Source organism: Elephas maximus, chromosome 11 (assembly GCF_024166365.1).
Source record: "Elephas maximus indicus isolate mEleMax1 chromosome 11, mEleMax1 primary haplotype, whole genome shotgun sequence".
NCBI lineage: Eukaryota > Metazoa > Chordata > Mammalia > Proboscidea > Elephantidae > Elephas > Elephas maximus.
In genome coordinates, this window is record NC_064829.1 from 29,127,586 (window position 1) to 29,388,222 (window position 260,637).

General features: G+C 44.1%; 1 protein-coding gene across 1 annotated transcript; it reads left to right on the plus strand.

Annotated features, from left to right (window-relative positions):
- The first annotated feature begins 90,517 nt into the window (after positions 1-90,517).
- Positions 90,518-242,574, plus strand: CABLES1 (Cdk5 and Abl enzyme substrate 1). Its single transcript, XM_049901310.1, has 10 exons — positions 90,518-91,323; positions 146,414-146,485; positions 158,517-158,609; positions 181,011-181,088; positions 211,897-211,993; positions 213,192-213,348; positions 214,381-214,484; positions 230,782-230,888; positions 232,176-232,383; positions 234,368-242,574. Exons 1-10 carry the CDS (start codon positions 90,518-90,520, stop codon positions 234,506-234,508), a joined length of 1,863 nt encoding a protein of 620 aa, XP_049757267.1. The 3' UTR covers positions 234,509-242,574.
- The last annotated feature ends 18,063 nt before the right edge of the window (positions 242,575-260,637 follow it).

Consider the following 260,637-nt stretch of genomic DNA (forward strand, 5'->3'; position numbering starts at 1 on the left):
GAAACTTCAGTGACCACGTTCAACAAAGAATACAGTCTTTGAGAAAATAGTATGTAAAACACACTAAATAAATGAACTACTACAACCTTCAGCAATAAAAAAAAAAAAAACACAGTATGGTGATCTTTCAAAAAACTAGAAATAGAACTACCATAAAAAAAAAAAAAAACTATATCTGTTCATGTTGCTACTTTTATGAATAGTTCTACCATATGACCTAGCAATTCCACTCCTAGGTATATACCCTAGGGACCTAAAAGTAGCAACATGAACAGATACATGTACACCTATGTTCAGTGCAGCACTATTCACAATGGTGAAAACAACCCAAGTGAACATCAACAGATGAACGGATAGATAAAATATGGTACCTATATACAATGGAATACTACTCAGCCTTAAAGAAAAATGAAGTCCTGAAACACGCTACAATATGGATAAAACTTGAAGGCACTATGAGTGAAATAAGTAAATTACAAAAGGACAAATAATATTGTATGGTCTCACTTATATGAAATGACAAGAATAGGTAAATATATAGAGACCAATGGTTTCTAGTGGTTACCAAGGGGAAGAAGGAGACGACAGAGGGGAGAGTCATTCCCTGCAAAGTAGTGAATTTTTATCTACGGTGATGAGAAAATTGACATTGACTAAGGATAATGGTTACACAACTTAACTAATGTAACTTATATAACTAAGCTGTACACCAGAAAAAAGGACAAAATGGCAAATATAGTGTTATACATAATTTTAAAACAACAGCAGCCAAAAAAAGAAGAAGAAAAGAAAGTTTGCACTTGTTGATACTACTTAGGTACAACTAAACACCTCATAGGATTAGATTTCTTGTTTCAAAGGTTTAGGGTCATGGATTTCTGGGTCTACCCAGTCGATTGGCCTAACATTGTTTTTAGAGCCTCTGTTCTACCTTCTAGTTCAGTGAGTACTGCCCATGGTCTCAAAAGCTTACAAGCGGCCACTCAAGATACGATCGTTGGTCTCTATTTGCCTGGAGTAGTAGAAGGAGACCCAGGAACTGGAGAAGGAAATGGATTGTAGGTCTCATTGCCTTCATGACCTACCTCCTTTGCATGAGATCAGAAGAAATGGTTGGTGCCTAGCTACCATTACTGAATATTTCGATGAAGGACCTACTAGATGGATCCTGATCAAAAGGAGAATAAATGTGGAACAGAATGTCAAATTCTTATGGAAATCAGACTTACTGGATCCACTGAGATTGGAAGAACTCCCAAATCTATTGTCCTGACATAATCTTTGAACCTTGTACCAAAACTATCCCATGAAGTCATCTTTAAACTAAAGAACAGCTTAGCTTAATTCATAAAGAATGTCAGCCTTGAACATTGTGCTCTTTTAAAGAATTATCTTAGTGAGATCAAACTGACAACAGTAACTCAAAAACTCAGATGAGAACTTTAAGGGGCACAGAGGGTGACTTAACTGTGGTGAAACAATATGGGTAGGGATAATGAGAATGCTGACACAATGTGAATAATTTGTACATGTACAAATGTTGAATGGGTGTATGTTTCCTTGTGTATATCGTCACCAAAAATAAAATTACAAAAGAAAAGAAAACAACAAACCCAGAAGAAAGGGGAGAATCTGGTTTCCAGAGCTACCACATTATAATATTCAAAGAATCAGTTTCCAACAACAGCAACAACAAAATCACAAGGCATACAAAGAAACAGGAAAGGATGATCCATTTAAAAAACAACAACAACAACAATTAAGAGAAACCATCCCCCCAGATGTACTAGACAAAGACTTTAAAACAACGGTCTTATGTATGCTCAAAAAGCTAAAGGGGAGAGGGGTAGGCCAACATGGCGGAATAGCCAGACAATTCCAGTGATCCCACTTACAACAAAGACCACAAAAAACAAGTGAAACAATTATATTTATGACAAGCTAGGAGCCCTGAACATCAAAGGCAAAGTTAGAAAACAAACTGAGTGGCAGGGGGTGGCAGAATCGGTTCAGAAGCAGAGAGGAGTTGCCGGACCTGAATCTCCAGGATCCCTGAGGCATTATTCCTGGGAGCAGCTCTGGTGGGCTAGTGGTAGTGATCAGCCGCAGTTTCCTCAGGGAGAAGCAGCCAGCTGCACAGCCTACTCACACCTCTGGAACCAGAGAAGAACGGCGCTCTTGGCAAAAGCTAAGTATGTGTGTATATTTTACCACAGCCCACACCCTGAAGCTGGCTTCAGAGGCTGTTGATTTCCCTGGGCCTGAGATATGCCCTGTTGAGTACCTGGAGCCATTCTTCCAGCCTTGGAGAAGGAAAAATTCATAATTGGGGGAAAAGATAATTTGCCAGCTCCACTGGCCTGGGAGCTCCACACAGAAGTGGCTCCAGTCCAGGCATAAATGGTCCATGGACTTTGAATAACTTTTGCCCCCGCATGGACCTGTGTGGGCCTATTTCATGAGAATAGGCCCTTGTTGGCAGGCTGCAACAGTTTCAGCCGTGCAACGGAGAGGTGGGTATTTGGTGATTGATACCACTTTGCCTATTAAACAGGGTCCTCACCTACAGGCATCAGGGACCTAAGGACTGGTGGCTCCACTCAGGTCACCAAACCACCCATGACGGGTCCAAGGATAACTGGTACCTCCCAGTCCTTACCATCAAAAGCCTTGGGTACCCATGGTCCGTCTGCAGAACCCACCCACCTGTATGCTCTAGGGAAGAGGGACGCGCTTTCCTCAAAGTCACTTGGACGATTCTAAGACCCTTTCCTTAATCAGAGCATGACCGCCTGCTGCAATCAGATACTGGTACCTACACCAATCACCCCTGCCCCTCTAAGACTTTAGGATAGAGCCTGGACCACACACTTGATGACCAGCTACCTGGACACCTGAGCTGAATCCATACAAGAAATCTGAATGGAATCCTAGACTGATATACCTGATAACAGCTCTAACCATCTGGTGACAGGAAGTCAGAGCTTCAAAGGCAAAATAATCAAGCTAGCTCACCCAAGCAACCCATTTGGGCATATCAAAATGAAACAAAGAAAGAAGCTAGGATATAGTAAACTAACATAAAATAAATTGATACAATAACTTATAGATGGCTCGGAGACAACAGTCAATATCAATTCACATAAAGAAACAGACCACGATCACTTCAACAAGTTCTCAAAACAAAGACTCAAGCGATCTTCTAGATGAAAGTGCCTTCCTGGAATTACCAGGTGCACAAAAGATTAATACACAGAACTCTTCAAGACATCAGGAACGAGATTAGGCAATACGCAGAACAAGCCAAGGAACACACAGATAAAACAGATGAAGAAATTAAAAAGCTTATTCCAGAACATAACAAAAAGTTTAATAAGCTTATTCCAGAACATAATGAAAAATTTAATAAGCTGCACAAATCCATAGAGAGAAAGCAATCAGAAATTCAAATTAGCAATAAAATTACAGAATTAGACAACTCAGTAGAAAGTCAGAGGAGCAGAACTGAGGTAGTGGAAGGAAGAATTGGTGAGCGTGAAGATAAAGCACTTGGCACCAATATATTTGAAAAAAATCAGATAAAAGAGTTTTTAAAAATGAAGAAACTTTAAGAATCACGTGGTACTCTATCAAAAGAAATAACCTGCGAGTGATTAGAGTACCAGGACAGGGAGGCATAACAGAAAATACAGACAGAATTGTTGAACATTTGTTGGCAGAAAACTTCCCTACATAGTGAAAGATGAGAAGGTATCTATCCCAGATGTTCACTGAACTCCACACAAAGTAGATTCTAAAAAAAAGTCACCAAGATATATTATAATCAAACTTGCTAAAACGAAAGATAAAGAGAGAATTTTAAGAGCAGCTAGGGATAAACAAAAAGTCACCTACAAAGCAGAGTAAATAAAAATAAATTCAGACTACTTGGCAGAAACCATGTAGGCAAGAAGGCAATGGAAAGACTTATATAAAGCATTGAGGAAAAAAAAAAATTGCCAGCCAAGAATCATATATCCAGCAAAACAGTCTCTCGAATATGAAGGTGAAATTAGGACATTTCCAGGTAAACAGAAGCTTGGAGAATTCATAAAAACCAAACCAATAATATCAGGTATTAACCCAAGGCTAGAACACTGGAAAGAGCAATCAGAGGTCAACCCAGATAGGGAAATCACAAAAACAAATCAAGAAAAAAAAAAGACACTGAAAACAGGCAAACAGTGACATTATTACATAAAAGAAGACAACATTAAAACAAGAAAGAGGGACTAAGAAATGTAGTCATAGATCTTTCATATGGAGAGGAAGACAAGGTGATATAAAGAAATAAAAGATAGGTTTAAACTTAGAAAAGTGGGGGTAAATATTAAGGTAACCACAAAAGAGACTAACTATCCTACTCATCAAAATGAAACACAAGAAAAAAAGAGACTCACCAGAAACAAAATCAACAAAAACGAATAAAAGGAACAGACAATATATAAAGATGAACTACTCAGCACAAAAAATTAAGTCAGGAAAAGAAGCTGTCAACAACACATAAAAAAAGACATTAATAACAGCACTAAACTCATAAACCCAGGAACCCAGTGCCGTCGAGTGAATTCCGACTCAACTCATACATATCCATAATTACGCTGATTGTAAATGGACTAAATGCACCAATAAAGAGACAGAAAGTGGCAGAATGGATTAAAAAACAAGATCGGTCTATATGCTGCCTACAAGAGACAAACCTTAGACTTAGAGACACAAACAGACTAAAACTGAAAAGACACAAATAAGTGTATCAAGCAAACAACTGTCAAAAAACAGCAGGTGTGGCAGTATAAATTTCCAACAAAATAGACTTTAAAGTTAAATCCACCACAAAGGACAAGGAAGGGCACTATATAATGATTAAAGGAACAATATACCAGGAGGATATAACCATATTAAATATTTACGCACCCAATGACAGGGCTGCAAGATACATAAAACAAACTCTAACAGCATTGAAAAATGGAATAGGCAGCTCCACAATTATAGCAGGAGACTTCAACATGACACTTTCGGTGAAAGATAGGACATCCAGAAAGAAGCTCAATAAAGACACGGAAGATCTAAATGCCACAATCAACCAACTTGACCTTATAAATGTATACAGAACACTCCACCCAACAGCAGCAAAGTATACTTTCTTTTCTAGCGCCCGTGGAATATTCTCTAGAACAGACCACATATTAGGTCATAAAGCAAGCCTTAGCAGAATCCAAAACATCAAAATATTACAAAGCATCTTCTCTGAGCTTAAGGCCATAAAAGTAGAAATCAGTAACAAGGAAAAGAAATCAAACACTTAGAAACTGAACAATGCCCTGCTCAGAAAAGCCTAGGTTATAGAAGACATTAAGGATGGAATAAAGAAATTCAGAGACGCCAATGAGAATGAAAACACTTCCTATCAGAGCCTTTGGGACACAGCGAAAGCAGTGCTCAGAGGTCAATTTATATCAGTAAATGCACACACACAAAAAGAAGAAAGGGTCAAAATCAAAGAACTATCCCTACAACTTGAACAAACAGAAAGAGAGCAACGAAAGAAACCCTCAGGAACCAGAAGAAAACAAATAATTAAAATTAGACAGAACTAAATGAAACAGAAAAACAACTGAAAGAATTAACAAGACCAAAGCTGGCTTTTTGAAAAAATCAACAAAAATGATAAGCCACTGGCCAAACTGACAAAAGAAAAACAGGACAAGAAGCAAATAACCCGAATAAGAAATGAGATGAACGACATTACAACAGACCCAACTGAAATTAAAAGAATCATATCAGATTACTATGAAAAACTGTACTCTAACAAATTTGAAAACCTAGAAGAAATGGATGAATTCCTAGAAGCACACCACCTACCTAAACTAACACAGAGGTAAAACAACTAAATAGACCCATAACAAAAGAAGAGATTGAAAGGGTAATCAAAAAACTCCCAACAACAACAAAAAAAGCCCTGGCCCAGACGGCTTCACTGCAGAGTTCTACCAAACGTTCAGAGAAGAGTTAACATCACTACTACTAAAGGTATTTCAGAGCATAGAAAAGGACGGAATACTCCCAAACTCATTCTATGAAGCCAGCATATCCCTGATATCAAAACCAGGTAAAGACATTATAAAAAAAGAATATTACAAACCTATATCCCTCATGAACTTTAGATGCAGAAATACTCAACAAAATTCTAGCCAATAGACTTCAGCAACATATCAAAAAAATAATTCACCATGACCAAGTGGGATTCATACCAGGTAGGCAGGGATGGTTCAACGTTAGAAAAACAATTAATGTAATCCATCATATAAATAAAATAAAAGACAAGAATCACATGATTTTATCAATTGATGCAGAAAAGGCATTTGACAAAGTTCAACACCCATTCATGATAAAAACTTCCAGCAAAATAGGAATAGAAGGAAAATTCCTCAACATAATAAAGGGCATTTATACCAAGCCAACAGCCAACATCATACTAAATGGAGAAAGCCTAAAAGCATTCCCCTTGAGATCAGGAAACAAACAAGAATGCCTTTATCACCACTCTTATTCCACATTGTGCTGGAGGTCCTAGCCAGAGCAATGAGGCTAGATAAAGAAATAAAGGGCATTCAGATTGGTAAGGAAGAAGTAAAAGTGTCTCTATTTGCAGATGACATGATATTATATACAGAAAACGCTAAAGAATCCTCAAGAACACTACTGCAACTAATAGTAGAGTTCAGCAAAGTATCCGGATACAAGATAAACATACAAAAATCAGTTGGATTCCCCTACACCAACAAAAAGAACATCAGAGAGGAAATCACCAAATCAATACTATTTACGGTAGCCCCAAAGAAGATAAAATACTTAAGAATAAATCTTACCAGAGATGTAAAAGACCTATAGACCTATACAAAGGAAACTACAAGGCACTACTGCAAGAAACCAAAAGAGGCCTACATAAGTGGAAAAACATACCTTGCTCATGGATAGGAAGATTTAACATTGTAAAAACATCTATTCTACCAAAACCCATCTACAGATACAATGCAATTCCGATCCAAATTCCAATGACATTTTTTAATGAGATGGAGAAACAAATCACCAACTTCATACGGAAAGGCAAGAGACCCCGGATAAATAATGCATTACTGAAAAAGAAGAACAAAGTGAGAGGCCTCATGCTACCTGATTTTAAAACCTGTTATACCACCGCAGTAGTCAAAACAGCCAGGTACTGGTACAATGACAGATACATAGACCAATATAACAGAATTGAGAATCCAGACATAAATCCATTCACATATGAGCAGTTGATATTTGACAAAGGTCCCAAACAGTAAAATGCTGGCATAACTGGATATCCATCTGCAAAAAAATGAAACAAGACCCATACCTCACACCATGCATAAAAACTAACACAAAATGGATCAAAGACCTAAATATAAAATCTAAAACGATAAAGATCACAGAAGAAAAAATAGTGACAATGTTAGGAGCCATAATACATGGCATAAACAGTATACAAAACATTACTAACAACGCAGAAGAGAAACTAGATAACTGGGAGCTCCTACAAATCAAACAAGTATGCTCATCCAAAGATTTCACCAAAAGAGTAAAAAGATTACTTACAGACTGGGAAAAAGTTTTTAGCTATGACATTTCTGATCAGCGCCTGATCTCTAAAATCTACATGATACTGCAAAAACTCAACTACAAAAAGACTAAATAAACTAAATAAAAAATGAGCAAAAGATATGAACAGGCACTTCACTGAAGAAGACGTTCATGCAGAAAACAATACATGAGGAAATGCTCATGAGCATTAGCCATTAGAGAAATGCAGATCAAAACCACAATGAGATTCCATCTCCAACAAGGCTGGCATTAATCCAAAAAACACAAAATAATAAATGTTGGAGAGGCTGTGGAGAGACTGGAACATTTATACACTGCTGGTGGGAATGTAAAATGGTACAACCACTTTGGAAATAGATCTGGCGCTTCCTTAAAAAGCTAGAAATAGAACTACCATACAATACAGCAATCCCACTCCTTGGAGTATATCCTAGAGAAATAAGAGCCTTTACATGAACAGATATATGCACACCCATGTTCATTGCAGCACTGTTTACAATAGCAAAAAGATGGAAGCAACCAAGGTGCCCATCAACGGATGAATGGATAAATAAATTATGGTATATTCACACAATAGAATACTACACATCGATAAAGAACAATGATGAATCCGTGAAACACTGCATAACACGGAGAAATCTGGAAGACATTATGCTGAGTGAAAATAGTCAGCTGCGAAAAAACAAATATTGTATAAGACCACCATTATAAGAACCGGAGAAATAGTTTAAACAGAGAAGAAAATATTCTTTGATAGTTACGAGAGGGGGTAGGGAGGGACGGAGGGAGAGAGGTTTTCACTAATTAGATAGCAGATACATTTTATTCTAGGTGAAGGGAAAGACAATACACAATAAAGAAGAGGTCAACACAACTGGACTAAACCAAAAGCAAAGAAGTTTCCTGAATAAACTGAATGCTTCAAAGGCCAGTGCAGCAGGGGAGGGGGTTTGATGACCATGGTTTCAGGAGACATCTAAGTCAACTGGCTTAAGAAAATCTGTTACAAAAACATTCTGCATCCCACTTTGGAGAGTGGCATCTGGGGTCTTAAATACTAGCAAGTGGTCATCTAAGATTCATCAAGTGGTCTCGACCCACCTGGAGCAAGGAAGAATGAAGAACACCAAAGAGACAAGGTAATTATGAGCCTAAGAAACAGAAAGGACCACATAAACCAGAGACTACATCAGCCTGAGACCAGAAGAACTAGATGGTGCCCGGCCACAACCGACAACTGCCCTAACAGGGAACACAACAGAGAACCCCTGAGGGAGCAGGAGAGCAGTGGGATGCAGACTGCAAATTCTCATAAAAAGACCAGACTTAAGGGTTAGACTGGGACTAGAAGGACCCCGGAGGCCATGGTCCCCAGACCTTCTGTTAGCCCAAGACAAGAACCATTCCCAAAGCCAACTCTTCAGACAGGGATTGGACTGGACAATGGGATAGAAAATGTACTAGTGAAGAGTGGTCTTCTTGGATCAAGTAGGCACATGAGACTATGTTGGCATCTCCTGTCTGGAGGGGAGATGAGAGGGCAGAGGGGGTCAGAAGCTGGCCAAATGGACGTGAAAACAGAGAGTGGAGGGAAGCAGTGTGCTGTCTCATTAGGGGGAGAGCAATTAGGAGTATATAGCAAGGCATGTATAAATTTTTATATGAGAGTCCGACGATTTGTAAACTTTCACTTCAAGCACAATAAAAATTTTAAAAAATGCTAAAGGGAACCATAGATAAAAAAACTAAAGGAATAAGAAAAAGTATGTATGAACAAAATGAGAATATTAATAAAGCGAAATTATAAAAAAGGAACATATTCAATGGTGAAAGACTGAAATTTTTCCCGCTGATATTTTTTTTTTTTTTTATGATAAAGAACAAGATAAGGTTGCCTGCTGTCACCATTGCTATTCAACACAGTACTAAAAGTTCTAGCCAGAACAATTAGGCAAGAAAAAGATAAAGAGGCATTCCAGATTGGAAAGGAAGAAGTAAGACTATCCCTGTTTGCCGATCCTATATATAGGAAGGAAACCCTGGTGGCATAGTGATTAAGAGCTACGGCTGTTATTCAGAACTTCAGTGATTTGAATCTACCAGGCGCTCCTTGGAAACTCTATGGGGCAGTTCTACTCTGTCCTATAGGGTCGCTATGAGTTCAGAATCATCACTATGAGTCAGAATCAACTCAATGGGAACAGGTTTGGGTTTTTTGGGTATATATAGGAAATCCACAAAAAAAGCTACTACAGCTAATAAATGAATTCAGCAAAGTGACAGGGTACAAGATCAACTTAAATATAAGAGTTAAAACCACAAAACTCATAAAAGAAATACAGAATTAAATCTTTAGGGCCTTTTATTTGACAATGGATTCTCAGATACGACACCAAGAGCACAAATTGGATTTCATCAAACTTAAAAACTTTTGTGTATCAAAGGACATTATCAAGAAAGTGTGAAGAGAATCTACACACAGAATGGGGGAAAATATTTGGGAACCATATCTATGATAAGGGTTTAATACTCAGAATATATAAAGAACTACAACTCAACGCCAAAAAGACTAACAGCTCAATTTAAAAATAGACAAAGAACTTAATACACAAATGGCCAATAAGCACATGAAAATGTTAGCATTTTTAGTCATTAAGGAAATGCAAGTTAAAACTACAATTAGATATCACTTCTCACCCACCAGGATTGTTGGTGAGGATGTGGAGAAATTGGAACACTTCTTCATTGCAGGTGGGAATGTAAGATGATGCAGCCTCTGTGGAAAACCGTTTGGCAGTTTCTCAAAAAGATAAACATAAGATTATCATAACCAAACCAAACCTGCTGCCATCGAGTCAATTCCAACTCATAGCGATCCCCGAGGATTTCCAAGGCTGTCAATCTCTATGGAAGCAGACTGCCACATCTTTCTTCCGAAGAGCCACTGGTGGTTTCAAACCAGCAACCTTTCGTTTAGCAGTCAAATGCTTTAACCACTGTGCCACCCAAACCAGCAACTCCCCTCCTAGGTATATATGCCAAAAAAATGGAAAGCAGGGACTCAAACAGATACTTGCACACCAATGTTCACTGTAGCATTATTCACAATAGCCAAAAAGTTAGAAACAACCCATGTGCCCATCAACAGATGAATGGATAAACAAAATGTGATATATACGTATAATGGAATATTATTCAGCTATAAAAAGGAATGAAGTTCTGAGACATGCTACAACATGGATGAACCTTGAAAACATGCTAAGTGACATAAGCCAGATGCAAAAGGACAAATATTATATGATCCCACTTATATGAAATAGCATAAAACCCTGGTGGCGTAGTGGTTAAGTGTTACGGCTGCTAACCAAAAGGTCAGCAGTTCGAATCCACCAGGCGCTCCTTGGAAAGTCTATGGGGCAGTTCTACTCCGTCCTCTAGGGTCGCTATGAGTCAGAATCAACTTGATGGCAATGGATTTGGTTTTTTATATGAAATATCTAGATTAAGCAAATTCATAGAGGCAGAAAGTAGGTTAGAGGTAACCAGGGCTGTGGGGAGGGGAATGGGAGTTATTGCTCAACGGGTACAGAGTTTCTGCTTGGGGTGATGAAAACGTTTTGGGAACTAATAGCAGTGATGGTTGGACAATATCGGGAATGTGATTAATGCCGCTTGAATTGTACACTTTAAAATGGTGAATTTTATGTTATGTATATTTTACCACAATTTAAAAAACAGTGCACTAAATGAATCTGCCACAATGAGCAAATATCCTAAAGTTCTATGGTGCCTGTGCCCTTTACTCCAAGAGTTTCACATCCACAGTGCCAAAACCCATGCTTACTCTTCATAGGTCAGTTTAGCCTTGGGCAAATTGGTAATCCCCCATAAAGTGAATGGTCAGTGTCCCCAAGGAGGCTTTGGCCCAGAAATACTCTTTTCCATTCTGCTCCCTGGAAACAGAATTCAGGACACAACACTCGTTATTTCACAATTAAGTTTGGCTAAACATAAATATCCGTTGTCATAAGCATGTTGATAACAAAATGTAAATATTACTGTTGTTGTTAGTTGCCACTGAATCAGCTCTGACTCATGGTGACCCCATGTGCAACAGAAGGAAACACTGTGGGGTCTTGTGCCATCTTCATGATCACTGGCACATTTGAGGCCATTGCTGTGGCCATTGTGTATTCTGAGTGCCTTCCAACCTAGGGAACTCACCTTTCAGCACTGTATCAGAAAATACTCCGTTGTGATTGATAGGGTTTTCACTGGCTGATTTTCAGAAGTAGATCACAAGGGCTTTCCCCCGTGTTCGCCTTAGTCTGGAAATTCCACTGAAACCTGTCCACCATGAGTAATCCTGCTGGTATTTGAAATACCTACTTAGCTTCCAGCATCATAGCAACAAGTTTTTACAAGGAGATGAGGGAACACTCCAGAATGCTAGGCATCTGAGTTAGGAAGCAGTATGCCACGGAAGACAATCCTAATTCACGAAACGGCCGTTCTAATGTCAGGCCGCCCTAATTGTTAGTGATTCTTTTAAACCCAATGTGCCTTCTGGTAACATAGAACATGGGTATTCTTTGAACCAAAGCCATTAAGGGCTACTTGTCCAGTGAAATGGCACTGTGGCATCTGTATCACCTGGGAAAGCCAGCCTGGGATACAAAAGTCAAATCACAGAAATTGTCTTAGTCATCTAGTGCTGCTATAAGTGGATGACTTTAACAAAGAGAAATTTATTCTCTCATAGTCCAGTAGGCTAGAAGTTTGAATTCAGGGCACTCGCTCCAGAGGAAAGCTTTCTCTCTCTGTGAAGGTCCTTGCTATCAGTCTTCCCTTGGTCTAGGAGCAACTCAGCACAGGAACCTCAGGTCCAAAGGACGTGCTGTGCTCCCTGCACTGCTCTCTTGGTGGCATGAGGTCCCCAACTCTCTGCTTGCTTCTCTTTCCTTTTTATCTCTTGAGAGATAAAAGGTGGTGCAGGCCACACCCCAGGGAAACCCCCTTTATACTGGCTCAGGAATGTGACCTCAGTAAGAGTCTTACAATCCCACCCTAATCCTCTTTAACTTAAAATTACAATCACAAAATGGAGGACAACCACACAATACTGGAAATCATGGCCCAGCCAAATTGATACACACATTTTTGGAGGGACATAATTCAATTCATGACAGACATTATTTCTTTTCTACCATCTTCTCTTTTGAAAACAGCCACTTTCTCTCATGCTTCTTTACTGTTAAATTAATTAAAAATAACAGTAAGCCTTAGGCCAAGAGTCCAATTTCACATGAGAATTTCTCATCTTTTGATAAGCATGCAGTCTTCTCACAGTTTGTTTCTATATTTGAATTAGACATGGCTTTGAGGTCACTGAACCCCAAACTGATTAAATCCCTTGAATTATCTTTGAGAAAGAGTCACTCTGGGTGTTTATTAAACAAAATTATCTAGTCTCTTCAGATTCCCTTACAACAAACTAATTCCCTTGTTGTTTCTTTGGAATTCTTTGATGTCCCAAGAGCTTCTGGAACATCTTACATGAGACTTTTCTAGGTTATTCTTCCTTAGAAACAGGAAGTTGACAAAAAACTCCAAACATTTATTTTATTTCCCAAAAGCGGAATAGGAAATGGCTAGTGAGCTCTAAAAATAGTAAAAGCCTTCAACACTGAATTTGGTCTTTAGAACGAAGATTTAAATTGAGTCTGAAATTTGTCAGAAACTCACCTGGTTAGTTTTGGAGGCACCTTCTACACTCGTTAATATTCTTGGTTTTGCTAATACTACCCTTGGAAAATTGCCCTTATTCTGTTCCTTGTCAGGATAAATGATTATAATAATAAATATCTCTGACAATAAAATACTGAACCATTCCAATCTCTCTTTTAGAAAAGGAATTGGCAAATTACGTGGACCAAAACCACCTCGTGGCCTGTTTTTTGTAAATAAAGTTTTGTTAGAACACAGCCATGTCCATTTGTTCACACATTGTCTATGGCTGTTTTTGCTACAATGGCAGAGACTATATGGCCCATAAACTGAAAATATTTACTATCTGGCCCTTTAAGAAAATATTTGCCAAATTCTGTTTTAGAAGATTATTAGCCCTTCCTTTGTCATTTCAGTCCACAGCTCCCCAGAATAAAACCAAATAATATCATGAGGCCTTGGGTGACTCAGTTTATTTTTAGTCTTAAATGTCCTTGTCTATAAAAAGACAGGGTAGGACTAGTAATTTTCCAAGTTCTCTTTCAGCTGTAATCTATAAATCTGTGATGTTTCCAAACAGGTAATTCATTTTCTGCTTATACTTTCTTGTATAGTCTGTAACTTACTCAGCTTTCTCCCGGCTCAAAGTAATGATTTCCTCCATAGTTCTCCTTGACTTACTCATCTTACCAGCCGAGAACAGTAGCCAGTTCCTAGTTTAGGCTGTTCTTTCTCCATACCAAGTCGGAGTGATTTGGTAGGATTGTCCTAGGAAGGTATGAACAAACTAATCAAAACCAAACCCACTGCTGTTGAGTTGGTGCCGACCCATAGCGACCCTACAGGACAGAGTAGAACTGCCCCACAGAGTTCCCAAGGAGCGCCTGGCAGATTCGAACTGCCGACCTTTTGGTTAGCAGCCGTAGCACTTAACCACTATGCCGCCAGGGCTTCCATGATGCCAGCAGGGTTTCCGTGAACAAACTATCAAGTGAAAATTCCTGGGTCCTTTAGGAAAAAGGAATTCTGTGAAACCAAATGCATCATCGATGGCTTTTTAACCACAGAGACGTGCCCAGCTGAAGACCAATTTTTCTTCCTGCAGCTCCTCAACCTGGGGAGGAGGGGGCCGGGGGAAAACGAAGGGGGGAGAGAGAAACAGGCAGGGAGACAGGGAACACGAGATTATATAAGAGTACCTCATAAAAGAAATTGCCAAAGTTAGATCCCTTTTATTAATAACCCATTCCTCACATTATAAAATTGTGAAAATGAACAACGTAGTAAGAAACCTTGATCTGAACATCTTTGCCAAGTGTTCAAAACGAAAAAACAGAAGCTAAGCGACTTGCCCATATTCGCCAGGTAGATAGTTGCGGAACAAGGGTGAGGCCCAGGTGTGCTAACTCCAAGCCAATGAAAAGAGGTACCAGGGTAGCGTCTGTTCCGGAGAGCCGAAGCAAGGGTCTTGACTGACTAGCTGGAGGGAGTAGTAACTAGTTAAGGGGAAATGCACAGGCCAGCCAGGGGGACCTTCTGCTGGTTTACCCATTCTGACTCAGAATACTGCCCAGGGGCAGATTATACAATAGGCAAGGTAAGCACCGTGTTTACCTTATCAGATCACCCGTAGTGAACAATTCACATGGGTTTCACATTGATTCTGTAGGAAGGTGCTTTGGCGTCAGGCAAGAGATAGATGCCGGCCATACCTAGAAGCAGAATCTTCGATGTGGTGAAAAAATTCTTCACTACAAATGGTCTGTAGCACCTGGGCAGTATTCTGGACTGTTTTAGTCTGGAAGCCATGCTGAAACCTGCCCACCATGGGTGACCTTGTTGGTATCTGAAATACCAGTAGCACAGCTTCTAGCCTCCTAGCTACATGCAAGCCACCACAGTGGAACAAACTGACAGGTAGGTGGGGGTATGGCCTATTGAAAAAAGCCAAACCCGTTGCTGTCGAGTCGATTTCGATTCCTAGTGACCTTATAGGACAGAGTAAAACTGCCCCATAGGGTTTCCAACCTAGGGATTCAAACATCTGACCTTTTGGTTAGCAGCTATAGCTCTTAACCATTGCGGTATGGCCTATGTGTAACTGCAAACAATACCTGGGCATGTCTGAACCTTGTGTCTCTAAGATGGATTGAATAAGCCGCCTCATGAATTGAGCAGGACTTACAGTTTATTCAGCAAGTGGCTGAAACCTAATTAGTCAACAAACTACAAACCCTCTGGTGAGAAGTTAGGAGGTTAGTGTTCAATTCCCCCACAACAAGGAGCTCATAGGGGTTCTCAGTCAAGCAAGGAGCACCCACCTCTCCCAGGCTTGACCTAGCTTAGTCACTTTCAGTCCCTTCCCTGTATCCCTCCCACCCCCAGGTCCCTTGGGTGCTGCTCACAGCTGGGCTGACTGCTCCCTGCTGTGAGGGCTCTTGTTATTATTTGTGAAAAATTCTCAACCTCTTGTTCTGAAAGCACTCAAAGTTTATGCTGAAAATCCAAGGTCACCTGCCCCCTTATTCCTTACACCTGAATGTAGCAGTCTCTGAGCCCACCCTGCCTCTTCCCTGAACCTTTGCCCAGGTTATTTCCTCTGCTGGCCAGATTCTACAGATCTCTCAAAACTCAAGTCGGGTACCTACCTCCTCCCCCAGGAAGCCTTCCTTGACCCCATCCTTTTCCTACCATACTTTTACCAGAGCCTTTATCACGCTCCACCTCACTTTTCCACTCACTGGCCTTTCTTCATAGGTGGCCTGTGAGTCTCTGGCAGACAGGGGCTGGGCTCTTTCACCTCTGCCTCCCTCACATTTATCTATCTTTGTGCCGGCTAGGAGCAGGCACGGGGTGAATGTTTGCTGACTCCGTGAGAGAGGTGCCTTCTTCCAGAGCTCTCTGCAGAGTGCCGGCCAGTTCCTCAGAGATCCCTTCCCTTGTGTTGGGGCATCACCTCCCTCTCAGAGCTCGCGCCTGAGGCCCTGCCTGCTGGGTCCTGGAGGGGACTGCCCTGGTGGGCATTTTTGGGAACACAGTAAAGTGCATGCCCCCCTTCTACTGCTGGGGTGTGAGCTATTACTGTTCCCAGCTTTCGCAGCTGGAATGGGGGCTGGGGGGTGATGGACCATGACATGCTCTATTCCAAAAGGCCTGGACTACTGGCCCCCAACAGTGCCATAAAGACTTAGTTTAATTAATACCAATCTGAAATGCATTCTTTGTTTTTGCAATGTTGTTTGAATTTCTACCCCCACAAATATTTTCACTGTCGTCTCGTTTCAATTAGCTTCTGGTGTTTTCCTTGGACGGGTTTTTGTGATGGGATTGGGGTGGAGTATTTACAGTCTGACATGTCATCTGTGAAGCTCTGCACCCAAAACCACCATAGCCACAGTTCAGAGATCACATGGGTGTACAGTCAAAACAAGCCCAAGGGGTGCTCTGCGACCTCAACAGTGCTGTGTCTGAGCTGTAGGGTGACCCTGAAGTATAGGATGCCCAGAGGCAGCCATCACGTGGAAGAACACCACAAACGACCCCTCCACAAATCTTCCAGGACTCTGCCCTTGAACTGACACAAGATCACCACAATCCAGAACCTAACTTCTGGGAAGAATGCTTTCTTGGGTCAAGAGGGCAGTTCAGCCCAGAGGAGGTAAAAGAGTCAGTAAGTGTCATTGAGAAATTGGTGCCTACATTTATAGTGGATAGCATAGGAGATACGTAGTCCCTGGGTGTTGTGAACTGTTAACATACTCAGCTGCTATCAGAAAGGTTGGAGATTCGAGTTCAACCAGAGGTACCTTAAAAGAAAGGCCTGGTGAGGTACTTCCAAAAAACCACCCATGGAAAACCTTACGGACCACAGCTCTACTCTGACACACAGGAGGTCGCCATGAGTCAGTCAGCTCAGTGGCTACTGGTTTTGGTAGGAGGTATGTGGGACGTTGTACGAAGACTACTTGCAGAAAGGATGTCCAAGCCCTTCTGTAGGAGTCAGTGAACTCTGAGTTTTGATTTCTCCATCTGTAAAATGGGAAAATAATACTCATCTTGCTGATCACCCAGAGGTCAAATGAGAAAATTACGTAAATGAGGTCAATTTGAAAACTGTAAAGTGCTCTAGAAATACGGTTGATTACTGCTATTCTGTCATGTACACACAAAGCAAGTGGAATTTCACAGGCAAATAATGTCTCACAGTGATGTCCACTAAAATGTACCAGGAAGAATGGGGCAACTCATTGTGAGATTTCAAGTTATTTCAGGTTTGATTTCACGTGCACTTTTAAACCTGGGGAAGGGGAAAAGAGACAGCTTTGTAAATACAATGAAATAACAAAAACACAGCAAGGTAGTATTAGAAAGGGACTTTGCATTGGCATTGAGTATTCCAGACAACAACAAGGCCGACCAAAAGGATAAATACTGTATGATCCACTTAGAACAGGCAAATGCATAGAAACAAAAATTTATTAGTGGTTACCAGGGCTGCGAGGATAGGGAGTGATTTCTTAACAGGTACTGAGTTTTTCATTGCGGTCATGGAAAACATTCGGAAATAGTGCTGATGGTTGCACAACACGGTGAATGTAATTAACATCACTTAAATAATTTTAATTTTTTAAATAAATATATTCTTTGTTATATATGCATATCCTACCACAATAAGATTTTAAAGACAAACAAAATGAAGCTGATAAAAAAGGTGAAATTTGCAGCCTGGAGGAGCTGACTCTCCCAGACACGCTGCACACAAGGTGGGTAATGGGTGGCTCCAAGCTTAAGGAGAACTTGATGCTAAGGGTTAGCGTTAGAGTCAATATATTCAGTTTTCTTTTACAACTAAAAATAAAATCAAGTTTCCTTTGAAATAATGTTAATCTCTGTAACATCTACTCATGTGCCCAATGAAAATGAGAAAAATTATATTCCAACTGAAAAGTTTTTATTAAGTTCCTTTTTGTCTCAAGATGGTAGCCTGAAGAAAAAGTGGAATTAAGAGTGACATTTCACAGTAGTCCATCAAATTTCATTAGAATCAATCTGTTGCTTAAAAAATTTCACAAAATTGACAGGAACCATTCCCAAAGCCAATTCTTCAGACAGGGATTGGACTGGACAATGGGTTGGAGAGGGATGCTGGTGAGGAGTGAGTTTCTTGCATCAGGTGGACACTTGAGACTATGTTGGCATCTCCTCCCTGGAGGAGAGATGAGAGGGTGGAGGGGGTTAGAAGCTGGCAAAATGGACACAAAAAGAGAGTGGAGAGAGGGGGCAGGCTGTCTCATTAGGAGGAGAGCAATTGGGAGTGTGTAGCAAGGTGTATATAAGTTTTTGTGTGAGAGACTGACTTAATTTGTAAACTTTCACTTAAAGCACAATAAAAAATTTTTTTTTAAATATTCACAAAATCATAGAATGTCAAGGTTGTAAGAGATCTTAGTTGTTATCAGTCTAGCCATTCATCAAAGCTTCAATTTTTTTCCTAGAGTGTGCTGTTGTTAGGTGCCATCAGGTCGGTTCCAACCCACAGCAACCCTATGTACAACAGAATGAAACACTGCCTGGTCCTGAGCCATCCTCACCATCATAGCTACGTTTGAGTCCATTGTTGCAGCCACTGTGTCCATCCATCTCATTGAGGGTCTTCCTCATTTTCTGCTCTCTGCTTTACCAAGCATGATATCTATCTCCAGGGACTGGTCCCTCTGATAACATGTCCAGAGCATGTGAGATGAAGACTCACCATTCTCACTTCTAAGGAATATTCTGTCTATACTTCTTCCAAGACAGATTAAGACAGGGAGCAAAGGCCCTGAGATGGGAGGGTGCCTGTTTGAGGAACAGCAAAGAGACTGGTGTGGTTAGAGGAAAAGCAAGTAAAAAGAAATAACTATCAGGGAGGTAATAGAGGGTTGGGTGTGGAAGCTAGGGACTTATTAAGACAAGGAACAGAGGGGCCCCCAAATCTGCAAACAAAGTAACAAGAAATGGGCCAGGGCACAGAAACAAAGCCATTCCCCAGAACAATGGGGCAGGGTATCTAAAAACAGCCTGCAAACTTCTTTAAAGTTGCCTTAAAAAAAAAAAAAATTTTTTTTTTTTTTCAGAAGCAGCTAGAGAAAACCAGCCCCAGGGACATGCACAGAACATCCACCCACCTGTGACCGCTGTGTGACCTTCCACCAGGGGCAGTGAGGGGCTGCGGCCCCAGCCAGGGAATCAAACCCCGGGAGCGAGAGACTGCTATGAATCCCAGAGGCCTCCAGGACAGGAGGCATCTTGGAAAACTGCCACAGGAGAACCTTAGTAAACATATCCCGGCCTGTGTCTGTGAATAAACATATATCTTTTCCCGCCCCAAAACTTTTAAAAACCCAGGCCTGTCTTTTGTTCTGTCAGACGGGGGTATGCGTTGCTCTAGGCTGTCCTTGTCTCCCTTTGCAAGCCTCTTCAATAAAGCTTTGCTTGTGTGAAAAACTCTACGCGCCTTACCTGCTCATTCTTGACCAGTGAGAGGCAAGAACCTTATTCCGGTAACAAGATCTGTTTGTTCTTCTGGCAGTCCACGGTATATTCGATATTCTTTGCCCACACCATAATTCAAAGCCTCCAATTCTTCTTCAGTCTTCCTTATTCATTGCCCAGCTTTCACATGCATATGAGGCAATTGAAAACACCATGGTTTGGGTCAGGTGCGTCTTAATCCTTAAAGTGACATCTTTGTTTTTCAACAGTTTAAAGAGAGCTTTTGCAGCAGATTTGTCCAATGCAATGTGTCTTTTGATTTCCCTTGACTGCTGCTTCCGTGGGCATTGATTGTGGATCCAAGTAGAATGAAATCCTTGACAACTTCAATCTTTTCTCCCTTTATCATGATGTTGCTTATTGGTCCAGTTGTGAGGATGTTTGTTTTCTTTATGTTGAGGTGCAATCCATACTGAAGACTGTGGCCTTGGATCTTAATTAGTAAGTGCTTCAAGTCCACTTCACTTTCAGCAAGCAACATTGTGTCATCTGTATAACATAGGTTGGTAATGAGTCTTCCTCGAATCCTGATGCCCCGTTCTTCATATAATCCATCCAGCTTCTCGGATTATTTGCTCAGCATACAGACTGAATAAGTATGGTGAAAGCATACAACCCTGACGCACACCGTTCCTGACTTTAAACCATGCAATATCCCCTTGTTCTGTTTGAACAACTGCCTTTTGGTTCATGCACAGGTTCGTCATGAGCACAATTAAGTATTCTGGAATTCCCATTTTTCACAATGTTATCCATAGTTTATTATGATCCACACAGTCAAATGTCTTTGCATAGTTAATAAAACATAGGTAAAAAATATCTTTCTGGTAGTCTCTGCTTTCAGCCAAGATCTGTCTGACATGGTCAGTGATATGCCTCATTCCATGTCCTCTTCTGAATCCGGCTTGAATTTCTGGCAGTTCCCTGTTGATGTACTGCTACAATCGCTTTTAAATGATCTTCAGCAGAATTTTATTTGCGTGTGATATCAATGATACTGCTCACTAATTTCCGCGTTCTGTTGAATCACCTTTCTTTAGAATGGGCACAAATGTGGATCTCTTCCAGTTGGTTGGCCAGGTAGCTGTCTTCCAAATTACTTGGCATAGGCAAGTGAGCACCTCCAGTGCTACACCCATTTCTTGAAAAATCTCAATTGATATTCCATCAGTTCCTGGAGCCTTGTTTTTGGCCAGTGCTTTCAGCGCAGCACTCCTACAGTGTTATTGTTGTTGTTAGGTGCCGTCGAATCGATTCCGGCTCACAGTGACCCTACAATACAGAGTAGAACTACCCCATAGGGCTTATAAGGAGCAGCTGGTGAATTTGAACTGCCAACCTTTTGGTTAGCAGCCAAGCTCTTAACCACTTATGCCTCCAGGGCTCCTTACTACAGTGTAAGAAGAGGCTAAAAAGAGAGGTGTTAGAATTTGACCACCTGAGATCATACTCTGGCTTGATCATTTCTTAGCTGTGGGACTCTGTGAAATTTTTAAAATATCTCCTAATCCCAGTTAAATGGGAATAATAATAACAGTACCTACCTTGGGCTTCTTATAAAGCTACATGGAATAATGTGCTTCAGTGTAGTGTCTGCACCTAGCAAGTGCCCAGTTAATGTTAACTATTACTATTAATAAGGACCCTGGGTGGGGCAGTGGTTAAGTGCTTGGCTGTTAACCTAAAGGTCGGTGGTTCAAACCCACCAGCCACTTCTCAGGCGAATGATGTGGCAGTCTAATTCCATAAAGATTATAGCCTTGGAAACTGTATGGGCCAGTAAGTACTACTCTGTCCTATAGAGTGGTTATGAGTTGGAATTGTCTTGATGGCAATGGGTTTATTTTATTATTACTATTAATCTCAGTAAAGTCAGATACCAATTACAAAATACCCTGCAATCGAGGTAAAGCTAGACCTCTAGTGAGTCAACTCTGGCACTCTATGTCTGCCAATTAGGTATCTGTTGATCTGCAATGCCAATTAACCGATTATTTATTAGTTAGAGTGAGGGGAGGGAAAGGTATTAGATCGGAATGACAATAAAATTCATTTGAATAAATCCAATTCAGTAAATCCTTTTACTAAAGAGGAGCGAACCACTGTTCACCTAATACAAAAAAATGTTATTAGTCTCCGACTTACCACAGGGTTCCACTCCCATGACTACTCCACTGTAAGACAGTTCTTACTTAAGGTGAGTACTTCATTATTTTTACACAAATAATGGGCATCTTCTACATTTGTTTGCCAACCACACTCTCCCCCTGCGAGGTATTTTCATAAACACCTTATGCCAACTTTTTTTTATTTGTTGCTGTAAAAAAACTAGCATAGTGTGCTTACAAAAATATCTCATGAGGGAAGGCACAGTTGTCAAACAGGACACACCCATTATTTGTGTGAAAATACGGTATTGCCATTTATTATCAGGATCTTCACAAATCCAACCCTTATCTGTCTTTGGGGGTTGGAAATATTACATCTGAGAATGATAACATCAGCAAGTTACGCTCTGCAACATCGTATGTAGCCCGTAGGACTAACGACAAGATGGACACACACACACAAAAGTATACTCGTTAACTCTGCTATTTTTAAGTCAGGGACTACCTGTGTTTGTGCCAGTGTGCTTACAGTCCCAAATGAGCCTGGCACCCTTTTTCGAAGTGTGTGAAGGGTGTGTCAACAAGAGAGGCAGGGTGGCGGGGATAGAGCCCCTTCCTAAAATGCACTGTGTGTAACCCAAGAGGGTTCCAGGGGCACTGGAGGCCACAAGAAGGAAATATGGCCCAGCTTTCTGGAGCACCTGTTTTAAGACATTTGCATGAATTTTTTTTTTTTTTTAAATATGATACTCCAAAGAACTTTCTGGCTTGCCATGTTCATTTCCAGCTGTGCCTCCAGTTCCGCAGGACCTGTGTACTCTGCCAAGGAAGGGTCTGGTGGAAAAGTCAGTGACCCGCTGGGGTGAGGGAAAGAGCACTGGGCCAGGAGTCAGTGATGGCAATGGCGTCAAGTTCTATCTCCCACTCACTTGCATCCCTACCCTGCTGATTGCCTCTAGAGACAACCCCTTAGTTCCTGGGTTACCTCAACAGCTCCCTCATGCTTCCTTCCATCTTTCCCATACCCTTCTCCTCGATGCTTCTGCAGGGCAGCCTTTCTAAAACAGAGGGCTCAGCCCTTTCTCCTCGACAGAAAACATTCAGCACTGTTCCCGGGCAGCATACGGAGTAACATCCAAATACTTTGAAGCCTCTGACCTCCCGGCTCCTCTGAACACCCCACTTCCCTCCACACAGCAGCAGCCTCTCCAGCCTCCATCCTTTTCCATATGCAGCTCTCTGCCTTGTATGCTCTCCCCAGGTGCTCTGCTGGAAAACCTCTCTCTAATTTTATTGTGGTAAAATATATCACAAAAAATTGCCATTTTATCCATTTTAAAGTGTACAATTCAGCAACGTTAATTATATTCGCCATGTTCTAGAACCATTGCCACTATCATTTCCTAAGGTTTCTCATCACCCTCAGATAGAAACCCAGGGCCCCTTAAACAATAACACCCCACTTGGCTCATCTCTGAGATCTAATTCAAAGTGCCCTCCAGTGGGACACCTTCCCCGTCTCCCCCTGGCTGCTGTTAGCAAGAGCAGAGCAAGGTTTACAATGCTAAATGGTGTCACCTGGCTCGGAAGGCACTGAGACAATTCTGTTCTCATTGGCTTGTCCAGTTTGCAGAGCAAACTGCTTCATGAAGTTGAGCTGCTCTTTTGAAACAAAATCTCAGCAGATTTTCTTATTTCCACACAGAACTAAAACAGGAAGCGAGAATCAAAAGTATGCTCAACTGTGACAAAAGTCACATTACGAAACCAAATTATCCTCATCTCTTAGGAGACTCTCAAGTCTCCTCAGGGACAGAATGACACTTCAGAGCTTCCATCTGAGACCTCATTAAAATTCATGTCTAGGGGTTCTCCTTGCTGGCGTTTGATTTCACTCCAACGCAGGGTAAAAGGTCTTAGAGTTCTGAACGCCAAAGAAAGCCTCTGTAGAACCTAAGTTAAATTGTGAAAAGAAAGTGGCTGCAGAGAGCCAGGCTGGGGGCCAGCTGGAGCTTAGAAGAGACAGAAGTGTTTCCTTCATTTGAAAAAAAACAAAAACAAAAAACTTGCAGAGGAAGTCCTGGGTCCCCAAGCAAGTTCTAATGTCACTAAGAGACAGAGAGAGCAAGCTAAGCTCTGCCAACCATTTCAGTCTCTTCCAGAGAGAGAGAAGAGAGGTGCCTATGTCCTCTCAACACCAGGACGGGGTGAGGTAATAATGAATTCTGCTGTCTTATAAATAACAAACCGTACTTTACTCAGTTTTACCCCAATTTATTGGTCAAAACCAAAATTGGCTGTCACTGAATTGTTGTCGTTAGGTGCCATTCTGACTCATAGTGACCCTATTATGTACCACAAAACGGAAACACTGCCCACTCCTGCACCATCCTCACAATCGTTGCTATGTTTGACCTCATTGTTGCAGCCACTGTGTCAATCCTTCTCATTGAGGGTCTTCCTCTATTTCACTGACCCTCTCTACTTCACCAAGCGTGATGTCCGTCTCCAGGGACTGGTCCCTCCTGATAACATACCCAAAGTACATGAGAAAAAGTCTCACCATCCTCCCTTCTAAGGAGCATACTGGCTATACTTCTTCTAAGACAGATTTGTTCGTTCTTCTGGCAGCCCATGTTATATTCAATATTCCTCACCAACACCATAATTCAAAGGCATCAATTCTTCTTCAGTGTTCTTTAGTCATTGTCCAGCTTTTGCATGCATAAGAGGCAAATGGAAATACCATGGCTTGGATCAGGCACACCTTAGTCCTCAAAGTGACGTCTTTCCTTTTCAACACTTTAAAGAGGTCTTTTGCAGCAGATTTTGTCACTTTATTACTAAGACAGTAAACAAAGGCTCTGAGATCAAAGGGTGCCTGTTTGAGAAATAGCAAAGAGACTGGTGTGGCTAGAGGAAAAGCAAGTAAAAGAAAGATAGGCTATACTATCAGGGAGGTAATAGGGGGTTGGGTATGGAACCTAGGGACTTAGTGAGTCAGGGAACAGAGGGGCCCCCAAATCTGCAAACGAAGTAACAAGAAACGGGCCAGGGCGCAGAAACAGAGCCATTCCCCAGAACGATGGGGCAGGGTATCTAAAAATAGCCTGCAAACTTCTTTAAAGTTGCCTTTCAGAAGCAGCTAGAGAAAACCAGCCCCAGGGACATGCACAGAACATCCACCCACCTGTGACCGCTGTGTGACCTTCCACCAGGGGCAGTGAGGGGCTGTGGCCCCAGCCAGGGAATCAAACCTGGGGAGCGAGAGACTGCAGGCATGACACCCCATAATAAGTCCTGCTATGAATCCCAGAGGCCTCCAGGACAGGAGGCATCTTGGAAAACTGCCACAGGAGAACCTTAGTAAACATATCCCCGCCTGTGCCTGTGAATAAACATATATCTTTTCCTGCCCAAGAACTTTTAAAAACCCAGGCCCGTCTTTTGTTCTGTAAGACGGGGGTATGCGTTGCTCTAGGCTGTCCTTGTCTCCCCTTGCAAGCCTCTTCAATAAAGCTTTGCTTGTGTGGAAAGCTCTACGTGTCTTACCTGCTCATTCTTGACCATTGAGAGGTAAGAACCTTATTCCAGTAACATTACCAATTCCTATAGGGTCACTATGAGTTGGAATCGACTCAATGGCAATGGGTTTGGTGTTTTGTGGGGGAGGGGGGCATCGTTGTTGTTGCTGCCTTTAACGTTGTTTATGTTGTTATTAGGAGCCCGTAGGTGGCACAATCACAGTGACCCTATAGGACAGTTTCCAACAAGTAGCTGGTGGATTCGAACTGCCATCCTTTTGGTTAGCAGCCATAGCTCTTAACCACTGCACCACCAGGCCTCCATACCAAAAAAAAAAAAAAACAAACAAAAAACCCAAATCTATTGCCATCTAGTCGATTCCAACTCATAGCAACCCTCCATATCTGCCACCAAATCCCTAGGCCTCCTTGAACTTAGAAGATGCTCAATAAATATTCATTAAACTGAATTCAGCAGATTTGAGAAAATCCTGAACTCCCTGAGATAACACATTAGCTTGTGCAAATGTTTACACTTTTCTCAAATGAAACAGAAACTTCATTGTGTGAAGACAACTTTAAAGAGCAGGGCATTCTCATTTATGGAATGAACAATAGGTGGAGAACAGAGTATTTTGCAGCTAACTTATTTGGCCAGCTGACATGGGAGTGGACATCTTGGGGATTATTAAGAAAAACAGGAAAATAACTTTATCATCTCTGCTACCTGCCTCTGCAGCCGGCTCTCCCTTCTCCCCCACCTGCCCCCCTTTTCCCCCATCTCCACAAGGCTATCAGATAATATTTGTAAAAACTCTTTGAGTTCTTGGGAGGGAAAAGCAGCAATGTTGCCAAATAATTTCTTTCTGTTCTTTAAGAAGGTAAACAGGGCAATATCATCACACCCCACCCCACCCCCCCAAAAAAAATCCTACTTGCCTTTCTTTATAACATCCTGTTTCTCAAACATCAGGGCAAACAAGAAACTTCATTTTTATGACCTCAAGGTCCATAGTTTAAGGCTATTTTTGGAGTGGGCCTGTCAGTGGATATTTTAAATAATACTTTTAAACTTACAACAATGGCTTCTTTTCTATAAATAGTACCCTATTGAAGGTCCTTTTGTTTCCATTGGTTTCTCTCACTACTGCCAAATGATTTTATTGCTACTTACCAAGTGGCAAACCTGGGGAAACAAAAATGATGTGGGTTTATAATTTAGTTTTTGCTCCCTTTTGGTTATCTTGCAAAGAGAGAAAAATAACTTTATAATTCTTGCAACTTTAAAAATACACAGGAAACCATTAACCCTTTAAGGTTTTCATTCCCGGTAGTAATTTAATGTACCTTTTTGTGCACTGTGTCTCTCATATGTCAATTCCGGTTGTCTTTTTAGTACTGTGGTAACCTTTGGAAAGTTTTCTTTTAATGATTTTTAGAATATAAACAATATGAGCATAATGGGTGGCGGGGGGGGGGGAGAGCAATAAAGTCATCTAACAACACAGGCAATAGCAGATTTTGAAATACACCTCTGCATCAGAATCACAAATAGCATTTTTAACTACGGAAATTTTAAATTTTAACCTGAGTTTTGGCCTAACATAAAAAAAAAAACATAAGGAGAGGTCAAAAACATAGATTGAAACTCTTGTGTCTCTTATCAGAGAGCACAGATAATCTAAGAGGTGACCCTCAACTCCAGGGAGATTTAATTGAAAAGATGCAGGAACTAGACCCACCGAACTTCCCAATATACAAAATCCAAACCAGAAACAAAATGGTGCATAAGGACGCTACAACATATTACCAGCTTCAGCATTCCTATGGAGCCCTGCTGGCAGAGCGGTTAAGAGCTCAGCTGCTAACCAAAAGGTTGGCAGTTCGAATCTACCAGGCGCTCCTTGGAAACCCAATAGGGCAGTTCTATGCTGTTCTATAGAGTTCCTTGCTGGGGGAGGGCATGGCCGGCAAACAAACACAAAAGGCTTGTTATCTGCATAAAAATATGATAGATGGGAGGATGCAAGGAAGGAGAGATAGAAAGCATTTTTTGACTGATTGCTAGATCTATCATATTACTTTTTTTTTTTTTTTTTGAGCAGCTCCCCGTGGCTGTTTTTCGTTGGTTTCTTTTACTCTTTTTTTATTGTAGTGAAAACAAATACACCAAAACATCCACTAACACAACAGCTTCCACGTTCGCAACTCAGTCACCTCAACGACATTGTATCATACTAGTTTTTTATTGAGATATAATTCATATTTTATTATGTTCACCCCTTTCAAGTGTACCGTTCAGTGGGTTTGAGCATATTCACAAAGTTGTGAAACCATCACCACTTGTTTCAGAACACCATCATCACCCCAAAAAGAAACCCTGTACCATTAGCAGTCACCAGACAGGAAGCATTTGAAGGTCCATTTCCTGTCTAACTAGGCGAAGACAATTTTAATCTCTCAGCAGTGGAATAAGAATGCCTTGCAAGAAGAAGCTGTATTTTGCTGAGGAGATGGTTTAATAAGTCCAAACTGCAGAGGAAAAGCAAGGCTACTCTGCAATAATAAAGAGGGAGACTCTGGGGCCATCTGGGAAGATGCTGTGATGAAGGCTGCAAGCTGGGGAAGTAGGCTAAAGGGCAGGCATAAAGGACCCCGTTTAAGTAGAGATCTTGTTTTGTTCACTCATGTATCCCAAATGTGCCTGGTATATAGTATGTCCTCATTAAATACACGTTGAATGATTTAATTCTGTATTTGTTAGATGCAGGTATTTATATCTAAATCTATGAGATCAGGTTTTTCAATCTCCTTGTTTGAATTTTACATATTGTCATTGATATTTTGTCTCCCTGGAGCCCTGGTGGCACAGTGGTTAAGAGCTCCGCTGCTAATCAAAAAATCAGTAGTTCCAATCCACCAGCCACAACTTGAAAACCCTATGAGCTAGTTCTTCTCTGTCCTGTAGGGTCACTATGAGTTGGAATCGACTCTACAGCAATGGGATTTTTTTTTTTTTTTTTTTGGTAGTCGTACCAATTTACACTCTCACCAGTAGTAGGTGCAAGTTCGTTTTCATTGCAACATGTCGCCCCAGCATTTATAACTGTCAGAGGTTTTTTTTTCCGCAGACTGATGAGCGTGAATGTCATCTAGCTGTGGTTTAATTTGCATTTCTCTGGTTACTGGTGGAGTTGATCATCTTTGCACATATTTATTTGTCATTCTGAGTTTCTCTTTTCTACATTGCCCATTTATGTCATTAGCCATGTTTCTACTGGGTAGTGTACGTTTTTTAATTGATTTTTAGAAATTCTGTATATATTTCTATACTAATCGTTTGTTGGTCATAGGCACTGTAAAGAGATTCTCCTAGTCTATAACTAATTGTTTTGCTTTATTTATAGTGTATTTTGATGGAGAAAAGTTAAGGTAAGGAAATTTAGAATAAACAAATATTACTGGGTATTTCTAATGGAAAATCACGCATTATTTATTATAACATGCCCTTTCAGATTACTGGATGTTAGTCATTCATTGTGTTTGAGCTATTTTACAACTTTTAAGTTGTAGATACTGAGAGCAATGCAAAATAATTCTTGTGTCTAGACATGAAAATAAATTCTGCTGGCAGTTCTATTGACTTCCTCAGCCCTTCCTGCACCCCCAACCGCCTAAGGATAAAGCCAGTTTCACATCATTTGTAAATTTATTTCAATATTTCTTTCTTTTTTTTTTTTTTTCCTGTCATACAAACAAACCTATATTAGATAAGATTTTATCAGCAAATAGGCATAAAAACAGTCATATAAGCTTTAGGCTCAATGAAGTCTCAGCTCTGTGTCCTTCTATGTAATGCAACCATTTTCTTCCTTGACACATTCTCTTTTTTTTTCCACCTAATTTTATGTATCTTATTGATGTTGTGTAGAATATACAATGCAAAAAATATATCAATTCAAACATCTGGGATCTTAAAAGCTTGACAGCAGCCATCTAAGATATTCCACTGGTCTTATCTTTTCTGGAGCAAGGGAGAATAAAGAAAACCAAAGAGACAAGGGAAAGTTTAGTCCAAAGGACTAATGGACCACAAGTACCACAGCCTCCAGCAGACTAAGTCCAGCACTACCAGATGGCGCCTGGCTACCACCACCAACTGCTCTGATAGGGATCACATTAGAGGGTCCCAGACAGAGCTGGAAAAAAATGTAGAACAAAATTCAAACTCACAAAAAAAACAGACCAGACTTACTGGTCTGACAGAGACTGGAGAAACCCCCAGAGTATGGCCCCTGGACACCATTATAACTCAGTAATGAAGTCTCTCCTGAGGTTCACTCCTCAGCCAAAGATTAGACAGTCCCGTAAAACAAAATGAAACTAAATGGACGCACCAGCCCAGGGGTAAGGATGAGGAGGCAGGAGGGGACAGGAAATCTGGTAATGGGGAAACCAAAGTCGAGAAGGGGAGAGTGTTGACATATCATGGGGTTGGCAGCCAAGTCACAAAGCAGTGTGTGTATTAATTGTTTAATGTGAAACTAGCTTGCTTTGTAAACCTTCCTCTAAAGTATAATTTAAAAAATTAAAATTAATTAATTAAACTAAATACCCTTTGCCGACTAGTTGATTCCGACTCATAGCAACCCTATAGGACAGAGTAGAACTGCCCCATAGAGTTTCCAAGGAGCACCTGGTGGATTTGAACTGCCGACCTTTTGGTTAGCAGCTGTAGCACTTAACCACTACACAACCAGGGTTTCCAATTAAACTAAATATATGTATGTATATACCAATTCAACAGTTTCTACATGTACTGTTTAGTGACACTGATTACATTCTTCAAGCGCTGCAACCACTCTCGCCCTCCTTTTCAGAGTTGTTCCTCCCACATTAACATAAACACTACTGTCCCCTAAGGTTCCTATCTAATCTTTCTAGTTCCTTTGTCAATTTGATGCCATATAGATAGTTCTTAAAAGAGCATAATGTTCAAGGCAGACATTTTTTACTAGTTAAGCTAAATTATTGTTCATTTTTAAGATGACTTCAGGGGATATTTTTAGTTTAAGTTTTAAAGATTATCTCAGGGCAATAGTTTCAGGAGTTTATCTACCCTCCATGGCTCCAGAAAGTCTAGAGTCCATGAGAATTTGAAATTCTGTTCCACGTTTTCACCATTTTGATCAAGATTCTGATATGTATCTTTGATCAAAACGTTCAGTAATGGTAGGTGGGTGCCATCCAGTTCTTCTGGCTTCATGACAAAGGAAGCAGTTGTTCTTGGAGGCAGTTAGCCACACATTCCATATCTTCCTACTATTCCTGACTCTCTCTCTTCCTCTGTTGCTCCAGGTAAATAGAGACCAATTGTTGTGCCTTGGATGGCCAGTTGCAAGCTTTTAAGACCTGAAAACTACCAAAAGAACTAGGCAGTAGAACAGAAGCACTAAACATGTTATTGGACCAACTAACTGAAATGTTCCATGAAACCATGACCCTAAGCCTCCAAACCAAGGAACCAAATCCCGTGAGATGTTCAATTGTACAAACGCAGCCTCAGCAGCTACTCTTTTTTTGTTGTTGTTGTAAATACAACTTTCGCCAATTCAACTTTTTACAGGTGTATAACTTGTTGACAGCAATTGCAATAATCGGTTGTGCAATCCTACCCTTCATCAATGTGATGTTTCCATCACCATTGAAGGCCCTTTTCCCCCCTCTTTCCCACCCGGGGAACCACTAATAAACTTTGATTTCTATACATTTGCCTTTTCTGGTCTTTTTATATAAGTGAGGTCATACAATATTTGTCTTTTTTGATTGGCTTATTTCTCTCTGCATAATGTCTTCAAGCTCCATCCATACTGTAGCATGTAACAAGACTTCATTTCTCCCACTGGTTGAGTAGTATTCCATTGTATATATGTATCATATTTTGTTTATCCATTCATCTCTTCATGGGCATTTAGGTTATTTCTACCTTTTGGCTATTGTGAATAGTGCTGCAACAAACGTTGGTGTACAAGTCTCTTTTGAGTCTCTGCTTTCAAGTCTTTTGGGTATATTCCTAGGAGTAGAATTGCTGGATCATTTCTATTTTTAGTTTGTTGAGAAACCACAGCACTGTTTTCCACAACAGCTGCACCATTTTGCATTCTCATCAGTAATGGATAAGAGTTTCAATTTCCCCACGTCCTCACCAACTTTTGTTATTTTCTCTTTTTTCTTAACCATTCTTGTGGGAATGAAATCGTCTTTCATTGTGGTTTTGATTTGCATCTCTCTGATGGCTAATAACACTGAGCATCTTTTCATGTATTCGGTGGCCATTTGAATATCCTCTCTGGTGAAATATATATTCAAGTCCTTCGCCCATTTTATGACTCGCATATTTGTCTTTTTGTTGTTAAGTTGTCAAGTTTTATATATATTTTTGGTTACTAGATTCTTGTCAGATATATGGTTTCTGAAGATACTCTCCAACTCGGTAGCTTGTCTTTTCATTTTTTTGGTAAAGTCTTTTGATGAACAAAATTTATTAATTTTAATGAGGTCCCATTTATTTTATCTTTTGCCATTTGTGCTTTTGTTATTATATTAGATGATCCATTACTAAAAGCTAGGCCTAACACTGTTGCCTCTGCTTTTATCTTCTAAGATATTTATGGTTTTAGTTTGTACATTTAGTTCCTTAATGCCTTTTCAATTTGTTTTTGGATATGGTGTGAGGCATGGATCCTCCACATTTATTCTTTCTGGTTTTGTTTAACCCATCCTTTTTTCTTTTTTTCTTTAGTTTTTCTTTCTTTTTTTTAATTTTTATTGTGCTTTAAGTGAAAGTTTATGAATCAAGTCAGTCTCTCATACAAAAATTTATATACACCTTGCTTTTTTTTTTCTATAGGGTTGCTATGAGTCAGAATCAACGCGACGGCACTGAGTTATACACTCCTAGTTGCTCTCCCCCTAATGAGACAGCACACTCCTTCTCTCCACCCTCTATTTCTGTGTTCATTCTGCCAGCTTCTGTCCCCTCGACCTTCTCATCTCCCCTTTAGACAGGAGCTGCCCACACAGTCTCATGCGTATACCTGATCTGAGAAGCTCACTCCTCACCAGTATCATTTTCTATCCCCTAGTCCACTCCAATCCCTGTCTGAAGAGTTGCCTTTGGGAATGGTTCCTGTGGTGGTCTAAGAGAAGGTCTGGGGGCCATGACCACCGGGATCCTTCTACTCTCAGTCAGACCATTAAGTCTGGTCTTTTTATGAGAATTTGGGGTCTGCATCCCACTGCTGTCTTGCTCCCTCAGGGCTTCTTTGTTGTGTTCCCTGTCATGGCAGTCATCGGTTGTAGCCAGGCACCATCTAGTTCTTCCAGTCTCAAGCTGATGTAGTCTCTGGTTTATGTGGCCCTTTCTGCCTCTTGGGCTCCTAATTACCTTGTGTCTTTCTTTGGTGTTCTTCATTCTCCTTTGGCCACATTTATTCTTAAAGTTAGAATTTTAATGTGTGGTCCCTCCACTCAAGTCTTAGTTTTTAGACAAAATGGACTTATTTCTGTTTTCAAATCTACCTACTCATGGAAGCAAATTCTTCAGCTCAATACCTTGCGGAGTGTCAAACACATCGCACACATTCAGTAAATATTTGTTAAATGAATAATGGCTCGATGAAGGCATCTGCTTCAGTATTCTGAATTGTGCATTTTTCTATGATCTGTAAATTCCATATTCAGCTATGTAAGCCTAAGGATATGATAAACACATTCTCTACCATCCAATTTTTTATAGTTAAAATAAATATTGAGAGCAGGCCTAGCAGGAGGCGGGGGAGGAAGGGAAGATCACAAATTGATATCTAGGGGGAGGTAAAGAGAGGGCTTTGTTGCTAGGCAAGCAACTTCATTCCAAGGATTGTTGACCCCAGTTCTATAAAGGTCTCCTTTTCTGCCCTTCCTTCCTCATTCGCCTCCTTTTCTCATCTGATGGAATCAAGAAAAAGTACCCCCAGGATACTGAGAGTTGAGGGTGGGGAGTGTGGTGTTTTCTGACCAAATCTCATGCCTGCGGCAAAGCTAGGATTCAGTTCATAAAATGTGCATTACTGGTTGAGATTTATTTCTCCCCTCTGGAGAGGCCAGGCTTGCATTAAGTTCATGTCGGAATATAATGCTTGTTCTGCGATCATAGACTTATACTTTTGAGATCTGGAAGGAAGATATAGTGAGCATGTTTCTGAAAATAAATTGCCCTCTTATGAGAAAATCTTAACAGAATTTTGAATCACATTGAGTGGGAGAGTGTTCAGGGTGGAAATGATGTGTTGTCTTTGGTATTTGAAATGTTTGTGGGGTATCCACATTAAAATCTAAGCAGTATGAGCCTGGGGAGCAGCTGAACTTCTGAAGTGGGGACTTAGAATTAAGAGTCATCAGCATGTCTTAGTTATCTAGTGCTGCTATAGCAGGAATACCACAAGTTGGTGGCTTTTTCAAACAGAATTTTATTTTTTCACAGTTTAGGAGGCTGAACATCCAGATTCAGGGTGCCAGTTCTAGGGGGAAGGCTTTCTCTCTGTGTTGGCTCTGGTGGAAGGTCCTGTTTCTTCTGCTACTGTGCCTGGGTGATCTTCATGTGTCTTAGCATCTCTCCTTCCCTATCTGTTTCTCTCCCTTGCTTGTTTAATCTCCTTTATGTAAGAGATTGACTCAAAATACACCCTCCACTAACCCTGCCTTGTCAACATAACAAAGACAACCCATTCCCAAATAGGATTATAACCACAGGTATAGAGGTTTTTTGTTTTTTTTTTTATAGAGGTTAGGATTTACAACACATATTTTGGGGAGACACAATTCAATCCATAGCAGCATGAGTGATGGTTGAGGCAACGGAAGTCAATGAACTCACCACAGAGGGTTTGTAATGTAAGAAAGGAGAAAGGCCCAGGGCACTCAAATTTTGTTGTATGTTAGCATCACTCAAACTTTGTTGTATGTTAGGGTCACTCAAACTGTGTTGTACATTAGAATCACATTAGAATTAACACTCTTAAAGCATTTTTTTTTTTTTAAACCCTAGGCCAATTAGAGTTGGAATCTGGAGCTGGACCTAGGCATTATTATTTTTAAAGACTACCCAGATGATTCCAAAGTGTAGCCACATTTAAGAACTACCGCTCTAGACTAAAAAAACCAAACCAAACACATTACCGTCAAGTCAATTCTGACTCATAGTGACCCTATAGGACAGGGTAGAACTGCCCCATAAGGGTTTCCAAGGCTGTAGTCTTTATGGAAGCAGACTGCCACATCTTTCTCCCACAGAGCAGCTAGTGGGTTCAAATCCTTTTGGTTGGTAGCTGAGCACTTAACCACTGTGCCACCAGGGCTCCTTGTGCTCTAGACAGTGGCTCTCAAAATTAGGTCTGTATTGGAATCACTTGAAGGACTTGTTAGACACAAATTTCTGGGCCCACTAATTTGCATGTCTGACATGTTCCCAGGGGATGCTGATGCTGCTGGTTTGGGGCCTACACTTTAAGAACCTCTAGTCTAGGACAGTGCTTCTCAAACTTTAAAATGCATACAAATTGCCTGGGAGGTCTTGCTAAAATGCAGATTCTGAAACGGTAGGTCTTGGTCAGACGTGAGATTCTGCTCCTCTAATGAGGTCTCAGGTGATGCTTACTCTTCCCTTTGCTCACATTCACTTACACATTAGAATCTGAGAAATATGGGACTGGGAGAAGCTGAACTGTCTGCAGTAGAAACTCAGCATGTACGTGGTGGTTGAAGTCAGAGCAGTGGATGAGGTCACCACAGAGGGCTTGTGGCAAGAGAAGAGAAGAGGGCTGAGGACTAGCTGGGGGGAGTACCACCTCTTAAAGGGAAGGGATAGTGCCAAGGATGCCTACAGGGAGCAACCAGGGAGTGAGGAGTTGATTGGGGGGAAAGCGGGGAAAGAAACCACTATATATTGAGAAGGAAGTGGGAAAGGGTCAAATGCCAAAGAGGGGTCAGGAAGGTCAGCAGAGAGTGTGCACTGGATTGAATGCAAGTTGGCCACGGGTGATCTTGACCCTGGTGAGTCAATGAGTTCTTCTGTGCTGTGTCCTGTGACCCTGGAGTGATAAGGCCCAGGTCTGACTAGCTTGGTCGAGTCAGTTAACTTCTGTGGGTCTCTGTTTGCTCTTTTATAAATTAGGGTTGATAACAGCAACTTCTTTAAAGGGCTACTCTGAAAATTACTGAAGGAGCTACTCAGTGGGTGGCACAAACCATTGAGTTAGCCTGCTCATCTAAAGGTTGATGGTTCCAACCAACCTAGCAGCACTGCAGAAGAAAGGCCTGGTGATCTGCTTTCCTAAAGCTTACAGCCAAGAAAAACTCACTGCCATCTAGTCAATTCCAAATCATAGTGACCCTGGTGGCGTAGTGGTTAAGTGCTACAGCTGCTAACCAAAAGGTCGGCAGTTCGAATCTGCCAGGTGCTCCTTGGAAACTCTATGGGGCAGTTCTACCTTGTCCTATAGGGTCACTATGAGTTGGAATTGACTTGAAGGCAGTGGTTTACAGCCAAGAAAACCCTATGGAGCAGTTCTACTTTGTAATACCTGGGATCATCACAAGTGAGAGTTGACTCGATGACAATGGATTTGGTTTGGTTTGATCTTGATGATGTTTCTGCCTCTTGGCTTTTTTCTTCCATCTTCTTCCTCCCCCAGATCTCACCCTAGGAGCTCAGCTGTCTGTCTCCTACCTCACAGATAATCTGGGCCCTTTTCTGTAAATTCCCTTGTTTCTAAGTTTCCTGCAAAGACCTTATTTTGATGCAGAACGTACATCATAGGAGAGCATCAGGCTGTGTCTCCCATCCGGTAACCCCCAGACTTCTCTGCAGAACACAATCCCACCACACCCCAAACCTCAACAATTCCTTTGACTGTGACTTGTATTCTCTGGAAGCTGAGGAAACAAATTAGATAAGTGTCTTTTGCGTCCTTTGGGTGATTCTGAAGTGGAGATGTTCAAGCAACCCTCCCCATTTCTCCACAGAAAATATTCTTGGTTGCTAGAGAACCACCAATAAGTGTCAGCCACACCTAGCAGGAAAATGCTCCCAACTAAAAGCACTGCAATTATATTCAAAAGAATTTTTGGCTGCTATTCAATTATCATCTTTCAAAAATTCAATTTGTAAAAAAAATGAAGAAACCTTAAGAATCAAGTGGGACTCTATCAAGAGAAATAACCTACAAGTGATGGAGTACCAGAACAGGGAGGGATAACAGAAAATATAGAGAAAATTGTTGAGGATTTGTTGGCAGAAAACTTCCCCGATATTGTGAAAGATGAGAAGATACCTATCCAAGACGCTCATCGAACTCCACATAAGGTAGATCTTAAAAGAAAGTCACCAAGACATATTATAATCAAGCTTGCCAAAACCAAAGATAAGGAGACAATTATAAGAGCAGCGAGGGATAAAAGAAAAGTCACCTACAAAGGAAAGCCAATAAGAATAAGCTCGAACTACTCGGCAGAAACCATGCAGGCAAGAAGGCAATGGGATCACATACTTAAAAAATTGAAGGAAAAAAACTACCTGCCAAGAATCATATATCCACCAAAACTGTCTCTTAAATATGAAGGTGAAATTAAGACATTTCCAGATAAACACAAGTTGAGGGAATTCGTAAAAACCAAACCAAAACTACAAGAAATACTAAAGGGAGTTCATTGGTTAGAAAATCAATAATATCAGGTATCAACCCAAGACTGGGCAGAGCAACCAGAAGTCAACCCAGACAGGAAAATCCAATAAAAAAAAAAAAAAGCCCAACACAGGGAAACAGCAATGTTATTACATAAAAGAAGACAACATTAAAATAATAAGAGGGACTAAGAAATGTAATCATACACCTTCCATAGGGAGAGGAAGATATGGTGATACAAAGAAATAAAAGTTAGTTATAAATTTAGAAAAATAAGGGTAAATAATAAGGTAACCACAAAGGAGACAAACTACCCTACTCATCAAAATAAAATACAAGAGAAAAATACAGACTCAGCAGAAACAAAATCAACAACAACAAATATGAGGAAAGGACAATATATAAAGAAAATCTACTCAGCACATAAAATCAAGTGGGAAAAAGAAACTGTCATCAACACACAAAAAAAGACATCAAAATGATAGCACTAAATTCATAAAAAAAAAAAAAAAAATACCTATCCATAATTACCTTGAATGTAAATAGACTAAGTACACCAATAAAGAGACAGAGAGTGGCACAAAGGATTAAAAAACAAGATCCATCTATATGCTGCCTACAAGAGACACGCCTTAGACTTAGAGACACAAACAAACTAAAACTCAAAGGATGGAAAAAAATACATCAAGCAAACAACAATCAAAAAAGAGCAAGAGTGGCAATATTAATTTCTGACAAAATACAGACTTTAAAGTTAAATCCATCAGAAAGGATAAGGAAGGGCGCTATCTAATCATTAAAGGGAAAATACACCAAGAAGATATAACCATATTAAATATTTATGCACCCAATGACAGGGCTGCAAGATACATAAAACAAACTCTATCAGCATTGAAAAGTGAGACAGCTCCACAATAATAGTAGGAGACTTCAACACACCACTTTCGGTGAAGGACAAGACATCCAGAAAGAAGCTCAGCAAAGACACGGAAGATCTAAATGCCAACCAACATGACCTCGTAGACATATACAGAACACTCCACCCAACAGCAACCAATCATACTTTCTTTTCTAGTGCACATGGAATATTCTCTAGAATAGACCACATATTAGGTCAAAAGCAGAATCCAAAACATTGAAATATTACAAAGCATCTTCTCTGACCATAAGGCCATAAAAGTGGAAATCAATAACAGGAAAAGCAGGGAAAAGAAATCAAACACTTGGAAACTGAACAATACCCTGCTCAAAAAAGACTGGATTATAGAAGACATTAAGGATGGAATAAAGAAATTCATAGAATTCAATGAGAATGAAAACACTTCCTTTCAGAACCTTTGGGACACAGCAAAAGTGGTGCTCAGAGGCCAATTTATATCAATAAATGCACACATTCAAAAAGCAGAAAGGGCCAAAATCAAAGAACTATCCCTACAACTTGAACAAATAGAAAGAGAGCAACAAAAGAAACCCACAGGCACCAGAAGAAAACAAATAATTAAAATTAGAGCTGAACTAAAGGAAATAGAAAACAGAAAAACAATTGAAAGAATTAACAAGACCAAAAGCTGGCTTTTTGAAAAAATCAACAAAATTGATAAACCATTGGCCAAACTGACAAACAAAAACAGGAGAGGAAGCAAATAACCCGAATAAGAAATGAGAGGGGTGATATTACAATAGACCCAACTGAAATTAAAAGAATCATATCAGATTACTATGAAAAACTATACTCAAACAAATTTGAAAACCTAGAAGAAATGGATGAATTCCTAGAAACACACTACCTACCTAAAATAACACAAACAGAGGTAGAACAACTAAATAGACACGTAACAAAAGAAGAGATTGAAAAGGTAATCAAAAAACTCCCAACAAAAAAAAGCCCTGCTCTGGACGGCTTCACTGCAGAGGTCTACCAAACCTTAAGAGTTAACACCACTACTACTAAAGGTATTTCAGAGCATAGCAAAGGATGGAATACTACCAAATTCATTGTATGAAGCCACCATATCCCTGATACCAAAACCAGGTAAAGACACCACAAGAAAAGAAAATTATAGACTTACATCCCTCATGAATGTAGATGCAAAAATCCTCAACAAAATTCTAGCCAATAGAATTCAACAACATATCAAAAAAATAATTCACCATGACCAAGTGGGATTCATACCAGGTAGGCAGGGATGGTTCAACATTAGAAAAACAATTAATATAATCCACCACATAAATAAAACAAAAGACAAGAATCACATGATTTTATCAATTCATGCAAAAAGGCATTTGACAAAATTCAACACTCATTCATAATAAAAAAAAACTCTCAGCAAAATAGGAATAGAAGGAAAATTCCTCAACATAATAAAGGGCATTTATACAAAGCCAACAGCCAACATCACCCTAAATGGAGAGAGCCTGAAAACATTCCCATTGAGATCGGGAACCAGACAAGGATGCCCTTTATCACTGCTCTTATTCAACATTGTGCTGGAAGTCCTAGCCAAAGAAATTAGGCTAGATAAAGAAAGGGCATCTAGATTGGCAAGGAAGAAGTAAAAGTATCTCTATTTGCAGATGACATGATCTTATACACAGAAAACCCTAAGGAATGCTCCAGAAAACTACTGAAACTAATAGAAGAGTTCAACAGAGTATCGGGAGACAAGATAAACATAAAAAAATCAGTTGGATTCCTCTACACCAACAAAAAGAACATTGCAGAGGAAATCACCAAATCAATGCCATTTACGGTAGCCCCCAAGAAGATAAAATACTTAGGAATAAATCTTACCAGAGATGGGAAAGACTTATACAAAGAAAACTACAGTACACTTCTGCAAGAAACAAAAGAGACATAAGTGGAAGAACATACCTTGCTCATGGATAGGAAGACTTAACATTATAAAAATGTCTATTCTACCAAAAGCGATCTATACATTTAATGGAGTTCCAATCCAAATCCCAACGACATTCTTTAATGAGATGGAGAAACAAATCCCCAATGTCATATGGAAGGGAAAGAAGCCCCGGATAAATAAGGCATTACTGAAAAAGAAGAAAAGTAGGAGGCCTTACTTTGCCTGATTTTAGAACCTATTATACCGCCACAGTAGTCAAAACAGCCTAGTACTGGTACAACAACAGACTCATGGACCAATGGAACAGAATTGAGAATCCAGACATAAATCCATCCACATATGAGCAGCTGATATTTGACAAAGACCCCAAAAGAGTTAAATGGGGAAAAGACAGTCTTTTTAACAAACAGTGCTGGCATACCTGGATACCCATCTGCAAAAAAATGAAACAAGACTCATACTTCACTCCATGCACAAAAACGAGCTCAAAATGGATAAAAGACCTAAATATAAAATCTAGAATGATGAAGATCATGGAAGAAAAAATAGGGACAACATTAGGAGCCCTAATACATGGCATAAACAGTATACAAAACGTTATAAAGAACGTAGAAGAAAAACTAGATAACTGGGAGCTCCTAAAAATCAAACACCTATACTTATCCAAAGACTTCACCAAAAGAGTAAAAAGACTACCTACAGACTGGGAAAAAGTTTTTAGCTAGGACATTTCTGATCAGCACCTGATCTCTAAAATCTACATAATACTGCAAAAACTCAACTGCAAAAAGACAAATAACCCCATTAAAAAATGGGCAAAAGATATGAATAGACACATCACTAAAGAAGACATTCAGGTAGCTAACAGATATATGAGGAAATGTTCACAATCACTAGCAATTAGAGAAATGCATATCAAAACTACAATGAGATTTCATCTCACTCCAGCAAGGCTGGCATTAATCCAAAAAACACAAAATAATAAATGTTGGAGAGGTTGTGGAAAGATTGGAACACTTCTACACTGCTGGTACAACCACTTTGGAAATTGATTTGGTGCTTCCTTAAAAAGCTAGAAATAGAACTACCATACGATCCAGGAATCTCACTCCCTGGAATATATCCTAGAGGAGTAAGAGCCTTTACACAAACAGATATATGCATACCCTTGTTTATTGCAGCACCATTTACAGTAGCAGAAAGATAGAAACAACCAAGGTGCCCATCAACGGATGAATGGATAAATTAATTATGGTATATTCACACAATGGAATACTACGCATCAATAAAGAACAGTGAGGAATCTGTGAAACATTTCATAACATGGAGGAACCTGGAAGGCATTATGCTGAGTGAAATTAGTCAGTTGCAAAAGGACAAATATTGTATGAAATCACTATTATAAGAACTTGAGAAATAGTTTAAACTGAAAAGAAAACATTCTTTTGTGGTTATGTGAAGGGGGAGGGAGGAAGGGTGGGAGGGTGCCTTCACTAATTAGACAGTAGATAAGAACTACTTTACGTTAAGGGAAAGACAGCACACAGTACAGGGGAGGTCAGCACAATTGCACTAAAACAAAAGCAAAGAAGTTTCCTGAATAAACTGAATGCTTCGAAGGCCAGCACAGCAGGGGCAGGGGTATGGGGACCATGGTTTCAGGGGGCATCTGAGTCAATTGGCATAATAAAATCTATTAACAAAACATTCTGCATCCCACTTTGAACAGTGGTGTCTGGGGTCTTAAATGCTAGCAAGCAGCCATCTAAGATGCATCAATTGGTCTCAACCCACCTGGATCAAAGGAGAATGAAGAACACCAAGGACACAAGGTGATTACGAACCCAAGAGACAGAAAGGGCCACATGAACCAGGGACTACATTATCCTGAGACCAGAAGAACTAGATGGTGCCCAGCTACAACGGATGACTGCCCTGACAGGGAACACAACAGAGAACCCCTGAGGGAGCAGGAGAGCAGTGGGATGCAGATCGCAAATTCTCCTAAGACCAGACTTTATGGTCTGACTGAGACTAGAAGGACCCCGGTGGTCATGGCCCCCAGTCCTTCTGTTGGCCCAGGACAGGAACCATTCCCGAAGCCAACTCTTCAGACATGGATTGGACTGGACAATGGGTTGGAGAGGGATGCTGGTGAGGAGTGAGCTTCTTGGATCAGGTGGACACCTGAGACCATGTTGGCATCTCCTGCCTGGAGGGGAGATGAGAGGGTGGAGGGGGTTAGAAGCTGGCGAAAAGGACACGAAAAGAGAGAGTGGAGGGAGAGAGCGGGTGTCTCATTCGGGGGAGAGTAATTGGGAGTGTGTAGCAAGGTGTATATGGGTTTTTGTGTGAGAGACGGACTTGATTTGTAAACTTTCACTTAAAGCACAATAAAAATTATTTTTAAAAAATTCATTTAGACAAATATTTATTGAGCTTGTATGTGCAAAGAACTTACAAAGTACAGATCCAATCATGTCATTCCTCAGCTTAAAAGCCTTTCTATGTCCTTCTCCCCTCCCCCCAAAAAAAATACAGAAAATGAAGTCAAACCTCCTTAATCTAACCCACAAAACCACCAGTTGACGTCAAGTCTGTTCCGAGCCAGGGGCAGATTTATCCAATAGGCGAGGAAAGCATGGTGCTTACTTTGCTTACCAGATCATCTGTAGTGAACAATTTCACATGGGTAAAACCCATCAAAGATGTGGTGAAACCCATGTGAAATTGTTCACTACAGTTTAGTAAGTAAGCACAAGTAAGCCCATGCTTACCTTGCTTACTGGGTCATCTGCCCCTGTCAGGGATTGTAAATTTGAAAAGAGGCTTTGATTCTGTAGGAAAATCCTATGGGGTTGGGAGAGAGACAGATGCCCACCATACCTAGAAGCAGAGTCTTTGATGTGGTGAAAAAATATGAAATTGTTCACTACAGATCATCTGGTAAGCAAGGTAAGCACCATGCTTACCTTGCCTATTGAATAATCCACCCCTGCTTCTGATTTATGGTGGCCTCATGTGTCAGAGTACAACTGTGCACCATGGGGTTTGCAGTGGCTAATTTTTTGGAAGTAGATTAGCAGGACTTTCTTCTGAGGTGCCTCTGGGTGGACTCGAACCTCTAAGCTTTCAGTTAGCTTAACTTTTTGCACTGCCTGGGAGGCAGCGCCCTGGCCCATAAAGCCAGCCTCATTTCACAACACCCCCTACTCCAGCCGTACCTGGCTACACTCACTATTCCCACTTCACACTATTGGGTTGTCCTGAAATCCCATCCTGCTGTTGCCTGGACAATGGTTTGCCACACTTCAAAGCCCGGCTTAAAAGATGCCATTAATTCCAGGCAGAATAAATTGCTCATTCCTGTTCATTGATGATTCAAGGTTTGCAGGCATTCAACCCACAAAGGTTTTATGTCTCCTATGGCACAGTGGGAAACACTGGCGAAATAATGGTTAGTAGAAAAAAGGTCAACAGTTCAAATCCACCAGGCTCTCCTTGGAAACCCTATGGGGCACTTCTACTCTGTCCTTTAGGGTCGCTATAAGTCGGAATCGACTCGATGGCAGTGGGTTTGATTTTTTGGTTATGGTGCAGTGGTTAAAGCAATCAACTACAAACCAAAATGTTGGTGGTTCGAAACTACAGTGGCTCCAGAGGAGAAAGATGTCACAGTCTGCTTCTGTAGAGTTTACAGCCTTGGAAACCCTGGGGGCCGCTATGAGTCGGAATCAACTTGATGGTAGCGGGCTTATGTACTGAGCACTTTTTTTTTTCTTTCTTTGAAGGGCACAGTCGTTCTATGTCTGCCTCTATAACATGGATTTCCTGCTGGTGACAAAACTGTAGCAGCTGGTAATTCTTTTATTCTGCAAATTATAGTCCTGACTTGATAAATACAGAGTTAAGAATTTTTAAAGTTAAAAAGCAGCTAGTAATTTTCCCAGAGTAGTTTTTAAAAAATTATATACGCTCTGTTACCCAAACACGCTTAACACAGCAACAAGAGCTGTCCTCCTCTGTCCAGGCTTGGTGTAAGTTATAATAAACCTGGACGCTCCCACAAGGCCTCGACTCAGGAAAACAAGTGAAGTAGAGAAAACACATTTTCTCTAGTGTTTTAATATCAGAGGGAATTAATATTCTCGTTTGTTTTAGTATAGCTGTGTAAGCTGTGATTAATCTCTAGTCTTCGGAAAATGGTGCAGGTTCTGTTCCAGATATAGCTGAGCAGCCAGTTCCACTCTTAACATAACAAACATCCTAATATCTTACAACATGTTTTCTCCTGTTCACAATGGGTGCCTGAGAGCTTGACATAACTAACACCATAATGATGCTCTAAGTAATCTCTAGGCATTTTTTTATTGCACTAGCTACACCGGTCTCTTCCAAAGGGGTGTGGAGCTCTCTCAGTTCATGTGGCCTTGGTCTCTCTTCTTCTCTTTTTTGTTCTCTTGAGAGATGGCCTTCAGCCTGCAAAACAGCAGAAAGGCTGCCTGAGATTTTTAATCTGCAACTTTCTTTCTTGCTCCCTATCTCAGCCAGAGTGGACTTGGTAGAACAGTTCCACTAGCCGAGAGATTCTCATATGAGTTTTTCCAGCCTGTTACAAACATACAGATTAGAGTCCAGATGTTTGACATACATATCTTTAGTTCAATAAAGAGTTTCTTGTAGTTGTTTTGTGATGTGTAAGACCATCCGTGGGCTACGTGCTTAAAAACATTAGATAACCCTAACCTTCCCCCTATAAAGTCCTCCAGCTACCTCTTTAGAATTAGACACAATTTGGGAGAAATTTAGCCCCCTGCTTGTTGTCTCTTGAATACCGGTATTCAATAAAGCCCCCTTGCTGCTTACCTCCTCCTGTCTCAGTATTGGCTTTCCAGCAGGCAGCTCAGATCCGTGATTTGCAGTAACACAAGCATCGTTTGAAGCTCAATGTATGAAAAAGCTTGTTCGTAAGGAAATGAGTGCCTCTCCACATGACACGTAAATGACTATCAGCCACCAAACCTGATTAGTAAGACAGTCAGCTTGTTTTTATTTTGACACATATTTAAAATTCTCTCGAAATCTCTGTGCTTTTAACGGGCCCCAGTTCACGTAGTCTCTGAATTTTACCACCGTAATTGCAAAAAAAAAAAAAAATTTTTTTTTTTTTTAATTGCAGCAAACGTTTCTGATGGTGCAATCGATCTTTGAAATATCTTCACTTGCCTCTCTCATGTATGTTTCCCTGAGCTGGAGTACATACCTCAGCACGATCCTAAGTTATAACCAGTTGCATAGTCAGTGTCCCCTCAGAAAAGCAGAAACCAACTTGAGTATTTCAGAGGGAATTTAATATAGGGGATTCATTACATAAGTCATGAAAGAGTGGAGAAGCCAAATAGGGAATAGTAAAGCAACCCATCAAAGGCATCAATTCTTCTTTGTCCTTCCTTATTCATTGTCCAGCTTTCACAGACATATGAGGGTGATTGAAAATACCATGGCTTGGGTCAGGCACACTTTAGTCCTCAAGGTGACATCTTTGCTTTTTAACACTTTAAAGAGGTCTTTTGCAGCAGATTTGCCCAATGCAATACGTCATTTGACTTTTTGACTGCTGTTTCCATGAGTATTGATTGTGGATCCAAGTCAGAAGAATGAACAAATCTGCCTTGGAAGAAGTACAATCAGAATGCTCCTTAAAAGTGAGGATGCCAAGACTTCATCTCATGTACTTTGGGCATATTGTCAGGAGGGACCAGTCGCTGGAGAAGGACATCATGCTCAGTAAGGTAGAGGGTCAGAAAAAAAGAGGAAGACCCTCAACAAGATGGATTCACACAGTGGCTGCAAGAACAGGCTCAAACATAGCAACGATTATGAGGATGGTGCAGGACGGGGCAGTGTTTTGTTCTGTTGTACATAGGGTTACTATGAGTTGGAACTAACTCAATAGCAAGTAACAACAACACAGACAACCCAGAGATTAGCAACAGTGGGAAGCTACTAAGGCTGGAAGGACAAAGGGAAGAGAGGGAGTTAACGGAGCCTAGAACATCACCTGGAAGAAGCTGGGACCAAAGAGGGGAAAAAGCTGTTACCAGAGATACAACCTGTCTTAGAACATCTAGTGCTTCTATAACAGAAATACCACAAGTGGATGGCTTTAACAAGGAGAAAATTTGTTAAATCTTCCCCGGTAGAAAATCTCAGCACAGGGATCCTGGGTCCAAAAAAAAAAAAAAACTTTTTTTTTTTTTGGACGTGCTATTCTCGTGGCTCTTGTTTTTTGCCAGTATGAACTTCTCTCTGCTTGCTTCTCTCTTTTATATATCAAAAGAGATTGACTTAAGACAAAACCTAATCTTTCAGATTGAGTTCTGCCTCATTAACATCATGTTGTTGTTGTTGGGTGCCATCAGAGTACCACTATAGCGATTCTACAGGACAGAGTAGAACTGCCCCATAGGGTTTCCAAGGAGAGGCTAGTGGATTTGAACTGCCGACCTTTTGGTTAGCAGCCAAGCTCTTAACCACTATGCCACCAGGGCTCCCATTAACATCATAGAGGTAGGATTTACAACACATAGGAAAATCACATCACTTGACAAAATGGTCGACAATCACACAATACTGAGAATCTTGGCCTAACCAAGTTGACAGATATTTTGCGGGAGGATACGATTCAATCCATAACAAAATCCAAGGTAGAGAGAAAGGGAGAAAAATACCATGGCTTCTCACCCTGGCCTGGACCAATCTTCTAGCAGCTTCTATCGGCCAAACGTACATGGAGCCAGAGGGCAAAGGAAACTGAGAAGTGAAATTCCCTGAGATAACGGATGAGAGCAGGGTGACAGAGGACAGGACACTAACTGGAACATGTTATGGAGGCAAGCATAGAACAATTGTGCCCTTTAAAGAAAGGAAGAAAGATGTGCTCAGTATACAGTCTCTGCCTTCGAGCCCTGGAGGTGAACCTTTGTCACACCAAGCCTATACTTCTAAACCCACCAATTATTGACCTTAGCTAAACGACTCGACAGCACTGGGTTGGGTTTTTTTTTGGTAATTGGTTATTGGGAAAGATGTCCCTCTCTTCACCAGGAGAGCTGATCAATGTTTGGGAAATACCATTCTAATTTAGTTCTAAAAACGATTTTCTACAGGAAAAATTAATACACCTGTATTATGACTGTGCCCTACATTTACATTTCAAGGTTTTTTTTTTTTTTTTAAGGGTCCCTGGGTGGCACAAGAGGAGCCCTGGTGGCACAGTGGTTAAGCACTCAGCTGCTAACAGAAAGGTTAGTGGTTCAAACCCACCAGCTACTCCTCAGGAGAAAGATGTGACAATCTGCTTCCGTAAAGATTCACAGCTTTGGAAACCCTATGGAGGCAGTTCTACTCTGTCCTGTAGTGTCACTATGAGTTGGAATATACTCGAAGGCAACAGGTTTTATTTGTTCTGTTTTGTTTTGGGTGGAACAAATGGTTTGCCCTCAACTACTAACCTAAATGTTGGTGGTTCGAACCTACCCAGCAGCCCCAAGGAAAAAAGGACTGATGATCTACTTCCGTAAAGATTACAGCCAAGAACCCTATGGAGCAGTACTCCTAACACCTGGGGTCACCATGAGTCAGAATCGACTCAACAGGACTGAGTTTGGTTTTGGGTTTTTTTTTTTTTTTTGGTGGTATTATGAACATGCCCCACATTTAAATTTCAAGTGGTTTTTAGACTTTTACCTCCAATTGATAAATGTCTTTATTTTCAACATTTAATATGCAAATACAAAAAAAAAAAAAGAAAAGGCATTTTAGCCCTGTCTTTGCAAAAAAAAAAAAATTTTTTTTTTTTTGCCACATTTATTCCCTGGGGTTTTTCTTGGGTTGTTTTTATTTTTAGCAGATATTTCAAGTAACAGCTGGTGAACTTTAGGCAAATTTAAGTAATCTCCTTTAAATTAGAGGCGCCTCTGTACTGCAGGGTTCCTTTCTCAGCAGTCTGGAAGTCATTTGCCCAAAATATTTACCATGTACTCCTGAGAAATGCTGCACATTCTGGGAATAGCCAAACTATTCAGTGCTATAGGGATCTGCTAAAAAGCACTGAGTATAAGGGAAAGCGACAGAGAAAAATCATATTCCTATTCACAGACAGGACTTTTAAAACCACACATTTGTTTTCAGAAAACATAACCTTCAGAAACTCTTATCTATGTTGAAATGATAATATACAACCTCTTTACTACCTTGCATCCATCTTTTTATTATAAAAATAATAAAGGCTCATTACAGAATATTTGGAAAATACACTAAGGCGTAACAATTACATTTTTCTTTAAAACTTTTAACTCCAACATCCAAAGACTACATTTCAACGCATATCTTTTGTGTGTGTGTGCGCGTGCGTGTGTGTGTGTAAAACAACCTTATGGTCATACCACACATACTGTTTTATACTCTGATTTTTATCATTTACCGTTTTATTTTGACGATTAAAACCTGTTGCCGTCGAGTTGATTCCAATTCATAGAAACCCTATAGGGAAGAGTAGAATGGCCTCCATAGGGTTTCCAAGGCTGTAATCTTTATGCAAGCTGACTGCGGTATCTTTCTCCCACGGAGCGCCAGTGAGTTCTAACCAACGACCTTCCTTCGGTTAGCAGCTGAGTGCTTAACCACTGTGCCACAAGGGCTTCTTATTTTGAGGAATGCCCCATATTTAAATTTTCCCCATCCAAAAAAAGAAGAAAATTCATTGGCTCCTAATATCCCGTTGTATGACTGTACTATAATTTATTAATTTATTTTCCTCTTGTTAGACATTTAGGAACCACATTGCTATATTTGCCTTGACAAGCCAATACAAAAAATTTTGACTGGTTTTTAGTCTTTAAAAAGGAAGTAACATCATCATGAAAGAAGCTGGTTATTTCCTCTTCTCAGCCTCTGGTTTTCTTTTTTACTTGTCTTTGGCTTCAAATTAACTTCACTTGAAGTCTTCTTCTGTTGCATTAAAGAACAGGAGTGATCAAAGTGGCCACTTACTAGAGGAACACTGACCAAAGGAGTAGCAATGGATGATTGATTATTAAAACAACCATTTTGAAGAAGATAAGCCTATTGTTCTTTATAAACTTCATGTCATATAATAATTTTTAAGGGTGTGTGTGTGTGTACATATATATATTTAGCTATTTTCCCCCATGTTTAGAAACACCTGCAATGAATTATGTATGCCAGCAGAGGCTGTGGTGAGCTGCTTATTTTGATTTATTTGGGGTACCCATTAGATTTTCTTCCTTCTTTTGTGTTTTTCTAGTAGGCATCAATGATTTGGAGAGGGTTGGCCTACAGTAGGCTTTACAGAACCAAAAGTTGCTTTATCAAACACGTTTATACTCTTGCTATATTTCTACTTACCATATGTTATGTTGGAGTCCTGGTGGCGAAGTGGTTAAGAGGTCGGCTGCTAGCCAAAAGGTCAGCAGTTCAAATCCATCAGCCACTCCCTGGAAGCCCTATGGGGCAGTTCTACTCTGCACTATAGGGTCATTATGGGTTGGAATTGACTCAACGACAACAGGATATGATATGTTTATATTATACTATATTATAATTTATTATACTGTAGTATAACATTGAAAGTATTTACACCATATTCTTTATACTATGTACTATATACCAGCAGTCCTCTAACTTTTTGGCCTCAAGACCCCTTTAAAACCAAAACAAAAATAAAACACACCCATGGCCCTGGAGTCAATTCCAACTATAACGACCTTATAGGACAGAGTAGAACTGCCTCTACAGGGTTTCCAAGGCTGTAAATCTCTACAGAATCAGACTGCCACATCTTTCTCTCATGGAGCTGCAGGGGGTTCAAACTGCCGACCTTTTGGCTAGCTGCTGAGCACTTAACCACTGTGCTACCAGACCTATCTCAGGACTCCTTAACAACTATTAAAAATTGTTGAGGACCCCAAAGAACTTTTGTTTATGTGAATCTTATCTATTAATTCTAATACTGTAAACTGTATTAGAAATTAAAATTGAGAAGATTTAAAAAATTTTATTGATTCATTTAAAAACAGCAATGCATCTATTACATGTTAACATAAGTAATATATTTTTATGAAAAATAACTAATTTTCTAGAACAAATTTAAAAAAGTGAAAAGAATGGCATTATGTTTACATTTTTGCAAGTTGCTAGTGTCTGCCTTAGTAAAATACAGCTAAATTCTCCCATCTGCTTCTGCAGTTTCTTATGATATCCTGTTTTGATTCAAATATATGAAGAAAATCTGGCCTCACACAGGTATGTAATGGGAAAAGGGAGGAAGGCATATTTAGTAGGCTCTCCAAATAACTGTGAATGTTTTCCTTTGATACCACATCAAAATTCACCAAATTCTTAAAGTTTCATTATAAAGTGGAATCTGAAACCATACTGTTACATTAAAATCCATTGGTTTTCTAGATATTTGAATGGATCTTGTATCCACGCCCATGTATGGTTTTATAACACCATGCTTTGGTCTTCCGGAATATCATGGTTGATTTGAATTACATAGATCTTCCAGACACTGGCACATTTCTTATATCAAAACAAATTACATTCATTTAATATCACTACAAGTCTCATCAGAAAAGTCCACTGGGAAGCTGTCAAGCTCATGGTGACAAATACAAGTTTTCTGAAATCCCTCTTTTTACTTGAAAGCTCTAAATGTATCATTGGGAATGAATAGTGAGTTATTTTCTGCAAAGTGACAAGCTTTCTTCATTCATTTTTGAGAAAATGTTGGCCACATATCCAAGTCTGAGTAACCATTCTTTCAAGAAAAAATAATATTTCATAGAAGAACTGTTTCATTCAACTCACGACTCAATTGCACGAGCGCTTTTCCTCAAGACAACCCCTGTACTTCAGGACGCGCCTGTAAGGGATTGAATTGCGTCCCCCCAAAATATGTGTCAACTGGCTTAGGCCATGTGTGGTTGTCCTCCATTTTGTGGTTATAATTTTATGTTGAGAGAATTAGGGTGAGATTGTAACACCACCCTTACTCAGGTCACCTCTTTGATCCATCCAAGGTAAAGGGAGTTTCCCTGGGGTGTGGCCTGTACCAGCTTTTATCTTTCAAGAGATAAAAGGAAAGGGAAACAGGCAGAGAGTTGGGGACCTCATACCACCAAGAAAGCAGCACCAGGAGCAGAGCTCATCCTTTGGACATGGGTTCCCTGCACCTGAGAAGCTCCTCGGCCAGGGGAAGATTGAGGGCAAAGACCTTCCTCCAGAGCTGACAGACAGAGAAACCCTTCCCCTGGAGCTGACGCCCTGAATTTGGACTTGTAACCTACTACACTATGAAAAAATTAATTTCTCTTCCTTAAAGCCATCCACTTGTGGTATTTCTGTTATAGCAGCACTAGATAACCTAAGATAGCACCAGAAATGTTTTATTCGTATTTTGCATTTCGTCCCACAGAGTATTAAAAAGACATACTCCAGGGTTGAGGTTTATTAAAATTAATAATTCTTACTGCTTCATCAAGAACATTCTTAATAAAAAATAATAAAAAGAACATTCTTAAAATATGAGACCAAAAGGATAAAATCTGCCCAAAAGCAAAAAAGAGAAGGCAGGAACAGATAGGAAAACTAGACAAAAGGTAATGGGGAATTCAGGGGGGAAATGCAGGCACATTGAGGGGACTGTGACCAAAGTCTTGGAACATTCTGTGCACAAATTATTGAATAGGAAACTATTTTGCTCTGTAAACGTTCACCTAAAGCACAACACTTTTTTGAAAAAGAACACTCTTATGTAAGACCAATATTTTTTAAACAAAATTAAAAAATTTTTTAATCGCGAGTACGTCATAGTGAAGAATTCAATGACTACTAGTACAGTTTGAGGCGCAGTGGTGGTTCAGTGGTAGAATCCTGGTGGTGCAGTGGTTACAAGCTACGGTTGCTAACCAAAAGGTTGGCAGTTCGAATCCACCAGGCTCTCCTTGGAAACCCTGTGGGGCAGTTCTACTCTGTCTGATAGGGTCTCTGTGAGTAGGAATCAACTCCATGGCAATGGATTTGGGCTTTTTTTTTTTTTAATCCAGGAGCCCGGGGTTTGATTCCTGGCCAGTGCACCTCATGGGCAGCCAGTGGAGGCTTGTGTGTCCCTATGATGCTGAATAGGTTTCAGCAGAGCTTTCAGACTAAGACAGATTAGGAAGAAAGGCCTAGGGGTCTACTTCCGAAATTCAGCAAATGAAACCCCTATGGATCATGAGATCACCTTTCATCGAAATAGCAGAGTGGTACACAAAATAAAGGATATTACCTATGAGAATGGAGCTCTACTAAAAAACCCACCTGGATGAGACCAACAGGTCAGCATTTACTTTACAGCGACGATGAGAAGACAAGGGGGCAGGGAAATGAGAGAACTGGAAATGGAAGAACCAGAACACAATTAAAGAGAATGCTGACACATTGTGAAAAATGTAATAAATGTCACTGAACAATTTGTGTGGAAATTGTCAAATAGGAACCTAACTTGCTGTGTAATTTTTCACCAAAAGCACAATATTAAAAAAAAAAAAACCTGTGGATCACAACAGTCCAAGTGCCAACTGACCATGGGGATGGCACAGGGCCAGGCAACATTTCGTTCCATTGTGCATGGGGTCGGCATGAATTGGGGGCCAAATCAACTCAATAACCGCGTCTTAGTCATCTAGTGCTGCTATAACACAAATACAAGTGGATGGCTTTAACAAAGAAAAGTTTATTTTCTTATAGTAAAGTAGGCTAAAAGTCCAAATTCAGGGCATCAGCTCCAGCGGAAAGGTTTCTCTCTCTGTCGGCCTTCTCATCAACGTTCCCCTGGACTAGGAGCTTCTTTATGCAGGGACCCTGGGTCCAAAGGACACGCTCTGCTCCCAGCACTGCTTTCTTGGTGGTATGAGTTCCCCCTGTTGATTTTTTCTTTTATATCTCAAGAGATTGCCCCAAGACACAATCCAATCTTGTAGGTTGAGTCCTGCATCACTAACACAACTGCTGCCAGTTCTCCCTCATTAACATCGCAAAAGCAGGATTTACAACATATAGGAAAATCATACAATACTGGGAATCATGGCCCAACCAAACTGATACACACATTTTTGGGGGGACATAATTCAATCCATGACAAGCAACTAACAACACCCTAATCTAGGTTTTTTTTAATCTAGGTTTAACATTACAAACACAGAGGAGGACAAGGCAGCCAAAATTAAGTCTCCTTTTAGGAATAGAACTTGGATAGAAAAGGATTCTGACAAGACTTGGCAAAACTACAAATCACTTACTAATTGAACATAACAATCTAAGGATTTCTTTCTGGTGTTTGATATGAGTGTTTAACAACCCCTTCCTTCAGCCGGGGCTGTTTGGGACTTGGGTGTATAGAATTGTTCAGGCTGTTCCTAACAGAGATCAAACCCCTTTAATTAAACACCCACCTAGAGGTTAGGAGTTGGAGGGGAGTTAAGTTACAGGAAAATTTTTTCCAAAGAATGACTGTGATTCAGTGAAAGGACTGGCCAATAAACTGCATTCTAAGTCAAGGTCATGGCTCCCAGCATAAACTGAAGAGCCCAGGGGCCTCACAGTCAATGGCTGGGCACTTATGAGTGCTCCAGGTCAAGCTTAGTGTCTACACGGCAGCCATCAATTTGTTTTCAAAGAGCTGCTCCAAAGTCAGCAGGGTTAATCAATTCTAACCACTAGGCAATCAAATAGCAAGCAAAGGTATCCCAAGAGGGGGAAGAAGGAAGAAAGCAGAACACACCATTTGACGACCTAATCATTCAAGTACAATTCATGACAGAACCATCATTTCAATCTTCTGTTGCGTATTAGCACTCATCCATTAACTGACAACATATTCTCCCTCCCCCCCACCCCCATTTTCAAACTATTCTTATAGACACAACTACAGAACAATCTGTTTGGCTTCATTCAGTGCTGGGAAAGGAATTGTGGCTTGAGTACATCGGCAGAAGGACATACTTTGTTCAAAAGTGGCAGAACAGGCAAAGAATAAAACATGAGGGTTTGTTAAATCATGGACTCAGAGTTCCCCGCCTGGTGGAGAGCTTCTCAGGGAACAAAAGGAGAGGCAGAAACGGAAGTGAAGACAGAAGAATGACTTAAAGAGATGACAAGCTTTCAAAACAGAGAGAGTCCATGGATAGAGGCACAAACAATCCCAGTTAGGGAGAAAGGGTATGTATTTTGGGGTGTGTGTGGGGGAAGGCAGCACCTAAAAGAGTTTTTGACTGGACTTGGTGTGGTATTATTTCCCTAGGGGCCATGTGGAAATGCATAGGGATACTTTTGCTGGTTGTAACCACTGGTGGCAATGCTGGTTCTCATGGGGTGGAGGGCCAGGGATACTAAAAGTCATCACACAGAACTGCCCTTCTCAATGTCAATAGTACTCCCACTGAACAGCATTGATCTGAGGAAGCCAAAGTGCCAAACTGGCCACTGGGGGAGCTCCTCTATTAATCAGATCTTAAAAGCATATGGCCCAAAGAATGTCATCAATGTCACTGAACTGTACACGTAGGAACAATTGAATTGGCGTATGTTTTGCTGTATATATTCTTAACAACAACAACAAAACAATTTTTTAAAAGGATACCAAGATCCCAGGAAATATGGATGAGGCACTGACCATGTACGGCAGCCACGGTAGATCAGTGTTGTTGTAATTATTCTACTTTTGTAAAAACAAACCAATAAATCCTGTGTAATGATAGGGGAAAAAAAGAACGTAACGTCACTGAACAGTATGTGTAGAAACTGTAGAATGGGAACCTAGTATTCTGTATATATTTTCACCAAAAATATGATATTTAAAAAAAAAAAAAAAAAGCACATGGCTCACGAAGGATAAATAGTAAAGGATGAATCATAGAGACCTGCAAGGAATTGTAAGAAGTACAACAGGAAGGCTAAAGACCCAAGGATTAGAGGCTTGTCAAGATTCAAAAGTCAACACAAATACTTTTTGAGATACAGCAAGAATATTGCAAGTTGCAGAAAGAGGGGAGAATTTCCTATCATTTAGAAAAGGTAGGGAAACATGGTTAAAAGAGAATCGGAGAGCAAAATGGAAAGAGGATTAACAATTAGAAATCCCCACAAGGGACTTATGCCCTTACAGGGCTGGGCTAGGACCACTTACCCCTCTGACGAAAAGACTCAACCTTTGCCTCAGGCTCTGGAAGCAGTCTGTCCCCATTCAGAAGAACTGAATAAAAGAGCAAGCCTGACCTCTGGATATATCATTCCCACTGGGGTAAGTGGCCTCCCTCACTCTTGATCAGATCTTAACCTCAAGGAGCTGGTAGTCTGGTTTGAGGGAAGCAAGACAAGCTAAAATAACAACTCCAAAGATGTCAAAAGACACCATAAGATTAAGCCCTAGATAAGTTGTACAGATGTCAAATAGTATAAATAAATAAGCAAAAAAGAATAACTGTGGCTTAGAGCAGGTGGGAAGCCCTTTGTGAAAGATATAGAATTAGGGAGAGGAAATAAAATGAACATAGACCTCATTCCTTGACTCCTGTCTCGGCTTAGTACTTCAACTGTCACCAGCTTTCCCAGCTGGCTCTGTGCTTGGACTTCCACCTCTTGTCTTGCTCAGCCCTTTGGCATCTCCGGGTTTATCTGCTCTCTTGGCCAGATGCCACCAGTGCCTTGGCTTGATACAAGGAAATGTCACTGGTCACCAACTGTAGGCAAGCAGCCCAGACGTACTCATAAGAAAGGGAATGAGCATCCCCATTTTGTATAGAGTGGGGACCAGCCTCACCAGCTTCGATGCTTTCACAAAATCAAGCCCAAGGGAAAAAATTGTCAAAAAAATCTCTCTTTCAGCAAATATATAGAGATCAAAGCTTATTAGTGGTTACCAAAGGTGGGAGGGTCGGGAAGAAGGGGAGTCATTGCTTAGGGGACACTGAGTTTCTGTTAACGGTGCAAATGGAAAATGGCAGTGGTAATGGCTGCACAACGTGGTGGACCTAATCATCACTGAATTATCCATGTGAAAATGGTTGAATTGGGAAATGTTTTGTTATATATAGCTTTACTGCAATAAAAAAAAAAAAATAAGTGAATAAAATGTCTTTTTCTCTCTATGCTTTGATCGCTTCCTTTTTGTTTTCCTTTTCTAAAAATTGGTCCCAAGTATAATAGGGAAATTCCCCGGTATCTATCATGAATGATAGACTGGAATGCTTTTGAATAACATTTACTAAAATCTTGGTAACCAAATCGGTAGCAATATGGTGTCTGGAATCAATTTAAAAAGTGTTGATCCATTAGCTCCACAGAGAGTCGATAAATCTATGAGCCATAATATAAACTGTGATACAAATAAACCTGCTGTGTAAGCCATGTGCATGTTGGGGCCGTAATCTTTATGACAGACTGGAATAAATCATTATGTTTATTCTCAATGCGGTTTTTTTAAAACTACATGTTATGCATCTTTTATACTTTAATTAAGTTACTGCCACTCAAAGTCTGGTGAGCTAAGAAAAAAATTTTTTCCTTCTAAAAATTAAAAACTTATTTCCTAGCATGACACCCAAGTAGACACAAATTAGGACAATGGTTGGCTATATCATAAAAATGCCTTAAAATGCAGCCCACATGGGGGCAGATGAAGTAAGGGGGGCAGCAGAAGACGAGTTTTTTTCTTTGTTGGTAGGCTCTGCCAATGCCATGTTTGGGTTCTGGGTTTGTGCTTATCTGACATCATGTTGACACAGGCATGAATGTTCTGAATTTTTGAAGGACTTGTGTGTGAGTCTGAGGCTGTTGTTGCTATGCTTGCTGGCATGCATTTCTCTTAATGAAGAGTTTTTGATAAGCTGTAAAAATTTCACAACATGTAGCCACTTGATAACAGCAACATGTTTTCCTTGGGAAAAACAACCGGAGACTCAAAACCGTTGACACTGCAGTATGCACTATTGTGCAGGGAGAGTTCCTATGAGGACAGGATTTTCTAGAGAGTTTTTAGGAAGACCACAGTTTTGACTCACTGTATTATAATACTGATCACTGAGCATTTAGGAAGGTTGTACTTAGCTCCTTACCCTCAGGTTTCAATCTTCTTGTGTTTCCCAATTCAATAGGCTCTAGCTTGCTAATAACCAATATACACTGATGAAGGTCTTTCTTCTGAACTCTAAACTAAAAACGATGTTTTACTTTTCCCCAGTCATGAGATAATTAATCCAGCACATCAAACTTTCTTTAAGTAGCCACTCTAAGGTCTGTTGATTGATTATTAGGCTAAAAGCAGATCAAAGTTGAGTATTAAAACTGAGTTATGAAATTTAGGTCTATTCAAGCCCAAAGCACACGGAGTTTCTTTCTAAGATCTTTAATTCTGTTGTTCTTTTTTTTAAAATCCTTCAGCTATGTTTAGAAAGTTAACTCAACTTTGCATGATATAGACATTGAAATTCTAATAAACATGAATTATAACATTAAATTTATATAGCATAAAAATATACAAATAACTTTGAATACATATGTACATATAACTGACTTGTAACATCAGTCCTTGCTGGATGCATCTACTAGGTCAGCTGCAAAGAGCAGATCAGCAAGCCATGGACATACACACACCCCTCCCCGGGCAGGATGGGAAAACACTCCTCAAGTATGTGCTGTCTATGGCCAAGTTGTGTGTGCGCAGCAATGACACAGGCAGCAGGTCCCTCTGCCTCCCAGCCTGCCGAGTCTTCCCCACTGTGTCCAGAGTCAGTCCCAATACTCCAAGTACATCCTCTGACTTAGTTTCCTAGTGCTGCTGTAATGTAAAATAGCAAAACTGGGTGGCTTGGAAGAACAGAAATTTATTCTCCCACAGTTCAGGAGGCTAAAGGTCAGAACTCAGGGTGAGGCTCCAGGTCGTTTTTTGTCTCAGCTTCTAGTAACTACCTGCAATCCTTGGCGCTCCTGGGCTTAGACGTGCAGCTGTCTCCACTGTGGCATGGTGTCTGTCTTCCCCCGTGTGTGTGCCTCTGTGCTATTCTGCTTTTTTTATAAGACACCACTCAGAAGTGATTAGGTTTAGGACCCACCTTACCCCAGTAGGACCTCGTTAACATAAAAAAGAAACCCCGTATTTCCAAATTTAACCCATAACACCCCCAAAACTGCACATCAGTTAACTTTCATTCGATTTAAAAAAAAACTTCAAATAAAGTTTTATCAAATAGGCAGTGTAAAACTATTTTCCTTCATCAGCTTGTCCAAAAGTGAAATAAGAACAGAAACACTCAGAAACCTATTAAATATCCTCCTGCCTTAGTTCCATTCTTATCTCTCCCCCACTAATTTTTTCATCCCTCCAGACTTCTCAGCACTCAAAAAAGAATACTTGCAGCAGAGTCTGTTACTTTCATTGATCCAGAATAGAGAGGGGAAACCCCCACAATGTCCTTCTTTGCACGTTGATACTCCTAACCCCACCAAAGAAGCTTGCTGGCAGGCGATACCTTGGCCAAACCAAACCAAACCCACTGCCTTCGAGTTGATTCTGACTCATAGTGACCCTACAGGACAGAGTAGAACTGCCCCATAGAGTTTCCAAGGAGCGCCTGGCGGATTCAAGCTGCTGACCTCTTGGTTAGCAGCCGTAGCACTTAACCACTACGCCACCAGGGTTTCCGATACCTTGGCAGCTATGAGAAATCGTTTTGTTTCAGGTAGCATTGCTTTCTAGAAGCCTCCTCCAGCCTTACCTTCCATTTGGCTCTTGTGAGTTAGTTGTCTATTGATTGACCATTCCCTAAAAGCAGACCAAAGATGAAGACTAATAATGAATTAAGAGGCTCAGGCTTATCGAAGCCACAAGAACAAGGAGTTTCACTCATTTACCCCACCCTTGGAGCCCTGGTGGCACAGTGGTTAAGATCTTGGGTGCTAGTCAAAAGGTCAGCAGTTCGAATCCACCAGCTGCTCCTTGGAAAGCCTAAGGGCAGCTCTATGCTGTCCTATAGGATCCCTTTGAGTCAGAATCAACTCAATGGCAAACGGTTTGGTTTTATCAACAAATTAAGACTACTCTTCTCACTATAGTTGGTCTTTGCGTTTGCCACCAGCGTCCAGGTGGGCAGGCTAGGACACCACAGTGGATCTGCAGCCAGGCAAAAGTAGAGCTGTGACACTGCCACTAAGAACCGAACCCATTTCCATCCAGTTGATCCCGACTCATAGCGACCCTATAGGATAGAGGAGGACTGCCCCATAGGGTTTCCAAGGCTCTAGGCTTTACAGAAGCCGACTACCACATTTTTTCACCTGTAGAGGGGCTGGTGAGTTCAAACCAGCAAACTTTCAGTTAGCAGCTGAGTGATTTAACCACCGTGCCACCAGGGCTCCTTTCTGATGCTGCAGGACCCAGGAAAATCGGGGACACCTAACTACCAGAATAGTAGTTTCTGCAGAAACCTTGGAGTCCTCTTCCTTTGAGCTCTTCTCTTCCCACCCACCAAAATGCCTCATAGATTCTTACCTAAAAGTGGTTGTTCTTCTAAATTTCATATAACAATAGCTTCTAGAGAGGATGGTCATATATTTACATGTACATTTTGGGATACCCTTTTCTCACAGCCTTTGGGATACTTTCAACTGCAGAGCAATTGACACTTATAGATTTAGAACATAGGCTAAGTTTTAAGCTTATGTTACTGGTCTCTGCCTGGAGTGTCAACAAGAGCTGGCAGGAGGATCTGGAAGCTAAAGGCCCTGGAACAAATAAGGGCTTTGCCCTTAGCCAGGCTGGGAAACAGTCCAAGAGCAGATGCCATGGTTCTTTCTCTGAAAGCCTCCAAAAAGCACCATGAGATCTAAAGGAACTATGCAGCTAGGGCCCAAGCCCCTCACAACTCCAGGGGGCGCTATTCATAGGAAACCAGTGGGAAGTGCTCCCTGGGGGCTGTGCTGTGTGCAGCTGCAGGCCTCTGAGAACAAGAATGCTTTTCTTCCCCGTATGCCCTTGATTCTCCTGAGAGACACACCACAGGGAGTCTCTTGAGTCAAGGGATGTTTCCTGTCCTGGGCATGGATACAGATCCATCCAAGAATGTGACAGTAAGTGGCAGTCTGTAAATATTGCTTAATGCTGTGTCTTGTCTACCCAGAGGCCCTCCCAGAGGGTTTCCCCTTGTATTTTGGGAACAGCTCAGACTTTGGAGTCAGGAAGGTAGAAAACTGGTTCCGCTACTTACAGGTTGTACGGCCTTGGGTAAGTTACTTATCCTAGTTCTTGGTTTTCTCATTTGTCAGAATGAGTTAACTGTTTTTAACACTCAGAGTTATGACACCTAATGGGGAGAATTCCTCCTTTCCTGGTAGACTCTGGGCCTTTCTGTGTGAGGTTAGGGTTTTGTGTAAGGGAGAAATGAGAGGGGCCAAGGTTGGCTTGGTTTAATTTATAGTGGAAAGAACCGATGTTACTAGAGGAAGAAGGGAAAATCCATTGGAAAAAGGTGAGAAAAAGGAGAGAGAAAGAGGGTAGGCTGGGCTAGGGGAAAAATTGGGAGCTTGTAGAGGAAAGGAGGAGAGATTTGTGGGTCAGCTGTAGAACATGTGACCAATATCTAGAGAGGGGGAGTTGAGGACATTTGTGTGACCCTTAATGGAATTTTCCTTTGGCATTTTTAGGTGTTATATTGCTTTGCAACTACCTTTTTGCTTGTTAGACCTTTTAATGTTACACTGTGTTGTATTTTGACCATGAGGAAACATTTTTTGGTTACTCTTAAATGAGATTATTTGCTACGTGAACCACCCAGCCTTGCATTGAAATCCTATTTTCATTTTCTCCTTGGTATTTAGGGGGTAAAAAAAAAAAAAAACTAGTGCCATCGTAGGAGTCATAAAATCTGCCTCTGTCGCTTACTAATTGTGTGACTGTGGTCAAGCCATGTGCAAATGACTCCAATTATACATGTTATTGAGTTTGTTTTCTATGATGTTTCCAGGTTTCAGGTGTCTACGATATTCCTGGAGAATGAAAAACCAAAACCCACTGCCATCAAGTTGATTCTGACTCATAGAGACCCTATAGGACATGGCAAAACTGCCCCATAGAGTTTTCAAGGCTGTAAAATCTTTACAGAAGTAGATTGTCACATCTGTCTCCCACAGAGTGGCTGGTAGGTGTAAATCGCCAACCTTTTGGTGAGCAGTTGAGTGCTTTAAGCACTGTGCCAAGTGGGCTCCTTTCCTGGAGAATATTGAGATAGAATTACAGCTTTCTTTGACTTCATCTTCATGGGTCCTGGTCCCCATGACGTGTGATGTGGACTTGACTGCTCGCTGGGAAAGTGGGAGATGAGCTCACATAAACTTTCTAGAAGCATCTTTACAGAACTCATTTATGTCATTCAAAACTCCCTGAATCCAAAAAATATCTCACAAAAAGCCAGCTAAACAACTCATGCATTTAAAAACATGTTCTGATGTTTTGACACTTGCAAATAATACAGTGGAAAAAATACCTTGGGACCAAAGGAAAATGTCTTTGTACCTCTGGGCAGGTAGTATTCTGCATTGTGGACAGTCAGGGTTTAACGTTTGATGCAAGCATCTGAACGCAAATATTTTTAAAACTTCTCTCCTCCTTCTGCCCTCTGATATTCAGTTGTTTTAGCGGTCCCCAAAGAGCAGCAGGGTAGCTTATATGGGAATTATATGAACCATTGCTTTATTTTATGTTTTAGTTTTAAAGACTATTCCCATCGGGCTTCTTTAGCTTGATTTTTGTGAATCCTCATAAAACTGAGAACTAAATGAAGGTGAACAGAAGTAAACTTTGTTTCCCTCTTACAATCCAATTTCTCACCCCCATATTATTTTCACTTTCCTGCAGAATGCTGTAATTCACTTATCCTCCACTCCCATGTCCAGTGCAAAACCCAATTGTATCATCCCTTCATTTCTGTTGGGAGAAAATAAACCAAATCAGTCAGAGCACTTGCCCGTGAAACAGGCAACCTCCTGATGGGGTTAGAGTGGCATTTAGATGAACCAAGTTCTCCCATCCTAGGTCTTTCCATAGAATGTAGACAAAAGGACAGGAAATGACACACATTCTCCAACTCCAGGGAACAAAGAGCACCTATTCCCACCAACACATTGCCATAGAGTCCATTCGGACTCATAGCGACCCTATAGGACAGAGTAGAACTGTCCCATGGAGTTTCCAAGGAGTGCCTGGTGGATTTGAACTGCGGACCTTTTGTTTAGCAGCCGTAGCTCTTAACCACTGCACCATCAGGGTTTCCCTATTCCCATAGTCACACAGATTTACTGCAGGACAAGCTGCAAGTACATTGCCCCAAACGCCTCCCCACCCACTCTATTCCCAGCAGAGAATGGGCTGTTGCAAATGTGTGTCCATGGGTCCTAGTAGATGTTTTCAAAGGGAACAGCCAGAACTGGCATTCCCATCTATATTTAAGGAGCAATTTCCATGCCACTTAAAAGAAATTATGGTATTTTTTTCCTGAATAGAAGAGTAATGTAAGTCAGTTTAAAAACAGGAAAAAATAAGAATTCTAAAATTCTGGTGTAAATCTTTCTAGATTTTTCTATACATATATATGTTTACAGAGTATGTATATGTTAGATGATAAAAAGTGAATGATACTACATTTGCATAATACAGATTTTTTAAATTAACTATATTGCCTGAATATTTTCTCATTTCATTAAATATTATTTCCTACCAGCATTTGAAATGGCTAATGTTCATATTTATTTAGCTAAGCCCCAATTAGTGGACCATTTAATCCCAATTTTCTGCTATTAAAAATAATACTTCAAGGAATGTCTTTGTGTACAGATCTTGGCAAACCTCAGCCATAAATTCTTTGGCATAAATCTGGAAAAGCTGAAATGCCGGTAACAAAGTATGACCATTTTAAAGGTTTTTGATGTGCAACTTTAAACATCAATTTTCAGTCTCCCCTGTCTTGCCAACATTGCATATTATCTTAACAAAAAGTATTTTGCCAACTTGATAAAAGAAAAATCTTATTTCAGTGTGCTTTTAATACGAATGTCTATGGTTGCTTATGAAATTGAAGGTGTTTTTTCATATGTTTATTAGCCGTTTATATTTTTCTTTTGACTGTGTATATCCCTTCCTTAATTTTTTGGAGTATCTTTTTCTTACTGATATAAGACCTCTTCAAGTAGTCAGGATACTAACCTATTGTTAATATGCTGGCAAAATGATCTCTAGCTTGCCATTTGTCTTAGTTTTATTTACAATGTTTTTGATACACGGAAGGGTTTCATTTTTATGCAGTTGAAACCACTGCGTCCTTCTTTATGTTTCTGACTTGTGTGCATGCTTCTTCCAAGTCCCACAGACTTTTGCCAATAAGTCATAACCATGTATTGCCTTGTATTAGCTCTTTCACTGTTGTTCAAGATTTAAATAGTAATCGAGGGCGAGGACAAGCTTTTACACTGCTCTTGTTAGTTGCTGTTGAGTTGTCTCCAACTCAAGGCAACCCCATGTATAACAGAACAAAATGTTGCCAATTCCTGTGGGTTTTCTTACCCATGAAACTAAATATCACAGTCATTGGTAATCACACAGTGGTCTGTTGTGATCTACAGGGTTTTCACTGGCTGATTTTCAGAAGTAGATCACCAGGCCTTTCTTTCTAGTTTTAGTCTGGAAGCTCTGCTGAAACCCGTCCACCATGTGTGACCCTGCTGGTATTTGAAATATTGGTGGCATAAGCTTCCAGCATAATCGCAAGTCACCACAGTCTGACAAACTGACAATGTCCTGTATTCAGTAGACTGCAATCTATTCCATTAATTTATTTTTTAATTGAGCACCTATTATTAAGTAGCACCTAGGCACTGGGTTTTTTTAATATTATACCAGGGTTATTAAGTAGAGATGAGATAGACCGTGGTACACAGCTGCTTCTTCATGAATTCCATCAGCACGTATTGGTAATTTCCTCGTGAACAGTGCAGAGGCCAGGGCGGGAAGGGAATAGTGGCGAATCAGACAAAGACCCTGCCCCTTGAAACATTTATAGTTCAATAAACTCTTGAGGGATTAAAGAGAGATAAAATTTGAAAGAGACAGATGAATAACTGTAATACAAGAAAGAGAGGAGGGGTTAAGTGCCTTATGAAGGATAAAAACCCTCTACACCCTGTAGCGCAATAAAAAGATGCTACCTGCTAAATATGCTTGTAATCAACTCACAGTGCCCAGAGGAGAGCTCAGTGAAGGGCTATGGAAAAGGGGCTAGCATTTCTTTATGCTGCATCAACTGTCTTTTGCATTTAGGTTTTGCTCATAGCACTTTTCGGTGTACATACGTTTTCCTTTCTTACGTTGTTAAATCTTCTTGGATGGTGTGGCAGGCTGAATTTTCCAAAGATAGTTGCACCAGTATATATGCTGTCCTTAGAATGTGATATTAACAAGCCTCATTGAGAGGTACGGTCTACATTCCTTCCCCTTGAACCTGGATGGATCTGTGTAACTGTCTCGACCAACAGAATGTGGCAGAAGTGATGCTGCGTGACATCCGAGATGAGATCCTAAAAGGCAATATGGCTCCTGGCTGGCTCTCCTCTCTCTCAAGAAGCTTCTCAGAACCCAGCCTCCATGTTGTGAGGATGTCCAGGCCACAAGGAGGCGCTAGGCGTGGGTATCTAGCCTCTCCAGCTGGGCTTCCGGGCATTTAAGTGAACAAGCCTTCAGGTGATTCCAGACCCCAGACGTCAAGTCTTCCAGCTGAAGCCCCAGACATCATGGAGCAGGGATAAGTCATCCCTGCTGTGCCCACCAGGAATTTCTGACCTAGAGACAGCGCTGGCTTCATGGACATGGTGTGCAGCCTTGCAGTAGCAGCATCATTTCCACTGCATTCTATTGGTTACAAAAGAGCCACAAGCCTGCCCAGATTCAAGGCAGGGTGGGGTAATGGCGGACACTGACTCCCTCCTCTCGATGGAAGGAGTGCGAAGGTCACTTATAGAAGAGCATGTAGGATGTAAGATATCGTAGCTGACTCTGGAAAATGATACCTGCTCCAGGTGGTATTTAGAGCTTTGTAATTGGATGAGAGCACTCAGGAACAGAGTGTAGACAGAGAAGGCTTGTTCTGGACTAAGCACTGGGCCGCTTCATATTTAGAGATTAGGAGGAGGAAGCCTGGAGTAAAGGCCATTTCTTGCAGTAGCTGCCACTTCCTGCTGAAGTTCCTTAGAGTGTGGGGTCATGGCAGGTTCTGGCATCAGCTGCAAGCCAAGGCCAGAGCCAGCCCTTCCACAGTGGGTGCTGCCTGGGGGCTCAACTGAGCACTACTCCACCAAGACAATCAAACAGTCTTCAGCGCCTCTCAGTCCCTGGTGCGCAATCTTCAATAACACAAGGATGTGGGTAGGGGATTGCCACAGACCAGTGTCAAAACCAGAAATTGATAGCAAATATCTTGCTTTGATTTTGGGATTTACTTACCCACGAAACTAAATATTTACTGTAAAGAAGTTCCTGACTAGGATTGATCCTAGCAGCAGCTTTTCTTTCACCCAAAGTTGCTAGTCTTTTACTTCCTGTTTGAAACTGGCTTGCTTAATTTGAATTTCAAAGGATATGGCTGAGAGGAGGGGCAGAGACTCTCTTGTAACCTGATATCAGTTGATCTCAGTGAAAGGGGGCAAGTAGGGTTCAACCAATCATGTTAAGATTAGCCAACGGGTTGATCTATATTTCTCCCTCTTCTCTTTATGGAAACCCTGGTGGTGCAGTGGCTAAGAGCTACAGCTGCTACTCAAAAGGTCAGCAGTTCAAATCTAACAGGTGCTCCTTAGAAACCTTATGGGGCAATTCTACTCTGTCCTATACAGTCGCTATGAGCCGGAATTGACTCAAGGGCAACCGGTTTGGTTTTCTGGTCTTCTCTGTATGGGATCTCTGGTGGTGCAGTGGTTAAACTCTTGGCTGCTAACCAAAAGGTCAGCAGTTTGAACCCACCAGGTGCTCTGCAAGAGAAAGATGTGGCATTCCGCTTCTGTAAAGATTCACAACCTTCAGAGGATCCCTGATGGCACAGGAGAACAGTGGGATAAATGCAGACCTCAAATTCTCATAAAAAGACCAGACTTAACGGTCTCGCTGAGACTAGAGGGACGCTGGTGGTCATGGTCCCCGGATCCTCTGTTGGCCCAAGACTGGAACCATTCCCGAAGCCAACTCTTCAGACAAGGATTGGACTGGACTATAAGACAGAAAATGATACTCGTGAGGAGTGAGCTTCTTGGCTCCAGTAGACACATGAGACTATGTGGGCAGCTCCCGTCTGGAGGTGAGATGAGAAGGCACAGGGGGACAGGAGCTGGCTGAATGGACACAGGGAATACAGAGTGGAGAGGAGCGTGCTGTCTCATTAAGGGGAGAGCAACCAGGAGTTTTTGTATGAGAGACTGATTTGATTTGTAAACTTTCACTTAAAGCACAATTAAAAAAAAAAAAGATTCACAACCTTGTAAAGCCTATGGAGTAGTTCTACTCTGTCCCATAGGGTTGCTATGAGTCAGAATCAACTTGAGGCAACAGGTTTGGTTCGACTTTTTGGTCTGCTCTTTATAAGCCTCATTGTACCTAATGTCATCCAGCCATTTGTTTTTTCTAGAATCAGAACGGCTTCCCTATATACGTACAGAATAACTGCTCAGAATAAACCTTATGTCTTAGGCTGAGTTCTCTAGAGAGGCAAAACCAGTAAAGCATATAAATATATATGGAGAGAGATTTATGTCAAGGAAACAGCTCACGCAATTGTAGAGGCTGGAACATCCCAAGTCCATGGGTCAGGATAGAGGCTCCTCCTGATTCATGCAGCCACAGGGGCTGGGGAACCCAAGGTCAGCAGGTCAGAGAGCAGGGCTCTTATTCACAGGCTGTGAAGATCGATGAATCCCAAGATCGGCAGAGAAGACCACAAGGGTTCTCCTGATTCACTTAGCTGTAGGGGCTGGCGAACCCAAATTTGGCAGATCAGTGAGGGCTCTTGCTCACAGGCTGTGAAGATTGACGAATCCCAAGATCAGCAGGTAAGCTGCTAGCTCAAGTCCCAAGAACTGGAGGTCAGATGAACAAGAGGCAGCTGCAGGATCCAGAAAGGGCAAAAGCCAGAATGTCCACTTGTCTTTAGATGCAGGCCACGTGCCCAAGGAAACTCCCTTTCAACTGATTGGCTACTCACAGTAGATCCCATCATGGGGCTGATCACATGTAAACACTGAGAATCACAGCCCAGCCAAGTTGACACACAGTCTTAACCATCACATGTTCTATTCAATTTTTTTTTTGAGTTTTGATTATTTCTAAAACTAGTCAAAATCCATCTTTTTAGAAACCATAGTTGCCCCTTCTTCAAAAGCTAAAGAATCCTTCAATTTGCTCAACTCTAAAGGTACCTTAACATGCCAAATAGTAGCATCTGGATTTAGATTTAACTTGACTCCTGAGCTTTCTCTAAGAATAGTTGGTGAACTATTATATTTTGGAGACGTTCCTAAACTAATAGAGTTCAAAGGTAACTTTTTTCTTTTTTCACCTCTAGGGACCAAAAAGCCTGATGACAATGGAAAAAAAAAAAAATTAAGTTCCCCTTCACAAAGACCCTGCTATAAGAGTTGAACAGCCCATATTTCAGAATGGGAAATTGTGTTATCATATAGATGACTTGTTAAAATGGTTTTGACCTCTACAGACAGTTATAAAAATCAAGACATGCGCTGCTGTTCCTTTAATACCGTTTTTGCTCATGCAGTCAATGCCCTATTACATTCAGTAATGCTTAACTCCTGAGTTAAAAAACAACTACGTAGCAATTTGGACCACTCTGGAGTCCCCTTACTGTTTTGCGGTTTTATGCAATTCATACTTTGTATACAAGAGTGCGGCACCTGGAGCAGGCAGCAAGAAACGTGGAATTAGAAACACTTCCCAATGAAATTACGGTGACAACCGAAGGCTTGAGATTTCTGTGTGAGCCTGGAGCTGCAGATATTCATTATAGGTACTTGGAAGGCACAGCTGCCCCTGCGGAAAACCACATCTAATCATTGTGCTGCTGGGGGCAGGCGTGGAGGACAGCCCAGGGCCACCCAGAGCCAGGAACTGTGTCCATGGCAACACACAGCTCCATTTTTAAACTTTTCTTTGCATAAAAAGAAATTGCTTAGGCTTTTTTCTTTTTTTCTTCCTACCAATTTTGGAATTTGTGACAACAGTGAATACGCTGTAGGTCTAACACTTCCTGGTGGTTAATAAGTAACTGGGTTAAGTGCCCTTGGCTTTACCTCCGGCTTTGGCAGTGCCAGCCAGTCATTAATTACTGCACCAGGAAGCACTTTCCAATCAAATTATTGTTTAGTAAAAACAAAAGAAAATGGAACTATTATTGCTGTCATCAACAATTATCAATTCTCCCTATGAGTCTAAGTAGGAATATTGGAGGTTTTTAGGGAAAAGTGTTCCTCTGTGAGTTGGTTGTCATCCCTGGGTGGTGCAAACAGTTAGCATACTCAACCGCTAACCAAAAGGTAGGAGGTTTGAGTCTACCCACAGGCACCTTGGAAGAGAGTCCTGGTGATCAACTTCTGAAAAATCGGCCATGGAAAATTCTATTGAGCACAGTTCTACTCTGACAAACATGGGGTCGCCGTGAGTTGGAGTCCAATTTAGGGCAACTGGTAGTGGGTGGTGGATAGGTTAAGAAGGGCTTGATACTATGAAGTTACATCTAATATTGCAGGGATGGTTGAATGTGGATGGGAGGAGGCTGACACGCAGCAGGAAGACCCATGAAGGCTACACACACTTGCTCTAGAATTTTCACAGCATTTACAGATTGGTCCTGGAGCCCTCAATCATTCTTCTTTGCCAGTGGCCTCATAACCCTGCCATTAAACCAAGTGTCCCAAATGCTTCTTGGGCAATAAAAAAAAAAAAAAACCGTGCCGTAAAAGGCGGAAAAGAACCACTAAGCAGAGTGAACATGCATGCCCCAAAGTCATGTTTCCTGAGTACTGACAATGTGCCAAGCAGGTACTGTGCGGCGTGCCGTGTGGTTTATACACACCACCTTGAGCAAACCCCCTAATCCCACCACGAGGAGAGTACAGTTATTATTTCTGTTTCACAGAGAAACTGAGGTCACTTTGGACTAAATTGACCACACCGTGGTTAAATAGCAGAGCCAGAACTTGATTCCTAGTCTTTCCATCAGAGCCTCTTAACCACTAAGAGGCTTGGAGGCATGATTATTATAGGAAGGCATCATCAGGTCGCGGCTGTCTCAGTTCACTGCCTGTCCATACCATGGACACCCCAAAATTGTGCAGTTCGGCAGAGCACCACGTGCCCGTCAGCTGGTTCAGAGGGCACCCCCTAACTGTAGCGGAGAGAGGTGCCTGTGGCCAGAGACCTCATGCAGACTGGCCAACAGCGGTGCCTCAGTCCCACGCTGGAACGCTTGACGTGGAATTCTACCTGTTCAATTCCAAACTGTTTCCCAGAGCCCTAGGTGCTGGAGAAAAACAGGTCCTTCCTGGCTGGGTTCCCTAAATTCAGACTCTCCTCTGGGTTCAGGTGAACATGATCTAGTTATCCTCTTTCCTGCCTGTCTGCCTCTGGGTCTTTACAATTTAATTTTGTCATGTAAGCACCATCCCATGCAATCCCTACAAGGTAAGTGACTATATCTAATTGATGAAGGGCCATCCCTGCCTGGTCCAAGCGGAACAAATAGCTTTTGACCTAAGCATGACTGACCCTCCAATCTCCTCTCTCACCACTCTCATGCCCACAGATAAGCCCTTTTCTTTGCCTGAAATGCCCACTCTATCCCTTTTGTCCTGTATGTGAGAGATTCCTTCTTAACATCCCAGATTAAATGTCACCTACTTGTAAAACTTTCCCAAAGTTTCATTCCCTCAGGTGGGATCCCATAGCTCTTGGTAAACTCATTTTTTTGAATACCTGCTAAATGCCAAGCTGTTTCAGGTCTAAATTGTGGATCAAAGGGCAAAGGGAGTATGTGATTATAGCCAGTACAAGGGGCTTCATAGGCCAGCTAAGAATTCAAACATGAATAAGACAGGGTCCTTGTCCTCAAGGAATCCCCAGTCTAGATAAAACAAAAAAGCCCAAACCATTGCCATCAAGTCAATTCCTACTCATAGTGGCCCTACAGGACACAGAACTGCCCCATAGGGTTTCCAAAGAGCAGCAGGTGGATTTGAACTGCCGATCTTCCAGTTAACAGCCAAGCTCTTAACCAGTCTGCCACCAGGGCTCCAATCTAGATACTTAAAAAAAAACTCAAACCCATTGCCATCCAGTGGATTCCAACCCTATAGGACAGAGTAGAACTGGCCCACAGGGTTTCCAAGGAGGGGCTGGTGGATTGAACGGCCAACCTTTTGGTTAGTAGCCGAGCTCTTAGCCACTGTGGCACTGAGGCCCCAGGCCAGCCTGGGAAGAGACAGACAAATTGTCACTATGCAGTGCACCATGCGCTATAGTGGAGCGGGAGACAGCCCAGCAGGAGTCAGGAAAGAGCCACTAACCTGTAGTCTTGAGAGACTTCATTGAGAAGAGGTTGTTTCAACTAAGTTTTGAAGGGTTGAAAAGGAGAATCAGGCAGACAAAGGAGTGTCCATGACACAAAACGAGATAATTCTGCTTGAGTACAATGTAAGGTGTCTCTGGTGGTGCAGATGGTTAACAGGTAAGGGGCTCAGCCTAAAGAGCTACTTCCAAAATCTCTGCCATTGAAATCCCAACAGAGCACAGTTCTACTCTGACACACACGGGGTCACCATGAGTCAGATTTTTCTGGACATGTAAGAGGCCAGTCCAGGAAGGCAGGCAGAGCTACGTCCTGAAGCATATCAGTGTCGTGATGAAGAACGTGGATCATACATAATGTTCGACTTCATGGGTAATGTCTACCAGGGCCTTGCTTGCGGGGGTAAGACACGCACCAGCCTCCTGACCTTGCCAACGGGCAGAGGGATTCCCTCCAAGTCTTCTCCCAGGAACAGTTCCGTTCCCACGGAGGACAAGAACTCACATTTGTGGAGCGGCTACTTAACGTGCCAAGTGCTTTGCAAAGTTCTGTTCTTTTCAGAAAGGAGATGCCCGCTGGTGTGCCCAGGAGACCCAATCAGGATAATGTGGGTGTCTTTCTTGAATGTTAATTTCAGTCAATGATTTCAGAAGGAAAATTAAATTGTAGTAATTTAAACATTTTTCCATTAAATCAGTAACAGGTATATTCTAGAGCAGAATGCTCAATTTACACACATATTTCTTAATTTAGTTTATTATTTGAAGAGGTAATACACCTTCAACACACCTCATGATATAAAATTCAGAAGGTAAAAAAGAATGAAAAATTACAACTCTATTCTCCAACCACCCAGCTTCACTCCCAGAAGGCAATCACTAGTCCTAGCTTCTTGGGAGGCATTCTATACACAGTACAAGAAGATACCTACGGATGTGGTTTTAGAAAAAAAAAATATGTATATATAAACACACACACACCAATGATGATATATTCTGCTGCATGCTTTTTTTCAGTTTACAATACAGGTTGAGGCTCCTTCCATAACACGTCCATAAAGAGCTGCTTCATTCTTTTTAACGGCTGCACAAGGTTTCATTGCATGGATGTGTCAGAATTTGTTAACCAGCTCGAAGATGAATAGTTATGTTATTTCCAATATTTTCCTGTTATAAACAACACTACAGAGGTTCCTGGACAATCCTGAATGTTCTTCATTTGTACCTGTGCTAGTATGTCTGTAGGACAAATTTTTAGAAGCGGATCACAGGTTACGCTGAATTGTCCAATTGTCCTCTGAAGAGATCTCTCGAATTTACACTGTATCAGAGTGTCTGTGTTAGCCAATACACAATAGGCAAGAGTGTGTTCTCAAACTTTCTGTCCTTTGCCAATCTGATAGATGAAAACTTGTATCTCATTAGAGTTTTTATTTGCTTTTTTTATATTATGAAGGAGGTTGAGTTTGTTTTTTTATGTTTAAGAGCTATTTGTACTTCTTACTCTAGGAACTGTTTCTTCATATCATTTGCCCATTGGATCGTTGACCTTTTTCTTATGGACATTTAGGATTTAAGTATTAGGAGCCCTGGTGGCGTAGTGGTTAAGCACTTGGCTGCTAACCAAAAGGTCGGCAGTTCAAATCTATCAGCTGTTCCTTGGAAACCCTATGGGGCAGTTCTACTCTGTCCTATAGGACCTGTATGAGTTGGAATTGACTCAACAACAATGGGTTTTAAGTATTAAGGAAAGGTACCTTTTGTGATATGAATTGCAAACATTTATTTCCCTCTAGTACGTCTGTCTTCGTTTTCCTCCGTACAGTAATTTGTAACTTATATTTATGACTGAATTTACTTTTTCTTTTATAGCTTCTAGGTTTTGTGTCATACTTAGAAAAGCTTCTCCCCTAACTGAGATGATTTTTAAAAATCTCTCTCATTAGTTTCATTCCACCGAAAAACGTACTAAGCCCCCACTCTGTGCCAAGCACTGTTTTAGATGCTGGGGTTACAGCTCTGAACACAACAGGCAGTGGAGTACATATTCTGAGCTCTTTTGCTAAGGTCTTTTTCGTAGCACATTTTCTAGTACCTTTATGGTTGCATTTCATCCACCGGGGATTTAATTTGCTGTAAACAATGAGGAATCTATTTTTTTCCCCAGCTGGCAATCCAGTTGTCTGTCCCAAGATCACTGACTACATAATCTGTCTTGTATTTATTGGTTGTTGTTGTTAGCTGCTGGTGAGTCGATTTTCGACTCATGGCGACCCCATGTGACAGAGTAGAACTGCCCCATAGGGTTTCCAAGGAGCTGCTGGTGGATTCGAACTGCCGACCTTTTAGTTAGCAGCTGAAAGCTTAACCACTACACCACCAAGGCTCCCTTTACCGATTAGAGATGTCAATTTTATCACTATGTTAAATACCCATAGTCCATAAATTTTTAAGCTAAAAAGAAGACCTCAAAGAAATTGGCTGTTTGAAGCCTCACCCAGAGATCCTTAAGGGCTGCTAGTATTCTCTCTCTACTTCTAGGAGTACTTAGTGGGAAGTATCACCAGCAGGCATGTTATCCTCATTAATCTTCATGACAAGAACCTCTGAGGTAGATAGCATATCTCCACTTTTTAAGTGAGGAAATTAGGCCTAGAGAAGTTAAGAAAGTGCTCCAGGTCTTGGCGGTAGCCCTCTGTTGCTTTATTGCTATGAGTCGGAACCGACTTGATGGCACCTAAGGACAACAACATGGTTCTTCTGGGAACTGCCCATCCCCACACACCCTCTGCCCATCCCTCTCACACCCTCTACCTGGTTACGGCAGTGAATGCAGGTTAGAGTGAGATCCAGCCAAGCTGACTGGTCCAGGGCAGGCTCCTTCTGCAAGCTTTGCCACACACAGTTTTCCTTTGTAAATTTGGAATGGAAAGATAGAAAGGTAGGAATCTGTCAGGGGCCATGTTTCTTCCCATGGACCAAAGAAGCAGAGGAACCTAACCCACAGGTGTGATAGAAAAGCCTGAATCAGGCAGATGGAGAAAGTTGGGAGACCAGAAAAGTAGAGTCCCAAAGTGGTCATATCCGGGATCTCGGGTGTGCTGGGAGCTCAGCTGCATTCCTTAGTATCCTTAGAACACATTCTCCTTTTTAGTGTAAGCTGGTTTGACTTTGGTTTCTGTCACCTGTTGTTATCAAAGGGGCCCTAGACAGTGGCCAAGTTGGGTGTGATCCTGGAATGCTTGGTTTCCAACGCCCTCTCTCAGGTGTATCACAAAGCAGGGTGAGAAGGCTGTTAGGGCTCTGAATTGTGTATCAAAGGGCAAATGGAGTCTGTGATTGTGGCCAGGGCGGGGGGCTCCTGAGGCCAAAGCCTCAGCCGCCCACCAGTTCAGACCATCTGAAACCAAATTGGAGGGTTGTGCTGGTACTAACTCAAAGCCTACTTATCTTTCAATCTAGTAACAACCAGTTCAGTTGTGATTTTGAAAAACCTTAGTCTCCTCACAAGGCCACCGTGTGAAGGTGTAGAATAGGAACTCTTGCCAAAATTCAGCCAGTGTCTCACCCTCTCATCTGTCCTCCCCTCCCAGGGTGCTTTTGGTTCTTCTAGGAATCACAGCTACCCCCAGGCTGGAAATCTGGAAGCCGTTTTCTCCTTGTAATGTCTCTCTCTTGACCCTTCTTTTCAATTCTCACTGCCAAGCCCAAGTTTTATTACCTCAAGCCTGAATTGTTTTAATAGATTTCTAACATTACTGCCCCTGTGTCCTTGCACAGCCTGAAATGCCCTGTCTTGCATGTAAACTAGAGTCGAAGTTCACACAGCACCCTGCTCTGACCCCTTCTACACCAGGAACAGTATCTAACACAAACCTCCACACTCAGACATCATATAGATGGTCACCATCCCAACCCCGGCTCCTCCAGAGATAAGCTGTGTGACCTGAGGGATGTCACCATGCCTAACTTTGTTAAGCCTCAGTTTCTTCATCTGTCATATAGGATAGATAGCAGGGTTGTGGTGAGGCATCAGTGAAACTATGGACGTACAAGTGACTATTTCAGGGTTTGTATGTACGTGGTAGCACACACTTGTGTCCTTTGTGCCCTTTCCCCAATTTTCTGAGCAGGCAGTTAGCTCTCTGAAGCCTGGGCCTTGCCTTACTCTGAAGGCCTAGCAGAGAGCGTGGCATAGAGTGGGAGTTCAATGAATGTTGCATGAAAAAATACAGGAATGGAAGAGCGAATCTGAAAAGCTCTCTCTGCTCCTGGAGACTCTCTTTTCAATCCCTTATCCACATTTGCCAAACTAATGTGCCCTCAGTTTGGCCCTCAACACACGTGCCATTTCTCGTTTAAAAATCATCTTCGCCTCTCTAAGCCTAGAAATTGAAATTCCTTATCTTGGACCCAAAGCCCTTGTGATCTGGCCCCATATACAGTTTCTGAACTTCATCCCCCAGTATTCACTGCTACAGCCATTTCCATCTAGCTGCTCTGGCAGGTCCGTTCATTGCCAGGCACCTCTAAAAAGTCCCCTTCCTTTCTCATCCCTGTCTTTGCACATTCGTTCATACCTGGTTCCCTCACTGAAAGGCATTGCCTTCTCCTCTGTGCCTAACTGCATCCTATTCATCTGTGGAAAGACAGCTAATTGTCTCCTAATATCCCTAAAGAAATTGAAAAAATGCCACCATTATTAACATTTTGGCATATTACCTTCCAAGATTTATTTCCATGCATTAAAAAACTTTTTTTTAATTGTCGAGAGGCAGTTTCTATAATGACCATAAAACCAGTTGTTGAGGAGTCAGCTCTGACTCATGGCGACCCCACGTGTGTCAGAGTAGAACTGTGCTTCATGGCTAACTTTTCAGAAGTAGATTGCCAGACGTTTCTTCTGAGGTGCCTCTGGATACACACATACCTCCAACTGAGCGTGTTAACTATTTGCACCACCCAGGGACTCCACGTTGTTGTTGTTGTCAGGTGCCTCTAGTCAGTTCCGACTCACAGTGACCCTATGTACAAAAGAATGAAACACAGCACAGTCCTGCATCATCCTCACAATCATTGTTGTATTTTAGACCATTGTTGCAGCCGCTGTGTCAATCCATCTTATTGAGGGTCTTCCTCTTTTTCACTGACCCTCTACTTTACGATGCATGTCCTTCTCCGGGGACTGGTCCCTTCTGATAACATGCCGAAAGTACGTGAGACCAAGTCTCACCACCCTTGCTTCTAAGGAGCACTCTGGCTGTATTTCTTCCAGGACAGATCTGTTTATTCTTCTAGCAGTCCATGGTACATTCAATATTCTTCACCAACACCTTATTTCATAGGCATTAATTCTTCGGTCTCCCTTATTCATTGTCCACCTTTCGCACGCATGTGATGTGATTGAAAATACCATGGCTTGGGTCAGGTACACCTTGGGTCAGTCCTCAAAGTGACACCATTACTTTTTAACACTCCATAATAACCATAAAACCAAAAAAAGAAAAAAAAAACCTGCTGTGGGCGAGTTCCATTCAGTTTTTACAATGTTGAGATCTATGATCTGCCTAACTGCTATTATGCTTTATTTGGTTAGCATTGTTTTAAAAATATTTTTCACATAATTAAGAAAGCTTGGTAAAAACGATGTTTTAAAATCAAAGCACAATATCCCATTGTTTGAGTAAACTATAATTTACTTATTTTCTCTATTGCTCCATACTTAGAACTTCTTTTTTCAAGTTTTCTTTATTTTAAACAGTGCTGCAGTGAATAATTTTGTGTATAAACCTTTGACCTTGTTTCTCAATATCTCCTTATACTTTTTACAGTCATTAAATTTCTTGAGTGCTTACCACAAACCAAGGATTTATTTTTTATTGTACTGCACTGAATTTTCTTACTAATGAATGCTGTAAGCCTAGTAGTATTATTTCTGTTTCACAGATGACAAAATTAAAGCACAAATAAATAAATGTGCTCTATGTACTCAAAGCCAGTTGTTAGGTGCTGTTAATTCGGACTCATATCAACCCTATAAAAAAAAAATAGGACAGAGTAAAACTGCCCCGCAGGGTTTCCAAGGAGCGGCTGGTGGATTTGAACTGCCGACCTTTTGGTTAGCAGCCAAGCTCTTAACCACTATGCAACCAGGCTCCTAAAGCCATGATAAACCCAAAACCTGTTGTGTGGAGTTGATTCCGACTCGTAGTGGGGCCAAAATTTAACCCAATTCAGTCTGACTCCAAAGCCCATGCTCTCAATCATGAACTTTTTAAGGCTCTTGATACAAATTGCCAAGTTACTTTCCAGAAAATTTGTGCCAATTCACACCCCACTGGCAGTATAGGAGTGTCCCTCTCACTTCTCCTTCTTCCAAGTGATTGCTAGGCATTTTTTTTTTAATTGTGGTAAAATATATATAACAAAAAGTGCCCTTTTAACCATTTTAAGTGTACAATTCAGTAGTATTAATTACATTCACCAGGTCATGCAACCATCACCACCATTTCCAGAAGTTTTTCATCACCTCAAAAGAAACTCAGCACCCCTTAACAACTCCCCATTCCCTCCTCCTCCCCAGCCCAGGGTAACCATTAATAAACTTTTGCCTCTATGCATTTGCCTATTCTAGATAGTTTGTAGAATTGGGATCATACAATATTTGTGCTTTTGTGTCTGACTTAATTCACTCAGCACAATGTTTTCAAGGTTCATCCATGTCATGGCATATATCAGAACTTCCTCTCTCTTTATGGCCAAATAAAGTCCATCGCATGTATGTAGCACATTTTGATTACCCATTCATTTACTGATGGACACTTGGGTTGTTTCCACCTTTTGGCTACTGTGAACAGTGCTGCAAAGACCATTGGTGTAGAAGACTCTGTTTGAGTCCGTGCTTTCAAGGACTGCTAGGCATTTGTATTTGACTTTCTGTTTGTGGTCTCTTCCTGTCCATTGTCTAAAAGCAAAGTATGCCATCAACCACCAATAAGTCTAGCTGAACCTCTAGTGGCAGACAAAGTGGTGATGTTTCCCCAGAATCCGTCCACATGCATCCCACCCTGATGGATGTGAGAATGTTCTGAACAAATGCCAACTCTATAAAATGATCTTGTTATTATTTATTTAAATAAAAAACAAAACAGGAGTAGCTGCTGAGGCTGCTTCCATCCAAAAAAAAAAAACCCCAAACCCAGTGCCGTTGAGTCGATTCTGACTCATAGTGACCCTATAGGACAGAGTAGAACTGCCCTGTAGAGTTTCCAAGGAGCACCTGGCAGATTTGAACTGCCGACCCTTTGGTTAGCAGCCATAGCACTTAACCACTACGCCACCAGGGTTTCCTGAGGCTGCTTATATACAATCAAATACTTCATGGGGATTTCGTTCCTTGGTTTGGAGGTTTAGGGTTATGGTTTCATGGGATATCCCAGTTAATTGGCCTAATAACATGCTTAGTGCTTCTGTTCTACCTCCTAGTTTGCTGTATAGTGCCTGGGGTCTTAAGAGCTTGCACGTGGCCATCCAAAACACAACAATTGGTCTCTATTCACCTGGAGCAATAGAGAAAGAAGGAGAGCCAGGAATAAGAGGAGGATATAGGATGTGTGGCTAACTGTATCCATGAACAACTGCTTCCTCTGCCATGAGATCAAGAGAACTGTATGGTGCCTGGCTACCATTACTAAACATTTTAATCAAAGATTCTGTAAAAGAATCCTAATCAAAAGGGGAAAAATACAGAATTTCAAATTCTCATGGATTATGGTGTTGGCAAAGAATATTGAATATACCATGGGCTACCAGAAGAAGGAACAAACACCTTGAAAGAAGTACAGCCAAAATGTTCCTTAGAAGCAGGGATGGCGAGACTTTGTCTCACATACTTTGGACATGTTATCAGGGGGGACCAATCACTGGAGAAGGACATAATGCTTCGTAAAGTAGAAAAAAAAAGAGGAAGACCCTCAATGAGATGGACTGATGCCGTGAATGCAACAATGGGCTCAAACATAGCAATGACTGTGAGGATGGCACAGGAATATGCAGTGTTTTGTTCTGTTGTGCATAGGGTCACTATGAGCCGGAACCAACGCAACAGCACCTAACAACAACATGGACTCTTGGAGCCATGAAGGTTGGATGAACCCCTGAAACTAGTGCCCTGAGATAATCTTTAAACCTTAAACCAAAAATATTCCCTGATGTCTTCTTAAAACCAAACAAGAGTCTAGCTTAACTAGTAAAAATGTCTGCCTTGAGTATTATGCTCTTTTAAGAAATATCTATATGGGATCATATTGATAATAGCAACTGGAAAGATTAGATGGGAACTTTAAGGGGCAGCGTGTTTATGTCAGTAGGGGAAGAACAACTCGGGATAGAGGCTGAGAATGGTCGCACAACTTGAAGAATGTAATCAATGTCACTAAATGGCACGTGTAGAAACTGTTTTCAAATAGTGATCTTGTTTTATTGGAGACACAGAGCCCTCTAGGCTGGGACCTACTTCTGCTCTGCCTGTTTGCGCACTGCAGTCTACAGGAGCCTTCTTTGGAGGCCTGTGTACGCAGGTCACATGTAAGTTATATGTTCACAAGCTGTAATGACATGAGAAGAGCTTTCTCCATTGTTTACTTCATGTTCCAGCAGCACAAACTAGTTTTTCACAGAGGCCAGGATGTTTTCAAAACCAAGTTCATTTCAAAGAAAATAAAACCAGCAGTGTGATATAAGTATAAAGGTAGCACAACAAAGAACATATACTGATTTTCATTAAAATGCCAATATATAAAAACTCTGCAGTTGGATTATGGGTGGAGTTGTGGGCATACACAATCCCTTTTGGGAGACTGTGGATGTCTCGTGGAAGCATCTGAAGTGTATTTTCCGAACAGTTTTTTTTTTCTTATAGAAGCTTCTACCTCTTACTTTTTTTTTCTTTCTTTTTTTTTTTAATTGTGCTTTAGGTGAAGGTTTACAGAACAAATTAGTTTCTCATTAAATAATTAATATACATATTATTTTGCAACATTGGTTGCTGTCATAGATTGAATTGTATTCCCCAAAAATATATGTATCATTTTGGCTAGGCCATGATTCCCAGTGTTGTGTGACTGTCTACCATTTTGTCATCTGATGTGAATTTTCCTGTGTTGTAAATCCTACCTCTATGATGTTAATAAGATGGGACAGACAGCAGTTACGTTAATGAGGCATGACTCAGTCTGTAAGGTTGGATTGTATCTTAAGCCAATCTCTTTCCAGATATAAGAGAGAGAAGCGAGAAGAGAGAGTGGGGGTGGGGGGGGAGGTACAGGGGGACACCTCCTACCACCAAGAAAGCAGCACTGGGAGCAGAACACATCCTTTGGACCCAGGGTTCCTGCGAGGAGAAGCTCCTAGTCCAGGGGAAGATTGATGGCAAGGATCTTACTCCAGAGCCGACTGAGAAAGCCTTCTCCTGGAGCTGATGCCCTGAATTTGGACTTCTAGCCTACTAGACTGTAAGAAAATAAAAAACTTATGTTCGTTAAAGCCATCCGCTTGTGATATTTCTGTTATTACAGCACTAGATGACTAAAACAGTTGCCAACCCCTTTGATGTGTCAACATTCTCCCTTTCTAGTTCTTGGGTTCCCCATTTCATTTTGCCCAGCTTTTCTGTCCCCTCCTGCCTTCTCATCCTTGCCCTGGGCTGGTGTGCCTATTTAGTCTCCTATACATGATTGAGCTGCATGTATTATTGTTTTATAGGCCTGTCTAATCTTTGGCTGAAGGGTGAACTTTAGGAGTTGACTTCAGTACTCGGTTAAAAGGGTGTCCAGGGGCCATACTGTCAGGGTTTCTCTAGTCTCTGTCAGACCAGTAAGCCTGGTGTTTTTTTTTTGAGTTGAAATTTTGTTCTACATTTTTCTCCAGCTCTGTCCAGGACCCTCTACTTTAATCCTTGTCAGAGCAGTCAGGATGGTAGCTGGACACCACCTAGTTGTGCTGGACTCAGTCTGGTGGAGACTGTGGTAGTTGTGATCCATTAGTCCTTTGGACTAATCTTTCCCTTGTGTCTTTGGTTTTCTTCATTCTCCCTTGCTCCAGGTGGTGTGGGACCAGTAGACCTATCTTAGATGACCACTCACAAGCTTTTAAGACCCCAGACACTACTCACCAAAGTAGGTTGTAGAACATTTTCTTTATGAACTATGTTATGCCAATTGAGCTAGATGTCCCGAGGCCATGGTCCCCAGCCCTCAGCCCAGTAAATCAGTCCCTAAGGAAGTGTAGATGTGTCTATAAAGCTTCTTTGACTTTGCCTTGGTCAAGTTGTGCTAGCTTTACCAGTATTGTGTACTGTCTTACCCTGTTTTTCCCTCCCCACCCCCTCCTCCCTCGTAACCATCAGAAATTGTTTCTTTTTGGGTGTAAGCCTTTTCATAAGTTTTCATAATAGTGGTCTCAAACAATATTTGTCCTTTTGTGATTAACTTATTTCACTCAACATAATGCTCTCGAGATTCACCCATGTTGTAAGATGTTTCACAAATTCATCATTGTTCTTTATCATTGCATAGTATTCCATCGTGTATGTACCACAGTTTGTTTATCTATTCATCTGTTGGTGGGCACTTAGGTTGTTTCCATCTTTTTGCTATTGTGATGAATGCTGCAATGAACAAGGGTGTCCATATGTCTATTCGTGTGATGGCTCTTATTTCTCTAGGATATATTCCTAGGAGTGGGATAGCTGGATTCTATGGTGTTTCTATTTCTAGCTTTTTAAGGAAGTGCCATATCGTTACCCAAAATGGTTGTAACATTTTGTATTCCCACCAGCTGTGCATAAAAGTACCAATCTCCCCACAGCTTCTTCAACATTTATTTTGTTTTTTTGATTAGTGCCAGTAATGTCAGGGTGAAGAGGTATCTCACTGTGGTTTTGATTTCCATTTTTCTAGTGGCTAGTGATCGTGAGCATTTCCTCATGTGTCTGTTAGCTGCCTGAATGTCTTCTTTGACGAAGTGTCTGTTCATATCCTTTGCCCATTTCTTAACTGGATAGTCTTTTTGTTGCAGAAGTATTGAATTTTCCTATAGATTTTAGAGATTAGACCTTGGTCGGGTATATCATAGCCAAAGTTTTTTTTCCCAGTCAGTAGGTTCTCTTTTTGCTCTTTTGGTGACGTTTTTTATAACCCTAAGTGTTTACTTTTTAGAAGATCCCCGTTATTTAACTTATCTTCTGGTGTTTGTGTATTGATAGTTATGGTTTGGATTCTATTTATGCTGTATATTAGGACCCCTAGCATTGACCATATTTTTTCTTCCATGATCTTTATAGTTTTTGGTTTTATATTTAGGTCTTTGATCCATGTTGAATTAGTTTTTGTGTATGGTGTGAGGTATGGATCCTGTTTCATTTTTTACAGATGGACATCCAGTTTTGCCAGCACCATTTGTTAAAAAGACTGTCTTTTCCCCATTTGATGGACTTTGAGCCTTTGCTGAAGATCAGTTGACCTGTAGGTGGATGGATTTACATCTGGGTTTTGAATTCTGTTCCAGTACCAGGCTGTTCTGACTACCATAGCTTTATAGTAGGTCCTGAGGTTCCTAACTGTTTTGAAGCCAGGTTTCTTCCATGGGCAGCTAAGGCTTTTGATGGTAAAACAGGACAGTTATTGCTCACTTGTTCACACCATGCTTCTCTGGGTTCCATGTTTTATAGCAGGACCCTGAATAATGATAGTAGCCACCACTCAAAAGCACCCACTATGCGCTCAATACCTGGGAGGGTTTTGCACACGCCTTGTTGCTAATCTCCAAAAGAGCCACAGGGAGATAGGATCTGCTCCAGCCTCGAGATGTGGAAGCTGCAGCCCAGATTTCCTGCAGCATTTCAGAGCACTACAAACCAAAGCCTGGGCCCTTGTAACCCCCACCACCCTATTGCCCCCTCAGTGAGTGCCTGTTGAGTGTGATACTTCTACCACTGTGTTTCCTCCTTCATAATTAGCTGTGCAGCATCCAAAGGGCAATTTTGATGAATCAGAGGAAATCTGAAGAGCAAATACATTGCACCATCATCTCTGGTTACCTACTCTAAAGGGACCGTGGAGGTGAGGAAGGACTGCCTGGAACATTGACATTTCTCCCCAAATTGACCAGGTACCTAAAGCCATTCTGGGTTGAACTATTCTCCTTGATAAATGGTAACACATGCTTGTAGGACCATGCATACAGTCCAATGGGTACACTCCATCACCTATTTTTCTCAGGTTATCATGAAAGTAATAAAAGCCTGAAGGACCAAATATTCCTAAGCAGATACTGTGGCAAAATATAGTTCTCCCTCTTTCTTCAATATTGCATGTGGGGTCCCGAGATGATGATAATCCTGTTTGGACCCAGGGGTGGGCAGAGGCTTCTCTGACAGTGTCAGGGGCTTGTGGTGCCAATCACCGAGGAAAGGGCAGGTTCTCAGGTAGGAATGGGAAACTCGGGCAGTGGGACAGAGACAGGAAGTAGAGCAAATGTCATCTCCCCTTGGCATTCTTCTCCTCTGCAGAGAGAAGAGGATATTCTAGACGGGTGATCTTATGACGAAGGTTGAAATAGCCTCCGCTCTAAAAGGTATGCTGGAAGTAGGTTGAACCCTGCGAATATAGCTTTTTTTTTCCTTAACACTTAATGAATTATGGTGAAACACATTAAGTAGTTTGAATGCTTCCAGAATAACCAGAACCTATTCTCCTTGGTGGAGCCAATGGGTAGTGTAAATGGTTAATGTGCATGGCTCCTAAGCAAAAGGCTGAAGGTTCAAATCCACCCAGAGCTGCCTTGGAAGAAAGACCTGGCAATCTAATTCTGAAAGATCACAGTCACAGCCACAGCCACCACAGGTCTACTGATACGCATGAAGTTACCATTATTTGGAGTGCATTCTGCAGCAACCAGACTGGATTTTCCTTGGTACCCACAGAACCTAAAATGGAACCTGGCATGGGGTTGGCATTTAGTAATTATTGGGATGAGGCCCTCACAGACGCTTTTAACTCAGTACTGAAGTCACTCCTTAGGTTCACCCTTCAGCCAAAGATTAGACAGGCCCATGAACTATACAATAATACGTGTATCTCAACCATGTATATGAGACTAAATGGGCACACCAGCCCAGGGGCAAGGATGAGAAGGCAGAAGGGGACAGGGAAGCTGGATGAGTGGAAATGGGGAACCCAAGGTCAAGAACAGGAGAGTGTTGATATGTCATGGGAATGGCAACAAATGTCACAAAACAATATGTGTACTAACTGTTTAACGAGAAACCAATGTGTTCTGTAAACCTTCATCTAAAGCAAGCACAATAAAAAAAAATTGGGATGAGGGCTACAAGTCACACTTTGTGGATGCTATACATGGCTATACAGTAGTCTCCCTTTATCTGTGGGGGATACGTTCCAAGACCTCCCGTGGATGCCCGAAACTGCAAATAATACTAAACTCTAAACATACTGTGATTTGTCCTATACGTACATACCTACCATAAACTTTAATTTATAAATTAGGCACAATAAGAGATTAGGAACAATAACTAATAATAAAATACAATTATAACAATATACTGTAAGAAAAGTTATGTTGATGATGGTGTGGGACAGTGTCAGATTTCATCATGCTACCTACTCATTTAGCATTTTCGAACCACGGTTGACCTCGGGTAACTGAAACCATGGAAAGTGAAACCGCAGATAAGTGGGGGCTACTTGTATGTTATTCACTGAGTTCATTTCTTTATGTAATATCCCTGAGCTTTTAGTCAAGTCTTATTTAAATGTTGTATCTGATCTCAGATGTCCTGGGGAAATTAAGGAAGGAAATTAAAGTATCTATGCTTGGGCCCTGGATGGTGCAAGCAGTTCACAATTGGCTGTTAACCTAAGGGATAGCAGTTCAAACCTACACAGTGGCACTACAGAAGGAAGGCCTGGAAATCTGCTTCTGTAAAGATCACAGCCAAGAAAACTCTACGGAACAGTTCTACCCTGTAACACATGGGGTCAGTCGATGGCAATGGGTATGATTGGGCCCAACTGTAAAAGGAGGCAACAATGACCTCCCCTTATCCTTTCCTGCCTGCCAATAGAAATGATCAAAAGTCCTCATGTGGAAGGTGAATTTCAGCTAGAAGAGTGGGAGCTTTGAGGACCACCTCTTGGATATTCCCTTGCCGTTCCTAGTCTTGGAGGATGTAAGCTTCATTTGATTAAGGAAAGCAGCAAATTTCTCACAGGTGCTATGTCTAAATCTTAGATCTACTAGTCTGGTATGTGCTCCAGCAGTGAATAGCAGTCTGTACTCTTACACAACACACAACAAAATAATCTGATCTGAACTGGAGGTGGCAGCTGGAGTTTCTCATGGTCTGTGGTACAGTGAATTACTTAATATGGCCCTTCTACCCACAGGTTTTGTAACTCCCACCAAATGACTGGGTGGGACTATGCAAATGAGATGCTTCTATCCCACGGAGGGGATAACTTACTAATAATGTAAATAAGGTGCATGGTACCCTTGTGGGAGTGGCACCATGCAAATAAGGTGTATGGAACCCTAACAAGGGGATTGGTCAGTTTTGCCACCCCACTAGGCTTAAAATGAGCCATCCTAGAGGCAGGAACGGAGGATCTCAACACCACGAAGAAAGAAGAGCCAGGAGTGGAGTGCATCCTTTGGACCCAGAATCCCTGTGCTGAGAAGCTCCTGGAACAGGAGGCTGAGCAAGAGAGCTGTAACACTGAAGATGGAGAGACACAGCGGTATAGAAACGGTAACAGCAGAGGTAGGAGACCACCAGAGACTGGCAGGAGACAGCACAGTGGGCTTCCTAGCCCACAGATTGAGAAAACTGAGCGCATTTAGGTAAGAGGCCTGCTGGTGGAGTAAGGTGCCTCAGGACACTCGGTGGAGCTAGGTGTGCTGACCCACAGGCTTATTGGCCTTGGGGCATTTACTGGCAGAGCTAAGAGAGCTTTGTAACACTTGCCAGAGCAGGTCAGAGGCTGAGGGCCAGAGAGGGGTGTGCCTACGGGCACAGCCAAGAAGAGGCTGTCTTGATTGAAGAGCTGTATCCTGAGCATTCCTGAACCTGAATTGTAACCTATTATTTCCCTAATAAACCTCATAACTTTGAGTATGGCCTCTGAGTCCTGTGCAGCCATTGCAAGGAATTATTGAGCCCCGCAGAGAAGGCAAGAGTGCCACGGAGGGAGGTCTGGTGTCAGAATCGGTAAAAGGGTTGGAGAAAGGAGGTATGTCTGACCTCTGCCTCATAGGAATCAGCCTTGGGCTGTTGTTGATCTTGATTCTCCTTGCCCCTTATGAAGTTAAACTAGTAAGCCAGATGCCTCTGCCCCACCATTTTTATGTGGTTCTGTCTCGCAGGGCCAGTGAAAACTACAACCTAGAACCTAAAACATCCTGTCCTTTGTTATATGCCTCTTCAATAATTTGCATTTTTCTAATAATAGCTACTTACCAAACACCAGATACCCTGCTAGTTACATAATTTGTTATTGCTAACGCTCACAACTCTGCAAGGTAAAATACCTACCTTTATGGATGAGGCAACCAAGGCACGTTAAGTTTGTAACCCAAAGGTCACAAGCTTGGAAGGGCCTGAGCTGGTATTTGAACCCCATTATGTCTGACACTTGTTATTTCCACTATATCAGACCCCTTGTGTTATGAGTGATATTCACTGTCATCTATGAGCTAATTTTCAGACTTCTTGTTCGGTTAAAATTTTTTTTTTTTAAAGGGTGCGTGATTACTTGTAGGTTCTTCTTCTTCCTTTAGTTTTTAAGTGACAATCCAGTATGTTTCAATCAAAACAGTCCATGCATTTTGGGTTCATGCATGCAAAAAATGTCCTCAGAATGGGTGCTTGGGTGAGGTGATATGAAAATGAAGGAAAAGCTTGGTAAAGGAGGAATTACATTTTAAATTCTACTTCTCTGCCTGCAATTTGCAAGAAATTTTTATGCAAAAAACTCCCTGTTCTGGAAATGTCCTCCTCCCTCCCCGCTTCAACTCTCAGGTCTGCTCAAGTCCTGGCTCTGGCCAGAAGCCTCCCCCCACAGGCCTCACTGCAAATAAAAGACTCCTTTTTCAAAGCTGACAACATTTACAGTCTGACTGCTCATTTCAGCCCTTAACCTTGCTCTGCCTTGCATTTTTATTTAAACTATTTAAATGTATCGTGAGTTTTGTTTTCCACTTCTTTTTGAGTATCAAGGGCACACAGGCTTTTTACCCCTTTTGTAGCAAGGGGTGCTATGTACATAAAAGAGGCTAAGTTATACTTGAGCAATGAATGACTAGATGGAAAGTAAGTGAATTTGGACTACTCCATGAAATAGGTTAAAAAAAAAAAACCCAGTGCCGTCGAGTTGATTCCGACTCATAGCGACCCTATAGGACAGAGCAGAATTGCCCCATAGAGTTTCCAAGGAGCGCCTGGTGGATTTGAACATGTAGAATGGTATAAATGACAACTGACTTTTTTAAAGCACTTTAAGGTTTATAAAATGCTTCTTGTGCAGTCCCTTTTGTACCTCATAATAACCCATAGAGGAAATTGGCTTGGAGAAATTATGTGACTTACTTTTGAAGGCCAGATCCTCTTATTCCAAAGTTTCTATTATTTCCCTTATTATTTAATATTAATAACGAACACAAGATTAAATCTGGAGACCACCACCCGCCCATAAAACATCCTCACCAGCAGGGGGCGTGAGAGCATACATGGGTCTTGGAGTCAGTTGTAGGTTTGCAAACTGGCGCAGCCACATAAGAGCTTTCTTAACTTGGGCAAATTATTTTATTTTCCTGAGGCTTATCTGTAAAATATTGATGCGAATGTCTGCCCTGCAGGATGGTCATAAGGATTAGAAATATTTATGTGGCTGGCTTACAGTAATTAAATCCTATCTTTTATGATTCCCATAAAGGTGCAGTTCGGAGGATAAATAGATCTTGATTCTTGTATCATGCTTTGATACATATTTGAAATTAGTTTGTATACCTGAGCCTTAGAATAGGCAAAGGGTTATATCAAATGGGCAAAGAAGTGGATATTGATGAAAAAAAGTTGTGCTGGCAAGAATGTGAAGAAGCAGATTTCAGACTTGGCTGGTTGGGAATGTAAATTGGGACAATTTTTTTGATGGAATGTCTTAAAAACACGATATACTATTTGCCCTAGCATCTAACTATCTAACCCAAGAAAATAATATTGAATGGTAGCTAAGATTTAGAAAAACAAAGGATGTCATCACCACTGTGTTTTATAACAGTAAAGTGAAAACAACCTAAATGTTCAATAACAAAGCGTAAGTGTAATAAATTATAGTATCTTCACCAAACTGATTACTATGCAGTCATCAAAATGATGCTAGAGAAGAATATTCTAAAGGGAAAGACGATCACAAAAAAATAAACAAAAATCACAAGATACGAACAGCACGATTACACTTTTGTTTAACAAGACACAAAGGACAGAAACCGAAACGTCAACAGTTATTTCAATAGAAGATGAGATTTTCAGTGATGCTTACTTTCTTCTCTTTATCTTATTCTCTAAATGTTCTGTATTTAATATTTATCGCTTTCATAATAGGAAAATAAAATCCAAATGTCTTTTTCTTGTAAATAAGCAGAGTCTTGTAGTCTTCCACTTAACACTGCCTTCCAGCACAACCTTTCAGGGCCAGTGGTCATGTAAATTAACTCAATTGTAATAAAGTAGCTCGGGCGTTTCAAGGTAGTTAGTTAAACGAAGTAATTAAAATCCTGATCAAATTTCACAGAGCTAGTAAAGCTTTGACTAAACTGCTGTAAGGCTGCTGTAAATAGATACCAGGCTCCACTTTTTCAAAAGGCCTACAAGTGGCATAAAATAAAATACGAACATCAATTGTTCATTTGAGCAGCCGTGGGCCATGTTTGTCCTGCCCAAATGTAACCCGAAACCATTCCTACCTCAACCAGCGAGTTGGCCGCACATCTTAGCACTGGGTTTATTTGCTCTCCATTTCTCGGTTTACTTTCCCGAACTTGAAACGGAGTGGAATTTCCAAGTTGACTTACCTATTAGCTCCAGGGCTAAATTTAAACCTTTAATTAAATTAATCCGTTGATCTTAACCACATTGCTTTTTCCTCAGAAAAGTGTGGCGGGGTTTCTCATGTGTCACAGAGCTTAATTCAACGTGCCAACTGTTGCTTATTGCATTTGGTAAGTCACACAAACGCACGCATGTAAAACGCAGCACATGTTTTCTTATGCCCCTTGTGAACGCCTTCCCCAGGCAGGACAGGCACTAGTTAGGGTGGGGCTGCGGGGGCGGGCGGGTAGTGCACTCCTAGACCCCTCCCTGATCCAGAGTCGAAGTTTTGGAAGGGTCTTAGCGTCCTTGGGCAGGAACTCAACTTCATGAAAGGCATGGTTGGTGCCAAAGAGATGTTTATGAAATCAATGACATACAGTATTGGCCATGATGGCCCAAGTTTACGGCGGGGGAGAAAAAAGATCATAACCCCCAAAACGCAAAGTGGCAAGGGGGAAGGGTGTGAGGTCGTCTTAGCCCACTTTGGTCTTCATAGAAAACGAAGCACAATTCAGCGCCAAAGTAAAAATTTATGTTGCCCTTTGATAGAGAAAAATGAAAAGGGACAGTACCGTCGATGTGTAAACTCGTCCGGCCACACCGCTCACGCACCTGGGCACCGATGCACCGCGAGCTTGCCTTTATTTCACGGGCTGCATCCTCGGCCTGCGAATGAATGAGACCCAACGTCGAACGTTAGCGCTAACTTTGAGGTGGGGCTGTCCACGAAGAGGCTGTGAACCAACTCGTGAAACTATTAATAAGGACCTATGTTTCTCGCGGTCCAGTTAATCGCTCTACGGTCGAATTTCTGAATCGCCCCAAAAAACTGGCCTGCAGACCCACAACGCTCCCAGGAACACACCCCACTCCGTGACTCACGGGGTTCTCCTCACACCCCCAATTATCGGCCGGAGTGCGCAGGGGAAACACGCTCGCCTCCCGCACCTGGCCCCCGCGCGCCCCGGACGCCACCAACTCTCCTGGAGGTAGACGCCCGACTGATTCCCCGCCCCGCTTTCCCTTCCTCCTCCGCGGGTCCCTTCGCCTCCAGCTGCCTGCTTCCGCGGCCGCCGCCTGCGGCTTTGTTTTCCTCCCAGGTTTCGTGCCCCACACGTGATACCGTGTTATTGCAAAGAGCGCTTCGGAGCGCGAGCGCGGGGCGCGCGCACCTATAAATACAGACACCCGGGCCCGGGAGCCAGAGTCCGCGGGGGCGGGTAGGGCCCAGGACCGACCCAGCGACCCGAGGGCGGACGGACGACCAGCCAGCCCAGCAGACGCGCGCGGCCCAGCGGCAGCGCCCCCAGCCCGAGCCCGCGAGGGGCGAGCATGGCCGGCCCGCGGGGGGGCCAGGCCGCCGCGCACTCCGCCCGCGCTCCGCGCCCTGCCCAGCCCGGGTCGTCGCCGCTCGCGCCCGCCGCTTAGCACTCCGGCGCCGCTCGCTTCTGGGGCACCGCCGAAATATCGCCGCAGATGGACACAATGGCGGCTGCTGCAGCCACCGCGGCCGCCACCGCCGGCACGGCCGCCTGCAGCGGCAGCAACAGCAGCGGCGCCGGCACCGACGCCGCCGGCAGCAGCGGATTGCAGCAGCCGCCGCCACAGCCCCAGCCCGCGGCCGCGGCGCCGGCCCAGCCGCCGCCACCCGAGCCCCCCAGGAAGCCACGCATGGACCCGCGGCGGCGCCAGGCTGCTCTCTCCTTCCTCACCAACATCTCGCTGGACGGACGGCCGCCGCTGCAGGAAGAGGAGTGGGGCGGCGGCGAGGAGAGCGGCGCGGTCAAGGCGGGCGGCGGCAGTGCCTGCGGCGCGAGGACCCGCCTCAGCCTGCTCCCGTCCGCCGAACGCGCCGGCTGCACCGCGCTTGCGGCAGCGGCGTTTGCGGCTGGACCCGGCCTCTGCGCCCCGCAGTCCTCGCCACTGCCGCTTCTGCCCCCGGGAGGCCACGCGATCGTGCCCGGCCCTACGGCGGTCCGGGGGTTCGCCGGCCCCTTCGGCGCGGGCCGGGCGTCAGGGGAGCAGCTGCAGCTGCCCGACGGGTCCGGGGGCGCGGTTCAGGAGGAGTTGGAGGAGGACGATGCTTTTACAAGCGTGCAGGTGCCGGCGGCCGCCTTCTTGAGCTGCGGGACCCCCGGGACTGGGAGCGGCAGTCGGGGCCGCCTCAATTCGTTTACTCAGGGAATTCTGCCCATCGCCTTCTCCAGGCCCACCTCTCAGAACTACTGCGCCCTGGAGCAGCCGGGCCAGGGGGGCAGCACCAGCGCCTTCGAGCAGCTGCAGAGGTCCCGGTGAGTATCTAGGACCGGACGCGCGCCGAGCCTCCTGCCGGGTCCTTTTGCTGCGGGACATAGGTCCCTCCCAGTTATCCGCGCCCTCGCGGTTGCCTGGGCTTCTGGCCGGGATTCCAAACCACGACGGCACGCGAAAGAGGGGAAGTCCGTAGAGAATGTGTGATTACATGTGTGTGCAGACCCCGCACACGTAGGGAGCACGAGCCCGGCGCTCGCACAACAGGAGCGCCACGCTCCTGCAGTGTGAGTCGGGACCTGGAAGTGCGGGAGCCCATGAAAAAGCGGCACTCAAACCTCCCATTGCCAGGAGGAGATCACGAACCTCCTGGAACCCGGGGCAGACCCGGAGATGCGCCATGTCCAACGGCGTGCGACACTTCGCAGGCTTAAGTGCGGGCAGATTTGGCTTGTGGAGCCTCCGCCTCGGGTCCGGCCTGCAGCTGTGCGCGCGCGTGAGCCTAAACTTGTAGCTGATGCGCTCCGAACCCCTCCTGAGAAGTTCCTGCCCGCGCTAAAAGCATCCTGGGGCCCAGGACCATTTGGCGTTTTCTTTTTGCTGTTCTAAGAAGTGGCCCTTCTTGCATTCCCATGAACCCGGCCCTGGGAGTGGGGGACAGGGAGGAAGTAGGGCTTGAGGATTCTTTTCTCCATTCCAAGATGCATCTTCTAGAGTTAGGTAAAAGATTGTACTTGCTAGTTTAGGTTGCCTGCAGGTATTAGGTTTTTAGCAAAGTCAGGAAATGTTGGGTATTTGCTTAAAAATTGTTGGGAAAATAGCTAGAGCTTGTCACCGTATGTTCAAGGCTCTTGGGGTTAGGTCTGTGTAGGGCAGTGGGACTGGAGATGGGGCAGACCCTAGTGGGGAGAAGAAGCAGGCAGGCACTTTACCTGGGAGTGCCTTCCCTTGATAAGGCCTCCTAGGAAGTTAGTTATAGCATGGACTCCACCCTGGCTCAGTTATTTTAACCCCTTGGAGCATCAGTTTCCCTTTCTATCATGGGACAGTGCCAAAACTTTGCAGGCATCAGGTGGGAGGAAACAACGTTTTCTGTTACAGTTTCTCTCAGCTCAGGCTTACTCTGGCCTAAGTGGCCTACAGGAAAACGTAAGTTCCTCCACCGAGGTATAAAGGGGGAACAAGCCAGGCTGGCCTAGAAGTTTGCTCTTGGTCTAATTTCTTCCCAAATGGATGAAATCATGCTGTGTAGCATTGCAGCCTGAGTGCACGTGGGCCACAGGCGGGTGTGGAGCGGGGAGGCAGCCTATGACCACATGAGTGAATTATCCATGCTGGACATAGGTGACAGTTGGCTCTGGCATTTGTTGCCAAAGCACGTGTTTCCCCAGTAGTCTCCCCTTTAGCGGGCGTGTGGACAGGAGGGGAATCCCTTCCATCCTGGGCAGGTGGCGCACACACAGCAGTTTCTGGGCAGCTTGATGTTATACTCAACATCACAGGCTGGCCGATAATGACTCTAGTTTGAGCCTAAGCCCAGTTAGTCAAGAGGGTCACGACAGGAATTGTAATAAACATACATGTTATTCTAAACCAGTGTGGAAGGCTGGCCCGCGTCTGGTGATGGACAGATATGCTCCCGTTGCTAAAAGCAGCTGGAAATCAGATTGCCTCACACCACTCCAAGAAACTCAATTCAGGGGATGGTGGGGATTTTGTGTGTTGGTATTTCTGATCCAGAGAATATCCAGGATGTAATCTCTAGTCCTATAAATGTGAACCTCTTAGATTTTTGTTGACTCCCCCTCAACACACACACAGTTAGCCAATACGAGATGCCTCCTTACCTGACAGTCACATTAATCTCACTGCTTCTGAATAATCTGTATCTGGCAACTTGATAGGTTTTATTGTTATTATTAGTACAGCTGTCACTGGAAACAGCACCAACTTCAATGTAGATAGAGGGGGTAAAACGGGTTTAAGAAAGCCTTGAGGAATGAGCTTGGCTGTGAGAGGCTGGCTTCAGATTTGTGGAGGCGATGAACTTAAAATATCCTAGGATCCTTTGTTTTCTATACTGTTGTTGCCCCCAAGAAGTTTGTCAGAAGTGTGCTACTCTTCTGATCACTGAAGAGCATCCTTGCTTGCCTAGATCAAGTGTGATTTGGAATATAAACTTATTTGAACTAGGCCCAGACAAGTTTAAAGAGTGTGATTAGACTTCTTGGTGTGCTTGCCTTCAAGAAAGCCTGGCAGCCTTGTGTAGCTTCATAGGCTCCTTAATGGGTGGGCTCCTGGGAAGTTGTTTTTAAATCAAAATATACTTCCCTGGGGTTAAACCATCGGAAACCCTGGTGGTGTAGTAGTTAAGAGCTACGGCTGTTAACCAAAAGGTCGGCAGTTTGAATCCACCAGGCGCTCCTTGGAAACTCTATGGGGGAGTTCTACTCTGTCCTATAGGGTCGCACTGAGTCATAATTGACTCGATGGCAGTGGGTTTTTGGGTGGGGTTAAACAAAAAAAACAAACCTATTGCCGTTGAGTCTATTGAGGTTCATAGTGATCCTGTAGGACAGAGTAGAACTGCCTCATAGAGCTTCCAATTCTGTAATTTTTACAGGAGCAGACTGCCACATCTTTCTCCCCCTGGAGCAGCTGGCGGTGGGTTCAAACCCCTGACCTGCAGTTGAGAGCTTAACTATTATGCCACCAGGGCCCTTTTTCCTGGGATTAGTTTTCTGGTATTTAAAGAATTCGATAGAACCTTGCCACTCAAAAGCATGGTGTCTGGACCATCAGCTTCACCGCTGTTAGCTCCTTAGAAATACAGAATCTTGGGTACCTCCGCTTTAAACAGCTTGAGCCCCCGTCTGCTGTTTAACGAGCCCCCTTCCATCCCTGTGATTTGTATACAGATTAAAGTTTGAGAAGCACTGTTTCAGTGACCCTGAATCTACCTTTTTTTATGAACTTGTGATCTCATATTTTAGGTTTGTTATGGGTATGTGGGGCCCCTGGGTGGCACAAACAGTTTGTGCGTGACTACTGACTGAAAGGTTGGTGGTTCATACCCACCCAGAGGCACCTCGGAAGAAAAGCCTGGCGATCTGCTTCCATAAAGGTTATAGCCAAGAAAACTTGATAGAGCAGTTCTATCCTGTAACACACCAGGCCATCATGAGTTGGAGCCAGCACTACAGCAGTGGGTTTGGTTTGGTTTTATGGGTATGGAAAGATCACAGTTTCCAGGTCTGCACCCTTGAAGCCCTTTCTTTTCTGTTTCTCTCATCAGGGCACTCGTAAAACAAGCCATAATTATTGCTTGAACTTCAGACTTTGAAATCCCACAGGGAGGAATATTTCCGCACCCAGGCTTTGGCACAGGGTAGAATGGTTAGTCGATTTAGTGATTACACCATGTCTGTGCACTGGGGTGGATACTTGACATCTATTTCATTTAATCCTTACTCTCTGTGTCTGAGTACAGCTGTGCTCCATGGGGTTTTCAGTGGTTGATTTTTCGGAAGTAGGTCTCCAGGCATTTTTTTTCCCGAGGTGCTTCTGGGTGGCCTAAACTGCCTCCCTTTTGGTTAGCAGCTGAGTGCGTTAACTGTTGCACCACCCAGGGACTACTGCTGCTTACCAGTCTCATTCTGTTAGAATATCTGGGGAACCCAGGCCTGTGGACCTAGTGGTCCTCCTAGCCTCATGGACAGGCCCCAGCACTGGGAAGCAAATTCGCTGGGATTTGATCTTAGACTGAGGTGATATATGGAGACGGGAAACCAAAAAGATGCCTTCTACCTTGATGCCCTGTGGTGATTCTCTGTGTGGGCAGCAAGCCTGCTTCAGGGAGGTGTTAATAAGTGAAGGGGGTTGTAAATTTATGAGGTGTGTTTTAGGCTTCCTTTTGCTTTAAAAATTTCATCTCGGGCAGCAGCCGGCAGCACCCCTGGGTAACTCCACTTCCTAGAGCTGGTGAGTGGCAGACAGCCACCAAGAAGCCAGGTGGAAGCTCAGGTGAACGAAAAGATGTGTGTTCTCAGGCCTGACAGGAGGAGTCACGGGGAGGGGGCTGGCATGCTCGTAGCCCCCAGGTTATTATTTGAAAATAGCTTGTTTGTTTTGCCTCTTAGAGTACCTGACTTGGTGTGGCGTCTCGAGTAGTTAGACCTTAAAAGGAAGGAAACTTGTGGTGCAGAATGCTGAATCAGGAGTCTGAAGTCTTGGGTTCAAATCTTGGTGCCATCACAGACAGCTGTATGCCCCTGGGCAAACAACTCAGTGTTTTGAGTCTGTGTCCTCTGAGAGCCTTGGCCTGAGGCTTGGCCCCTTTCAGGCGCTAACGTGGCTGTGATGTGAATTCTAATAACAGGAACAACTGGATTGCCCATCCTGAGGGCTGAGAGAGTATACTAGGCAAGTGATAAATGCTGTATATCAGGGCTTCTCAAATTTAAATGTTCTTGGAATCACCTGGGATCTTGTTAAAACAGAGATTCATATTTGGTAAGTATAGGGGGTAAGAGTCTACATTTCTCACAAGTTCCCAGGGAAGCAAATAGACCATACTTTGGGTAGTGAGGCATTATGGGGTACTATTATTGTTCCTATTTTAAGGTCGAGGAAGCTAGGGCTGAGTGTTAAGTAACCTGCTCGAGGTCACTTGGCCAGTAAGCCATGGAAGTGGCAGAGCTTAAACACCGCCCCCCGCCCGCCACCGCCTTGCCCGCAGGGTAAAAGCTGGCTTGTGCCATGACTGCCGTATCATTCTTTCCTTACAATGAAAGACGTGGGTGGACTAGGAGGTGGACAGCCATAGTAGGGGAGGGGAGATTAGCGTTCTTTCTTAACGTTGTCACTGCCTTGCTTTGTGATGTCAGTGAGCTCATCGCTCTCTTGTGTTCATGCTGTAACCTCCTGACCCTTCCGGATTTGAGAAGTCCTGAAGGACTTTGATCTCCTCAGCAGTAAGCAAATACAAGTCTTTGTGGAGCATTTTTAACAGTAACATAAATTGCAGAAGGGAAAGCTGAAGCCCCAGGCCCTCACAAGCCCTGGTAAGGCCTAGGCCCTACCCTTCCCAGGGATGGAGGCCAGTGGCCCTTGCCCAAGATTCTCCCACCACCCTCCCCGCAGTCACAAAGCCTGTCATGTTGAGAGCCAGCTCAGAAGGGGAAATAAGTCGGAAGTCTGCTCATTGCTGGTAGATTCCCAGTGGGGGCAGCGAGTTCAAGTGTGACCTTTTACTCTCCAGGAAGGATGGGGAAGCCAGCACATGGCTCTGCATTGTGTCCCCAGCAGCTGTCAGAGGGAGCTGTGCATGGTGGATCTTTTCCCTGGTAGGAGGGAGAGTTACCAGATGGGGTGGGGGCCGTGGGTGGGAGGCCTTTGGAGCAGAGTGGGAAGGAATGGTAGGGGAGCCCAGGTGATGTGATGTGATGTGGGATAGGGAATGCCAGCCTCGTACTTGGAAATCTTGGCGTCCAGCCGTGCCCTCACCACGGCGGGTAGCCTGGATGGGTCCCTTCACCCCCGGGCCTGTTTCCTTATGGAATTGAAGGGTTGGGACAGGTGAGTGCTGCCGCCTCTTCAGGTGTAGCATTCTAGTGTCTTCTGAGGGGGCCTGGGGCACGTTTAGATGGGGAAGTTGGGTAATCGCACCCTTCAGAGGTAGACATGGAAGTGGGCTAAGCTTGTTCTGTCTGGCTGCAGTTGGCAGAATGTGGATGAAGCAATGAAGGGTTCCCTTGGTGTAAGGGAGAACTTGAAAATTACCTCAGTGGTGCTCTTTTTGGCAGCAAAGGTGTCACAACTGCACTGACAGCTCTAGGAGGCCATTCAAGCTGGGAGCAGTCCTCCACCACCACTGCCACTGCTGGCATGACCTGCAGTAATCCGTTTCAAAAGAACCTTAGCGTTTACAAAGTACTTGTGATTTCAGCCGTCTACCAACACAGATTGGCAGTTCAAATCCATCAGCCGCTCCACAGGAGAAAGATGTGGCAGTCTGCTTCTGTAAAGATTTACAGCCTTGGAAACTCTGTGGGGCACTTCTACTCTGTCCTGTAGGGTTGTTATGAGTCAGAATTCTACCGAACCGCAGTGGGTTTGGTTTATGGAATAACACAGAGGGGCAGGAATTCTAGTCACGGAGCTGGCTTGGAGTGACCTTAGGTGCTTTGTTATTTGTCAGGTACGTAGTAAGTTCTAGTATTGGGACTTAATGCCTCATATCATTTATTCGTTCAACAAACATTGAACATGTGTTGGGAGACATAAGTAACAGGTAACGAATTACAGCATGGTGCAGGCTGTGTTGGAGGTGAGCTCGTTTTCTGAGCTCCCACCAGGGCAGGGACACTTCATACCACCCATCACAGGGCCTGGCGTAATGCCATGGACATAGTAGTTTTTATTTAACAAACACTTACGCCCACTGTGTGCCAGGAATTATTCTAAGCACTTTATGCGGCATTGAGTGAGTTCATATTTATAATAATCCTGAGACAAGGATGAGGCATTCCTGGTTCAGTGGTAGGATTCTCACTTTCCACGTGTGAGACCAGGTTCGATTCCTGGTCAGTATGCCTCACGCATAGCCACCGCCTGTCTGTCAGTGGAGGAGGCTTGTGCATTGCTATGATGCCAGACTAGTTTCAGTGAAACATCTGGACTAAAACAGACTAGGAAGAAAGGCCTGGTGATCTGCTTCTGAAAATCAGCCACTGAAAACCCTATGAATCACAGCTGCCTGATCCACAGTGGATCATGAGGATGGCACAGGACCAGGCAGTGTTTTGTTCTTTTATTCATGGGGTTGCCATGAGTCGGGCCGACTAGATGGCAGCTAGCAACAACAGCATGAGACAGGTACTCCTACCATTATCCCTGAAGGGTTATGTAACTTGCCCAGAGTACTTGGCTGGGAAGTGGGAGCTGAGATTGAACCCTGGCAGTCTGGCTCTTATATACCTTGCCTTGCTGGGCTGTGTTTTAGGAGCTGGGCTCGTAAGTGCTTATTAAATTGGCTTCAGCTGAATGGGCAGAATTTGGTCTAAATGACCTCTAAGGCCACTGCTAATTGCGATATTCTTTATTTTGGTTTCTGCCCTTCCGTTGTTGGGGGAGGACCTGTGTGAGTGAGGAACCTGAGCACAGTCCAGGCCATCCGGGATTCATATGGCTCTGTAATTAAGTCCTCCCGGTCCCTCTTTGCATCCACTTCTAAATTCCTGTAAACTTAATGCCTCTTTTATTTATCTGGTACTTTCTGTGCCTGGTGACGTTTAGAGCATTATGGAATAGGAGCATGAGCCTGGCATCCCAAAGAGTTGGGTTTGTAGCCCTGGTTCTGCCACTTACTTTTTAACTAGGTTCTCATCCATTAAATGGGAGTAATAATGATACCTATTCTTGGGCATTCTTCCTTTGTAGACAGTGTCCCAGGACCATCTGTGTAACTTCTCAGCTTCACCCTTTCCCCCAGCCCAGGGGTCAGCAAACTATGGCCTGCGGGCCAAATATGGCCCACTGGTTGTTTTTATCAATAAAACTTTATTGGAACACAGCCACTCCCACTCATTTGTGTGTTGTCTTTGGTTGTGTTCTGACAGGCAGAGTTGAGTCATTGCAGCAGAGACCACACAATCTGCAAAGCCTGAATGATTTATTTACTCTCTGGATCTTTACAGAAAAAGTGTGCTGACCCCTGCCCTAGCCCAGTGCTTTATACCCAGGAGGTATACCTAAGTCTCCTTGAGCCCTTCCCACCAGTCCTTACTGTTCATGCCTTGGTATCTGCCCTGGATGATGCAGTGGTCTTCCGAGAAGCCACTGGCTTCTGTTTGGTTCCCTGCTAATCCCTTCCCCCCAAGAGGGACCTTTGAGAGCCCCACATCTGACCCTGTCAGTCTTAAAATTCCTGTCATCTCATGCCAGGTGGCCCTTGGCCTGACGCCCAGCCATCACTGCAGCCTTACTTCCTGTTCCCCTTCTTCACCACCTCCTTCCTCACCATCGTCACCATCGCAGCCAAACAGCCTTGGACTTGAATACTGCTGTCCCTGTTGTGGGTAAAGTGAGGCAGGTTGTGTAGGTGCACCCCTCACCACACCCCACCCATGCCTACTTCTCTGCAGGGGTGGGGGTGGGGAGGTGACATCTGTGGAGTTCTGAGTACCTGGACTTTATGAGCATTACTTTGTTTAATTTGCACAGCAATCCTGTGAAATGGGGATTACATTCATGTTAGAGCTGAGGAGACTGAGACTCCAAGAGGTTAAGAAACTTGCCATGTTGCTGGAAGCAGGAGGTAGAAGTGGGGCCTTGACTTCTGGGTTCTGAGCTGGGTTTGTGCTAGACCCAGCAGTGTGCTATAGCTGGCTCCTAAGGCCTTAAACAGGCAGGCGCCTGTGAGCTGCTCGGTTACCTGAAATGGCAATGGTGGTCATATTTACATCAGGGAAATCAGCCAGAGCTACAAGTTGGGGCCTTTTCTTTCTTACTTTTTTCCAGAGAGCTGGCTTATGAGCACACCACTGTCTCCACCACACCTCTTTCTGTTCCATTTTCCCCTTGGGGCTGTGCAGAAAAGTCACTATCACAGGGAGAGTTTTGAAAACCAGACGTTTTATAAGAATCTGTTACTTGGCATAAAACTCGTTGCCATCCAGTCAGTTCTGACTCATAACCACCCTATAGGACAGAGTAGAACTGCCCCATAGGGTTTCCAAGGAGCAGCTGGTGGATTCAAACTGCTGACCTTGTGGTTAGCAGCCATAACACTTAACTACTACGCCGCTAGGGCTCCTGTTGCTTAGCATAGTGGTATGAATTTCCCTGAAGATCATCACCGTCCATTTTCTACCTCAAAAAATATCTGACCCCCTCAAGCTTCAACCTGCGTGTAATCTAAAAACCAGACTTTTCAAGGACACTGTGGGGCTCAAACAGACGGTTTAGCTTTATGTGTAGGAATCATAAAACCATTAGCTAGCACTCTCTTTTACAAGCTGTGCAAGGTTGTATTTTTATTTTTATTTGGTTTTTAAAAGCCTCCAAGAACATATAATCAATCACGGTTTCCTGGTTTTTTTCCCTGTCTTTGTTTGTGTTAGCAGTTTGGATAATTGCACACCAGTTTATATTTAACAAGGTTATCATTAATGTGGTTTGGGGTTTATTGCTGCACATTTAGTCACAAAGACAAAAACTTATAAGGTAGAACATGCAAATGTTAGCAGTTTAAGGCTTGGAATATTGTAATGATGTATGCATGAAATGGTTCAATCTTGTCCCTGGTTTAAAAGCCAGAGTATAGTTAAATCTAAATTAAGTTCCACGGTAAATAGATGACAAATTACTTAACAAGACACCAATAAAATATTTGAGAATGCCAAAGATGTCTTCATGCCTGGCACACTGATTTTTATTTTAAAGCACTTTACTCACTGATCCAGTTATTTATAAAACAAAATGTCTGCTTTGACAGTTTTAAGAAAAGAAGGAGGGAGAAAGAATACAAGGGAGTAGAGGTCAATGTCTGTTCAGTTTTTTGCTTAAGAAGAAAAATTGGCAAGTTAGGGGACACATGGCTGGTTTGATGTTGGTAGGTGGTTCTCAATGAGTTGTCATGCTGTATTGAATTGAATAAAGTTAGTTTTGTGATGGATAAATTATCATGTTATACTGTTCATATCAATTGTACTATTATCATAGTATACTAGTTGCCGTAGTATCTACCTTGATTCGTGGTGACCCCAGGTGTGTCAGAGTAGAACTATGCCCTATAAAGTTTTCAATGGCTGAATTTTCAAATGTAGATTGCCAGGCCTTTCTTCCGAGGCACCTCTGGGTCGACTCGAACCTCCAACCTTTCAGTTAGCATCTGAGCATGTAAACTGTACCACCCGGGGACTCCATTAACATTATAGGCTCTACCTATTTGTTTAGCACTTGACAGTTTACAAAGTTCTTCACATAATTTTATCAAAGCATTTCAGAAAGGTGGTGTGGTGGCTGTTTTATAGATCACAAAGTCCAAACCATGAAGTGACTCATCCAGAGTCATGTACTATGTATGTGGTGGCAGAGCTGGGATTTTGAAACCCACATTTTCTAATTCTATACTGAAGGTTTTAAGACAAACAAACACACACAAATTCTACCGTTATTATTCAAGAAAAACAAAGAGCTCTATTCTGCTGTTAAAAACATTGAATATATTTTTTTCTCTGAGGTCGAAAGGAAAATGCGTTCTCTTTTCATGGCAGGTGCTCCGAAAAGTGCTGCAAACTTTTATTCTCCTTCCCACCCCAAATCTTCCACTTGGTGTATTCCTAACCTCAAAAGAACAGAAATCTTGGGGCTTGTCCATTTCAGACCTATGGGCTGGAGTCAGTCAAGGTCAGTATTTAAAAATACAGAGAAATATTGTGCTATAGTTTTGGCGAGCCAATGACTTCTCATCCAGCAGGGATGCTGATATTCACATAATAACCTCTGGTGCAGGCCAGCAGAGCCCTGGTTTGGGGCCCTAGTCATGGAAAATTTTCTCAGTAACGATGACTCCCTCCAAATAATAATTTGGTGTCAGTACTTGCTGCATGGAATGGGCCCTTCCGCCTTTCCCACACTCCAGATTCCAGAATGGAAAGACTGGCTTTGAGTCAGACAGCTCTGCCACTTGGTGCTACCTTTTGGGCCACTTGCTTAACCCATCTGAGTCCCAGTTTCCTCAACTGTAGAATGGGGGTATAAGTCCCTTGCCTTTTGGGGGTGTTGCAAAATAAAAATGCAGCATTAAGCACCTAGCAGATTGTTGGGCCCTGACTTACTCATCTAGTGCTGCTATAACAGAAATACCACGAGTGGATGGCTTTAACAAAGAGAAATTTATTCTCTCACAGTCTGGTAGGCTATAAGTCCACACTCAGGGCATCAGCTCCAGGGGGAGGATTTCTCTCTCTGTCAGCTCTGGAGGAAGGTTCTTGCCGTCAGTCTTTCCCTGCTCGAGGAGCTTCTCAGCACAGGGATCCCGGGTCCAAAGGACACACTGTTCTCCTCGCTCTTGTTTCTTGGTGGTATGAGGTCCCCGTGTCTCTCTGCTCACTTCTGTCTTATATATCTCAAAAGAGATTGGCTTAATACGCAACCTGATCTTATAGATAGAGGCCTGCCTCGTTAACATAACTGCCTCTAATCTTGCCTCATTAACACCATAGAGGTAGGGTGGTCACGTCAGATGACAAAATGGGGGACAATCACACAATACTGGGAATCATGGCCTAGCCAAATTGATATGCATATTTTGGGGGGACACAATTCAGTCCATGACAGGCCCTTAGGGGTGCAGCCTGATGAATCCAAGATTGGCAGGTAAGACGACGGGCTGTGGAGGCTGACGAATCCTGAGATCAGATGATGATGAGCTGGATGCAGGATTCAGAGCAAGCTTTGCCAGAGCATCCATATGTAAATTGGATGCAAGCCACACCCCTGAAGAAACTCCCTTTACAACTGATGGAATGATTACGTCAGATCACGTCATGGACGATTACTACATGATTACATAACTGCCAAATTACATCATTACATAACTGCCAAATCACTGAGAATCATGGCCCAGCCAAGCTGACACAAAACCTTAACTATCACAACAGGTTACATACAGTTCAGGATCAGGAATGACTCAGGATACAGTTCTTAGTTCAGGACATCTCCTTGGCAGTGCTCACAGTTAGGCCTCTCTCCCAGCTCCTTGGCCTTCAGCCTCGCCTCTGCCCTGGTTGGGCGAGTGTTACAAAGCTCTTTAGCTCTGCCAATAAGTGCCCAGAGGTACCCCACTCCGCCAGTAACCCTTGGCCTGAAAGTGCTTAGCGCTCTCGCTCTGTGGGTCAGCGAACCTAGCTCTGCCAAGTGCCTGGATTAACCCCATTCTGACAGCAAGCCTCCTGCCTGAAGGCACTCAACTCTCTCGCTCAGTGGGTCAGCACACCCACTGTAGCTGCCTCGCTCTCTGGACCAGGAAGCCCACCACACCATCTTGTGCCAGTCTCCTGGTTCTTCTGCTGCCATTTCTCTGCCACCGTTTCTCGCCATCTCTGGTATTACAGCACTCTGTCTCCAAAGGACGCGCTCAGTTCCCATTTCTTCTTGGTGGCAGTGAGGCCCTGTTTCTGCCTCTGGGATGGCTCATTTTAAGCCTAGTGGGGTGGCAAACTGACCAGTCCCCTCATTAGGGTTCCATATACCTTAATTGCATGGTCCCATTCCCGCAAGATTTCCATGCACCTTATTTGCATTATTAGCAGGCTGTCCAGTCCTCTTGGTGGGCTATAAGCACCTTATCTGCCTAGTCCCATCCAATCATTTTGTGGGCATCACAAGATCATGAACTGCAAGGGGGTTCATAGGCTCCTGGAAATTCCTTCCTAAGGGAGGGAGATTAGCAAGGAAGCTGGTGCAAGAGTCCCAGGGAAAACTGAGGGCTGAATTAAGTGCCTAAGACTATTACTAGCCTGTGACACGTTACCTTTTCACTTGAAGCAGGAGGAGCTCGGCAGCCTTATGGAAGCAGGACACGCTCTCCTGCAGCATCACTGCCTGTAGCCCCTGAAGTCTTTTGTTTGGGTCATGACCTCTGCAGCTCTTGGCTTTTGTCCTGCAGGTGATGGCTCGGAGTTATAGCTAGGATCTAGTTCTCTGCCCAGATGTGCCCAGTCCTCCTCTTCGTGGCCGCTGGGAATGAACAGAAACCCAATGCAGAGTCTAAACAGGCGTGGGGAGGGCGGCGTGTAGGTGGATGAGGCACCATGGAATTTGGGGGGAAAAAAATCTAAATTCTGTGTTCAGTAATTCTGTTTTTGTTCAGTTCACCTGGCAGCTTGTTAGGAGTACAAATTGTCAGGCCCCACCCCAGACCTACTGAGTCAAAAACCCTGGAGGTGGGGCCCAGCCCTTCAGGTAAGTCTGATGCAGGCTCAAATTGGGGAACAAGCTACGTAGACAGAGCCTCCTGTGTTTTGAGCTTTATTGTATCTTCTGAACGCTCTAAACAGTGGTTAGCGTTCAAGGAAATATTTTTATTTGGCTTCAAAATATTTACTCTAGCGCAGGTCAGTGGGTGCTGTCCCTTGACTCTGCCAAAAGCCCAGGTAATTCAGGTTTGAGACACCATACATAACCATTTTTGGTTTGAATTAGCCAGCTTCACTCTTCTTTCCCCCATGGCCACGCTGACTATACGGTGAACTTGTTCTGGAGTCACTGGGTGGTACAAACAGCTAACATGCTAGGCTGCTAACCAAAAGGTTGGCTGTTTGAGCCCACTCAGAGATGCCTCAGAAGAAAGGCCTGGTGATCTACTTCTAAAAAATCAGCCATTGAAAACCCTGTGGAGCACAGTTCTGCCCTGAGACACATGGGGTGTAGCCACGAGTCAGAATCGACTCCATGGCAACCAAGAGCCTCCTTGTTCTAGACTCAGCTTCCATGAGTTTCTTTCACACAGCTTTCCCAGATTCCTGCCTCCTCTGTCAGGCATATCTGTTCCCTCATCTGTGCCTCAAACATTGTACATCTCCTCCTGTTTGAAAGTCTCAGCACACTGTATTGCAGCCTTTTCAGGTTTTCACACTGACTTGTCAAAAGCTTTCTGTTTGTGCCAGCTCTGCAGGTTTGGGGAGAAACTGAGATGAGATCCCTGCCTGTTGTCTACCTGAGTGTTTAGTGCTAGAGACAGGCCAGACAAACAAAAAAGGCAACAACAACAAAAACAGCCTACAAATAAAATAAAATGCTGAAATGTACTGTTGGAGGGAATCATTGGGGTCTATGGACGTCTGTAAGGGTGGTCGGGTAGGGGCTTTCTGAAGAGGAGGAGGAAAGAATTAACCACGTAACGGTGGGACATGTGATTCAGGCATTGGAAACTGGGTGTTCGAGGGCTCTGAGATGGGAGAGAGCTTCCCATTTTTATGGAAGGAAAAGATGGCCACGGTAGCGGGTACCTAGGGATATGGGGAGGCGAGGAAGCAAAGCTGGAGAATTGGTAGGGACCATATAATGCAAGGAGCCCTGGTGGCACAGTGCTTAAGAGCTCGGCTGTTAACCAAAAGGTTGGCACTTCAAATCTACCAGCTGCTCCTTGGAAACTCTATGGGGCAGGTCTGTTCTGTCCTGTAGGGTCGCTATGAGTCAGAATCAACTTGACGGCAACAGGTTCAGTGTTTTTTGGTTATGTAATGCAAAGCCTTGTGGAATCCGCTGACAAGCTGGTGCCTTGTTGTAACTGCAGCTGGAAGCCATTGAAGTGTGTGAAGCTGGAAGCAGTGTGCTCTGACTGCTGTGTGGTGAGTGGATGGAAGGAGGCGGGGTGGGTGTAGGGGACGTTTGGGAGGCTGTTGTCACCACTTGAGAGTAGTCTGGACTTAGAGTGGAAATGGAGAGGTGTTGGCGTATTGAAGCTGCATCTTGGAAATAGAATTGATAGAACTTGTAGGTAACTTGGGTGGTCCTGCCATCGTGAACTTGTGTCTAGTTGGAGGGAGGCTCAACAAACGGAAGACTCGGCCCATGAGTGCCACAAGGGGGAGGGCCACACTCCTGTGAGAAGCGCTGTGGTGGATTTGACCAGTGTGTTTGGAATGGCGGGTAGGGGAGGCTTCATCCTGGAGTGACTACTGAGCTAAGGTCTGAAGGATGAATGGGCATTGAGTGGTTAAAGAGGGCTGGGAAGACAGGTGCAGGCAGGAGGAACAGCATGTGCAAAGTCCCCCTAGTGGGAAGGAGCACGGGACCCTGGGGGAAGCAGAAGCAGGTCAGTGTGGCCAGAGCACAGAGAACAGGGAAGAGAGCCGGCTACAGTAAGGGCCACATAGAAGATCTTGGAGGGGTTTTTAGACAGGCGGAATCATAGTGAGACTTGGGTTTAAAAGTGATTGCCCTGGCTGCAGTATGTAAGATGGATGAGACCAGGGGAAGCAACAGTGGTGAGGAGGCCAGAGAGAGTACTGCAGTGGTCCAGGCATGAGCTGGTGGCATCGAGGATGAGAGTGGGGCCCTGGTGGCGCAGTGGTTAAGAGCTCAGCTGCTCACCAAACGGTTGGCAGTTCAAATCTGCCAGTACTAGAGTGGTAGTGATAGGTGTGTGGAGAAGTGGGCGGATGCGAGCAAGATTTAGGAATCAAGGAATGGATTTGGGATGGATTGAATATTGGGGTGGGGAGGCATCAAGGGAGGCCCGCGGGTTTCTGGTCTGTGGGCTGATTACAGTCACGAGCTGCCATCTAGTTGATTCTAACTCATGGTGACCCCATGTTTGTCAGAGTAGAACTGCATGCTCCGTGGGGTTTTCAGTGGCTCATTTTTCAGAAGTAGATTTCCAGGCCTTTTTTCCAAGGCACTGCTGGATGGACTTGAGCCTCTAGCCTTCCAGTTAGCAGCTCAAAGGGTTAACTACTTGCACTATCCAGGGACTCGTGATTAGATGGTAGTGCCTGTTTAAAAAATGCTACCAAGAAGAAAAATGGTAGACCTAAGCATGGCCCTGTTTCTTTTTGTTGTCTTTTCTTCTTCTTTTTTTAAATCTTGTGCTTTTACTCCTGGTGGCTCAAGGTGATACGTCCGTCAGGTAATAACTTTTTGATTGGACATGTGTATATGAACATTTTTCTTTTCCTCCCAAAGTGGAGGTGAATATTTATCCTTAAAGATCATCCTAAGTTTTATGTTCATGTCTAACTTATCTGGCCTAAAAACTCTAATATTTCCTTTTAAGGTAAATGCTGAACATATCAATTTCAAAAAACCCCAAACTGGATTTCCTTCATTTATTTTTAAAGAGTTACAATTTCTTTTATTATTGTAAAAATATGTATAACAAAGTTTGCCATTTTAACCATACCATACAATATCTTTTTATTAACAAAAATAAGCTTTTGAACTAGATTATTAGGTTTTTCAAACAATTCCTAGTTCATTTTGCACGTATTTGCAACTTACAACCAGGCGCAGAAGTATGAGTTGTCCTGAATGTGGAGCAGAAAGATATATTCTTGAAGAGGAACACAGATGCCTTAGGGAAACCGCTTAATTGCTGCACTAACTAAATGCCAAGTACCTTGTGTCCGAGTTATTTTGTGCTTGTTCTGTGATTCAGAGAAAGGCCGGGGTGCATTCTCAGTACTGCAGCAGCAACCGCGTCTCTCTTGTTTCATTGGTGGTTTTTAGTGGTCATGACTGGCATGTTGAATGCTAACTTTATGTGAAGGTGAAGAGTATGAGCCATGGAGCCATATGGAAATCGGCTCACACCCCAAATCTGCCGTTCACTGTGTGTGACCTTGGGCAACTTCCTTAATCCTCTGGAGCCTTGGTGATCATCTGTAAAGAGGGGAAATAATATTAAATAGTCAGATACCTCAGGGGGTGGCTGTGAGGACTATGTACTATTCTTTCTGTACAGCACTTTGCACAATGCCTGGCACATAGTAAGTTCTCATTAAATATCTAATATTGTTGTATCTCTGGTACTATGCTGGAGCTTTACATATGTCATGGGGCTAATACCACCATCCACCACCTGTGTGTCAGTTTGTCATACTGTGGTGGCTTGTGTGTTGCTTTGATGCTAGAAGCTATGCCACTGATACTTCAAATACCAGCAGGGTTCCCTATGGTGGACACGTTTCAGCAGAGCTTCCAGACTAAGACAGGCTAGGAAGAAAGGTCTGGCAATCCATTTCAGAAAATTAGTGAAAACCCTATGGTCACAACAGAATATTGTTTAATATAGTGCTGGTTGATGAGTCTCCTAGGTTGGAAGGCGCTCAAAATACACAGTGGCCTCAACAACGGACTCAAGCATATTAACGATCATGAAGATGGCACAGAACCAGGCAACATTTTGTTCTCTTGTACATGGGGGTCTCCATAAGTCAGAGCCAACTCGAAGGCAACTAACAAGAATGTAAATGAGAACTTTGAGCTTTAGGGAGTTTAATTTTCTTGCCAAGTCACACAGAGCCTGTGGGAACAGAGTTCTGTCTAACGCTGAAGATCTTGCTCTCACTATTTGCTTTATTGCCGTTTGCCACGTGTAACGTTTTATCTAAATAAGTTTGTGACCCTCCTGAGCAAAATAGGTTCTTTTCATTAAGATCTGGTGGCATTTCTTGACACTTTCCTCCTCCCATTATGTTCATGTCACTTACCTATCCTGTTTGACAACGGGTGTGTCAGTGAGAGACTGCTGGGTGTGTATGGAGTGACTAAGCCAGGTTTTGTATTTGACTCCGTCTGCTGTAAACGCTGGTGAATAATTGGGGCTAGGCAGAATGAAACAAATGTGAACGTTATATTTCAATCCAGTTATCCGATTGAGATACACCCTCCCTGCAAGCTGGAAAGGAGCTTGACTCCGGGGCTTATTAAGAGGTGTGGTATTTCTTTTGTGTGACTTAAGTTCTTTTGGAGCAGGAAAATGAAGTTGAGACTGAAATATAAGGAAATGAATAAGATATGTGCAGGCTGGTGAAATCTGGAATAAAAAAATATATATATATTTACATGGGAGTTCAGCTTTGATTTTATATTGTCACAAATTGGTACCAGATGCCGGTATTTCAGACAGATACCCAAGCTGATCAGAGAGTGTGAGTTGGAAAACAAACCACTTTGCCATTTGGAATGCTGATTGATATTTTTAGAAGTTCCCTTTTGTTTTCTGAGGGAAAATTATGCCTCTTACAGACCTAGAAAACAGAACTTTTCTAAGTAGCAATTCACAGAAGATGCCCAAGGGAGGAAGTCTCCAGTTTCTTTTTACAACCCTGGCAGAAGTAATGGAGGTGACATTTTATTAGCATTGGCATCTCCTACTCTCCCTGGGAGTTAGTTCAGCCTTGTGGAGCCATGTCAAGAGCTCATGGCTTCATTTCTATTTTCCATCAACCTCTAGTCAGAGCAGAAATACTGGACTCCTATGTGGACAGCCGTGCTTCATGTGGTCCCCAGGGGGCAGGGTCCCAGAGTCTTGGGGCTGCTGTCTACAGTCTCCCCCTGTGGTTTTTTCCTTTTTTTAAGTTCTGAGTCTTCAGTTTGCACTCTACTGTTTCCTGGTCTGGTCTCTGGCTGACATTTGAATGAAGCGTTGCGTGAGTTTTGAATTGGATGGCACCTCTGGCAATTCCTTGAAGGCTTTCTGAATGGTGCTGCTGTGTAAGAATGTACACTGATCTTGTGGAGTCGCCTTGTGACCGGGAGAGCTCAACCTCGGCTCGGGCTCGGCTCCTTGGAAAGAGCAGACTTGGTGAGAAACGCTCTCTGAGGCTCAGATGCTAGGAGTATCAGTGTGGACATGCACCAGTGGGGTGGCTGGAGGATCCAGGGAGTGTTGTGTGGTGAGGATGCCCAGAACAGAGAAGGGGTACCCTGGAGGGTCACCAACCACCCACACCAGCCTTTTATCGCCTACAGGGTCTCAGAGGAGAAGGAATCCCGAAGAGGTCCCAAGAGGTGAGGCAGCCATGTGTTCTGAGCTCCCTCCCTGTACATTGAAACGAATGGATGGGTGCTCTCCTGCACTCTGGGGTTCACACTGGCCAAAGGCTTTTCAGCTGTGAACAGGAGACCCAGAGGGCCAGAGGGCACCGAGACTCTGTGTTCCAAGTGCAGTCAGCCCTCATTATCCGTGAATTCCGTATTTGCAAATTCAGCTACTCAACTGGAATTCATTTGTAACCTCAGATCAGTGCTCATGGCATTTACACATCATTCAGATACGGTGCAGAGCCCCCCCCAAATTTTAGTTCCCTGAGACTCACGTTGCCTCGTGCCCTGATGTTTAACAAGGGCTGCACTCTGCCTTCTTGTCCCAGCTCTCATGCTTTAGACAAGTGTCCTTTCTGTGGTCTATTTAATACCACGTTTTCCACATTTTGTGGTTTTCATTGGTAACTTCGCAGTTTGAAATGGCCCCTGTAGTGTTTAAGTGCTGTCTAGTGTTTGTCAGCACAGGAAGGCTGTGGCGAGCCTTATGGAGGAAATAAGTGTGTTAGATAAGCTTCATTCAGGCATGTATCATAGTGCTGCTGACCATGAGTTCAGTGCTGATGAATCAATAATGTATATTAAATCAGGTGTCTTTAAACAGAAACATATTAACTGTTGACGAAAACATTGTGCCCAGAGGCTCTCAGGAGCCTAACCCTGTATCTGCCCTCAAGCATGGTTCAGTATTCGCTATTCTGTGTTCACAGTGACTTTGTAGAATGTAAAACCTTCAAATAATAAGAATTGATGTAATTATACATTTTCTCATTAGAGCCAGGATGCTTTTTTTTAAATCACTTTATTTTTCTTGTATAAAAACCACTTTGTGGTGGCCACAGCTGAAGGCTGGGTCCTCTGCGTGAACACGCTCATGTGGGTCTTTAGGAGATGGTCAGTGAGTTCCTGAGCGGAGACTTGGTGGACACAGTCTCTTTCCAGAGGTCAGGGGTGAGAGAGCTGTAGATCTCGGAAATGGCATCAGAGGTGGCTTTGGTGAAGTTACCCAGGTGGCAGTGCAGCCCATGGCCAAGATGTGCCAGTCGTCAGTGCCAGCCTCGGCAGCAGCTTCCTGGGCACGGGGGCCAAGACGATTCCAGTGCCTCTGGGGGCCGGGATGAGGCACACCGACCAGTACAGAGCCAGGATTCTTGATGTCCAGAGTCTGAGCTTTTTCCTTCTGTGCTAGCTTTACTCTAAGGTAGTGATATTTAAGTATTTATTAAGTGCCTACTGTGTGCCTGGGAAGGAGGCCTGGCGGTACAGTGGTTAAGTGCTCCGCTGCCAACCAAAAGGTTGGCAGTTTGAGCCTACTAGCTGCTCCAGGGGAGTTGGCTCAATGGCAACAGGTTTGTTTGTTTTTCTGTATGTGCCTGGGTAGTTTCTCTAGATTGTCATGGTGTCATGGGAAGGCCCTTTCTGTTACAAAGACCTGCCTCATTACTTCGTATTTACGCCTCAAAACACCCCTGAGGTGGGGAGAGCTGGCTTTATGTCTTCACTTGATTGATGAGGAGATTTGATGTGTTGCAGTCACGGTAGAAACAGATCTGATGCTCCATCCCATTTCCTTGCTCTACACTAGGCTGGACAGGCGTAGATACAAGATAGCATGGGTGCCATTTAAAAGGTGACCTGCTTTCTAATAATTTCTTAGACTTAATTAGATGAAAGCTGGAACAGCACTGTGTTAAGAGTGTATGTTCTAGACTCAGACTTCTATTTCTGAATTCTGCCTCTGCTACTCTCTGCTGTGTGACTTTGGGTAATTTATAAAGTAAAACCTTTCTGATCCTTGCTTTCCTCATCTATAAAATACAGGTAGTAGTAACACCTAGCTAGCATGGGGTTAATGTGAAGATTAAATGAACCAGTGTACAGCACTTAGATCTGTGCCTGGCACATAATAGGTCCTCTGTGCCTGTGAACTATGATTATCACTTAGCGTGGTAGGTCCTCAGGAAAGACCTGTTGAGTCAACCAGCAGTGACTCTAGAAGTTAGGGAAATGGTAAAGTGTAATTGTAATTTTCTGGTCCAAAGCTGAGAGAAGATTTAGCAATTTTCCAGTCATTTTGATCCACTTGGGTTACATAGTTCAGACCTAGAGAAGCTGCTTTGGAGCTTTATTTATCCAGTGTGACTGTCATCAGTCTCCAGATGAGCAGACTGTTGTCAAGTCTGTGTCATTTTTAATGAATGGGCCACTGATCAGATGAGCTGAGATTTTAGTGGTACTGCTCGGTACCAGGCAGACTGCTGGGTTTGATGGTCCCTGCCTGGAAGGTGTAAAAATTTAAGTAATAGAACATGGGATGTCACAAGGCAGGGCATAGTTAGTCATGTGAATAGTAAATTTCCATTAAAAAAAAAAAATACCACCCCCAAAACCCATCTTTACAGTTACTAAAATGCATTCTAGCTGTTTTCCTTCCCTTTCTTCTGTTAGAAGGGTCAGGCAGAAAGCAGTGCCCCATAGGGGTGGGAGAGGATGTAGGTGGACTCCAAACCAAAGCCATCCCCAGACCCATCAAACATGATCTTTCTAAACAGACCTCAGGTAACCTGCCCATCTACCAGCAGCAGATAATTATAAAGGATGTAGAGCTACTTTTCACAACTGTGTAAGTGTGTGATAGTAGTTTGAGAAACTGATGTTGCTTCCTTCTCCCTGGGAGCCTTACTACTGGGCAAAGTTACTTTCTTCATTCCTCCCTCCTTCTATTGACCCTAGTCTCACAACCGAGTGGTGCAATATTAAATTAATCTTTGGAGGAGGGGCAGGGGAGGGGTGTTTCAGCTATGAGTAAGCAAACAGGGCAGTAGAACAACCTAGGAAATTTCTGTTTGCTTTTGTAGAGACAGTCTCTTTTGCTTACAAAAAAAAAAAAAATCCAGACCCTAAACTCATATTTGCTCAATTACCTAATATTAAACTATGGCTTAATCTGCTTGTGTTAATAATATAAGCCCACTAAAGTTCTGTTGTTAGAAAACTCATATTTCTTTGAGAGAACAGGGCACCTTCCCTGTGAGCGAGTAATTTGTGACACGTTTTAAAAAGACCTTCTACCCTCGATAGTTTTTTGTACGGTATAAACCTTTGACTAGTGAACAAGTGATACATGTTTCTTCTGGGCCTGTGTTTGTTCCACCTGAGACGACAGTGCGAGATATGCTACTAAATAGATTCGCCGGATGATCTAGAGTGTGTGATCTTACAAGAGACATCTGTTTAAGTTTAAAAATAAATAATTAAGGTACACACACACAGACAAAAGGTTGTTGCTTCTAGCGAGATAAAATGAGTCTGTTCTGCTGTTACCAAGCCTTTTTATACTTTTCTCAAAAATTTTTGTTTTTTCTTTTTCATTTACTCTGAAGGTAAAAATCTAGGTAGAGAAAGTAATAACTTTTTTTTCTTTAAACTTTTTGGTAAGTTACACAGTTAGAATATCCTTACATGGTGCTAAGAATCTTTCTGGAGAATCATAGGGTAACTCTTGTTTATGACTACTTTGAAATACCTAATTATGATTACCCCCCACCACCCATCTGTCAGTTTGTCCTACTGTGATGGCTTTCGCGTTGCTATGATGTTGGAATCTAGACCACCGGTATGTCTAATACCAGCATGATCACCCATGGTGGACAGGTTTCCGTGGAGTTTCCAGACTAATAAAAGAGTAGGAAGAAAGGCCTGGTGACCTGCTTCCTTAAATCAGCCAGTGAAAACCTCATGGATCACGAGAGAACATTGTTTGACGCACTTGCTTGGGCCACGTCATAGGGAAAGACCAGTTGCTGGAGAAGGTTATCGTGTTTGGTGAAGTAGAGGGCCAACAGGGGTGAGGGAGACCCTTGGTGACATGGATTGCAACGATGGACTCCAACATGCCTGCAGCTGTGAGGATGGTGCAGACTGGGTAATGTTCTGTTGCAGATAAAGTTGCCATGGGTTGCAGTCCGCTCGGTGGCAGTTAGCAGCAAAATTACCCCAGGCAAGAACTTTCAAAAAGACTTACTGATTTAAAATAGCTGTTTTTATAGATGATGGTTTGGTAAAGTCTGGGATTTAGAAAGGGGAAAAAACACAGGCAAAGTCATCTTCCAGTTTTCTTTTTGCAAGACCCTCCGCCCCAGGCACAGTGCTGAGCACGTAGTGTGAGAGCTGCAGACAGCTGTAGTGGGATGCTGCAGCAGAGACACAGGTCAGCTGGTAGCTCTGAAAGAGGCAAGGTGCCAGAAGGCTCTCCTTTTAAAGGTTCAGCATAGAAATTACTGTTCTCACAGCAGCCCCTCATAGGAAGTTAAGGTGCTCTCCAGGTCTGTGTTGTATATAATTTCTCTGCTGAGTATCTTAGTAGAGGCATTCCCCCGTTTTATAGCAGAGAAAACAGGGAGTAGAAGCTGCCTCCAAATGACTTAACCAGGATGGGGAAACTGGAAAGAGAAACCAGATCCCTCCCTCACTGCCTTGTACTTGATCCACTTGATAAAACTAATCTCAAGATCACTAGCAGTAGAAATTATTTCCTCTAATCTCCTGGGAGTGTGCTTTTTATGCTTGCTTAATGATAATTTCAATACTGCACCTTTTTTTTTTTTTATCTATTTAAAATATGAAAACTTTTCATGTTTCTTTGGGAGACTTCTAGATCTTTACTCTTGTATGGCTGGAAACTTCGGCAGACATACAACAAATGAGCCAGGGACACCCTGGAGGGCCTGGCCTCCCCAGGCTGTCTGCAGCCTTCTTGGAGACTCATCAGACTCCATATGAGCCAGCTGTAGCCCGCTTTTTTCAAAAACTGTTTGGAAATTCAGGGCCTGTTTTATTTATCAGATGACTCCTTTTTGCAGTTTTATTAGCTCATTCAAAATATAGTTTAAAGGGCCAACAAGATGCTATCCTTAATGGAAGTCGTGGTGGTTGGATGCTGTCAGTTATAATTCTTTCAGTGTTAATTTGGTGCTAGTTATTTTGAGTTCCTTGGGTGGCGATTATTTTGGTTTGTTCCGTCATTCCACAGATACTCATCGTTGTTGTTAAGTGTCGTCGGGTCAGTTCTGACTTATAGTGACCCTCTGTACAGCAGAATGAAACACTACCTGGTCCCGTACCATCCTCATAATTGTTATGCTTGAGCCCATTGTTGTATCCACTGTGTCAATCCCTCTCATTGAGTGTTTTCCTCTTTTTTACTGACCCTCTACAAGGTCTGATGTCCTTCTCCAGGGACTGGTCGCTGCTGATAACATGTCCAAAGTACATCATACGAAGTCTGGCTATCCTCATTTCTAAGGAGCATTCTGGCTGTACTTCTTCCAAGACAGATTTGGAAGGCGGTGGCAGGGAGAGACAGAGGGGCTATTCCAAGTGGCATGCCCTTAGGGAGCTGCTGTGCCCTTAGAGGGAAAGGTGTGTTTGGGGGCCTGGCCCAAAGCCAGCATGGAAGGAGTATGTGGGGCTGTGCCTATCGGTCCCACTCCACGGTGGAAGGCGGCAAGCAGATCCCAGCACACCGTGGGACTGACAGTGAGCAGGGTGACGGCTGAGGCCGTGCGGGCAGGAGTGACTGATGGCAGTTCCTGGGGCTGCCTCTGTCTGTTCACATCCGAGGTCCCTCAGGCACTGCAAACAGTGCATGGTGCAAAGCTGGGCTCCAGAGTAGGGCTGCCACTGAGCCTGGAACAAGAGTCCCTCAGCAACTCTACCTGATTCCGTCAGCAAGGCACTCCAGCCCCATTCACTCCCTCTGTGTGTCTTCTTATGGAGGAAGCCCTGCATTTAAAGATCCATGTATGGGACCATTCATACTGACCGGTCCCGCAAAATTCTTCCGTCAGTATCCATGGGGCGTTATCTCCACTAGGCCCCGATCACCCAAAGACCTGATTTAATTGTCATTGTTGTTAGCTCCTGTAGAGTCAGCCCCCAACTCGTGGCAAACTCACGCGCAACAGGACGACCCTGCCCAGCCCCGCGCCATCCCCCCGATCAGTTGTGGCTCAGACCTTCATGATCCATAGGGTTCTCATTGGCTGATTTTCAGAAATAGGTCACCAGGCCTTTCTTCCTAGTCTGCCTTAGTCTGGGAGCTCTGCCGAAACCTGCGCAGCATCATAGCAGCCCACAAGCCTCCCCTGACAGACGAGTAGTGACTGTGCCTGAGGCATTTTGGGCACCACAGTAGGTGAGAATTCTGCTGTAGCTTTAGCCATTTTATAAAGAATTCTGCCGGACGTGCAAAGTTTTTTCTAATGTTGATGGAGTCAGTGACAGAGTGAAGACTCTCTCCTAGCTCAATTCAGGTTTCCAAAGCTAATTAAAAAAAAATATATCCAGTCGTTCCTCCCCAGTTGGATCAAACTTTCTTCTTTCTGTGGTAAAATAACTTTCATTTGTTTAAAACTAAAAGAGCTTTTTTTCAAACACCTCAGAAACAGAAAGAGGTTCACTTCTTTTGAAACATGCTTCTGGAGAACTCATCAGAATTTGAAGGCTCGTGGGAGCCTGCACCCTGTTGCTGGGAGGAGTACGTGAGGGGTTTGAAGTGGTGTGTGATCTTCAGAGCTCCCCTGAGATGCCTTTGAAGACCTGTTGGTATCCCCTAATTAGAGCCAGCCACCGTGGGGTCGTGCCTGGCCGGCTGCCGTGAGCTGCTCATGCCTGGACTTGGCCTTGGCCGTGGGCTGCAGGTCTGGTGTGGGCACTACAGTTGAAAGCCCTCAGCAGAGGGGCACTGTGGTTTTGTAGGACTCCTGTACCTGAACCTTTCCTCCACTCGCTCCCCGCTCACATCTCCCTCTGAGATGGTTCCATCTCCTCTTCACTTGGAAGCTGGTAGGTCTGGAAGAGGCCAGATGCTAGAATGTTCTCCTTTTAAAGGTGTGACCTCAAACTGTTCAGCATTGCAGTTGCCGTCCTAGCTTCGACCACCTGGCTGGGTGACCTCGGGTCGGTTGCATACCACGGCTGAATCTCAGCTTCCCCATTTATAAACGGGAATTAGAAAAACCAGGTAACCAGTTACCGTTCAGTTGACTCTGACTCATGGTGACTTCATGTAGAACTGCTCCAGAGAGTTTTCAGTGGCTGCTTTTGCAGAAGTAGAGTGCCAGGCCTTTCTTCCAAGGAGCCTCTGGGTGGACTGGAACTTTCAGCCTTTCGCTTAGCAGCTGAGCTCATTAACTCAGAGATAGGAATCAAGAATAGTACCTACCTTGTAGGGGGTAGTATGAAGACAAAATGCAAAGATGTGCATAAAACCCATAGCAGAGTGCTTGGTACATGAGGTTCAGAAGATGAAATGTGAACATGTGAGTGGGGCCTGCTGCGTTTTCACCTAGACTGGTGTGCTTCCCAAGAACCTGCATCCTGCCTGAAGGAACACGTCTGGCCGTGCACAGAACGGGCGTCCCCTCTCCTCCCGCCTTGGCCCTGGCCCCTGGAGGTGGGCCACTTGGCCCCTGGAGGTGGGCCAGCAGAAGAGCTTCACACAGGGTTTCTAGGTCCCAAGACCACCCCCTAGGCTTCTCAGGCAGCATATAGGTGGGCCTCAGGCACGTTTGTGCCCCTCATTCTTTTTTAAAAATAATTTTATTTATTTTGTTGTTGTTGAGAATATACACAGCAATTGTTTATACACCAGTTCAGCGGTTTCTGCGTGTACCATTTAGTGACATTAATTACGTTCTTCGAGTTGCGGAACCATTCTCACCCTCCTTTTCTAAGCTGTTCCTCCCCAGTTACATGGCCCCTTAGAGTTCCTGTCTAATCTTTCCAATTGCCATTGTCAATTTGATCCCATATAGATAGTTCTTAAAAGAGTACAGTGCTCAAACCCACTGTCATTGAGATGATTCTGACTCATAGTGATCCCATAGGACAGAGTACAAGTGCTTCCGAAGGGTTTCCAAGCCTGTAAATCTTTTTTTTTTTTTAATTTATTTACTGTGCTTTAGGTGAAGGTTTACGAATAAGTCAGTCTCTCATACAAAAAGCCATACACACACGACCCTGCACTCCCAGCTGCTCTCCCCTTAATGACCCAGCACATTCTTCCTCTGCACTGTGTATTCCCTGTGTTCATTCAACCAGCTCCTGTCCCCCTCTTCCTTCTCCTCTTGCCATCAGACAGGGGTCACCCACACCGTCTCATGTGTCTACTTGAGCCACGAAGTTCACTCCTCACCAGCGTCATTGTCTATCTTATAGTCCAGGCCAATCCCTGTCTGTAGAATTGGTTTCAGGAGTGGTTCCAATCTTGGGCTATCAAGGGGTCCAGGGACCATGACCTTCAGGATCCTTCCAGTCTCAGTCAGACCATTAAGCCTGGTCTTTGTACAAGAATTTAAGACCTGTATCCCACTGTTCTCCTGAACCATCAAGTATTCTCTGTTGTGTTCCCTGTCAGGGCAGTGATCAGTGGTAGCCGGGTACCATCTAGTTCTTTGGGTCTCAGGCTGATGGAGTCTCTGGTTTATGTGGCCCTTTCTGTCTCTTGGGCTTTTGTTTACCTTGTGTCTTTGGTGTTCTTCATTCACCTTTGCTTCAGGTGGATTGAGACCAATTTATGCATCTTAGATTGCCACTTGCTAGCATTTAAGACCCCAGATGCAGGGCTGTAAATCTTTACAGGAGCAGACTGGCACATCTTTCTCCCACAGAGCAGTAGTGGATTCAAACCACCAACATTTTGGTTAGCAGCCGAGTGCTTTAAACACTGCATCACCAGAGCTTAGTATAGTGTTCAAGGCAGACATTTTTTACTAGTTAAGCTAAATTATTCTTTGGTTTTAAGAAGACTTAAGGTTTTTTTTTTTTTTAATAATTTTTATGATGCTTTAAGTGAAAGTTTACAAATCAAGTCAGTCTCTCACATATAAACTTGTATACACCTTACTACATACTCCCATTTACTCTCCCCTTAATGAGTCAGCCCGCTCCCTCCTTCCAGTCTCTCCTTTCATGACCGTTTTGCCAGTTTCTAACCCTCTCTACCCTCCTATCTCCCCTCCAGACAGGAGATGCCAATGCAGTCTCAAGTGTCCACCTGATACAAGTAGCTCACTCTTCATCAGTATCTCTCTCCAACCCATGGTCCAGTCCATTCCATGTCTGATGAGTTGTCTTCGGGAATGGTTCCTGTCCTGGGCCAACAGAAGGTTAGGGGACCGTGACCACCAGGATTCTTCTAGTCTCAGTCAGACCATTAAGTCTGGTCTTTTTATGAGAATTTGGGGTCTGCATCCCACTGTTCTCCTGCTCCCTCGGGGGTTCTCTGTTGTGCTCCCTGTCAGGGCAGTCATCGGTTGTGGCCGGGCACCATCTAGTTCTTCTGATCTCAGGATGATGTAAGTCTCTAGTTCATGTGGCCCTTTCTGTCTCTTGGGCTCGTAATTATCTTGTGCCCTTGGTGTTCTTCATTTAAGGGGATATTTTTGGTTTAAGGTTTAAAGATTATCTCAGGTCAGTAGTTTTAGGGGTTCATCCAACCGTCATGGCACCAGGAAGTCTGGAGTCCATAAGAATTTGAAATTCTGTATTTTTCTCCTTTTGATCAGGATTATTCTGTGGAATCTTTGATCAAAATGTTCAGGAATGTCAGCCGAGCACCATCCAGTCTGGTTTCATGGCAAAGAAGGCAGTTGTTCATGGAGGCAGTTAGCCACGCATTCCATATCCTCCTCCTATTCCTGACTCTCCTTCCTCTGTTGCTCCAGGTGAATAGAGACCAATTGTTGTGCCCTGAATGGCCGCTTGCAAGCTTTTAAGACCTCAGGCACTATATATCAAACTAGGAGGTAGGAACAGAGGCACTAAACATGTTTTTAAGACAGTTAACTGAAGTGTCCCGTGAAATCATGACTCTAAACCACGGAACCAAGAAACTAAATCCCATGAGGTGTTTGGTTGTACATAAGCAGGCTTAGCAGCTACTCTTTTTTTTTTTTTTGGCATTGTTGTAAATATATCTGTCACACAACTTTTGCAAGTTCAACATTTTACAGGTATACAACTTATTGACAGCAATTACAATAATCAGCTGTGCATCCCTACCCTTAATCGATGCGATTTTTCCTTCACCGTTTCACTTAGCATGTCTTCCAGCTCCATCCATACTGTAGCATGTATCAAGTCTTCATTTCTTCTACTGACTGAGTGTGACTCCATTGTATGTATGTTGTACCACATTTTGTTTATCCGTTCATCTGTGGACGGGCATTTAGTTTCCACCTTTTAGCTGTTGTGAATAGTGCTGCAATGGACATTGGTGTACAAGTCTCTGAGTCTCTGCTTTCAAGTCTTTTGGGTATATACCTAGGAGTGGAATTCCTGGGTCGTATGGAAACCCTGGTAGCGTAGTGGTTAAGTGCTATGGCTGTTAACCAAGAGGTCGGCCGTTCAGATCTGCTAGGCGCTCCTTGGAAACTCTATCGGGCAGTTCTGCCCTGTCCTATAGGGTCGCTATGAGTCAGAATGGACTCGATGGCAGTGGGTTTTGGGTTTTTTTGTGGGTGTGGTAGTTCTATTTTTAGTTTTTTGAGGAATTGCCACAGTTTTCCACAATGGCCGTGCTATTTTGCATTACCATCAGCAATGGGCCAGGGTTCCAGTTTCCTCACATCCTCACGAAAATTTGTTGTTATTATTATTTTTTAATCTTAGCCATCCTAGTGGGAGTGAAGTGGTATCTCCTTGTGGTTTTGATCTGTGTCGCTCTGATGGCTAGTGATGCTGAGCATCTTTTCATGGGTTTGGTGAAATGTCTATTCAAGTCCTTTGTCCATTTTATGATTGGATTATTTGTCTTTTTTTTTGTTGTCAAAGTTTTACATCATTTTGCTATTAGGTTCTTGTCCGACATATGGTATCTGAAGATATCGTCCCGGTCTGTAACTTGTCTTTCGCTTTTTTGGTAAGATCTTTTGGCGAACCCGTAACCTGTTGCTGTTGAGTTGATTCTGACTCATAGTGACCTATAGGACAGAGTAGAACTGCCCCATAGGATTTCCAGGGAGTAGCTGGTGGATTCAAACTGCTGACCTTTTGGTGAGCGGCCTGAGCCCTTAACCACTGTGCCACCAGGACCCCTTTGATGAACAAAAGCTGTTTATTTTTATGAGGCCCCATTTATTTATTTTATCTTTTGCTGTTTGTGTATCTGTAATTATATTAGATAATCCATTGTTAAAGCTAGGCCTAATAGCGTTGCCCCCGGTTTTTTTTTTCCTAAGAATTTTATGATTTTAGTTTGCATATTTAGGTCCTTAATCCATTTTGAATTTGTTTTTGTGTATGGTGTGAGGCATCGATCCTATTTCATTTTTCTGCTTGTGGAAATCCTGTTTTCCCTGCACCATTTATTGAAGAGACTCTTCTTTCCCCATCAAATGGACTTAGCACCCTTGCCAAAAATCAGTTGACCGTAGATATGGGTTTATTTCTGGACTCTCAATTCCGCTGGACTATGTGCCTGTTATACTAGTACCAGTCTGTTTTGATTATTGTAGCTGTACAGTATGTCTTAAAATCAGGAAGTGTGAGTCCTCCCCTCATGCTTTTTATTAATCTTAAAGCCAGAGCCAGACAGCTGGGTTTTTATGAACCCAGGAAAATGGGCTCATAGGCATTAAGTCTCAGAGCCAATTTATTTAATTTATTTTTTGAGGGCCCAAATCAATACTTTTTATTAAGTATACAAACTGCAGCTTTAGATATTTTTATCACCCCCCCCCCAAAAAAAATTCCTTGTGTCCCAGCCCCAGGCCACCACTAATCTGCTTTTTTTTTTTTTTTTTAATTTATTGTGCTTTAAGTGGAAGTTCACAAATCAGGTCAGTCTCTTGTACAAAAATTTACATACACCTTGCTATATAGTCCTGATTGCTCTCCCTCTAATGAGATAGCACAGTTCTTCCCTCCACTCTGTCCCCTCGTGTCCATTTGGGTAGCTTCTGGCCCCCTCTGCCCTCTCATCTCCCCTCCAGACAGGAGATGCCAACATAGTCTCATGTGTCTACTGGATCCAAGAAGGTCGTTCTTCACCAGTATCATTTTTTATCCCATATTCCAGTCCAATCCCTGTCTGAAGAGTTGGCTTTTGGATGGTTCCTGTCCTGGGCTAACAGAAGGTCTGGGAACCATGGCCTCCGGGGTCCCTCTAGTCCCAGTCTGACTGACCATTAAGTCTGGTCTTTTTATAAGAATTTGGGGTCTTCATCCCACTGCTCTCTTGCCCCCTCAGGGGTTCTCTGTTATGTTCCCTGTCAGGGCAGTCATCAGTTGTGACTGGGCACCATCTAGTTCTTCTGGTCTCAGGCTGATGTAGTCTCTGGTTTATGTGGTCCTTTATGTCTCTTAGGCTCATAATTACCTTGTGTCTTTGGTGTTCTTCATTCTTCCTCTCTCCAGCTGGATTAAGACCACTTGATGCATCTTAGATGGCCACTTGCTAGCATTTAAGACCCCGGATGCCACTCTCCAAAGTGAGATGCAGAATGTTTTCTTCATAGATTTTATTATGCCAATTGACTTATATGTCCCCTGAAACCATGGTCCTCAAACCCCCACCCCTGCTATGCTGGCCTTTGAAGCATTCAGTTTATTCAGGAAACTGCTTTGCTTTTGGTTCAGTCCAGCTATTCTGACCTCTCCTGTATTGTGTGTTGTCTTTCCCTTCACCTAAAATAAAACTTACCTACTACCAGAACCAATTTAAAAGGCACAATTTTGCGTCAGAGTGAGCCTCACATATCTTGACGCTTGACAGCTTCCGTTTCTGATGATGTGTATGAAAGCCCGGGAACAGAACTCTCCCAGACCCAGCAGGATCCACTGTTTAACTTGTTGGAGGATAGGTTAGGACCACCTTTCCTCACACCTGTGATTGCAGAGAAGGGACAGTTGCTCTTCCCTTTAGAGGATGGTATGTATTGTGCTAAATTACTGGGATGCTGGTGGGTTTTGTTAATACGGGACCTGTACAGCAGGGCCCTGGTCTCCTCACCTGGGTGTCTGATCTCCAGGGTCCGTCCCAGCACTATCACCCAGGAAGCTTTCTCTGACTCGTCCCTGCCCCAAGTTGGGCTGGGCTGGGGCCCTCCCTTCTCTTCGCTCCCAGAACGCTTCCAGCACATCTGTCAACACACTCTCTATTTTTATAATTTCCTCTTAATGTGCCTCCCCTACCAGATTGTTCTTGAAGGCAGAGGCTGTGTTCTCGTCATCCTTGATCCCCTAGCAACTTGTTAGTTGCCATCGAGTTGATTCCAACTCATGGCAACCCCAAGTATGTAGAGTAGAGCTGCTCCATAAGGTTTTCAAGGCTGTGACCTTTCAGAAATAGGTCACCAGACCTGTCTGTCTTTCCAGATGCCTCTGTCTGGGTTTGAGCTGTCAACCATTGGTTAATAGTCAAGCGCTTAAGTGTTTGTACCACCCAGGGGCTCAGTAAACCTTCCCCGAAAAAAACCAAACCCATTGCTGTCAAGTCAATTCCGTATAGGACAGGGTAGAACTGACCCATAGGGTTCCCAAGGAGCGGCTGGCTGATGGATTCGAACTACTGACCTTTTGGTTAGCAGCCTCAGCTCTTAACCACTGTGAGTGCTTAATTAGGGATGGATCATAGTTTATAATGCCGGTGAGTTTTGTCTCAGACAGCAGCGGGTAAGGAGGGGTCATGTGTGTCGAATCTTTCCATCGTCCATACTGTTCTCACCAGCCCTGCGTATCTTTATTCATGCCTCAGTTTTGTGGTCAAGCTTTAAAAAGTCTTTCTGTTTTGCCATCCCTCCTTTTCCCTTTGCTAATCAAAGTGGTTGTTATGGATTGAATTGTGTACCTCTCAAATGTGTGTTGGAATTCTAACCCCTATACCTGTAAACCAAAACCAAATCCATTGCTGTCAAGTTGATTCCAACTCATAGTGACCTATAGGACAGAGTAGAACTGCCCCGTAGGGTTTCCAAGGAGCACCTTGGTGGATTCAAACTGCAGACCTACCCCTGTGGAGGTACTCTGATGTAATGTAATGTAATGTAATGTAATCACTTTCCATAATGCAATCTAACGTAATATCAGTCAGTTGAAGTCATATCAGTGAAGGGTGGATTATAAACCTGTTCACTTCTGAGTAATAAGAAAGCAGATTAGACACAGAGACACAAACAGACACAGGGGGAGGACAGACGCTATCTGACCACAATAGAGGTAAGTGCATCAACAAGCCTAGGAACCCCGAGAATTACCAGCTACTAGAAGCTGAAATAGGCAAAGAAAGGCATCCCCTAGAGCTGCACCCTGAATTCAGACTTCTAGCCTCCTGAACTGTGAGATAATAGATTTCTGGGTTTTTTTAAGCCCACCCTCTTGTGGTGTTTCTGTTACAGCAGCGCTAGGTAACTAAGACAGTGGTACTATTTCTGCCTGTGATCTTTGGGAATCTACCCATTCCTCAGAGAGGCTCCTCATCTTTAACTTGGTGTTGCTTTGACTGTCATTGCTTAGCTTTCCCCAAGAGTCCCACCATGCACTGTAGCCCTGGCAGCCTGGCCTTGGGCTCCATGGGTGCCCACTGAGCCCCTGTCTACTACACACACCCTCACTGGTACTTGGGTTCCCTGTGACCCCATCAGCTTGCATCCTAGCGGAATCAGAGCACAGCTCAGAGCTGGTCCTGCCTTCCTAGCACTGGCCTCTGAGGATTTGATCCTAGTCTCAAAGTTTTAGAGCTGTTTGCCCTATCTCTGTATTAGGTCACAGCCAACTAGGACAGGGACCACTCACATTTTTTATACTTTTTTATGTCCTCAACACCTAAAACCAAAACCAAAAACCAAACCTGTTGCTGTCAAGTCAATTCTGACTCACAGAGACCCTATAGTACAGAGTAGAACTGCCGCACAGAGTTTCCAAAGAGCACCGGGTGGATTTGAACTGCCAGCCTTTTGGTTAGCAGCCATAGCTCTTAACCACTACACCACCAGGGTTTCTGCCCAACACCTTGGGCCGTGAATATTTGTGTGTATGCGGTGATGGTAGTTAATAACAATGACAATGACAACTTGCTTAAAATCACACAGTAGGTAGGATTGGATCTAGAATCCTGCCCTTCCCAACCCTTTTGCTACCCCTGTTAGCACCATCCCTTTGCATTGTCATTTGTTGTTCTTAGCTGCTGTGGAGTTGGCCCCGGTTCATGGAGATCGCATGCACAATGAGATTGAACTGTTGTATCCATAAGGTTTTCATTGGCTGATTTTTTGGAAGTAGATCACCAGGCCTTTCTTCCAAGGTGCATCTGGGTAGACTCAAACCGCTAACTTTTGGTTAGCAGCTGCGTTACTTAACTGTTTGCACCGCCTACCAAAAAAAAAAAAAAACCCCAAACCTGTTGCTGTTGAGTCGATTCTGACTCATAGTGACACCACCTAGGTTGCCATCGAGTCAATTCCAACTCCTAGCGACCTTATAATAGTGGTTTCTGATTTTTTCTGGGGATCATAGACTCTCTTTGAGAAAAGAGGGGGAAATGCATGTAGGTACTCACACATTAACACTTTGCATACAATTTGAGAAGGTTCAGAGAACCCCTAGGAGGTCCAGGGACCCCAGTTTAAGACTCCTTGCCCCAAAGAATGATACCATTGAACATTCTTAGGAAAATAACAATGGCAATTAATTGCATTTATTCTAGCCAGTTGCTTTCTAAAAACTTTGGTTGAGAACAGTGTTCCCCTCACCCTCCCAAGTTGTTAAGAATATATTCTTTTCCACAATAACCATGTGGCATCACACCAAAGCCCTGGCATAAAGGGTCCATTCAGATCTCTGAGACAGGCTTTTGCCAAAGAGCCCAATAAGTGTCGACTCCACATAACACCTAGCTAATATCCATGTGGTTTTAGGCACAGCTCTCATGCTACAAATCCACGCTGAAAACCTTTCCTGAATAGCCTGTAATTAGAACTGGGGTTGCTGATTATGTATACGGTGAGGCAGATGTACTAATAATATATTTTCCAAAGACTCCGAATGAGCTGTTAAAAAATTAGACAGTTTCTGCAGACGCTGACAGAAGCATGTGATGGTGTGTTGTCTTCTCTCGGGGGTGATCGAAGGTGCTGTGGGTTCTGCCGTCTGAGAACAGTGTCAGCCTTTAAAAGAGTCATTTGCAAGGATTTCTCAAACCAGAGGCCAGGAAATGGTACCAGGCAAAGGATGGTTGGTGTGTACCATAATTAGGCTCCTTCTTCCCCATGGGGCTGCAGAGAGGAAGGGTGTGGAACTGTGGGCTTGTCAACAGGTGTTTGGGATGCAGTGCTTGAGGCAAAGTGGCCCATTGTTTTACAAACAGTTACCATTGAAAAATGAGGCAGTGCTGGTTCAGTGGTAGAATTCTCGCCTTCTAAGCGGGACACATGGGGTTGATTCCCACCCAGGGCACCTCATTTACAGCCATCACCCATCTGTCAGTAGAGGCTTGCATGTTGCCGTGATGCTGAAGAGGTTTCAGTAGAGCTCCCAGATGAAGACAGATGAGAAGGAAAGGCCTGGTGATCTACTTCTGAAAATCAGACAGTGAAAACCATGTCGATCACAGTGGTCCTGTCTACAGCTGATCATGGGGACAGCACAGGACTGGACAGCATTTCGTTCTGTTGTGCACGGGGTCTGTGTGAGTCGGGGCCAACTCAGTGGCAGATGACGACAAAGACGATATTGATAAAGGGGTGCTGGAGAGCTGAGGGAGATGTGGGAGACTCTGAAACCCCAGGTGGAAGCGATGAGCTGAACGTTTTCTCTTGGGGGTTCGCCCACTTCCACCATGTTTGATTCTAACCTGGTGACTGACGCCCAGGGCTGGTCACAGCCACAGAAAGGACCGGCTTTACCTACATTAGAAAGGAAAGAGAATGCTCTGAAATTAGATAGTCTGGTTCTTAACCCTTGTTCTCCCACCATCTAGCTCTGGCCTCTTAGTTCCCATAACCCTAGTAGAAGTGTTATTGAGGTCTCAGGTCCTTACTCGGTGCGACTAAAGAGACATGGAATGGGTAAGAGCAAAAGAAGAAGCTTTATTTGGTTGACCACGCAAAGGACCACACCTGGACTTGTGTTGCCAAGATGGCTTCCTGAATAGTGGCTGAAACAGTATTTATCAGGGGAAGGATCCTGGTGAGAAGGAGCAAGGTTGTTGATTGGTCTGGCCCAAAAAATGTGTTCCTGGGGTGGTTCTGTCGTCTGCGCTTGCTCAGTCCAAAAGGCGGGGGATGCGTCTTTTAAACCAGATGTTAGGCTTGGATCCTTCGCTTCTGAAACTCTCACCCCAGTCTTGGGCCGCCAAAGTATGGTTCCATCCAGTGGGAGAAAAGTTCCAGGGTCACCCAGAGGACAGGTTGATGGTTCTGTGCATGTCAGGTGACCCAGATTTTGTCTTAACTGGTTCTGTGGTACGCAGACCCCAGCCTCTTGTTTTTCTTTTCTTGGACAGGAAGTTGGCCAGTTACCTAAAAAACATCTGGAGAAACCAGTTAGAAGGGGAGGTGGCTCATGCTACTCTACTTACAAGTTGGGGGTTGGTAACGGTGCCCGGAAGCTGTCGGCCGCTAAAGAAATTGAACCAGATCAGTGGTTTTCAAATTATGGTATCTGGGGTGCATAGTGTCTCAGCAAGGGCTTTAGGGGTTCCACAACGGTTGATTCATTTTCACGATGTGTTTTTTTCCAATATGTAGATTTTTTTATATCATACATATATACTTAACAGCTTTGTTGAGATATAATTTACATACCATACAGTTCATCTATTTAAAGTGTACAATTCAGTGGTTTTTCTTATGTTCACAAAATTGTGGAACTATCACTACAATCTAATTTTAGAACATTTTCGTTACCCCAAAAAGAAATCCGTGGACGTTAGCAGTCATTCCCCCTTCCTCCCACCCTTGACCTGTGGCCCTGAACCACTAAACATACTGCTAATCTATTTTCTGTCTCTATGGATTTGCTTATTCTGGTCATTTCGTATAAAAAGTGTCATATACAATGAAAGGTCTTATGATTGGCTTCTTCCACTTACCATATGTTTTCAAGGTTCATGTCGTAGCATGTACCAGTACTTCATTCCTTTTTATGGCTGAATAGTATTCCACTGTGTGGATATAGCACATTTCATTCATCCATTTATCAATTAATAGACATTTGGGTGGCTTCCACTTTTTGACTGTTGTAAATAATGTTGCTATGAACATTCGCGTACAAGTTTTTGCGTGGACATACGTTTTCATTTCTCTTGGATGATGTACATAGAGGTGGAATTGCTGGGCAAATGGTAACACTGTGTTCAACATTTGAGGTATAATTTATATATTATAGTTATGTATGTTTAATAAAAAAAAAGAAATTCATACAATAAATTATATATACATATAACTCACAGGTTCCTGGGTGGCACAAATGGTTTGTGCTTGACCATTAACCTTGGGGTTGGCCTTTCAAACTCACCCAGCAGTACCATGGAAAATAGGCCTGGTGATCTGCTTCGGTTAAGATTGCAGCCAAGAAAACCCTATGGAGCAGCTCTGCTTTGTAACACATGGGGTCACCATGAATCCGAATCAACTCAATGACAACCATAGCGACAACAAAATGATTTATACAAAAACAATGAAGTACTAACACATACTACAACATGAACCTTGAAAAACACTTTCTAAATGAAAGAAGCCAGCCCCAAAAGACCACGTTGTATGTATATGCATATATATGTATATAAATATATGTCATGTGCCTTCAAAACTGCTGTAAAATACAAACAGAAGAGTGGTCCCTAGCAAACCCTGACACAGCTGGGACTGTCTCTACATTAACTATGCAGTCATTAGCTCGTGCTGTCAGAGCGAGTTGATAATGCGTAGACTGTGAACTAAGCTTCACCTGCTATATCTGTTTAATTGGATTGTGTCCTGAGATTGGAAGACAAGATGCTTAAAAATGGTTGCTAGTGACACCTACTTGTCTATGTCAATTGAGTATCCATATGGCACCACCAAGAGACCAAAAGAAACAAATTGGATGCTGAGATTGACCTTAGACTAAAATTGGTATCAACAACTCCTGGTCTCAGATTGGTTTGTACGCTAGAATAGCTTCACTGGTCTCATAATGATTGAGTTTCAAGTAAATAGTTCACATTTAAACTTATAACGTTTATAATTGTTCTAATCTGTTCTACATTTTGGGGTTTGATGTGAGATTTAGTTTGGAAAAAAGCATCCTGCTGCTCAAAAGAAGTTTGATCTAGAGCAGCAGTGATCTAGGTGATTTCTAAGGTTCCAGCCTTGGTTTTCAACCTCACTCCTGACTTGGCTTGGTCTTCCGTTGGTTTACTGAGGGCCTCATCAGAGCTCCTAAAAGAAATGTTATTCTGACTCCCGAAGCTGCTGGGGAAACCCTGGTAGCATAGCAGTTAAGAGCTCTGGCTGCTAACCAAAAGGTCAGCAGTTCAAATCCACCAGGCACATCTTGAAAACCCTATGGGGCAGTTCTGCTCTGTCCTATAGAGTCACTATAAGTCAGAATCGACTCGATGGCAACGGGTTTGGTTTTGGTTTGGAGCTGTTAGAATCTGTTCTCACCCTTCCTGTGCCAGCTGTGGCCGTGGACCACCATGCTATACTGAAATATTCCTTGAACACCTACTATGTACAAGGTAACGCGCTAGTCGTTAAAGGGGTTTCAGAGACAGAAAGGCATTGCTCTCCATCCCCAGGATACTTCAGTCAGGTTGGAAATATGCCTGTCTGGATTTGCCCAAAATAATAAGACAAATAAGGCAATGATTTGTCTAAATAATAAGGGTGTCAAATGGCAACCAGTATGTTTTTGCTGTGTGTCTTTCTCAACAACAGGACAAGAATAAGTAAAAAATTTTAAAAAGGAATAAAGACAACCAGTCTATCAGTATTTAGATACGAATATTTCCAAAAGGGGTGGTAAAGATACCAAATGCTGTAGGAATTTAGAAAATGTCGGGATCGGCTTTGTGGAGCAGCCAACTTTACTGTCACTCAGGAGAAAGCCAGAATTTGGGCAGGTGAGGAGAGGGTGGCTCAGATTCTCATTTTTCTTTTGAACTAAGATTTGCTCACTCTTGAGACATCCCTAACCCTACAGACCCCTTATGATGAGACCACCAGTTCAGCTGCGACCCCTTATGTGACCACCAATTCATCTTTCATTAAAAAAGAATAAACACAGGTGGCCAAGGAGAAACAAGGCATTTTTTAAAAGGCTTCCAGAAAGGAATGTGAGATGGTGGTAGGAAACAGGATTCTATTGCTTGAACTGGATAGACAAGGAAGGCATCAATCTTTATTTCTATAAGCCACTGTTGAGCACAGGCCACAGCTAATCTGAAAAACACCGAGAAAATGAAGATTTATAAAGCCCCGTTAATCTCAAATTTGCTATTAAGTAATTGCGTGTGGCTTCTGAGCCATGGAAACCCATTTCTGCTGAAGGCCCTTCAGAACAGAGAAAGGTCAAGCTGGAGGCCAAGGGGGAACCTCAGGGGAGCGTTTATGATGGGGTCAGGACTGGGAAAGCAGCCTCAGTACTGTTAAACACCGATGTGGAAGTTAACTAACCCGCCTGACTCCCTGCTGGTTCTAATTAAATTAGCTTGCGTTGGCATCTGGGGTTTCCAGGACTGCAGTCAAGGATAGGGTTCGTGTCTGGCAGGATTTGACTTTCTCCTTCCGTATTCATTCTTCACTGCAAGCCCCATAGCTGGACAAAGAAGAGGCTCCGTTTTGCTTTCTAATTAAAAAAAAAAATTCTCTCTTAGAAAATCTGCAGCATGAGGAAGTCATTCTCCCAAGGAGCAGTGTTGTTATAAGCCACCGTGGAGTTGGCCCCCTACTCACAGTGACCCTATGCGCAGTGGAACAAAACACTGCCCAGTCCTGTGCCATCCCCGTGGTTGGTTGTGGTTCAGACTGTTGTGATCCATGTGATTTTCACTGGCTGATTTTCAGAAGTAGATCGTCAGGGCTTTCTTCCCAGTCCATCTTAGACTGGAAGCTCCACTGGAACCCGCTCAGGATCATAGCGACACGCAAGCCTTCACCAGCAGACGAGCGTTGGCTCCACATGAGGTGCATCGGTCAGGAATCGAAGCTGGGTCTCCCTCAGGGAAGACAGTTCTACCACTGAGCCATCACTGCCCTCTACAAGTACTTACTAATGAATGAAGGGCAGGTCACTGATGCTTAGGGCATTGGAGTGCTAGAGAGCAGACGGCATCCCGAGTAAAGAGAGAAGGGGCTCCAGGATGAAACACACCTGAACGGTCAGAAATAAGTGGAGGCCGGGGGTCCGTCAGACAGTGTGGCTGGAGTGTCGAGCCTTCAAAAGGCTCAGTAACACATTGCAGTCGGCCTCTGTCCAAGGAAGTACCTCTGGCCTTTTGTGCCCACTCCCCCAGGTAAGCCCTGCAGGTGTTCCTGGCACCTTCTGCACCTCCTTTGTTCTTCTGGTGTCTGTATGTACACATGCTTGTGCAGCACGATTTGTCCCATCCCATCTCTGCATGGAGACAGTCGGTTCACATGGCCCTTGGAGTCTCAAGAGCCCAGCGTCTTTGTCACTTTCCTCCCGGCATCAGCCCAAGCCATCTGATTGGGATCCTGTCTGTCTCCTGGCTCCTTCTCTGGTGCTAACTTTGCTCCAAGGGATTCCTCCTATGCTGTTCCATCCTCTTCAGCTCTGTTAAAGCAAAATGTGTAAGAAGTCTGTCCTGACTGTACCCCTTGAGCCCCCCACACAGTCTGGTTGCTCCCTCTCTGGGAGGCCCTCCACCTCCCAGTTAAGAGCTTGGCTTCCCTTTGAGGTGCCAACCTCACACTGGCCTCTTCTCACACGCTCCTTGCCTGCACTGTCTTGGCCTTAAAGACTGGGCTCAGGTGCTGGATTCCCAGGCTCTCACCCCCAACCTGGCTCAGGGAGCCTCTTTCACAGAGAACACCAGTATGCGATTCCTTGAATTCTGGATCCGCCCAGATTGTACATGGGTTGGTCCCCACACTCCCTGGACTTGCTACATGAGATTTTCTCTGCAAGATGAGGCCGACCCTTTATTTTGAGTGGTTTTCTTTTGCTAGTCCCCCTTCTGCCCTCACCCTGTCCTGACTTGACCCCTCTTGCACTCTCCTGTGCACGCCCAGCACACTCTATAGCAAGGACCAAAAAAAACCAAAAACCAAACCCATTACCGTCAAGTCAATCTGACTTATAACAACCCTGTAGGACAGAGTAGTACTGCCCCATAGGCTTTCCAAGGAGCGCCTGGTGGATTTGAACTGCTGACCTTTTGGTTAGCAGCCATAGCTTTTAACCACTACGCCACCAGGGTTTCCATAGCAAGGATAGTGCCTTTATCTCATCAGCCTCACAAAAACTTTCTGGATCCTGATTTTTGTTTTCACCAATATACCTGCTCCTCCTGTGTGCTTCTGCACATTTGTTCAGCGTGCCCTCGCCAGCCACAAGCAGGGCTCCTCCCTTCAGGATGAGGCTGAGCCAAGAATCAGAACCAGCAGCAGCACCTCCTCCAGCCGGTGGCCCCGGGCTCTGCCTCTCTCTACCTGTGATACCCAGAGGATGCCCTCAGGATGTCCAGAGGTGCTGTGCTGACTTCTGACCACCAGTCCCTTTGTCAGAGAAGGAGTTTGAACTTGCTTCCAGAGGGAATCATTGTGGATTTTCAAATTGGGGACTGACATGGCGAAGGAGTGTTTTTGCAAGATTAGCCGAGCAGCAGTGGGCAGGATGGGCCTGGGGTTCCTGGGGTGAGTGCCTGACCAGTTATTAAACCCTGGTAACAAGTCTGTTTGCTGCAAACAGCCCTCAACACTGAAATGACCTCACACCTTGGTCTGTCAGGATTTGGCAACTGATGAGAACCCTTGAAACAAAAGTAAACTCACTCAAGTCGAGTGCTTTTGTAGTCTATGTAAACGTTTAGCCAGTCGCTTTCTTGACCCGCATATAAAAATACAGAAACATCTTATTTAAACAAGCCATTTCACAGCTCTCGTTGTAAAGGTTTTCATTTGATTTTTGCCTGGTTCGTTATCTCTGGAAACGTTAAAATGTCACCAGATTCAAAATCAGTTTCATAGCATTTTGTCTGTTTCTTGATCTACGTAAAGCTCTTTTTCTTTAAAGATAACCTGATTTTCCTTTATTTACAATGAAGACACCAGTGAACCTCTGGGCATTTTAATTGCTTGGCTCCGTATTCTGGGTGTGGATCTTGCTTTAGGCATGTAGGCTGTCTCTGGTGGGGAAGGGTTTTATTGCAGGAGGCAAGGCAGCTGTGTGTCCTTTGCTCTGTGGCATCAATGGGGGCAAGGCGGTGCTGACTTCCGGGTGGGTTGCCCTGCAGCTCTGCCGCTTTCTGTGGCCAGCGATGCAGCTGGCCTATTGTGCCATTCTAATGTCGAAAAGAACAAATCTGTCTTGAAAGAAGTACAGCCAGAGTGCTCCTAGGAAGTGAGGATGCTGAGACTTCATCTCACATGATTTGGACATGTCATCAAGAGGTACCAGTCCCTAGAAAAGGACATCATGCTTGGTAAAGTAGGGAGTCAGTGAAAAAGAGGAAAACCCTCAACGATATGGATTGAGACAGTTGCTGCAAGAGTGGGCTCAGATACAGCAAAGATGGTGAGGATGGCGCAGGACTGGGCAGTGTTTCATTCTGTTGTACATAGGGTCGCCGTGAGTCAGAACCAACTTGATGGCACCTAACATCAGATTCCACAGTGCTCCTCTGGGACTTCCTTCTCAGCCTACCCAGCAGCTGTTGCCAGTGGGCCAGTAAGGATGACACTTAATTTCGTCAGCGCCTTTGCTCCTGCACAAAGCTTTGTTGTTATAGTTGCATGCCATCGAGTCAGCTCTGACTAATAGTGACTCCACGTGACAGAGTAGGACTGGCTCATAGGGTTTTCTAGGCTGTAATCTTTACGGGAGCAGACTACCAGGTCTTTTGCCCATGGAGCCACTGGGTGAGTTCGAACCGCCAACCTTTTGGTTAGCAGCTGAGCACTTATCCATTGCACCACCAGCGTTCCTCACAGCTTTAGAGCAGTGGAAACCAAAACTAGTACAAATCTAACGAATATGTGTTCACAGTGAAGGGCGAGGCTGTTTTGCTTTAAGACTAGTGCAGCTTTTATTAAGAGGTAACAGCTGACTAATTTTTTCATCTGTGAACACATATGTATTGGTACAAAAATAGTTTGTTCCTTCAGCGAGTGCAATCTGATTTGACTTCTGCTCTAGCTCCTTTAGGAGCACCTGGGATCTTCGCTTAGCCAAGTATTACCATGACACATTTGTTGAGTATGGAGATCCAGCTAATAGTGCTGTGGCCCTTGAGAAACTAAGGAAGTAACAGTGGCATGTTAGAGGTACGTTTTGTTTTAAGAGAGCCCAGTATTTGAAAGGAGCCCTGGTGGCACATTTTCTAAGAGCTTGGCTGCTAACCAAAAGGTCAGCAGTTCAAATCTACCAGCTGCTCCTTGGAAACCCTGTGGGGCAGTTCTACTCTGTCCTATAGGGTCACTGTGAGTCAGAATCTATTCAACAGCAGTGGGTTTGGTTTTGGGGTTTCGTATCTGAAAACCAGCATTTTCACAAAAAATACATAAATGAAGGTATAATTTTTAGATTTCTACATAGGTTCTTCACTTTAGGATTCTTTTAAATAGCAGGCTTCCATAGTAAATCAGTTTACAAATTACAGGTTTATACCCAACTTTTTAGGACCACCATATTTCCAGAGTAAAAGAATATGTCTGTGATGTGTAGATATAAGAACTGGGGTTGGACACTCTGCTCAGAGAGAATGGCACGATGGTTAAGGTTGTGTGGCACCTTGGCTAAGCCATGATTTTCAGTGGTTTTGCTTCTCTAGAGAACCCAGCCTAAGACAAACGGGATATAAAGGGATTTTCTAGTGGCCAAAAAAGTGCTGGTGACCCCAGGCCTTTTCTTGCTGAGTTTTGATTTGGCACCAGTGAGACTTTTGACTTTAGTCAGAAAAGGAGGCTAAGGCATAATAGGTCCCCGTAAGAGGGACTCCTCATGGTTCGGAGCCCCTGGATGGTGGAAACAGTTACACACCCAACTGCTAACCAATAGGTCGGAGGTTCAGGTCCACTCAGAGGCATCTTGGAAGAAACGCGTGGTGATCTACTTCCAAAAAATCAGCCATTGAAAATCCTGTGGAGCACAGTTCTACTTACACATGTGACGTTGCCAGGAGTCGACTTGATGCACCTGGTTACTCATGGCCCAGCCTTGCCTCTGTCTTCACAACCCTGAAGCACTGGCTTTTCCTGGACAGGTCTGTGGTCTGAACAGACCCTCAGGGTCACTGCCCTCTGGTAGCCCTTAAGCCCCCTCAGAAGGGAATCAGGCCACCACTTCCACACCTGCGGCTTGACTTGGTGAAGGTGGCTGGTACCTCAGGCATGAGGATCAGGCTTTGAAGTGTGAGGCTGAGGCCTTTGATCCTACTGAGAGTCCTCAGCCTTCCTTGTCCCTAGCTGGTATTGTAGGTACTAAAGCCTGGCTCGTCTGTGCTGACTACTTTCCTCACTTGTTCTCCATAACCAGAACTTGTGGAGACAACAGGTTTACCAGCCCCAGTGTTGCTCCCCAACGTGGGAGAGCAACCGTGGGTTCCGTCTTGGCTGGTGTCTAGCTGAGATCGTTCTTATATCTTGCTTAGAGACTGTGAGTGTCAGCAACAGTAGAACCAGAATCCAGCTTCCTTCCCATGGTGATGCTCTTCCCATCTGCCTTTGTTTATAAGGAGGCAAACCTTGCTTTTTCCTTCACACTTTTAATCACAGACAAGTGTGCATATTTATGTTTACAGGTGATCGTGTAACTAGGAAAGAGTTTGAGAGTATATAACTGTCACGGATTAAATTGTGTCCCCCCAAAATATGTGTCAGCTTGGCTAGGCCATGTGTGATCGTCCACCATTTTGTCATCTGATATAATTTTCCCATGTGTTGTAAATCCTATCTCTATGATGTTAATGAGGTAGGTTTAGCGGCAGTTATGTTAATGAGGCAGAACTCAATCTATAAGATTAGATTCTGTCTTGAGTCAATCTCTTTTGAGATATAACAGAGACAAGTGAGCAGAAAGACCAGGGGGACCGCACAGCACCAAGAATCAAGAACCAGGAGTATAGCGTGTCCTTTGGACCTATGGCCCTGAGCTGAGAAACTACTCAACTGGGGAAGATTGATGACAAGGACCTTCCCCCAGAGCCGACCGAAGAGAGAGAAGGCCTTCCCCTGGAGCTGGCACTGTGGGTTTGGACTTATAGCCTCCTAGACTGTGAGAGAATAAATTCCTCTTTGTTAAAACCACCCAGTTGTGGTCTTTCTGTTATAACATCACTAGATGACTAAGACAGTAACCAGACAGTAATGCCGTGGGCGCTGGGATTTGCAGGTCCTTTTTTCAGTTTCTGCTATGTTTCTGGGTTTGAAACTTTTACAATGAGATGTCTTACTTACTTTTATAGTCATCAAAACAACAGTAATTCCATTTGAAAAAGTGAATGTTTAAGTAGGTGCAAACAGAGGAAACCCATTTTAAACAGATTATGCCTTGTGTTTATGAATTGCTCACCTGTGCTTGGGAATGGACTGTTCCCTTCTCCCCTCCCCCCCCCCACTTCTGCTAGATGAGGGTCTTTTACCTCCCTCACCTCCTTGATGTGAGAGGCTCAGGAGCTTAACTCTTTCTTAAGATGATTTCTGGACTTCTATTGACTAGACTAGGTATTCCTATATTGAATGGGGGGAAAAAAACCACTTTACTATTCAATCAGTTCCAACTCATGGTGACACCGTGTGTGTTTTTAATGGCTGTGACCTTTTGGAAGTAGATGGCCAGGCCTTTCTTCTGAGGCACCTCTGGGTGGATTCAAACCTCCAACCTTTCAGTTAGTAGCTGAGCGCTTAACCATTTGTGCTACTCAGGGTCTCCTTATATTGAGTAGAGAGGGTTCCGTAATAACTGTGTGTAGAAAAGCATGGAGTGGAGGGTCAGACGATCTCTGAGGACAGTTCAAGAATCCCCACCCCCTGATGAGGGAGTTAATTAGTTTAGTCAGTCAGCCTTGATTGAGTACCTACTGTTTGGTAAGCATGGCCTGTCCCTTGGGGTACACAGAAGAGCAAGGCATGTCCCTCCCCTTAAGCAGCTCACTGCTGAGTGTGGCTCCATTTTGTTTGGTCAGTGGGAGAAAGACACAAGTGACAAAGCAAATAAATTACAAGTTTGTGTGTGTCTTGTGACTATATTAACTCATTTTTATTTATGCATTTTTTTTAAGTAATGCCCGTCTGCACAGATCTGTAGTAATCATGATCTCAGGCCTCCCCTCCCACCATCTATCCTTATAGGCTGTGGTAACTTCGGCCACTGAGCTGTCAGTGTGTTCTGATGTCCTGTATGCCTGCAGAGAGGTGACTGGGCCATCCAGTGGTCTGTCTTCCTACCTGGGGAACACCAGAGCCACATTGTAAATTGCATTGCCTTTTTGTGTGTCACTGTGAGTTGGAATCAACTCCACAGCAACGAGTTTTTTTTTTTTGGTGAGTGCGCAGATGATAGGCTTAGGTTCACCAAGGCCCCTTCCTGCTCTCAAAGCTTATGTTTTGCCCCCGGAGAAAACAGGACTAGTTCTTCACTCATCTGGTTCTGCATATATGTAACATGTATATGTCATATACATCGGCTGCCTGTTTATACTTGAAAATCTTGTGGCTTTTCTCTGACTTCATTTTCCCAGCTAAATAGCCCCCTTTACTTTTGCTCGTTGAACCAAAGAAGATCCTCATTGAAGGATAAAGGAGACAACTTATTATTTGAGGGTTAGTTATGGTCATTATCATCCCTGCGTGACTGATGCAGGATGGTAAGGTGAGTAATTGGAATGTTAGGGCTCGATCTTCACCTATCTGGACCTGGGCAGGACCTTGGAGATGATTGATTCATTGGTACTCAGCCTTCCTGCAGACTATAATCACCTGGGCGCTTTGACAAATCCCCTTGCCCAGCCACACCCAGACCATTCAGGCAGAATCCTGGAGGGGGGCCCAGGCCTCAGCAAGTTTCAGCACTCCCTGGGGATTCCAGCGTGCAGCCAGGTTGAGAACCCCTGATCTAACCTAACTTCCTCGCTTTATGCCCAGGAAGCCAGGTGAGGAACGGGTAACCATTCATGTCTCATGCAGGCCCTAACTCCCAGGCAGAGCTTCCCCTGTAGTGCTCACTGCCATGCTGACCTCAGGCTGAGCTGTGGCCCCAGGTGACTCGGGATTGGCCTTAACCATCTTGCCTGTCTGGATCCCAGGATGATGCTGTCCCAGCTTCAGCGATCAGCAAGGACATCAGTGAGCCCCAGAGGTGGACGCTGATGAGGTGTCACTGAGCCTTTTCTGCCATTTGTCCCACTCTCGTGCCTGGGCCTGGCTTCCCACTGAGGTGCTTACTTACCAGTCTTAGAAGAAACTGGCCATCTCCCAAGAGAGCCGATGACCACAGCTCCCCCTCCCCCTCACTGTCCTGGGCTGTCAGAGTTGCTGCTGACTGGGACAGACAACAGCAGAGCTTTTAGCAAGAGGGCCTTTCTGGAGGGTCGGGCCATTGGCCCGTCCCCCACCCCCCCATCAGTTAGTTTGGATAGCTGGTCACTGTTCCTGCCCTGAAAATAGGGCCAGTGACACTTTTGCGCCTAAAAGAGACTTTAGAAATCCTGGTTCTGGGTCCTGCCTCTTCCTGTGTCTGTCACCCCATTCACGTTTTTCTTGTGTGTAATTTTTATCTCTTCTTCCCATGATCTTTCCTTAAGCTTTCTATGTAAGTAGATTTATTATAACTGTGCCACCAAGATCAGGCCTGGGTCCCAGGCTCATACAGAGACTTGCACTGCAGGCGAATCATTAGCCCTTAATAAGTGGATTAATTGGCTCAAGTAGGTATATCCAGATACATAATCTCATTTTCATGGATTATGACTTCTTTGCTGGGGCGGAGTCGAGCGCTCAAGGGATATTGTTCTAAAATGAGTCTGTGGTTATTGAGCGAACTTCTTCGGCCTTAAAAGCACATGTGGCCCGTGTGGCTGGGCCCAGACTGCAGTTGTCAGACGAGATGGGGAACACGAGTGTGCATTCTGCCTGGGGACTAGACACAGACACTTCCGTCTGGTGATGTCAGCACATAATCCTTTGCTTTGAGCTTTGCCGACCTCTTACTGAATGTCTGCATGCGTAAGAAAGTGGCATGCTGTTTTGGTCCCAGGCTAAGTAGCCTTCGTCAGTTACTAAAATATGCAGGGACCTCTGCTTGTTAACTTTGTCCCTTGATAAGGAGTTTACACAGTGATAGACTTAGTGTATGAGGCAAATTGCAGGGTGAAAAATGACTAGTTAATGTTGGCCACCAGTCTTTGGCAGACTTTCTGAGGACAGAAGGCAAGGGGAGGAGATTATTACATACCTGGGAAGGATCGAACAAGGTGGCAGGGGGCAGAGAGATGCATGAACACACATAAAACGAGGTTGTGTATTATCAGAAGGAAGGATGAAAGGAAAGAAAGAAGGTGTCAATATCTCGTATTCATGGTGACAATAATGGTTTCTTTATGATGATGGTAGTAGTCCTGTCTAAGCTCTGGACTCCCACCTTAAAGAATGTCCTGCTTGGTTGCATTCATGGCCTCTGTTGAATTTAAAGGAACAGGTGGGCATTTGGGTTTTGGATTTTTTTTTTTGTTGTTGCCTTAAGGAATCCTGACCTTAAGTGCCTGTGTATGTTAATCCCATCTCTTCAGCTCATGTGGAGAATACTTCTTCCTTCCTTTCCACTTTCAACCTATTTGTGTCCATGGATTCAAGGTTTATCTCTTGTAAACAGCATATAGTTGGATCATGTTTATCCATTCTGCCACTCTCTGCCTTTTGATTGGAGCATTTAGTTCATTTACATTCACTATAACTACTGATAAGAAGTGACTTACTTCTGCCATTTTGTTATTTGTTTTTTGTGTCTTAAGCCTTGTCTTTGACTTTTGGTACTGCTTGTTTTTGTGTTTTATTAGTTTGTTGTAGTGATCCTTTTCGGTTCCCTTCTCTCCTTTTCCATGTATTTTTTATGTATTTTCTTAGCAGTTACCATGAATATTACATTTAAGAGCTTGTATTTATAATATTGTAGTGTTAGTTGGTACCACCTTAATTTCAGTAACATGCCAGAAATTCTGTATGTTTACCATCCCTCCTCCCCCTTTGTTGTCATTGTCACTAATTATATCTTTATATTTCATTTGCGCTGTAACATAATTTTATTTTTGCCTTTTATATATTTGTTATTAAAAAACGTGAAGGACAAGACACTTAGAGTTATAAAGAATGAATACCTGATTACTAGCTCTTATACTTGTCCATGTTTTTCCCTTTATTAGGGATCTTTCTTTTATGGAAAACTTTCAATCACTTCGTAGTGTCTTTTCCCTTTCATCTACAGAACTCCCATTAGTATTTTTTGTAGGGCTTGTCTAGTGGATGTGAACTCTCTCTGCTTCTGTTGGTTTGAGAGTGTTTTAATTTTACCTGCATTCTTTTCCTTTTTTATTGTACTTTAGATGAAGGCATACAGAACAAACTAGCTTCTCATTAAACATGTAGTATACATATTGTTTCGTGACATTGATTGCCAACCCCATGACATTTTTTTTTTTTATTTATTCTTTCGTGACATTGATTACCAATCCCATGACATGTCAACACTATATCTTCTTGACATTGGGCTCCCTATTACCAGCTTCCCTTTCCCCTCCTGCCTTTTTGTCCTTGTCCCTGGGCTGGTGGGCCCGTTTAGTCTCATTTTGTTCTATGGGCCTGTCTAATCTTTGGCTGATGGGTGAACCTCAGGAGTGACTTCATTACTGAGATATAAAGGTATGAGGGGACCATACTCTCAGGGTTGCTCTAGTCTCTGTCAGACCAGTAAGTCTGGACTTTTTTTTTTATATAAGTTAGAATTTTGTTCTACATTTTTCTCCAGCTCTGTCTGGGACCCTCTATTGTGATCCCTGTCAGAGCAGTCTGTGGTGGTAGCCAGGCACCATCTAGTTGTACTGGACTCAGTCTGGTGGAGGCCATGGTAAATGTGGTCCATTAGTCCTTTGGACTAATCATTCCCTCATGTCTTTGGTTTTCTTTATTCTCCCTTGCTTCAGATGGAATAAGACCAGTGGAGTATCTTAAATGGCCACTCAGAAGCTTTTAAGACCCCAGATGCTACTAACCAAAGTAGAATGTAGAACATTTTCTTTATAAGCTTTGTTATGCCAATTGAGCTAGATGTTCCTTGAGACCAAGAAATTTTACCCTCATTCTTGAAGGATACTTTCACTGAGTATAGTGTACTTGGTTGACAGTTTTTTTTCTTTGAATACTTTAAATAGATCATTGTATTGCTTTCTGGCCTCTAATGTTTCTGAGGAAAAATTGGCACTGTCTTATTGGAGATCCTTTGTATGTGACCATTTGCTTCTCTCTCATTGCTTTAAGGATTCTGTCTTTATCTTTAATTTTTGAGAGACTAACTATGATATGTCTTGGTGTGTATCTCTTTGGGTTTATCCTGCTTGGTGTTCTGTAAGCTTCTTGGATTTGTAGATTCATGTCTTTCTTAAATTAGGGAAAATTTCTGTCATTATTTCTTCAAATATTCCTCCCCTCCCTTCCTCTCATCTTATTCTGGAATCCCCATGATGCATATATTAGGTCTCTTGTTGCCCCTTAATTCCCTTAAACCGTGTTCAGCCTTTTTGAGCCTCCTTTCTTGTTGCTCTTTAGCTTTGTAATTTTAACTGTTTTGCCCTCTAATTTGCTAATTCTTTCTTCTGCCTGATTAAATCTGTTGCTAAGTCCTTCTATTATGTTTTTTTATTTTATTTTTCAGTTATTGTCTCTTCAGTTGCAATCTCTTTTTTTAGATCCTCGTTTTCTTATTACATTGTTTTTCTTATTTCTTTTAGCTGTTTATCTGTTTTTCCCTTTAGTTCTTCAATTATGTTTAATGTCGTTATACTATAGTCTTCCGTTTTTTTCATTATTTGGCCATTCCTAGATGTACTTTTACTTCCTTTTTCATGTTCATTTGGAAGGGTCATTATTTCTCTTTTTTGTGTGTGTATCTTGTAATTTTTTTGTTGGCATTAGGATTTTCAAGGGTGTTAACTTTCTCAGTGTTCCCCAGTATTTGGTTTTTTTTTTCCCATGCCTCTGCCTGCAAGAATCTCTTAAGTGGGCAGATCCTTCAGCCTTTGCTTACCATTTTCTCTCCCTCTTTGTGATAGCTCCTTTTCCCTCCCTGGTTTAATTGGGATTCAGAAATTCCAGATTTCGTTTTTCAGCTTGCAGTCTCTCCCAAATGCAGGTGATAACATGCTGTGGTCAGTCTGTCCACCAGAAGGCACTGCCACTCAGGTGAGATATCATGTACTAATCAATATGTTCACCAGGGTGCACAGTCCCCTCTTTCTAGTTATTGCTCCCTTCCCTTCTCTGTTTCCACAATCACATTTTTAGTTGGAAAACCTATGCCCAGCAAGTCTCTTACAGGGCTGGATGTTACCCTTTGGTTTTGCCTGAGATTTCCTTCCCTTCTCTGTGGGGGCTGCTTATATCTGACCTGGCATTCAGGGGATACACAGACCAACTTTCCTCTGTTTCTGGAGGAGGAGGGACTGGTACTCCCCAGAAGGACCTCTGAGAAATCTGTCTTGTTGATGTTAGAGCCCCAGTGGTCTCTGGTGGTTGAGGGAGCAGCCTCTACTTAGGTGACCCACCTCCTAACTCCACTGTAGGGTACTGTGTTAGCAATCTAGGGCTGCTATAACAGAAACATCACTAGTGGATGGCTTTAACAAAGAGAAGTTTATTCTCTCACAGTCCAGTAGGCTCTAAGTTCGAATTCAGGGCACTTTCTCCAGGGGAAAGCTTTCTTTCTCCATCGGCTCTGGAGGAAGGTCCTTGTGATGCATCAGTCTTCCCTTGGTCTGCGAGCATCTCAGCACAGGAACCTCAGGTCCAAAGGATGCACTCTGCTTCCAGTGCTGCTTTCTTGGTGGTATGGGGTCCCTATGTCTCTCTGCTCGATTCTCTCTTTTATATCTCAAAAGAGATTGGCTTAAGACACTATATAATCTTGCAGATCTCATCAGTATAAATGCCACTAATCCATCTTATTACATCATAGTGATAGGATTTACAACACATAAGGAAATCACATCAGAAGATAGAATGGTAGTCGTACAAGGGAATCATGACCTAGCCAAGCTGGCAGATATTTTGGAGGGACGCAATTCAATCTATGACAGGTAGCTTTTGTAGGAGTTCTTATCAGTCCAGCAGCTGACGGTTACTGGTCAGGGCAGGGGTAGTCATACTTCTGGGGAGGTTTGCCTTGTTGTTATCAAATCCCATTCTATGGTACGTTCACTGTGGGTATAGCCTCCACTCAAAATACTTGTTTCCTAGCACACAGCAGCCTTAATGCTGACTCTAAGGGGGAGCAGAGAGACCCAAATTGATCCCCAGGGACATCTGTCCTGTTGGTTTCAGAGGCCTGAGCTATGAGGTGCACAGGGAGGCAGGTAGAGTGCTGACCATGGAAGCAGACTCCGCTGTGATGACCTTCTGTAGCATTTTGCAACAGCCTGGCAACCAAAAATTACCAGGAGGTGAAGAGGTTATTACGCTCTGGTCAGATTCCCATAGAAATCTGCCTTGTTGTTATCAGAGTCCCCCTGGTAGATTTTTGGCTATGAGTGCAGCCTCCACTCCATACTGCTGCTTCCTAACACACATCAGCCTCAGCCAGCAACCCTCAGTGTCAACTGTAAGTGTGGGCAGCCTAACCCTAATTGACTCCCAGGGTGGTTTTCCCTGTTGGGTTCAGAGTCTAGAGCTATGGAGCATGCAGGGATCCAGGTAGAGTGCTGATATGGGAGCCAACTCCACTGCAGGGTATTTCTGTAGTAACTAATAGCCAGCTTGCAAGTGACAGTGTCTAGGTCGGGGAGGACCCGTCATGCACCAAATGGATCTCCAGGGAGGTCTGCCATATTGCTGTCTGAACCTGCCCTGTAATATGTTGGCTGTGGGTATAGCTGCCACTAAAGATGCTTGCTTTTTAGCACACAGCACCCTCAGTCAGGAGTCCTCAGCAATGACCAAAAGTGGGAGCAGACAGACCTGAACTGATTCCTATTGATTTCAGAGGCCTGAGCTATGAGGTGTGCAGGAAGGTAGATGGAGTGTTTACTATGAGACTCCACTGCACATTTCTTCTGTAGCATTTCATGGTAGGCTTGCAGCCAAGGGTGTCTGGGTGGGGAAGGTGCCAGCATACTTCAAATGGATTCCCGGGGAGGTCTGCCTTGTTGCTGTCAGAGTCCCCCCCGGAGTATGTTGGCTGTGGGTGTAGCTTCCACTAAAGACACCTGCTTCTTAGCACACAGAAGCCTCAGTCAGCAGTCCATAGCACTGATTGAAAGGGGGAGCAGACAGACCAGAACTGACTCCCCAGGAGGTCTGTCCTGTTGGTTTCAGAGATCTGAGCTCTTTAGTGCTCAGGGGGCAGGTAGAGTGTTGACTATGAGAGTAGACTCCGCTGCATGGGCCTTCTTTTGCAATTCACAGTAAGCTTACAACAGTGTCAGAGTGAGGAATGTATTGGTACACTCCAGACAGACCCCCGGTGTGGTCTGCCTTCTTGATTTTAGGGCAGAAGTTTGGAGTCCTGTCACTTTGTACAGGCAGGGGCTGTGGTGGTTAGGGAGTCAGGCTATTTTTCTGGGGCCGCTATCCCAGTTCACAGCAGCTAGCAGCCCACATGGTTGAGGGAGTGGTAGCGATTTTCCTTTCATATGCGCCTCGTTGATTTGTTGGTTGTTGCCCATCTGCAGTTCTCTACTTCTTTCCTTTGCTCCCCAATTCAGATTCCAAGTCCCTCAAATGTGAGCACCATTTCCTTTTTGTATTTCTTGTCATATTTGTGGGGGAGGATCAGAATGATAGTTTTTTTACTCTGCCATCTTACCAGAATTCCACAATGAGCATTTGAAAAAGAATTTGAATATCAGAAGACTAAGAAAGCCTCTTTGAAAATTGTTGATGAAAACCTTGAATAGTTTACAGAAGTGACCTTTCTGCTTGTCTTATAAAAATAAAACATGGAGCAACAGGTGTCAGGGTAAGTTGGTCGGAAAAAGTACACCGAAAACAAAAAAAACAGACGTTTTATTATTCTGAGAATTAAAACATAGTTATAATTGCATATTCTTCATCTAAATTTTGTCAAGTGTAATACAAAATAGACTTATCTTCATAATTTTAATCTTTTTTTTTTTCAAGTTAAAGACCCAGTGAAGTTATTTCTAAATACCCCTCCCCCCACCAAATGATGTACTATGAAATGACGGTCCTTGTTTCAAGTGGATTTACCTTAAAGTTAACATCACTCCCACTTGCAGCCTGTACCAGGTATTTTCTCAGTTAACTAGAACCTGTTCTTATTTCAAGGAGCCCTCGTGGTACAACGCTTAAGCACTCTGCTGCTAACCAAAAGGTTGGCCGATTGAACTCACCCAGTGGTACCACAGGAAAATGACCTGGCAATCTGCTACCATGAAGATTACAGCCTAGAAAATCCTATAGGGCACTTCTACTCTGTCACATGGGATCATTATGAGTCGAAAATCTACTTGATGGCACCCTACAAGAAAATTCTTATTTCAGTCTAGCAAAAGAAACGAAATTGAAGAGGTTTTGGCCCGTGAAAGAATTAATGTTTTGCCTATCATGTCTCAGTATTTATTCTTACTGGTCACCAAGAGACTCTCCCAAAGGAATAATTTCTCCCTTATTTCTAGTCGCTTTTGAAATCATGCAGATTCCAAAAAGGACAATAACAACACCAAGAGGAGATATCATATAACTTTACTTTTTATTGCATCCTAGTGATTTTGAGGATGTTATTGAACATGGTTTTAAAATTTAGCATTTCTTTTATCAGTTACCTTGTTCAGATCACTATATTTAAATACCCAACAGTATTGTCTAATGCTTTAAGGAAAACTGCACACAGCGCCTGAGTTACTCTACATGTTACAAGAGACGCCTTGACTTTTTTTGTCTTTGGGGGAGATTGCAGCATAAAAAGCGTCAGTAACTTCCCTAGTCACAACAAAGAGGTCCTATGCCAGGGTGGATGCTCAGTTTCGGCCTGACGGTAACTGCAGGGTGGGGCCGTGGCCTCCTCTTAAAGACAGCTTCTGTCTGCTCATTTGTTTTAGTGGACTTTACTTTTTAGAACAGCTTTAGGTTTGCAGAAATGTGTGATTTTTAAACGCACTTTTAACTCCAAGTTCTTTTCCTTTCCCTACAGACGTCGCCTCATCTCCCAGAGGTCTTCCTTGGAGACACTGGAAGACATTGAAGAGAACGCACCTCTACGGAGGTAATTTTTCAGTGTTGCACTTATGTATGCATAGACAGTTTGTAGTACAAGGTGGTAGCAAAAGTCTGATTTTTTTAAGAAAAAGCTTTTCAATGTACAGAATTAAATTTAAAAATGACAGTCTGATCCCCAGACTATGGAACATATTCCTAGTTTGAAACCCCAACTCCGAGGCCCATTAGGAATAGAAAACTATTCAATCCCAATTATTTATTGCTGTTGTTTGCCACCGTCAAGTCAGACCCCGACTCATGGCCACCCCATGCACAATGAAGCTAAACACTGCCTGGTCCTATGCCATCCCCACCATCGGTTGTTAATTGGACCGTGGTGATCCATAGGATTTTCACTAGCTGATTATCAGAGTTAGATGGCCAGGCCCAATTTGTGTTTATTTGGCTCGTCTTCCCCTTGGTAGTTTCCTTCATGTGCTTTCTTGTTTTGAAAGTTGCTACTTAATGGAAGAAGAGCCGCTCCTTTTCTCGGCTCTTTCCCCAGAAACAACACTGTAGTTCCTTATACTAGACTTCATTTTCAGCAACAGGGACACCAGTACTTATGAGATGGCCACGGTGTCACTTCACAGGTAGCCACAGAGGAAACTTGACTAGAATAGTTGTGAGCACTCTGCTCAGTTGGGCCTGAGAGTGCTCCAGTTCTCCCTCAGGACTGGAAAGTGCTGGCTGGGCATCTTTCTGGTGACAGCCATTGCAGAGCTGTCCTGTTCCTCCACCTGGCAGATGTTCCTCCTCTACCTTGGGCCTCTCCACCCTGCCCCTTGTCTGCACCACCAGCCAGCCAGGCTCTCCCCAAGTGGAGGGGAAAATGCTCACATAGTTGATCTCCTTGAATCCTCACTGTAGCCCTGGGCTAGGCAGTGTGGGGGGCTTCCTGCTGCAGAAGGGGCGGAGGAGGGCTGCTGTGGCTTTCCTGGGTATGCGGGCAGGCAGCTGGGGAGGAGGGCCCTCCAGAGGGTTTGTGCACCCAATCCAGTTGCATCAGCTCTTCAGCTTTGGCTGCCAGTGGGGACTCGGGCTTGGCTCTGCCTTTGAGCCTGGGAGGTGCTGATGTGGAGGGCAGCATTTGTCCAGAAATGGTGTGCTCTGCCTGGAGCCTAATCCTAGGTTGTAGGTGTCGACCTCAGGCTCTGCCTGTGGGAATGAAGAGGAGAGTGAGCACAGAGGGGCCCAGTGTCTCAATGCAGGAATCTCATCACTGACATGATTCCAAAGAGAAAGACTGTGCTGAACAGCTGCTTTCCACTGTTGAAGTCTTCTGTATTTTTGAAAACATGTGCATCCTGTAAATGGGGCAGCGGTGATTCAGTATTAGCATTCTTGTTTTACATGCAGGAGACCCAGGCTTGATTCCTGGCCAACGCACCTCTTGCGCAGCCACCACCCATCTGTCAGCGGAGGCCTGTATGTTTCTTTGATGCTGCCCAGGTTTCAGCGGAGCTGCCAGACTAATACAGGCTAGGAAGAAAGGCTTGGCAATCCACTTCCAAAAATCAGCCAATAAAAACCCTATGGATCACAATGGTCTGAGCCTCAGCTGATCATGGGGATGGTGCAGGACCGGGCAGCGTTTCATTCCCTTGGTGCATGGGGTCACCATGAGTCAGGCAGACTCAACAGCGGATAACAACAGCATGTATCCCCTGGGACCATCTCAGGAGGAGTGGCATGTAGCTGCATGAAGAGCGTGGCTTGGGTACAGTGTTCTTCCATTAGTCACTGTTCAGTGTTGGGAGAAGGCTTTCTCCCTGCTCTGCCAGTCAGCTGGCAGGAGTCATACAAAAAGCTACGTTAAAGTCAAATTAGAGAGCTGGCTTGGGTCCAAAGCAACCAGTTAGGGTGGAAGAGAAACCTTCTCAGCCCAGACCGTGTGGCTCTGGTATTAGAGCAGGTAAGGTCATGTTCTGACTAATTCTCTCCCTTATCCCTGCCGCAAACAGGAAAATTAATAAATAAAACTCAAAAGCCCCTGGTGTTTCAAGAGGCTGCTCGAAGCCAGTCATATGAGCAGTGCCCTGACAGTGAGCCCAAGGAAACCAGGCAATTCAGGGTGCAGGCTAAAAAAGGTTATTCCCACCCCAGGGATTCCAGGACACGGCTGTTACACCTCAGAACGCGCGTATTATATTTTGAGACAGTTAAGGAGAGGTCCTTGTCAAGGATTTCATTTTACTTGGATCCACAATCAACATCCATGGAAGCAGCAGTCAAGGAATCAAAAGACGCATTTCATTGGGCAAATTGGCTGCAAAAGACCTCTTTAAAGTGTTGAAAAGCAAAGATGTCACCTTGAAGGCTAAGGTGTACCTAACCCCAGCCATGGTCTTTTCAGTCACCTCCTATGCATGGGAAAGCTGGACAGTGAATAAGGAAGACTGAAGAATTGACACCTTTGAATTGTGGTGTTGGAGAAAAATATTGAATATACCATGGACTGCCAAAAGAATGAACAAATCTAAATCTGTCCTGGGAAAAATACAACCAGAATGCTCCTTAGAAGCAAGGATGGCAAGACTACGTCTCACATACTTTGGACATGTTGTCAGAAAGGATCAGTCCCTGGAGAAGGACATCATTCTTGGTAAAGTAGAGGGTCAGCGAAAAAGAAGACCCTCAACGAGATTGACACAGTGACTGCAACAATGGGCTCAAGCATAACAGCAGTTGGGGAGATGGTGCAGGACCAGGCAGTGTTTTATTTTGTTGTACATGAGGGCTCTGTGAATCAGAACTGACCCAATTGCACCTAACAACAGGAACAACAACAAGGAGAGGCCCAAGCAGCACCTAGAGCTGTGTTCCTGGTCAGTGCCCTGTCACCCTTGTGCCCCTCTCCATCTTAGAATCAGCCCAGACTGCCCTCTGTCCCTCTACTTCTCAACTCTGTGATAGTACAAGTGAATAGAGTAAGAAAGTCCTATCTGTCTTAACGATGCGTTCTTCTAAGTCATATTTACCCCGGTTGCTATCAAGTCGACTCTGACTCATAGCATAGCAACCCTATAGGACAGACTAGAACTGCCTGTGATAGGGTTTCCAAGGAGCACCTGGTGGATTCAAACTTATGACCTTTTGGTTAGCAGCCGCAACTCTTAACCAGTACCCCACCAGCATTTCCAAGTCATATTTACAGGATACTGTAATTCATTTGGAAACCCTGGTGGCATAGTGGTTAAGTGCTAAAGCTGCTAACCAAAGGATCAGCAGTTCATATCCACCAGCCGCTCCTTGGAAACCCTATGGGGCACTTCTACTCTGTCCTATAGGGTCGCTACGAGTTGGAAATCGACTCAACTGCAACGGGTTTGGGTTTTTTTTTTTTTTTTTTTTGTATACTTCATTTAAAGTGAATCTTCTTTAAATATGGAATTAAAAAATAAGTCAAAGAAAGGGAGTTGGGGCAGTTTTAGAAGTCTTTATCTCCCCAAATAGGTTTTTTTTTTTTTTTTTAAATCATTCGGATATTTACTTAGAAACTTACTTGTTCCTAGGAAATGCACTTAGCATGTTGTAGAGGGAAGGATATTAGTTTGGGAGTCCTTGGCCTGAGTCTTTTACCAACTAGTTATGTGGCCTTGGAATGTTCCCTTAGCCTCTCTGATGCCTCAGTTTTTCCATCTGTAGAAGAGGAGAGCCAAATTGTCTGATCTCTGGGGTCCTTTCCAGCTCTGTGATTCTGCAAAATGAATGCACCAATAAGCTCTGGGAACTGTGGGGGTGGAAGGCTATCAGCCTTACTTGCTTTTAAAGTTAGCACTTTGAAGGAATGGCTCCGAGGCATCTATTAAAAACCTTTTGCATAATTAAAGCATATCTCATAATCAGCGCTAACAAGAAAAAAGATAATCTTTCGCTGAGTTAGTTTTTAATTTGATTCTGTCCTAATTAAATTTTGCATCACTTAAAATGTATGTTTTTAAACACATGTTGTTATTGTTAGGTGTGGTCGAGTCGGTTCCAACTCATAGCAATCCTATGCACAACAGAACAAAACACTGCCCGGTCCTGCGCCATCCTTACAATCATTGTTATGCTTGAGCTCATTGTTGCAGCCACTGTGTCAGTCCACCTCGTTGAGGGTCTTCCTCTTTTCCGCTGACCCTGTGCTTTGCCAAGCATGATGTCCTTCTCCAGGGACTGATCCCTCCTGACAACATGTCCAAAGCATGTAAGACACAGTCTCACTTCCCTTGCTTCTAAGGAGCATTCTGGTTGTACTTCTTCCAAGACAGAGTTGTTCGTCCTTTTGGCAGTCCATGGTATGTATTCAGTATTCTTAGCTAATACCACAATTCAAAGGCCTCAAATCTTCGGTCTTCCTTATTCATTGTCCAACTTTCACATGCATATGATGCGATTGAAAATACTATGGCTTGGGTCAGGTGCACCTTTGTCTTCAGGGTGACATCTTTGCTCTTCAACACTTTGAAGAGGTCCTTTGCAGCAGATTTGCCCAATGCAACGCGTCTTTTGATTTCTTGACTGCTGCTTCCATGGGTGTTGATTGTGGATTCAAGTAAAATGAAATCCTTGACAACTTCAATCTTTTCTCTGTTTATCATGATGTTGCTTATTGGTCCAGTTGTGAGGATTTTTGTTTTCTTTATGTTGGGGTGCAATCCATACTGAAGGCTGTGGCCTTTGATCTTCATTAGTAAGTGCTTCAAGTCCCTTTCTTTTTCATCAAGCAAGGTTGTGTCATCTGCATAACACAGGTTGTTAATGAGTCTTCCTCCAAACCTGATGCCCTGTTCTTCTTCATATAGACCAGCTTCTCATTATTTGCTCAGCATACAGATTGAATAGGTACGGTGAAAGGATACAAACCTGACACACACCTTTCCTGACTTTAAACCAATCAGTTTCCCCTTGATCTATGTAAAAGTTCCCCATGAGTACAATTAAGTGCTCTGGAATTCCCATTCTTTGCAGTGTTATCCATAGTTTGTTATGATCCACATAGTCAAAAGTCAAATGCCTTTGCATAGTCAATGAAACAGAAGCAAACATCCTTCTGGTATTCTCTGCTTTCAGCCAGGATCCATCTGACATCAGCAATGATATCTCTGGTTCCATGTCCTCTTCTGAAACCAGCCTGAATTTCTGGCAGTTCCCTGTCAATACACTGCTGCAGCCGTTTTTGAAAGGTCATCAGCAAAATTTTGCTTGCGTGTGATATTAATGATATTGTTCTATGATTTCCACATTTGGTTGGATCACCTTTCTTGGGAATAGGCATAAATATGAATCTCTTCCAGTCAGTTGGCGAGGAATCTGTCTCCCGTATTTCTTGGCATAGATGAGCGAGCACCTCCAGTGCTGCACCTGTTCGTTGAAGCATCTCGTCTGATATCCCGTCAATTCCTGAAGCCTTGTTTTTGGCCAGTGCCTTCAGTGCAGCTTGGACATCTTCCTTCAGTACCATTGGTTCCTGATCATATGCTACCTCTTGAAATGGTTGAACATCAACTAATTCTTTTTGGTGTAATGACTCTGTGTATTCCTTCCATCTTCTTTTGATAGTTCCTGTGTCGTTTAATAGTTTCCCCATAGAATCCTTCACTATTGCAACTCGAGGCTTGAATTTTTTATTTAGTTCTTTCAGCTTGAGAAACGCCGAGCATGTTCTTCCCTTTTGGTTTTCCATCTCCAGTTCTTTGCAAATGTCATTATAATACTTTACTTTGTCTTTTCGAGCCACCCTTTGAAATCTTCTCTTTAGTTCTTTTACTTCATCATTTCTTCCTTTTGCTTTAGCTGCTTGACCTTTGTGAGCAAGTTTCGGAGTCTACCCTGATGTCCATCTTGGTCTTTTCTTTCTTTCCTGTCTTTTTGATGATCTCTTGCTTCATGTATCATGTCCTTGATGTCATTCCACAATTCATCTGGTCTTTGGTCACTAGTGTTCAATGCATCAAGTCTATTTTTGACATGGTTTCTAAACTCAGGTGGGATATACTCAAGGTCATTTTTTGGGTATCATGGACTTGCTCTGATTTTTTTCAGTTCCAGCCAGAACTTGCACATGAGCGATTGATGGTCACTTCCACAGTTGGCCCCTGGTTATGTTCTGACTGAAGATACTGAGCTTTTCTATCATCTCTTTCCACAGATGTAGTCAGTTTGATTCCTGTGTGTTCCATCTGGCAAGGTCCATGTTGTAGAGTTGCCATTTATATTGGTGAAAGAAGGTATTTGCAATGAAGAAGTCATTGGTCTTGCAAAATTCTATCATTTGATGTCTGGCATTGTTTCTATCACCAAGGCCATATTTTCCAACTACTGATCCTTCTTCTTTGTTTCCAGCTTTTGCATTCCAATCACCAGTAATTATCCATGCATCCTGATTGCATGTTCGATCAATTTCAGACTGCAGCAGCTGATAAAAATCTTCTATTTCATCATCTTTGGCCTTAGTGGTTGGTGCATAAATTTGAATAATAGTCTTATTAATTGGTCTTCCTTGTAGGCATATGGATATTACCGTATCACTGACAGCATTGTACTTCAGGGTAGATCTTGAAATGTTCCTTTTGACAATGAATGCAACACTGTTCCTCTTCAAGTTGTCATTCCCAGCATGGTAGACTTTATGATAGTCCAGTTCAGAATGGCCAACACCACTCCATTTCAGCTCAGTAATGCCTAGGATATCAATGTTTATGTGTTCCATTTCATTTTTGACGATTTCCAATTTTCCTAGATTCATACTTTGTACCTTCCACGGTCCAATTTTTAATGGATGTTTGCAGCTGTTTCTTCTCATTTTGAGTCGTGCCACATCAGCAAATGAAGGTGTCAAAAGCTTTACTCCATCCACATCATTAAGGTCGACTCTACTTTTAGGAGGCAGCTCTTCCCCAGTCATCTTTTGAGTGCCTTCCAACCTGGGGGGCTCATCTTCCGGAACTATATCAGTGTTCCGCTGCTATTCATAAGGTTTTCACTGGCTAATGCTTTTCAGAAGTAGACTGCTGGGTCCTTCTTCCTAGCCTGTCTTAGTCTGGAAGCTCAGCTGAAACCTGTCCTCCATGGGTGACCCTGCTGGTATCTGAATACTGGTGGCATAGCTTCCAGCATCACAGCAACACGCAAGCCCCCACAGTACGACAAACTGACAGATACGTTGGTGGCTTTGAAATTAATGTGTTCTCTGCTTACCCAGCCCTAACCTGAGCACCCAGTATTCTGGTTTCCTTAGCAATTGTTGCTAACCCTGTAGTGTTTTTAATACATTTCTTAGATTCCCTGGTGGTTTAGTTCAATGCTAAAAAAGAAAACACAAAACAACAAAACAGCTTGCTGAATGAAGGGCTGGGTTAGCAGTGTGTACAGTCAGAATTGAGAGCCGATATGGAAATAAAGACCTTTGTTAAGATTCCTTTTTAAAGTATTGCTTTATACTCTTGCACTTTGTGGTTTGTTGGTTGGTTGGCTTTTCTGTATTCACCCAGAACTTCAATAATTGAGCGTTTACAGTGGAGGACTTACTTAGACTGAGGAGTTCTCTTGCCTGGATATAAGGAATTAGGACATCTCAGCTAGGTGCCCACAAAACCCTCAGTTTGTCTGCGGCAAAGGTGGTTGCCGTCACCACCTGCCCCAAGTTCTCCAGACTGTCTGGGTTAATGGGTGCTGGTGGATGCAGCTGTTAAAGTGATTACTGTGGCTGCCTCCTTCCCCCAGTGGCATGGACGGCCACCTCCGGCACTTTAGCCAACTTCCAGTTCCAGCAGAGGCATTCAGCATTCAGAGCTGAGAGCAGCAGCAACAGCAGCTCTTTCTGAAGGTACAGGAGGCATGGAGAGTTTAGGGGCCATCCCTCCTCTGTGTTGGAATCAATACCAGCATCTAATTGCTGAGGGGAAGCTGCCAGAGTTTGCCAGGGTGGCAGCATCCATGAGCCCTGACCAAGCTCACAGCCTAGCCCTTGGCACACTGCCCTCAGGTGGGCTCACTCAGGACACTCTGGTGTTTGGAAAGAGGTGAGGGTGAGGGTCTGAGGAGACTCCTAAAACCTTAGTCCGATCCAGAAACCACACAGACATACCTTTGTGTTCTCAGAGAGTCTTCTCTCTTCACTGTAGCCAAATGTGGAATAGTCAGTGGTTTTGCAGCGCACTTGGCAGTGATGAGGTGGTGTGTGCGCAGTAGGGCCTGAGGCTGGAGGTGACAGTGAAAGCTTCTTGAGATGGAGTCTCCTCAGAAATGCCCATATACCAACAGCTTTTCTTATGTTCCTCAAAAAAATTGGGAAGATCCTGTTCTAAGATCCCAGAGAGGCTTTGAGTTTGAGGGTTTCTCAGCCCAGTGGCTTCACTTTGGGTAACTCCTTCTGTGAAGGTCATCCCTCCCCCTTTGTGGGACTGCAGGCATGGGGTGGGGTGACTGTCCTGCCCCTGTGGGGGTCAGGAAACACTGAGCAGGAGAAGAGCTTCTCTGCCCCCTCCACTGGCCCTGCCTCTGAAAGTTCTGGGAGTCTTGACCTTAGGTTTTATAAAGTTGACAGATAACGGCACCATCAGGGGTGGGGCTAGGGAATGTACAAGGCCTGACCTCCCTGAGATGAGCCATTGTGGGCCAGTAGAGATTGGAGTTACTGTGCTCATTCCCAATCCTGTTCCCAAACGTGTCCCCACACCCCCCACTTCCCTTCCCGATGCCTCCTCATTGAATCATTATGTTGCTCATTTAGCTGAAGCCGGTAAGTTCAGAACTGGCCCTGGGTGCTCAGGGCTGACACCCCAGCCCAAACCTCAGTGTCAGCTTTGGGATGGATGCCAGGCACTGCTCTCAGGGATTCACGTTCTGAAGTGTCAGGTCATGGGTACCCACGGCGGAGGGCAAGAGCCAGCTCTTGGGACCCATGGTCAGAAAGGTTTAACTAAAAAAATTTAGGTAGCAAAAAATCAAAGTGGAAAAGGCACAGCTCCCTGTCTCAAAAAAAAAACCAAACTTCGGCTCTTCTTTTAGGGTAGCTAGCCCTTTTTAAAAAAAAAAAAGAAAAAAAAAATAGCTTCGTAGCTTAGAATTTATCAGGTAACTTTGAAAATAATGTACGCAAATAAGATCCAGTCAGCTGTGGTCTGGTCTCTCAGTCCTGTAGTGCAAGGAAATATATATTCCAGGGTGGGAAGAGTACTTTGGATTCAAGTCACTTATTTCAACAAATATTTATTTAAAATATATCTTTAAAAAAAACAACCAACTGAAAAAGAAGAAGAAAGTGGGAGGCCTCACCTTACCTGACTTCAGAACCTATTATACAGCCACAGTAGTCAAAACAGCCTGGTATTGGTACAACAACAGACACATAGACCAATGGAACAGAATTGAGAACCCAGACATAGATCCATCCACGTATGAGCAGCTGATATTTGACAAAGGACCAGTGTCAATTAACTGGGGAAAAGACAGCCTTTTTAACAAATGGTGCTGGCATAACTGGATATCCATTTGCAAAAAAATGAAACAGGACCCATACCTCACACCATGCACAAAAACTAACTCCAAGTGGATCAAAGACCTAAACATAAAGACTAAAACGATAAAGATCATGGAAGAAAAAATTGGGACAACCCTAGGAGCCCTAATACAAGGTATAAACAGAATACAAAACATTACCAAAAATGATGAAGAGAAACCCGATAACTGGGAGCTCCTAAAAATCAAACACCTATGCTCATCTAAAGACTTCACCAAAAGAGTAAAAAGACCACCTACAGATTGGGAAAGAATTTTCAGCTATGACATCTCCGACCAGCGCCTGATCTCTAAAATCTACATGATTCTGTCAAAACTCAACCACAAAAAGACAAACAACCCAATCAAGAAGTGGGCAAAGGATATGAACACACATTTCTCTAAAGAAGATATTCAGGCAGCCAACAGATACATGAGAAAATGCTCTCGATCATTAGCCATTAGAGAAATGCAAATTAAAACTACGATGAGATTCCATCTCACACCAGCAAGGCTGGCATTAATCCAAAAAACACAAAATAATAAATGTTGGAGAGGCTGCGGAGAGATTGGAACTCTCATACACTGCTGGTGGGAATGTAAAATGGTACAACCACTTTGGAAATCTATCTGGCGTTATCTTAAACAGTTAGAAATAGAACTACCATACAACCCAGAAATCCCACTCCTCGGAATATACCCTAGAGATACAAGAGCCTTCATACAAACAGATATATGCACACCCATGTTTATTGCAGCTCTGTTTACAATAGCAAAAAGTTGGAAGCAACCAAGGTGTCCATCAACGGATGAATGGGTAAATAAATTGTGGTATATTCACACAATGGAATACTACGCAGCGATAAAGAACAGTGACGAATCTCTGAAACATTTCATAACGTGGAGGAACCTGGAAGGCATTATGCTGAGCGAAATGAGTCAGAGGCAAAAGGACAAATATTGTATAAGACCACTATTATAAGATCTTGAGAAATAGTAAACCTGAGAAGAACACATACTTTTGTGGTTACGAGGGGGGGAGGGAGGGAGGGTGGGAGAGGGTTTTTTTATTGATTAATCAGTAGATAAGAACTGCTTTAGGTGAAGGGAAAGACAACACTCAATACATGGAAGGTCAGCTCAATTGGACTGGACCAAAAGCAAAGAAGTTTCCGGGATAAAATGAATGCTTCAAAGCTCAGCGGAGCAAGCGCGGGGGTCTGGGGAACATGGTTTGCGGGGACTTCTAAGTCAATTGGCAAAATAATTCTATTATGAAATCATTCTGCATCCCACTTTGAAATGTGGCGTCTGGGGTCTTAAATGCTAACAAGCAGCCATCTAAGATGCAGCAATTGGTCTCAACCCACCTGGAGCAAAGGAAAATGAAGAACACCAAGCCCACATGACAACTAAGAGCCCAAGAGACAGAAAGGGCCACATGAACCAGAGACCTACATCATCCTGAGACCAGAAGAACTAGTTGGTGCCCGGCCACAATAGATGACTGCCCTGACAGGGAGCTCAGCAGAGGACCCCTGAGGGAGCAGGAGAGCAGTGGGATGCAGACCCCAAATTCTCATAAGAAGACCAAACTTAATGGTCTGACTGAGACTGGAGGAATCCCGGCGGTCATGCTCTCCAGACCTTCTGTTGACACAGGACAGGAACCATCCCTGAAGACAACTCATCAGACATGAAAGGGACTGGTCAGCGGGTGGGAGAGAGACGCTGATGAAGAGTGAGCTAATTATATCAGGTGTACACTTGAGATTGTGTTGGCAACTCTTGTCTGGAGGGGGGATGGGAGGATAGAGAGAGAGGGAAGCCGGCAAAATTGTCAAGAAAGGAGAGACTGAAAGGGCTCACTCAAGACGGGGAGAGTAAGTGGGAGTAGGGAGTGAGATGTATGTAAACTTATATGTGACAGACTGATTGGATTTGTAAACGTTCACTTGAAGCTTAATAAAAGTTATTATAAAAAAAAAAAAAAAAAAAAAAACAACCAGCCAGGTCTCTGATTCTCATTCAGATCAGAACTGTGACTATCCAGGCATACTCATGCAGAGAGTCAAGGCAAATGTCCAGGTAATTCAGGCCAAAATCTTGCTACTGAAGAAAAATGATTCAGGGTTGTTTTTAAAACTGAATTTTCCAGTGGGTTTCCCGCCCCCCCAGTCCTTTAAATTTATAGTTTTCAGTTCCATTTGCTGTTGTTGATCCAGGATGGTTCTTTTTAAGATGACAATAAAGAATAACATATTTGGAACCTGTGTAGGTTATGTTATTGTACGTGGGGACCATAGTTTTCATTAGCTGGCTTTTCAAGACCCATATAAAATATCTCAGTATTATCAAGGAAGTTGTCTGTCGTCGGGCTTTTTTTAAGCCTTCCTTGCTCCCCGCCGTATTGTCTTATTATTCCTGCTGACTCCTGCTTGCCTTGGGGTGACTCAAACCATTTGTCTGGTCTTTCCTTCCTGCCTTTGTGTGGAGATGTCTCAGCTGTCCAACGGGCAACTGACTGGTTTTTAAACGGCTCTATTTTTCAGATGTCGAACTCTCTCAGGTTCGCCCAGACCAAAGAATTTTAAGAAGATTCATTTTATCAAGAATATGCGGCAACATGACACCAGGAACGGCAGGTACAACACAAACAGAAGTGGCCCTGCCAGCTCTCCTGCCGAGGAGGCGGGTGGACTGGGGTGGGGAAGGGGGGAGAGAGAGGAAAGAGGGGGTGCCGTTTTGATTGCCAGGCCTCAACAGAGGTTTTAACTCACACTTTATTTTTTTAATAATTTGTTTTTTGTTTTTGTTGAAAATATGTGCAGCAAAAAATACACCAATTCAATGCTGTGATATTGATTGCCTTCTTCAAGTTGTGCAACCATTCTCACCCTCCTTTTCCAAATTATTCCTCTACCATTAACATAAACTCACTGCCCACTAAGCTTCTTATTTAAACCTACACTTTTAATATGAACAGGATCTCCTATAACTTTCCCAAGCAAAATATTTCCACCCCGCCCCCACCGGTATTGCCAAAAGGAGTGCATATGAAATCATGCTCCCTATTGGAACCCTGGTGGCTCAGTGGTTAAGTGTTTGGCTGTTAGCCAAAAGGTCAACAGTTCAAATCCACCAGCAGCTCCTTGGAAACCCTAAGGGGTAGTTCTACTCTGTCCTATAAGGTTGCTATCAGTTGGAATTGACTTGATGGCAACAGGTTTGGTTTAGTTAATGGCAACTCATGGCTTGGTGGGACTTTTAGATCCCCAACAAACTGAATTTTTAATGGTATATTTTTATGGAAAACTTTGACCAGGAACACAGGGGTTTTTGTTTATTTTTTTCCCCTTTGTTTTGCTTTGTTGGTTTTTTATTTTTTCACCAGGGTTGTATGCTCTGGTAAATAACCACCCCGCCAGGCCTGTGCCTGGCCTTGGTTTTGATGACTGTCTAGGAGAGTAGAATCACAGCTTTACCACCCCTTTCTTCCTCTGCACTGATTCCAGGCCTGGGTCAGCTAACATTGGGACCACGTGCTTCTCCAGTGCTTTAGTGGCTCTTGGGGACGGCTAGTGAATGAAAAGTATTATGGTTGAAATTTACATTACAGTTATCTGAAAACAAATAGATTGGAATCACTGTCGCCCACATGCGTAGATGGAGTGACAGAGTCCGTTCATCTCAGCCTGGCTGTGCTGAGGACAGAGCTCCAAAAACTCTGGGTCCCCAGACGCTCCCAAATTCTGCGGCTCTTTGACCCTTTCAAACAGCCCCTCTGCACTAGCCTGTGATCTGGGTTGTGGTTTCACTCAAACTGGTGAGTCAGAGATGCCGCCTTGGAAAGGAGGGCTGCTACAAAGACCGTTTTGTTTGATCTCCTCCTGATTCACAGGGGGCCATCTGGTCCCCACTAATACTCTCTAATCCATGCAAAATGAAAATGGCCAGAAAGCCTTTTAGTTAGACTCCTGGAATGATTCAGGCTCACAATTACTGCAATTTGATGGTGCAAAATACACTCTACCACCTGTGTAACATTAACGGTTATAGTTTTGAAAGGCTTGTTTTCTTGACGTTCATATCGTTTAAAACTAAAAAAAAAAAAAAATCTGCCATGGTGGGGGAACCTAATTTTTATAGCTATTGCAATGGTTCTAGAATAGCAAAACTGAGCTCTCTTCGAATAATTGTTACACTGTAAGGAGCCCTGGTGGTGCAGTGATTAAGAGCTACAACTGCTAACGAGAAGTTCGAATCCACCAGCCAGTCCTTGGAAACCCTATGGGGCAGTTCTTCTCTGTCCTATAGAGTCGCTATGAGTCAGACTCGACTCAACGGCAACAAGTTTTAGTCACTGTACATTCATATTTTAAGGATAGAGTGTTTAGTTAAATTTTATATAACTTTTATCTACTGAACAGAATGTTCTGAATTTCTCTATCTCACCCTTTCTGTCACTTAGAATGATTGTGCATTATTCACTTAATCACAGTTTTTTCTTTTCTTTTGAGGCTCGCTGTTATTGAATCCAAACCCTACCTATGCCATTTTCAGTATAACTCTTCATCATTTATTTACATTTGTGCTTTTGTCTTTAATCTCTCTGACCTTAAAATAAACATAGAAAGCCTTTCATTCCTAAATAAAATCATGACAAAGTCAAAGGAATGAGCCAAATTGCTAGGATTCCACCAACCCTCCTTGGTGCTATCAAGGACGCAAAGTCAGATCATTACCTGGCACGGTTGGGTAGTGAGAGTACGTAGTTAATAAGATACTTGGATTAATGGGATTACTCAAGTACATTGCAAAGCCGCCTTCCCAGGCACGCCCTGGGCCCATAAACAGTCAGGAAAGCGTGCGGTTGCTTGCTGTTTTCCTGGGGAGTCCTCAGAGGGAGCCAAGAGGGACTGTTAGCTTATCGGCAGATCTGAGAACTGGGATTTGGGGCAGGAAGGAGATCTGAGAGCTGTGTGGGAACAACGGGCCATGCGCCTGAGGTAGTGGCCAGTTTTCTCTGCCTCAGGTGAAAGCTGGTTTTCCTGTGTGAAAGGAAGATGAAAGGCTAGAGGCACCCCCCTTCCTCCCTCTGGTTTATTGGCCAGGCTAGACTGTCCTTAGGCAGGTGAAAGAACCCGTAGGAAACCAGAAATAAAGACAATCACTTCTGAGGTGACAGAAGGAAATTGTGGTTGAGAGCCTGATGAAGGGGAGGATGTGGCCCAGCCCTTCCAGAGAGGAGAGAAGAATTGCCCCCACCACACACAGCAGCAGGAGCCAGTTCTCCTGATGGAGGATCACCTGGCATGTTTGGATGCATCATCAGCTGTTGCTGCCCTCTCAGCAGCCAGCAGAAAAGATCCTGGGCACCTTCAGAGGGAGAGACGGTGTGATGACTGAGGATCTCTGATTCCCACCTCAGGTGCATAGAGACACCTGTGCAACACTGATGGGAGAGGGATGCATCCCTGCAGCCAGTATTTGAGCCTCTCCGCTCAGGTTTCCCTTCCCACATAGCAGATGAGTTTACAGGGAAGTATGGAAGAACTCATTGGAGAGGTTGAAATTCTGGGCTGAAAATGGAATGGCCTGAGCGTATAGCTGATATATCTGCCTCTTCTTGTCCCCCGAGGAAAAGAGACTGGAAAGGAGCCATGGAGGTGAGTGTGTGGAGCCTTTACACATATACCCCCCTCACCCACCAGGCTCACAGTGGACGCCCTCCCAGCCTGGAGTCTCAGTCACTGACTACCCCACAACGGCCGTATCAGGTCCTGAGTCTCCTTGTGACCTCTGGCTATCACAGGCCAGCCTGGGCCCCCTGGCTGTTCTGTCCGAAGGCCCTGGCATTGAGGCTTCTCCATCCCCAGGCCTGATGAGTGGTGATAGAAGCACCTCAGCAGGGATGAGGGTGCCACTCTTGAAACAAGTAGGGAGCATCTGTCATGAGGCTCAAGGCCTGACCTGACCGTGAGTTTTAAGCACAATTTTGAAATACCAAAAAAAAAAAAAAAACCCAAATCCATTGCCATCAAGTTGATTCCAACTCGTAGCGACCCTATAGGACAGAGTAGAACTGCCCCAAGGAGCAGCTGATGGATTCACACTGCTGACCTTTTGGTTAATAGCCATAGCTCTTAACCACTGAGCCACCAGGGTTGCTAGGAGTCAGAATCGACTTGATGGTAACGGATTTTAATTTTGAAATAAAACCAAAAAAACCCGTTGCTGTCGAGTCAGTTCTGACTCATAGCGACCCTATAGGACAGAGTAGAACTGCCCTGTACAGGTTCTAAGGAGCGCCTGGTGGATTTGAACTGCCAACCTTGTGGTTAGCAGCTGTAGCATTTAACCAGTACACCACGAGGATTTCCATTTTGAAATAGGAAGAAAAAAATCTTAAAACTGAGAAGTGCATACAGTAAAAGACAATACTTGACACAAAACAAAAGACATTATAACCAGTAATAATCAGGGTAGCTGCTTGGAAGTAAACCTTGGGGACAGGTGGCTCTGTGTTTACCTGTTGACTACTGCCACTTGACTCTGGTATTAGAGGAACCTCCACTGGCCTGTTAAAATGGAAATGAGCACCTTCAGCAGAAGCATCTGGTTCCAGTGGAGGTTGGAGAGTCCACTTGAATAAAAGCCGTATTCGAGTCTCTGGAGTCATTGGGTTCTGTGAGCTGGCATTGGAGCCATGCAGGAAGGCTTCCATGTGCGAATGGAAGTGTAGAGAACGGAGCTGAGAGTGTTTGGGAGTCATGCTAGCCAGGGGGGCCAGGGCCCAGGCTGGAGGGGTGGGAGCTAGAGAGCTCCAATTAGAGCCAGGCATGCCATGAGCTCTTTCTTGGCCCTGCTGCCTGTTTTGTCTCCTAGAAGATAAGGGGACAGTGAGGGGACTGCTGCTCTCCACTCTAATTCTGCCTTAACAAGGAAGATAGTTAGTGATGCGGAAGTTTAGGGACCTTGCGAGAAGTCTTACATAGTTGGAAAAGAAAGCAGTGCTTGGCTAGATTTTAGGAACAGAGGATCTCAGGAAGTTCAGACTACGAAGTGAATTCTTGTGGCTGGGACCAAATTGGCAGAAAAGATTATAAAATTAGTAGTGTCACAAGATGAAAATGGGTACCAGGCACTAAAGCAGTTTATGTTTTGCTTCATTCAATCTTTGAAACAACCTTACGAGGTAGGTATTATTACCATTGTGGTGGGCAGAATAATGCCCCCCCAGAAGATGTCCATGTCCTATCCCCAAACCTGTGACTATGTTATGTTAGATGGCAAGGGGGAAAGGTTGCTAATCAGCTGACCTTAAGATATAGGGAGATTATCTGTGTGGGTCCAGTGTAATCAAACAAAAAACCAAATGGTTTGCCATCTAGTTGATTCAGGATCTTTGAAAATGGAAGCGAGAGGCAGAAAAGTATATGTAAGACTGATGCAATGTGAGAAAGATTCGACTGCCTGTTGTGGTTTTGAAGATGGAAGGGAGCCATGAGCCAAGGAATACAGGCAACGTCTAGAATCTGGAAAAGGACAGAGACGAATTCTTCCAGAAAAGAACACAGCCTTCCCAACACCTGGATTTTAGCCCAGTGAGACCCATTTCGGACTTCTGACCTCCAGAACTGCAAGATCATAAATTTGTGTTGTTTTAAGCCACTAACGTTTTGGTAATTTGTTACAGGAGCCACAGGAAATGAAAACAATCATCATCTCATTTTGCAGAGGAGGAAATTGGAATAAGCAGATAGTTAAAAAGTATTCAGATCCAGGCATCTGACACCAAAGCCCATTCTCTTAATTGAAGGGGGAAGGAGTGGGAGTTAAAAATCCATATATTGCAAGACAGCGTGTCATGGCGGGTTTTGAGATAACTCTGGGTCGAATTCTGATTTTTAAAAATTATTCTAGCACAGAGTTTCTCTTTGCGGGGATGAAGAAGTTTTGGAAATAGGCCTGATGGTTGCACAACATTGTGAAAGCAGTCAATGCTCTTGAATTATACATGTAAAAAATGGTTAAAATGGCAGTTTTTATGTTACATGTATGTTTTGTTGTTGTTGGATGCCACCGAGTCAATTTTGACTCATAGCGAACCCGTGTGACAGAGTAGAACTGCCCCGTAGGATTTTCTAGGAGAAGATCACAAGGTCTTTTCCTCAGAGCCGCTGGCTGGGTTCAAACTGCCAACCTTTCAGTTAGCAGCTGAGTGCGTAACCTTTGCACCAGCAGAGCACCTCTCCATGTATGTTTTACCACAATACAGTTTTTTTTTAAATGTTAAGAAATGCAAAGAAAAACAAAAAACAAAATCATTAGCCAAAGACCAAGGACTAATAGAAGAAGAATGGTTTAAGCAGACTTGTGAGAGTGGTGTGAGGGAGACTGAAATCTGGAGCGAACCAAAGCTTGTTAAACAGAAGAGAAAGGCCAGTGATAGCCACAGGGCTTTTAAAACTCTTCAGAAGAGGAAGGGAAGGGGTGGTGAACTTCTTGGCGTTGATAACACAAGGTCAGCAGATGTCAGCTGCTGCTCTTTAGCTTTTAGCTGTGTCAGCAACTATTACTGGGCAGTGCAGAATCATTAAAGAGAGGAAACAAAGCCATGTGCCAGCTACAGTAGGCATTCAGTAAATATCTGTTCACTAAATGAAGGGAGAAGTCTTTTAAAATTCTTTCTACCTTCAGGACTCGAGCCCAGGGAATGGAAAGAATTCAGAAATGCAAATAATCTTTAAAATGCCATGGACAAATGCACAGAGACAGAAGTGGGCTAGTGGTTATGAGGGACTAGGGAGGATGGGGAATGGGGATGTATTGCTTAAGGGGTACCGAGTTTCTGTTTGGGGATGAAAAACATTTGAAAACAGTGGTAGCAGTTCTACAATATGGGGAATGTAATTAATGTCACTGAATTGTGCCCTCAAAAATTCTTAAATGGCAAATGTTTCATTATATGTATATTTTACCACCAAAAAAAAAAAAAAAAACCACCTTGGAAAATACAAGACATTCTAAATTTAATACCAGGGAAATGCTGCCTTAAAAAGGTGAGAAGAGGACTAAGTTGGTGGCAGATGGCAAGTCGTAATATTCGTAGACTTAGCAAGCCTAGAGCTGATTGCTGGCAGGATTTTGAATAGATGATTAAGCAGGTAGTTTGTGTGCTTTTAGAAGAGAGTGTGGTCGTGGCTAGCAGTCAACATGAGTTCACTCAGAAAAAATCGTGTTAAATTAGCTTCATTTCCTTAGCGATGGAATAACTAGGTTAGCAAATTAAAGGAATGCCATAGACATTACATTTCTAGATTTCAGCAAAATGTTAGACTGTTCCTCATTGCAGCATGTCCCCGTGGATAGCATGGTGGAAAGTGGGCTGGGTGATTGTGAAGCTGGGGGTCAGCTGACATTTGTGAGCTGACCATCACCCTGAAGGGAAGTTTAGGTAGAACAGCGCATGGTATTTATTCTCTTGGGCATTATCTCCTTTGCCATGTACGCCAGTGATTAGAGTTAAGGCCCGTAAGCATCATTGCCCACCATATGGAAGGCCAGAAGAAGGGAGAGAAGGAGAGGGAATGAGTGCTATAGAGGACAACCAAGACTCAGTTACTTCAGCAGCTGGAAGTGCTAGACCCAGTTCACTGAGATTAAATGTAGACAGTCAGTTACAGGACAGGATAGGGACTTTACAGAAGTTCATATCAAAAACATCTTGGCATTTAGATGGATGGGGTGCTCCATAAAAGATAACATGTGGTATAAATATGGAGAGAGCTAATTTAACTTTTCCCAAACAAAAATATAGTATTACAGAAATGCATCCTCTTTGCACCCAGCCAGGGACAGCCCCATCTATAGTACTGCAACCAGTGTGAGTGTCATTTTAAGGCACTGGATTTGTTTTAGGACGGCCCCATTTGGGTGGACTCTAATTTTCCATGTCCCTTTCACATGAAGGGCCGGAGAGATAACAGGTTGTCAGTGGTGACTACCAGATCTTCTTCTGTCTGATCTCATGGAACCGCTTGTGTATGAACAGCCATTTTTCTAGAAAGAGCTGTGTGCATCCAGATGGGAGATGGTCTAGTAAAGCAGTTTCTTAACTACACGTAGAATGCATGATACATGTGTTGAGTGTTCAGCAAATACTTACTGGACATCTGCTTTGTGCCAGGACTGTTTTTAGCGCTAGTGGCATATCAGTGAAATAACAGACAAAGACCCAGCTTCAAGGCGTACAGTCTAGTTGGGGGAGATAGACAATAAACAAATGAATGTATACTATGAGTGAGGGCATAAATGTGCTATGGAGCGAAGCTGAGGCAGCTGAGGGTTTGGGAGTGCAGAGGCAGGGGTTGCTGGCGGCCATAGTCTTCCCTGATAGGGGCACTTTGAGCAGGGTTTGAAGAAGGTGAGGGAGTCAGCCTTGTGGCTATTCCTGTGAGGAGGAGCATTCAGGGTAGAAGGAACAGCAATTGCAGAGACCCTGAGGCCGAGTGTGGTTGGGGTGTTTGAGGAACCATAGGAAAGTTCTTGTGGGTGGAGAGAGGGAGAAAGTAGGAGAGATGAGACCCAGGAAGTCAGGGAAATGGTGTGTGAGGACATCTACTTTTATTGTAAACAGGACAGCTGTGGAGGGTGCTGGACAGGGAAGGGACAGGGTCTGGCTTGCATTTGAACAGGATCACTCTGATCAAAAATCAACCTCATCCAGCCCTAATACATGGCATTAACAGGATACAAACCATAATTAACAATACACAAACACCAAAAGATAAGCTAGATAACAGGGATCTTCTAAAAATTAAACACTTAATGCTCATCAAAAGACTTCACCAGAGTAAAAAAGAACCAACAGATTGGGAAAAAAAATTTGTATGACAAATCCGACAAAGGTCCAGTCGTTAAAATCTACAGGAAAATCCAACAGCTCTACAACAAAAAGACAAATAATCCAATTAAAAAATGGACAAAGGATATGAATAGGCACTTCACCAAAGAAGACATTCAGGCAGATACAAGAGGATACATGAGGAAATGCTCGAGATCACTAGCCATTAGAGAAATACAAATCAAAACCACAGTGAGATGCCATTCCTACCACTACTGGCAGGAATCAAAAAAAAAGACAAAATAACAAATGTTGGAGAGGCTGCAGGGAAATTGGAACTCTTATGTACTGCTGTTGGGAATGCAAAATAGTACAACCATTTTGGAAAACAACGTGGCTCTTCCTTTAAAAGCTAGAAATAGAAATACCATATGATCCAGCAATCCCACTTCTAGGAATATATCCTGGAGAAATAAGAGCTGTCATACAAATAGACATGCACACCCATGTTCATTGCAGCATTGTTCACAATAGCAAAAAGATGGAAACAACCTAGGTGCCCATCAACAGATGAATGGATAAACAAACCATGATACATAACACACAGTGGAATACTACACAATGATAAAAGAACAACGATGAATCTTCGAAGCATCTCACAACATGGATGAATCTGGAGGCCAGTATGCTGAGTGAAATAAGTCAATCACAAAGGGACAAATACTGTATGAGACCACTACTGTAAAAACTCATGATAAGGTTTACACACAAAAAGAAGCAAACTTTGATGGTTACAAGGAAGGGAAGGGGTGGGAGGGAAGAACACTAATTACACAATAGATAAGTGGTAACTTTGGTGAAAGGTAAGACAGTACATACACTGGGGAAGGCAGCACAACTCATTCAAGGCAAGGTCATGGAAGCGCCACAGACACATCCAAATTCCCTCAGGGACCAAATTACTGGGCTGAGGGCTGTGGGGACCATGGTCTCAGGGGACATCTAGCTCAATTGGCAGAACATAGTTTATAAAGAAAATGTTCTACATTCTACTTTGGTGAGTAGCATCTGGGATCTTAAAAGCTTGTGAGCAACCAACTAAGATACTCCGCTGGTCTCACTCTGTCTGGAGCAAGGGAGAATGAAGAAAACCAAAGACAAGGGAAAGATTAGTCCAAAGGACTAATGGACCACAAGTACCACAGCTTCCACCAGACTGAGTCCAGAGCAAGTAGGTGGTGCCTGGCTACCACCACCAACTGCCCTGACAGGAATCAACAATAGAGGGTCCTAGACAGGGCTGGAGAAAAATGTAGAACAAAATTCTAACAAAAAAAAAAAAAAAAAACATACTTACTGGTCTGACAAAGACTGGAGAAACCCGGGGAGTATATCCCCCGGACACCCTTTTAGCTCAGTCCTGAGGTTCACCCTTCAGCCAAAGATTAGACAGGCCCATAAAACAAAATGAGACTAAATGAGCACACAAGCCCAGGGGCAAAGATGAGAAGGCAGGAGGGGACAGGAAAGCTGGTAATGGGGAACCCAAGGTTGAGAAGGGAAGAGTGTTAGTATGTCGTCAGGGTGGCAGCCAATGTCACAAAACAATATGTGTGTTGCTTGTTTAATGAGAAACTAGTTAGCTCTGTAAACCTCACGTAAAGCACAAATTTTAAAAAGTTAAAGAGCATGAAATGGCAAATCTGTGGATAAATATAGAAGACTTTTTTATTGTTTAAAAAGATAATTGACTCTTAAAACAAAAAAAGTATCAATATATTATGGAATATAATATATATACAAGTGAAATGTGTGACAACAGTACCAAAAACGAAGGGAGAAAGGAGATGGAAGTTTACTTTGTAAAGTTCTTATATTACTCATGAAGTGGTGTCATACTATTTAAAGGTAAACTGTAATAAGCTAAAAGTACATAAGATAAAAAATGCACATAATAAACGCTAGAGCAACTACTGGAAAATAAAGTCAAAGAAATAAGAGGAGAAAAATGAAATACTAAAGCTATTTAACCAAAAGATGGCAGGAAAAGAGAAAAAAAGGAACAAAAATAGAAGGGACAAATAGGAAGCAAATAAACAGCATGACAGTAAATTTAAACCCAACCATATCCATCTGTTCAGGTACTTTGGCTATTTATTTTTCTATTGGAATGGCTGTCTTTTCTTGTTCTGTAAAAACTCTTTATACAAAATATAAATTCTTTGTCATAAAAGAAAAATCAGCTTCATCCTTCATATAGAAAATTGAGGGGTGTGTGTTTATCGTCTTCTGAAAGAGGACATATATTTCCCTATTTCCACAGTTAATTGTATAGTGAATTTATTTTGATACGAATTTTAAAAATGACGCAAGGTCTTTAAAACACTGTTCACAAATGTATGAGCCAGCCCTTTGTCAAGGCAGAGGTGACAAGCAGCCCCAAGCCACACCATCTGGAATGGGCCCTTGGAAGGGTGTGAACTTCTCAAGTGGAAGCTGCTGCTCAATGAGAACCAGTCACAATGAGCTCCAACCTGTGTCTTCGTGCCGGGAAGAGGAGGTTAAATGAAAGCAAAGATAGATCCACTCCTTGGGAATAGGATACGCCCTTGAAAATGACAAACATTTAGAGCCTTACGTGACTGAAGCCTGTTAGCACCAACTGCAAGTTGAAAGCTGGCTGGTAGAACAGATTCATCAGAATGGACAGTGAGTTCTGAGCATGAAGACTGAAATTAGCCTCTCATGACATCTAGTGACTCTCATGGTCCTGTTGGAAAAGGACTTTTCCCCGTGGTGCTTCCAGTTGTTGACATTCATCAACATTTGGGAGGAATAGGGGACAAGAGGCCTCATTTAAAATGGGTGTCCTCCTCCCTCAGGCACGCAGCTCGTGTGGACGTTACGGATATCCTTTTCTGAAAATCTGCAGTGTACATAAGTGGTGGCTGTCATGTGCCCTGGAAGTGCCCCACTCCTGGGGCCTGTTTGAGATTTATTTCCTTCTGAACAGGCAGAGGACTTTGCAGTGAGTGGACTGGGCTGTCGTGTCCCTTGGGAGGAATTGCCAAAGAGATTTAACAGGATTTGAAATGGGAGTGGACAAAGAGGTGAGCTAGAGTGCTTTCTCTTTAAAATGTGAACTGAGTAGAAAAACATAAAAAAACATGTATGTGTGTGTATGTGTGTATATATATGTATATATAAGAGATTTTGGCACCCTTTATCTGCTTTTTAAAGTAAAATAGTAAAAGTACAGTAAACACAAGTCAGCTTTTAGCATTTCCTTTTTATGCTAAAAATTTTGGAGGGAAAGTGGGGGATGGGTAAGAATTAAATTGAAACTTTATCTGTGATCTCATTAGTTCCAATCCATCAGCCTAATTTAGTTTGAAAAATGAGTTGGAGGAAATGGCACATTTTAAAATTCAAGTAGCTAGTTAGCAACTCTGGACTGGCCTTCTTGAAGGAAGAAAAACACCTTTCATTTTACCCTTGAACTGAATCCATCTGACATGTGACAGATATTGAGCGTCTTCTGTGAGGCACTGTCCAACATCAGCCCCTTGCCAAGCACGCTTTTCCCCTGTTAGGGCTTGTGTTTCTCATTGAAGGACTTAAACCCACCGTCCCCACAGCAGTAGGAGGCTGACAGGGGAAGCATCTTCACCCATGTCATCGGCAGTGCTTATAACTAATTGTCAGTGATACCTCAGTCTGAGGGACAGTGATCAGACAGTCCGAGAAACATTTTCCAACCGTCATTTATGCTCCCTGTTTTAGTCACCAGAGTTCTGTAGAAAAATAGAACCAGTGACAGAGAGAGAGAATATGTGTGTGTATGTATAGATATATAGAGAGAGAGACATTGATAGTTACTTCAGGGGATTGGTTTATTCCGTTATGGGGGCTGGAAAGTCCAAGCTCCATAGGTCAGACAACAGAAAGAGTGAAGGGGCAATCTTGGAGGCAGAACACTTCCTAAGGAACTCCCCTTCCAACTGGTCGATTACATTACATTAGATAACATTGTGGAAAGTGATTGCATTACATTAGACTACACTGTGGAAGATGATTGCATTACATTAGATAACATTGTAGAAGGTGATTGCAATACCTTGGGTTACATCATGGAAGATGATTGTATTACATTAGATTACATTGTGGAAAGTGATAGCATTACATTAGATTACATTGTGGAAGGTGATTGCATTACATTGGATTACATTGTGGAGTGTGACTGTATTACTAGATTACATGTGGAATAGCAACTAGTCTAGTGTTTGGCCAAACCACTGGGAACCATAGCCTAGCCAAGTTAACATATAAAACTAACTGATACGGGCAGACCAGCCTCTTCTTCCACTGAAATGCCCCCTTGAGGTACTTACAAGTAAGACTGATTCCCTGAATTGCCTTGCTTTACCTCCCCTGGTGCTAATGAGTGATGGGAGGAAGGGAGAAGCTGAGGCAAAGTGAGCCCCACAGGAGACCAGCTGCTCAGAGCTAAGGGTGCTTCTGCCCTTGGTGTCCTTCCTTGGGGCTGGGTGCTGGGTCAGCACAACACTTCGAAGGTATTCATTCCAGTCTCTTTAAAAAGCACAGAGGTTATCCCAGCTTCTTTGTGCCTGCAGAAGGCTTTTTAGAGAAATTATTTTCAGTTGTTAAGCAGCTGCTCAGTGCCTCCTGTGTGTAGACTGGCACTGCTGGAGAGCTCAAGGCCTATAAGTTCTCATTGCTTCTTTTCAACCAGTTGGATTTATAGGAAATAAAACACGTCACGAAGGAAGGGGTTAGGAGTTGAAAACAGTTTTAGATTGGACAGAACTTGACCTTGGTGGTTCTGTTTCACTGTCTGCAGAGAAGGCCTGGAAGCCGGGGCAGACCAGTCTGTGGTTCCCGCAGCACTCCTAGAAGGAAGTGGGAAGTCACAGCGTAGCAGACAGCTCAGGCCATGAGGTTGCAGCTACCGGTGTTGCCCTGGAAGAGAGTGGCAGGGCTCAAGAGGTGACTTCCCAACCCACGACGCCACACTTGCCCTGTTTTCCTCCTCCTTCCTTGAGTCTCTGCCCTTGGCCTTTGTGAGCAATCCTGCTTATGCCCGCCCTGTCATGCTGGCTTTCCTCTCAGCTCTATCCAGCCCCTTCTCTCTTGTCAGGCCATATTTGCCATCACTACCTGAAGCTGGGGACTGCCCAACAAGCTCCCAGGCTCCCGTGCTCCAGGACTGAGTTCCTCTCGGACCAGGATGTCGTCCACGAGCTGGCCTACAAGCCCACAGGCTCTGCCACTTCTCCACCCCCATGCTACCCTCCTGCCACACTGAATTCTTTATATAAATGCTTGGTTTAGGGAAAAGGTTAGTAAATGCTAGAAGAAACACCTACAAAAATCACATATATAGCGTAAGCACTGTGCTTTAATTTAAGGCATATTAGTGACTATCCATTCAACAGCTTTTTTTGATGCCAGGCCTTTTCTTTGCATATGGGTACACTAGTTGGAGCCTGTCTGTGCCCTTACATTCTCATAATTCAAACGTATGGGCTGTCAGGTACAGATTTGACGTCTTTAAAGTGTCCCGAGGATCTAAGTACGAAGCCTTTTGGATTTTTGCAACTTTTTCTTGGTCTTTTATCCTTGTCTTGCCCAGGGCGACTTGCCTTTATTGAATATTTGTTAGAGCATTCAGCGTTGTTCTTACAGAAACTGCGTTCTTCTGTTTTTCACATTTTACTCACTTGTGTAGTCTTTAATGAACCAAGTACCAGTATAACAAGTAAATCTGGCGTAACAGGATTGGAACATACACAACTGGTCCTCAGTAAAGTGTACCCCTCAGGGAGGGTATACCAGAGAGCAGCCTCCCGGCCCTGAGCGCTGAGTGCTGTACAGAGTGGAGTGGGGAGCCTGGCAGAGGTCAGTGCAAAGAGTTTTACTACATACTTGCTCGGGCCCTTCAATAGGCCTTTTACTCTTTCCCTCCCAGCCATCATTCCCTTCTGCTAGGACACTCTTCTCACTGTTGCCGAGTTATCCCTCGGGTCTCAGCTTAGCTGTCCCTTCCTGCAGGAAGCCCACCCTGCCCCCTTCAGGCGAAGCCAGAGGTCACTCTTGTGTGCTTTCATAGTGCCCCCTACTTTCCCATCAGGGAACTTACACCCCTATGTACACATACCTCTTACAGAACGATAACCCTGGCTTGTAGAGATTTGTCTGCGTCGTTCATCAGTGGGTTCCTAGCACCTAGGACATGACTGGCATAGAGTAAGTGCTCCAAGATACTTGTGGAAGGAAGGGAGGAGGAGGGAAAGATGGCATAGAACTTACTTCTCAGAAATCTTCCAACACTCGCTAGGCTGTAGGATAAGGTAGAACCCCTTAGCATGCAGTGAAGACCCAAATGGTGGTAGTAGTAGTAACACTAGTGGTAATAGAAGTGGGAGTGGAGATGGCAGTGGTCGTAATGGTTATAAGAAGACTAACACCTCCACCAATAACAATACTACCGTCTGGTATTTGTGAGCTACTTAGCATTTTTGAAGATCTTCAGAGCCAGCTCCATGTTTCCCCAGCATCCCTTCTTGCCCTGTGCTCAGTCACTCGTGCTGCTGACCACACTCTGATGCCCTGTGCAACTTCACTCATCCCTGCCTTGGGTCTTGTTACCCTTCATTCTGGTCTACACATTTCCCTGTTCTCGCCTGTTATCCCACTCTGCCCCCAGAGTCGGACCCAGATTACCAACTGTCTGTCCTGGGCCCAGCCCTACCACTTCTTCCACCTCCTTGTTCCAGGTCCTTCTCCATGCCTTCATTCCCTCATCCTAGCTCTCTGTGCTGGAATCTTATCTCCATCTCACTCCAGGACATAGGGGAGCTTCACAAAGATCGTCTTGGAACCCCTGCAGATTCTCTGCTTTTGCCTTTGTACCCACATAAGGCTCATCCAGCAGTGAGGGGGGTATTTCCTAAGGAAAGAAAACATCCCCCCAGTGACTAATGAGTTTTAGTGTTAGAGAAAACATGACCATTTTATTTTTTTTCTTTTCGACACTCAGCATGTAACTGCCAGGCCTTCAGAAAGCGAGAGAAAGGGGTCAAATCTTCCTCCTTCCAGCTTTTAACAGAGCATCGTAGAGGAGGAAAGAGCGGCTGTGAGTCAAGTGCTTGGGGAAGACATGGCAGGCGTGTGGATCTGGCGGATATTAGATTTTCCAGATTTCATAATTTTCATTTGTCTCCTGTTGTTAGTCTTAGCAGCTTTAATTTCTCTGCGCATAGCAATCATAGCATGTGTGCACAGAGACCCTTCTGAGCTGGTGACTGGGGCACTGAGAAATGCAGGGAGGAAGGTAACCAAATGCCAGATTGTAGGGAATCAAGTCCAGAATTTGGGAAGTGTGTTTCTGCATAAGCGCCTGATCCCCTGCGTAGACCCCAGGACTGTGGATACTCCTGTCTATGTACCTGCAATGCTGGACTCACCCATTGTGGTTGTGAATGTGATTTTCTTTCCTCTGCCTTTTGAAGTTGGTTGCTTGTTTTCACATACTTAAGATAATATTCTGCTATAATGGAGTATTCTACCTGGAAGAGATCGAACATTCTCACGGCCAACAGAGACTCCTCAGGGCTCTGAAACAGAACGAGAAGCCGCCAGTTTTTGGCAGAAGAGGCAACACGTAAGGATCCTGGATAATGTTAGACGTTGCCTGCTTAGACACTGTCAGCGCTGGACTGAAAGCGGATTTGATGAAAGTGGTCCATGGTGTTCAGCCAACATTGGGGCCCTTTGTGCATCTCCTGGTTCTCTGGGTAGTGCAGTGGTTAACACACTCAACTACTAACCAAAAGGTTGGCAATTAGAACTCACCCAGAGGCTCCTTGGAAGAAGGACCTGGTCCGTTTCTGAAAGATCACAACCTTGAAAACCCTGTGGAGCCATTCTACTCAGCTCACACGGAGTTGCCATGAGTCAGAGCCGACTTGACAGCAAATGATGCATTTCCTGGCTATTCTGAACACTCCAGTATGTCATGGCAGAGTGTGGCTATGGAAACGTAGTGGTCTGAAGCCTTAAGACTCCACATTCCAGAAACGCTTTGCTAAGCCCAGGAGATGGAAGCTCTGTAAAGAAGAAAGCCAGACAGTGTTGCAGCTGCAGAGTGCTCTCAGTGCTTCCCGGACGGGTTTGGAAAACACTGTGTACCCAGAGGCTCTGCCCATGTGGACTGTAGCCCTATGGTGCTTTTTCCTTTGCTGTTTTTTTCTTCCTGGGACAGATGTTTACATGGAAATGTGATCTTTAATTCCTTAGAGATCCATCTGCCTGCTGTTAATTCCTCTTTTGAAGTCGTAATCTTTTATATAATGCTTTCCAGTTAGCTGGACTCTGAGTTCGGTGTTATATGTCACAGATGGGAAAATTCGGTGGACTTGCGGAGTGCCATTTGGACATAAAAGAATCAGCTACAGTGGTTGGAGGCAAAGACCTGGAAGTCGTCAATCTCCAAAGCCCGGTGGAAATGAAGTTTGGTTGTCTGTCATTCTTGACCCCCCGTATCTGACTTAATTCTTTCACAGATACAGAAGCATGCAAAGGGGTAAACAAGCCTGATTTTTTCCTGGGCATCTCTGTTATGATGGAAGTTTCCCCGTGCTTATAAAGAACAAAGCTGCAAATTCACAGACCAACATAACAGTTGGTCACAGGAGACCTGTGTTGTTGTTGTTGTTGCTCTTGCATGCCATCCAGTTAATTCTGACTCATAGCAACCCTACAGAACAGAGTAGAACTGCCCCATAAGGCTCCCTAGGCTGTGATATTTACAGGAGCACATCACCGGGTCTTCTCCCACGGAGCCACTGATGGATTTAAACTGCTGACCTTTCGCTTAGCCAGGTGCTTAACCAGTGCACCACCAGGGCTCTTCTGCCTTTAGATCCAAATCTGCTCAAAGTTGCCAGTGTAGGAAACAGGAAGACGAGAGTTTGCCATTTATTGATATTCACCTGCTCTGGCTAAGGCCTGAAATCGCTCCCACACTCCCAGACTACTTCAGGAAACACTTACAGTATGCTCTTGGGAGCTCCTTGGCTACCACCAGCTACCCGGAGCCCAAACAGCTGCATACGTGTGACAGAGCTGCTGTGGCGGACTCTGCTCTGGATTCCTGCTCTGGCGCCTGCAGAAAGTGGGAGTCTGTGAGATCGTTGGACCTGAGAACAGAAGCCAAGTGCCCAAAGGGGCCAGGCTCCTTACTTACTCCCTCTCCCTCCAGCTGCTTGAGAATAGCCAACCAGAGAGGTACCAACTGTCCGGGAATTGTTGGGAAACAGTCCGTGTTTGGGGTTACTCAATTTCACGTGTGCATTAGAATAACCTGACACAGGTTTGTCAGCCTGCTCTGGACCTGATTGATGAGCACCCCACAGAGTGAGCCCTCATTTAACAGAAGGGTAGAGCCCATTGGCTAATAGGCATATTGGGGTTGGAACTTTAGAAAGAATACTTACATTTCACTTGTATTTATATTTTCTCGTTCTGTTAAACAACTTTGGTGTGTGGGAAGGAGGGGCACATTAGCACTGAGTAACGAAGAAAAGGCTGTCACGCTAAGCCAGTTGAGGTTGTACAACACGTTCCTTTCTCTGTGTTGCAGAAGATACTGATGTGGAATGACATGAGGAATGAGTAGTTACAGGCTTTTCTCCTGGCTAGACGTGTGGGATGAGGGGGGTGACGAACCTCTGTCTTTCTGTGTAGAAGGGCCCAGGCTGAGCTGTAGCGGGAGTATGGAGCTGCACGTGGCCTTTAGCAGGTCTGATGTGGGGGCTTTCATGAACCATCACCCTCGGGCCCCACCCAGTGCTCTACCTAGAGACCTGCAGGCCAGGTTGGAAAGCCACCCTAGCAAACCTGGGTGAAGGAAGACTTCAGTGGTAGGGAATGCAGGGTGTTGTTTACCCTTCTGTGTGCATAAGTCATGGGTGCACAGTCACGCCCATAGGAACAGATTTCTACTAAGTCCTCAAAGAAGCACAAAGCAGGGGTAGAGAGCACCATTCAAATCCCACTAGGGACCACCGGAGCACGTTGCTGACACTCTCATGCCTCATCAGTCAAAGCATTTAGAATCTGGTGCATAATCTAGTCCTTGGCTTAAGTAAATTAATGTGGGCATTGGTGTATTAAGAAGTTCTCTTGCTGGTCTCAGGTGTGAGAACCCAAGGAACCTAGCTAGTGTTCAGGAGGTTATTATCCTGATTCATGTCAACCCTTGGCCCTTGGGTCTTGGTGGGCCACTTGGCCCACTCTGGACATGATGCTTCTGCCCCTGCAACAGTAGACAGGTACAGTTGTCCCCCTTTATCCACAGGGGATACATTCCAAGACCCCCAGTGGATGCCTGAAACCACGATTAGTAGTGAACCCTGTATATGCTGTGTTTTTTCCTATACGTATACACCTATGATGAAGTCTAATTTATAAATTATGCACAGTAAGAGGTCAACAATGATAATTAATGATAAATTAGAACAATTATAACAGAATACTGCAATAAAAGTTATGTCAGTGTGGTCTCTTTGGCATATCCAAATTGCCAGCATCACTACTCTCGTGCTTTGGGGCCGTTATTAAAATAAGAGCTACTTAAACACAAGCACTGCGAGACTCCTACAGTCAATAAGATGGCTGCCAAGTGACTAAATGACTAACAGGTGGGTAGCCTATACAGCGTGGATACACTGGACAAAGGGGTGATTCATGTCCCAGGCTGGACAGAGCAGGACAGTACAAGATTTCATCATGCTACTCAAAACAGCGTGCAACCTAAAACTTAAGAATAGTTCATTTCTGAAATTTTCTAATATTTTTGGACTGTGGTTACCTGCGGGTAACTGAAACTGAGGATAAGGGAGGACTGCTGTATATTGGCCATGCTTCTCCAGAGAAACAGAACCAATAGGAGATACAGATTTTATATATTTATATATGGAAATCCTGGTGGCGTAGTGGTTAAGTGCTGCGGCCGCTAACCAAGGGGCCGGCAGTTCCAATCTGCTAGGCGCTCCTTGGAAACTCTATGGGGCCGTTCTACTCTGTCCTATAGGGTCGCTATGAGTCGGAATCAACTCGACGGCACTGGGTTTCTGGGTTTTATATATATATATATATATATATATATATATATATATATATATATATATATATATATAAACTATGGAGCCCTGGTGGTGCAGTGGTTAATAGCTCAGCTGCTAATGAAAAGGTCGGTTATTTGAATCCACCAGCCCCTCCATGGAGACTCTCTGGGTTGTACTCTGTCCTATAGGGTCGCCATTAGTCAGAATCAGCTCAGCGGCAGTGGGTTTTGTAGTGGCCCCATGTGACAGAGTAGAACTTCCCCGTAGGGTTTTCTAGGCTGAAATCTTTACAGGAGCAGATCGCCAGGTCTTTCTCCCCTGGAGCCACTGGGTGGGCTTGAACCACCAACCTTTTGGTTAGCAGCTGAGTGCTTAACCATTGCGCTGTCAGGGCTCCTATACAGAGAGACAGAGAGATTGATTTGCTTTAAAGAGTTGGCTTACGAGATTGTGGGAGCTGTTAAGCCAGAAATCGGTAGATCAGGTGGCAGGCTGGAAGCTGGCAATCTTGAGTCCGAAATCCATAGGCCAAACAGACTGGAAACTCTGGCAAGATGTTTATGTTACAGTCTTGAGGCAGGATCCTCCTTTATTCAGGAAACCCGTTTTTGCTCTTAAAGCCTTCACCCGATTGGATGAGACTCATCTAGTTTGGAGAGTAGGCTATTTAATGTCATAGTCTAAAAAATTATGGAGGGTAATGTGTTTTGCTTAAGGTCATCTGATTATAAATGTTAATCATTTTTAAATCCCTTCCCAATGACATCTAGGCTAGTATTTGATCAAACAATTGGGTACCATAGCCTAGCCAAGTTGACCTATAGAATTAACTATCACACCAGAGGTACATCTCTGTGTGTTGTTAGCATCTCTGTAGACAGGCCACATATATAGTTCTTCAGCCACCCTTATAGCGAGGTCTGTCATGTCTTAGCAGACCTGTGTATTTTAGCACAGAAGTCAGAAGAGTTTCCAAATCCAAATTCTAGGCTGGTAAAACTTAACGAAGAAGATGGTTCCCAGTAAAGATACCAGCCAACGAACCAGTTGCCATCAAGTCAGTTCTGTCTTTCGGCAGTCCCCTGTGTGTCGGGGTAGAACTATGCTCTGTAGGGTTTTCAGTGGCTGGTTTTTCAGATATAGATCACCAGGCCTTTCTTCCAAGGTGCCTCTGGGTGGATTCGAGCCACCAACCTTTCAGTTAGTAGTAGCCCAGCGCTTAATCCTTTAAGCCACGAGAGACCCCTCCAGTCAAGATTGTTCATATTTATTGTGTTAACTATTTACCAAGCAGTGTTCTGAGGGCTTGCCCAGTAGAAACTCATTTAATCTTTAGAGTATTCTGCTAAGATAGTTACTAATTTAGATGAGGAAACTGAGGCCCAGAAGAGTTAAGAAACCTGCCCGAGGTCATAAAAAAGTGGCAAAGCTGGTATTTGAACCTGGGGATGTTGCTTCAGTTTGTGGTGTTAACCACTAGAATGAACTGCTAGCTACAGGATGCAGAGACTCCAGCAGGTGCAGCCCCGAAGCACAGCATTGCAGACTGCATCTCTGTGAAGTCTTGCTGGTCTTGATTGAGGAGCTTCCATGTGCTAAACCCTTGGACTCACAGTCTAAAGAAGGAGTCAGGCAGGCAACTGATGAGCGGCACCTGGTGAACAGTGCCTTTCTGGAAGTGTAAATAAGATGTGGAAGCAGCACAGAAGAGGGAATGAGGAACTCAGTGGAGAAGGAGGAAAGTGGGAGAAAATGCTGCCAGAGGGGATTACCTTCTGAGCTAGGTTTTGCAGAATGAGTAAGAGTTCACCAAATGCACTCAGGTAGGCATAACAGGCTGGAACAATAGCATGCAGAGGACAGAGGTATGAGACCAAAAACCAAGACCTGCTGCCACCGAGTCTATTCTGACTCATAGCGACCCAATAGGACAGAGTAGAACTGCCCCATAGGGTTTCCAAAGAGTGGCTGGTGGATTTGGACTGCCGACCTTTTGGTTAGCTGCTGAGCTCTTAACCAAGGTATGAGACAGCAGGGAATTTTTTTAAGGAGGAAGTACAAGTCCGTTAGCGTGGATGGGTGATGCAGCCCAAGGGGGGAGATCAGGAGTGTTCTAACGGGAGAGGCAGAAAGAGCCTGGTTTTCCATGCCCGAAACCTGACTTTCCTTGTAGGCAATTTATCATCATCTCAAAACAAGATCCAGAACCGCAAACCTTGATGCATTCAGTTGTAGTGTTCTTTTTCCTCTAGTTTTATTATTACAATTATGGACAGAAAAGACGACAAAAGTGAATAAGCTCCATAAATGATGTATATTGACATTGTGCTAAAAAGAATGTTGTTTTCTGATTCCCTCCATGCGCTTATTTCTCTGTTTTTTCATCAGCAGTTCCCCTTGGGGAACTGGTTATTCTCAGATACCAAGATAAGTACTTTTGAGGCTTTTTTTTTTTTTTTTTTAAGTGCCCTTTGATTGCATAAAAGCATTGCATAGAACTATTGCCAGGAGTATCTTTATAGCAGAAATGGAGGCTAAGGCAGATTATGTAATTGTGTCCTTAATGTGTTCTCTGAACCTAACACGCTGCTAGCATAAAAAAAAACCTAATCATCATAATGGCGTGAGTGTCTTTCTTGCTCACCAGCCTGTGGCACGATTGCGCTGGCGTTGTTTACTACAGAACAGAAATCGATGGTTTAAATGTGGTATGAGTGTGAACCAGCTCTGGCCACCCTGACTCTCCGCTCCACTCCAGCCGGCCTGTGCAGCCCCTTGCAGCTCCTCTACAGAGCGGGGCTCATGTGTACGCATGGTCTCGCCTGTGAATGTTTGGATGAGGGGAGGCAGCACTTCCCCTCCATGGAGGAAGCCTGGTTGCATTTTGCGAGGCGAGCAGAACACCATCTGGCAGAGGAGGTGACGGGAGAGTGCAAACACTGCTGTGAAGTCGATGAATGCTTAATGGCTACAGAATTTTTTTTTTTTAATTTGAACCTTTGTATTTAGTTTGTTTGTTTGTTCTTTTTTGTTTGTTTGTTTTTTAGAATAGTCCTTATCAGTGGCAGAAGATCCTTCTGTAGTATCTTTTCAGTGCTGCCGTACCGTGACAGTACCCAGGCCGGGTATGTATATACGTGCATGCTTTGTCGTTCTCTGGGTGAACTGATGTACGTGATGTGGCCACCCTCTCCACTTTCAAGAACACACCTTGCTTTGACGCTGCAAATTCAGTGTTCATAAATTTGAAAGAAAAAAAGTTCCACGTTCTTTTCAGCCAGAAAGCTCCCTTGTTGTTGGTGTGCATGCGCGCACGTGTGTGTGTGTGTGTGTGTGTGTCTCCACTCCATAGTGTCTTTTGTTTCTGAATGTGCATTTTGTCACCCGTTTCCAAATTGTGAAACAAAAGCAATATAGGTGTGCCACCTCCCTTATGGCCACTTTGACTTTTGGAGAAAGGTAGGTCAGAAAATGAATCGGACCAAGCCATGTGGCTACCCTACCTCCTTGCATCTTGGGCTTGGGGTTGAGAACCTGACCAGCAAGCTGGAGCTGCCACTGCTGGGCAAAATTTTAAAGCAAAGTGGTACCAGGACCAGATGTGTGTGATTAGTTACAGACCAGAAGGCCACACGCAACTCTGTAGTAAGCCCCCATTTCATTTCAAAAACAGTAGATAAGTGAGGGTCTGCCCTTGCACAGCCTCTTCTCCTCATCACCAGCCCTGAACCCTGTGCCAGTTTCATTATCTGAGTTTTGGCTCACTTGCCCTTTTTATGTTTTCCCTGTGTCCAATGCTTGTCCTCATGGCAACTTCAGGTGTGTCAGAGTAGATCTGTGCTCCATAGGGTTTTCATTGGCTGATTTTTTTTGGAAGTAGATCACCAGACCTTTCAGTTAGCAGCCAAGCATGTTAACTCTTTGCATCACCCAGGACAGTTCACCGTGTGGGATGTTGGTAGCATTGTAGGATGCTATCCCTGCCCTCTGCTCACTAAAAGCTAAATTGCCTTCTAGTCATTGTGTCAACCAAGGTACTACCCATATATTGCCACTGCCCTTTCAGAGGACAGTAGGGCCCAGTCCTGATTCATAATTTATTCATCTTTCACCATCTTCCATGAGTTGTATCCCTGTGGTTCCTACTCACCAACATCTTCCCTTTCCGTTTAGACCTGTCAGATTTTGGCCTGTTCAGTTCATCATGGTTCTTACCTGTATCCTAGATCATAAGCTCCATGGAACAGAAAGTAGTAGATGGAGTCCTGACTCAGTCATTTATTCAATGTGTGCCTTAAAGAGCAATAATAATCTTATTATTTATTGAGCACTTACTTCGTGCTGGTCCTTTTCATTATCTGCATCCTTAAAACAACCTTGCAAAGTAGGTGTGCTAGAAAAAGTAGCAGCAAGTCCTGCAGATCAAAGGTTTAAGGACCAGCTTGGGGTGGCTAGCTGGGAGGATTTCTTTACCTTATCAACCTTTCATGGTCCTGGGTCTGGCTGCCCTTGAGGAGTGGGCTTGTTTCCTGGGGAAACTAGCTGGTACCAGCTCACAGACCTGGTGCGTGAACCCATTTGGCCAAATAAACCAAACCCAAACCCACTGCCGTTGAGTCGGTTCTGACTCATAGCGACCCTATAGGACAGAGTAGAACTGCCCCATAGAGTTTCCAGGGAGTGCCTGGCAGATTTGAACTGCTGACCTTTTCCTTAGCAGCTGTAGCACTTAACCACTATGCCACCAGGGTTTCCCCCATTTGGCCAGTTAATTAATATAATTACAGATAATGTCCCAGGGCCAAGAATATTTGATTGAGAAGCCAACTCTTCAGACAGGGATTGGTTTGGACTATGGGATAGAAAGTGATACTGGTATAGAGTGAGCTTCTTGGATCAAGTAGACACATGAGACTACATGGGCAGCTGCTGTCTGGAGGGGAGATGAGAGGGCAGAGGGGGTCAGAAGCTGGCCGAATGGACACGAAAGTAGAGAGTGGAGAGAAGGAGTGTGCTGTCTCATTAGGGGGAGAGCAGCTAGAAGTATATAGCAATTTTTGTATGAGAGACTGACTTGATTTGTAAACTTTTGCTTAAAGCACAATAAAAATTAAAAAAAAAAAAAAAGAATATTTCGTTGTAACCAGCCAATAAGCACACCTCCAGCAGGATCTGAGTCATCAGTGGAAGGCTGCTTAACTAGAGCAGGAATCAGAACAAGCAGAATTAGCCAAGTGGGTATGCAAAGGCACCAGGAAAAATAGGCTCATGCTAAAGGAAGGGACACTTCTGAATTCATTCTATGAAGCTAACATAACCCTGATATGAAAACCAGGCAAAGACACCACAAACAAAAATTACGGACCAATATCTCTCATGAATATTGATGTAAAAATTCTCAACAAAATTCTAGCGAATAGAATTCAGCATCATATCAAAAAAATAATACACCACAACCAAGTGGGATTCATACCAGGTTGCAAGGATGATTCAACGTTAGAAAATCAATGAACATAATCCAGCACATAAATAAAATGAAAGAATCACATGATCATCTTAATCAACACAGAAAAGGCATTCAACAAAGTCCAACACCCATTCCTGATAAAAACTCTCAATAAAATAGGCATAGAAGGGAAATTCCTCAACACAATAAAGGGCATCTATACAAAACCAACAGCCAACATTATTCTTAAAGGAGAGAGATTGAAAACATTCCCCTTGATAACAGGAACAAGGTAAGGATGCCCTTTATCACTACTCCTATTTAACATTGTGCTGGAAGTCCTAGCTAGAGCAATAAGGCAAGAAAACAAACACACACACATCCAAATTGGTGATGAAGAAGTAAAACTGTCTCTGTTTGTGCTACTGTACATAGAAAACCCCAAAGACTCCATGAGAAAACTACTGGAACTAATAAAAGGACTCAGCAGAGTAACAGGATATAAGATAAACATACAAAAATCAGTTGACTTCCTATACACCAGTAAAGCGCAGGAAACCCTGGCGGCATAGTGGTTAAGTGCTATGGCTGCTAACAAAAAGGTTGGCAGTTGGTATCCACCAGGTGCTCCTTGGAAACTCTATGGGGCAGTTCTACTCTGTCCTATAGGGTCCCTATGAGTCAAAATTGACGGCAATGGGTTTTTTTTTAATAAAAAGAACAATGAAAAAGAAATCAGGAAAGCAATATCATTTGTAATAGCCCCTAAAAAAAAAAAAAATACTTCAGAATAAATCTAACCAGGATGTAAAAGACCTATACAAAGAAAATTACTTTTTTTTTCACTGCAAGAAACCAAAAGAGACCTACATAAATGGAAAAACATACCATGCTCATGTATGGGTAGACTTAACATTGTGAAAATGTCAATTTTACCCAAAGCAATCTACAAATACAATGCAATCCTGACCTAAATACCAACAGCATTCTTTAACAAGATGCAAAAACTAAACATTAAGTTTATATGGAAAGGGAAGAGGCCCCAGATAAGTAAAGCAGTATTGAAGAAGAAAAATAAAGTAGGAGGACTCGCACTACCTGACCTCAGAACCTACTATACAGCTATGGTAGTCAAAACAGCCTGGTACTGGTATAATGACAGATGCATTGACCAATGGAACGGAATTGAGAACCCAGATATAAATCCATCCACCTACAGTCACCTGATCTTTGACAAAGACCCAAAGTCCATCAGGTGGGGGAAAAGACAGTCTTTTTAAAAAACAGTGCTGGCAAAACTGGATGTACATGTGCAGAAAAAAGAAACAGGACCCATACCTCACATCATATACAAAAACTAATTCAAAATGGATCAAAGACCTAGATGTAAAACCAAAAGCTATAAAGAGCATAGAAGAAAAAATAAGGGCAATGTTAGAGACCCTAATATATGGCATTAGCAGGATACAAACCATAGCTAATAATATGCAAACTCACAGAAGAAGATAAGCCAGATAACTGGGATCTTCTAAAACTTAAACACTCATGCTCATCAAAAGACTTGACCAAAAGAGTAAAAAGAGATCCTACAAAGATTCTGTATCTGTCATTATACCAACACCAGGCAGTTTTGACTACTGTAGCTGTATAGTATGTTCTGAGCCAAATTTTTGGCTATGACATATCAGACAAAAATCTGTAAAATCTACAGGAGAATCCAACACCTCTACCACAAAAAAAGACAATCCAATTTAAAAATGGGCAAAAAATATGAACAGACATGTCACCAAAGAAGACATTCAGGCAGCTAACAGACACATTAGGTAATGCTCGCGATCACTAGCCATTGGAGAAATGCAAATCAGAACTACAATGAGATACTATTTCACCCCTACATTACTGGCAAAAAAACAGAAAATAACAAATGTTGGAGAGGCTGCAGGGAGATTGGAATTCTTATGCACTGCTGGTGGGAATGCAAAATGATACAACCATTTAGAAAATGATACAGCTGTTCCTTAAAAAGCTACAAATAGAAATACCATATGATCTAGCAGTCACACTCCTAGGAATATATCCTAGAGAAATAAGAGCCATCACTCAAATAGACATATGCATACCCATGTTTACTGCATTATTGTTCACAATAGTAAAAAGATGGAAACAACCTAGGTGCCCATCAACAGATGAATGGATAAACTATGGAACATACACGCAATGGAATACTACTCAACAATAAAGAACAATGATGAATCTGTGAAGCCTCTCACAACATGAATGAATCTGGAGGGCAGTGTACTGAGTGCAATAAATCAATCACAAGAGGACAAATATTGTATGAGACCACAACTATAAAAACCCATAAAAAGATTTACACACAAAAAGAAACAATCTCTGATGGTTATGAGGGAAGGGAGAAGTGGGGAGGGAAAAACACTAACTAGACAATAGATAAGTGGTAACTTTGGTGGAGGGTAAGACAGTATACAATACTGGGGAAGCCTCCAGCACAACTTGTACTACCAAGGTCATGGAAGCTCCATAGGCATATCCAGATTCCCTGAGGGACCAAATTACTGGGCTTAGGGCTGTGGGGACCGTGGTTTCAGGGGACATCTAGCTCAACTGGTATAACATAGTTTATAGAGAAAATGTTCTACATTCTACTTTGGTGAGTTGCGTCTGGGGTCTTAAAAGCTTATGAGCGGCCATCTAAGGTACTGCATTGGTCTCACCCCATCTGGAGCAAGTGAGAATGAACAAAACCAAGAACACAAGGGAAAGATTAGTCCAAAGGACTAATGGACCACAAGTACCACACCCTCCACCAGACTGAGTCCAGCACAAGTAGATGGTACCTGGCTACCACCATCGACTGCTCTGACAGGGATCACAATAGAAGGTCCTGGACAGAGCTGGAGAAAAATGTAGACAAAAATTCTAACTCAGGAAAAAAAAAAAAAGACCAAGTTTACTGGTCTGACAGAGACTGGAGAAAACCCGAGAGTATGGTTCCCAGACACCCTTTTAGCTTAGTAATAAAGTCACTCTGAGGTTCACCCGTCAGCCAAAGATTAGATAGGCCCATGAAACAGAACGAGACTAAAGGGGCACAACAACCCAGGGGTAAGGATGAGAAGACAGGTGAGGACAAGAAAACTGGTAATGGGGAACCTAAGGTCGAGAAGGGGAGAGTGTTGACATGTCGCGGGATTGACAACCAATGTCACAAAACAGTATGTATTATTAATTATTTTATGAGAAGCTAGTTTTCTCTGTAAACCTTCATCTAAAGTACAATAAAAAAAAATTTTTTTTAATGCAAATCCAGAAAAAAAAAAGTAGGCTGATGCCTTAACTTCTTGAGAGGGTTGGTTTTATTAGTGAGACTGAACAATTCATTTTGTTTGCCAGGACGTCTTCTCTCCTGGACAAGGCTCAGGTGGGCACTGCCCATGTTTGCCTCTTTTTTTGGACTTCCCTTGCTCACCAGCACCCTTTCTTATTGATGTATTCTTTACTTAGACACGTTCCGTTTATTCTTCTGAGTGTTTACTATGTGACTAGATATTAGGAATGGAGGTGGTGAAATTGGAGCTGGTTCCTGCCTTCCTGGAACTTAACTAGCCAGAGAGGAACGACATTAAAATTACCTCTATGATTAAATACAATTTTTAACAAAGATATTCAGGCAGGTTTGTCAAGGTTTCCTGACCTAGGTCTCATTCTGTTTCTTTAAGAGAGTTTGGCTTTTCCATGCTTTAATCTCATTTCCAAGTTTTGGGGTCCCTTCACTATGGTACCAAGTACTTATCTCCATTTATAGATAAGACCACTGATGCTCAAGAACTGAGGTCTCAAACATCAACTTTGTACCAGAGCAGGAATTTGAGTCCAAGACGGCGCACCCGTCTGTTTTTCCGTGGCCCACAGTGGCAGACAGGCGAGGCAAGTTCTGTATTCACTGAAACCCTTCTGTGAAATGGAGCTTTTATGATCTCCACCTCACAGAGGTTAACAGGATTCCAGGAGTGACTATGTACAAGGTTCCCAGTGAAGGACCTGGCTCCTGGACAGGTTGGTGGGCTCACTCCTAAAGGACCCTGTGTATCTTACAGAAAAAGACAGGTGGGGTCAGCGTGGAGAACTTCAGGGACATACAGATTTCTGCTTAGGCAAATCATTTACCTTCTGTGAGCCTCCGTTTCCTCCTCTGTAGAATGGGGATGCTAAGTTACTACCTTGCACAGTGAATTTGGAAATTACAGCATTTTTTGCAAAGCCAGTTGTTTTTGCTCTTAGGTTCCATCGAGTTGGTTTCAATTTATAGCAACCCTGTGTACCTCAGAACGAAACACTGCCTGATCCCACACCATGCGCACAATTGTCATGCTTGAGCCCATTGTTGCAGCCACTGTGTCAGTCCATCTCATTGAGCATCTTCCTCTTTCCTGCTAACCCTCTACTTTACCAAGCATGAGGGACTGATCCCTCTTGACAACATATCCAAAGTATGTAGGACGCAACCTCATCATCCTTGCTTCTGAGGAGCATTCTGGTTGTATTTCTTCCAAGACAGATCTGTTCGTTCTTTTGGCGGTCATGGTATAGTCAATATTCTCTGCCAACACCATAATTCAAAGGCGTCAGCTCTTCTTCAGTCTTCCTTATTCATTGTCCAGCTTTGGCACGCATATGATGCAATTGAAAATACCACGGCTTGGGTCAGGCGCACCTTAGTCTCCAAGGTGTCATCTTTGCTTTTCGACACTTTAAAGAGGTCCTCTGTAGCAGATTTGCCCAATGCAATGCGTCTTTTGATTTCCTAACTACTGCTTCCATGGGTATTGATTGTGGATCCAAGTGAAATGAAATCTTTGACAACTTCAGTCAAAGCCAGTAGGGATCCAAAAAGTTAAATTACCCAGGACAAGATCACCAAAACCATCTACATTCAGCATCCTTACAGATCTCTGTGGCTCTCTTGTATTTTTAAACACCTCAGAGAAATTCTAGCTGGAAGCTAGCTGGTGCTAGGGTCCTGGTTAATGTCTATCAGTTCCTGGGTCTCCTTCCCCACTGCTGTGAAGGCCTCATGGTGTCAGGGTCATCTCATAGGATCCTCAGTACACTCAGCTATTCTGTCTGTTGGCCCTGAATGGAAAGAAAGAAAACGAGTGTGTGGGGCTACAGGACAGAACCTTTTACAGCTGAAAGGTATTTTAGAGAGGAACGAGTTCAAACCCACTGAAACCCAAACCAAACCCAACCCATTGCCGTCAAGTCAGTGCTGACTCATAGCGACCCTGTAGGGCAGAGTAGAGCTGCCCCATAGGATTTCCAAGGCCATAATCTTTACGGAAGCAGACTGTCACATCTTTCTCCCACGGGAGCCACTGGTGAGCTCAGACCACTGACCTTTCAGTTAACAGCTGAGCGCTTCATCACTGTGCCACCAGGGCTCTTACTCAGACCCACTACTCCTCTAAATTTTATAGATGAGGAAACCAAGGTGCAGAAAGGTTAATTTTCTATAAAAATAACAGTTGGCTTCTTTGTTAGACTTAACAGAAGAAAGAACGTGCCCATTTCTACAGCAGATTCTACTGCAGTCCTCACATAGGAAACTGGGAATGCATTTCAGAGCGTCGTAATTTAGCAGCAGGATTAAGAAGCATTCTCCTTTATTTTAATTTTTTAATAAGCAGACATCCTATTTATGAATAATTTGTATCTACCATAGTTAGGAATTTTGTTTTTACTAACTATATAAAAACATTTATTCTAATAAGTTATGTACATACATATATTGAGCTACTTTAATTCATGTACGTATTAACTAATACCTTTCCACTGTAGAAGATTCCTTTTAAGCTGAAACTGTTCCTGGGACTAATCCAAACCAGACCCATTGCTGTGTCGAGTTGATTCCAACTCCCAGTGACCCTACAGGACAGAGTAGAGTTGCCCCATGGGGTTTCCAAGGCTGTAAATCTTTATGGAAGCAGACTGCCACATATTTCTCCTGCAGAGCAGCTGGTGGGTTGGAACCGCCAAACTTTTGGTTAGCAGCCCAGCGCTTAATCACGGTGCCACCAGGGCTCATTTATCTGAGACTAAGACTTAGATGGTAGAATTTCAGGGATGGGAGGACTTTAGAGATCATGTGGTGTAACCTTCCTGCTTCACAAAGAAGACACAGGGAGGTGAAGCCTTCCACCTTTACACATGACGCCAGCAGAGTCAGCGCTAGAACTGGCTCTCCCGGCCACTCCTGCTTCTGGCTTCATGTTTCCGACTCCAGTGTTTCCATTGCACTTATGCATGCGGATTAGTCCACATGTGCCTGTTTATTCAGAACAAGCACAGCTTCCCCTGAAGGGGATAGTGTACAGCTTCAACTTTATCACAAGAAAGCTCTAAAAACAGGAAACACAAAAGTTCATCCAGCATGTACTTGAACCTCCTTTGCATGGGAAGCATCTATCAGGATGGCCTTATCTTTCCGTTTTTTGTTTTCTGGCTTCTCATTCTGCGCTGGTGCTTCCCAAGTCCGGTGCTCACGTCTTGGCTTGGTCTGCTTTCTACCCTGACCCTGATGTTTTGCTCTTTGTTTTGCAGTGAAGCTGAACACTTACTTTGACTCTTGACATCACTTGTCGAAAGTAGATCAATCTTGGGAGAGGTTTTACCATCTGTACTGGGTTGAATAGTGTCCCCCCAAAATCTGTTTCCTTCCTGGAACCTCAGAATGTGACCTTATTTGAAAATAGGGTCATTTCAGTTGTAATTATTTAAGGCGGGGTGAACCCTAATCCAATGTGATGGTGTCCTTGTGAGAAGAGAGAGACATAGGGAGAAGGCCACGGAGGCAGAGGTTGGAGTGATGTGTCTGTAAGCCAAGGACTGGCAGTAACACCAGAAGCTAAGAGAAGGGCACAAAACAGATTCTCCACTAGAGCCTTCAGAGCAAACATAGCCCTGCTGATTACCTTGATTTTTTGGACTTCTGGCCTCCAGAACTGTGAGATAATAAACTCCTGTTGTTTTAAGGCCCCCAGTTTGTGCTAATTTGTTACAGAAGCCCTAGAAAACCAGAACACCATGCACTCATGCATTATCTGGGTATTCAGTCATTTGTTCGGCCCCAGGGAGTACAAGGCTTGATGGACGTGGAGAGGTTTGAGTTTAAAACTCTGCTCTGCAGGAGCTTCACATTGAGTGATAAAGCCCAACACGTGAACAATCAATCCAAGACAACTGGGGAGGTCCCAGGGAGGCATTGGAGAGTGCTTCACCCCCAAATCCTTATCAATGCCCACATTTAAAATAAATCTACATCTTAAGTAAAAACAAAGTGTTTGCTATGTAAAGTTTCTTTATGCCCATCCATCCTGTCCCTGCACTCCTATGTAGAAATTCAAGTGCTGCCACTGCACGGTGTAATCCATTTGTTCACTCAGCAAAATGTGTTGAGTACCTGTGATATGCCAGGCACTGGTCTAGGCGGTGCAGATGCCGTGATGAACAAGAAAGCGCCTCTTCCGTCACAGAGCTTACCTTCTGACAGCAGGGGACAGAAATAAGCTAGTAAACAAGTAAATCATCAGACAAAATAGCAAACGATAGGATGTGTGCCCTAAGCGACGTGTGGCTGGAGCCCAGGGGAAGAAACTCAGAGAATTCAGACAGAGCGGTTGGGGGTGCTCCCCAGGGCAGATGGCTGAAACTGAGCCACTGTGCGGAGACTGCTGCTGGTTATTTTGAATGTGGATCGTGTACCTCCTGAAAAGGGGTGCCTCCTTTTGTGATGATACACCCCTCATGAATTCACGGGGGGCCTCCACAGTACCTGGCATATTGAGAGGATTTGATAAAGCACCATTCAAGCTGCAATCCCATTGATGGAGCGACGGACTCTGCAGCGCCCAGTCCTAGTGACGACAGAAGGCAGGTGAGGACCAAAAGACAAAAAAAGAAGCTATGTGGGAAGACGAAGCCCTGGGATGTTTGTTGACTACATGGCCACAGCCCCATCACTCAGCCTTCCTGGATCTCAGTTCTATCATCTGTAAAATGGGGAGGTTTTCAAAGAATTATCACTACAACTTGAACAAATAGAAAGAGAGCAACAAAGGAAACCCATAGGCACCAGAAGAAAACAAATAATAAAAATTAGAGCTAAACTAAATGAAATAGAAAACAGAAAAACAATTGAAAGAATTAACAAGACCAAAAGCTGGCTTTTTGAAAAAATTAACAAAATTGATAAACCACTGGCCAAACTGACGAAAGACAGGAGAGGAAGCAAATAACCCGAATAAGAAATGAGAGGGGCGATATTACAACAGACCCAACTGAAATTAAAAGAATCATATCAGATTACTATGAAAAACTATACTCAAACAAATTTGAAAACCTAGAAGAAATGCATGAATTTCTAGAAAGACACTACCTACCTAAACTAACACAAACAGAGGTAGAACAACTAAATAGACCCATAACAAAAGAAGAGATTGAAAAGGTAATCAAAAAACTCCCCACCAAAAAAAGCCCTGGTCCGGACAGCTTCACTGCAGATTTCTACCAAACATTCAGAGAAGAGTTTACACCACTACTACTAAAGGTGTTTCAGAGCATAGAAAAGGATGGAATACTACCAAACTCATTCTATGAAGCCACCATATCCCTGATACCAAAACCAGGTGAAGATACCACAAGAAAAGAAAATTGTAGACCTATATCCCTCATGAATGTAGATGCAGAAATCCTCAACAAAATTCTAGCCAATAGAATTCAACAACATATCAAAAAAATAATTCACCATGACCAAGTGGGATTCATACCGGGTATGCAGGGATGGTTCAACATTAGAAAAACAATATAATTCACCACATAAATAAAACAAAAGACAAGAATCACATGATTTTATCGATTGATACAGAAAAGGCATTTGACAAAGTTCAACACTCATTCATGATAAAAACTCTCAGCAAAATAGGAGTAGAAGGAAAATTTCTCAACATAATAAAGGGCATTTATACAAAGCCAACAGCCAACATCACCCTAAATGGAGAATGCCTGAAAACATTCCCACTGAGATCAGGAACCAGACAAGGATGCCCTTTATCACCACTTTTATTCAACATTGTACTTGAAGCCCTAGCCAGAGCAATTAGGCTACATAAAGAAATAAAGGGCATCCAGATTGGCAAGGAAGAAGTAAAAGTATCTCTATTTGCAGATGACATGATCTTATACACAGAAAACCCTAAGGAGTCCTCCAGAAAACTACTGAAACTAACAGAAGAGTTCAGCAGAGAATCGGGATACAAGATAAATGTACAAAAATCAGTTGGATTCCTCTACACCAACAAAAAGAACATCGAAGAGGAAGTCACCAAATCAATGCCATTTACAGTAGCCCCCAAGAAGATAAAATACTTAGGAATAAATCTTACCAGAGATGTAAAAGACTTATACAAAGTACACTTCTGCAAGAAACCAAAAGAGACTTACATAAGTGGGAGAACATACCTTGCTCGTGGATTGGAAGACTTAACATTATAAAAATGTCTATTCTACCAAAAGTACGTTTAATGTACTTCCGATCCAAATCCCAATGACATTCTTTAATGAGATGGAGAAACGAATCACCAACTTCATATGGAAGGGAAAGAGGCCCCGGATAAATAAGGCATTACTGAAAAAGAAGAACAAAGTGGGAGGCCTTACTTTACCTGATTTTAGAACCTATTATACCACCACAGTAGTCAAAACAGCCTGGTACTGGTACAACAACAGATACGTGGACCAATGGAACAGAAATGAGAATCCAGACATAAATCCATCCACATATGAGCAGTTGATGTTTGACAAAGGCCCCAAAACAGTTAAATGGGGAAAAGACAGTCTTTTTAACAAATGGTGCTGGCATAACTAGATATCTATCTGCAAAAAAATGAAACAAGACCCATACCTCACCATGCACAAAAACTAACTCAAAATGGATCAAAGACCTAAATATAAAATATAAAACAATAAAGATCATGGGAGAAAAAATAGGGACGTTAGGAGCCCTAATACATGGCATAAACAGTATACAAAACATAAAGAATGTAGAAGAAAAACTAGATAACAAAAACAGGGAGCTCCTAAAAATCAAACACCTATGCTCATCCAAAGACTTCACCAAAAGAGTAAAAAGACAACCTACAGACTGGGAAAAAGTTTTTAGCTATGACATTTCCGATGAGCGCCTGATCTCTAAAATCTACATGATACTGCAAAAACTCAACTGCAAAAAGACAAATAACCCAATTAAAAAATGGGCAAACGATATGAATAGACACTTCACTAAAGAAAACATTCAGGTAGCTAACAGAAACATGAGGAAATGTTCGCTGTCATTAGCCATTAGAGAAATGCAGATCAAAACTACAATGAGATTTCATCTCACTCCAACAAGGCTGGCATTAATCCAAAAACCACAAAATAATAAATTTTGGAGAGGTTGTGGAGAGACTGGAACACTTCTACACTGCTGGTGAGAATGTCAAATGGTGCAACCACTTTGGAAATTGATTTGGTGCTTCCTTAAAAAGCTAGAAATAGAACTACCATACGATCCAGCAATCTCACTCCCCGGAATATATCCTAGATATAAGATGTAAGAGCCTTTACACAAACAGATATATGCATACCCTTGTTTATTGCAGCACTGTTTACAGTAGCAGAAAGATAGAAGCCCTTCAACGGATGAATGGATAAATAAATTATGGTATATTCACACAATGGAATACTACGCATCGATAAAGAACGGTGAGGAATCTGTGAAACATTTCATAACATGGAGGGACCTGGAAGGCATTGTGCTGAGTGGATTAGTCAGTTGCAAAAGGACGACTGTTGTATAAGACTGCTATTATGAGAACCTGAGAAGTAGTTTAAACTGAGAAGAAATTCTTTTGTGGTTATTCGAGGGGGGCGGGAGGGGCATTCACTAATTGGATAGTAGATAAGAACTACTTTAGGTGAAGGGGAAGACAGCACCCAATACAGGGGAGGTCAGCACAATTGGACTAAACCAAAAGCAAAGAAGTTTTCTGAATAAACTGAATGCCTCGAAGGCCAACGTAGCAGGGGCAGGGGTCTGGGGACCATGGTTTCAGGGGACATCTAAGTCAATTGGCAAATAAAATCTGTTAAGAAAACATTCTGCATCCCACTTTGAAGAGTGGTGTCTGGGGTCTTAAATGCTAGCAAGCAGCCCTCTAAGATGCATCAATTGGTCTCAACTCACCTGGATCAAAGGAGAATGAAGAACATCAAGGACACAAGGCGATTACGAGCCCAAGAGACAGAAAGGGCCACATGAACCAGCGACTACATCATCCTGAGACTGGAAGAACTAGATGGTGCCCGGCTACAACAGATGACTGCCCTGACAGGGAACACAACAGAGAACCCCTGAGGGAGCAGGAGAGCAGTGGGATGCAGACCCTAAATTCTTATAAGACCAGACTTAATGGTCTGACTGAGACTAGAAGGACCCCGGTGGTCATGGCCCCCAGACCTTCTGTTGGCCCAGGACAGGAACTATTTCCGAAGCCAACTCTTCAGACATGGATTGGACTGGACAATGGGTTGGAGAGGGATGCTGGTGAGGAGTGAGCTTCTTGGATCTGGTGGACACTTGAGACTATGTTGGCATCTCCTGTCTGGAGGGGAGATGAGAGGTTAGAGGGGGTTACAAGCTGGCGAAATGGACACGAAAAGAGAGTGGAGGGAGAGAGCGGGCTGTCTCATTAGGGGGGAGAGTAACTGGGAGTGTGTAGCAAGGTGTATATGGGTTTTTGTGTGAGAAATGGACTTGATTTGTAAACTTTCACTTAAAGCATAATAAAAAGTATTAGAAAAAAAGTTTTTTAAGTTAAAAAAAAAGGGGGGGAGGTTTGACTAGACACTCCAAAGGTCCTGTGAGCTCAAATAGTTTGTCCCATGTCCTCATCCGTGTCAACACCGCTTTGCTGATGTGGAAGCCACTGGTTTTGTCCAACAAGGAGTTTCTGAATGAGACACGCTGTTCACATTTCCCACCTATCAACGATCTCCTGCTTCTGGAGCTTCTAGAACTCATATTTGACTAATCTTCATCCAATTATTTAAAATTTGAGAATTTTAAAAAATGCAGATCTGGTGACTTTTGGAAATTTTACAGTAAGCTGATGATGTGATCATTCACAAAGTGGTTTCTGAAGCATCTGATTAACAACTGCCACAGACGGTACTTCCCTGCCTTGATTGGTAGATACAGATGTTTGAGAGATCCTGTTTCCTTTGTATTAACTGACAGCATGTTCAGCTGTTTATGTGGATATGATAAGTAGAGGTGGTAATAGAAACTGAAACCTAAGTAATACTTAGAGAATACCAGACGTATACATTCACTCATTTAATCTTCGCAATAACCTCCTGAGGGCAGAGAGAGTTTTAACAATTTTCTCAAATGGAAGAGGTGGGATTTGAACTAAGGCAGTCTGGTTCCAGACTCTGGTATTCGGCCTTCTGCTCTGGGCCAGCAGAACCTCTGAAGGCAGTCCTGGAAGCACACTAAGGTAAGCTTGAGAACCGCATGTATTTTCCTCAATGGTCACCCCTGGCGGGCTGAGCGCTGGCTCAGACCCATGATGCACACTGCTGATGGGTGTGCATCTGTGTAGCTTGAGGCCCGGGAATGGGGGCTTCCCTTTTTCCTGTCCCACTTGAGGGGTGCCTCCTGGGGACATGGCAGCCAGGGGTTGGTAGCTTTAGGCTCTGGAGGTTACTGGCTCCCCCTGCAGCCTTGGATCCCCTGAGGGGAAGCCTAGGCATCCCTGTGGTTATTTTTCCATCTGGGTAATTATCATCTCTGGAATAGAAAAGGTGTGTGGGGAGTGGGGAGGTGGTAAGATTGCTGGGTGTCAGCAGACCTCAGGTTACTGGTGTGTGACCCTGCTGTGCTGCTCACACCAGTCTCTGCAGCACCAGCCCAGTGCACCCAGGTCACCCCGTAAGTGCTACATCTGCCACCAGGAGCAATTGGCGAGGGTCTTCTTTCTGTCTTAATACTGTGCCTGAAAAATGCTTTTCTTTGAGAGAGCGTGTAAATCAGTCAAATTTTTAGAGGATTGTTATTCACGTTGCTAAACATGTCCTCGCTGCACAGAAGGATTGTGACAGGGCTTCTTAGAGAGCTTTCTTAGCACTCATGAAATATTGTTGGATATACAGAGTTTGCTTGCATACAACAGTTCAGGAAATCATCTTCTAGATAAAATGAGAGGTTTCCAATAGCCTCCCTTTTTTCTGTTCTTTTACTTTATGAATTCCAGATCTTGCCTGTAACAGATGAACCCGTAGTGGCTCTGATGAACAAAGGCTCCTGGAGTACAGGGTAGTGTCTTGTTCAGTGCCCTAAGTTACAGACAACAGAGTCCACTCAGGCTGCTGGGAACAGGAGTCAGGCAGAGGTTTTTAGATAGCTCACAGAACTGTCAGGAAGGAAGGAGAAACGACCATAGGCCCCCAGGAACAACACAGTGGGAGACAGCGCAGCCAGGAAAAATATATAGCCACACCTGGGGGCTTCTCCATGGAGACATTACCATTGATGCTGTCATTTGGGACCTGAGCTGCTAGGAGCTGGACACTAGGAATTCAACCCCTGTTGCTTCAAAAGGAACAGACCGCTCCACCCCATGCTTGCTGGAAGTTCTGATCTTCCTTGTGTGTTGCTCACTCTGCCTCCAGGTTTCTTGTGAGCATCTCATGCAGAGTGTCCACCTGGCAGAGCTCGGCTCACCCCTGGCAGCCTGGGAAATGTACTTTTTAGCCTTCTGGGTTTACATTTCAGGAAAGCAAGCCGCGGAGGGGCTGGCATGGGATTGTGAGCCAGTCTGCGGTCTCTGCCACAGTGATTCACTAACCCAAGAATGGCAAGGGCCTTTTGTGACAGTTGCAGCTGGCTGCTGCAGGCTTTACCCAAGCCCCATCCGAGCTCCCTGGCTTTCAGCAGACTGGCTGACCTAGTCTTCTATGTACTCAAGTTGTCAGAACATCTCCAAACCAGCGTCACGTGATCAAAATGTAACATACAGCCCTAGTTTGGGGAGACCAACACATGATTTTCCTTTCATATATACTGGCTTTGCTGAAAGCAAGGCGCCTATCGGGATTGACTCTAGCACAGAGGCTCAGTGCTGTGGGGGGTGCTGAGTATCATCCTCTCAAAGGAGCGCATCTTGGTGGCTGGGCTGCATCAAAGCCCCCTCTGTGGTCCTGCTCGCCACCTCCCACACACTCAGCTTATTCACACAACCTAGGCCTGTGGCCTGGCCCTACTGGAGCCCAGCACAGCCGTCTCTGATCAGGTGCACATGTTAGGAAGGTGGTGGGCTTTGTTGGCATGTTTAGATTGAAAACTGGCTATGGGCTTTGCTCACTCCCTTCAAATAACAACTGCTGAGCCCAGGATCCCCCTAATTGTTACCAAGATGGACCATACTTCTTAACATCAGGCCTATTGGCTGAGCACAAAGAGCAAAAAATACTGTGAGGACGTGTAAGTCCATCCTGGAAACAAGGGCATCCCCACTTCTCTTTGGGTCGTCCTTGGGCTGATTCAGAAAAGGATATTCAAATTGAATATGCACCAGGTAATGCAGCTCCAAATGAGTCCAATGATGGGGAGTATCTGCAGTCCAAATGACGGATTTTAGAGCTGAAGAGCGCTTGGAGCCTACCTAGTCCTATGGTTCTTAAAAAAACAAACAAACAAAAAAAGGATCTTAGGTGTTTTTTTTTTTTTTTTTAGCCCAAGAAACCTTTCTTCCAACACAAGTCTAGTTTACACAGCATTCCAGTAAATCAAACAGCTAACCACAGAGCTGTTCTGGAGAAGTGGGAGTAGGGACAAGAACCCTACTCCTCCCCCACCATCTCTCATGGCCCTATTAGGAAAACCATAGTTCTCATCCAGCTGCCATCGGTGCAGATGGACCCCAGAGGCCAAGAGGCAGGATGGTTCATAAGAAAGGGCTGGTTAGGCAGAACTCCCAGTGATGGCAAGTTAACTAACCTTGCTGACCCCAGTTTACTCATCTGTAAAGTTATAATCTCGACCTCAAAAGGTTGAGAGCAATAAATGAAATACTAGTTATAAAAGCTCTGAGTACCAGCCAGGCTGTGGTAGATACTCAATAAGTGTTATGTTTCATTTCCATTTTTCCCCAGTCATAGAGCTATTCCATTGCTCACTCTGTGTGTGTGTGTGCGCGCGCGTGCACTTTAAGTGAAAGTTCATAGCTCAAGTTAGTTTTTCATGTAAAAATTTATACACATATTGTTATGTGACCCTAGTTGCCCTCCCTATAATGTGACAGCACGCTCCTCCTTTCCATCCCAGATTTCCCATGTCCATTCATTCAGCTCCTATCCCTTTTTGTCTTCTCATCTCGCCTCTAGACAGTAGTTCCCCATTTAGTCTCACGTATCTACTTGAGCTAAGAAGCACACTCCTCATGCCTATCGTTTTATGTCTTATACTCCAGTCTAATCTTTGAAGAGGTGGCTTCGGGAATGGTTTCAGTTCTGGACTAACAGAGAGTCCAGGGGCCATATCTTCCAGGGTCCCTCTAGTCTCAATCAGGCCATTAAGTCTGGTCTTTTTACTAGAATTTGAGGTCTGCACCACACCTTCACCTGCTCCGTCAGGGACTCTCGGTTGTGTTCCCTGTCAGGGCAGTCATTGGTGGTAGCCAGGCACCATCTAGTTCTTTTGGTCTCAGGCTGATGAAGTCTCTGGTTTATGTGGTCCTTTCTGTCTCTTGGGCTAATATTTTCCTTGTATCTGATGTTCTTCATTCTCCTGTGCTCCAGGGGGGTTGGGACAAATTGATGCATCTTAGATGGCTGCTTGCTAGCTTTTAAGACCCCAGACACCACACACCAAAGTGGGATGCAGAACATTTTCTTAATAAATTGTTATGCCAGCTGATGTAGATGTCCCCCGAAACCATGGTCCCCAGACCCCCACCCCTGCTACTCTGTCTCTTGAAGTATTTGGTTGTATTCAGGAAACTTCTTAGCTTTTGGTTTAGTCCAGTTGTGCTGACTTCCTCTGTATTGTGTGTTGTTCTTCCCTTCACCTAAGATAATTCTTGTCTACTATCTAGTTAGTGAATACCATTCTCCCTCCCTCCCCACCCTCGTAATCATCAAAGAATGTTTTCTTCTGTGTTTAAACCGTTTGAGTTATTATAATAGTAGTGTCATGCAACATTTGTCTTTTTGTGACTAATTTCACTCAGCATAATGCCTTCCCAATTCATCCCTGTTATGAGATGTTTCACGGATTCATCATGGTTCTTGATCGTTATGTAGTATTCCATTGTGTGAATATACCATAATTTGTTTATCCATTCATCCATTGATGGGCACCTAGGTTGTTTCCATCTTTTTGCTATTGCGAACACTGCTGCAGTGAACATGGGTGTGCATATATCTTTTCGTCTGAGGCCTCTTATTTCTCTAGGATGTATTCCAAGGAGTGGGATTGCTAGATCGTATGGTAGTTCTATTTCTAGCTTTTTAAGGAAGTGCCAAATCGATCTCCATCATGGTTGTACCACTTTACATTCTCACCAGCAGTGTATAAGTGTTCCAGTCTCTCCACAACCTCTCCAGCATTTATTATTTTGTGCTTTTTGTATTAATGCTAGCCTTGTTGGGGTGAGATTAGGTGCTGATTGGATTTGTCATAGCCAAAAAAAATTTTCCCACTGTGTAGGTTGTCATTTTACTCTTTTGATGAAGTCTTTTGATGAGCATAAGTGTTTGGTTTTTAGGAGCTCCCAGTTGTCTGATTTCTGTTCTGGTGTTTGTGCATTGTTACGTTTTATATTCTGTTTATGCCTCATATTAGGGCTCCTAGCATTGTCTCTATTTTTTCTTCCATGATCTTTATCGTTTTAGATTTTATATTTAGGTCTTTGATCCATTTTGAGTTAGTTTTTGTGCACGGTGTGAGATATGGGTCTTGTTTCATTTTTTGCAGGTGGATATCCAGTTATGTCAGCATCATTTGTTAAAGAGACTTGTCTTTTCCCCAGTTAATGGACTGTGGGCCTTTGTCAAGTATCAGCTGCTCGTAGGTAGATAAATTTACCTCTGAATTTTTAATTCTGCTCCATGGATCTATGTATCTGTTGTTGTACCAGTGCCAGGCTGTTTTGACTACCATGGCAGTATAATCTGTTCTAAATTCAGGTAGTATGAGGCCTCCCACTTTGTTCTTCTTCAGTAATACTTTACTTATCCGAGGCCTCTTCCCTTTCCATATAAAGTTGGTGGTTTGTTTCTCTATCTCATTAAAAAATGCCATTGGAATTTGGATGGGGATTGTATTGTATCTGTAGATTGCTTTGGGTAGAATGGTCATTTTCATGATGTTGAGTCTTCCTATCCATGAGCAAGGTATGTTTTTCCGCTTACGTAGGTCTCTTTTCGTTTATTGCAGTAGCATCTTCTAGTTTTCTTTGTATAGGTCGTTTATATCTCTGGGTAGATTTATTCCTAAGTATTTTATCTTCTTGGGGGCTATTATAAATGGTATTGATTTGGTGATCTCCTCTTCAAAGTTCTCTTTGTTGGTGCAGAGGAATCTAACTGATTTTTGTATGTTTATCTTGTATCCTGATACTTTGCTGAAATCTTCTATTAGTTCCAGTAGTTTTCTTGTGTATTCTTTGGGGTTTTCTGTATAAATAAGATCGTATCACCTGCAAGTAGAAATACTTTCACTTCTTTCTTACCAATTTAGATGCCCTTTATTTCTTTTTCTGGCCTAATTGCTCTGGCTAGGACCTCTAGTACAGTGTTGAATAAGAGTGGTGATAAAGGGCATCCTTGTCTGGCTCCCCTTCTTAAGGGGAATGCTTTCAGACTCTCCCCATTTAGGATGATGTTGGTTGTTGGCTTTGTATAAATTGTAAGAGGGACCACTGGAAGTGTCTGACTACTCTGCCATTTTTGCCCCACCTCTTGCGTTGCTCTTTCTAGATCTGTTCCAACACAGCAAATCTCCGACTGGCTCACAGTGAATTAGCCAACTGTGTGGTTCTACAAACATGATGGCTTCTTCTTCAGATCTGCTTTTACTTGGTCTTTAAAATTTTCTCAGTAGTACATACTCATTAAAGAAAATTTGGAAAGTACATAAACATTAGAGGAAGAGAAAAATTACCCAGAGGCTCACCTCCTGAACAAAACTACCATTAACAAGTTGGTCTATTTCCTTCTAGTCTTTTTTATTTTTCCCCTAGTAGAGATAGGTGTGTACCCTTTGAAGAGATGATTGTTTTGTTTTGATCTTTCTTGCTACCAAATCCCACCTTTGAAAACAAGCTGTTGGAAGCCTGTTACAAGTGAAGAGGAACAGATGTTGCCCTTCTTTTTCACTACCACTGTAACAGCAAATCTTTCCATAGCTGTAAACACTCTTCTCATATTAAGCTTTTAAATTATACTGTTTTCTGGGAGGAGTCCCAGCCTTTAAACCAGCTCCTCTTCTCTCAACTAGCAGTTGCCAAAGCCAGACTGAAGCATTTTGCCTTTTGTCCACATTAGTCACTGCCTTCTCTTTCCTAGCCTAGATTTGTGGTTTGGCTTGGTGACACTCCGGTTACAAAATGAGTTGCAAACACCTTTTTGAACTCTCCTAATTAGGCTAACCCGACTTTTTAAGCAGCCAGCTTGTCTAACACCTGTACCTGAGAGTTTCAGAAACGGATTAACCAGTAGGCACGGTACATACTGGCCTACAACAAGCAAGGTATGCACGGGCTTACTTGTGCTTACTTACTAATCTGTAGTACGCAGTTTCACACAGGTTTCATCACATCTTTGATCAAAGATGTGGTGACAATGTGGTGAAACCCGTGTGAAATTGTGCACTTCAGATTAGTAAGTAAACACAATTAAGCCTGTGCTTACCTTGCTTGTTGGGTAATCCGTCCCTGCATGAGAGCACTGCCTCTCCTCTGGTTCCCAGAGTCCCACACCCACCTTGTCCTCCTGGACCACTGCCATGGGACCAGGAGTGGAAAATCTGGGAGATTGAAAAGAATGCATGGGTTCAGAAGTAGAGGGAAGAAATTGTGCAAAACAGGAACAGCTCAAGGGAAAGGACCCTGGCCTTCTGAGAAGTGAAAGGAGGTTCTGAGAGGTGGGCATAATGCAAACCTGACCTGTTTTGAAATGTTACTGAGGGTCAGTCCCAAACCAGGAAACCAAGACAGAGACTCAGTTTCCTCCTATTTTTTTTACCCTCTTACCCCTTCTGACCTTTTACCCTTGCTTATACAATTGGCCTGGTTCAGTTATTTTAAAGGCTCAAAGGGCATTTGTGGATCAGTCTCCATTTACAACATTGTATCAGTGGGAAAATACATTCTGAGTTCCAGACAACCAACTCATAAACTTTTGGAACACAACCCACTCCTGAGTGAGAGACTGCAGGCATTGTACTGAGGGCTAGTCCAGGATTGTCCCTGTGCAGAGGGCCCGCCCTTCTCGCCAGTGAACTGGCATCAGCACCCAAATGCTCCTTATTTTCTGAAACACATGGGCCGCATTGGTATTTCTGTATAAGTGGATCGGACCAGAAGGAAGTTGTAGTGAACCTAGCTTACTTATGATTGGTTTTATGTAAAGTGACTTTGCTAGATGATTTCAGCAAAAACGGTTTCTGTAATGTGTCTGTAGGTGCAGACCCATTCTGATAACCATGCTTTATTGAATTAGCATAGCTAGGTTAGCTTACAGATGCCGTAGGGACCGTGTGATGAAGAAGATGGCTTCCTAATTAATGGAGTACAAGGTGTCTCTGGGAGCATGTTGTGAAGTTGCCAGCAGCTTCCACATGGTGTTTATGGTATGTCCTTAGCTTTTGGCATTCAGGACATTCAGTGAGATCATCCGCTTGGGTCCATTTCCTGAGTGTTGATCACTGTGTGACAGAGAACAGCTTCTTCTTCTATTCTTAGAGAGAATCTCCAAGCCTGAATGCTCCCTGACTGGCTCTGGGCCCATTCCCCCTTCCTTCCCACCCACTTTCCCCAGAAATATGGCTTTTCGTTGTGGAAAATTACACATTCACAAATTGTGTTTCTTTCCTCACACCAAACCTATTCCCACACAGAGACAGATTCTAGAATGATCTCATGGATGAATCATGCCCTTATCCGGCTGTTTATGGGAGCTGCCTTTAGACAAAGATTTTGGTGTAAGTTACATTAAGACCCTTCCAGTGTGTGCCAGTTGCCCTTTGGGGGGGCTTATTAATGAAGTACTGAGTGTGAGAGGGGAAGGACTGCTAGACTAAAAACTGCTTTGATTTCACTTTTTTTCCTGTCAGCCCTGGGCCTTGTTCCATTTACTCTGAACTGTGGTGGTGTAACGTTCTGCACATTACAAATAAGCAGACCCAGCCCAAGATGGCAGGTGCACTGACTCTGAAAAGGAATAAATGGGATGTCTTAAACAGAATATCACAAATACATACTTGAGGTCCAGTGGAGATGTAATCTCTTAATTAAAATTAGCTCACAAGTGTATTTCCTTTCCTAATCAGCTTTCAAGCTTTGCTTTCTGTACAGCAAATTTATTTATTTTTTGAAGAGTCTGGATATCCTGTTAATATTTAATTGGCTTTTAAATTATTTACACGTGAAAGCGTCAACCTATTGTTGTCCTTTAAAGAGCAAGTGCCCAGCAGAGCTCCTGGCTGGCCTTCCAAGGTCTGGTATTTAGGGCACCATTAGAGAAATTACCCCTGACTGGAAGTCAGGCCATCCCCATTGTGGGCTCAGGAAGCCTGGGGAACTAGTTAATTGAATCATGCGCACTTTTTCCATCAGCTTCCCAGGGGTTAAGTATTTAAATCTTATATCTTTTTTTATTAAGAGTAATATTGGCTCATTAATCACGTGCACCCCTAAGGGAAGGGACGTAGCTTCAACTTCTTGTAATCTAATACAGAATCTTGTTTTCCCGTCAAGATCAAGTGCATGCATTGTGCTGCACAGAGCAGCTGGCTGGGGCTTTTCCAGTGAGCCATGGAAGAGGAAACTAAGAGTCATTTTGCCTTTTACACAAGATGAAGCCAGGAGTTGGCTATTTTATGGTTAATAGCAACCTAGCTAATCCCCTTTGGGCACAGAGAGACCTAGATTGGCCATCTACTCTAATGAGATGACTCCAAAACAAATCATACATTTTTGCTTTTTGCCGAGGAAGCCAAAACTGGGCCCAGGTTTCAGAGGATTCCCAACGCATGAGATTACAGGCTTCCAAGGAGCATAAAACCCAAAACCTGTGGCCGTCAAGTTCATTCCAATTCATAGTAACCCTATAGGACACAGTAGAACTGCCCCATAGGGTTTCCAGGGCTGTAATCTTTACAGAAGCTGACTGCCACATCTTTCTACCAATGAACAGCTGATGGGTTGAAACCGCCAACATTTCACGTAACAGCCAAGCACTTAACCACTGAACCACCAGAGCTCTCTTTGAAGGACAGCCGCTTTAAATATTGTGTTCTCTGTATTTTTACAACAATAATAAAAGGAAAAGGTTTTTTAAAAAATACTGTGGGACCATCGTCTGAAGGAAGAACCCACCTGGTTTTCTGCCCCTTGCCTAAGCATGCAAACTGCTGCTTGGCTATCACCCCAGACGTACTTCCACCTACGGTTGTGGTTCCCTCCCACCAGTGTTCTATGAGCCCCTCCCCTGTTCTCACTCTCAACCACCACCCCCGGTCTACCAGTGTCAAAACTCAGCCTTTGTAAAAAAAATTTGCTTGTGCTGGGTTTTCAGAGTGTTTGTTGCCTTGCAGTCTGTGGAGACGTTAGCAAACTTGAATGAGCAATGAGCTCTTGTAGCTAAATACTGGGCTGAGACAGTACCCGGTACCCAGAGCTGGAAAATAGAAGGAATCAGACCCTTATGTTGTCTGTATTTCCTAATCTGTATAAACACATCTGCCAAAACGAGATCTTTTCCAATAACCTGACGAACCATGTTCACCTCTGAGTGCGGGCTATAGCATGTTAAACCTTTGCTCACACACTTGGACAAGGTCCACATGTAGTATTTAACTTACCTCAGTTCCAGTTCTAGAAGGAGGTAGAATATAAACTAATTAATATTTGGACTTTAGATGTATGCAGAAAAAAAAAAAAATCTTCCAGGGCATTTCAAATAAATGGAAAAAAGTCCCACTGCAGATGGATTGTCCGAGTTTGCTTTTAATTAATGTCAGCTGCTGTCCACGTTGTCCGGCTTTATCTCCTGACACCACCACTTATTTCCTGACACTGGAGAGTTAATGCTGGCTTTTTTGAGCCAAACGGACATTTCTATTTTCATACAGATTTAAATGAGAACCCAGAACAATGATCTGAGAAAGAAAACATCAAGATGTTATCACTATACCCCTGGGATTTCTGCATACTTTTCTTTCACTGGAGTTTTTTTTTTTTCCCCCCCTTCAGGATTCTTTTTGAGTGACCCAACTACACCGTTTGGAGTCCCTTTCTGAAGGCAACTCCAGTGGAACATCAAGGGCCATAGGTCTCTTGCTTCACACTCACACATAAGGCCTGAGCAGTTACCTTGTCAGTAGTAGGTGACACCATGTGAAATTGCTAGTTATGTAGGTCAAAAACCATCAAATAACAGCAATTTTATATGGTTCGTGCTAATATAAGCTTTCAGTGACATAGAGCAATTAGCTAAGAAAATTCAGCCTAGAGAAGTTTGTCAGCCTCTTTGTAAAAGACAGTTTTTCAGATCCTGGGAGTCAACTAATATATTCAATTTGAGCAGCTATTAAAAGAAACCCACATTATTAGAAGCAGCTTAAATGAGACCTGTTTGATCTTCCATGGAAATGGGACTGCAAGTACGTGTGTGCGCGTGTGCACTCTTTCACTTAAACCTCCCAAAATGGCCGCCCTGGAGCTGGCGACAACCTCTCTCTGAGTCTAGGGGAGGAAAAACAAGGAGCAGCCATTTTTGGGTAATAATAATATTACCATATCAATATAGTTTTATATTTTTTAAGTAATATTGTGTTTTCAGTGAAGGTTTACCCAGCAGTTTAGGTTCCCATTTAACGATTTCTATGCAGGTTGTTCAGTGACCTTGGTTACATTCTTCACAGTGTGCGAACATTCCATTATTTCCATTCTGGTTGTTCTGTTTTCATTAATGTAGTTTCAGTGTAGTTTTTATATAAATATGCGAATGTAGCAGATATGAGTGTACCAGCTTAGTGTACAAGAACTATCTCATCTTTTTTTTTTAATAATTTTTATTGAGCTTTAAGTGAGCGTTTACAAATCAAGTCCGTCTGTCACATATAAGCTTATATACACCTTACTCCATACTCCCACTTACTCTCCCCCTAATGAGTCAGCCCTTCCAGTCTCTCCTTTCGTGACAATTTTGCCAGTTTCTAACCCTCTCTATCCTCCCATCTCCCCTCCAGACAGGAGGTGCCAACACAGTCTCAAGTGTCCACCTGATACAAGTAGCTCACTCCTCACCAGCATCTCTTGCCTACCCATCGTCCTGTCCCTTCCATGTCTGATAAGTTGTCTTCGGGAATGGTTCCTGTCCTGGGCCAACAGAAGGTTTGGGGACCATGACGGCCAGGATTCCTCTAGTCTCAGTCAGACCATTAAGTCTGGTCTTTTTATGAGAATTTGGGGTCTGCATCCCACTGATCTCCTGCTTCCTCAGGGGTTCTCCATTGTGCTCCCTGTCAGGGCAGTCATCGGTTGTGGCCGGGCACCATTTAGTTCTTCTGGTCTCAGGATGATGTAAGTCTCTGGTTCCTGTGGCCCTTTCTGTCTCTTGGGCTCATAGTTATCGTGTCATCTTCTTTTAAAAAAACTGTTTAATTCGAACCATTAGCCCCTCCTTCTACAAGGCCGGAGTATAGTTCAAACTCGGTTATCTCTAGAGCATTCCCTCCCCACCCCCAGGGTTGTACATAGGTCATGGAGCTGCCTGGAATCCCTCGGGTTTGGGGAGCACAGCCTGGTCATTTGGTCATTGACATGCTGTGGCCCTGCTGAAATCCCCATCATCCTGCTCCTGTGGTCCCTGTAGGCCAAAGATTTGCTGGTTCTGTGTCACATGTGGGATGTGGGTTTTCATCAAGGCTGGAACCCTGTTCCTGGGGCACTGATGGGACACAGTGTGGATCCACTTTGGTCGAACCCCACAGTCATTTCCCTGCCCACTCTGTGTTCACTACATCCGTAGGGTCCTGCCCCTCCCACCTTGTCTGGGGCACCAACATAGTCTCTTCATCAAGCTGAGCCCCATAGTAGAAACATCCCCTATGGCAGCCAACAGAAAGTGACCCTCCAGGGGACCAAACACAAGTCAACACATATATTATCTTTCCACAGGAAGTTAGGAATTAATGTTAGCCAAAGTCTTAACAAGTAAGCACCAGGACTTAGTCCAGTATGGCAGCCACCAGCCACATCTGGCTATTTACATTGAAATTAATTAAAATGAAATAAAAATTCCACTCCTCAGTCAAGAAGTCACACTTCAAAGTGCCCAAGAGCCACATGAAGCTAGTGGCTACCATTATTGGACAGTGCAGATGGAGAACATTTCCATCATCGCAGAAAGTCCAGACGGCACTGGTCTAGAACGAGCAATATCTGTTTTTCCACTAGCAGTAGAGCGTAGGCCCCTTGCTCTTCTAGCTCATTTTCTTATTCAGCTGGGCCTTGGCAATTAAGAAAGTATAAGGATACAAGTGAAAAGCCAACGGGAAATGGTGAGTCCAGTAAGCATCCAAAACAGTAATCCTCCAGAGGTTGGTTGGTTCATGTATGTAGGAGTGTGGAGCTTCGCTCTCGCTGTTTCATGCAGTGCAAAGCATCCACTGGGTCAGAGAATCCTTTTTTTTCAGCAGGGTTTATCTCATGGAGAGGAGTCTTGGGTTTTATGTGCGCACATAAAGCATATTTCTCGTTAGGGCTCCATTTCCCTTGGGGGAAGTGCCAAAGAGGCATGTGGGATGTACCAGGGCTAGTTTGGTCCTGTAGAGTGTTGTGTGTACATTTAGCAGTGAGGGGGCATCTGGCAAGGGGCAAGGCTGCCCCAGGGCAGCAGCAAGCCCATGAAGAGATCGAAGGCAGATGAAAGGGGGCAAGATGGAAAAGTACCCCGGTCCCGAGTCATCTTTATAAACCAATGCCAGTGAAACAGCAAAGATCCAGGCCACCTTAGCTCAGTTTGTTTTTCTTTAAGTGTCTACAGATGAGAAATAAAGTAGACAGGATACTGTTCCTGCCTGCAGTCAGCACTCCATCCAGGAGCACTCTCAATATGGGCTTATTTTAATACTCCTCGTTTCTCTCAGCCATCTGTATAAAGATATACCCTGCGCATACATTAATTTTCAGCCCTAAATAACATTTGCTGCCTGGCAGATGGAAACAAGGAGAAAATCGTTTGGGAGTTGGGTATTTGAGGAACATGCTTTCTGGGTTTGGCTTTGGGAAAGCAGGAAGTCCATGAAATGGTGCCGTAGGTCCTTTAATGGAGTTTGTAACAGTGCACCTCCAGTTGTCCCTGTGGTCCCCTGCCCCTCACCACCAAGGATATTTTTGCATGGTTGCTTTGTTCAGGTTTTTGCTTTGGAGGCATTTCGCTTTGTTAAAGCTCCAATGCATTCATGATCTCCGTCCCTGTCTGCTTTAGGAAGCCTTTTGAGAACCAGCCAGTATTTCTCATTTAGAAGGTGGAACAGCACAGCGTGTGGCCTTGTGGGTGTGTGCACTCCTGAGATCCTGAGACTGCCTGCTTGGCCTTGATGAGTGCTGCTCGGCTCTAGCACTTGGTCTTCCCAGCACTGGATTTGAGGTCACTAAACTGAAGACAGGTTTCTTGGTTGGTAGAGTGTGTATTATAAAGTTAAAACCAAAATGAAACAAAGACCAAACCAGTTGTCATCATGTCGATTCTGACTCATGTTGACACCATGTATGCAGAGTAGAACTGTGCTCAATAGGGTTTTCAAGGTTGTAACCTTTTGGAAGCAGATCACCAGGCCTGTCTTCCGAGGTACCTCTGGGTGGATTAGAACATCCAACTTTTTTGGTTAGTAGCCGAGCACTTTAGCCGTTCATGCCACCGGGGACGGCCATGTTTATAAAGTAATAGGACTTAAGTAATCCTGGACTTGAGAGTGAGTGAGTGAGCGAGCGACCGAGCGAGCGAGCGTGGTCCTTTCAGAGAAGGCTCCTGAGGGAGAGGTCAGACACATCCCTGCAGCACTGCCAGTGCTCAGGGCATTTATGGAACTCTCACCTGGAGGATTTACGAAGTTACTGTCCTGTTCTGTCCCAGCCTTAAGGGGTAAGTTGGATGTTTGAAATAACCCGAAGTTATTTACAGTTAAATCTGGTGAGTAGGGTATAGGTGTGGGGATGGGGAGCAGTGATTAAACAAAGTAAGAGTGTTTAGAGTAAATGTATGTATGTTATACATGTATATAAAGTTTTCAGAGCGTGGGCTGGCTGGGCTGGTTGCTTTTTTTCAGTGTGACTTTGGTGTCGATTCTGAAAGGGGCTTCAGAGACGTTCTGGGCACGGCAGCACCAGAGCCTTCCATGGCAACTACTTTAAAAGCGCAGGACTTACTGGGTGCAGATGGTCATGGCATTTATTTTGAAGACTGTCGTTGATCACACCCCACATTGCAGGTAGAATAAGGGAGCCACTTTGTCTGTGGAATACCCGTAGACCAGGATGATTGCACAACAAATCAAAGAATCCTTTTCCATGCGCAGAGTGGCCTTCTTTTTGCTCTTCTTTCCACCTACCTGGCTCCCTTTCTTTCTTTTTTCCTTGGGCCCAGAGACACCTGCCTTTGCATTTTATTTGTTCTTGCTGAGGTTGTAGAAGGGGGCCCTGAATATGGTGCCTCCCTCAGGCCACACAGCAGGAACACTGGTGGTCTAAAGGGGCTGTGACTAGCCGAGCACTGTGTGTGAGAGATACTGAAGCTGGCAAATAGGCATTCCCAAACTAGGCTGCAATTTAGAGTCACCTGGGGGGATTTTAGATCCCTGGTGGCATAGTGGTTAAGAGCTCAGCTACTAACCCAAAGGTCAGCAGTTTGAATCCACCAGCCACTCTTCGGAAATCCTATGGGGCAGTTCTACTATATCCTATAGAGTCGCTATGAATCAGAGTCAACTTGATGGCAACAGGTTTGTTTTTTTTGGTTTGCAGGGTTTTTAAAACTCCTGATGCCCAGACCACACCCCAGAACCCCTAACTAGAGCGTTTGGGGGTGGGAGCCAGACAGCAGTAGCTTGTCAAAGAGGCCCAGGTGATTCCAAACAAACAAACAAAAAAAAACCCACTGCCATCGAGTCAATTCTGACTCATAGCAACCGTATAGGACAGAGTAGAATTGCCCCCAGGGTTTCCAAGGAGCGCCTGGGGTATTTGAACTGCTAGCCTTTTGCTTAGCAGCTATAGCTCTTAACCACTGCACCATCAGGGTTTCCCAGGTGATTCCAGTGTGCAGCGAAGTTTGAGAACTACTGTTAAGGGAGGAGGGACTGGCCTTTGAAAATCCGAGCTGTTACATGGGAGTTCGGCCACAGCGAGTGCACCTTGCATCTCAGAGGCGACGTGTTAGAAAGAGCATTGGGTATAAGAGCAGTCTCTGCATCTTACCGTCCCTGACCTTGGGCAAGCCATTTACTGACTCAGGGTCTCGGTTTCCTCATCCCTAAAATAGGATCGTAACAATAGTTCTGTCTCATAGGGTCATCCTAAAGAAGGAAAGAGATGACATGTGACAGTCTTTGTAAAGTGTAAAGTGCTATCTGAATGCCAACTGTTAATCCTGTCGATTATTCTTTTATAGATAGGAAGATAGTCATTTTCTGGGTAGCCTTGCAAGGTGGCTGGGGCCATTACTGTGGCATTAATTCTTTTGTTGCCAGGCATAAACCAGAGAGCTGTTTAGGACAGGAGTTTATTTCTCTCACCTAATTAAGGGAGTGGCAAGGAAAAATGAGCACCAGAGAGAACCACCTTGCCCCTGACCATCTCCAGGAGTGCAGGGGCCGGGCAGAGGTGGAATGCTGGCAGCCCATTGTTTCTGAGGGGGCTTCACCTTCGGGCTCTCTGTTCCAGTCAATTTCTTTTACTTTAAAGTAGATGGGACAGGCAGAGTATCGCTGAGACACCCCAAAGGAGGGACAATCACACCCTTCAGCCCACCAGGACCAATTGGTCATTTTTACCAGTGTGACTATGGTGTCTTGTGCAGTAAACATCCTCGTGGCTCTTTCAGCAGGGAACAAAAGCATTTTCTTGGCTTGTCCTCTCCAGGGATTTGAAGTTGGATGGAGGGAGACAGTCAGCAGGCGCCATGAGCTTGAAAGAGATCATCGGTCTGGAGGGCGTGGAGCTGGGCGCTGACGGGAAGGTAAGGGTACCAGGCTTCCCACGCAGGTGTTCATGCAGTGCCACATGTGTCAGGAAGCAGCACCGGATGCTGGACCAGCCTCACTCTCTCAGTGGGAGAGGCTGGGCCTGCGGGCAGGGAAGGCAAGGGCAGATTCCCAGACTGTCATGCCAGTTCCCCTGGTTCCCCCAGCACGTACACAATTTCCCTCCCAGCCAGTGGTTTAGCAGCAGCATGGTTAGAGCCCCCACAGAACATTCGTTTCTCTGCCAACGCTGTTCACAACCGAGTGTGGAATACTTGGAGCTCTGGTGGCTCAGTGGTTGAGAGCTTGGCAGCTAACCCAAAGGTCAGCAGCTCGAATCTACCAGCTGTTCCTTGGAAACCCTATGGGGCAGTTCTACTCCATCCGCCCTGTAGGGTCACTGTGAGCTGGAGTCAACTCAACGGCAGTGGGTGTGGTTTTTGGTTTTGATGCAGTACTTTCTGGTATCTCACGCACACACAAACACATGCACACACACACACCGTGGTTTGACATGCTGCGCTCCAGGATGGTAGCTGGTGGTTTGAACGTTCATTCAGTGGTGGGGTCAGCAAGCAGCGTTCCTGCTAGTAGAAAGCTTTCTAGAGTCCCATAGCCCATGGCTTTAAAAAACTCAAGAGTCCCTCCAGCTTCACTCTGGGACTCCTGAGTAGCAGGCTGTCAGATTCCTCTCTCAGCCACATTCCAATGGGCTGCTGGGTTGATGTCTGAGGAGTGAAAGGTTGAAAGATGAACTTTAACCTTTTTGTTCTGGGTCTCGAGCAGTCCTCATAAACCCTCCCCAAGCCTGTTTATGGAGATGATGCAAGTAGGTGATCAAAAGTAATATGGTGTTTGTCTCACATACTACAGAGCACCTTTAACAGTTTCTGAGATAGTACCTTGTCATCTGTAGCCACGTTCCTGTGTCTGCAGCAGAACAGGAAGAGTGGCACCAAGTGGGAGCAATTAAAACTGTCCATCGCCTCAAGCCAGTTCAGGTTAGGCTTGGGCACAAATTTGACACACATGAACATCAAAATAAAAGTCACTTTTTGCATCTTATTGGAATAGAGAATTGCAAATGTGAGAATGTGGCGTGAACTTGGGGTGGTAATAACACAGCTTAGTCAGAATGCAGACCCTGCATTGCCTGGGAATAATCGCATGCCCACTTGTGTCTTCTCCTTTTAGACTGTTTCTTATACCCAATTTCTGTTACCCACAAATGCCTTCGGGGCCAGGAGAAACACCATAGACTCCACCTCGTCCTTTTCCCAGTTCCGGAACCTGAGCCACCGCAGTCTTTCCATCGGACGAGCAAGCAGCACCCAGGGGAGCCTCGACACAGGTGACCTGGGGCCCTGGCTGGGCCTGGGGAGCTCACAGGTGTGTGTGTGGTGGTGTGGGCTGGAGACCAGGTGCCAGTCGAGCATGAGCTCATCCTGAGTTCAGGCCAGGCCAACTCACAGTCAACGCACAGGGTGACCTCACTCTAATTAGTCTCCTCGGTGGCCGCCCCGCAAGGGCCCGCCAGGAGAAATGCCAAGGACACCTGCCCCAGGCTGCCCTGCAGAGATGGCTGAATGTCCAGCTTCTCAGCTGCACAGCTCTTTGACTCAAGGATGACTTGGTTCTCTCCTGCGTATTCACAGTGCTCAGTTTGGCTTGCTTTCACATAATTGGGCCTGTAGCGTGGGCTCAAGGGTGAGAATTTCCTATGGTTATCACACTAGGTGGTGAATTGACTACATCCAGCTTTGCCTGCACAAACCTTTGTAAAAATTGGAGGGGAGAAACCCCTTTATGGAGCAATGTTGTTTGCACTCTCAGAGAAGCCCCAGGTGAATATGAAGTTGCCCAGGTGGGGTCCAAGTACTGAGTTCTGGAGTGCTCGTCCTCCTGATCTCAGCCTCCTGGTATCATTGCTGCTGTGTGTGCTCTGATGTGTGTCCCCACCATACAGATGAGTCACTGTGACCACTAGCCAGCCCAGAAGCAGTCACACCAAGTCATGCTTCTCAGAAGGCACAGCTGAGTTCCCTGATGTGATCTGCAAGTTTAGAAAGTGGCCTTTTGATGGTTTGCTCTGTGATCCAGGAGGGCTGCCTGAGCTTTTGCACTTTGTGAAGTTTTAGTGCTCTCCTGGGTCACTGAGATGAATACATCATTTTCTAAAATGGAAAAAAATGCCAGAATGTTAAGAATTTGGTGAAACCTTTTACAAGGGCTACACCTAATTGCCTGCTAAAGGTCAGGGTGACACAGTAACTCAGAGCTACAGATCTGCAACCAGCCTTTCCTCCATCTAACCATGCACTTCTCCCCACTGCTCCTGGTCCTTGGTGTCCCGGACCCCTCATTACGACTTTGTGACCTTCAGGTAGTGACCTGGGAGACTTCATGGACTATGATCCCAATCTCCTGGATGACCCGCAGTGGCCTTGTGGCAAGCACAAGCGAGTTCTGATCTTCCCATCGTACATGGTGAGTAATGTTGGATAGTGGGTGGCTTGCTCCTCCCTGCAGCCTCTCAGAGTGGCTCTGGATAGAGCTGCATTAACAGGGACCTGAGTACGTAGGGTAGGGGGCTGGTTTACAGCCTGTGATGCCTGGGGACCTGCTTGAGAAGCCCTGCTCTATGGGCTGCTTGAGGAAGGACCAGTTCCTGCTGAGAATACAGGACTCAGCAGGTACCCTGGCCTGTACATGCTTTTTGGTGAGGAGGAGGGGGTAGTGTCAGCTCAGGTCAGGGACCCTTGCTTCTTCTGAGGGCATGCATGCATCTTAATACCCACAGACCCCACTGGGGACCATGCCAGTCACTGGGGGTGCCAAGTTCAAGTTCGGCTCTGCTTCAAGTGCTGCGGTCACTGTGGGCCTCTTTGTGCTCTGAGCAAACATTTGGCACCCGGGTTCTGGATGACAGAATTGTCTCTTGGGAAAGTGAAAGTAGGACAATGTGGGTGTTAAATGCAAAACCTTTCCTTGCTGTTTTTATTATATGGACTCTTACTGTTTTTCCTTTTGGTAATTTTGGTTTCAGCTTTTGGCTGACCACCGTTTCCCACAACCCAGGCCCGCCACTATTCCTGACACCAGTGGAGCCTGCCAGGGCTCTGTGGGCTTTCTCTGGGCCATCCTGCCCAGAGCAGGGGCCAGCCAAGCCCTGGCTGGGTGGGCAAAGGGCAGAGCTGGGCTTGCAGGGGAAGCCAAGTGACCAGGCCTGCTCCACTCAGGTGGGCAAGCTCAGACCCAGATGCCCCCGGTGCCTGCCCACAACCTGGCCTACAAGCCCTGCCACAAGGGGCAGGCAGAGCCGAGTGCTCGCCCGTAGGCTCCCGACTCCCCAGCCTTGCTGTTCTCAGAAGCCCCATCCCAGGAGTGAGACACACGGGTCCTTCTGCTGTTCCAGGCTCTTATGTTGCAGAAGCCAGGGTGGGAGCTAACCCGTTGTACTCTGAGGGCACCTGAATCCTGGCTCTCGACCCTGGAGGTCCCCCCCTCCTCCAGCCTTGCACCACACTGAACATTTGGCAAGTAGCTGACATCAGAGAAGCACCAGGCAGAACTCAGGCCCTTGCTGACTCCTTTCAGCATAGACTCTCCTCTTGAACTTTGGCAGATAGTTCAGAGGCCACTCTAATATGCTACCTTACATCAGAATTGATTTTCAAAGGCCTTTAGCTTCAAATTTCCCCTACTCCTCAGCCTCCCATACTTATTCTCCAACTCCTAGCGTAGAAAGCAAATCCATATCTTTTTTCTCTACTCTATGATCTGCTAGATTATATAATTTTTTAAAAAACCATGGCATATTGTTCGTGGCGTCCCCAAAGGCTGGCACATAATAAACATCCAGTAAGTGACCAAAATCCTTGTCTAGTGTCGAGGAGGGCGCAACTAAAAGGTCATGACTGGTGTAAGAATAAGGATCTTTGTGTTCGGTCCTTCATTTTATTATGTAAGTTGGGCAGGAAGCACAGTGGCTAGGGGAGTCACGTGAGCCCTGTGGACAGACAGGAAGTGGAGGCTGAGAGACCGCCTGGCTTGGGCTCTGCCGCTCTACCTGTGGGCTCTGAACCCTTCGTCCTTAGCAGTCCAGGGCAGAACTGCCGGCCACAGGACAGGACACAAAAGTGCTTCCTGAGGCCAAGCGTTTAACAGATCTATCTGTAGCCACAAAATCAGCGAGTACGATGTTTTTGATTGTCATTGGGGTATGCGGGGTTGTTACATCTGGTGATAACATGGCCTCCCCTTTTATAGGCCTTGTCTGGCTCCAGCCAGATCTGAGTGCTTTTTCTTTAAATGATTTCATTGTCATCTCTGAGGTGCCAGGCTTCGGCGTGTGCGTGTGCGCATGCGTGCACGTGTGTGTGTGTGTGTGTGAGAGAGAGCGGGGTGTGTGTGCACGTGCACACGTGTAATTTTTTCTCCTTGGACAGTGTGCTGGATGACTTGCCGGGTCAGCACATATGGCCTTCCCTCCAAGTTTCATGTTCCCAGGTGGGCCGTTTTTCATTTCAGCGTGTTGAATCCACAGTCCCTGCTTCCTGTAATAGTCCATTTTCTAGAGAATGAAATTGCTCTTGAGCAGCGTTTGCCTGGTCAGCTCCGTAACATCTATATCTCCTCCTCGTCTGGCCACACAGGTACTTTGATAAAATGTGGAAAATCGGCTTTTCAGCATCCTTTTCTAAGCCATTTACTTGTGTGCTGTGTGCTACAAAGAGCCAGTTGCGCTTGTTGTGCAGTGGGCACGAAGCAGCCGTGACCCTCCTCCTCAGGCTTGTTAACCTAGTGCGGGGTGGGGGGAGTATACACATCGCTGCCCGAACGTTGTTCTCGTTATCAGCTGCCCTGGAGTCCGCCCCAGGCATGACGAAACCAAACAGCACTGCGTCCTGTGACATCCCCATGATTGGTTGTAGACTGGACCATTGTGATCCATAGGGTTTTCATAGGCTGATTTTTGGAAGTGATCACCAGGCCTTTCCTCCTAGTCTGTCTTAGTCTGGGAGCTCGTCTGAAACCTGTTCAGCATCATAGCAACACACAAGCCTCCACTGAGAGATGGGTGGTGGCTGCGCATGAGTTGTGTTGGCCAGGAATCAGAAAGTGGTAGGAGGTGATAGGGAGGGCTGAAGGTGGGGCATTGATTGGTAGGCTTCAAGGAGGCTTCCCTGGGACACGGCCCTTCAAGGTGAGTGCTGAACGGTGAGGTGGAGAAGACCCTGAAGTGTGAAAATTTTTTATAAAATTGATATTTTTAACAGCAAAAGTAACTGCCCTTCCTACACACACGCACACACACACACTCCTGCGGGAGATCACACCTATAGAAAGGTGATCCTGACAAATTCCTCCTCCCCACTCACGTGACACCAGGCGCAGAGAACTACACTTGTAACTGGCTGAAGACAAGCAAGTTGTCCCAAGAGAAATGTGGTGTTTCTCTGCAGGGTGGGGGCACCAAGCAGGGTGAGCAGGAGGGAATTTTCTGGGGGCATAAAAGTGTTCTGGGCTTATTGGCCATAGGTGGTAGAAGGCCCTCTTTGTTTGAGGGTTGGGGTTGTGCCTTGGCCCCTGGTGAGAGTGGACAGCTGTGCCCAGGCCCAGAACCGGCTTCAGTCTTCTCATTCCTGCTGCAGTGTGACCGTCATGGTCAGCAGCGTGCCCACAAGTGGGCTCAGGCCTGGGTAGAACCTGTGCAGCCCAGCGCCTCCTCCATTCCCTCCAGCTGCCTGCTGGGTGATGGGAAAGGCCTGCAGGCCCATCACAGGCTGGCTGGCTGTCTGTGCAGAGCCACCCCCTCCCTAACTACCTACACCCATGGTCCTGCAGCCTCTTGAAATGCCTGGGTGCCCCAGTGTGCAGTGTTCTAGGGACAACTCAGCCTCTGCAGTCCTGCCGCCTCGTGCTTGTCTTTCAGGGCATCCAAGTTAGGCCAGCCCAGCTGAGGCCCCAAGGCTGGGAACCGGGACTGTTGTCTGGAGTTTTAGGTGTCCTGTTCTAGATGAATTTGGGTATCTGAGATGTCCACATGGCCTCAGTCAAGCAACATGCAAAGCGATAAGTTAATCCTTTTATCATGTCCAGTCCTGCTACAGACATTTATTTCCTTCTCTTTATTTTTTTCATGTTAAGGCATAATTTACATTTGCTAAGTTGCACCTATTTTATAAATGTACAGTTCCATGAGTTCTGTAACCACCACTCTGATCACGCTATAGAGCATTTCTGTCTCCCTGGAAAATCCCCTCCTGCCTACCCTGCTCCATCGCCACGGAGTAGTTTGCCTGTTCTAAAACTTCATATAGATGGAATCATACAATCTGCACTCTGTTTTTGACTGTCATCTTTTTTTGTTGTTGCATGTATCAGTAGTTTTTTGTTTTTGCTGAGTAGTATTCCATTTGAGCCCCTGGGTGGTACAAACAGATAACATGCTCGGCTACTGACTTAAAGATTGGGGGTTCAGGTCTACCCAGAGGCACTTCAGAAGAAAGGCTTGGCCATCTACTTCCAAAAAATCAGCTATTGAAAACCCTGTGGGTGTCTCTGGCAGCATGCTTGTCCATTCCCCACTTTTGCCTCTTGGAACATATGCCAAGTAGAATCTTTCTCACTTAACAAAACAAAACTCTACGGAGCACAGTTTTACTGTGACGCACATGGGGTCAGCATGAGTCAGAATTGACTCACGGGCAACTGGTAAGTATCCCATTGTATGGCTTTACTGCCGTTTATGTGTCTGCCCTCCTCTTGGTGGACACCTGGGTTGGCTCCAGCTTGGAGAAGTTATGAATATGGCCGTTACGAACAATTTGGTACCTGCCTTGGTATGGACATATATTTTCATTTCTCTTGGGTAAACACCTCCAAGTAGAATTTCTGAGTCACGGGGTAGGCGATGTTAGCCAGCGGGATGTAGCTGGACATACGTCTTCATTGGTATCTATTCTCCAAGTGTCATATAACAAGGCTATCCAGTGCTGCAGACACTGCCACAGTCAGGACAGGCTTTCAAGTCGAAGGGCTCCAGAGGCCAACGTTTTTCCGAGACTCAGAAGCCTGTTATTTGCAAAGGTTAAGTGGCCTCCTTTGAAAATTCACCTAGCCATTGTAGTTAACACACGTTTTTTAACTTTCATCCAGGCTGGTCATTTCCACTATTATCCGTTGTTTAAGAGCAAAAGTGAGATTTTGAACCCCCCCCCCCAAAATCAGTGGGGCACATGTGGAAATCAAATTGCAGCCACCCCTATGGTTTGGGCCCTAAAGTTGCTGCAGGCTGACCATGGAGCCTGAAAGAATGTTCCGCATCCAGCCAGGCTGGTGCACGTTCCTCCGGTTCTTGCTAATGACTGGGTTTCTCCAGGCAAGGGAGGGGTGTGAGGCCACTTGCCGGAACTGGTGCTTCACTTGGCTTATAATTCAAGTTTCACTAGAAAGTGGTTATTTATCATTAGGATCTGGCATCTGGTTTTCTTTTTTCCCATCGTTATGGGTGTGGTGAGCAATTAAGAAGAGAAAGTAAGTGAGAGTTGAGATAATGCCAACAAAATTAACATTACTCGGATGGATTTTTAGATCCTTTCCTTTCTCAGGACATTAGAAACAAAACCAACTACCGTCCTTTCTAATATCTGGGGGTATATAAATCTCAAGAGAACATCTCTTGAATTGATCTTCCACGATATGGTGCCCATTCTTTTGTTTACTTAATCCTGTTGCCGTCGATTCGATTCCGATTCCAACATCTAAATACTCAGAAGCCCCACCTCCACCCCACCTCCCCCTAGTGTGGGAATATATCTCAGATTTTCAGTGCAGTGGAAGATGCTGAGCAGTGGGAACTAGATGACCCACTCGTTAAAAGGAACCCTAATTCAGTCTTCTGTGCAATAGGCAGTTGGCCTCAGAGCTCCGTGTTTGTTTTTAATTGAAAGTTGTCTTGATGGCTTAGGCGTTTCTTTACTTGCTTGCAGGGGTGGGTGGGTTGTGAAATAAAGCGGCTGGAGCTCCAGGACCCCTCACTTGCACAGGCCCCCTTCCAAGACCCTGGGAGGGGCCGGGGCAGATCCAGGGGCCTGAAGCTGATTCAATTCCAGTTGGCATCTTTAAGAAAAATAATGCAACCTTCTAAAAGCACAGTTGTGAGGGGCCTCCCTGAGACTTGAAAGGGGCTGGCAGGTGAGGGCCCTGGAGCGGAGCTTCACCCACTTCAAGGAAAATCTGCCCCCACCTACCTAGAGGCAGGAGCTGGAGTGGTGAGATCTTCGTGGTCCGCCTGGCCTTGGTGTGCATGCCCAAATGCCTTACTGTATTGTGCCAAAATGCCTTCTTGGATTGTGGTAGCTTTTTTTTTTTTTTGTCAACAACTTTATTAGGTATACTTCATATACAATATAGTTCACCCTTTTTACAGTGTACAATTCAGTGGTATTTAGTGTGTTCAGAGTTGTGCAACCATCACCACAATCAATTCCAGAACATTTTCTTCCCCCCAAAAAGAAACCCCGTACCCTTTAGCTACTACCCCTCTAAACCCTAGGAGTCATGAATCTACTTTCTGTCTCTATCGATGTGCCTATTCTGGACATTTCGCATAAATCATACAATATGTGGCCTTTTGTGACTGTGTTCTTTCACTTAGCATTATATTTTCAAAGTTCATCCATGTTGTAGCATGTATTGGCATTGTGGTGTTTTTTAAATCCTTTTTTGTTGTTGTTGTTCCTTGTAAAAATAACAAAAATGAAGTACTGGCTTTACATTTACCCAAGATGCTACAGCTTCTTCCCCCTTTCTATTTGTCTCATACTGTTTTGATAATTGCTTGATGATTTTTAACAATATTCTATACACAGTTCATCGACTCATCGTCTAAAAACCAAACCCGTTGGTGTCAAGTTGATTTCGACTCATAGCGACCATATAGGACAGAGTAGAATGGCCTCATAGAGTTTCCAAGGAGCACCTGGTGGACCTTTTGGTTAGCAGCCATAGCTCTTAACCACCACGTCACCAGGGTTTCCCATCCTCTAAAGCCACTGTTTTAAAAGCATTCATTTAAAAGGACGTCCAGATATGATCTGGGTGTGTGCTAACTTGGTGCCACATCCACCCAGTGTCCTTTCAAGTGGATAGAGACACCACTCCAGAAGCTTCTGTAATACCAGATAAATATTGGACATATACCTGAAAATGTGAACATGCTTGCACTACCTGGTAAATCGATGTGTGGTGAAGCAAAGGCAACTCTTCATTTTTTCCTCCCCTCAATTTGCAGACCATTTCATTTCAAGGAGAGAAACTGAAGAGCTGCTCCCTGGAGGGGAAGGGAGGGAGAGTAAATCCAGGATATGTATTTGGAATTCAATGAATACAAATAGAAACAAGTGTGACCCAAAGCTGCATAGGTTCATTCCGACGGTTTCCCTGTGATTTACTGTCCTCTTAGGGAAACGGATTAAATGCATAGAACGGCTGAAATGCCCATCTGTTCATGGTTAGAGAGCTTTAGTCGAGGGTTGCTGCTCTGCTTAATTACCTCAGCGAGCATGTATCATCTGCTTTCCCAGTGCCCGGCTGAGCTGGGGACTCTGACGGATATCAGACAAGTGCAGCTGAAGCAGAATTCTCTCGTTTTGCAGTGGATGTTGGTGCGGGAAGAAGTTGCAGAGATCACTGTGTTACTTCACCCGTTCCTCTCGTAGGCGTGGAGTCCCTGAGTGGTGCAAATGGTTAACCCGCTCAGCTGCTAACTGAAACGTTGGTGGTTTAAGTTCACCCAGAGGTTCCTTGGAAGAAAGGCCTGCAACCTACTTCTGAAAAATTCAGCCATTAAAAACCCTATGGAGCACAGTTCTACTTTGTCCCACATGGGGTCACCACGAGTTGGTTGGCATTGGCTTGATGGCAACTGGTTACTGGTTTCACAGGCAGGAAACCGAGGCTTGGAGAGACTGCATACCTGCCGAGGTCTCACAGCTAGCTCATAGGCTACAGGTAGCACTGGGACTGGAATTCAGCTTCCTTGGAATGTTCTTGCTCCCAGGGGGTTCTTGACCTAGAGGAGGACATACAGAGTCAATGGCAAGCTCACGTGCTTGTTGAGAGCTGCTCACAGGAATTTCTAGGGGGATTTGGAGGACAGGGGAGGTGGCCAGTGACCGAGGCCAGGGCCATCCTAGGCCCTTGTAGTGGAAGGAAACATCTACGCCGCTGTTTCTTTTGGAACTGGACCAGCAGCCGTCAGCTCTGAGCCCCTAGATGTTCTCCAGAATTGTTATCAGGGCATACATGCCCCCTGCATGCTGCTTCACTCCCCTTCACCTGTCCAGCCCTTGCCTATTGCACCCCCAAACCCAACCTGCGTGGTCTTCACATTACAGCACTGGGCCTGGTGCCCTGGGCCGTGATGGGGTCAAGGTTCAGTTCCATGGAGGCCCTCTTGTTGTGATGAGTCAAGCGTTTGTTTTTATAAAAGGCACAGGGTGTCTCAGTGACTCCACAAAAATGTGGTAGGGTCTCCCAGTGAGATAACTATGGTATGATCTTGCCATCTCTTCCTGTCATCTCAGAAGGGACTTAGGGTGTTAGCCCCACACTAGCCCTTCCTGACTACACCTCCCATCTCCGAAGGGGCAGGCAGGGCAGGGCTCCATTTGGAATTTCATCTCTGGACGTTGTGTGTTTGGATGGTCTCCTCCTCCCAGCCAACCGTCCCCTCTTCCCGTCTGCAGCTATGTACACACGGCCTCCCTGTGTCCAGACAGCTGCGAGTAAGTGCATTCAAGCAACCTCTCACCCCAAGAGCAGAATTGCCACCTCTGCAAAATCGCCAGCACCTTGGAGCCAGGCCTGCCATCAGTCACATAGCCCAGCTGTCAGCCACTGTGGGCAGTGAGGAGCCTTCATTTGGGAAACTAGGTACCAGCGTACAGTGGTCACTGTGGCCCCAGACCAGGAAGGACCCACAGTCTGCTTAGTTTGCACTGAGTTATGGTAACATGCAGTAGCAAACCCAGGCATTGAGAGTTTTTATAAACCATAAAATTTGACTGATAGGTGTGACAGAACAAAGCATTAACCTAACTTTTCATTTATTCTCTCTTGAGCCATTAAGACCTGCTCTGTTCCCAAGAGAGGATAGTGGAGACACCATCTCCTCAGCGATCTGCCTGAGAGGCCTAGCCCTGGCTCAAGGCTGGTTCATCCCATTACCGAGTCTAGCATGTGCTGAGCAAGGGTCAGGGATACACTGTCACTTCAGGGGCCACCTCCTCAGCCATCCTGATGGTGTGTCCCATGTAGCTGAGTGTGAGGAGAGTGTGGAGCAGCCCCACAGGTCTCCCAGTGCCCACGGCCATCAGCGTAAAGGAAAAGCTAGATGAAGAAACTGAGGCTGAGAGGGGCTAAGAAATTGGCGCAAGGTTGCCCATCTGTCGAGTGCAGAGCTGGGATCTCAGCCCAGGGGGTCTGCTCTAGGTCTATTGTTCTTTATCACTGAGCATAGCACAGAGAATGGGGAAGAAAGCAAGACTGAGGAGAGTGCTGTCCTAGTAAGCAAAAGAGGAAGGAAAAGCAGAGACATGGCTACGCAGGGCACCGGAGACTTTCCCTCCAAGACCAAGGCCAAGCCTGCTGTGGGACAGAGCTGGGCCCCAGGTGGTGGCTCAGGACGTGCAGGCGAGGGCAGCTGGGAGCACAGCAAGGCCATGGGAGCATTCTTACTAGCGAGCACCACTTTTATGCCTCAGCCAACCTGAGGGACTCAGAGACCTACATACACAGTTTACTGCCATTATCCTCTGGTCTTGAGTTTTGGGGTATAGTATTGCACCAGTAAGGCCAGTTGCCATCTAGCTGATTCCAACTCATAGCAATCCATGTATAGAAGCATAGAAATGACGTATTGCTGGGAACTTGCCTCAGGTGTGGGCAGCTAGCAAGCTGTCAGCATCCACCGGGCGTCTTTCCCCAGGTGTCATTGGATTTTCCAGAGGGCCCAGTCTGACCCCCTCTGGGGCTGCAGGGCCTGGCTGGCCTCTGACCGTCCTGGGGGAACACTGTACTCTGGACTTGCATCCTCGTCTGCTCTGGACCTCTTGGGGTTGGGGGCGGGGGCTGCTAGCCAGTAGGTGGTCAGAAGATAGGGCCGTGCAAAGAGACCAACAGTCCAGGGGGACACAGCTACTGCTGCCTGCCTGAGAATAAAGTCAAGGGCTTCTGGCCCAAAGACTAGCTATCCCTGGACCTTGATGGAACAATGGAGATTTTTAGAGACCCCCGAGCCAAAGTTGATTGTATCTAGTTGCTGTGAGTCAAAATCAGCTCAAATGGCAATGAGTTTGATTTGGTTTTGGTCTAGTTTAGGAAAGACAAAGTGTGGTCAGTTGAAGGCTGAGTAGGTGTGTACATGTAAGGCCAGGTAGGCACCAGGCCTCCTGTGAGGTGCTGGGAGCACTTACTGGGGCCCGGCACCTGCAGCTAGAAACTTTCTTGTAGTAGGTGACAAGGAGGGGTGCAGAAGGCCACTTCCTACCTCCCGTGCCAGAGCTGGGGTCTGGAAAGATTTAGTCACTTAGAAGATAGACTTCGAGGGCCATGCTAGCTTGCTGACTGCCGTGTTTGCTACTCGCTGAGGCCAGGACCCTGCCAGGTGTCCTACTACACAGCTCACCAACCCTTTGTCCCCCCCTCTCCAGGGACCAGCCACTCCTGTCACTCTCAGGAGAAGTAGGCCCTGGCACTATACCCCAAGAGCTAGAACAGGCTGCTGATAAACACAGCCTCTCCTGCAAGGCCCGGGGCCCCCAGCCCCTCATTGTCCACCCCTAAAGGCTGCAGACTGAACTGAGTTTTGGGCACTGGCAGGGTCTTTCTAAAGCTAGGTTGGTCAAGAAATGTGTAAGGTCTCCAGGGAAGTGGGCTTTAAGGGCCCCAGGGAAGTGGGGTGTCATGGCCTGGAGACAAGCCCTAGTGCTCCAGGGAACTCATGCCTTTGGGTGGAATCAGAAGCTCTTCCCTGATCCCGCACTCTTCCAGCCCAGGTTCGGTTCACTAGTGGGAAATGCTGTAAACAAAAACGCAGTGTGCATCAGGTACAATTCATTTGCAAAGTATATAACCCACTCGCATTTGAAAGGCTAGAGAAACAGGTGAAGGTGAGATTTCAGAATGACTTCCAAAGCCACACCGTAGAACCAGGCTGTCTGGGAGGCTGCTGCTATAGCCTCTGTGCTCAGGACTTGGGCTGCTGAGTTGGGAAGCTGGCACTAGCTACCAGTTCTAGAAGTAAGTGGCTACTGCCACAATCAGGAAGTCACTGCTGCCATGGTCAGGAAGTCACCACCACAGTCAGGAAGTCACCACCACCAAGGTAAGGAAGTCACCGCATGATCAGGATGTCGCCCTCAAGGTCAGGATGTCACTGCCACAGTCAGAATGTCACCGCCATGGTCAGGAAATCACCCCCAAGGCCAGGACGTTGCCACCAGCACAATCAGGAAGCCACTGCTCCTGCTGCTGCTCCAGATCCACACTGCACCCGCTGCGACACTGGCAAAATGGACACCCAGAAGCTAGTGGCTGGATGCTGGGACTCTGGCCACAGCTTTGCTACCGGTGGAAACAGCAGAAGGGAAGTCTGTGCTTCAGTTCTGCCCTCTCACATGTGCTTTTGACAGGAAGAACCAAAACTGTATTTGGGATCCTAGCTGAAAAGGAGCCTGGGGAAGGTCACTGTTAGCTCTCCAGCCTCTTGGTACAGCAGGGCATCGAGAGGAGGCTGGTTCTCCAGACAACAGTGTGTGGTGAAAGTAGGTAACCAGGAGCAGCTGAGCACCACGGGGTTGGGGAAGTCGATGCTACAAAAGTGGTGGTTGTTGTTGTTAGGTGCCATCAAGTCGGTTCCGACTCATAGCGACCCCATGCACAACAGAACGAAACACTGCCCGGTCCTGCGCCATCCTCACAATCATTATGCTTGAGCCCATCATTGCAGCCACTGTGTCAGTCCACCTCGTTGAGGGTCTTCCTGTTTTCTGCTGACCCTGTACTCTGCCAAGCATGATGTGCTTCTCCAGGGACTGGTCCCTCCTGACAACATGTCCAAAGTATGTAAGACGCAGTCTCGCCATCCTTGCCTCTAAGGAGCATTCTGGCCACACTTCTTCCAAGACAGATTTGTTTGTTCTTTTGGTATATTCAATATTCTTCGCCAGCACCACAGTTCAAAGGCGTCAACTCTTCTCCAGCCTTCCTTATTCATTGTCCAGCTTTCACATGCATATGATGCGACTGAAAATACCATGGCTTGGGTCAGGCGCACCTTAGTCTTCAGGGTGACATCTTTGCTCTTCAACACTTTGAAGAGGTCCTTTGCAGCAGATTTGCCCAATGCAATGTGTCTTTTGATATCTTGACTGCTGCTTCCATGGCTGTTGATTGTGGATCCAAGTAAAATGAAATCCTTGACAACTTAAGTCTTTTCTCCGTTTATCATGATGTTGCTCATTGGTCCAGTTGTGAGGATTTTTGTTCTCTTTATGTTGGGTGTAATCCATACTGAAGGCTGTGGTCTTTGATCTTCATTAGTAAGCGCTTCAAGTCCTTTTACTTCTAGCAAGCAAGGTTGTGTCATCTGCATAACGCAGGTTGTTAATGAGTCTTCCTCCAATCCTGATGCCCCGTTCTTCTTCATATAATCCAGCTTCTCGTATTATTTGTTCAGCATACAGCAAGCAAGGTTGTGTCATCTGCATAACGCAGGTTGTTAATGAGTCTTCCTCCAATCCTGATGCCCCGTTCTTCTTCATATAATCCAGCTTCTCGTATTATTTGTTCAGCATACAGATTAAATAGGTATGGTGAAAGAATACAACCCTGACGCACACCTTTCCTGACTTTAAACCAATCAGTATCCCCTTGTTCTGTCCAAACAACTGCCTCTTGATCTATGTAAAGGTTCTTCATGAGCACAGTTAAGTGTTCTGACTGATGATGTTGAGCTTTTCTATCGTCTCTTTCCACAGATGTAGTCAGTTTGATTTCTGTGTGTTCCATCTGGCGAGGTCCATTTATGCTGGTGAAAGAAGGTATTTGCAATGAAGAAGTCGTTAGTCTTGCAAAATTCTATCATTTGATCTCTGGCATTGTTTCTGTCACCAAGGCCATATTTTCCAACTACTGATCCTTCTTTGTTTCCAACTTTCACATTCCAATCACCAGTAATTATCAATGCATCTTGATTGCATGTTCGATCAATTTCAGACTGCAGTAGCTGATAAAAATCTATTTCTTCATCTTTGGCCCTAGTGGTTGGTGCATAAATTTGAATAATAGTCATATTAACTGGTCTTCCTTGTAGGCGTATGGATATTATCCTATCACTAACAGCATTGTACTTCAGGATAGATCTTGAAACGTTCTTTTTGATGATGAATACAACACCATTCCTCTTCGAGTTGTCATTCCCAGCATAGTAGACTATATGATTGTCTGATTCAAAATGGCCAATACCAGTTCATTTCAGCTCACTAATGCCTAGGATATCGATGTTTATGCGTTCCATTTCATTCTTGACGATTTCCAATTTTCCTAGATTCATACTTCGTACATTCCAGGTTCTGGTTATTAATGGATGTTTGCAGCTGTTTCTTCTCATTTTGAATTGTGCCACATCAGCAGATGAAGGTCCCAAAAGCTTTACTCCATCCATGTCATTAAGGCCGACTCTACTTTGAGGAGGCAGCTCTTCCCACCACCTGAGCCCTAGGCCCCGCCCACCACCTAAACCCCAGGCCTGTTCCAGGGCGCATGCATGCGTGCTGCGTGCCCTCCGTCCAGGATCCGTTTGATGCCCCTGAGTAGAGTGCTACAGCCCACTGCTCTTCTAGGTCAGGGGACGGGAAGAAAAGCACAAGGGGAGTGTGTGGATGACCTGGAAGCAGCCAGGGCTGCCACTTTACCTCTCTGAGCCTGTTTCCACCTCTGTGAAGCGAGGGGTGGGACCTGGTTTACAAACCTCAACTGTGGCAGAGAAGCCTTCTTTCCAGAGCAGTGTTATGCAGGACTGTGGATCACCAGATCAAAGCAGGGCTGCTGTGGTTGCCTCAGCGGAGGGACCCAGGAGCCTCTCTGCCCTCTCCATGCCCTCAGGCACTTTGACAGAACCCAGTTTGAAAACCTGAAACATTGCTAAACCCTTGCTAAGGAGTCTATTCTGACTCACAGTGACCCTATAGAACAGACTAGAACTGCCCCATAGGGTTTCCAAGGAGTGGCTGGTGGATTCAAACTGCCAACCTTTTAGTTAGCAGCCGAGCTCGTAACCATTGCGCCACCAGGGCTCCTAATGATTGCTAAGTAGCAGAATATTCCTTGTTTGAGGCTCACAGGGCTTCTACCCCCAGCAGGCAGGTGACATTTTGCTTGAGCCAGCTCACATCACCGTAAGCGGTGGTTTTTGTCTGGAGAGGGAGAGTGGGAGGCGCTGTCTCTGGGAGTTCAGGGTGCCTGAGGGTAGGAGGGTGAAAGAAAGAGGGGAGGGCAGTGCTGGGCATTTAGGAAATAAAAGAATTGGCTGCCAGCCCTAGCTTGAAGTAAGCATATTCAATGTGAATCCCATTCTACTGCCTGTTTCCTACATGAAAAATCTTACATCCTGTTCAGCCCAGAGGAGACATTTGTTTGAGATGAACTAGAGCCATTCTTAAAAGTAGAAAGGGAAACAAAGCACCCGGGAGGGCTGCCTGCCCCAGGGAGGGTGCACTCTGCTGGGCCTCCGAGTATCAAGAGTGGCTTCCATAAAAATCCCACGCACACACAGCCCAAGCCCCAGTAGAGCAGCACTGCACACGCGTGTGTACACGTGCAAACGCTTGTGTTCACACACTGGTGCCTCGTGCCTGGGTGGCCACTGGTACGTCGCTGACAGGTACCAGAATGGGCACATCGTTGATCAGCTTGGAGGAAACCTGTCTTGGCTGGGCCCAGAAGGAGACGTGGCATTACATCCACTGAGGCCTCTTCCACCTAGAATTCTAGAAAACACTGAGTGGCTTAGGTGGAATGGTTTGCGCTGATTCTGCTGCGCTTTGCTTTTGTTCACCAGAGAGCGAAGACGGTACCGTTAAGATCCATTTGAATTGGGTGTGCCACCTGTTACCTCCTCTTGGTTGTTAACAGCCAAAGGTGCCTGCTCTACAGTTACCTCAAACCAAGTGTCTTATCAACAGAGGTGAACAGGAAAAGCTACCAACTGTTCAGAGCAGGAAGGACACCTTGGATGCGCCTTGTCCAAGCAGAGGTTTGCAGTGGCCAGTTCGTGTGAATGGGCCCACCTGTCAGAATCAGGAGTTTCTTTTTCTCTGGCTTTGCCAGATTAAGGCCATTGCCTGTAGCTAGCGAGAAGCATCACACTTTGTCCCAGCCCTTTGGAAGGCGTTCTCTGGAGGGGGAGGGATGAGACCAGCCCAGGTGAAACCCAGCAAAAGCCTGTGTGTGATTCAGAGGTTGGCAACTCAGGACGAAGAGGAGCAGCGAAGACCAAAGGTTCAGACAGGGCTTCTGGAAGGAGCCAGTCTGTTGAGATTGATAGAAATGAGCAAGGAGGCAGAACTCAAAGTTCAAGGGTCTGTTAGTAATAAAAAATGCTAATGTTTATTGAGCATTTGCTGTATGCCAGGTACTGTACAGAGCATGTTATTTGTCATATGCTTCTCAAAATAGCCATAGCAGGTAGGTGCTGTTGTTTTTACTCTACAAATGTGGAATCTGAGGCTTGGGGTCATAAGTCTCCCAAAGCCACACAGTTTGTAAATGATACAGTGTGGTTGAAGCCAGATCTGTCTGAGGCCAAATCCCTTGAACACCACACTGTGGAGCAATGGGCTGAAATACATAAACTCAAAGAGTGACCCCCTCCCCATTGTGGACTGGCTGCTGACGGTCTAAAAACCAACCAGTTGCTATTAAGTTGACTCCAACTCTTGGCAACCCATGTGTGTCCGAGTAGAACTGTGCTCCCTAGAGTTTTCAGTGGCTAATTTTTTAATTTTTCAGAAGTAGATCACCAGGCCTTTCTTCTGAGGCATCTCTGGCTGGACTCAAACCTCCAACCTCTCGATTAGCAGCTGAGCGTGTTACCCATTTAGACTACCCATTGGAAACACTGGTGGCATAGTGGCTAAGTGCTCTGGGTGCTAACCAAAGGGTCCCACCCAGACCCAGTGCCCTCGAGTCGATTCCAACTCATAGTGTCCCTATAGGACAGAGTAGAACTGCTCCATAGAGTTTCCAAGGAGCGCCTGGTGGATTCAAACTGCTGACCCTTTGGTTAGTAGCCGTAGCACTTAACCACTTCGCCACCAGGGTTTCCAAAAGTTAGGCAGTTCAAATCCACCAGGTACCTCTTGGAAACTATTGGGTGGGCAGTTCTACTGTGTCCCATAGGGTCGCTATGAGTTAGAATCAACTCGACAGCAGTGGGTTTGGTTTTTTCTGGGAAGGACTCCACTGATGGTCTAGGAGCCAGTTTTTCTAAATGTTGCTGTATGTTCATCACTGCAATTCATTTTCCATCTGCCCTCCTCAAATGCCAGTGCCACTTCAGGCTCCTGGAGTCAGTAGAGCCCTTGCTGTGGCTGTAATCTGAGTTTTTCCTTGGCATAATGGTTTGGGGAGTTGTCAGCTGGTCATAATTCACATGTGATTCTTACATAAAGATACTTATTTTAAGGAGTGACCTGTGTTAACCCATCTGTTACAGACCACAGTCATTGACTATGTGAAGCCCTCAGATCTCAAGAAGGACATGAACGAGACCTTCAAGGAGAAGTTTCCGCACATTAAGTTAACACTCAGCAAAATAAGGAGGTACGAGAGGATTGGCCTCCACTTGAACTCTCCCTTCAGACCCCTCCCCAGCATGCATTCAAAGCTCATGCTGTGTATGATGGTTCTTCCTTTTGTTCCGGGGACATGAAACCTGGTCCTGTGTGATAAAAAGAGGCTGCTCCGATGCTGGCTGACCTGTGTCTGGGTGTGGCAGGAGAGCCAAGGGAAGTAGACAGGAGGTCAAGCTCTCAACATGGACTTGGCCTGGATTTGGGGGGGATGTTCCTTTGGTGAAAGACTCATTTCATTCTATTGCTGACTCACCAGTTCATTGAGATTTATGTTGTTGAAAACTCAGAATAGGAGAAGCCATAAGGTCACTGCTCTCTCAAATGTAGGCAAAGCAAAAGAGAAAAGAGTTGGTGTAGCAGGGTTTGAAATAACCCTTCACCCTCAATAGTCTGTCCAGAGATGACAGTCAAGCCGCATCTTTATGCAGTCACTGATACAGCCCAAAGTCAGGCCCATACTTCCCTTACAACTGATCGGGTCAGTAGTCAGACTGAGGGGCAGAGAGGACCTGATTTGTGTCTGTGTGCCACAACAGCACAATTTATATCTCTGTGTGTGTGTGTGGGTAGTAACGGAAGCTAAACTGTACACCAACATGATGCCGAAATATGTGCCAGAGTTTATGCAAGTGTGTGTCCTGCTTCTGATTTGGTTTTGGTATATCCCAAGCCATAAAGGTGAGAAAAATAAGGTCTTCACACTTGGTTCATTGCTAGGTAGCTGTCATTAAGTACACTAGGTGTTACACTCTTAGCCCTTTTGGCCCTAGTTAATGAACACAACCAATATTTGGCAGAGCTTATGCCAAGTACCTAATTTATTTCTGTAATTTTTTTTTCCTGGAATGATTGAAATCCCCCAAATGGTTTCCCTCCTAACTTTGGAAGCTCTACTCTAGTTCCCGGTCACTCTTGGGCACTCACTTGTGTTGTTATATTCCTTAGGGCCCTGACTGGTCCGAATCCCTACGTTGTCTGCTGTTTCTTCCGGCACCACTTCTGGTGGTAGAGATGGCAGTAGCACTGGGCTGCTAGCACTAGGGCAAGAAGAAGAGTAAATGTGGTCCATATAACTTGGATGACAGAGTAGAGTCAAAAGCCCCAGCCCATAATGCAACTTTGACACTCATTCCACCTCACCCTTCTGGGAATGGAAAAGAGAAAGTGCTTTCCAGCTTGGACAGTCTGTTTCTCGTGTGTCCCCTGAAATTCCAAGCTCTAACAAGATTTATTTCCCCTCCCTATCTTTCTCTAGTCTGAAGCGAGAGATGCGGAAGCTGGCTCAGGAGGACTGCGGCTTTGAGGAGCCCACTGTGGCCATGGCCTTTGTCTACTTTGAGAAGCTGGCCCTCAAGGGAAAGCTAAACAAACAGAACCGGAAGCTTTGTGCTGGAGCATGTGTGCTGTTAGCAGCCAAAATTGGAAGTGACCTCAAAAAGCATGAGGTCAAGCATCTAATTGATGTAAGTGGCCCTATGTGCTAACGGCTGGGCGAGCACACGTTACAACCCAGGTTGTCTCTCAGTGCAGCATGGCCTTGTGACCCTGCTGCAAGGGGCGCTGAGACTTAGCGGGTGATAGGGGTGAGGGCTGTGAAGTCATTCTTTTATGGTAGATCCAGATGCCATGTCTCGGGTTGTCTTAGAATGGAGAGACAAGACTGAAGATCTCCAGCATAGAATCTGGCCTTAAAACTCCATTTTCAGAAGCCATGAGGGGTGAATTAGCTCCCTCACAGCTGCAGACATCACTGTAATTCCCAGGGAGCTGTGGGCAGTGCAGCCCATAGAACGTCTGTTGGACACACTGGCTTAGCAGACCTTGATGTCCCTGCTGCCCTGGCTGCCACCTCCTTGGGGAAGGGTGTGGGTTTGGCTTGTGGTCGTCCTTTGAAAGGAGAGCCCCCATCAAAGCAAGGAAACACTGATCTCCTTGGACTGATACATGGAAGCCTCTGCATCCATGTGTCTACCGGTCTTCATTGGCAAAAGAGAAGAGGCAGAAAGGGAGCTAATGCCAGTGCTACATACACACACAGACCACACACATCACAAACACACCACACACACACACACAACCCACAGACACACACAGAGTGTGCTGTAAGTCAGTGCTTTCCTGATTTTAAGCAGAAATGATACAATATCTAGCTTATACAATAGTTTCAGGAACATGGAGGTGATCACTGAACACCCGTCTGTTGAGACTCTATAGGCGTTTGTGGAGAGTTGCTGAACTAGAGGATCTTTAGCAACACCAAATAGTAATACAAATTATAACTGGTATCATGCACATTTAATCATATTTGAGTACCATACCCCACAGCAAATAATCGTATTGACCAAGAATATAATGGTGATCGTTGACAAGCTCTTTGCAGTAGCAGTTAACCTAGTGCGAGAGCCGAGTTAAAGTCTGAATGTAGTCACCAGTTATTCAGTTGGCTAGATTTTTTTTTTATTATTACTAAGCTAAAAGCTGAGTTGAAGCGAAAGCGGAATGTACCCTAGCAAAAACTAGGCCTTCCCTCCGCATGCCTGGCCTGTTAGCTGTCCATTTCTGACTCCAGCAGCCCCTGCACTGAGGTAGACTGAAGAGGCAGCCGGGTGGTGGGGCCGCACACCTGGGCTTTCAGCCCCGCTTAGATGCCCAGTTGCCCTGTGCCACCCTGAAATGAGGACTTGAGTCCCTGCCTGTAAAATGAGAAGATTGAACAGTGCAGTCAGTTCACCCAGTTCTGAACTTAACGTGTGGCTATCTGTAGATCATTTGCGATGTTAACAGTAAACGTGAAGAGCGTCATTGTAACACGGTACAGCTTTGAATCCAATTAGATTTGAATCTCAGCTTTGCAACTTTTCCTGTCCACATGACCTTGGGCAAGTTGGCGAACCTCTTGGAACCTCTTTTCTTATCTGTAAAATGGAGATAAATCTAACATTAGCCTTGTAATGTTAACTGAGTGAGACTTAAATGGCATCATGTGATATACGCGATGTTACCGCCGACCGTGGGCTCTGGGGAAGGTTCTGTCTCTTCATCTGCAGGACTGAGGGCAGGGAGCACACCTCGTATCACCCTTTCTTCCTCTATAAGGTCTTGCCCGTAGTGGGTTTCTCTGTAAACACTCACTGGCTGATGGATAGAATGTTAAACCAAAGCCAGACCCACAGCCATTGAATCGATTCCAACTCATAGCAACCCTGTAGGACAGAGTAGAACTGCCCTGTAGGGTTTCAAAGGCTGTAATCTTTATGGAAGCTGACTGCCCCATCTTTCTTCCTCGGAGCAGCCGGTGGGTTCAGATAGCCAACCTTTGGTTGGCAGCCAAGAGCTTTAACCTCTGTGCCACCAGCGCTCCTTGATAAAACTGTTACACACTGAGAAAGCCTAGAGTTTTCATTTCAAAGCTAAAATGCTTTTGGTTTTCTATAACTTTTGTTGCAGAAACTGGAAGAGAAGTTCCGGCTGAACAGACGAGAGCTGATTGCCTTTGAATTCCCAGTGTTAGTGGCCTTAGAGTTCGCGCTTCATCTGCCAGAGCACGAAGTCATGCCCCACTACAGACGCCTGGTCCAGAGCTCCTAGCACAGGCCCCATGGGGGGGCGCCTGCCTGGGAGGCGAGGGCTGCTTCCTCCAAGCCTGTGGAGCTGCACTCACTACTGGAAATGCAAAAACAGAACTTAGAACGCCACACTTTGCTTGTCTTCTCAACGTGTTTTTGTGGAAACAGCACCAGAAGCTTTTCAGGGAGCCTTCAGTCTGGCTAGCTGAGAGGACTGTAAGCTGTTTACCGCTCAGAGCGAGGGAAGGAGGAAACCATGCTGAAGACAGCAGGCCAGTGCTGAAGCTGGGGCGGCCCAAGACCCAGCGCAAACCCTCCGTGAGCAAGAATTCTTAGTTGTCCCATCCCAGTTCTCCTTCCAGGCACACACACACCTCACAAGTATGGTCCAGGGCCTTCTCTCCAGACCTGTTCCAACTCCAAGTGTGTGGCATTAAAGAGCATAGGGGAAGAGAATTTGCAGAAGTTGGGGGAAAGCTTTGAAATATCCCCTCACTGTGTCAAAAGAGGAAGCCTTGGTGGTGTAGTGGTTAAGTGCTACGGCTGCTAACCAAAGGGTTAGCAGTTCGAATCCGCCAGGCGCTCCTTGGAAACTCTGTGGGGCAGTTCTACTCTGTCCTATAGGGTCAGTATGAGTCGGAATTGACTCACCGGCACTGGGTTTGGTTTGGGGTTTTGGTGCCAAAAGAGCGTGACAACCTATTTTTGTATCTGCTATTGGAAGTGCACTTTCCCCGGGGTGTGGGAATGAGTGAGTGTGTGTGCGCACGTGTGTTTGTGTGTGTGAGTGATTGAGGGTACTGCATCAGCCCTAGTTCCCCAAAGGCAGGCCCCCTGTTCATAGTGCAGACCTCAGCCTGCAGTCGGGAACCAGGCTGACCTTCAGCAATTACTTCTTGACTATTTCTGGTTAGGGATCACTCTGTCAATTCCAGACTGCTTGACACCCTCAGCCGCTTACAAAATGACACTATTTCTGTTACTGCTACTACAACCCACAGGACAGAGAAAATAAGTTTTCATATCGGACCCAGCTGTATGGAACAGGTGTTGCATTTGGGTATGGGTAACATTTCTGTTGTCTGGCCGTCGTGACACCATGGGCAAGTCTTCAGCCATCGCACTTTGCCACTGTGGGGGCAGCGGGAGTGGCACCCCACGGGGTTCCTGTGCTCTATGTTAGAGCGCTTAATGAGCACATTGACTGTGCTATATGTAAAAAAAAAAAAAAAAAAGAAGTGTTTTATAAAAATCCAGAGTAGGGGCAAGACCATGACTGGTGATTTGATACTTTTGACAGCTGAGAGAAACTGCGTTTTGAGCTGAAGCTGAGTCAAGGAGGCAGTGGCTCGTAACAGGACCACCATGTTCCCAGAGCTCAGCACAGCATTTCAGTCAGCTGGTTCCAGCAGTAATGGTGACTCGCGCCGACTCGCTAAGAGAACCTGTACCTGAAACAGGTCACCACGCGGTCACCTCCCAGCATGAGAGAGGTGCCAGCCAGGGATTTATCTGACTGAAGAAAGCCTTCTGTGGCCATGTAAACAGAGAATTAAAATATTTTCTTGTTTTATATCTACATGTATGTGTATACACATGTATCCTACCAGCATCCCTTTGCCCTGCGGTGCTCATACTTCTGCCACCGCTGGCAACTCTGACTTGTCACAGAACCAGAGTTTTTCACATCACCCCAGAGAAAGGGAAATGGGGGAATAAGTGTAGTTAGCAGAACTTGAAAGAACCAGATTGTCACATAAAACAACAAAAAACAAACCCATTGCTGTCCAGTCGATGCCAACTCATAGTGACCCTATACTACAGCGTAGAAGTGCCCCGCGGGGCTTCAAGGGGCACATGGTGGATTCGAACTGCTGACCTTTTGGTTAGCAGCCAAGCTCTTAACCACTGCGCCACCAGGGCTTCGATCATCATATAGTATGGAAAAATTCAAGCAGCAGCTGTTGAAAGAGAAAACAATACTTGGCTTCTTGGAGTCTTAGATTTAACTGAGGATAGTCCTCAATATTTTGCTAATAAATTCTCTTGTCGGAATCAATTGTGAGACAACAGTTTGGGTTGAAAGGATATATGATCTCTCTGGCTGACCTAAAGCTAACCAGTTGTCAAGTCAACCCCGAATGTGGCGACCCCATGCGTGTCAGAGTAGAACTGTGCTCCTGAGGATTTTCAGTGTCTGATTTTTCGGAAGTAGATTACCAGGCCTTTCTTTCAAGGTGCCTCTGGGTGGATTTAAACCTCCAGCTTTTAGGTTAGCAGGCAAGGACCTAACCACTTGCACCACCCAGTGACTCCAAGGTAGGCTAACTAGTGTTTAAGGGGAACCTACTGTTGGAGCCCTGGTGGGACAGTGGTTAAGAGCTTGGCTGCTAACCAAAAAGGTTGGTAGTTCAAATCCACCAGCCATTCCTTGGAAACCCTGTGCTATAGGGTTGCTATAAGTCGGAATCAGCTCGAAGGCAACAGGTTTACAGGTAACAGGTAAGGCAGACTGGGAAGCACAGAGTGTTCAAAGCATCCCCGTCACCCATGCTCTCGGGCTCAGGTAAAGTGGGTGGTGTCTGTCACCTGCATCCTCTGATGAACCACCCTGGCTGAGCAGCCCCTCGGCGCCCTCGTGAGTGCCCAGCAGGAGCCTTTCCAAGAAGCAGGGCTGCTGGCATCTGGAAGCTTCCTGCAGAGCTCTCCACCGTCCATTCGCCTGAGTCTCCTGCCAAGAACAGGGGGCACCAGTCCAGGACACAGGCCACCAGCCCAGATGTGGGGAATGAAGCCTGCACCCTTCCTGTGTCTTCAAACCAGCCTAATATCCTTGGGTTTGGGGGGATTTTTTGTTTCATTTTTAAGAAGCCCTGGTGGTGCAGTGCTTGAAGTGCTTGCCTGCTAACTGAAAGGTCAGCTGTTCAAACCCACCAGGTGCTCCATGGGAAAAAGAAGGGGAAGTCTGCTTCCATAAAGATTACAGCCTTGGAAACTCTGTGGGACAGTTCTGCTCTGTCCTGTAGGATTGCTAAGAGTTGGAATAGACTCTGTAGCAGTGAGTTTTTGGTTTTTTTTATTTGTTTGTTTTTTGGCATTTATGAGATGGACTCAAGAGTAACTGGTTATATTAGTTATCTAGTGCTGCCATAACAGAAATACCACAAGTGGATGGCTTTAACAAAGAGAAATTTATCGTCTCACAGTCTGGTAGGTTACAAGTCCAAATTCAGGGGAAGGCTTTCTCTCTCTGTCAGCTCTGGAGGAAGCTCTTTGTCCTCAATCTTCCTCTGGTCAAGGAGCTTCTCAGGCAGGCGCAGGGACTCCGTGTTCAAAGGACGCGCTCTGCTCCTGGTGCTGCTTTCTTGGTGGTATGAGGTCCCCAACTCTGCTTGCTTCCCTTTCCTTTTATTTCTTGAGAGAGAAAAGGTGGTGCGGGCCACACCCCAGGGAAACTCCTGTTACCTTGGATCAGGGTGGTGTTAGAATCCCAACCTAATCCTCAACATAAAATTACAATCACAAAATGGAGGACCACCACACATGCCCTAACCAAGTTGGTACATTTTTGGGGGGACATAATCCATGACACCGGTCCCTTTTTTTTTTTTTTAAGACTCAATTTTAAACTGTATTTTGGCATGTGAGTTTCACTGGTTTCAATTTAGTTGCAGGGGTGCTGGGAATGAAGATGTTCTGCTAAGAGATCTTTTGTCCATAACACGAGCTCTCTAGTAGCAGAAGAGAATGTGAAGGAGGATGGTGAGGGACACAGGTTGCTACCAGAGCTGCCTCTGTGATGTGCATTCTAGAAAATTCCCCCAGCCTTGGGCTTCTGGGAGCCTGGTGGTGAGGACTCAAGGAGGCAGCCTGAGGCACTGAGCAGGCTGATTCAAGAAGACTGTGAGGCCAGGCCCTTGCACTCTCCACTAGAGGGCAGTTCCAGCCCCCTGCCAAGCCCCACTCCCACCCTGGCTGCCCTGAAGCCTACCAGTTCTCTCCTAGCACAGGGAAGAAGCTCTGCCATATGCTCCTAGCGACAGCACGGCTTGTTCTGCCTGAAATAGTTTCTCCAGAGCTGGCCTGGGAGGGCAGGGGACAGGGGCAGGTCGCCAATCCTCGGAGCAACCCTGACTGTTGTCAATAACAGCTGGGAACCAGCCTATAGAAAGGCTGGGGGTGCTGCCCTTGGAAGGAAGCAGGACAGCAGCAAGGGACGCCATTCAGCAGGGGTGGGCCCATCGTGTGCCCCTGCCTGTGCTGGGCTCTGGCCCCCTCCTCTCTTCCTGCAGGCCTGCTGGGTGCTTCAGCACCCATGGACTGCAGACAGCTCCAGTGTCCCTGCCCTTGTGGACTGAGCCGTAGCCAGCCTGGAGACACTTGGGTTGAAGTCATTACTTTTCCTTCTTTTTCCACCCTAATAAATCCTATATTGAAATGGGAAGTCCACACACGGCTCAGCTTGGGTCGGTCACTTACTCGGCATAGATCACTGGAATACATGCCCTGCCTTGCTGATCTTGGAGCAGGGAGGTTTGAAGTTGCATCCACTCCTCCTCCTTCCTGTCCCCTCCATCCCCCAACAGCAAATAAAGCCATTCAGTGCACTTGCTGCCACATTCTTTCTCCAGGCGCCTCTGGTTCTGTGCTAACGAGCCCCTTCGCTGGCCCTGGCCACCTCAGATAACTCGTTACATATACCCCGCAATTTGTAAACGAGGCAAGGGGAGGCTGGAGAACAAAAGGAACTTGAGCCGGGTAATTTTGTTACCTGTAATTATGTAATCTGCCGGCCAATGAAAGCGTTCTCCAAAGGAAAAGGGTCATAGGGGAGCCTCCCGGGGCAGGCTGAGCTCACCACCCTTGGGCTGTCTTGGGAGTTTGGTTAAGGAAGGTGCTGGCCAGGTCACAGTGGGGTCAGGGTGGCGCAGGGAGAGTGCTGAGGGCCAGAGAAGGAGCAAACACCAAGAGTCTAAATCTGGAGACGTCATTAACACCAAAGTAAGTAAAAGGTGGCATCCGGCAGTGCAATTGCACAGCAGAGCTGAAGTGAAAAGATGAAAGGCCTGCTCCAAGTTCTGCACATACACACACACCAAGCCAAGGGACCCAATCCAGAATGAGAGGACACCACCTCAAAGAGCCCCCATCCACAGAAAGGACCAACCCAACTTCTAAAGGCTTCTAATTGACACCCCAGAAAGTCTAAAAATGTAGGGCTGGTTAAAACTTAGATGCCCCTGGCCAGTACTGTGCTTTCATATATAGGATCTCAAATCTTGAGCTACCATCTTGTCACTCAGCAGCATCAGCACCACCCAGGGACTTGTGGGAAACACAGAATCTGCACCTTAACAAGATGCCCTGGTGATGTATATGCATGTGAGAGTCTGAGAGGCACTGTTCCTCTGTGTAAGCGTTGTTGCTGTCAGGTGCCGTGGACTTGATTCCAACTTAATGGCCCTGTGGAACAGAGTAGAACTGCCTCATAGGATTTTCATGGGTGTAATCTTTATGGAAGTAGATCATCAGGTCTTTGTCCCGTGGAGCCACTGGGTGAGTTTGAACTGCTAACTTTTCAGTTAGCAGCTGAGAGCTTTGTCGTTTTCTCCACTAGGGCTTCTTCCATATAAGCATAGGAAATAAAATTTTTGTTTTAAAAGAAAAAAAAAAGGTACCACTCAGCGTGTCTTACCACGGCACCTGGACTGGATTGGTGAGAAACCAGAGACAGGAACTTCGATAGGCAGATAAATCCTTGAATACAATGTTTGACAAGGGGGAGGATGCTCCACAGGCCAGCCCTGTGCTGGGCACTTCAAACGCATTTTCTTATTTAACCCTTAAACTCTAAAATTAGGTATCAGGATCCTGTTTCATAGCTGAGGAAACTGAGGCTCCAAGAGATTACTTGCTCAAAGTCACACAGCTAGGAAGTGACAGAGTCAGGATTCAAACCCAGGTCAGTCTGATTCGAAAGCCCAGCCAGTTGGCCTGCCTCAGAGAAATTACGAAGGTGGAGGCCAGAGCCAGGCTGAAGTCCAGTGTGCCCCGGGATCTGCTGCATTGCTCACATCGTCAGGTTAGATGGAGTCTTCTCCCCGCCCTGCTCAGCAGCTGCCGGCCCTTTCCCATGCAGAGAGGAGAGGGATCTGGGTCCACTGAGTCCCTAACAGCATTCTCTTGGTTGTGCGCAGCGTTCATATCTGATTGGGACACGCTTCTGTGCCTCCTGGCAGAATGTGGGCTTTCTGGAAAACTTGCTTCCATAACAGGGGAGTTACGGAGCTCCTGAAAGCAAGTGGAAGATCACAGTGACGTGGATTACAGCCAGTGTTCGTGGCAGACCAGAATCAAGAGGCAGTTTCTCATTTGCATGTGTGGGCTTTCTACTCTGCATGTTATAATGGACACACACGCTGCCCTACTTACTGCCCTGCGCATTCCTTGCCTACTGGCCTCCCATCAGCATGTGGCTGGGAAATGCAGATTGTTGGCTCCCAGCCAGGTATGTGTGGGCAGTGGGACAGCCAGAGAGAAGGCCACATCACAGGTGAAGTCCAACCCCCAAAGAATGGCTTAGGGGTTACGAGCACATAACACGGCTCAGCTTGGGTCGGTCACTTACTCGGCACAGATCACTGGAATACATGCCCTGTCTTGCTGATAGCCATGTATGCCAGTTAGGGCACTGGGGCGGCTGGATGGCCATGTTCTGCCAGAGCCGCTCACTATGAAATTTTTTTTTTTTTTTAAACCCTGGCTTCAAGAAAAAGGAGGCTGATCCCCTTTGAGGCATCTCTCGAAGTCCCTGGTGAAACCTACATGCTATTCTATGAGATACTAAGCCAGATATAATTTTTTCCTAAGGCAGCTGCCTTCTCCCATGAAACAAGTTCTCATTTGCAAAACAAAAAACAAGACACAAATAGATTACTTTCCTCTCTCCTCTCTTGTACATATTGGAGAAAGTGGCAGAGACCATTTTCAAGGGAAGCCTGGAGGCAAGACATTTTCCTGGGATAAGCACGCAGCCAGAAGCAGGAAGTCCAGGACAGAGGGACAGTTTTCCAAGGCTGCCAAACCCTGGGAGAGGCAGGCAGAAAGGGAAGGAAAACACTTCAGGGCCACCAGACAGGGTGACCTCCAGCTGGGACAGTCAGCACCTATAAGGGGGACATAACACCTCTTGTCAGAGGGAGCCTGGGAGGACTGAATAAGATAGTACAGTAAACATCCAGCCCAGGGCCAAACACACAGTAGATGCTCAATAAATGGAAACAATTATTATCACCTCCCTCTGAATTCAATTGAGTTAGCAAAAAAAAAAAAAAATCCTGCTTTGTAGAGAAAGAGTTTGTAGCACAGATACGTCACCTAGAACCAGATGGGGAAGATAAAGGGCCTTGTTTGGGTTCACAGACCTGGGTTCTCAAGGTACAGGGCACAGCCGAGAGGTGCTGGGAGGGGCCAGAAATTCAGCCCAGTTTCAGGCTCTAAGCTGTGCCTTGGGTGAGCCCAGAGGAAGGGGTGCCTTTCTGATTGCTCTGGCCAGAATGGACAGCCTCTGTCATGCAGCCGAAGAGAGGAACGCCTTTTTCTGACCCTTCAGAGGTCTGGACCACCACCCATCTGTCAGATTGTCATACTGTGGTGGCTTTCACATTGCTATGATACTGGAAGCTATGCCACCGGTATTTCAAATATCAGCAGGGTCACCCATGGTGGACAAATTTCAGCAGAACTTCCAGACTAAGACAAACTAGGAAGAAAACCCTATGGATCACAACAGAACAGTGTCTAATGTAGTGCTGGGAGATGAGCCCCTAGGTCGGGGGGAAACCTGTTGCTGTTAAGGACACAGTAGAACTGCCCCATAGGGTTTCCAAGGAGAGCCTGGTGGAGTCATACTGCTGACTTTTGGTTAGCAACCATAACTCTTAACCACTACGCCACCAGTTAGAAGGCACTCAAAATGACACCATGGATGTAGCAATGCACTCAGACATACCAAAGATCATGAAGATGGTGCAGACCAGGCAACGTTTTGTTGTATACATAAGGACGCCATGAGTTGGAGCTGACTTGGTAGCCTGGATGGTGGGAGGGTGGGTAGGACAGAGCAGAGGGCAGAGGTAGAGGGAAGACCCGGGTCCTTGCAAGCCCCATGGGATGAGCCAGCCTTAGAGGGGCTCACTCATTTCCTATCCCCCTCTGGGTGGGCAGTGCAGTGGAGCATTGTCTGTATCCTCCCGGAAAGCACTCCCTCCCCAACTACTGGTGGCAAAGTAGGTGCCGCTCAGGGCACCATAGTTTCCAGCACAGACAGGAAGTCCACAGTCTTCAGAATAAGTCTGTAGGAGACCAAGGGGACAGGCAGGCACATAAACAGAACAGCAGGGTTGTTAGTGAAGAGGAATTAGACTCAGAGCCATGGCCCCTGCAGCCCAGAAGAATGGGTATGCTGAGTGCTAGAGGTATCTGAGTGATGGTGAACACAGCACCCGGAATCTCATGGCAGCGAGGGACCTGGACCATCACTACTCACTTTGGAGACAGAGAAACAAGATGGTCCTGTTGGGGGGTGGGGGCGAGGCTGACTTGCAGGGCTCTACCAGGGGCCACCCGCCCTCCCACCTGAGTCTGGAGCTGAGCCCAGACGTCTAGTTAGCCAGGTCCAACAGGGTCAGAGGCTGTTCCTCCTACACATAGATACTCACACACACACAGATACACACAGACACACTCATAGATACAGACACACACAGGTACACACAGTCACAGACACAGATATACACAGACACACAGGTACACATATACACACAAATATACACAAACACACATAAGTACCACACATACACACAGATACACACACAGACACACTCACAGATACACACAGACACCCTCGGGTATGCACACACACATAGATACACACACACAGACATGCCCAGAACCACATTCACAGATACACAGACATACACACAAATTCAGATACACACATACAGATACATACACAGATACACACAGACACAGTGATACATACACACAGACACACAGAAACACACAGAGATACACGCTCACACACACACATATGCTCTGCATTTGAAGCCATTTCTCAGGACCCAGGAACCATCCACTACACAATCACAAAGGCTGGTGCCAGCAGCAGGCAAGATCATCAAGGTACCTGGATGGGGTCTCTAACACAAAAAGGCATGACCAGAGGCCAGGGAGGATAGTGGGGGTGGCAGGCATTGAGTCTTAGATAATGATATCCAGCCCCCAGCTCACAGGGACAGCTACACTAGTGGCAGCCAGTGCCAGCTCTGAGGACTCTGATGTCCCTGTTTCACTTTTCCAATCTGAGGGGTTATAGCCGCATGGCAGTGCACAGTGCCCTCAAATCCCTGGTGGGGGGCCCAACTGGCCCTCGGCTGTCCCCTCCCCCTCCTAATCCCAGGCAGGCTTTGGGCTGCAGAGGGACTGGGGGCAGGCTGGATAGGGCAGAGACCACCTCGTCCTTGCCCCGCAGCGATGGAGCCATAACTCAGGGTGTGGAGGAGGTCTGTGGTATCTGCATACAGGAAACAGACAGCAAAGGACTCCATGTGACACAGGTTCCATAGCGCACCCCAGGCGCCCTGGCTCCATTCTGACTCCCAGCTGGGAAGTGGGGAGTCTCCTGATTCACCTTGTATTTTACTCATTACTTACACTCCACTGAGTGACAGAGGGGTTGCTGCGGTTTCCTGGAGGCATTGTTCGTTCGTTTCCTGTCCCCACTGATTGGTCAGACGCAGGAGTTGGCTGCAGCCCCGGGGACCCAGGACCTGAGATAGTTGATGTCCCTGAAGAGGCTCAATAATCTCTTCAACCAAAAGGTGGCTTCACACTTTCTGCCAGCAAACAGACTTTGGAGGCCTTGCTGCTGCCTTGATCCCAAATTACCCCCAGGTGATTATTTGAGGGACACTGTGGGATGAACATAAGGTCCCGGTGAGTCAAGGCTCCCACCTAGGCGATGTGAGTTCAGTTACCACCACAAAATGGTGTTTGTCCCAGCACCCCTCAGTAAAATATCTACATCAGGCCAGGCTGAAAAAGCTGCTGATGAGTCTGGAGCCAAAACAAACAAACAAAAAACCCACTGCCATTCAGTCAATTCCAGCTCATAGCAACCCTATAGCACAGAGTAGAACTGCCCCATAGGGTTTCCAAGGAGAGGACGGTAGATTCAAACTGTCAATTTTTGGTTAGCAGCCAAATGCTTAACCGCTGCAGCACCAGGCCTCCAAGTCTGGAGCAGTTTTGTGAAAAGAGATGTGGCCCCTCCCCCCACCCTTGTTAACTGGTACAACTCTACCACACTATTGATTGCCACTTCCCACAGATGGGAAAACATCATAAAGTCCTTCTCCAGGGACTGGTCCCTCCTGATGACATATCCAAAGTGATTGAGTCAAAGCCTCAGACAATACTCTGTGATCCATAGGGTCATATCATAATGTTTGGCAAAGTGGAGGACCAGTGAAGGTGAGGGAGACTCTCAAAGAGATGAACTTGTCACAATGGCTGAAACAAGGGACTCCAACAAACCAACAATCGTGAAGATGACACAGGACCGGGCAACATTTTATTCTGTTATACATAGGGTCACCATGAGTTGGAGTCAACTAGATAGCAATTAACAACAGGTGAAAGGAGAAGGCTGTTCCTCATCTTTGTCCTGCCTTCCCACACTGTCCCCTCTGCTGTCCAGCATGCAGCCTCAGGACCAAACCAAACACTGTGGTGTGGGTGGGTCTCAGAGCGAATTTCATATGCTGCCAAGTCAAGACCCTCCACAAGTTCAGTTCAAGTAACACAGACATGTCAGATCGAATTCAAAACAAGCTCTTCTGGATGCTTCCTGTTTCTTCTACTTGGCCTTGCGCCAGCCCCTTGGTGGGTCTCTCTAGGTCTGAGGTAGTTCTAGTTCCCTCACCTCAGCCTACCTCCAACCCCCAATGTTCTGCTGTCAGAAGCAGGTTGCATTCCCCTCCCCTCCCGGGACACTCATGTGTCTCCTGGTTTGTGCAAGGTGGTGCCTGTTCCCACTAGCTTGTCTCTTAGCTGCCTTTGTCACTGCTCTCCCTCCACTACTGTTTTAGTCATCTAGTGATGTTGTAACAGAAATACCACAGGTGGATGGCTTTAACAAAGAGAAATTTATTTTCTCACAGTCTAGTAGGCTAGAAGTCCAATTTCAGGGCGTCAGCTCCAGGGGAAGTCTTTCTCTGTCACCTCTGGAGGAAGGTCCTTGTCATCAATCTTCCCCTGGACTAGGAGCTCCTCCGCACAGGAACCCTGGGTCCAAAGGATGCGCTCTGCTCCCGGCACTGCTTTCTTGGTGGTATGAGTTCCCCCCTCTTTGCTTGTTTCCCTTTTCTTTTACCTCTTGTAATATAAAAGGTCATGCAGGCCACACCCCAGGGAAGCTCCCTTTACATTGGCTCAGGGATGTGACTTTAGTAAGAGTGTTAAAATCCCACCCTAATCCTCTTTAACATAGAATTACAATCACAAAATGGAGGACAGCCACAGAATACTGGGAATCATGGCCTAACTAAGTTGACACATATTTTGGGGGAACACAATCCAACCCATGACAACTACCAACCACCAGCCTGGCTCCTCCCCTGAGTTTCCTTCTTCCTGACCTTCCAACTCCACCCTCTCCCTCTGCTTCATATCTGGGATCTCCTACCCCATCCCCCTTTCCCTCTGCAAAACTCCCTTGGGTCCACCCACCTGTCCTGCTGACCCCACTAAGGGTGTTCTGCTACCTCACATGTCACACAGCCCCCTTTACCAGTCGCTCCACTAGAGGGGTGTAGCCACTAGGGGGGTGTAGAGGGTGAGGACTGCACCAGGTGACACTGTCAGAGGGGGTGAAAACAAAATGACTGTCCAAGATTTTTGTGCAGTGTTTCAGCAGAAATTTATTATTTCTTATAAAAAATCCCTATAGTTAATTATAACAGCAAAACATCTTAAGGCCAGCTTACACGTATACCTACAAGGCTAAAGCTCTGTGCTGATTTACTCTTTGAACCTTCTAATACGCTCTGGTCAGAGCTGTCATCATTACCCAATTACAACGAGGCTTCGAATCGTGTGGTTTCATCTGCACTCGCTACAAGCACGTGCTGTTGTTTTCGTTGCCGCTGGTACTTTTATACTCGCTGATTTTGTCAAACTTTTGAGTGTTTTAACTACAATATTTTGGTAATGTGTATTTGTGTACCTATATCAATAACTTTTTTTGAGAATGAAGCAGTAGTTAAAGGAAAAGAAGGAGTGATATACAGGAATTACAATTTATGAGTAACACTAGTACAAAAAACATTACTAAGGATTCTGTACGGTCTGGTACGGGCAGAGGCCTGTGGATGGGGGATGACACCATGAGTTATCACACTGGGTGACACCAACTCTAGTGTCACCACTGCCCTTTACCGAGCATCTTGGGAACCCTAGCCCTTATTCCCCCTTCACACCCGCTGATCATGGACTAACTCCTCTAAGCATACATAACATCCAGCAGTTTCAATGTAACTGAAACCCTTTGACCACCCATTTTGGGAAGTCCCTGCAATTCCCAATTACCTCTTGAGGATGGGTATTTTCCATAGCTGTCCGGTCATTTAAGGTCTTCAGGCTTCATTTTGGATAGACACGCTTTGCTTTGTAGAGTTGCCAGAGCTTGCATGCCACAGCAGTTTGGCTTTACCATGAGGTCCATAAAGGTGTGCTAACTCAACCATCCTAGAAAAGCCAGAGCAAGCTTTTTCCCCCATCCTAAATGAAATGATTGTCAGGCAGTCTCTTCCACAGTTCTAAATCAAAGAATGAGTCCCAGCTGCTGACAAATGAATAGGAACCAAGGCACAGAGAGGCAGAAGAGGAGGAAAAATGGGTATTCATGACATAAAATTTCCTGAAGTGAAATAGCTTTTGTCTTGATTCATGACGTGGGCTTTGAGAGATGACTCTTGATGCCAACAGAAGGTTCCGGAGACCAGTTACTACTCAGGACCAAAGATTTTGCTGGATAACTAATGAGTATTTGACAAGCATTTGTCAAAGTGTGGTCCTAGTAGGATCAGATGTATCAGAATCACTTGGGGTGCCTTTTAAAAAAGAATTCCTGGGAATTCTAGAATCTCTGAGGCTGGAGGCTGGGAATCCATATTTGCAACACTTCTCCAGGTGGTTTTTCTGCATTCAAAACTTTGAGAGTCACAGCCATAAGCTTATCAAGTGGTTGTAGCAAGGAATACATGGAAGGCAGTCAAAGATTCCGATACTAGCAGGGTTGCTCAAACTTTAACGTGCACATGAACTTGTTAATGGAGCCCTGGTGGCACACTGGTTAAGCTATCGGCTGCTAACCAAAAGGTCAGCGGTTCGAATCCACCAGCTGCTCCTTGGAAACCCTATGGGGGCTGTTCTACTCTGTGCTATAGGTTCTGTACGTGTTGGAATCAACTTAATGGCAATGGGTTTGGTTTTTGGCTTGAACTTGTTAAAATGCAGAAGCTAAGTCAGGTCTAGGATGGGACCCAAGATTCTAGATAGACAGTTCGCTGGTTCACAAGCCAATTTTTAGTAGCAAAGGACTGGAGGGCTTGTTTCCTTTCCACTATCGTGTGTGTGTGTGTGTGTGTGTGTGTGTGTGTGATATTACAGTAGTAATAAATGACAAAGCATTTTCACACAGTTTATCTCACATAATGAAATACAATGAGGCTATTGTTTTAAGGAGTCCCTGGGTGGTGCAAACAGTTAATGCCTTTGGCTATGAACCAAAACCCTGGATGTTGGAGTCTACCCAAAGGCACCTTGGAAGAAAGGTCTGGAGATCTACTTCCAAAAAATCAGCCACTGAAAAGCCTACGGAGCACAGTTCTACTCTGACACACAGGGGGTTGCCATGAGTGGGAGTTGACTCCATGGCAACGGATATTGTTTTTAATAATGATTCTAAATCCTGTGTAAATAATCACTGCCTTCTCAAGCAGTCACCTTGGGAGGCAGCACCCAGAGCGGTGAGAAGAAAGACTCGGACACAGAGATACTGAGCTCTCATCACAGGTGACTCTGCCACCCCTAGCCATGTGAGCTTGGGCTAGTTAGGAAGCCTTCCTGAGCTTCAGATTTTGCCTCTAAAATGGGGTTGATGCTGGGTCCTTTCTCATAGGGGGTAAAAAAAAAAGGGGGTAGGAAGGATCAAATGAGATAATGAATGTAGAGCAAACAGCAGGGACCCTGACACACAGTCCACACTCAGTCCATGCTCACTCTTGGCATTCATCCATAGCATGGAGGATTCTTCTTCTGAGTCTGGCATTGAGGGCCAATTCATAAGCAGTAGAAGAAATTGCTCTTATTAACACAGGAAGCTTAAGGGGCAGTGAGATTATGTTAACGGGGGAGGAACAATTCAGAAAAGGACGGTGAGAATGGTTGCACAACTTGAAGAATGTAATCAATGTCACTGAATTGTACATGTACAAATTGTTGAATTGGTGTATGTTCTGTTCTGTATATTTTCAACAGCAACAATACAATAAAATAAATTATTAAAAAAACAAAGACTTCACCAAAAGAATAAAAAGAGAACCTACAGGCTGGGAAGAAAATTTTGGTTATGATATTTCCAAGAAAGATCTAATCTCTAAAATTTACAGAAAACTTGAACTCCCTAACAACAAAAAGACAAACAATCCAGTTAAAAAAGGGGCAAAGGACATGAACACACACTTCATCAAAGAAGATATTCAGGTGGCTAACAAACACAGAAAAAGATGCTTGCTATCATTAGCCATCAGAGAGATACAAATCAAAACTAAATGAGATACTTTCTCACTCTGGCAATAATGGTACTGATTAAAAGAAAAAAAAACACTAGCAAGATTATGGGGAGATTGGAACTCTTATACGCTATTGGTGGAAATACTGGTAGAACTACTATGGAAAACAGTATAGCACTGTCTTAAAAAGCTAGAAATAGAAATACCATATGATCCAGCAACCCCACTCCTAGGAATATATCCTAGGAAAATAAGAGCCATCACACGAATAGATATATGCACACCCATGTTCACTGCAGCATTATTCACAATGGCAAAAAAATGGAAACAACCTAAGTGCCCGTCAAAGGATGAATGGGTAAAAAAAACTGGTACATACACACAATGGAATACTAAATGATAAAAAATAGTAATGAACCTGTGAAACATGGATGAATCTGGAGAGTATTATGCTGAGTGAAATAAGTCAATCACAAAGGGACAAATATTGTATGAGAACACTATTATAAAAAGTCAAGAATAGGTTTACACACAGAAAGAAACATTCTTTGATGGTAACCAGGAATGAGCAGGAGAATCACTAAATAGATGGTAGACAAATGTTAATTCAGGTGAAGGCAAAGGCAATACACACTATGGGGAAAGTCAGCACAATATGACCAAGGCAAAGGCAGACTCTGAGAGGTACGTAAGAATAAAGGGCAGCTACAATAAATGTTTTATCATATATAATCCTGCAACAACAGTAATAAGAAACAATAATTTGTGAGTAGATACATAGGTAAACATATATGCTAAATAGGTGAGGGAGATCACGTGGGAGTACACCCATATACATACATAGCTATGGTTGTGGATTTTTCTACATACATGTTTAAAAATGCCGCAAGTATTTGTTTATATATAATAGAACACATAAGGGGCACAGTTATAGAAACTCCTTAGACATCAGGACTGAACTATTGGACTTGAAGGTAAGGACCATAGTCTCAGAGATTATCCAGGTCAATTGGCATCATAAAGATAGTGTTCTACATCCTAGTCTAGTAAGTAGCATCTGGAGTCTTAAAAGCTTGTGAGCAGCCATCTAAGAGGCAACAGTTGGTCTCTCCTCATCTGGAGGAAAGGAGAATACAGAAAACTGAAGATTCAAAGAAGCAAATAATCCAAAGGAGTAATGGCCCACATGAACCACAGCCTCCGCTAATCTGAGACCAGAAGAACTAGATGGTCCCCAGCTACCACTACCAAACCTTCTGACTGGGACCACAATAGAAGGCCCTGATTAGAATGGATAAAAAATGTGGAACAAAATTCAAATTAAAAAAAAAAAGACTAGACTTGCTGTCCTGAAAGAGACTGGAGGAATCCCTGAGACAACCTTCTAACTTGAAACTGAAGACACTCCTAGTAGTTGCCTTTCAGCCAAATAATGTTGTTGTTGTTAGCTACTGTTGAGTTGATTCCAACTCAAAGCGACTGTATGTACAACAGAATGAAACACTGCCTAGTCCTGCATCATCCTCACAATTGTTGTTATGCTTGAGCCCATTGTTGCAGCCACCGTGTCAATCCATCTCCTTGAGTATCTTCTTCTTTTTCACTGACCCTCTACTTTACCAAGCATGATGTCCTTCTCCAGGGACTGATGCCTCGTGATAAGATGTCCAAAGTATGTGAGTATGTAGTCTCACCATTCGTGCTTCTAAGCAGCATTCTGGTTGTACTTCTTCCAAGACAGATTTGTTCGTTCTTTTGGCAGCCCATGGTATATTCAACATACTTCGCCAATACCACAATACAAAGGCGTCAATTTGTCTTCAGTCTTCCTTATTCATTGACCAGCTTTCACATACCTGTGAGGCGAGTGAAATCACCACGGCTTGGGTCAGGCGTATGTTAGTTTTCAAGGCGACATCTTTGCTTTTTAACACTTTAGAAAGGTCTTTTGCAGCAGATTTGCCCAATGCAATGTGTCTTTTGATTTCTTCACTGCTGCTTCCATGGGTGTTGATTATGGATCCAAGTAAAATGAAATCCTTGACAACCTCAATCTTTTCTCTGTTTGTCATGATGATGCTTATTGGTCCAGTTGTGAGGATTTTTGTTTTCTTTATGTTGCGGTGCAGTCCATACTGAAGGCTGTGGTCTTTGATTTTCATTAGTAAGTGTTTTGAGTCCTCTTCGCTTTCAGCAAACAAGGTTGTGTCATCTGCATAACACAGGTTGTTAATGAGTCTTCCTCTAATCCTGATGCAACATTCTTCTTCAAATAGTTCAGCTTCTTAGATTATTTGCTTAGCATACAGACTGAATAAGTATGGTGAAAGGATAAAACCCTGACACACACATTTCCTAACTTTAAACCAAGCAGTAGCTCCTTGTTCTGTTTAAACAACTGCCTCTTGATCTATATACAGATTTCTCATGAGCATAATTAAGTGTTCTGGAATTCCCATTCTTTCAGATGTTATCCATAATTTGTTATGATCCACATAGTCGAATGCCTTTGCATAGTCAATAAAACACAGGTAAACATCCTTCTGGTATTCTCTGCGTTCAGCCAGGATCCATGTGACATCAGCAATGATATCCCTGGTTCCACGTCCTCTTCTGAATCCAGCTTGAATTTCTGGCAGTTCCCTGTAAATGTACTGCGGCAGCTGCTTTTGAATGATCCTCAGCAAAATTTTGCTTGCATGTGATATTACTGATATTGTTCCATAGTTTCCACGTTAGGTTGGATCACCTTTCTTGGGACTGGGCATAAATATGGATCTTTTCCAGTCGGTTGGCCAGGTAGCTCTCTTCCAAATTTCTTGGCATGGATAAGTGAGCACTTTCAGCACTGCATCTGTTTGTTGAAACATCTCAATTGATACTCCGTCCATTCCTGGAGCCTTGTTTTTTTGCCAATGCCTTCAGTGCAGCTTGGACTTTTTCCTTCAGTATCATTGGTTCCTGATCATACGCTACCTCCTGAAATGGTTGAACATCGACCAATTGTTTTTGGTGTAGTAACTCCATGTATTCCTTCCATCTTCTTTTGATGCTTCCTGTGTTGTTTAATATTTTCCCCATAGAATCCTTCAATATTGCAACTCGAGGCTTGAACTTTTTCTTCAGTTCTTTCACCTTGAGAAATGCCGAGTGTGTTCTTCCTCAGAGTTATTACTCACCTCAGTCTCTTTCAGCACTTTCAAAGAACAAAACCCATCCTCAAAGAGAGAAAATGGGTGACTTCAGAAGCTTTGTCCCAGTGGTGCTCTGAACAAGGGCAGTGTCCTTGGGTGATGGAATGACATCCTTCCTGGAGTGGCTTGAGACTCCCTGAGCCTCCATTCTGGGTGGCTGGTCCTGCTGTGGAGGTAACAGATCCCCACCAAGAGACCCCTGCATGGATGCCACCCACCTATTCCTTGCCAGTCTGCCCACTCCCTCACCAGGAACAGGGACATTATTGTTCACAGATTTGTCTTAGGCCTGGCATGTGTTCCAAAGTAGACACTCCCCAAATGGCTGCTAAACCCAGTCTGCACATTGTTTTGGCCAGGCACTGTACTAGGTGCTGGGGGCACAACAGTGAGCAAACAGACATGGTCCCTGTCTTCCTGGAGCTCACAGGTAAGCAGGGAAGACAGGCTTTAATCAAATAGCCACATAACTTTGATGAATCCCACAGAGGAAGGGTTCATGGTGCTTTGAGGGATTTGACCTGGTCAAGGAAGTTTGGGAGGAGGAAGTGATGTTTGAACTGAGATCTGAAAAATGACTAGGAGTTAATCGGGCAAGAGGAAAGAGAGGAGCTCTCCTAGAGGAGAGCATATGCAAAAGTCCAACATCAGGAGGGAGTGTGGAGCGTGATTCTGGATGAGACCAGAGAGATAGGTAGGGTCAGACTCTGCAGGGCCTGGAGACTACAATGAGGAGTTTTATCTTTATCCTAAGGACAATGGAAAGGCTTTGACGCATTTAAACAGGATGGTGGCTTAAGCAGATTTAAGGTTTAAAAACTTAATCTGACAGGAGTATGGGGGAAAAGATCAGAGAGGAACTAGTACAGACAAGGGTAGATCAGTTAGGATGCTTCTACAAAGATCTGGCCATGACATGTTAGACTGAATGATGGTGGTGATGGAGATGGAGAGAAATGACTGACTCCAGCAACATTTAGGAGTTGGTGATAGACACAGGAGGTGAAGGAGAAGTCAAAGTTGAATCCAAGTTTCAAGCTTGGGCAACAAAAAGGAGGGCGATGCCACTCATTAAGATAGGAAACACGGGAAGAAATCCTGGTTGCGGAAGGAAGATCCTGAGTTCAGTCTTGGATGTTGTTATTAGGTGCCATCCAGTCAGTTCTGACTCGTAGCAACCCCACAAACAACAGAATGAAACACTGCCCAGTCTTGCACCATCTTCACAATTCCTGCTATATATGAGCCCATTGTTGCAGCCACTGTGTCAATCCATCTCACTGAGTGTCTTCTTCTTTTGTACTGACCCTCTACCTTACCAAGCATAATGTCTTTCCCCGGGGACTGGTCCCTCCTGATAACATGTCCAGAGAACATGAGATGAAATCTCACCATACTCACTTCCAAGGAGCACTCTGGCTGTACTTTTTCCAAGACAGACTTGTTCAATCTTCTGGCAGTCATGGTATATTCAATATTCTCTACCAATACCATAATTCAAATGTATGAATTCTTCTTTGGTCTTCCTTATTCATTGTCCAGGTTTCACATGCATGGCAGGCAACTGAAAACACCATGGCTTGGGTCAGACCAGGCACACCTTAGTCTTCAAGGTGACATCCTTGCTTTTTAACACTTTAAAGAGGTCTTTTGCAGCAGATTTGCCCAATGCAATACATCATTTGATTTCTTGACTGATGCATCTATGGGCATTGATTGTGGATCCTTGACAACTTCAATATTCTGCCTGTTTATCATGATGTTGCTTATTACTCTAGTTGTGAGGATTTTTGTTTTCTTTATGTTGAGGTATAATCCATACTGAAGGCTGAAGTCTTTGATCTTCATCAGTAGGTGCTTCAATTCCACTTCGCTTTCAGCAAGCAAGGTTGTGCCATCTGCATAACGAAGGTTGTCAATAAGTCTTCCTCCAATCCTGATGCCCCATTCTTCTTTATATAGTCCAGCTTCTTGGATTATTTGCTTATCATACAGACTGAATAAGTATGGTGAACGGATACAACCCTGGCGCACACCTTTCCTGACTTTAAACCATGCAGTATCCCCTTGTTCTGTTCAAATGACTGCCTCTTGGTCTATGTACAGGTTCCACATGAGCACAATTAACTGTTCTGGAATTATCATTCTTTTCAATGTTATTCATAATTTGTTATGATCCACACAGTCAAATGCCTCAGCAAAATAGACCTGTACTAGTTGCTGTTGAGTCAATTCCAACTCATAGTGACCCTATAGGACAGAGAACTGTCCCACAGGGTTTCTGAGGAGTGACGGGTGGATTCAAACTGCCGACCTTTTGGCTAACATCCACACTTTTAACCACTACACCACTAGGGCTCCCCTCAACATAGAATCAACTTTAATGATGTGGATGGAATAAGTTATCAGGACCTTCATTTGCTCAAAATGAGAAGAAACAGCTGCAAACATCCATTAATAATCATAGAATGTACAAAGTATCAATCGAGGAAAATTGGAAGTCATCAAAAATGAAATGGAACCTATGAAGATGGACATCTTAGGCATTAATGAGCTGAAATGGGCTGGCATTTGTCATTTTGAATCAGACAATCATGTGGTTTACTATGCTGGGAATGACAAATTGAACCGAAATGGCATTGTGTTTCAAGATTTATCCTGAAGTACAAAGCTGCCAGTGATAGGATAATATCCATATGCCTACAAGGAAGACCAGTTAATCTGATTTTCTTCAAATTTATGTACCAACTACTAATGCCAAAGACAAAGAAATTGAAGGTTTTTATCAACTTCTGCAGTCTGAAATTGATGAAACATGCAACCAAGATGTGTTGATAATTACTGGTGATGGAAATGCTAAAGTTGGAAACAAAGAAGAAGGACCCATGGTTGGAAAATATGGCCTTGGTGATAGATATAATGCCAAAGATCACATGCTAGAATTCTGCAACACTTATTCATGGGAAATACTTTTCTTCAATGACATAAATGGTGGCTATACACATGGACCTCATGGGATGGAATACACAGTAATCAAATCCACTACATCTGTAGGAAAGAGATGATGAAAAAGCTCAATATCATCAATCAGAACAAGGCCAAGGGCCAACTCTGGAACAGATCATCAATCGCCCGTATGCAAGTTCGAGTTGAAGCTGGAGATAATTAAAACAAGACCATGAGAGCCAAAGTATGACCTTGAGTACATCCCACCTGAATTTAGAGACCATCTCAAGAATAGATTTGACACATTAAACACTAACAACTGAAGGCCAGACGACTTGTGGGATGACATCAAGGACATCATACATGAAGAAAGCAAAAGGTTATTAAAAAGACAGGAAAGAAAGAAAATACCACAATGGATGTCAGAAGAGACTCTGAAACTTGCTCTTCAACATAGACCAACTAAAGCAAATGGAACAAATGATCACATAAAAGAGCTGAACAGAAGATTTCAAAGGGTGGCTTGAGAAAATAAAGTATTGTAATGACACATGCAAAGGCCTGGAGATAGAAAACCAAAAGGGAAGAACACACCCAGCATTTCTCAAGCTGAAAGAACTGAAGAAAAAAATTCAAGCCTTGAGTTCCAATTTGAAAGGATTCTATGGGCAAAATATTGAACAATGCAGGAAGCATCAAAAGAAGATGAAAGGAATACACAGAGTCACTGTACCAAAAAGAATTGGTCCATGTTCAACCATTTCAGGAGGTAGCATATGATCAAGAATGGTATTGAAGGAAGAAGTCCAAGCTGCACTGAAGGCATTGGCAAAAAAACAATTGGAATACCAATTGAGATGTTTCAACAATGGGATGCAGCATGCTGGAGGTGCTCTCTCATTTACGCCAAGAAATTTGGAAGACAGCTACCTGGACAACCGACTGGAAGAGATTCATATTTGTGCCCATTGCAAAGAAAGGTGATCCAACAGAATGAAGAAATTATTGAACAAATATCATTAATATCACATGCAAGTAAAATTTTGCTCAACATAGTTCAGCAGTACATCAACAGGAAACGGCCAGATATTCAAGCTGGATTTAGAAGAGGACATGGAACGAGGGATATCAGTGCTGATATCAGATGGATATTGGCTGAAAGTAAAGAATAACAGAAAGATGTTTACCTGTGTTTTATTAACCATGCAGAGGCAATCGGTAGTCTTGGATATTATGTAAGAAATCTTTTTCTTAGAATGGGATTTTTACACAAATGTAGGACTCTATTTCCCAGCACCCTCTTGATTCCAGGTGTGGCCAGGTGACTGTTTTCTGAGTAGAAGTGATGTGTGTCATTTCCCAGGCCAAAGCTTTTAAAATTCAGGTGTAGCTTCTCCACCCTCTTTTTTCCTTTCACTGGAAAAACGCAGAGGGGTCAGCCACAGATGGAAGGGTCTCTGATTCACCATGTGGAGAGAAACAACCAGCCAGCCAGGAACTTCCACTTTGGACTGTTACATCAGCGTGAAATAAGCTTTTATTGTGTTAAGCCACTGAAATGTTGGGGTTTGTTTGTTGCACTTCCAGCACTACCTCAACTACAACGGAAAACCTGACTTGAAATGCCTTGAAGACATTCAGAAGAGATGTCACATACGCTGTTAAATATGTGGGTCTGGAGCTCCAAAGAGAGGTTGGGATGGAGATTTAACTTTTCAAAACATCTGTGCATAAGTGGTAGTTAAAACTATGTGAATGCATGAGACTGCCAAAGAGAAAGTGTAGAGGGAAAAGAGGGTAAGACCTAGGACCTATCCTTGAGGGACAATAGTATTTAATAGTAAGATAGAAGAGAATGAGTCTGCAAAGGAGAAAGAAAATGGCAAGAGGAGTAGCAGGAGAACTGGGAGCATGTGGAGTCATAGAGGCAAAAGAAGACGAGGAAAAGGCTGCATGCCACTGAGAGGCCACCTATGGTGAGGCCTAAAAACCATCATGGGAATATCACTTAATGAGGACCTTAATGAGCATTGTTTTAGAAGATGCCTGAAGTCAGATTAGAAGGCTGAGAAATGAGTGAGGGGTGAGGAAATGGGGTCAGCAAGCACAAACAACTTTTTTTTTTTAGTAATTTTATTTTTCTGTTGTTGCTGAGAATATACACAGCAAAACATACACCAACTCAACAGTTTCTACATGTACCATTTAGTGACACTGATTACATTCTTCAAGTTGAGCAAACATTTTCACCCTCCTTTTTGAGTTGTTCCTCCCCCACTAAGATAAATTCATTGCCCCTTAAGGTTCCTATCTAACCTTTTAAGTTGCTGTTGTCAATTTGATCCCTTATAGACAGATCTTAAAAGAGCATAGTGTTCACAGTTGACATTTTTTACTAGTTAAAGTAAATTATCGTTTGGTTTTAAGAAGACTTCAGAGGATATTTTTGGCTTAAGGCTTAAAGATTATTCAGGGCAATAGTTTCAGGGGTTCATTCAGCCTTCATGGCTCCAGGAAGTCTGAAGTCCATGAACATTTGAAATTCTGTTCTGCATCTTCCCCCTCTTGATCAGGATCCTCTATAGAATCTTTGATCAAATGTTCAGTAATGGTATGGTAGCCAGGTACCATTCAGTTCTTCTGGTCAGAGACAACTTTTTGATGAGTTCTGAAGAGAGGAAGGAGCTACTGCAGAAGCTAGGAGCTGAGAGCCAAGACCTTCTACCCCACACTCAGCCTTGAAACCCCACCTTATTGCCTACTGACAGGGCTTTGCTATTCTAAGTCTTCATTAGCATTTCTTTCCTCTTTGGGATTGGCCTCCCCAAGCAGATGCTTTGATTGTTCTTTACAAGAACTTCCGCCAAAGACCCATCAACTCTTCAAGGGAAAGCATCAGCAGTTTGTACTCTAAAATTCTTTGAATCCCATGCCTCAAAGTCCAGCCTTGCTATTTCAACCAGTCCTGCACTATGGCATCATGATCCTTGCCTAATCCTAAGTCCCCTCATTGAAAGACCCACCTCAAATAAAACTCAATTCTCAGTAAATTCTGACCTTGCCTGCCTTTCACTCCCACTAGACACTGCTGAAACTGCTAGATGCCTTCTCCCCTACCCAGGTAAGCAATAAGTTTAGCTTTATCCCGTCAGCTGGTGTGTATGTGATGTTTGGGGAGCCAGCTGATGACAAAGTGGATGAAAAAAAAAAGTATGGGGCTTTCTGTTTTTTTTTTTTTTTTTTTTCTGTGGTGGTGGTGTTTTTAAATGGGAAAGACTTGAAGGTGTTCAAAGTCACTTGAGAGGAAAAGCTTAAGTAACCAGAAGAGGGATCTTGTCAGATTCATGTGAAGGCTGGAGAAGTTGGAATCAAAGTTAGACTAGGCAGAGGAATTACTGTGAAACTGGAGAGGAAACACTCCGCACTAAAAAGGAGGAAAGAATATGGATGCAAATGTGGTCAGGTTTCTACGGATGAGGCTGGGAAGGTGAAAGAGTTCTCATCTGACAGCTTCTATTTTCTCTGTAAATAGGGGTGAGGACTGTCTAATGGGTAAAGACAGGGGAGAGGGATGGAAGAGAGTGGAAAGTGTTTGGAATAGTTGTGGAGACTGGAAAAGTGAGCCAGACTGAGAAACGGTATAATGGCCATGAGTACGGAGAGCCATTTGAGATTGGTGGAGAAGCTGGACTGTATGAAGAAGAACGTGGCATCAGAATTGGAGGAAAGCTCATTAAAAACCTGCGATATGCAGATGACACAATGTACCTTGCTGAAAGCGAAGAGGACTTGAAGCACTTACTGATGAAGATCAAAGACCACAGCCTTCAGAATGGATAACACCTCACATAAAGAAAACAAAAATCCTCACAACTGGACTAATAAGCAACATCATGACAAACAGAGAAAAGATTGAAGTTGTCAAGGATTTCATTTTACTTGGATCTATAATCAACACCAATGAAAGCAGCTGTTGAGAAATCAAACGACACATTGCATTGGGCAAATTTGCTGCAAAAGACCCCTTTAAAGTGTTGAAAAGCAAAGATGTCACCCTGAAGACTAAGGTGCACCCGGCCTGACCCAAGCCATGGTGTTTTTAATTGCCTCATATGCATGCAAAACCTGGACAATGAATAAGGAAGACCAAAGAAGAACCGATGCCTCTGAATTAAGGTATTGGGAAAGAATACTGAATATACCATGGACTGCCAAAAGAAGGAACAAATCTGTCGTAGAAGTACAGCCAGAATGCTCCTTAGAAGAGAGGATGGCAAGACTATGTCTTACATACTTTGTACATGTTATCAGGAGGGATCAGTCCCTGGAGAAGGTCATCATGCTTGGTAAAGCAGAGGGTCAACAAAAAAGAGGAAGACCCTTAAAGAGATGGATTGATGCAGTGGCTGCAACAATGGGCTCAAACATAGCAAAGATTGTGGGGATGGACAGGACCAGACAGTATTTCGTTTTGTTATATATGGGGTCGCTAGGAGTTGGAAATGACTAGATAGCAACTAACAACAACAACATATATAATATTTTTCATTTAATTCTTTCAACAAACCTATTCGGGACTGGAGTCCACGGGTGGTACAAAGAGTTACTGCATTCCACTGCTAACTGAAAGGCTGGAAACTCAAGTCCACCTAGAGGCACTTTAGGAGAAAGGCCTGGTGATTTACTTCCCAAGAATCTGCCACTGGAAACCTTCCGGAGCACATTTCTACTCTGACACAACTGCAGTCACCATGAGTCAGAGTCAACTCCATGGCAACTGGTATGAGGGACCTAAATTACTTAGTGTTTTTTTACTTACCTCTAGCCTAGACCATCTTCCCAGGCTGCTGCTAATCTTAACAGAGACAGCCACATACACACCTGATCAACAGAATTAGGAAAGACTAAGGAGGAAAAAGGAAGGGAGATAATTCTTAGTAATGAAGAATCAGCTTTGTCACAGAGGAAAAATAAATTCATGTCTTAATAAAAGGTGGAATTTACTGCCTGGTGCCCCAACAGGGGGCACAGTTGATCAAATAGAACCTGAGACTCCCACCAACCTGAGAGACCCCAGAGGGTGTCACACGCTTGCTGGTGAACAAGTCTTTCAGCAATAGTCGCCCTTTCTGCCACTTCCTCCTCTTCCACCCACT

Bases quoted from the DNA above. Each gene is read 5' to 3' on its own strand.
- CABLES1 (XM_049901310.1), top strand. From the start codon at position 90,518: ATGGCGGCTGCTGCAGCCACCGCGGCCGCCACCGCCGGCACGGCCGCC. The intron at 158,610-181,010 runs GTACAACACAAA...TTTGTTTTTTAG, and splicing joins CATGACACCAGGAACGGCAG to AATAGTCCTTATCAGTGGCA. The intron at 214,485-230,781 runs GTGAGTAATGTT...CATCTGTTACAG, and splicing joins TGATCTTCCCATCGTACATG to ACCACAGTCATTGACTATGT.